Source organism: Chiloscyllium plagiosum, unplaced genomic scaffold (assembly GCF_037043375.1).
Source record: "Chiloscyllium plagiosum isolate Xiang-an unplaced genomic scaffold, Cpla_swu_hap1 HiC_scaffold_18, whole genome shotgun sequence".
Lineage (NCBI taxonomy): Eukaryota > Metazoa > Chordata > Chondrichthyes > Orectolobiformes > Hemiscylliidae > Chiloscyllium > Chiloscyllium plagiosum.
Window position 1 is genome coordinate 16,597,381 of NW_028270156.1, and position 241,141 is coordinate 16,838,521.

The window sequence follows — 241,141 nt, forward strand, 5'->3', positions numbered from 1 at the left end:
TGCAGCCCTCACTTATTTCTCACCATCACACTATCTCTGACATAGTCAGGCTGTTTATTGATCACCACCTTTGCGTACATTTTTGCTCTAATTTCTCGGGCAGGCATGACATGTCACTTATGTCTAGAAAGTAGCTCACAGGCAGCTAAAAAAATCAATCAGACTTTTTGGGAAATCTCAAAAGAACATCTGCATTTGCCCATGATTCACTGATATTTAATATCCCACTGATGGCCAATTTTATACTTTGGTCCTCCCTCCTTGAAGACCACCTTGTTCTCTCTCAGCACCTCCTCAATCAGTACCCTTACTGATAGCCATTGTAAATAATTCAGCCCCGTTTCACCATTTCTTCATAAGGCCAATGCCTTCCCGTCAGGTTGGCTGTGTTCCTGTCATTACCACCAATGGTAAGTAATAAAATGCATCACTGTATTCCTCTCTAATACAAACCTCAGCTCGTACTGGAATACTGTTATTGGAATAACTAGTCATATTCATTCTAGTTTTACATGAGGAAGTGCACTGTGGGTGTTCCTTGTTCTCTCCTGAAGTAACAGACTGCTCGAGCTATATCCAAATTTCTAACTTCCATTTATACTGTGAGGACTGGAATTATATCATCACTCCTACTACACTTATCTTTCATCTGCTGTTTCTCCTGCTGTCTAACTGAGTACAACTCTTGACCTTCCTGCTCGATAACATCATCTTCTCTTTCTATGTCAATTGTACACACACTTGAGGATATCCAGACTTCGGAGCGAGCTTTAAATCCACCACAAGCTCAACTTGGTGCATGGCGGTAACCTGGAGCTTTACCCTGACCTGGTTGCCGGCTACCATAGCAATGCAAAGTTCTGACTCTGTGACTGTGAACCCAGTTGCTGTGTCCTGGATTTTGTTGGAATCCTGTGGACCTCCCGCACTGGTGCGTTGCAGTGAGATTTACTGATGACCCGCAACTATCACACTATGATGTTTATGGTTACCTTCCACACTAAAAGGAAGGGATGTGGGTCACATGGTGCTGACAAATTCAATGAACCTTTATTGCTGCTCATTGATATACTGTAGCATGCTCCCCTCAATGTGTCATGCTGTATATCGTATCAGTTGCATAAATTCTACATCTTTTGTCCTGCTCCACCTAATGAAGGAGCAGTGCTCTGAAAGCTAGGACTTCCAAGCAAGCCTGTTGGACTATAACCTGGTGTTGTGTGATTTTTAACTTAATGCTGTAAGAGCACAGGGCTCAGGGAGATGGAGACTGCAAACTTTACACCATTACATCACATGCCATGAGGTGGTGATGATATTATAAACATAGCCCTTAAAGGTACACCACACACTATCTATGAGGCATAACGCAACGCCTATGGGCTCAGGAGAGAACTTCCATGCAATTTTCAATGATCTCTTTCTGTATTTCCATGCTTGTGGTATCTTCACATCTCCTTTGTATGTCACCTTCTTGCCTTTGCTCTAAAATTGGACATAAGACCATAAGATATAGAAGCAGAATTAGGCCATTCTACCCACCAAATGTGCTCTGCCATTTGATCATGGCTGATAAATTCTATTAGCCATTAGGCCTCTGACAACTGTGTCTTTAAATTGCTTCCTAAGTTTGTCAGTAACAACAGTGACGAGAGTTCCTATAATTTGGGAATGTTATCTAGTAACGGTGGCATTTGTCAATTGCTTCCTTTCAAGGAATATGACTCTCGCTGAAACTTCATCCTTAGCCATGCCAGCATATATTCAGAATTCCTGCCCTGTCCCATTTACATCATCAGTGTGTTTATTCTTCAATGACTTACATGCTGACTCACTCTCAATGCGATGTGAAAATGAAGCAAATTTTCCGAACATGCCAACCTCTCAACTCTTTAAGTTCAGGAGTTTCAAAAGTTTGTCACCATGTCCTTCAGCTTATCAAATTTAGTGTAAAAATGAACTCAGTCCCATCCTTGTCACCATCTTGCTATTGGGTATTGTATTGAGAAAAACACACCACCTGGACAGTAACCATCATTCACTTATTTACACCTCCCCAAAAGACAGGATAGCCGAGGAAGCTGCATATTACTGATTCAATATTTTGTTTATTTGACTTTTTTTGTTTATTCATGGGATGCGAGTGCTGCTTGACCAGGCCAGCTTTTATTGCCTAACCCTAATTGCCCAGAGGACAGCTGAGACAGTCAACCACATTGCTGTGGGTCTGGAGTCACGTGTAGGCCAGACCAGTTAACGACAGCAGTCTCCTTCCCTAAAGATGAGTTTAGGGAAACAAAAACAGAAATTGCTGGCAAAACTCAACAGGTTTGTTTCAGATTTCCAGTATCCACAGTTCTTCATTATATTTAACAGTTTTCATTCAAAATGATCCTGGTTAGACTCTTAATTTTAGATTTTCTATCGAGCTCAAATTCCAATAGCTGTTGTAATGGGATTTAGACTCTAGATTCCAGGACCTTACCTAGATCTTGGGATAATAGTCTAGTGATAATACCACTAGGCTGTTGCCTCCCATACAACTCAGCCTATGTTCATAGTACCTTCACCATTTAGGACTGCAAGAAGGAGGAACTTAGAGAATGACACATCTTTGGAATTCTGTATCTCAGGAGACTATGGAAGCCCAACCATTGAGTAAGTTCAGATTTATAGGTATCTACTCACAACTGACATTCAGAATTATAGGGACAGTGCAGGAATACAATGTTGAGATAGATGATCGGGTTATAGTCCAACAGATTTATTTGGAATCACAAGCTTACGGAGCGCTGCTTCTTCATCAGGTGATGAAGGTCATTTCACCTGCCGAAGGAGCAGCGCTCCAAAAGCTTGTGATTCTATATAAACCTGTTGGACTATAACCTGGTACCGTGTAACCTCTGACTTTGTCCACCCCAGTCCAACACCACTAGCAGAGATGATGGCCTAGTGGCATTATTGCTTGACCTATTACTCCAGAGATCTAGGTCATATTCTGTGGACCTGGGTTCAAATCTCACCATGGCTGATGGTGGAATTTGAATTTTTTAAAAATCTGAAATTAAGAGTACAGTGCTAACCATGAATACATAGTTGAAAATCCACCTGGTTCACTGTGTCATTCAGGGAAGGAAACTGCTATCCTTACCTGGTCTGGCCTTCATGTGACTTCAGACCCACAGCAATGTGGTTGACTCTTAACTGCCCTCTGGGCAATAAGGGATGGGCAATAAATGCTGGCCTCGCCAGTGACGCCCTCATCCCATGATAACATTTTTAAAACTCAGCATCTCAACATCAAAGTAAATAATCAGCCATGATGACAGAGCAGATTTGATGGGATGAATGGTCCATTCCTACTCCTATGTTCCTTTGCTTTCCCTATGTTTCAGAACACTTAATTTCATTTTACATATTTTTCTTTCACCATCTCGCTGAGATTGCGTTGTATTTTCTATACAATGCAATGCATTTTATTGCATATGATTATATGGTACAGAGAAAACTGAAACACTTCTACAATTGGCATTTCTTAAACATGACACAAACACGGTGTGTGAATGAAGGTTTAGTGGCTGCAAACTTTAAGTTTCATCCTCAACAAAACCAGAAAGAATATGGTGTAAATTCAAAGCTTTCCCCCAGATGATTTTGATTTACACTATGTTGGTTTTGAAGTTATTTGATGACTTTGTGTTGACACGGTCTTTGGAAATTGCAGATTAAGATACTGACGGCAAGATTGGCACCTATTTGACATGATGTGCTGTGTAGTTAAGAAAATTTCTTGGTATGGCTGAAAAGACATAGTGCATTTTTATTTTATTAATGTTTTATCGGTGGTCACATGTGGCGAATCCAGGGTATTTATGAAGTGTGCTTGAGCTCAAGTTATTCTGTATTGCCCTGGAAGGTATGTATTGCCAAACAGTCTTTGTTTAGTTCAGAGTTCTTGGCACGAGTTATTCACTTAGGCACTAATAAAATGACATTGCACTTTGGTTGTTATGTGTTTCAGGAGAAATGGCCAGCTTTGCCCTTTTACAGGGCCTCCAGAATCCAACTATTTCAAAACAGTGTTTTAGTCAATCTTGGGATACCTCGTCTCTATTCTTTCTAATATCAATAAACCTTTCTTGTAGAGTAATGTGGGGAATTAATAATGTTGCTCCAACTATGGACTAACCAGTGATTTAACAGCTCCAGAATGATCTGTTTGTTTTCACATTCAATGCCTGTTTCTATACGGGTGAAGCATATGATTTCTTACATCACCTCATCAACTTTCCTTTCCATGTTTAAGGTTCTGTGTTTTTGGATACCACAATCTCTCTGTTCATCAACACTTCTCAAAATCATGCCATTTGCAGTGTTCCATCTTTCTACATTAATCCAATCTAAGTATATCCCACTATAACTCCTTCACGTTGAACTCCATCTGCCAGTATTATAGAGTGATAGAATCATACAACACAGAAACAAACTCCTCCATGCTCGTCCAACCCATCCATGCCAATCATAATCCCAAACTAATCTTGTCCCACCTGCCTGCACTTGGCCCATATCCCTCCTAACATTTCTTATTCTTGTATTTATCCAGACATCTTTTAAATGCTGTAACTGCACCTGTATTCACCACTTCCTCTGGAAGTTCATTCCATACAAAAACCACTCTCTGTGTAAAAAGTTGGTCCTCATGTCTTTTTAAATCTTTCTTCTCTCAGCTTAAAAGTATGCCCCCTAGTATTGAACTTCCCTGCCCTCGGGAAAAGATACTTGCCAGTCACATTACCTATAGCCCTCATGATTTTATAAACCTCTACAAGTCCACCTCTCAATCTCCAACGCTCTAATGAACAAATCCCAGTCTACCAGCCTCTCCTTATAACTCAAACCCTCCATTCGTGTATTTAACCATCTGAAGAGGTGAGCAGAAACACAAATCTCAGCTGTCCATGGAGACTACCTATAGAGAACAGAGACCATTGAATGTCTGCCTTCTCAGCCCCTGCAACAAATGCTGTGGAACTCCTGAGCCATGGTAGGAGATGTCCGAGACAGAGATGACCGCCACAGCCCATAGAGAAATGAAGCATCATTATTCAGTTCTAACAGAGACCAGAAGGAGCAGCTTCTCTCAGAGTGTAGTGAATCTGTGGATTTCTTTACTGCTAGAAGGCTATCAGGACTGGATTGTTAAGTATATTCAGGGCTGAGAAAGCTGGATTTTTAAGGGAATCAAGAGCAATGGGGAAAAGGCAGAAAAGTGGAATTGAGAATTATTAGATCAGCCATGATCGCATTGAACAGACATGATGGGCTGAATGGCCTACTTCTACAACTATTTCTTATAGCAATTCTGAAGAAAAGCATATTAGATATTGAAATATTAACCTGTCTCTCTCTGCACAAAGGCTGCTGCACTTTTCCAGCACTTTATGATTTTATTATTGTACCTTTATTGTGTGGTCTGATTCTCTGTGAAATGTAAGACTGCCATCAAAGGTTATACCCTACATTTGATTCTTATAACTCTTCCATTAAAATTTAATCAGTGGATCTAAAGGGCAGACATAGCTAAATTGAAATGAAATTTCTTTTTAAAACGGTGTCCTGTGCGTAAAAGTTTTTTTCTTGTATGGGTTGTGGGTAAGACCATAAGACATAGGAGCGGAAGTAAGGCCATTCGGCCCATCGAGTCCACTCCGCCATTCAATCATGGCTGATGGCATTTCAACTCCACTTACCCACATTCTCCCCGTAGCCCTTAATTCCTTGTGATATCAAGAAATTATCAATTTCTGCCTTGAAGACATTTAGCGTCCCAGCCTCCACTGCACTCTGTGGCAATGAATTCCACAGGCCCACCACTCTCTGGCTGAAGAAATGTCTCCGCATTTCTTTTCTGAATTTACCCCCTCAAATTCTAAGGCTGTGTCCGCGAATCCTAGTCTCCTCGCCTAACGGAAACAATTTCCTAGCGTCCACCCTTTCCAAGCCATGTATTATCTTGTATGTTTCTATTAGATCTCCCTTTAATCTTCTAAACTCCAATGAATACAATCCCAGGATCAGCCGTTCCTCGTATGTTAGACCTACCATTCCAGGGATCATCCGTGTGAATCTCCGCTGGACACGCTCCAGTTTGTCCTTCCTGAGGTGTGGGGACCAAAACTGGACACAGTACTCCAAATGGGGCCTAACTAGAGCTTTATAAAGTCTCAGTAGCACAACAGTGCTTTTATATTCCAACCCCCTTGAAATAATTGACAACATTGCATTCGCTTTCTTAATCACGGATTCAACCTGCATGTTTACCTTTAGAGAATCCTCAACTAGCACTCCCAGATCCCTCTGTACTTTGGCTTTACGAATTTTCTCACCGTTTAGAAAGTAATCCATGCTTCTATTCTTTTTCCCAAAGTGCAAGACCTCGCATTTGCTCACTTTGAATTCCATCAATCATTTCCTGGACCACTCCTCCAAACTGTCTAGATCCTTCTGCAGCCTCCCCACTTCCTCAGTACTACCTGCCTGTCCACCTAACTTTGTATCGTCGGCAAACTTCGCTAGAATGCCCCCAGTCCCTTCATCCAGATCATTAATATATAATGTGAACAGCTGCGGCCCCAACACTGAACCCTGCGGGACATCGCTTGTCACCGGCTGTCATTCCGAAAAAGAACCTTTTATCCCAACTCTCTGCCTCCTGTCAGACAGCCAATCCAGTATCACTGACAAGGCTATCATTTACTGCTCTACAACTGATTGACTCTTTAGGCTATTTCAGAGGGTAGCTAATAGTCAACCCTGCAGGTCAGGCCAGGTAAGGAGAGCAGATTTCCTTCTCTAAAGGCTGTTAGTTAACCAGGTGGCCTTTATGGCAATGACTGCATGGTTGATATCAGGCTGACTTTTGACATCAGAGTTTGTTAAATTTAACCATCTCTCATGGTGAGGTTTGAAACAAATGTACCCAGAACATTCATCAGGAGGTCTGGAATACTAGATCAGTGAGCTTTCCATTGGATCCCTCACATTAATACTTCACAACTCCGAGTTAGAAAAGGACTTTATCATATAGCTGCAGAACAATCTTATCAGACATCTGGACTAATTCCAAGAAATATTTTATTTTTTGACAGCAAGACTTTATGACTAGCCACTTTCAATCAAATAAGTAGGGTGTGCCTCATGACCTATTGCAAGTGCCAGTGTCACCAGTCCATCTGGTGAGGGCAGAAAGTCATGTGGTAGTGGTATCTAAAGGGACATCTATGGAATAGCTGGGCATCATTTTGTGAACTAATAGTATTATCACATCATTTTCATGAAGATCTTATAATAGATAACATACAGATATAACATATCAGGAGTGTCTTTACTGAATCAGAGTATACAACATAATCATATCTCCATATTTCCAAGTCAAGGTGACACCGATAAGATATTATGCATCAGGTTTTATGCGTAGTTAATGAAATCTGTTCAGTTTCGAGCATGAGCACTTTCTCAAAAGCTGCATCTGCTAAACACTCATTTCAACTCTCAATATTGGAATATGCCAGCCCATCAGATTAAACTGGAGATAATCTTTTTCCAAGTTGGTCAGCCAATGGTTTACCGTTTAGATAACAGGCTGACCATTCTATAATGGGAAATGCATCAGTTTCTGTAAACCACCAGAAATGTTTGTTTGATTTACGCCCATGTCCAAAGGAAGCTTTTTTAAAATAAAATTCACTTGTGCAGTGCAATGCATGACACTATGTTTGCACTCCTTTATTCACTTTGATGCTGCATGCTACAACTGATACAGGAGCTTAATTCCAACCAAATAGCATCCTGTTGATTATTACCAGCAAGCACAATAATCAAAAATATTTAGTCCAAACAAATTAGGTCAGATTTACCAGGTGTCCATTGGACTAAACCTGAAGGTGTTTGGGGGTGATATTTCAAGCATGACATGCAAATATTCTTTTTACAGATAAAATTAAGATTTAGAAATTGTATAAAATCATATTGTCTTTTTGCCATGCTTTGATTCTATATTGAAATGTTTTCAAAATGTTCAACATAGGAAATAGAAGCAATAACTCATTCAAGACTTTAAACATGCTCAGCAATTAACCTGATTTGCTATCTCAATGCCTAGCCACCTATTCCTTGATACCCAAAAAATATACCGATCTCTATCCTAAATGTAATTAATAACTGGGCCAAGAGAATGTCAAAGATTCACTACACTCTGCGTGAAGGCTTTCCTGCTCCTCTCTTTCCATATTCCTTTATTCAATTGAACAAGGGATACATCAGGCACTCACCGCATACTGTTTTAATGTCCTTGAATTCATGTTCCAAATATAGCAGTCTCTAGCATTGTTAGGAATGAACCAAAAGCTTGTTGCTATGTTCAGGAAATGTTGTTTTGAGAACACAGCCAAAAATCTTAAATCTTTTAGACATCTCTGACCAGGAGCCAACATCTCCAAGAACAGGCGATTATGTCTGGTATTTATTTCAGCATCTACTTTAAGCTTGCTGGTTGCCTCAATGTTGGGAAACTTTTGTCATTAAAAGATCAGATTTTGTTCTGTCTTGTGGTGGCTGCATCTTATACTTGGTGTGTAAAACAGCAAAAATTCTGATAATGTCTGGGAACAGATTGGGACAGAAGTGATTAAAAAATTAAATTGTAGCTATGTAATCAATGCTATTTATGTGTACGTTAGTTCAACAGCTTCAGCTGAATGCAGGTGCATAGTTGAACATGAAAATCCAGATGTTATTGCCTGGGATATGATACCCTTTAATGCCTCTTGTAATCTGGCTCCTCATTCAAACAGATTGAATGGCATTGAGTTCCTGCACTGTTGTTATGTTTATAGACCAAACTCTCCAAAGATACTTACAGCTTGTCTATTTGATGCTAAGCACTCATGTTAATAGTATGAGAAATCTTAGTTAACATAGATGGATTTTTAAAATTTATGTCCTTTTACTTCTCTCACTTAATCTAAACTTTCTCTCACTCTGTTTCACTTTCTGTACCTGATGTATTATTGAATTCATTATTCTAATTGGCTCAAACTCTGTGCTCTAGATTAACAATTCTTCAATCTGATTAAATAAGGAGAGACAGATGTTTTCGCTGCTCACACATGTCCCAGACACCATGGAAAAGGCATCAACCCAAGTGGATTGCTAATTTATAGTAATCTCCAAAGCAAAATGTCATAAAAATTTACTGGGCAGCAGCAAAGGTAATAAATAATGTTTCTGCAAGACTACAGATATCGATTTAAGAAGGCAGCTCACCACCACCTGCTGCGCTTTTCCAGCGCCACACTTTTCCATGATCACCACCTTCTCAAGGGCAAATAGTGACAGGCTGTAAATGGCTGCCCTACAATGCCCACATCCCACAAATGAATTTAAAAGAAAATTCCAATACTCAGGGATGAAAAACTACCGCATCAGTAGGAGGACCACAAAAAGTCACCAAGATGAACTCGCTAGGATCTTTCATTAGCCCTATAAACACCAGGAACAAAAAGGTGCAACCCTATCTATCTAAGGACAAAAGTGTTCTGATCTCTCTCAGGAATGATTACATTTTGTATGGACTATATTTTCTATTTTATTTTATTTGGATTGTGGACTGAATTAGGAAAAGGGCTGTTCTGCAACAAAGGACCCAGAAGGGAATTGCTGCAGTTTTAAAAAGCAAGTTACTGAGTGAAACTCATTGGGGGTTGCGTTTGCACTGGGGGTGGGAGAATTGTGGGGGAAGGTGTAAGAGGCAATGGCCCAACTCCAGGGGTCTGTATAAAAAGTGAGGTTCGGCTGGTAACGTGTTGCTGATTGGTGTGTGGCGTTGTCACCAATTGTGGATCAACGTGACAATATGGTGGCCTTTATAGTGTGGAGAATCAAGTACAGGAGCAGGGATGTCTTGCTGTACAGTGCCTTGGTGAGATCACACCTGGAGCATTGCATGTAAATTTGGTCTCCTTATCTGAAGAAGGATGTTCTGGCTATGCAGGGAGTGCAATGAAAGTTTATTAAACTGATTCCTGGAATGGCAGAACTGATGCAAGAATAGAGATTGGATTGGTCTAACAAGACTAACCAGCCTAAATTCAGAAAGGCTGATCCTCATGACCAAGAAGTCTAGAACCAGTGGTCATAAATGGGCTAGGCTATTTAGAATTGAGATGAAGAGAATTTTTTTCACACATAGTGTGGTGAACCTGTGGAATTCTCTGCCACAGAAAGTGATTGAGGCCAAAACATTGAATGCATTCAGGACGAAGTTCAACATAATTCTTAAAGCTAAAGGTATCAAAGGCTATGAAGAGAATGCCAGAACATGGTAAGGAGTAGAATGATTAGCCTTGATCATACTGAATGACAGAGCAGGTTCAAAGGACTGAATGGTCTACTCCTCCTATTTTCTATGATTGGTTCCTGGGTGTCTGAACAGTTTGTGGCTGTGAACAATACTGGCAGGAATCCTCAAACTGTTGAAACGGCAGCTGGAGCGTTTCTCTCTCTCTCTCTCTCTCTGTGTAGTAAAGTACCTCGAGTCTGAAGAAAAACACTCTATTTTCTTTCAGCCAACTGCTGTTAAATATTGTTTTTAATCAACATAATTTGTTATATAAAATACAATTCATGAACCAATTGCTCTGCGTCTCCCATAAAGAAGTGAGAGAAACTTAGAGAAAAAAAATTGGAGACTGAAGGACTTGGGAAACAAAAGGAACACTATTCAATCCTGTGGATTGGTGCAATTGAACTATTTCCCCACTATGTATTTCTCTCCATCTGTTATACAATGCTTTTCTTATCTGTCTGTGTATGTGTGGAGCAGAATGTTCAGAAGGGGTGTTAACGAGTAGAGTATATGTCAACACCTCATTGGTGTTTACCTATGGTTAGAATATAATTTTTACCATAATAAGAAGTTCTTGTTAAGTGCAGAATTCTGTTCCATGTTTTCTGCTATCCAACAAGTTAGTTGGGAACTTTGCATACTTTGGTTAAATTTTTAACTCTTATGATGACTCCAGGAATAGTGGGGCTTGATTTCCAGTCTGCCATCCAAGTCAGGTGCGACAAGTTAAAAAGGTGTAGAGATGCCAATGCTGGACTGGGATGGACAAAGTCAAAAATCACATATCACTGGATTATATTCCAACAGGTTTATTTGAAACCGCCAGCTTTCGGAGCCTCTGTTTTGGCGCTTGCTGTTTAAAATAAACCTGTTGGACTATAACCTACTGTCATGTGATTTTTGACTAAGTTAAAAGAGATTTAGACTTCCAGTTGGTAGCTGAAATAATAACCCAACACAATTCACAGTTTAAAACTTTGTAATAAATGACCAAGACTACAGACTAAACACTACTTTTTGTTGGAAATACATGCTTCAATCTACAGAAAGGAACATCACCTTTTATACTTATATATTCCTTTCCCCGCAGACTTATAGTCCTTACGAGAAACATTCCATAGTTGCACCCAATGAGAGTTAATGTTTCTGCTTCACTGATTAGTAACTTTGATTAACTATCTCCAAATACTTCCTTCAGTTTTCAGAGAGATTTATTAAGTCTACCACCAACAGTAAAGCCAGCTCCAATTACTCTTCCCCTAACACTTCCTAGAAGTGGCAAGGTACAGATGATGGAGTCCTGCAACACTTTTATCCACCTTTCTGCGGTTTGCAGAGAAAATGCCTCTTGCTTCAGTGCCTCCTTGTTCCTGTTAATGAAGTTATCAATGGCCAACACCATTGGGCCCTCTACTGCCTGGGACTGAGATGTTGCCTGGCTTCTGGCAGTCCTCTGAGTGCCAGACATTGGGGCATTCATTCCCCAACCAGCTGTGGAGATGTGGCTGTGAGATGCCCAGAAGAAAGTCTTCTGACTTTAATCAGTGTAAGGTATTGACTGAAGATTTTGAACAACCTGATCATAAACAGCATCAAGAAATATTCAACTCTTTCCCCAACAATATCCTTTATTGGGATACTCAACCCTGCTCCTATCTTGACTCAAACATTTCTTAGGGAACTGGTGACATTGCAACTTTCTGCACATTCACTGGATATGATTCTCGCCTTGAAACACAACTAACTTATTGACTTTGACACTTTCAGGCTGCTAAAACAGCTTAAGACTTCATTCCGATTCTGATGCCCTAGAGACTGATACTTCTGCTGGAATAGATCTTTGCTTCTAAATGCAACTTACTTGCGACCCTTAACCAACGGTCTCTCTCTTTCTCAGAATCATAGAACTCAGGTCAACAATAAGAAACAATTATTTCACCTGCAGGTTGTTGAGTCATTAATCTTAAGAATGTTGAATTATTTACTTTAAGTCACATGATTTATTGGGAGGACTGTCTTTAATTCACTGTTCCAAATGACTTTCCAACCCTTTTCCTCAAAGAAACATATATCACTTTACTGAAAACCAAAAACCAAGTCACCTCCATTTAAGAACAAAGTTTCCAAACAATAATACTACATTATAAACTTTAATCATAAATATCTTGTCGAAAACCATCTTCTCCCTACATTTGCAGATTTTATTAATATATGGAGATTGGTAATCCTGCCTCAGACATTTTACATGTTGTAGAAGTTCTTTAAAACATACTGCTTTCCTTGTAAGAATCAATGTTCATGTTTCATTCCTGCCTCTTTAGCATCATGCAGTTATTCGTTTCGTTACTAAGTTGTTTTGTGAAAAATGTTTCCAGCTGCCATCTCAGTTTCAGAGGGAATGGATACAATATTCATTTAGTAGAACAAAAATTAAAGGACCGAGTACAATTATCCACTCCGGTTAACATTTGCCTAGGTCTAAACATTGAAATATGTCTCTGTGCAGTAGTCTACCCTGTCTTATCAGTACCATACTTGAGTTTTCATTGCCTGAGGGTACAGGCTTCATTTATTCCTTTCCTGGCCCACTTGAACTAGCCTCGGATCCTGTGCCACCTCCATACACAGTTAAGGCTTCACTCTATCATATGTACTTTTCTTCCAAGATGTTTTTAATCAGTGATAAATGGTTGAATTATTTTCCCCTCTGTGGCCTATTTCTCTCTATCACCACATTACTGTGCTGACTGCAGGTCCCCCCCTTGATCCTTAACCCCACCCCTCCCCCCATCCCACTATCTCTATACTTGCTTCCAGATTTGACCCCACACCCCTCTGAAGTGTCTACACTTTTCGAATTCTGACCTCTTTTGCAACTCCAAATTTAATTGCGACCCATTCACTTACTCTCCTATTGTTGGCATAGTAGGGACCTGGAGGATTCCCTGCTTCCTGAGGTGAGGGGTAAAGGTAAGTAATGAAGACAGTCACTCTCTTTGACCATTGGGGCCTTGGAGGCAGCATCTGTGAACCTTGCTATTGCCTCAGAACTCAGTTCAGCCATTCATCTGTTTCCAAAAATACATCCCTGTTGTCTGCAGTCTATGTGTATCACCCTTTGAATAGGTGCCTTCTGCCAGAATGGACAGATGTCCTTTCTTTTGTGTATAATCAGTCCACTTAATACAGTTGTTTAAACTTCCTGCTGTATATCAATGGGAAAAATTGCATATTTCAAATCCATATTCACGACATGGAAGAAATAGATACTTGAGCCAGAAGAGAATTCAAAACATATTTATGAATATTTCAGACATACTATCCTGGCTTTATATTGTCTAAAAAAGAGCAGGCATCTCTCTAGACTCCTCTCAAGTCAAGGGTCAACTTGCAGAGCATTTCAGAAGAATGCATCTCATTGAGGGCGACTATGTAAAGACCTCAATTTTGGCTCATTTAATTGTGTTAGTAAAACTGAAAATGAAGTAAGATGGTCATTTTAGCTTCGAATGTTTCAAAATTTTTCTTTCAAGCCAGCAAATTAGAATTTAACAATGTGATTTCTATTTTCTTTATATTAGAATGTAATGGAAAAATCAATCAATTATTCTCAAATATACATAAAAATAGATATTTTAACCAAATCTAGAATATTAGCTGAACAACTTTTGAGATATAGCTACACTATTTCGATGTTGCAAACAATGCAGCATTTTTCTGAATCGCTGACAAATGTGTGGTAAAAACTTATCACCAGTGAAACAGTATGCAGTTATACAAAGCCAACTCATGAAATATAATCAAATCCAAATTACATTCAAAATGAGCAAGAAGAACTCTATTGTTACATTTTGCACTCTAACACAGCAATCCTAGAGATAACATTGAGGTGGGGTGGTCAGTTAGCTTGGCTGGCTTGAGATGGAGAATGATAGGTAAGAGTGTGGGTTCAATTCCCAAACCAGCTGAGATTACCATGAAGGACTCTCCTTCCCAATCTCTTCCCCTCACCTGGGGTGAATGACCCTCAGGTATAAACCACCATCAGTCATCCATCTCTCTCTCTCTCTCTAATGAGAGAGCAGCCCTCTGGGACAATGATGACCTTTAGAATTAAAACAAAAGAGTCTCACAAAATTTTAATTTTTGCAAACATGAAGTGAAAACTTATTGACTCAGAACTTCTGTAAAGAGAAAGTTAAGAAAATGAAAACTTGTGTAAAGTAAAACCAACAGTGTTATAACATACAGATGTAGCAAGCGATTAGGGAGGGAAATGATACATTGGACTTTTTTTTCCAAGGGGATTGAAATACAAGAATAAAAATGTCTTGCCATAATTGTTCAGAGGTTTGCTGAGAGCACATCTGGAGTATTGTGTGGTCTCCACGTTTAAGAAAGGATATACACGCAATGGAGGTGGTACAGCAAAACTTCACTAACTTGGTCCCTGTGATAAGGGGGCAGTCTTATCATGAGAGGCTGAGTAAATTGAGCCTATGTTCTTTCAGGAATCGAAGAATGAGATCTGATTTCAATAAAACACACAAGATTATGAAAAGGATAGAGTAAATGTTGTGAAAGTTAGTTTCCACTGTTGGAAAATTCAAAACCTGGCAGCACAGTCTCAGGATAAGGGACCAATCATTTAGGACTGAGATGAGGAGAAATTATTTTGCTCAAGATTCGTCTGTAATATATTGAAGCTCTCTACCTCAGAGGATTGTGGATGCTTGATTATTGAAGATGTTTAAAACCAAGAACGGCAGATGCTGAGGAAGGGTCACTCAATCCAAAATGTTAGCTCTGATTTCTCTCCACAGATGCTGCCAGACCTGCTGAGCTTTTTTCAGCCATTTCTGCTTTCGTTTCTGATTTACAGCATGCAAAGTTCTTTTGGCTTTTATGACAGATTAATGGTCTCTTGAAAAATCAAGGTAGCCGGGGAACAGAAAATGGAGTTGAAGCTCAAGGTTAGCCATGATCTCGTTAAATAATTCCTCAGTGCAGAAAAGAATTTAGTGCCAAGAACTTGAAATACCCACTAATCATGACAAATAATGGTTGAAAAAGCTAAACCAATTTGATAAAGAGGGCATCAAACAAACATTGGGGCCTTATTTGATGGTGTTAATGGACTAACAGCTGTGTCAGGCTTATGCTTCTCTATTTTGATATGTTACCATCCAGTAATAATGATCTATCTGTACTCGTTTTCCATCATCTCATTTTAATATCTGAGATCCCCTTGGATCAAATGGGGGCCCCTCGTGATACAATGTACTGGCCCCATCTCTGAGCAAGGAGGCCCAGGTTCAAGTCTCATCTGTTCCAGAAGTGTGTAATAATATTGCTGAACAGGTTGATTAGAAAATATCTGGACTAAGGGCGGGGTAGTGTGGGGTGGGGTGTTCAGGTGATGCAGTGGTAGTGTCTCTATCCCCAAACCACGAGACCTGTGTTCAAGTCCCACTGACCCATGACATCTCTGAACAGGTTGATTAGAAAATACATGGACTAAGCATGGTTTTACAAATGACAAATACTGACCCAAAATGGCTGCCATGATCACCTGACCAGGTTGATCCATACTGATAAAGCCACTTGAAAATGAGGTTCAGTCTGAGCCAAAATTGACATCAATATTAAAGGGCACTGAAAGTCAGACCGGGATCTCCCCATTGATTTTTGGAAGTTGCATATTGAGTTGAAAAATTGTCTATGGAGAATTCAGCTTGGAAAAGCAATGAACAGCTTTAGGATTATACAAATGGACTTTCATTAAAAACTGCTTCTGAGCAGCCATATACTGACAGGGAAAAAAATGAATTGGCTAAGCAAGAACTGGAAGACACTCTCACTGTCAGTCTCTCTCAACCTCAACATTCATTGTCCAATGGAAAAACAACTTAGAGAAACCACTGGGGAATGAAGACTATTTCCAAGTTTTACTAATCCCGAGGAAGCAGGACAACAGCTAAACTGTTAGGATTCAGGTTTCACTCTCGTGACTCAAGGACTCTAGAAAACCTTAATTTGCGACTGTCTGTAGCATCTGTCGGTATAGACAGCCTTCTCCTCTTCTTTTTAAGCTTATTATTTATGTTGTGTGTTTGTCACGTTTTGCTATTTTTCATATGCTTAATAAATAACAAAACTCCATTTTCCAACATTTAATAAAATCTTGGAAATGTCTTTTCTTCATTGATCTGGTGAACTAAGTTTAATTGATAGCTACATGCTAAGAAAAAGATTTGTTGCAACTGACCGACAAGAGACCGTAACAGATTTATGCAGTGAACTTCCATATAAGAATAGGGATATCTGTCTGCTCCCCCCCCCCCCCCCCCCCCAATCCGCCAAATATAATGGGCTCTTTTGCAACTGTGAAGCATCAACAAATGTTTTGCCTACAGAGTTTGAAAGGCAACATTACAAAGTGGCTTCTTTTGTAGATCCGATTATTTCTTCATGACCTTTACCTCCTAAGGACAATACAATGCCAAGTAAATTATTTTACTAGTTATGTCAGCAGATTGGATTCATTAAACAGATTCTATTAGCTTATGTACTGTACTGGAACAAGTTGTTCTTCAGGTTGTCCAAGTAATAAATTGCAATGTCAACTTATTTGAAAAGGTAAAGTCAATTCAGTTATTTGGCTGTCTGTTTGAAATCTGAGCAGCTTCAAAATTGGAATAATGGCTTTTATAGTGTATGTTTTTTCACATGGGGCTATATAATATTTCCAATATCTATCGATCCAAAGCATCAAAGTATCCTAATAAAAATTCAACCTGCATTTAGAGCATACTTTTTACTTGGTCTTATTTCTCTTTTTTAAGAACAGTGTACATAAAATGTAGATATAATTCTGCATAGTTATTTCTTCTGACTAGCAGCAATCTTGGGTGAGATTCCCCAGTTCTTGAACAGAACCCATGATAGAGAAGTATCAGAGCTTTTCTCATGATTCCATTGGCATTAGCAGCAGAAAATAAATTAACAATGTAAGGGCTTCTACGTCTACTTCTTACCAACTGAGCAATGGAATTGAGTGTTTTCCTAAATAGCCCACAGCAATGTACACTGTGGATTGTGAGTATCTGAAATGAAAACCAAACAATGCTGGACAAACTCAGCAGGTCTGCAACTGGCGACAGGGAGGTAGAGTTAATCTTTTATCAGAATGGGAAAAAGTTAGTGATGTTGCAGGTTTTAAACAAGTAAACAGACAGGAAATGGAGAGAGGAGATAAAGAATCAATAGGAAGGCCCATGATAGGGTGAGGATAGTTGCATCTGTCTCCAAATTCCCCTTGTCTTCATCTTCCACATCACCAACCCCCACAATTGACTGGAGTGGGACCATTCAGCGCAGCCACTTTGGCGCAAGCGCTTCGGCGCAGCCGGTTTGGCGCGACCCATTTCGGCACAGAACGGTTTTGTAGTTATTCAGTAGTAGTTATTAAACTACTATTATTAAAATTATTAAAATATATTAAAATAAAACATCACCTTGCAACCTTTCTGCCATTTCCAGTGCCATGCCTCCACCAAACACATCCATCCCTCCACTCCCCTTTCTGAAAACCGTTCCCTCTTCCACGGCATCTTTCTACGCAACAGCGAGAGATGCCATGCTTACTCTTTTGTCTCCTCCCTTCTCATCGACCAGGAACCAGACATTGTTTGCAGGTGGAGTGCTGAATTCCATGAGCTCAGTTCAACTCAGTCTTTCGAATTGCTGCTCATGACATGGCCTTCTCCCACACTGAGGACACCATGGAGATGTGGGCTGATTGCTTTGCAGAAATTCTCCACTCAGTCCGCTGGACGATTCCTGTCACTTGACATTTTAATTTTTCACCCACTTTCCTACTTTGAGCTCACTGTCCCCAGCCTCCTATGAAGCTCAATATAAACTTAAGGTACAGCACCTCAATTTCCCATTCACTCTCAGGCTCAATATTTGAGTTCAACCATTTCAGATCATAACTGCAACTTCAATATTTCAGGCAACAAACCATTTGCACCTCCTCGAAACTCATCTCTTGTTTCCTTACTTGTACCACTGCCACCTCCTTTTGTCTTGTACCATCATTCTTTTTGTCATTTAATTTTTCCTGCCTTTGATTAGGTTCCACCACACCATTTTATGTGGGTTACACCTGTGGCATCCACTTTTGCAATTTTAAACTTAAAAAATGACAAAACTAATGCTTTGGGATCAGGCATCTATTCCTCAATGCATTCTTGCCTTTATCAGTCAACGCATTGAATACAAGTTGAGAGTGTGGTGCTGGAAAAGCACAGCAGGTCAGGCGGCATCCGAGGTACAGAAGAATTGATGTTTCGGGCAAAAGCCCTTCATCAGGAAACAGATGCCCAAAACATCATTTCTCCTGCTCCTCAGATGCTGCCTGACCGGCTGTGCTTTTCCAGCACCACACTCTCGACTCTAATTTCCAGCATCTGCAGTCCTCACTTTCGCCACATTGAATACAAGAGCAAGGAGGTGTTGTACATAGTGCTAGTTAGACCATAGGTGCAGTACTCTGCTTGGTTTTGTCACCACGTGAAAAGTATAACATGATTGCTCAAAAGAGGTGTATAGAAGAGATTCATCAGGAATTTGCCTGGGCCAGAGTGATGCACCTACGAAGAGAGATTGGATAGGCTGGTTGTTTGTCTTCAACCAGAGAAAGCTAGGGTGGGCCCTAATTGAGGTCTACAAAGTCCTGAGGGACATGGGGGAGATAGGAAGAAATGCTTCTCTTTAGTAGAAGGATCAATGACAACGGGTTGCAGTTTTACGGTAAGGAGCTGGAGGTTTAGAGGGAACTTAAGGAAAAAAGGAATTAGAACAGATGAATGTTCGATGAGTAGTGCAGCCAAAATGTCTGAAGGGTTTCCTCCTGTGCTGGAAAAAAATCTATGAGTCCAAGATTCTAAGCAGGAACAAATAATTATACAAGTCAGCAAACGAATGGATTGTGGATTCTAAGATTAAATCTTTGTTGTTATAAGGATGTAATTAAAACCACGCCACTGACCGTTTACAACCACGCAAAAGGAGGCCCAGAACTATCTCTGCAGAAAAGAATTTCTCATTAGGTCAAGTTTCCAGCCCAAACATCATGATGGATTAACATGCCATCCTTTCCTTTGTGAGATCTGATGTGAATGCAGCCAGGGTGATAAGGTAAGACTTTGAGGGGCCCACCCTGTCAAAAATGTCTGGACAGCCTCAACTCAGACTCCAGTGAGAGCAAGGATTTCCAGCATCTGCAGTCCTCACTTTAAGACTAATAAAGGCAAGAATGCATTGAGTAATAGATGCCTGATCCCAAAGCATTTAGTTTTGTCATTTTGACCATTTTAATGGTCAGGATGGGTTTCCAAAGAGGGAAACAGTTCACTTTCACATCCATAGTATTCTTCATACAAATGAACACAAAATTCAATTTTTAAAAATTTGCAAATAAGTACCTACAGCATCTTTGAAACTGTAACTGGGCACCAATTGTCACCCTCGAACAATGAGTAGCAAACAATAATTATTTTTACAACTTAGATTAATGCTCAGTCTTCAGCAAAGTTAAAACGTCCCAAGGCTTAGAATATAGGGTGGCACGGTGGCACAGTGGTTAGCACTGCTGCCTCACAGCGCCAGAGACCTGGATTCAATTCTTGCCTCAGGCAACTGTCTGTGTGGAGTTTGCACATTCTCCCTGTGTCTGTGTGGGTTTCCTCCCACAGTCCAAAATGTGCAGGTTAGATGAATTGGCCATGCTAAATTGCCCGTAGTGTAAGGTGAAGGGGTAAATGTAGGGGAATGGGTCTGGGTTGGCTGCTCTTTGGAGGGTCAGTGTGGACTTGTTGGGCCGCAGGGCCTGTTTCCACACTGTAAGTAATCTAATCTAAAAAATCCTAAAACCAATTTTAGCACCAAGCTCCATAACAATAGTCACATTGTTGTGGTCAGTCTGAAGAAGCCATGAGAGAATTCCTTGCAAGTCATTCACATTCTGAGGTTTCTCCTAAGATCTTTCTTTCCTTAATGAACTCATTTGCTGTTTGCTTTCATTTCTGTTTAATACAGAATTCACCGTGCTTTAATTTTTCTACATTTCATGTATTTGAGTAAATGTGCTAAGTTCAAGGAGCTAACTTCAGCTAACTCATGGAGATAACTTTAAAGTTCAGACGTGAGTTTTTAAAGAGTTAACCATTTCCTATGTTCCATTCAAACCTTCACAGACAATCAATAAACATCCAACTCACAAATGCCTCTTTTAGCTTGTAATGGTTGTAGTTTGCAACAAGCAGGACTATCATTTTTTAGATTAGAGAAGGAAGATTGGTTTTAATTCATGGACACTGTAGAAAGAATATCCCAAAAATAAAAAAGAGGCCAAATGGTAGGCAGAAGGAGACCAACACCAGCTGAACCCCAGGAATCAGCTCTGAAAAAACACAGCTCAAATTGAGAATTGATCTTCAAGATAGGAAAAGGTGGAATATTTTTTAAAACTCCTGGAGCCCAGCATTTTTTTTGCGTTGGAAACAAAATTGACTTACGCCACGTTTTGCATTGTGTCTACACCACAAATGTCGTAATTGAAAAAAATATTTAGATACAGGAAATATAATCAAACATAATTAATGTAATGATCTGTATCTTTTCTACCACGGCATTAAGCCAATTTGTCTATTGATAACTTGCTCTACCTCCATTGTTAACATCATAGCAGGGTGCTGTGCCCCTGCCTGGCCAAGGTCCTCACACTGAAACCTTGTTGACACTCAAATGAATGAAACAATATGCATCATAACTGGAGCTCTCCAGTCACTAGCCCTCCTCTGGCTTCGTATCCTCCCTAGATAGAAACACAGTTAAAAAGAACAGTCACACTTGGAAATGAATGCTTTACAGGCAGTAAACAGCTCCAGTTTGCAAGTCAATTTGTACCTATGTCGGAAGTGAACGCAAGCCAAGTTTGTCCAATCTTTCCTCGTAGCTAATACCCTCCAAACCAACAACATCCAGGTAAGTTGTTTCTGTACCTTCTCCAAAGCTTCCACGTCCTTCTCATAGTGTGGCGACAGAACTGTATACAGTATTCCAAATGTGGCCTAATTAAATTTCTATACGTGACTTGCCAATTTTTATACTCTATGCCCTGATCGATCAAGGCAACCATGCTGTATGCCTTCTTGACCATCTCATTGAATTGTGTTGCTACTTTCAGAGACCTGTGGACTTGCATGCCTAGATCTCTCTCTATGTTGATGTTAATAAGGATTCTGCTATTTATTGTCTACTACTGTCTTGCATTAGATCTTCCAAATGCATCACTTCGCATTTGGCTGGATTAAACTCCATCTGCCATTTCTCTGCGCCCAAGTCTCCAGCCCAGCTCTATCCTACTGTGTATCCTCTGGCAATTCTCCTCACTGTCTGCAGCTCCCCCAATCTTTGTGCCATCTGCAAATTTGCTAATCAGGCTACGCATATTTGCCTCCAAGTCATCCCTATACATATTACAAAAAACAGGGAACCCAATGGTTGTTTACTTTTAATACTTTAGTTAAAAAACTCAAAACCTCTTCCTTTTTTATATTGACATACCCCAGAGTACCAACATACCCCTTTCAAGGTAAACTTGCAGTTGTGGTTCTGTTCGCCGAGCTGGAAGTTTTTGTTGCAAACGTTTCGTCCCCTGGCTAGGCGACATCATCAGTGCTTGGGAGCCTCCTGCGAAGTGCTTCTTTGATGTTTCCTCCGGTGTTTATAGTGGTCTGTCCCTGCCGCTTCCGGTTGTCAGTTTCAGCTGTCCGCTGTAGTGGTTGGTATATTGGGTCCAGGTCGATGTGTTTGTTGATGGAGTTTGTGGATGAATGCCATGCCCCTAGGAATTCCCTGGCTGTTCTCTGTCTGGCTTGCCCTATGATAGTAGTGTTGTCCCAGTCGAATTCATGTTGCTTGTTGTCTGCGTGTGTGGCTACTAAGGATAGCTGGTCATGTCGTTTCGTGGCTAGTTGATGTTCATGTATGCGGATTGTTAGCTGTCTTCCTGTTTGTCCTATATAGTGTTTTGTGCAGTCCTTGCATGGAATTTTGTACACTACATTAGTTTTGCTCATGTTGGGTATCGGGTCCTTCGTTCTGGTGAGTTGTTGTCTGAGCGTAGCTGTTGGTTTGTGTGCCGTTATGAGTCCTAGGGGTCGCAGTAGTCTGGCTGTCAGTTCCGAGATGCTCCTGATGTATGGTTGTGTGGCTAGTCCTTTTGGTTGTGGTATGTCCTCGTTCTGTGGTCTTTCTCTTAGGCATCTGTTGATGAAGTTGCGCGGGTATCCGTTTTTGGCGAATACCTTGTATAGGTGTTCCTCTTCTTCTTTTTGCAGTTCTGGTGTACTGCAGTGTGTTGTGGCCCTTTTGAATAGTGTCCTGATGCAGCTTCGTTTGTGTGTGTTGGGGTGGTTACTTTCATAGTTTAGGACTTGGTCTGTGTGTGTGGCTTTCCTGTATACCCTTGTAGTGCATTCTCCGTTTGGTGTTCTCTGTAACATCACGTTTAGGATTGGGAGTTGGCTATCCTTTTCTTACCACAACCAAAAGGACTAGCCACACTACCATACATCAGGAGCATCTCGGAACTGACAGCCAGACTACTGCGACCCCTAGGACTCATAACGGCACACAAACCAACAGCCACGCTCAGACAACAACTCACCAGAACGAAGGACCCGATACCCAACATAAGCAAAACTAATGTAGTGTACAAAATACCATGCAAGGACTGCACAAAACACTATATAGGACAAACAGGAAGACAGCTAACAATCCGCATACATGAACATCAACTAGCCACGAAACGACATGACCAGCTATCCTTAGTAGCCACACACGCAGACAACAAGCAACATGAATTCGACTGGGACAACACTACTATCATAGGGCAAGCCAGACAGAGAACAGCCAGGGAATTTCTAGAGGCATGGCATTCATCCACAAACTCCATCAACAAACACATCAACCTGGACCCAGTATACCAACCACTACAGCGGACAGCTGAAACTGACAACCGGAAGTGGCAGAGACAGACCATCATAAACACCGGAGGAAACATCAAAGAAGCGCTTCGCAGGAGGCTCCCAAGCACTGATGATGTCGCCTAGCCAGGGGACGAAACGTTTGCAACAAAAACTTCCAGCTCGGCGAACAGAACCACAACAACGAGCACCCGAGCTACAAATCTTCGCACAAACTTTAAACTTGCAGGTTGAGTCAGTAGTTAGGAAGGCAAACATAATGATGGCATTTATTTTGTGAGGACTTGAATATAAAGGCAGGGATGTACGTCTGAGGCTCTATAATGCTCTGGTCAGACCACATTAGGAACATTGTGCTCAGCTTTGCGCCCCATATCTCAGGAAGGATGTATTGTCCCTAGAACGGGTTCAGAGGAGGTTCAGGATAATTATCCCAGGAATGAGAAGCTTAACATATGAGGAACATTTGAGTACTCTAGGTTTATACTTGATGGAGTTTAGAAGCACATGGGAGGATCTAACTGGAACATATAGAATACTGAACAGTCTGGACAGAGTGGATGTTGGGAAGATATTTCCGTTGGTAGAAGAGACTAGGGACCCGAGGGCACAGCCTTAGGGTAAAGGGAAGACCTTTTAGCACGGGGATAAGGAGAAACTTCTTCAGCCAGAAAGTGGTGAACCTATGGAATTCACTGCCACAGAAGGCTGTGGAGGCCAGGTCATTGAGTGTATTTAAGATGGAGATAGATAGGTTCTTGATTGTCAAAAGGATCAAGGGTTATGGGGAGAAGGAGGGAGAATGGGGATGAGAAACCTATCAGCCATGATTGAATGGAGGAGCAGACTTGGTCTACTAGGTCTAACTATGTCTTATGGTCTTATGGCCTCCCGAGACACACCATCCACCACATCCATCTCCTTAGCGAATATCAATGCAAAGTATTCATTAAGGATCTCACGCATAGATTCCCTCCTTTGCTCTTGAGTGGACCTAACCTTTCCCGAGCTACCCTTTTCCTTCTTATATATATGTGCAAAATGCCTTGGGATTTTCCTTTATCCTGTTTGCCAAAGACATTTAATAGCCAATTTAGCCCTCAAAAAACTTTGTTGAGTTATTTCCTTCTATCTTTGTATTTTTCAAGGACGCTGTCTGTCTTCAGTTTCGTAAATCTTATGTATGCCTCCTTTTTCTTTCAGACTAAGCTCACATTTCTTTTGTTATCCTCGGTTCCCAAATCTTGCCATCCTTATCCTTCATTTCCGTTGGAACGCACTGGTCCTAAACTCTAATCAACTGGTCTTTGAAAGATTCCCACATTCCCTCAAACATTCATCCCTAATCTATATTCCCCAGATCCTGGCTAATATTGTGGTAGTTAGCCTTTCCCCCAAATTACTACTTTTGTCTAAGAACTACTTTTATCCTTATCCATAAGTAACTTAAATTTTCCAGAATTATGGCCACTATTCCCAAAATGCTCCCCCTCTGCAACTTTGATCACTTTGCCAGGCTCATTCCCCAATACCAGGTCTAGCATGGCTCCCTCCCTAGTGGGGGAGAAAGTGAGGGCTGCAGATGCTGGAGATCAGAGCTGAAAATATGTTGCTGGAAAAGCGCAGCAGGTCAGGCCCTATCCCTAGTCGGACTATTTACATGTTTTTCTTTCAGAAAACCATCGTATACACATCTAACATTTTATTTTATTCATTCATGGGATGAAGGCATATCTGGCTGGGCCAGCATTTATTACTCATCCCTAATTGCCCAGAGGGCTGTTAAGAGTCAACCACATTATTGTGGGTCTGGAGTCACATGTAGCCCAGACCAGGTAAGGATGGAAATTTACTTCTCTGAAGGACATTAGTAAGCCGGATGAGTTTTTCTACAATTGGCAATGAATTCACAGTCATCATTAGACTCTTAATTCCAGATTCCTTTGTTGAATTCAAATTCCACGATCTACTATGGGGTGTTTAAACTGAGTTCCCAGAATATTACCTGGGTTTCTGGATTAGTAATCCAGCGATAATACCACTAGGCCATTGCACCCCCATCCAAGTCTCTGGCACTGAGTGTCAGTCAATATCAGGAAAGTCAAAATCACCCACCAGAACAACCCTGTTGTACCTTTATTCATAATCTGTCCACCGATCTCTTCCTCTATTTCCCACTGGCTGTTGGGAAGCCTGTAGTTCAAACCCATTAAGGTGTTTGCTCTTTTCCTGTTGCTGAGCTGTACCCATCTGGCCTTGCTGGATGAGCCTCCAATGTATCCTCCTTCAGTACAGCTGTGATACTTCTCCCTAATCAGTAACACAACTCCCCCACCTCTTTTACATCCCTCTTTATCTCACCTGAAACATTTAAATCCAAGAACGTTAAGCTGCCAGTCTTGTCCCTGTCTCAACCAAGTCTCTGTCATAGCTACAATATCATTGTTAAGTATACTGATCCAAACTCTTAAATTCACCTACCTTACCTGTCAAACTCCTCACATTAAGCCGAATACTCCTTAGACCACCAGTCCCACCATGTCTTCCTGTCTATTCTCCCGCTTAGCCTTACTAGCCTTTGTCTCTTAATCCTCCTTGGTCATTTTACTTGCTGACTTATTGTTCTGGTTCCCACCCCCTCCTGAGTGACATGAACAAACCTCCCTGCCAGGATATTGGTGCCCCTTTGTATTAAGTAAATAAAGTATTGGAATGAGATGTGCCATCTGCCAGTGGTCTGGTGCTATTACCTTTCTTAATACTTTTGCGTCTGTCTATGTAATAGTGCTGGAGCTTTCCCAATTACTTTCAATATGTCTGAACATGATCCATCCCAATCAGGTGCTTTATCCCTGAATGAACTCTTTGTTACAGAAGGCTATTGCGTTGATGTGATAAATGTTGGTTTTTCTAAAGACCATCAAGAGTCTTTGTTTCATAGGCTCATGATTAAAGTCAGGCTGTGTGGAGTCAGCTAACTAGATCAGAAAAAGTTACAAGCCAGCTGCAAAACAGAAAACAACAAGTGAGAGTTGAATGTAGCTATCCAGTCTAACAGTAAATGGGAGCTGACATTTCATTGGGATCAATACTGGGACCACTGTTGCTTATAATTTACCAAAACACTCTATTTGGGAGACAGGAAGGCAGTCTCAGGACAGATTGGACCTGTATCCATTGGAGTTTAGTTGCAGTCATAGAATAATACAACAGACCTTTTTGTCTAACTAGTCTAACAATCTTCTCAAACTAAACTAGTCCCACCTGACCCAAACCCTCCAAACCTTTCCTATTCAAGTATTTATCCAAAGATTCTGAGGGGTCTTGACAGGGTGGATACTGAAAGGATGGTGGGAGAGAGTAGGAAACACGAGTTTAAAATACGAGGGCTCCCATTTCAGATAGAGATAGAAGGAACAAAAACAGAAATTGTTGGAAAAGCTCAGCAGGCCTGGCAGCATCCGTGGAGAGAGTGACCCTCCCTCAGAGCTGAGCTTTATTAGCAATTTCTGATTTACAGCATCCAAAGTTCTTTCAGTTTTTATCGAGATAGAAGGATTGTTTTCTTACAGAGGTTCATGAGTCTTTGGAACTCTTGACTCCAGAACAGTGAAAGCAGAGTCAATGAATAATTTTAAACCAGAGGTAGATGTATTGTTGACTAAGAAGAGAGTGAATTATTATTGCAGGGAGGCAGGAATGTGGAGTTCAGGCTACAATTAGATCAACCATGATCTTATGGAACGCAAGAATAGATTAGAGGGGCTGAATGGCCCACATTACTCCTAGTTTGCATGTTCAACTTTTATATATGAGTATGTGCTGTTTGGATGTAACTGGTAGAGTTGCCCAGGGGAGCCAGTGAATATGGTTTATTTGGATTTTTAGAAGACTTTCAACTAAGTCCTCCATAAGCGAATAATGTATAAAGTTAATAGGCATGGGACTGTGGCTAAAAGATTCAGATGGTTAATAGTCCAGCAATAATACCACTAGGCCATTGCACCCCCATTCTAGTGAGAAGGTTAGAAAATTGGTTAGCAGACAGGAAACAAAGAATAGGAATAAATGAGTCTTTTGCTGAATGGCAGGCAGTGATTAGAGGGGTACCACAGGGATTGGCTCACAGGATATTGAGCTCGTGATCAGCCGTGATCATATTAAATGGTGGAGCAGATTTAAGGGGTTGAATGGCCTCCCCCTGCTCCTATCTTCGACGTTTCTTCATTTCTATGAAGGTGATGAACATTCAAGAAGGCATTGATAAATTTGCATTATGAGAGATGAATTGTTTTCTGGACCAAATCAAATCCCATCAAGATATATTAAGAAGATAGCCTAGATCCTAACCTTTCCTTATTTTAAAGTTAGGTGTAAAACGTTGATTGGTCATAATACTTGACTTTAAGCAAAACACACTTTAGTTTTACACGACAGTTAAAATACAGATAAAAATATAAGAAAAAATTGGCTTAACTGTAAGTCTATTGTAATGCTCCACAAAATAATATATTCATTAACTACTACTATTTAACCTGTCCCAATATAGAAATATCCCATAAACATACCATTGTCAAAGGCACGTTCAGTAAAATAGATTGACTCACATGTAATTCTAGCAGCAGGAAGAGAACCCCAGCGTTTAGTTGTAACAGGGAGAGGAATAAGGACTTCCAAATCCAGCTTCAAGACCCCAGCAACTGCAGAAAATTAAAACTAAAAATCCTGGTTCTGTAGGAGCTTGATCCCTCCCCTTCAGGATGCTTCTATTGTTCCAACTTTTAAAAAAAACAAGTTCTCACAATTTGTTAACTTTGTTGGCTTTGAGCGGACCTCTCATTACCCCTGTCTCAACCTTTCTTCATTTAAAAAAAAACCAGGACAAAATACATCTCTTAAAACCATAGCATCGTCACAGCTGTCAAAAGAATTTAAATAGAGGAAAGTGTGAGGTGGTACATTTTGATTGCAAGAATAAAGAGGCTACTAATTGCTTAAATAGTAAGAGTCTAAGTGGGATGGAAGAGTGAAATATCAAGGAGTTCACATACGTAATGTTCAAAAGTAGCTCACACAAAAAAATTACTATGATTTATTTCTAGAGGGATAGAACTAAAAAGAGATCTAAATTGATACCGAATCTTGGTTTGCGTACTCTTGGAGTATTTTCCCTATTACAAAAAGGATGCAGAAGTTTTGGGAAAGGTCTAAAAGTAATTCACAAAGGGGATATTAGAACTGAGGGCATACACTTACCAGGAATGGCTGAACAGGCTGGAGCTCTTTCCTTGCGAGATGGGAGGTCTGACAGCTGGCATGAAGGAGGTCATCATGGTAATAAAAATGTTTAATGGGGTAGATACAGCACAAAGCTTCTATTTGTGGACAATTCAAAACTAAGAGGCTGTAAAATTCGTATCATTCTAATAAGTCTAAGAAGGAATTCAAGAGAAACTTTCTTCCCCAAAGAGTGGTCTAAATGTGGAACAAACTGAAGGAGTCAAGGTAAACAGCATAGATACATTAAAGAGGCAACGAGATTAACATGTGAGAGGAGAAGACGATAAGGATAAATTGATGGAGTTCGGTGAAGAAATGTAGGATAAGATTTGTGTGCCACATAAACCAGCAAATAGTCCATTTGTATGAATAGCTACTTTGGATCTGTCTTCACTGGGGAAGACACAAGCAATCTCTCAGATGTAATAGTGGCTGAAGGACCTAGGGTAATGGATGAACTGCAGGGAATTTATATAAGGCAGGAAATGGTGTTGGATAGACTGTTAGGTCTGAACGCTGGTAGGTCCCCGGGACCTGATGGTCTGCATCCAGGGTACTTAAGGAGGTGGCTATAGAAATTGTGGACGCATTGGTAATCATTTTCCAATGTTCTATAGATTCAGGATCAGTTCCTGCGGATTGCAGGGTGGCTAACGTTGTCCCACTTTTCAAGAAGCAGGGAGAGAGAAAACAGGGAATTATAGACTGGTTAGCCTGACATCAGTGGTGGGAGGGATGCTGGAGTCAATTATAAAGGATGAAATCACAACTCATTTGAATAGCAGTAACAGGATAGGTCAGAGTCAGCATGGATTTACGAAGGGGAAATCGTGCTCGACTCATCTTCTGGAATTTTTTGAGGATGTAACTATGAAGATGGACAAGGGACAGCCCGTGGATATAGTGTACCTGGACTTTGATAAAGTCCCACATATAAGATTAGTGAGCAAAATTAGAGAACATGGTATTGGGGGCAAAATACTGACTTGGATTGAAAATTGGCTGGCTGATAGGAAGCTGGAAATGTGTTGCTGGAAAAGCGCAGCAGGTCAGGCAGCATCCAGGGAACAGGAGAATCGACGTTTCGGGCATAAGCCCTTCTTCAGGAATGGGGAAAGTTTGTCCAGCAGGCTAAGATAAAAGGTAGGGAGGAGGGACTTGGGGGAGGGGTGTCGGAAATGTGATAGGTGGAAAGAGGTCAAGGTGAGGGTGATAGGTCAGACTGGGGTGGGGGCAGAGAGGTCGGGAAGAAGATCTCAGGTTAGGAAGGCGGTGCTGAATTTGATGGATTTGACTGAGACAGGGTGGGGGGAGGGGAAATGAGGAAACTGGTGAAATCCGAGTTCATCCCTTGTGGTTGGAGGGTTCCTAGCCGGAAGATGAGGCGTTCTTCCTCCAACCGTCGTTTTGTTGTGGTCTGACGATGGAGGAGTACAAAGACCCTGGTGGAGTGGGAGGGGGAATTGAAATGTTGAGCTACAGGGTGGTTGGGTTGGTTGGTCCGGGTGTCCCAGAGGTGTTCTCTGAAACGCTCCGCAAGTAGCCGGCCTGTCTCCCCAATATAGAGGAGGCCACATCGGGTGCAGAGGATGCAATAGATGATATGTGTGGAGGTGCAGGTGAATCTGTGGCGGATATGGAAGTTTCCTTTGGGGCCTTGGAGGGAGGTGAGGGGGGAGGTGTGGGCGCAAGTCTTGCACCTCCTGCGGTTGCAGGGGAAGGTGCCGGGAGTGGAGATTGGGTTGGTGGGGGGTGTGGATCTGACGAGGGAGTCACGGAGGGAGTGGTCTTTACGGAATGCTGATAGGGGAGGGGAGGGAAATATATCCTTGGTGGTGGGGTCCGTTTGGAGGTAGCGGAAATGACGGCGGATGATGCGCTGTACATGGAGATTGGTGGGGTGGTAGGTGAGGACCAGTGGGGTTCTGTCCTGGTGGCGGTTGGAGGGGCGGGGTTCAAGGGCGGAGGAGCGGGAAGTGGAAGAGATGCGGTGGAGGGCATGGTCGACCACGTCGGACCAACCAACCCAACCACCCTGTAGCTCAACATTTCAATTCCCCCTCCCACTCCACCAGGGATATGCAGGTCTTTGGACTCCTCCATCGTCAGACCACAACAAAACGACGGTTGGAGGAAGAACGCCTCATCTTCCGGCTAGGAACCCTCCAACCACAAGGGATGAACTCGGATTTCACCAGTTTCCTCATTTCCCCTCCCCCCACCCTGTCTCAGTCAAATCCATCAAATTCAGCACCGCCTTCCTAACCTGAGATCTTCTTCCCGACCTCTCCGCCCCCACCCCAGTCTGACCTATCACCCTCACCTTGACCTCTTTCCACCTATCACATTTCCGACGCCCCTCCCCCAAGTCCCTCCTCCCTACCTTTTATCTTAGCCTGCTGGACAAACTTTCCCCATTCCTGAAGAAGGGCTTATGCCCGAAACGTCGATTCTCCTGTTCCCTGGATGCTGCCTGACCTGCTGCGCTTTTCCAGCAACACATTTCCAGCTCTGATCTCCAGCATCTGCAGACCTCACTTTCTCCTGGCTGATAGGAAGCAAAGAGTAGTGAAAAATGAGTCCTTTTCAGAATGGCAGGCGGTGACCAGTGGGGTACCACAAGGTTCGGTGCTAGGAAAGCAGCTTTTTACAATGTACATTATTGATATAGATGAAAGTGATAAAAGTAATATTAGCAAATTTGCTGATGACACAAAGCTGAGTGGCAGGGTGAAATGTGAGGTGGATGTTATGAAAATACAGGGTGACTTGGACATGCTATGGGAGTGGGCGGATGCATGGCAGATGCAGTTTAATGTGGATAAATGTATGGTTATCCACTTTGGTGGCAAGAACAGGAAGGCAGATTACTATCTAAATGGAGTCAGGTTGGGTAAAGGGGAAGTACAACGAGATCTAGTTGTTCTTGTGCATCAGTCAATGAAAGCAAGCATGCAGGTACAGCAGGTAGTGAAGAAAGCTAATGACATGCTGGCCTTCATTACAAGAGAAATTGAGTATTGGAGCAAAGAAGTCCTTCTGCAGCTGTTCAGGGCTCTGGTGAGACTGTACCTGGAGTATTGTTTGCAGTTTTGGTCTCCAAATTTTAGGAAGGACACTCTGGCTATTGAGGGAGTGCAGTGTAGGTTCATGAGATCAGTTCCCGGAATGGCGGGACTATCATATGTTGATAGATTGGAATGACTGGGCTTGTATACATTTGAGTTTAGAAGGATGAGAGGGGATCTGATTGAGACATATAAGGTTATTAAAGGATTGGACACTCTGGAGGCAGGAAACATGTTTCCGCTGATGGGAGTCCAGAACCAGAGGCCACAGTTTAAAAATAAGGGATAGGCCTTTTAGAACAGAGTTGAGGAGAAATTTCTTCACCCAGAGAGCGGTGGATATATGGAATGCTCTGTCTCAGAAGGCAGTGGAGGCCAAGTCTCTGGATACTTTCAAGAAAGAGTTGGATAGAGCTCTTAAAGATAGTGGAATCAAGGGTTATGGGGATAAGGCAGGAACAGGATACTGATTGTGGATGATCAGCCATGATCATAATGAATGGTGGTGCTGGCTTGAAGGGCCGAATGGCCTACTCCTGCACCTATTGTCTATTGTCTAAAAAAATTATATAGCACTTTTCATAACAACAGAATGTCTCAAAATGCTTTGCAGCCATTGGGATACATTTTTTTAAAAATGCAGCCACTGCTGTAATATAGGAAACGCAGCAGTCAATATAGATACTGCAAGCTCCCACAAGCAGCAATGTGCTAATGGCCAAATAATCCCCTATTCTTGGCATTGACTGAAAGGTAAGTATTGGCTCAGACACTGGGATAATTCTTCTTCAGATTAGTGCCACAGATAGAGCCTCATGTTCATATATTGTAGAAGTTTGCAGTCAGTGACAGGAGGAGAGGAGATTTAAAATTCCTCAGACAACCTTTCCACCATACTCTCATTGTTCCAACCTTGCCAAAGTTTTAAAAGAGGACATCAAGTCCAAGCGAGTCGGCCTGTCCTTGCTAAAGTTGAGGCCCTTAACTAGCCAGCTAATGACCACTTAAGGTCCATTCCCTGCCCAGACTTGGCTTTCTGGCTGGCTGGCTAGCAGAAGGAGTTCCAGAGCAAGGGAAAAATCCCAGAAAATGTTCAGGCTTGGGGTGGGAAAGAGGGTGGATGGGAGAGTGGTGGCATCTCCACCAGTCGCCTCCTTTCAGCATTGAACTAAGCCCCACGAGGTCTCCCTCTCAGTCCCTTCATCAACACCCCAGCCCAGCTGATCCCATCTCCCTTCCTTGTCCCGGCTTGAGATCTCTACATTCCCAAATCCTCTTGCAGTCTCAGCCCTGTCCACTGCAGTTTCTAGTATCCTGAGTGTGAGGTGGGATACCCATCTCATCGCCAGCTTCTTAAAGCCAATGGATTCACCACCAACTCTTCAGTTAGGGAAATATCCTAAAAATTCTGGCTATGGGACCTCTTACTTCCAGTTGAGCAGGCAGATGGGACATCAGTGTAAGGTCTTTTCCAAAATATAGCACGGCTCTCCCTCAATACTGCTCTCCCTTAACTATTGGAATCAAGCCCCAGCATTAAACCATGCACCTTCTGACAGAGAGGGAAGGGTGTTAAAACTGAGCTATTGCTATCCCATCGATTGACGATGAGATTCCAATTACAAATCACATGCAGAAAATGCAACAAAGTGACTCCAGCTGAATCAGTCTCCAGGCAAAAAGTTTTCTTCCACTGAGGTCTAACTTCTACAACTCCCAAGAGGAAATTGTTATTTTTAAAATTAACTTGTATGCTTTTGAGGCAGACCCTATCTCAACTGAAAGAGAAGCAGCAAAGGTAAGTTGAGGAATAAAATGGAACTTCCCACCTTTTGAGGAAATCAAAACAAACTGAGGTTGGGAAATAGGAACAGAAACCTTGTCAAGAAATATGGAAGCTCATAGTTCAGACCAAGCAGTTACAGACAAAGGAACTGCGCTTTGAAAGCTTGGGATTTCAAATAAACCAGTTGGACTATACCCTGGTGTCATGTGACTTCTGACTTTGTCCACCCTAGTCTAACACCAGCATCTCTGTATCAAAAATCTGGAGCAAGATGGCACTGGATATGTTCGACTCCTTGTGAGCTCCTGCGCACAGATCTAAGTTTCCTATTTCCTACTATTCATTTCAGTTTACTTCAAAAAACAGACAAGCTGAAGAAGAGAAAAGAAAAAGAGGTAAGATCCAGAAGCTGAGAATAAACAAAGGGAATACATTGCTGCAGCTATCAAGGTAACATTGATGGACCTATGTTGAGAATGTGTTGCTGGAAAAGCACAGCAGGTCAGGCAGCATCCGAGGAGCAGGAAAAATCAACGTTTCAAGCTGAAGCCCTTCATCAGGAAGGTGGACCTATACCATCCAGACTGAGTTGATGGTATCAGGATGTCCATCACTTGCACTAAAGAACATGCCTGTGGACTTCAGGTTAGTTCTGTGCTGCCATCAACTGGGGCTGAAAGTAGACAAACAGGAGGCTGGAAGAACACAGCAAGCCAGGCAGCATCAGGAGGTGGAGAAGAGGTGATGCTGCCTGGCTTGTTGCGTTCTTCCAGTCTCTGCCTGTCTACTGCATCTGCAGTTTTCTTGTCTTGAGTCAGCTGAGAGTATTTTCTTGGAGAAGAGCTGAAATTCCATGTGAGGAAAACTGAATTTGAAGGACTGTGTGACTGTAATGTCTATCTTTTAAGCTTTTTTTTCTTATTTTCCTAACTTACACATATCTGTATTGCAATGTAGATTTTTTCTTTATTTTCTCTTTTTTTGTACCTCAGATTTGTACCTAAAATGGCACCAGGTGCTGGCGAGGTTGTACACATTTCACTGTTTGCCTGTTCTTTTGTAACTTGAGTGCCAGTGGCAAGAAACCTAATTCAATTCAATTCATTGTGCTTACTAAGTGGGCTGCTGAGCCAATTCATAGTACCTGTACCTGCCATTTAACATGTAATTTAAAATTCACAATCAACCACAACTTGCCTGTTAGTTTATTTTTAACTCACTATTTTTGGATTTTAGGGTATTGGATAGAATAAATTGCATTTAGATTTTATGGTCACATGTACTCAAGTACAGAAGTACAGGAATACAGTGAAAAGTGTATAATGTTGCCACACACAGCGCCATCTTAGGTACAAAGCTACCTAGGTATAAAAAACTTAGTTACAAAGTAGTAAAAGAAACAAAGTTTAAAAAGTTAAGCATCGCCTTTATTAAATAAGTAGAAAAATAAATCAATAAGATAATGGTTAACATTAAAGTCCTTCCTAATATTAACTAAAAAAAGGAAAAAAGTCAATCAATTAAATCTAAATCGAAAATATGTCATATTTACTTTGCTGCCTCAAGAACAGGAAAACTTTGTGGCCATATTCTTTTGCAAAATAAATAGGATTTTAAAACCCATCTCCTATTTTCAAAAAAATCGTTACTGGTCTCTACTGGAGTCAGAACACAACATATGTCCTGAGTTTTTAATTTTATTGTTTTTGCTGATTTGAGGTTGGAAAGAATTTGGTTGGGCTCCAGAGTTGACAATTCAATGAACTGAACAACAAATTCTTCAAATTGCCAACGTTCATCCAGATTGGCTCGTTTCCAAGTATAAAATATGTTTGGCAGATGTAGTTCATATCTCTGTCCATTGATTAGACGGTTGTTAAATTTCTAATAAAAGAAAAGACAATGAAGTTAAACAACTGTTTCAGTTGGAAGACAAATGTAAATTAAAAGCATTTTAAAAATCTATGCTTGTTCACAGATTTATTAAAGCATACAATTGAATATTTTCTGTAAACAATCATTTCTAAGCTACAATAAATGGTTCGCTGGTAGCTTTGTCATTGCCAGTAGCATCAATGGCCAGCAGTGGTCAGGACTGGGAGTACAAGCAGTCCCCAGACTGTCAGACTCAGACACCAGGACCAGGTGAGTGCGGGAATGGTGCTGGGGGCTCGGAGAAGGGAAGGGAAATCAGGAACATTTAAGGCGAGAAAAAAGTCAGCATCTTGATGGAGAGCCTAGAGTGGGAGGGAAGACCTGCAGATCAGCTGGCTATGTATGTAGGTGGTGGGATTGCATGATTTAGAGTTTGGGCTCTGGAGAAAAGACTCCTCTCATCCCTGAGCCCTGATCAGGGGGCGACCTGCTGAGCTCTCCCCCCACCACCCACCCACCCCAGCCTCTGAACCCTTCCTATCAGCCTCAAAATTGAGACCATTCAGGAAGCAGCTAATACTTGGCCACTTACAAGCTTCATTGGGTTGATTGATCTTGACGTTCCCCTCCTCCTCCACCCGCCAAGCTCCCCCTTCACCCCTCCCTCCAGGTCGGAGGAGGGTGGGAAAGGCAGCTGGGAATTTTACAGCCCTTCACCCCACCCCAACCCCAGCCCCCAAACTATCTGGAAACACTCCATTGGTGAACTGTAAAAATCTGGCCATTAATCCTCTAGTTGCAGCCAGACCTGAGGACTATTCCCATCATTTTTCCTTTTTTCATTTGTACATTTTTAAGCAAAAGCATAATCTGATGTCCAAGTCTGAATTTTGAGAACTGGTTATCCATGAGGGATTGATCAGAATCAAAGATAACACAGAAAGTAAATTTAAAAATCCCAAAATAGATGATAAGACATAAATATATCCCCACTTCCATATTCACTAGCAATGTCTCCCCAGCACTATACAAATATATTAACCATTAACCAGGTCAGGGTGGGTTGGCCATGCTAAATTGTCCATTGTGTTAGGTGCATTAATCAGAGGGAAATGGGTCTGGGTGGGTTACTCTTCGGAGGGTTGGTGTGGACTTGTTGGGTTGAAGGACCTGTTTCCACACTGTAGGGAATCTAATCTAATCTAATCTAACTAAATGATTTAACTAGGCAATAACTTGAAAATTCTCTTTGCAACATCGAATCAACATGTTAAAGCTTAATTCCAAAAATACACCTATTTATTTGATTTTAACCTGCGTGAATGAAGGTCATTACTCACCAACAACTGCACTTGTGGTATAATCCAATCAGCAGGATGGTTTTTCTTATTTATTCTTTCAGGGGATGTGGGTATCCAAGCTGGTATAAAGGCTGGTTTTTTGTTGCCCATTCCTAATTGCCCTTGAACTGAGTGCCCTGCTAAACTATTTCGGAGGGTTCTTGAAAGTCAACCACCTTGCTGCAGCTCTGGAACCACTTGTAGCCAGACCAGGTAAGGATGGCAGATTTCCTTCACTAAAGGACATTAACGAACCAGATGGGGTTTTAACAACAAAACAAAATGACAATTGTCATGAATTAATTAGACTAACTTTTAATTCCAGAGTATTTGTAGAATTTCAATTCAGCTAAATGTTTGGTGGGACTTGAACCCTTATCCCCAGAGTATAAGGTAAGGCCTCTCAAAAACTAACCCATCAACATTATCACTACACCGATGGCCACTTCAGGAGTAGACAGCAATTGGGCTCTGGGTCTGGTTGTGTGAGCAGCGCACCACAGAACTTTTAGCACAAAAAAATTCCCACATGTCCTAGCACCAGATTCAATATATGAGATTTATAAAAAACTTAGGGTTCTGGGGGGCAACATGAGCAGTGCCCATTCAGGCGGATGGTCAGGCCATATATAGAGCTAGTCTTCTTCAGAGCTTGTTGCATTCAAGACAAAACTATTTGATAAAAGCAAGCAATGAGGCTCTTTACTTGCAGATATATAAAAAAAGGTGATTTTGGCTGTTTCAAATCTCTTTTGGATGCGAGTACCACTGAATTTTTTAAATTTCCTATGGGATGTAGGCACTGTTGAACAGCTTGGTGAAGAATGCAGCTGATTCTGAAGCTCGAGTCTTCAGTGTTACAGCTGAAATGTTGTCCTGGCCAATAGCTTTTGCAGTACCAATGTAGCTCAGAATATAGGCATGCAGCACGCCACTGTTCACTGTTTTGGAGATTAGTCTGAGATTAAAGCTTTCTGTTCACCAACTTGGTGACACATTTAATCTCATGATGAGCTTCCCACCTAACTGAAATGCCTATTTCCACCTCTCTAATATTGTGTGACCTTTTAAAAACAAGGCCAGAAATCATTCCACCTCTTCCCTGTCTCACCTCATCTATTGCTAAAATCCTCATCCAGGCTTGTGTTACCTGTAGCCTTGAAATTTGCAATGATTTCCTGTCTGATCTCCCATGTTCAGCCTCCTGTATATTTGAGGTCAGCCAAAACTCTTGATTTGAGCTAGAAGAAGAGGCTGAACAGGCTGGGGCTGTTTTCCCTGGAGCGTCGGAGGCTGAGGGGTGACCTTATAGAGGTTTACAAAATTATGAGGGGCATGGATAGGATAAATAGACAAAGTCTTTTCCCTGGGGTTGGGGAGTCCAGAACTAGAGGGCATTGGTTTAGGGTGAGAGGGGAAAGGATATAAAAGAGACCTAAGGGGCAACTTTTTCACACAGAGTGTGGTACGTGTGTGGAATGAGCTGCCAGAGAATGTGGTGGAGGCTGGTACAATTGCAACATTTAAGAGGCATTTGGATGGGTATACGAATAGGAAGGGTATGGAGGGATATGGGCCGGGTTCTGGCAGGTGGGACTAGATTGGGTTGGGATATCTGGTCGGCATGGACGGGTTGGACCGAAGGGTCTGTTTCCATGCTGTGCATCTCTATGAGTCTATGACTCTGAATAACTCTTCAGATTTCTGTATGTACTGAGCATCCACTGTCTATTCTCCCCACAGCTACTGGAAAGCTGGGGCCCCAGAAACCTCCAGAGTTTTTAAGGGTTGGGTGGTGTGAGTCTTGCATTTTCATCCCTTGTACATTACTGACGGAGCCCAGATAGAGCAGGACTGGTTTAGCCCCTTCTCCATGGCCATTACATTCTGAGGTGGGGTTTGAAATCTGGCCTTCTAGCTGAGCAGTAGGGTCACTACCACAGATTCACAAGACCTTTGAAAAAGCAGGGTTTCAATGTGCTCCATCATTCCAACATCAAGCTAGAAGGCAGCATAGGGAGAGTGTGACTGCAGGGTCTGTCGTCAGCAATGGAAACATCCAGAAGAGAAGACAATGTTAGAGATGGAGTGAGTTAAGGTGAAGCATGGGGTGAACTGGAAGTGTGTGAATGGTATTCTCCAAATTGACGTAGGTGCAAAGAGAAGAGACTTTAGACAGAAGGCCTGAGAAATACTGGAACAATTATGCTTTATTCATTCTATAACAGCACAGGCATAGCCGGTTACTGTGCAGGTTTCCATGACAACCCTTTTATCTCAAGGAAGTAAGCAAAGTTAAAAGAGTTCAGCCAGAAGGAAGAAGATAAATGAAGACTAGTTGGATATTGTTTGAAGGAAGTAACCAAGACCACAAATGTCATCCTGGGGAAGGGTGAGGGACACAACTCTCTCCAAGGACAGTCTGTCATAACTCATATGTGAGATCACACAAAGAAGTCACCCAGCTATTTATGAAAATTGAAGAAATAGTGATCTTTCAAATATAAAGACGGTGTTCCTGTAAACCAAGACTTAACATACGAAAGTATTAGTTCAGTTCACAGACTGAATGCTCAAACTGCAATTTTCAACCTCAGTGATCTTTGCCAATATCCACTGTAACATATCCCATTGTTTGTCATTGATACATATAATGAGCTGTCAGGAATCACATATTTCTAGGATAAATAGATTTAAACTCAAAGGTGATTTATGAAAAGCAAAGGTCATAAACAATCGCCATAGCACAAATTTCTGTTTGTAATCACAATTATGTAAAACTACATGCAACTAGTAGATTTCCTGTGGCATTGTTCAAGGATTCTCCCACACCTCAAGGGTAGCTTCTGATGTTACAAACCTACAAGAGCTTTATCACAGCAGTCAATAATTTATTGTCATTGTACAACAAAGCTATCAGAACAGTCAAGCAGGGACTGAATCAAGGTGAAAATATCACCCCCGTTTGAGTATTGTAAGATTCCGAGTGAAAGCTACAACTCACATCTCTGTCACACACAGGAAATTCTTTATCAGCAGCTGGGAATCAGCAGAAGATGAAATACCACAGATGCTGTAAATCTGGAATAAAAACAGGAAATGCTGGAAACATGCAGCAGGTCAGGCAGCATCTGCAGAAAGAAGAATGTAGGAGTTAACATTTTAGGTCAATGAACTTACATCAAAATTTCAGCATCCTACATTGGGGAGCCATCTCAATCTTGAGTCTGATTCCAGGGCTGCCTCAGTGAAATTTCTTGCAGTTAAATGACTCATTTTGTGACTGGTTTGGTAACAGAGTCATAGAATCATACAGCACAGAAGTGGTCCTTCGGCCCATGGAGTCTGCACTGACCTATCTACATAGTTCTACTTCCAGCCCTTGGCCGTAGCCTTGAATGCTATCACCTCTACTACCATCCCAGACAGTGCATTCTAGACTCCCACCCACCCTCCGGGAAAAAAAGAGGAATTTCCTCCAATTCCCTCCTACCCTTCACCTTAAAATTATTCCCATTCATTACTGACCCTTCAACAAAGGGAAATAATTGCTTCCTATCCACCCTGTCCAGACGCCACATAATCTCATACACCTCTATTAGGTCCCCCCTCAGTCACCCTGTTCTAAAGAAAACTACACAAGCCTATCCAGCCTCATTTCATTTCATAATGCTCCAACACAGGCAAATCCTGGTGAATCTCCTCTCACCCCCTCCAATGCAATCAGATCCTTCCTAGATTGAGGCAACCAGAACTGCACGCAGGACCCCAGATTTGTACAGCTCCAATTTAACCTCCCTACTCATAGAGTAAAAGCCACGGCTGATAAAGGCAAGTATCCTGTAAGCCTTTGTAACTACCCTCTGGTGATCTCTTGGCCTGGTGTGATATCTCGGCCTGATGTGGTGATCACTCGGCCTGGCGTGATGATCACTCGGCCCAGCACGGCCTGGTGTGGCGTCAGCGGACCTCTGGCCTCAAGGTAATTCCAGAGCGGTCTCTCATTCTTGAGAGCCTCAAGGTGAAGCCTAGTGCAGTCTGGAGTCAAAGCACAGCGTGGACTGGGTTGGAAGGATTGTTATTCTGAACTTTGTATTTCTTTGTTTTTCTAATTTATTCTTATGATGTATAATGATGGCTACTTTATTTATTTTCTAAACGCTTTCTCTGTTAGAATTTGTACTAAAGATGCTGTACCTAGGTACCTTTGTAGCTATAATACCAATGTAAATGGTGACTTATAAACCTTTCACTGCACTCATGTCAGTACATGCGACAATAAAGCTAATTCAGTTCTAATTCTAACCTGCCCTGCAGCCTTCAGAGTCAAGTAGCCCAAGATCCCTCTGCTCCTCTGCGCTTCCTCATGTGCCAATCATTGGCTGCCCCTTGTCTTTTCACTTCTTTAGAGATTTGATTTGCAGAATTGCATTAGTGCTAGCATTTACGATAAATGTTATTCCTTGCTATATAAACTGACCTGAGCAAAGAAGAGAAATAGTGTCTGTGTTCAGACCGCCAAGAAAAAAACTATTATTTCAAGTTGCAGACTGCCTGTCTTAGATCAATTGTTGCAAGCAAAGCCTACTTTGGTTCTCTGCTTCAGAGCATGTCTTCATTGTTTGCTGAACCACAGCATAATCTATGAATAGGGGGAGGAGGCAGGCACTGAGTCTATGGAGAAAGTGAAGACTGCAGATGCTGGAAATCAGAATCGAAGAGTGTGTCTCTGGAAAGGCACAGCCAGTCAGGCAGCATCCGAGGAGCAGGAGAGTCGACATTTTGAGCATAAGCCCTTCATCAGGAATGTCTGATGTCTAGGCACTGAGTCTACGTTAGCTGGAAGGAGGATATTGAACCTGGTGGGGTTGCTGCTAGTCTGATGTGTTGGCTAGCTATCTGAGTCATCTGCCCCCACACAGCCTCTCCTGACTCCATGCAAAAGACATCCTTGATGAAGGGTTTATGCCAGAAATGTCAACCTTCCTGATCCTCAGAGGCTGCCTGACCTGCTGTGCTTTTCCAGCACCACACTTTTCGACTGCATGCAAAAGACTCCATCCAAGTTTAGCCACTGGGTGTTACGATCATAATGTGACAAACAGTCCTATCGGAATCCAAACGTTAACTGTGTTTCTCTTTCCACAGATGCTGCCAGACCTGCTGACATTTGCATTTCAGATTCCTAGCATTTCACTTTTAATACGTTGGTGCTCTATGGTTATTTTAGACAGGTCTTGACTCTTAAAATCCATGTAGTGGGGATCAAATTTTGAAGAGGTGGCAGTGGATTGGGGGTGGGTTTGCGGGTGCTGGAGTCTTAGTCTTCAGCTTTATGTCAACTCTAATGTATTAATGATTGGTCGATTGGATAAATTGTCAGCATATTAAAAGGTAAGTGGCAATTTGAGCAAACCACAATTGTTGTGTTCTGTGTGTGAGTAATACACAAAAGTGTTTCTTTATCTTCCTTCATGGATGCCTGCATTGCTGCCGAGGCCACCAATTGTTGCCAATCCTCAATTGCCCTCAGGGGTTTCATAGTCATCATTATGAACACTAGATAATTTTTAATACAATTAACTGGTGCTATAGTGTCCCCAGAAAATTAGCCTGTGGCGCTGGTTTACCACCACAGAAGCCCTACAGTGTGGAAGCAATTGAACCTATTGAATCCACACCAACCCTCCTAAGAGCATCCTATCCAAACGTATCCCTGTAACCCTGCATTTGCCATGGCCAATCCACCTAACCTGTACATCTTTGGACTGTGGGAAGAAACCAGAGCACCCAGAGGAAATTCACATCAACATAAGGAAATTTTGTGCAAACTCGACACAGTCACCTGAGGGTGGAATTGAACCCAGGTCCCTGGCAATGTGAGGCAGTGGTGTTAACCACTGTGCCACCCATGCCAAACATTGTTCCTGATGCACTGCCTACATCAACCCAATGTGCTATCTCTTAATTACATTAAGCTGCAGATACACACTAGGTATTTTAAATATGTTTAAGATTCCATATATGATCTGTCAAATCATTTCTCGTAACTTGTCATGGACTAAAGAGCATTAGGAATGATCTGCCATGATCATATTGAATGGCGGTGCAGGCTCGAAGGGCAGAATAGCCTACTCCTGCACCTATTGTCTATTGTCTATTGTCTATTAATTATAGGGAATACTGAGCTGAGTAAATATAAAACAAACAGTCATTAAAATTCCAATTTACTTGTCAAAAATATGTGTTTGTATTTATAACAACATCAATGTTAGAATGGCTTGAATGACAGAGAACTTGTCATTTATACTGGCAAGACTTAATAGAGAAATGCAAAATTAACAAATGAATTTTTGCAATGGTGTACTTGAGGATGTTTGACTGCAAAATTATAATATTAATTCAAGAAAGTAAATGATTGTTCAAGAAGGTTACAATGTACACAGCAGAAATATACCCTCCTGTACCTCAGGAGAAGAATCTTCCATTGAAATGGGGATGCGCTACTTTTTCACCATTCATGGGATGTGGGCATTGCTAGCTAGGTCAGCATTTATTGCACAGAGGGCAGTTAAGAGTCAGCCACATGGCTGTGGGTCTGGAGTCACGTGTAGGCCAGCCCAGGTTAAGGCCAGCAGTTCCCTTCCCTGAAGGGAAGGACATTAGTGAACCCAATAGGATTTTCCAGCAACAATTGTGCAGGGGTTGTTATCAAATTTCTGTTTCCACCATCTGCTACAACAGGATCTGAACCTGCGTCTCTAGATTAAAAGTACAGCAATATTATCTCTAGGCCATCACCTCGCCTTAGCGCTGCTCTGACTAAAGTAGATAATGATAGATACCTGGGAGTAAAGAAGAGCCTACAACCTGATTAAGGGATTAGAGTGGATCAGAATTCAAGTGCTTCCTAATCATTATCTGAATCTTGAGTTTAGACAACTGATTTCAACTTTTATTTAGAACAGGCAATGTAGTTTACATTTATTAATTTCTAAGATGTTATGTTGCCTTGGTGATGTGATCTCTGGCGGAGTATGTCATCATGCAGCTGACAAAGAGGATTTATATTGTAGTCTGGGAGAGCAGTTATACTGCGTTATTTATTCAATGACGGACTGTTCAGAGTGAGGGGGCTAGAGCTGATTGAAATATTTAAGATACGATGAGTAATCAATGACATTAGGCAGAGTTTGCTTGAGGTGGTATTAACTAAATTCTGGACTGAAGAGGAGGTGAAAGGGGGAAATATCCAGCTTTATAATTATTGGAGATTTCCTATAAGTTTCACCGCACTTGCTTTCCCCTCTGCTACACCCATTCAGATATTGTGAACCCTCCCCCTACTTTCTGCAGTAACAAATACAGTTGTGGGCACCATATTATAGGAAAGGTGTGAATGCTTTGGAGATAGTGCAGAAGCGACTGACATAGGAATTGCTCCAAGATTGGTAAACTTCAGTTATGAGGAGTGGATTGAAGACGTTAGGACTGCCCTCCTTGAAGAGAAGACAACAAAATCAGGTAGAGGTTTTCAAAATCATGAGCGGGCTGAATACAGGAGATAGGGAGAAGCTGTTCCCAGTTGTAAAAGGAACAAAAACAAGAGGGCATAGGCTGAAAGCAATGTGTGAAAGAAGTAAGGGTGATATGAGAGAAAAGAACTTTTTCAGTCAGTGAGTAGTTAGGATACCATAAGACCATAAGAAATAGGAGCAGAAATTAGGCCATTCAGCCCATCGAGTCTGCTGTGCCATTCAATCATGGCTGATAAGTTTCTCAACCTCGTTCTCCCACCTTCTCCCTGTAACCCTTGATACTCGAGAAACTATCTTTCTCAGCTTTAAACATATTTAAATGACTCAACTTCCATAGCCTTCTGTGGTAATGAATTCCATAGATTCACCACCCTCTGACTGAAGATGTTTCTCCTTATGGAATGCACTGCCTAGAAAGGTGGTGAAACAATTCAATTGAGCATTTAAAGGATGAATATTTGGATAGAAATAGCCTGCAAGTGTATAGGGTAAAGCAGGAGATTGGCACTAGCTAACAAGACTTGTTTGACGATCTGGTGTAGGCACAACGGGTCGAATGGTCTCCTTCTGCACCATAATAATTCTGTGATTCTCAGTGATTATCTTCTTGAGAAGCTAGAGACTTTTCTGTGGAGCCTGAAAGTCTGGCTGCTAAGCCGATGACTTGCCACAGCACCCAGTCTACAACCACAATCAACTAATGAACTGCAGTCCTGGTTCTGATGTCAGGCACTGGGATAGGGGGGAAATGCCACATACACAACATTCCATTAACTAGACCCTCAAGGCAAATTGGTTTTTAACCTCTTGTCAATTAAATGTATTTTGTAAATCATTTTCACACTTAGTTATGACATTTGATTCATAACAAATCAAATATGCTCTTTGACTCCTTGGAACTGAATTTTGCAAATAGATTAGAAGTAATGTTACCAGCACCATGAGCCAAGACCCATGGGTGGTGTTAAACAGGAAGGGGCCAGTTGAGTCAATGCCTGTAACCCTTGATACTCAAGAAACTATCTTTCTCAGCTTTAAACTGGTCTGTCACCCAGTCAAGGATAAAGGCTGACCACTCTAAGTGCCAGACCAATGAGAGAACCATCAGCTTGGCAGTGCCATCATCGGGGGGTGGTCATGTTGGAGAAAGAAGAGGGCACCTTCTTGTCAAGGAACTAAGGTGAGATTTAGGATGTCTGGAACTACACAGGTAGGCCTCGCTAATCAAGGGTGGCAACCTCCCATCGGCAGTGCCCTGAGCACAAAAGAATCCACTGACACAGGCAGACCTGAGAGGAATATCTCTGTGGATTACGGAGTGCCATAATGGAAAAATATACCCTCCCCCATTCCCTCAACCACCAACAGTGCTGGAAGGCTGGTAGGAGGCTGTCAGAGATTAACTGCCCCACACTGTAGAGACCCTTCTTAATGCCTCTAAAATGCCAGTTGGTGGGAGGTCACTCTTAATTGAGCCCCCATTTGGTAGCTGTGATGTCAAGGTTCCTGCAGCTGGCAACGTTCTGTGGCAATACAAAGATGCCAGGCTCCCTTCTAACAACCTGCACCACCACATTTCCAGCCCCTGGTCTTCTGGCTGGAAGGAATTCACATGGAAGGGGAGACATGTTTGTGGAAATGAGATCATTTTCATCATGATGGCTGTCATGCTAGCAGAACTGAATTGAAACAGACACTCACTTTCAGAAATGAGCACTAAAGAGAGGAACACAAAAAGGAAAAGACAGAAAGAACAATACAACTGAAGAGAAGGAGAGAAAAGGAGACAAGAAGGTCAGGAGGGAAGGAGAGGGAGGAAGGAGAGGAGGGACTTTTTACCAGCTCAAAACATCCCAAAGTACTTCACAAACAATGAACTGTAGTTGTCATGTAGGCTGGCCATTGCTGAAGATATTGCTGAAGGTTTTTTAAATTAAATTCTGAGTCAGTTCCCTGTCTTTGTCTGACACAAGGGAAGAACATCTGAGTAAAAGGTTTGAGTACACCTCTCTGGCAACGCAGCTAAATGGGATGGCCCTTGCTTGTTCCACTGTTACTTATAAAGCAAGGGCCATCCCATTTAGCTGCGTTGCCAGAGAGGTGTACTCAAACCTTTTACTCAGATGTTCTTCCCTTGTGTCAGACAAAGACAGGGAACTGACTCAGAATTTAATTTTAAAAACCTTTCTTTATAAAATATTTATTTGTTCAGGTGCCAACACTCAATATAAAACATACATTTACTTCTTATTTCAATTTTTACTTCTTACTTCATTTAACTTAACTTCAACTTTCACTTGCTTTACATTAACTTTAACTTAATTCACATTTAACCCTAACTCTAACTTTAACTTTATAAGTTTGGCTTCAAACAAATACTACACTGACTCGAGTGAAATGGCCAGCTTTGATCTTGGCGTAGGTCTTGCCCTCATTGTTCTTTGCCTTCTCTGAAGATGACTTCAGGGCACATGCTTCTCAAATGTTGTCTTGAAGGCTCACTCCCAAGGAATTCTTTGTTCTGCTAACTTTTATCCCAAAAAGTCACATCATTCTAGAAACGTCCCTGGCACTCAGTCAATAAATTGACCAAACCCTGGTCACACCGTTCAATCCCAGGCAATGGAGTTTACTGGTAAACAACTCCCAAATTTTTACACTAAGTCATAAACAGCCACATACCATTCTGCATATAAGGTAATACGGTGAGAGTATGTCTACAGGCAATTATAAAACCCAGTCTTATTTGGTCAACATAGGAAACTGCAGGTAACAGCTTACAGGACAGGTTACATGTTCTGGATGCAGTTTTAACCAAGGTCAGAGTCTAAACCAGCTTGAATAAAGTTGCCAGCATGCTTGATTGTGGCTCTTAAACAATCTAGTAGCCATTTCTACTACTGACCACCTGACCACAGAAAGATTCATTGACCAATAATGGCTGCAGTCGTCACCTGACCACAGATTGAGGCAACCTTTGGGAGACCCGTATATCCCAAACACACAAAGCCATTTGCACTGAAATTACCATTTTTATCTAAAAACTTTGAAAATAGGCAAAATCAAGAAATTCACATCTCCTGTTTGATTCACTTATGGGATAAACTCATATATCCAGAGATGAAAAGTTGACAAGTGTTATGGACAGGCCAGGGCGGTTAGCCAGCTTGGAAAGACAATAGAGCTAGAGTCTGGAATACACATATTTTAAGAATCGCTCAGGTGAAAAAAAATTGTGATACAAAGAATTGGAAGTCTCTCTTTCTGTATGTTAGTTTCTGTCAGCATTTGGAAATACAGCTCCTGGTAAAAAAAACACATTGGGAAAACAACCATCCACCAGAATTCAAAGATGCACCGATTCTGCTCACAACCTGTGTGTCATTGTGTTCTCAAGGTAAGAATATAACCTCAAGGACTCTGATGGAAGTTTGACTGCATTGCCTTTATACTCCCCGCTGATCCAGACACTCTTCCTTTTTAAACTTATTATTTGTGCTTGTGCATATGTGTTTTATGTAACAACTTTAATTTTTCTCAGAGTTAGTGAGTAAAATGTAACTCTTCCTTGTACTCAAGAAAATGCTATGAATAGGCTCCTCCATTTTCCAGTAAGCTATGTGTGGTTGGAGTACCATAGCTACCTTCTAAAAACAAATAACAAATGTTTATTACAATTGACTGGGAAGGGTTAAAAATAGAGGGATGATTTCCCCTTCCTCACCTGGTGGTGACAATATGTACATTATAATATACCAATTGTACACTATAATATGCCATGAGCTTATCTATAGCCACAACGATCTGATGACTTATGTTTTGTTGACAGGTCTCAGATTGCATCAGAACTCCTCATTGCATAACCTACCCAGATAATTCCCTGTATAAACTTATAAGCTTGTTAAAGATGTTCACTCCTGAAAAGGGTTAGTGTGAATCCTGGGGAGTTTCAGACTGGCGCATATTTTCCAAGCAGCCACAATCGTGAAAAAGGTCACTTTCTTTTCAGTGAATGTTCTTACCTTTCAAATTGCAGTCAGACTACACACCAACACAGACCATAATCCAGAAAGCCTTAACAGAACACTGATCAGAACTGTGTGTTTTGTAAGGGGAGAATGAGCAAAACTCCCTGACCCAGCTCCCGCTGACGGTCATTTCCCATGAACAGCTTCTGCCAATAATAACATGTATGGTGGGACTGACCTACGATCTTCATCACAACTGCGTCAAAGCTATAATCTCCCAATATAAACAGTTCAAAGCAGATGTTGAACAGACCATTAACTCAGTGTTTTAAGCCTGCACTATGAGACATTTGAGAGATAATGCTGTCAGAGATGGGTAGCTTCAAATCAGTATTTTCAAAGGAAGTATCTGGTCACAAAAACAAAGAGAGCCACATTATTACAATGTATGCCAGAGAAAGGGAAAGATTATTCTCGAAATTGAAATGATTCAGAAAGAATTAGCCTTATTGAGCTATTCTAGCGAGGGTAGAGTGGTTAGTTATAGAACATAGAACATAGAAGAATACAGCGCAGTACAGGCCCTTTGGCCCTCGATGTTGCGCCGATCCAAGCCCACCTAACCTATACTAACCCACTATCCTCCATATACCTATCCAATGCCCGCTTAAATGCCCATAAAGAGGGCAGGGCATTCCATGAACTTACGACTCGCTAAGTGAAGAACCTACCCCTAACTTCAGTCCTATATCTACCCCCCCTTAATTTAAAGCTATGCCCCCTTGTAATACCCGACTCCATACGCGGGAAAAGGTTCACACTGTCAACCCTATCTAACCCCCTAATCATCTTGTACACCTCAATCAAGTCACCCCTAAACCTTCTTTTCTCTAATGAAAACAGCCCCAAGTGTCTCAGTCTTTCCTCATACGATCTTCCTTCCATACCAGGCAACATCCTGGTAAACCTCCTCTGCACCCGTTCCAGTGCCTCCACATCCTTCCTATAGTATGGCGACCAAAACTGCACACAATATTCCAGATGCGGCCGCACCAGAGTCTTATACAACTGCATCATGACCTCAGGACTCCGGAACTCAATTCCTCTACCAATAAAAGCCAGTACGCCATATGCCTTCCTCACCGCACTATTTACCTGGGTGGCAACTTTCAGAGATCTGTGTACATGGACACCAAGATCCCTCTGCTCATCCACACTACCAAGTATCCGACCATTAGCCCAGTACCCCATCTTTTTGTTATTCTTCCCAAAGTGAATCACCTCACACTTAGCTACATTGAATTCCATTTGCCACCTTTCTGCCCAGCTCTGCAGCTTCTCTATATCCTGCTGTAACCTGCCACATCCTTCCTCACTGTCAACAACTCCTCCGACTTTCGTATCATCCGCAAACTTGCTCACCCAACCTTCTAACCCCTCTTCCAGGCCATTTATATATATTTTATTTCTGTTGCATATGTTTCTGAAACATATAAGATCCTGGGGGTCTTGACAGGGCGGTTGTGTAGAGGATGTTTCTTCTTTGATTTGATATGAGTTATTGTCACATGTACCTGAGTACAGTGAAAAGCTTGGTTTGTGAGCAGTACAGGCAGATCATAGTAAGCAAGGATATACTTCTTATGGTAGAGTTTAGGACTCAGTGTTGTCACTGTTTAAGAATAAGGGGTCACCCATTTAAAATGGAGACAATGAGACTTTTCTGGTCTCGGAGGTGAGTGAGCTATTAGAACTTTCTCCCTGAAGAGATGGGGCGAAGGAGAGTCTTTGAATATTTTTCAGACAAGGGTGGATAGACTTGATAAGCAACGGGTTGAAAGATTGCCAAGGACGAGCATGTGGATTTGAGGTTATTGAATCATAAGAACAGCATGACATTATTAACTGGCAGCACAGTCTTGATGAGCCAAATGTCCTCCTCCTGCTCCATATTCTTATGTCCGTATGTATTTTGTTTTCACATTCTTTCAAAACCAAAGGTTTGTATAACTTATCCACGTAACTGTCCACAGTCCAAAAGGAACTTCTGAAAAATAATTTAACATAATGATTATTCATCAAAACAAAGAGCACTGCGCCTCATAGAATACTTAAACATTTTGCACTATAGCTTTCAAAGTGATTTGAACTCACTTGCAAAATCATCAGTTTAGAAAATTTTCTCTTTAAATTTTCAAACAATCAGTACAATATTTATGCAGAATATGTTAACATTTGCTCCAATTAGGAGAAAATGAGTGCTACAGATATTTAGGAGAGCTCAATGGAAACTTCTGAGATAATTATGTTACCAGTCAAAAAAAATTGAAGAGAACATTAGATCATAAATTCATATACAAAAGCATAGCCAGCAGACATAGTCCCAATACATCCGATGTTTTCCCATTTTCAGAAATATGTACCTTGCAGAGTACAAACTTGATTTCATGATTAAATGTTCTGTTTATGCCTCTAAATTATGACCTTAACACACGTGCCAAAGTTTCTAAAATGTTGACTGGCTAATATTTTGCACTAAGTCAGAAGAAAAACCCATGCATTGTGATATGAAGCAACAAAAGACATAAAAGGGAAGATGAAGGGTGAAGTGAGTTTGACAGGTTGCAGTATGTAAACTTCTCCATATACTGAAAACATGAAAGTTGACTTGGAAATACAGATTCTGACGCTCTCTTTTAATCTCCTCACATCTTTAAAGCAGTAGTTCCACTATATTTTTCATACACACTCATACATACAACTCTAAGGTTTCATTGCAATAAAATGTCATGTTTATTGTGCTAATTCATTTGGACCAGGCACCATCTGAATTCTACACAAGCAAAACCATTAATAATGTCCCCTGATGAATTCCTAACCCTAACCCTTCCCTGAATTTTCTTCTTTTTGAAATTTCCTTAGCTAATTTTTTTCTGAAAACAGTGTTTATGAACATGGTTTCCTGGGGACACACTGTCTTGTGATATCTCACCCAAATAACTATTCCTTGTTATGCATATATTTTGGCAACAATCTCTGAGGGTCAAAGAGTGTGGTGATGGAAAAGCACAGCTGCTCAGCCCTGCAACAGCTCAGAGCCACATTCTCCCAGACCTGCAAAGTCACTCTTCAAATCTGATCTCCAGCACCTGCAGGCCTCACTTTCCCCTAATCATCTCTGAGGGAACAGGACAGTTCCCCCTGGCCCTGTCTTCATATGTGCAATCTTCCATCGTGAAGCAGTGGCTTGCAGTTAGGAATCAGAGTTGAGTTTCCATAACCAAGGAAAACCTCTTTACACAGCAAATGGTAATATTCTGGAATACAATGCCTGTGAGGATAGTAGCAGTGGAGACAATGAATGACTTCAACAGGAAATTAAATGGACACGAGTGAAATAAACTTATAGAGCGACAGGGGTAATGATAGGGGGAATGAACAAAGGAACATATAAATTAGGAGCTGGAGTAGGTCATTCAGCTTTATGAGTTCCTTCCTGCTTATTTTTAATTCATTCATAGTTTGTGGATATGACTGGCTAGGCCAGCACATATCACCCATCTCTAATTGGAGACATTGCTGGTGAGCTGTCTTCTTGAACTACTGCAGTCCTTCACATGTAAGGTGACCATAGTGCTATTAGAAAGGCAGTTCCAGGATTTGAAACCAGCCTACAGTGAAGGAAAGTCAACCAAGTCAGATTGGTGTGTGGTTTTAGAGGGCAACGTGGATGTTGTGGTGTTTTCATGCATTTGTTGTTCTTGTCCTTCTTGGAAATAGAGATCACGGATTTACAAAGTGCTGTCGGACGAGCTTTGGTGAGTTACTGAAGTGCATCTTGTCAATGGTACACACTGCTGCATGTCAGTAATGAAGGAAATGAATGTGAACATGGCAAATTGGTAGTCTTCATAGCCTTAGTTATGGAAATCAGCCAATCAAACAGGATGATTTGATTTGGATGGTGTCAAGATTCTTGAGTGCCGTTGGAGCTGCTTTTCGTACAGACAAATGGAGTATATTCCATCATACTTGTGACTTCTGCCTTGTAGATGGTGGACAGACCATGGGGAGACAGGGAATATGTTACTCAGTGCAGACTGGCAGGATCATGCATGGCTGATCTGATTGTGAACTCAAATCCACTTTTCTGTCTGTTCTCTAATGTACTTGACTTTGTCAATCAAGAATAGGCCTGACTACTGCTCAACAGGAAACCAGGATGGACCTGATAGGCCAAATTAATTCCTTCTGTAATGCCATGAATTGATGACTGAAAGTAAGGATGGTATCTCTGTTAGTGACACTAGCTAACATCAATTAAATCACAAGCATGAGGGATATAACCTGGGACTTTGATAGAATTTTACAGCACAGAAGAAGGCCATTCAGCCTACTGTGTCTGTACTGGATCCCGAAAGAGCTACCCAGCTGGTCCCAATCTCCAGCCCTATCTCTGTAGCTCCCCTAAATTCATCACACTGAAGCTTCATATATTTCAGTGCCATCACATTTTGCCCAATAAACCTTCAGGAAATTTAAGTCCTTGGATTTTTTTTTTAAAAACCACACATCAAAAATAATATTGAGGGAATCTCATTCTTTGTTTCACGTTATTATATTTTTATTTGAAATGAGCTTATCGCTTTCCCATTTATTTCTCTGAGGTTGCTTCTAATAAAAGCTTTTACTTTCGTTAAGCTGCTTTAGACTTCACTCAGCTGGCGCTGTTTCCCTCCAGATTAGTTGGAGCAGAAGTATTTTAATGGCTATAATTTTACGATCACTGTCTCATAGACAATGCATCCAAGTGGAATAGGGCAGACAGGAGCACAAAAAACAGTGCACTCAGCTTTTATTTGCTAAATGGCCACAGAGGCCGATTATCCATGCTAATCACTGATATTTTCATTATCATTATTTCGATGTTTGCCATTGCTGGAGCACAGAGCCGTTTGCCACCCAGTGTCAACTTCAAATTACTCTCAGGTTACGTGTGGTGAAAGTGCAGTGTCATATCAAAATGCACTGCACTCTCTTAGTACTGCACTGAAGTATCCACATTGGCTTCTGTGCTCCAGACCTTGAATGAATGAATGATGATTTATTGTCACTTGTGCTCTACAATGAACAACATGGTAAAATACAATGAATAGCTTCACCTATCACCACAATCTGCTGCCTACCTTACCTGCACCGCCATCTTTGATTGGGCCTTGAGATTCAGAAGGGAGAGTGCTGCCAACTGAGCCATGACTAATGTGCCATTACCCAAACATCATTTACTGCATATGGACAAACTGTAAATTTTGTCTCCTATTCATTCTTATCATCTTTCCAACTTCTCCACTCCTGCGTCAGCTCTGTTTTATAGGATTTGATTGACATCACAACAATCATGTCAGACATGATCTTACCAAATGGGCTCAAAGGGCTAAGTGGCCTACTCCTTCTCCTATTTTGTACATTGATATGTTCTTGGTCTTTACACCACATGGCCATTAACTTGTAGCACCTCAAACATTTTCAGCTGATGCCTACTTTTTCTGTCTGAGTCTTAGTTGTATCATTCACCACTCAGCGGATTGCCCAGAATTTACTTGCATTCCTTGATGCTGCACCATCTTTGAAACCATGCAGGACCCAGACAAGCAGTCAGTGCGGACCTGCCCTTCATGATTCAAGACATTTGCCCTGGACATGGTGCAGAGGGGAGACCGTCACCTGGTTTTGCAGGCAGGGTCCTGGAGATCCTGCTGAATGGGACATTACCTCACACTCAATCTATCACTCACTGTATCCACCACCTACCAAGTCTCATGCTCTACCAATGTCACTATTGCCTTCACCACCTTCACATCTTACCCACTGACACCACTAACCCCATCTGCCATCTGCATTGTCTAGTCAGGATACCTCCTCAACTGCACCAAAAGTAATAGCTGTGGCACCTACAATCATCTCCCTTATTACCTGCCTCTGTCTCTCATTCTGGAAAGACAACAGCACCCACCCAATGTGGAAGAAAGAGTTCAGAAGGGTAGTGGGTTCCTGGTCATCAGCTCCCCACCCCTTATGAAGAGATTGTCCTGACTCTGACTAGAACAAGTGACTAACTGGCCATATCCATGTCCTTAGACTGGTATAAGATGTTGCCCTTGTGTTATTAGCCTGGGAATCCCTGACTAAAGGTTACCTCCCTTGACTTGACGGAGTCCTGCTGACAACCATGACAAGCTTCCTGCCCTTATTTCTGTGCTAAACAGCAAAACGAGACAGATGTTATAATGAGCCCAATATCTCTGGCTGAAGGGATGAAAGGTAAGGGAAGGCGATGCATTGGACCAAGATGTAGAGAAATTGAGTTAGAGTGGATGGACATTTTGGTCAGCATGGGCCAGTTTGGGCCATAGGGCTTGTCTCAGTGCTGTAGGACTCTATGACTCTGTGACTCTATGACAATCCAAAGCAGGGATGCTGTGAGCACCCAGGTAGGCTCAAGTGAGAGACCACTATGAGTGCAAGCCAAGAGTCCAGAGATGCAGCCTGGGGTCCAGTCCATGAGCACACAGTATCCTTCCTGTAGCTGTACAATAAGAGTTACCAGTGCTAACCCTGAGTGCAGTATTAAAGTGCAGAAGTGCCCAGCGAGTGGATCCGAGATGTGCCATGAGAGTTCTTAGAGGCTGCACATGTTGGATGCCAATGACAGGTGCCCATCCATATGGCCAATGCCCACAGTGCTGAGATGTTGGTGCCTAGTGTTCAACATAGAGGTCCTTTGGACCAAATGGTGAGCTGACATTGTCAGGTACCCACTCTGACTTCCACATCTAGCTTGGAACTCACAACATCTAGTTTGTTTGGTGCATTTGGTAAGATAGAAACCTGAATATTAATGGGATGAGGTAGGTTGTTAAAAAAGGGAATTAGCAAGCAATAAACCCACTTAATCGGCAACTCACCTTACTGTTAAACAAAAGGTTAATAAAATGGAGCAAATTGTCCAGACATGAGGTGGGTTCATCTATCTCTGCCACAAACCTTGCATCGTCCGTGTCATTCAGACTTCTATAAAGTTCCATCGTTTGGTGTCACTTGATACTTATTGATTTCACAACCTTTATAAACTCAACTTAAAACTGAACACACCCTTTTAATAAACAGGATTTTGTCTCCTTTTAGAAAGCCATTTCATTCTTTGTGACCAAGACACCAGAATCATATTAATTATTATTCTCTGGATCATTTTCAATATATTAGCATTGGAGATATCACAGCGAATATGATCATATTAAATTTACCTTGCATAGGAACTGCAATTGAACAATTTTAATAAAGTTTTCAGAAATAACATTACTTATTTCTCTGTCCTTGATTCACAGAAAATATTTACCAGTCTGAAATAATATAACAGAGTGAGCACTGCCAAAGGAAATATTCCTGTCTTTCAAACCACCCAAACAATTCAACTAATAAATGCTTGTCTTACTTGCTGGTTATTTTTGCTGCTGTGTTCTATTAGAGTTGCGAAACTGGAGCCAAACAGACAACACATTTTCCCCCACAATAAATGGCAGCTTTGTTAGAACACAAACAGTGCTGGTTTGTATTCTAATTGCTTTTGAACATTGTTTCAGGCGCATCTTTGATTAAATATTTGAGAACATGTTTAGCACAGTCCAACCCATCTGGGATTCACTGATCCTTTTGTTTCGCCCTGTGTTTTTAAGGGAAACGACGGTATGTTCACAAGCAGAATCTGAAAGTTAAAGGAAGTTAATTGAATTGTGGGAAGAACAAAAGTACTAGCCTTTTCCTTTTTGCAGCAGGGTGCTGAATGGCAAGTGTCCAAAAGCACAGGGGAAAACAGCCATGAACGAAGCCAGATGGGAATACAATAGCAGGCAAATTAAGCTATTATTCAAATTAATGGAAGCACATTATGACAGACTTGAGTTCTGTCATCTGCAATGTTCATTAACTCAGGAGGCATAGGAAGCACAGGCACAGGAGTCTTTTAGCAACATGGTGAAAGCCTAATTAAGCAGAAAAACTACAATATAACTAAATGATACCTTTACACACTGATAATAAAGGTCTTGTAGCACAGTGGTGAGGTCCATACGAAAGCTTCAGGCTCAAGTCCGATCTGCTCCAGAGGCACGTCATAACATGTAGATTAAAACTATCTACAGCCAATTCAGGGACCAGCCAACCTCAGAGCTATGGCCTCAACAGCTGCACGCAGCCCTGGGCAGGGGGTTCGAAACACCGTCCGGGTGTCTGTTAAGAAGGTGGAAGAGCGTACACCAGTCGATCGGACGGTGTTCGTCAAGAAGGTGCTGTTCGAGTGCTGTGGATTCGCCGCAGCAGACGTGTACTGCCTGCAGGATCTCCCTGGGGCAGGCTACTTCGATGTCACCTTCAGGAGCGTGAAGCAATGTGAGCAGCTCCTGAAGGTCTTCAAAGAAAAGGAAGGGGAGCCACTGTTCTCCATCTTGTCGGCGGTCCCGTTGTGTGTGCTTCCTGCACAGAGGAGCCGGGTTGTTACAATCCACATGTACAACCCCTACGTGCCAGCAACTGATGTCCTGACCTTCCTGGGAAGATATGTGCAGGTCGAGGGTCAAAGCACCGACGTGGTTGACCCTTTCGGGATCTGGACCAGCAAACGACAGGTCAAGGTAACCCTGAGGGTGGACGCCAGCGGGAATATCCTCCACCCACCCTCCAGCTTTGCTATCGGAGGGAGCAGAGGGTACCTGACTTATGCAGGGCAGCCGAAAGTGTGCCGAACCTGTGGGAGGTCAGGCCACATGGCGGCGGACTGCAAGGTCACGATCTGTCGCAATTGCAAGAAGGAGGGCCACCCGACCAAAGAGTGCAAGGAGGAAAAGAACTGCAATCTGTGCGGGGAGGCGGGCCACGTGTACAGGGCCTGCCCAAGACGAGGGGCCGCCACCTACGCGCAGATGGCCGGAGGCGGGCCACAAAAGGACGGCAAGGCACCGCAAACCGGCAAGGGAATGGTGTCAGGAGGCATGCAACAGGAAGGACAGGCCGGAGCAGAGCAGATGACAGCTACTGGAGAGGTACAGCTGCCGAGCGAAGCTCCGACAGGACAGGAGGAGGAGGCGGAGAAGGGAAAGAAGGAGGCAGAGGAATGGACCGTGGTGAAAAACAGGAAGAGGAAAACCCACCCGGCCACCAAGACCTCCCAGAAAAAGGGGAAAAGGCAGCTGCAGGTGGAAGACACGGACAGCTCTTCGGAGAGTGAGGACGGAAGAAAGGAGGGTCGTCACCAAAAGAAGAGGCAGAGCGCTGCGAGGAGAAAGGAGAACAGCAACTGCCAACCAAGGGACGAGCCTCCTGAGGAAATGGGAAACCACCACCCCCTACCAGGTGAAAGCCAGGAGGGCCCCGCCGCCACACAGCTCCAGGTCACTGGGAGCAGCGACCCTCTGACAGCCCCGCTGTCAGATATAGAAACAGACAGCGTGGACCCTGGTCTCAGCCCGATGACACCGAAGCGGGCAAATGGGCCGAGTGAGGAACTGGACAGCTACCTCAGCCCAGCGAGGGTCCAGCAGTTTGCGTACTGCACGGGGATGCAGACAGCTACCCCAGAGGGGCAGGACCAGCAACAATCGGACATGGGTAACCTTACAACCTGTTAACAAAATGGGGTTTAAAATTGCAACTATCAATGTGCGCAGCATAAAATCTGCTGCGCGATGTGTTTCAACTCTGGCCTTCGTGGCCAACGTAAAAGCCGACGTCCTGTTTCTGCAGGAGTGTGGAATACCGCACCTCAGCAGTTACAGGAGATGGTCGAGCTTGTGGGCCCATGGGCGGTCAGTGTGGTCGGGGGGCAACGATAACCGCTCCTCGGGCCTGGGTATTCTGTTACGGGGAGGCAACTTCACCATCTCCGAGGTTAAGGAGATGGTGGGCGGGCGCCTCCTCGTTGCTGATGTTACACACAGAAACGCTCCCGTGAGACTAATCAACGTGTACGCCCCAGCGGGTAAGAGTGAACGGTTGGCCGTCCTGCAACAGCTTCCACTGTTGCTGGCTACGTCCAGGCCGGTCATTCTGGCTGGAGACTTCAACTGTATCATTGACGCAGACGGACGATCCGGCGGGGGGGACAGTAAACTGGACGCCACGTCCAGAGCCCTGATGGACACGGTCAAAGACGCCAAGCTGCACGACGTCTTCAGCACCCCTGCAGACGGAGCGCAGCGTAGATATACATGGTCACGGGCAGACGGGTCTATCCGCTCAAGGATAGATTACCTGTTTGTGTCCCGAAAGCTCTCGGTCAGATCCAACGATGTCAAGCCGGTGTTCTTCTCTGACCACTGCCTCCTGCTGGCCGACTGTCACCTACAGGACGAGCAGCGGGCTGGTAAGGGAACTTGGAAACTGAACACCAAGCTGTTGACCCCGGGAAACATTGAGGAGCTCAAGAGGGATTACGCAGGTTGGAGAACCGTGAAGTCCCTCTTTGAGTCTCCAACAGACTAGTGGGAAACAGTAAAAGGGAACATCAAGAGGTTCTTCATCCTCAAAGGTGTTCAGGAGACGAGAGAGAGACGGGGAAAACTGTCCCAGCTCCAGGAAAGTATGCAGAACCTGCTCCTGCTGCAGACGTTGGGGGTCGATGTCACGGAGGACCTCAAGGAGGTGAAGGGCCAGCAAGCCTCGCTCTTTGCCTCGGAGGCCTCCAAGATAATCTTCCGGTCCAGGGTCCGCTCGGTGGAGCAGGACGAGACATGCTCACGTTTCTTCTTCCAGAAGGTGCACAAAGAGAGCTCCGTGCTCAGCAGCCTGAAGGAAGAAGATGGCTCGGTAACGTCATCTCAGGCTGACATCATGAGGATCAGCAAATCCTTCTATGCCAGTCTGTATGACTCGAAGCCAACCGACAGCACGGCCTCCAAGTCGTTCCTGTCCTCTATCACGGAGGTCTAAGACGACGGAACATGGGAGAGGCTGGACCAGCCGCTATCTCTGGATGAGCTGACCAAGGCCCTCGAGTCCTTCGAAAAGAATAAAACTCCCGGAAGCGACGGCTTACCGGTCGAGCTCTATTCCGCTCTTTGGAACTTGATTGGCCGGGACCTGCTGGAGGTGTATGTCAGTATGCATCGGGCAGGTACCATGAGTGAATCCATGAGGAAAGGCATCATCACCCTCATCTACAAGCAGAAGGGGGAGAGGGAAGAAATTAGAAATTGGAGACCGATCTCACTGTTAAACACAGACTACAAAATCTTGTCAAAGGTCATCGCCAACCGGGTCAGGTCTGCTCTGGGATCGGTGATTCACCCTGACCAAACCTGTGCTGTACCGGGCAGGAAGATTGCTGAGAGTCTCGCACTCCTCAGGGATACGATTGCCTACGTGCAGGACAGGGGGTTGGACACCTGCCTCATCAGCCTGGACCAGGAGAAAGCCTTTGACAGGATATCGCATACATATATGAGGGATGTCCTCTCCAAAATGGGCTTCGGGGAGGGAATCGCTAATTGGATCAGACTGCTCTACACCAACATTGTCAGTGCAGTCTCAATCAATGGGTGGGAATCAGATAGCTTCCCAGTCAGATCTGGAGTCAGGCAGGGCCGCCCTCTCTCTCCTGCCTTGTTTGTGTGCTGCATAGAGCCATTTGCCGATTCCATCAGGAAGGATACGAGCCTGAGAGGGGTGACTATTCCTGGCAGCAGGGGTCTGCAGGTTAAGGCCTCCCTGTACATGGACGACGTCGCCGTTTTCTGCTCGGATCCGCTGTCCGTGCACAGACTCATGTGCATTTGTGACCAGTTCGAACGGGCCTCGGGGGCCAAGGTAAACCGAGGCAAGAGCGAAGCCATGCTCTTCGGGAACTGGGCCGACCAATCCTCGATCCCCTTCACTGTCAGGACCGACCACCTGAAGGTGCTGGGTATTTGGTTCGGGGGGGCTGGGGCGTGCGCCAAGACCTGGGAGGAGCGGATCAGGAAGGTGAGACAGAAACTGGGCAGATGGGAGCAACGGTCGCTCTCCATCGCGGGTAAGAACCTGGTCATCAGGTGTGAGGTACTCTCAGTATTGTTATACGTGGCACAGGTCTGGCCTATCCCCAGAACCTGTGCCGCCGCAGTCACCCGGGCCATCTTCCACTTCGTGTGGAGATCAAAAATGGACCGGGTCCGAAGAGATGTAATGTACAAAGACCGGTGCAATGGGGGAAAAAACACACCCAATGCAACCCTCACCCTGATGGCCACCTTTGTGTGTGGCTGCATCAAGCTGTGCGTGGATCCCCGGTACGCAAACACCAAGTGTCACTACGTACTGAGGTTCTACCTGTCCCCGGTGTTGCGAAGGATGGGCCTGGCCTCGCTGCCGCGGAACGCTCCGAGTAGTTGGACCGTTCCGTACCACCTGTCCTTCGTGGAGAAATCTATCAAGAAAAACACCTTTGACCAAAAGTCCATCAGGAAGTGGTCAGCACGTAGTGTCCTTGAGACCCTTCGGGAAAAGGAGAGGGCAGATCCTGTCGAGCGGTTCCCTGAGCAGACTGTTAAAGCCATTTGGCAGAATGCCTCATCGCCAGAACTTTCCAACAAGCACCAAGACATGGCTTGGCTGGTGGTGAGAAGGGCTCTTCCTGTGAGATCATTTATGCACGCCCGGACTCTCTGCCGCACCGCACGCTGCCCTCGAAGCGGCTGCGGGGGGGGACGAGACTGTCACACACCTCCTTCTGGAATGTGCCTATGCAGAGGAAGTCTGGAGAGGAATGCAGTGGTGTTTGTCGAGGTTCGTCCCGAGCAGCGCCGTGACGCGGGATTCCGTGCTCTACGGCCTGTTCCCCGGGACGCACACCGAGATGAACATCAACTGCGCCTGGAGGATCATCAACTCGGTGAAGGACGCTCTCTGGGTGGTCCGAAACCTGTTGATCTTCCAGCTGAAGGAGTTGACCCCGACTGAGTGTTGCAGACTGGCACATTCCAAGGTCCAGGACTACGTGTTGAGGGACGCACTGAAGCTTGGGGCAGCTGCCGCCAAGGCGCAGTGGGGAAAGACCACCGTCTAACATCTGCCTGCCTAAGAAGAACAGGGGGCCCGTGCAGTCATTTGGGCTCCGCTAGCGCCTCAGCTCAATGTAATCGCACCAACCTGTGAATATGAATGATCACCCTGTTTCGACACGCAAAGAAATGGAATGTTTACAGAATGATTACATGTCCAATTGTATAGATTAAATATATATGAATAAAGTATATTTTTGAAATTAAAATAAAAACTATCTACAGCCTCTCGCATTCTAGCACCACCACCTTCAAAGTTGGTTATGGAACTAATTGGCTATACATTGTTACTCATCAGTGAGAAATTATTATTCAGAAAGCCTGCAAGTTAATATTTCTATATCAAGTTGGGATCGGCTCAAGCCCAAATTGCTATTTTTAAAGAAAAGAGTTGGCTGGCAGTGGGTTACCAAGTAACAATTGACTTTATTGGTTCTGTTGAGATTATAAACTGCAACGTGAAAACCTGATTGGTTTATAGAGATGAACAAAGATACACGATGTTCTGAAGTCCTGTTTTAACTCAGAAACTGCATTTTGTAAAACAAGACCTTTGGCGTGCCTTTATAAAACAACCATAGATATGAAAATAAATCGAGTTCGCTATTTGTGTAAAAGAGTTATTTGCATTAGGTTTCACCTTTTCTTTGTGATGTTGCTTTTTGTTGTTGTGAATCGGCAAAGTCTGTTACTTTTTTCCAGAACTAATCCTCATGGGTTTTGAAAAGACAGAGGCTCAAAGTGCAAATCTGTTTGAGAGATAGAGCAATTAATTTGATGAATAAACCAATGAGGAATATTGCTGGAAATTCACAGCTTAATCGAACTTCAAGTCAGGTCCACAGAAACAGGATTTGGTGAAGTAAACTCTTATCCTACAAAGTTATGTCTTCCTGTCGACAAGGCTGCATGAGAACTCATAATATGGTCATGTGAAGTCCTGATTGCCTCTAATCTCAGAAATTAAAAACTTTACATCTTAGGGACAGAGAGAAGAATTGCAGGAGATCACACAATGTCTAATAAACCGCACAGCATGAGACAGACCTTAGCTAATGAGGGCCACCTAAAAAAGTTGTTCCAGAGTAATAACTTATCATGTGTCATCTTTCGTGGTAAATGGCTCAGACAGGGAAAGGGAAAATATTTTCCAAAACAACGAAAAGGTAACAGACAACCCTGCAGAACTATGGATTTAATTTGCCTTAAGTTAATATTTGAGATATTTGGATCATAAGAGTTAAATGATTTGTTTTAAGTTAATTGATAGATACAATTAAGTGATGGCAGCACAAGGGATGTAGTTACATGGTAAGAATAAGTCTGAAATATAATTCTCTTACTTCAGTGAATAACTTTATGAACAGAGGTATAAAAGGTCATCTTGGTCCCATTGAATGCACATCCTGTTTCATGTGGGAACTTCACGATGATTCTCGTTTCCTTAAAAATCACGTGTACAATCATTGTCAACGATTTTGCCACAGAAGTCTGTGGAGGTCAGGTCATTGAATATATTTAAGACTGAGATAGATAAGTTCATGAGTACCAAGGAGGATCAAAGGTTATGGGGAGAAAGCGGGAGAATGGGGTTGAGAGACTTATCAGCCATAATTGAATGGCGGAGTTGACTCAATGGGCTGAATGGCCTAATTTCTGCTCTTTGTGGTCTTATGGTCTTATGATTTTGGTGCTTTAACAGAAGGTTGTGTCACTGGGATACATCACAGTGAGGCTGAGAGATAGGTGAATCATGCTTTTTTGCAGCTTAAGAGTGAGAAAGGTAAAGAGGAGATAAGTGACTGCCAGCCAGTCAAAGAAGACAAGGCAGATAGAGTAGAATCCCCTGAAGGTTCCGAATACTGGTGAGAATGATGGCCCCTCTCGGGACCTGCAGCCGGAACCAAGTCCATGCACTATGATCGACTCAGCTGTGTGAGGGGAAGAGATGTGGAAAACAATAGTGATAGGCCATTGTATAGTTGGGGAAATAGACTAGGCCTAAAAATTGCTCGAGGATGACAACGTTACCTCCCTGATGGAAAGTGAAGGCCATGCCAGAAGGACACTGAGACTTACAGAACCTTCGGGTGGAAGGATAAACAGACGTGCTCTACATCACCATGACAACGTTAGAAACAGGGATGAGATCCTGAAGACAGGGGGTAGGGAACTAGGGAAGATATTAATAAGCAGAATCTCAAAGGCAGTAATCTCCATATTACTATGCCACACACTTAGGGTTTTCCGAACAGGGGCTTAAAGCAAATGAATGCAGCTTCATGCTGCATCAATGTGTGTGGATGAGGTGCCAGGCAAGAAGGCTAATTTGTCCTGTGTCGTGTGAAGCATTTTAGAGTTGTTGGAGCTGCACTCATCCAAGCAAGTGAATTGAATTGAATTGAGATAGCTTTATCGTATTCCATCATAGTCTGGAGTTGTGGCCTGTGGACAGACTTTGGGGAGTTAGGAAAATCAGTCACAGTACGGTTAGTTCAGTTCAGTTTATGGTCAATAGTAACCACTAGGATGTTGATAGTGGATTCAATGATGGTGATACCAATGAATGTTAAGGGGCAATGGTGAAATATTCTTTCAGTGGAGATGGTCATTACCTGGTATTGTGTCAGTGAATGTTACTTAGGGAGGGAATTCCAGGATTTTGACCCAGCGAGAGTGAAGGAACGGCAATATATTTCCAAGTCAGGATGGTGAGTGGCTTGGAGGGAAACTTGAAGGTGATGATGTTCCCATGTATGTGCTATCCATGTCCTTCTGGATGGAAGTGGTTGCGGGTTTGGAAGGTGCTGTCTGAGGATCTTTGGTAAATTTCTGCAGTGCATCTTGTAGATAGTACACACTGTTGCTACTGAGGGTTGGTGGTGGAGGGAGTAGATGCTTATGGATGCAGTGCTAATCAGGTGGGCTGCTTTGTGCTGGATGGTGTCAAGCATCTTGAGTGTTATTGGGCTGTACCCATCAGGCAAATGGGGAGTATTCCATCACATTCTTGACTTGTGCCTTGTGGATGGACAGGCTTTCAGGAGTCAGAAGGTGAGTTACTTCCTGCAAGTAACTGATCTGCTGTTGTAGCCATTGCATTTATGTGGTGAGTCCAGTTGAGTTTCTGGTCAAAGATAGCTCCCAGGATGTTGATAGTGGGGGATTCAGTGATGGTAACACCATTGAATGTCAAGAGGCAGTGATTAGATTGTCTCTTGTTAGTGATGGTTATTGCCTGGCATTTGTGTGGTGCAAATGTTACTTGCCACTTGTCAGCCCAAGCCTGGATATTGGCCAGATCTTGTCACATATGGACATGGACTGCTTCAGTGTCTGAGGAGTCACAAATGGTGCTGAACACTGTGCAATCATTGGTGAACATCCCCACTCCTGAGCTTATGATGGAGGGAAGGTCATTGATGAAGCAGCTGAAGATGGTTGAGCTTAGGATACTACCCTGAAGAACTCCTGCAGAGATGGCCTGGACCTGAGATGACTGACCTCCAACAACCATGACCATCTTCCTATGTGTCAGGTATGACTCCAGCCACAGAGATTTTGTCCCCTGATACCCATTGATTCCAGTTTTGCTAGGGCACCTTAATGCCACACTCAGTCGAATGCAGCCTTAATGTCAAGGGCTGTCACTTTCATGTCACCTCTGGAATTCAGCTTTATGTACTTTTGTGGACCATGTTTGGACCATGGCTATGATAAGGTCAGAAACTGAATGGCCCTGGTGGAAGCCAAACTGGGCATCGCTGAGCAGGTTATTGCTGAGCAGGTGCTGCTTGACAGCATTGGTGATGATCCCTTCCATCACTTTGCTGATGATCGCGAGTAGACTGACGGGGCGGTAATTGGCCAGGCTGGATTTGTCCTGCTTTTTACGTGTAGGACATACCTGGGCAATTCTAAATTGTCGATAGAAGCCAGTGTTGTAGCTGTACTGGAACAGCTTGGCTAGGGGAGCGGCAGTTCTGGAGCACAATTCTTCAATACTATTGTTGGAATGTTATCAGGGCCCATTGCCTTTGCAGTATCCAGTGCCTCCAATTGTTTCTTGATATCATGTGGAGTGAATCGAATTGCCAAGTGGTTGATCCATCTTGGCCTCCTCCAGTGGTCCCCAGCATCACAGATACCAGACTTCAGCCAATTCGATTCACTCCACATGATATCAAGAAACGGTCAGAGGTGCTGGAGGTACTATGGGCCCTGACAACATTCCACAATAGTACTGAAGATTTGTGCTCCAGAACTTGCCGCTCCCCTGGCCAAGCTGTTCCAGTACAATTACAACACTGGCATCTACTGACAATGTGGAAAATTGTCCAGATATGTCCTGTACATAAAAAGCAGGACAAATCCAGCCCAGCCAATTACTGCCTCATCATGAGGTCAAGTATGTTTTTCTCTCTTGTTGGCTCCCTTACCACCTGTCGCAGACCCAGTCTGGCAACTATGTCCTTTAGGACCTGACCAGCTTGATCAGTAGTGCTGTTGCCATGTCACTCTTGGTGGTGGGCATTGAAATCTCCCACCCAGAAATAATTTTGTGACTTTGCTATCCTCAGTGCTTCCTCTAAGTGTTGTTCAACATGGACGAGTACCGATTCTTCTGCTCAGGGAGGACAGCATGTGAAAGGACAAAAGGCTTTGACTTCTGGTCACTTTTTTTAGCAACATGAAATGTCACTGTGGATATTGGAGTTTTTCTTAGCACAGCGTTACATAAGTCACTGGTTAGTTCTAGTGATAACTATTTGTTCTGCTGTTGAGCTTTGCTAGAGCTGTTTGAATAGTGACTGCATGGAGAGTACTTTGGTATCTTTAATTATTTCATGAACAAGAAATCTGTGAGGAAGGGCTGCCAGACTGTTCTTGCCTGTTTCTGAGTGGAACCCTTTTGTTGGGTTTATGGTAAAACCTGCTTATATTTTCTGAAAGAATAATGAAGAAACTTGCTGATATTGGATTTCCTGAGTAAGCTGTGTCTGCCAAGACTCTAGAGAAAACCATGCATGACCACACATGTTTTGATTGCACTTACCAGAACATTAGATCAGCAGACTTCAGAACAGATTCCTGTGAAGGGCTTTTGCCTGAAATGTCATTTTCCTGCTCCTCTGATGCTGCCTGACCTGCTGTGTTTTTCCAGCACTACTCTAATCTTGACTCTAATCTCCAGCATGTGCAGACTTCAGAACACTCTCGCCGTGTCCTTTTTGCCTTCAAGAATAATCTTCATGCCCATAAAATGTTTTTCTTTTCTCGCCTAAAGTGAGCCTCTGCAGAGAGTAAAACATTTTTTCCCTCTTTACCTCAAGAGTGCGTGTGTGTGTGTGTGTGTGTTTTCAGTAAATAAGTAATTGGAAGATTTTTTTTCATTTTATGCTGTGACCTGCAGTGGAACTAAACAGTTCACACTTGCAGCCTCAGTTGTACTATAACTTACACATAAAGGTGTCAGTTTATTTCAATTGGATAAAGTGACACTGAGTTGGAATGTCAATAGTTCAGGACTCATTTTTGGATTTGAGCATATAAGCGAGGAGGAATTTTCAGTGCAATACTATGGAAATGCTGAAATATTAGAAGCATCACTGTTTAAACTGCAGCCCTGTCAATGTGCTCTATTGAACATGAGTGGTTCCCTGACTACTCAAAGAAGGGGCCAACACAGATCCCTCAGCCAAAGCCACCAAATAAAATCGTTTGTCTGTTTAGTTCTTTTACTTACTGTCTGCAGGATCGCGCTGAGTACATATTGCTACCTCTGACTACAAAACAAAAATTAATACAGTTGCAAAGTAATTTGTTGGGATGACTCTGAAGCATTTTGGGATGTCCCACAAACTTGAAAGGCTCTGTATAAGTGCTTGTCAATTTATTATACACTGTCCTTTATCCCACCTTTTGTCCTAACATTGCCTCAGCAGAAGTAAGCACAGCATCAACCTTTACAGATCTTTTTGTTTTAAATATTTCTGCTGGCCGACTGAAAGATACAGATTAAGACAAATACTTCAAGAATCTTCACTTATGATCTAAACAGATGGATTCATTATTCCCATGCTTGCTCAGGTAAGTTACATTAAATAACAGTAAGAAATTTCAGCAAATTCCCCATAAGTTAGCAGTTAGAATTATGACATTGAATTAATATAAAATTAGAAAATATGTCTGAAGACAATTAAAGATTGTGAATTCCCTCCACATCACAAACTCAGCAAGAATGAGGAGAAGCAGGTCTGTTGTCATATTCACATTTGTACAGCATTTACTAATAGCTTCTCATAAGATATTATGTTCCTCATTGCAAAACATAACCTGGTCTCAATCCATTACTTCATCATTTCTGAACAAAATGTATTAACTATATGTAAACAATGGGTAACTAAATTAAACAATTACAAAGCACCTTCAATTCAAGTTTTGCAATTTGAAGCGCTGTTGACAAAAGTAACTGGAAAATATTGCACTGCAGCTAAAAATATGACTTTTAATGTCCTGTAATCACATCAGAAGGCATTGAAAAAACTTCCTACAAAATTGGATGATAGGTGCAAGTGCTTCATAATGTCACTCTTATCAGCAGAGGATCTATACGGGTTGGGTCTGGGGTAGATTATTTTTATCGTCTCACATTATATTGAAAGAGAACATACTCTCCATGCACTTTTCTCTCTTATCTCCAACAATTTATAACCAACCTGCTCAGACATTTCTGGAGTAGGTGGGACTTGAATCTGGCCCTCCTGGTTCAGGGTAGGGTCACTATCCCAAGAGCCCAGCTTTTCCCTTTTTCATTGTATGCAGGTGTCACTGAGAGAGCCAGCATTTATTGCCCATCCGTAAACTGCCCACAGGGTAGTTAAGAGTTAACCACATTGCTATGTGTCCAGGGTCACATGTAGATCATTGCCAACTAAGCATCTCAATAGTAGAAGTTAAAAATATCTTTTCTGTTTTTTAATACATGTACTGGTTTTGCTTCTCTCCCCAGAGTAACTATGCTGAACTTGACACTATTTCTAGGTTCAGTGGATTTAATGGCCATGGACAAGAACCAAGTAGAGATACACATCTGACCTTAGTGTACACCCAGCAAACTGATGGAATTCATGGGTTGGTATAATTCTTAATGACCTCCAGCAAGTTAAACACACATTGGGAACTTGCAGCAGGTGATGGCAGATACAACATCTGAAGACAAGGTCTACAGCAAATATGACAATGACGAAGCACAGCCTTACCTTTGGAGAGTAAGCAGATGAAATGTTGATGCACTGTATAGCTCAGGAGAGGCTTCTTGTTTCCAGAACTGGGTCAACTAAAGAGTACAGAAGCACACAGAAGTTTATTTGATCTCCAGCAACGCGGTGAACGTTTGGAAATCCTACCATTTGGAAAAAATGCGCAAGATTTGACTTGCTGTTTTTCTTGTTGCTGAAAGTGTCCTTGAAAAAATTGGCTGTCAGTCATTATCCTTATCAATCAGTGCACTACTCGCCCCAGTAAATCAGAGTTTTCTCTTCTGTCAGGTTCAGCTGATATATTGAACTGATGGGACTGCTGTATTTGGCTAACAGGATAGCAGTGGCTATGGCCCATGCCCCTGTGGGCAACTCGGTGGCTCACAGCGCCAGGGACCCGGGTTTAATTCCTGGGGTGACTGTCTGTGTGGGGTCTCACCATGTCTGTGAGGGTTTCCTCCGGGTGCTCTAATTTCTTCCCCAGATGTGCAATTTGGGTAGATTGGCCAGGCTACATTGCCTGTAGTGTCCAGCGATGTGCAGGCTAGGTGGGTTAGCCATGGGAAATGCAGGGTTACAGGCAGAGGTGGGCTGTTCTTTGGAGGGTTGGTGTGGACTCGTTGAGCTGAATGGCCTACTTCCATGCTGTAGGGATCCTATGATTCCAAGATACAGTTTTCCTTTGCCAAGAGCTGGTCTTTTAGATTTTCTTCTTCCAACATCAATGGATCTCTGAAGGATGAGTACAAGCAAACATAAAGGGTGGAAATTGAAAAACGTAAAGCCACATCCTGTTAGTGATATGTTAATTATATTGTTAAGAGACAGTGATGAAATGCATAGTTTATTTAGCACTTACAGTACTTATAAAGAGACAGACTGTTGAGAAGCTGCATTAATAGATAAGAAGCAGACAGATGTAAAGCTACACTCTTTGAATAGACACACTATCAAGAAAGATAGTAATGTCTCGTTCCATACTTCATCAACTGGTTTGCAATTGGATTAACACAGATTTCATAAATCCCATATATTCCACAGTTAATACTTTACACGGTATAGTAATAATTTGTTGTAAGTCACTGAAACTAAGGTCAAACATGAAATATGTTTTCAACTGGAAGTTGTTGGCTGCCCTATTCAAGGCCTTTTGATCTCAAAGTGCAGCCTAGCACTATAAGAGGTACCCACAGCATTACAGCAGGAGGATTATACAGAATGCATGAGAACATTGGCTATTTCTATCTCATTTAAAGCCTCCTGTCTGTTTCAAGCCATCTGTTTTATTCTGCACAAACTGAGCAAAAATACAACATTATATATTCCTGTATTTTTTTCTTCTGTCAGTATCACTCAGGTGTTGCTGGTTTATACAGGTGTAGATGGAAAGAAATGCCCCATTGTTCATCTTGGCTTAAAGATACCTCACTTATCAAAATAAAGACATACGTGCATCTGAAGCAGCAATTTCACTGGGAACATTTCTCCAATGCTATCAATCCTTTCTCATCTTGCAAGTCAGCTTTGTTCAACGCTTAAGAATGGAACTCAGTTATAAGACAGAGAAAAACACACTGTAAATTTTCCAAAACATTCTCACAGCAGTTCCTCACAGCTCATCCACAAAGGCTCCATTATTTAAACACCCAGTTCTATTTCAAACTGGATCTTTTGAAGTAGCATTGATCAGTGCCTGACTTTTTATGGCACAACAAAAATCATGCTCAGCCATGATCAGTCAACCCTCTCATTCAGACAAAGAAATGTTAAGGTCTCATTGAGATATGTGTGAGGCAACATTACAAATTAGCAACACTGGTGCAAACCTATGCACGATGTGAATACATTTTAATATTTAGGATGCCGTGGTCACCAGACCTGCCCAATTTTCCATACATAACAAACCTTTGTGTATCGATATGCTGATCTTCAAAATTTGCAAAATCTGCTCCATGGTGTATTAAATATCATTGATAAAAGAACACAGAAACATTCCTCAGAGCCTGTCCAGACTAAAAGATAACAAGACACACATCGAACTTAATGGAAAGTTATTTTAAAACAAATCTTTATTCATTCAGTGGAAGATACAAATTTGAAATGATCTATCAGATAAAGTTGCACAATTGAAAGCAGGACTCAAAATGCTTATCTTTAACTGTAAGTTTTGAGATTTTATTTATTTGCTGAGAATAGATTTTACTATAGTTTACCTTAACGTTGGAGTTTGTTCACAGAGAGCTTTCTCACAGTGAGATAGAAGTTTTTAGGAGGTTGCTTAGAACAGAACCTGTCATACTGAAAATGTAATCACATAAAGGATATTGGTAACAAAAAGAGAAAACTGTAGAAAGGTGTTGTCCTCCATCCATCAGATCAGACACAAAAATAGCAAATTTCAAACGGAACAACAATTATGCTATGTGAGAACATAGTGCTGACTATTGGCAAGTCAGCTCTGATTTGTCAAGGCACTGCCACTCCGAATAACCAAGGAACTATTGACCCCAAGCTTTTGTTTAATTCTAGAAGACTTAATGCCATTTTCCCTGTAGAGAACAGGCCCCTGTGTATGAATGTAGATAGCCTGTGACAAGTGGAAATGAGCCACATTTTGAGTGAGCCAATAGTCTAAATTACTTGTTACTGTAATTATTTCTTTTTGTAAATATTTTTATTGAGAAAAACATTTTACATCTTTTACAAAATTATAAAATCACTACAAAACAGTATGTCAATCTTATAATATGAAACAAAAACAGTAAACTAATACTGTACTCCACAAACCACTGAGGCAAGAGAAAAAGAACCTATGCAAACTACAATTCAATAAATAACTTTTAAAAATTAAATTAAACTGAGTTGAACCAAGACAAATCAAATTACATTATGTTGTTACCGCACTCAGCGCAATCCCACCAAAGCTCCCCAACACCGGGAGCATCAGTAGGTAAACCTGTATTTATTCAGAATTCTTCCTGCCAGATGCCCCCGGACCACCAGACATTGCCCTCATGACCACACAAAGGCCCTGACCAATATAGCCAACATGTCTGCATCTATATAGTTCAGAAAGGGCCGCCACATTCTATAAAACAGTTCTGTTTTCTGGTGCACCATACTCATAAGGAAGTCCAGGGGATGTGCTCCATAACGAATCTAGGCCACCCCGAGAGTCCCGAAGGATTCTCCGACACTCAGTTCATTAGAAAGTTCTTCCTCACACAAAATGTTCCCATGTGCGTCCAAAGAAGGGAGATTCAGCAAACCCAAGAGGAGGGGCACCGAATCCACCTTGACCTCAGTTCCCAAGATCCCTTCCAAAACACTCGCTATAGCACCCAAATACTTATGAAGTTTGTGGCATGACCAGAAGTAATGAGTAAGAGTGCCAACATCTGTTTCACATTTGGGGCACATTGGGGATGCTCCTGTCTTAAATTTCACAAATGAGCCGTGTGGAGTACCTTCAGTTGCACAGCCTGCGTCCCATTGCAAATCGAAATCTTCCTAACGTTACTGTAATTCTTAGCATAGCCAACCATTAAGAAAATGGATTATTAGTCCATTAACATATCCACGTAGCTTTATGAAAAGATAATACCACACTTGTTTTAACTTATTATGAACTGCACCTCCAGCTATCTAGACCTCCATCTCCAGGGTTTCCTTTTCAAAAATTCAGACTTTCAACTGCTTCCCGCTTTTAACTTGCTCTATTAAAACCTACCTATTTATCTGAGCTTGTTCCAAAAGCTCTTCTTTTGATTGTGTCCAATTCTTGTCTCATGTAAACCTCTGCCCAGGCAAATGTCTAAATTCTTAAATCAATTTATGGTTGAATATGCTGAAAGTTGCATTTCGCCAAATCCCTTCACATAAATTAAAAAAATAGGAGCAGGAGTAGACCATTGGAGAAAATGTAGACGCATGGAATTGAGAGTGATTTAGCAGTTTGGATTAGAAACTGGCTTTCTGTATGAAGGCAACGAGTGGTGATTGATGGAAAATATTCAGCCTGGAGTCCGGTTACTAGTGGTGTGCCATAAGGATCTGTTTTAGGACCATTGCTGTTTGTCATTTTTATAAATGACTTAGACGCAGACAAAGGTGGGTGGATTAGTAAATTTGCAGATGACACTAAAGTCGGTGGAGTAGTGGACAGTGTGGAAGAATGTTACAGGTTGCAGGGGGACTTGGATAAACTGCAGAATTGTGCTGAGATGTGGCAAATGGAATTCAATGCAGCTAAATGTGAGGTGATTCACTTTGGGAAGAATAACAGGAAGGCAGATTACTGGGTCAATGAAAAGTTTTTGGTAGTGTGGATATGCAGAGGGACTTTGGAGTCCATGTACATAGATCCCTGAAAGTTGCCACCCAGGTGAATAGTGCTGTTAAGAAGACATACGGTGTGTTAGGTTTCATTCATAGAGGGATTGAGTTCCGGAGCTGCAATATCATGCTGCAACTATACAAAACGCTGGTGTGGCCACACTTGGAATATTGTGTGCAGTTCTGGTCCCCATATTTCGGGAAGGATGTGGAAGCATTGGAAAAGGTGCAGAGGGGATTTACCAGGATGTTGCCTGGTCTGGAGGGAAGGTCTTATGAGGAAAGGCTAAGAGACTTGAACCTGTTCTCATTGGAAAGAAGAAGGCTAAGAGTGAATTTGATAGAGACATACAAGATGATCAGAGGATTAGACAGGGTAGACAGTGAAAGTCTTTTTCCTAGGATGATGATGTCAGGGTGTATGAGGGGGCATAGCTACAAATTGAGGGGTGATAGATTTAAGACAGATGTCAGAGACAGGTTCTTTAAGCAGAGTGTGGTAAGGGTGTGGAATGCACTACCTGCTAATGTAGTCAACTCAGCCACATTTGGGAGATTTAAACAATCCATAGATAAGCACATGGATGATTTTGGGATAGTGTGGGGGACAAGCTGAGAATAGTTCACAGGTCGGCGCAACATTGAGGGCTGAAGGGCCTGTTCTGCGCTGTATTGTTCTATGCTCTATGTTCTATTCAGCCTTTTGAGCCTGCTCCACCATTTAATATGATCATAACTGACCTTCTATCTCAATGCGATATCTTGCTTTCTCAGTGATCCAGCTTCATACCCTTTATGGTAGTGAATTCCATGGGTTGACCACCCTGAATGAGAAAATGTTTCCTTACCTCAGTCCTAAATGGTCTACTCTATATCCTGAGAATGGGAGCCCAAATTCTACATTGCCCGAACAAAGGGAAACATCCTTCCTGCATTTAGCTTGAGTAATCCTGTTAGAATGTTATATCTTTCAATCAGCTCCACTTTCTTTCCTCTAAATGAAGTTGATTTAGGATCAGTCTCAGCAACATCTCCGCATAAGACAATGCTGGCAACTCTTGCATCAGCCTCGTGAATCTCTGCTGCATGACCTTTATGGTAGTATGTTTGCTCTTGGTAGGGAAAGCAAAACTGTACAAATCATACTCCAGGCGTACTCTCACCAAGGCCCTATATAGACATTCCTCCTTCTGATCTCAGATCCTCTTGCAATGAAGGCTAACATATCATTGCCCTATTACTTGTCTGTTTACCTTCATTGACTGGCGCACAAGACCACCCAAATCATTTTGTATGTTCACATTTCCCAATAGATCACTACTTAATCCACCTTTCAGTTTTTCACACTGTAGTTTATAACTTCACAACAAAGCAAGCTCAGCAAATAAATAAAAAAACCTTAAATTTCATGTGGTGCTCTTTTCTTTTTTAATTTTGTTTTCTGTGAATTTTATATTGTTTGAGGTGAAGAATAAAAATGCCCTGAAATATATTTCTTAAAATCTTTTACGGTACATCAAATCTTTTATTTTGACCCAAGCATATTCTGCAATTTCATTTTGATTACACTAAAGTAATACCTGCTTTCTCCCTTCCATCTATCCAGTGGGCATTCCTGAGCTCGACTGACACTTGGACAATTTGTTTCAAATTAGGGAGGAGTTGTGTGTGCCTTAGCTGGACTCTCAAAATTGATGTAATCTATGTCCCCGATAGACACAGACAGCAAAGACCATTATCCTATTAAACAGGGTTGGATCCAATTCAAGCTCCCAGAGGTGATAAAGTACAGTTTTAAAATCAGACTACACAAGAGAGATCATTTTAATTTTCAACAGTAATGTAAAATGGGTGACCTCAATTTGACTGGTTATTATACAACCTACAAGATTTTTCATTTTACTGAAAGCAACAATTTGCTTGTTTTGCATTATAATGAAAGTTCAAAATTCATGTTAGCATCTAATCTGTTATTTTACTTTTTGCATTTTAATACGATTAAAAACAGCAATGTTGCCACAGTCCTACCAGAGCATAGGACTGTTCTGTTATTAGAGGTAACTGGTGGCAGTTGAACCTGAAGGTCCCCACACCTCAGGAAGGGGCAAGATTGAGAAAGAAAATCCTCATGACAACCTCAGGTGGCAGTGAGAATTGAACCCATGCTCTCAGCATCACTCCGTATCACAAACCTGCCCGGCCAACTGAGCAAGCCAACAATTAGTCAATGCTCTGTCCATTCTTATGTCGATCTTTGGGTTATCTGCTGTTGTATAAGGGTGTAACGGTCTGAAAAGGTCAATGCTGAGGAATACACTCACTGTGATGATGTGATGAAGACTCACTGGGAGAAGAGCTTAGGTTCTTCATCATTCTTTGGTGTTGCTAGAGCTGCCCTCATCCTGGCAAGTGGGGAGTATTCCATTATACTCCTGACTCGTGTGTTGTAAATAAATGAACAAGCTTTGGGGAAATGGGAGATGAATTATTCTTTGCAGTATTCCTAGCTCTGACCTGCTCTTGTAGTCACTGTGTTTATGTGGTGAGTCCAGTTGAGTTTCTGGTCAATGGTAAACCCAAGAATGTTGATAGTGGGTCATTCACTAATGCTAACAGCAGTGGTTAGATTGTCTCTTATTGGAGATGGTCATTGCCTGCCTGACATTGTGTGGAGCGAATTTTACTTGCCACTTGTCAGCCCAAGCCTGTGCAGTCACAGTCCAACGGTATGGGGTAAGCCCTTTAGGAGTGAGTGAGTGAATCTGCAATCTCATGGCCTGGTCTATCCCTCTCTCAACCATTGCCATCAAGCCAAAGGATCAACCCTGGTTCTATGGAGAGTGCAAGAGGACATGCCAGGAGCAGCACCAGGCATACCTGAAGCTGAGGTGTCAACCTGACCATCAGTCTACTCTCGACCATCAGAAATGTGATGGAAACCATCAACAGAGCTATCAAACAACACAGGTTTAGCAATAACCTGCTTGATGACACCCAGTTTGTGTACTGTCAGGACCACTCAGCTCCTGACCTCATTACAGCCTTGGTTCAAATATGGACAAAAGAACTGAATTCCAGAACGGAGGTGAGAATAACAGGTCTTGTTATCAAGTCTGCATTGGACTGAGTGCGGTATCTAGGAACCCTAGCAAAACTGGAACCAATGGGTTTCAGGGTACAAAGTCTCCACTGGTTGGAGTCATACCAAGCAAAAGGAAAATGATTATTGTCGTTGGAGGTAAGCTTCAGGATATCTCTACAGGAGTTCCTCAGGATAGTCTCCTAGGCCCAACCAACCTCAGCTACTTCATCAGTGACCAACCCTCCATCATAAGCTCAGAAGTGGGGATGTCTGCTGATGATTGCACAATGTTCAGCACCATTTGTGGCTCCTTTGATAGCAGTCCATGTTCAAATGCAACAAGATCCGGACAATATCCAGGCTTGGGCTGACAAGTGGCAAGTAAAATTTGTCCCACACAATGCCAGGCAGGCAATGACCATCTCCAATAAGAGACAAGCTAACCACTGATGTTAGCGTTAGTGAATGTCCCATTATCAACATCCCTGGGGTTACCATTGACCAGAAACTCAACTGGACTCACTACAAAAACACAGTGTCTACAACAGCAGGTTAGAGCTAGGAATACTGCAGAGAGTAATTCATCTCCTGATTCCCAAAGGTTTTTCCATTTATTTACAACACACGAGTCAGGAGTATAATGGAATACTCCCCATCTGCCTGGATGAGTGCGGCTCTAACAACACAAAAGAAGCTTGACACCCTCCCGGACAAAGCAGCCACTTGATTGGCACCACATGCACAAGCATCTACTCCCCCTACCACCAGCAGATTGTACCATTACAAGATGCACTGCAGAAATTCACCAGTGATCCTCAGACAGCACATTCCAAGCCCACAACCAATTTTATCTTGAAGGACAAGGCAGTAGATACATGGGAACACCACCACATACCAATTCCCCTCCAAGCTACTCACCATCCTGACTTGAAAATATATCATCATTCCTTCACTGTCATTGGATCAAAATCTTGGCCAGCCAACGACGCCCACATCCCATGAGTGAACAAAAATAAATCATATAATTTGTACGTAATCATTATCAGGCAATTAACTACATCTCATTTCAACATGAATCTTTTCTCATTAGACTACCAGGTGATTTTCCTCTCTCACATAAACCAAATTGGTCCCATAAATCCCTACCAGGAAAAAGGATAGTAGCAACAAATCTACCAGACTTTGATTAATTGATTATAATTCAACAGGGACGTCGCTGGCTGGTCAGCATATATTGCTCATCCCTACTTGTCCTTGAGAAGGTGGTGGTGAGCTGCCTTCTTGAACTGCTGCAGTCCATTTGATGTTGGTGCAGCCACAACACCATTAGGGAGGATGTTTCAGGATTTTGGAGCGCTCATGTGACATGATAGGCAGTGGTGGGGGTTTATCTACAGTATGGGTAAATGGTGGGAACTCCATTTAGCTGCCTCCTACATGCTGGCAGCAGTGGAGATCTGGAAGTTTCTTCAGACATGATTGTAAGAAAGCAGATAACTGAACATTGAAGAATGCTGCAGAGAAAAACCTCACAACATTTAACAAGGCAGAATTTGCAGCGAATGGTAAAGAAGCATTTCAGACCTGGTAAGAGATTCACAGCAGCAAGTGCGAGCTCAGAACTCCATGGAGCGGGACCACAAATCCCACTGAGCCTCATACAGAACTCCATGGAGCGGGACCACAAATCCCACTGAGCCTCATACAGAACTCCATGGAGCGGGACCACAAATCCCACTGAGCCTCATACAGAACTCCATGGAGCGGGACCACAAATCCCACTGAGCCTCATACAGAACTTCATGAGTATTCCTGAGCCAAGATTCATCTGGAGTGCAAATGGATAACAGAGGCTCCATGAGTAGGGTTAGAATTTCTGTGGGCACGGGGAAATCATTTTTAAAAAACACGGCGCAGTTTATAAACTGGAAAAGTGGAGGAATGCAGTGCGGCTCTGAGCAAGTAACGCCACCACAGCGAGTGGCACTACAAAACACAACTACAAGCAGGAAGCAACTTAAAGTGAGGTCACAGATCCAGCAACATCACCGAGTCAGAATTAAAACAAAAAAGGGACAAATTAGAAGCATAAGCAAACAAATTCCAATTAAAGAAGAAAGTTAGGAGACTATTCAGATCGCAGAAATGGCAAGAGATCTAATACTTAAACCACGTTAAAGGGAGGAAGCATTTTCTTTAAACCTCACACCGCAGGACTCATCTGGGAAAAGCAGTGAAAGCAACAGGGATTATTAGTTTGAGTCACAGGAAGTAGGAAGCATCTGGAATAACTGTTCATGGAATGGGATTCATCTCATAGAGTAACGAAGAATGATATTCATTCGGTAAAGCCATTAAGAAAATGGGAATTGTTTATGAAGGCCATGGTTAGCAGGATTCATTTAGAGCATCCATAATAAAGCTGGGAATCATTCATTTCACCTGCAAAAGGAAGGAAATATCCATTTTACTTGCAGGAGGCAGAAATGCTCCATTATGATTGCAGAAAGATGTCGAAAACTGTCAGTACAACAATACAGTAGCAGCATGGCTACCCTGCAAAGTACAGCCTTTACAGTAAGGAAAATAACTAGTCACATTAGGAAGACAATTTATAAAAACATTGTTAGAAAGGGTTACTTTCAGAGATGGACTGAGAAACACACAGAATTAAACATTTTGGAGCAAACAATTCTTCAGATTCAGAATTGCTTCCAAACTAGATACTAAATTAGAAACTGAACAAATCAATACACTTTTATATGCAATTGGGAATATAGCTGATGATGTTGAAGTTTGCCAAATTGTGAAATAAGCACCAGGTGTTTTTGATGAGCTTCTGACAGTGTTTGACAATTATTTTATTCTGACAACAAATAAAATTCTTGAAACACCAAGATTTAAGAAAAGGGTTGAACAGAAGCATCCAGAGACAGCCACCAATCATTTCATGAATTATGGCTGCAGGTTAGTGGACAATAGATGTTTAAAGTGAGAATTCATTAGAACCAGAATTGTTGGAATTGGGTTCATGAGCCTTTGTGTTAGATTTAAAACAGTCCAAAGAAGATTTGCTCTCAGAGAAAGCCATTCAGATGTTGAGTAATGCTAAAGCCTGGAAATAACATGAATCAGCCTATCACATGAGAGCAATGGAATTAATTCATTTTTCAAATTCATTCATGGGTGTGGGTGTTGCTGGATGAGCCAGCATTTATAGACTACCCTTGAGAAAAATGGGATGATCTGCCATCTTGAATTGCTGTGGTCCATATGCTGTAAGTAGTTCCACAATATCATCAGGGAGAGAGTTCTCGGACTCCAACAACACGATTGGAATGATGATATATTTCCAAGTCAGGATGGTGAGTGGCTTGGAAGGGAACTTGCAGGTGGTGGTGTTCCCATGTATCTGCTGCCCTTGCCCTTTGAGATCACAGAGTCATAGAGTCATAGAGATGTACAGCATGGAAACATTCGGTCCAACCCGTCCACGCCGACCAGATATCCCAACACAATCTAGTCCCACCTGCCAGCACCGGCCCATATCATTCCAAACCCTTCCTTGTTATATATACATCCAAATGCCTCTTAAATGTTGCAATTGTACCAGCTTCCACCACATCATCTGGCAGCTCATTCCATACATGTACCATCCTCTGCATGAAAAAGTTGCCCCTTAGGTCTCTTTTATATCTTTCCCCTCTTACCCTAAATCTATGCCCTCTAGTCCTGGACTCCCTGACCCCAGGGAAAAGACTTTGCCTATTTATCCTATCCATGCCCCTCATAATTTTGTAAACCTCTATAAGGTCACCCCTCAGCCTCTGATGCTCCAGGGAAAACAGCCCGAGCCTGTTCAGCCTCTCCCTGTAGCTCAAATCCTCCAACCCTGGTAATATCCTTGTAAATCTTTTCTGAACCCTTTCAAGTTTCACAACATCTTTCCGATAGGAAGGAGACCAGAATTGCACGCAATATTCCAACAGTGGCCTAACCAATGTCCTGTACAGCCGTGACATGACCTCCCAACTCCTGTACTCAATACTCTGACTAATAAAGGAAAGCATACCAAACACCTTCTTCACTATCCTATCTACTTGCGACTCCACTTTCAAGAAGCTATGAACCTGTACTCCAAGGTCTCTTTGTTCAGCAACACTCCCTAGGACCTTACCATTAAGTGTATAAGTTCTGCTCAGATTTGCTTTCCCAAAATGCAGCTACTCGCATTTATCTGAATTAAACTCCATCTGCCACTTCTCAGCACATTGACCCATCTGGTCCAGATCTTGTTTTAATCAGAGGTCACCCTCTTCGCTGTCCACTACACCTCCAATTTTGGTGTCATCTGCAAACTTACTAACTGTACCTCTTATGCTCGCATCCAAATCATGAAATAGTTGCAGGTTTTGAAGGTATAGTCTAAGGAGCTTTGGTGAATTCCTGCAGTGCATCTTGTAGATGGTAGCTACGGCTCTACAGTGGTAGGGTGACTGAATGTGGATACGGTACCAATTAATCAGGATGCTTTGTCCTGGTTGGTGCCAAGCTTGTTGAGTGTTGTTAGAGATGCACTTATCCAGGCAAGTGGGGAGTATCCTGACTTAAGCCTTGTAGATGATGGACAGCCTTTGGGGAGTCAGGTAGTGAGTTACTCACTGCAGGATTCCTTGCCTCTGACTTGATCTTGGAGCCATTATGATTATGACTCACATGATTCATCCACTTCAGTTTCTGATCAATGGTAAGTCTTAAGGTACAAAACCCCTTAAAGATTTACACGAAACGTCAGTACAGAGAGTAGGACAGACATCACATACATCGTCAGTACTGTGGAGAAATCACCTTATGGACACAAGGAGCACTCTGTTATTAAAAATAAGAATGCTTTGTTTAAACAATATGGCATTTTCAGCTAATGCTCCAAAGTAGGATGAAGCCACGAAGCAACAAGAAGTCAGATAGCTCCTCACACAAATATATTAATGATCTGGAGCAGGCTACAACATTTGAAAATAAGCAAAAGGCTTTCCTAGGGTTAATTGGTGATCTAGATGTAGCTTTTTGTGAAGGTGTTATTTATATCAAAGGGTATTTTAATAATTCTAATTTTGACACAGGTTGAGTGTCACTACATTATTGGATAATTGGAGAACTAATCTTTCCAGCCTACTGCACTGCAATTGCATGGACCAGGGTATATGTCACTTAAAATTAGGAAATTGAGTCTCACAAATTTGATTGAGTTTTTTGAAGAGGTGACCGAGAAGATAGATGAAGGCAGAGCAGTAGACATTATCTACATGGACTTTAATAAGGCCTTTGACAAGGCAGCTTATGGTTGACTAGTTATATGGGAGGTAAAAATCCAGGGAGAGCTAACCAATTGGATACAAAATCAGCAAAGAGTTTCTCCCAGATTCCCACTGATTCCCACTGATGTCACATCCACCAATGCCTCCACTGATGCTCAGTATCAGCAATGTGTACCATCTTCCGAATATCCCAATAATTAAGGAGATTCAGGGGGCAGAGTTGAGTATGGTAGTCATTACAAAAGAGCAAGTGCTGGAAAAGCTAAAAGGTCAAAACATTGGTAAATCTCCTGGCCCCGATGGCCTACATCCTAGAGTTCTGAGGGAGGTGGCTGAGGAAATAGTGGAGGCGTTGGTTGTGATCTTTCAAAAGTCACTGGAATCAGGGAAAGTCCCAGATGATGGAAAATCGCTGTTGTAACCCCCTTGTTCAAGAAAGGATCAAGACAAAAGATAGAAAATTATAGGCCAATTAGCCTAACCTCAATTGTTGGTAAAATTCTAGAATCCATCGTTAAGGATGAGATTACTAAATTCTTGGAAGTGCAGGGTCGGATTAGATTAAGTCAGCGTGGATTTAGTAAGGGGAGGTCGTGCCTGACAAACCTGTTAGAATTCTTTGAAGAGGGAACAAGTAGGTTAGACCAGGGAAACCCAGTGAATGTTATCCATCTAGACTTCTAAAAGGCCTTTGATAAGGTGTCTCACGGGAGGCTGCTGAGTAAGGTGAGGGCCCATGGTGTTCGAGGTGAGCTACTGGTATGGATTGAGGATTGGCTGTCTGACAGAAGGCAGAGAGTTGGGATAAAAGGTTCTTTTTCAGAATGGTAGCAGGTGACAAGTGGTGTCCCGCAAGGTTCAGTGTTGGGGCCACAGCTGTTCACTTTATATATTAATGATCTGGATGAAGGGACTGGGGGCATTCTGGTGAAGTTCGCCGATGATGCGAAGTTAGGTGGACAGGCAGGTAGCACTGAGGAGGTGGGGAGGCTGCAGAAAGATTTAGACAGTTTAGGAGAGTGTTCCAGGAAATGGCTGATGACATTCAACGTGAGCAATTGCGAGGTCTTGCACTTTGGAAAAGAAATACAGGCATGGACTATTTTCTAAACAGTGAGAAAATTCATAAAGCTGATGTACAAAGGGATCTGGGTGTGCTAGTCCAGGATTCTCTAAAGGTTAACTTGCAGGTTGAGTCCGTGATTAAGAAAGCGAATATAATGTTATCATTTATCTCAAGAAGGTTGGAATATAAAAGCAGTGATGTGCTTCTGAGATTTTGTAAAGCTCTAGTCAGGCTCCATTTAGAATACTATGTCCAATTTTGGGCCCCACACCTCAGGAAGGACATACTGGCACTGGAGGGTGCCCAGTGGAGATTCACACGGATGATCCCTGGAATGGTCGGCCTAACATATGATGAAAGGCTGAGGATCCTGGGATTGTATTCATTAGAGTTTAGAAGGTTGAGGGGAGATCTAATAGAAACTGACAAGATAATGCATAGCTTAGAAAGAGTGGACGCTGGGAAGTTGTTTCCGTTAGGGAGGGAGACTAGGACCCGTGGCACAGCCTTAGAATTAGAGGACATCAATTTAGAACAGTAACGAGGAGACATTTCTTCAGCCAGAGAGTGGTAGGCCTGTGGAATTCATTGCCAGGGAACGCAGTGGAGGCCGGAACATCAAATGTCTTCAAGGCAGAGATTGATAAATTCTTGATCTTGCAAGGAATTAAGGGAAAAAGGGGAGAGTGCGGGTAAATGGAGTTGAAATGCCCATCAACCATGATTAAATGGCAGAGTGGACTTGATGGGTCGAATGTCCCTACTTCCACTCCTATGTCTTATGGTCTTTTGGTCTACAAGATGTACTGCAGAAATTCACCAAGACTCCTTGGACCAAACCTTTTCAATGACCACCTGCAAATTCACTTCCAAGTAAATCACCAACCTGACTCGGAAATAATTTGCCAGTCGTTTAGTGTCACTGAAAACCTGCGACTCTCATTGTAATGGTATTGTGGGTGTCCTTAGACCAATGTTCTGCAGTTGTTCATGAAGATAGGTTACCATCATCTTTTCGAGGGCATTGGGGATGGGCCATACATCTAGTGACACCTACTTCCCATAAATTAATTTTAAAAATATCCCTACGCACCTTGGAAAATTCTATATCCTTTAATGAAACAAGTTGAGAAACAACTTGAAGAGATGGCCTGAACATCAGTCAGGTACACTTGTTTGATGATCAAGCAAATCTCCAAATATTTCCTTTTGTCAAAACCACTTGTGTTGGAAATACCTTATTGAAACAGTTATATTTCATATCCAAACAAAACTGATTGAGAGATATTTTTAGACAAATTCCTAAATTGTATTTTCAGCCATTAAAACAACATAAGTATGTGACACACTGTGACCCTTAGTGAATAGTTTCTCAAACCAGCCACGACTTATTTGTGACTTGTGAGTTATTAAGGTGATGTCATCTATGAAGTTTACTGCGTGGTGTCATTAGTCCTGAGACTAGCCTGACTTACGACACTCATGCTCAGAAATAACGCAGAAAGCAATTATATTTCACAAGGAACACCTCAGTGACAAAATGATATTTCACAGCAGACATGTTTGTGCTCAGAAATTACTTTTTAAAATGAGTTTAATGTTCAGAGTATGTGAAAAAAATACTATGAATAGAAACACAGAGTAACCTTGTGATATAACAGATTTCTAAGTCACTGAAAAGTAATCTGCTCCACCTAGCATGTGGGAGTATGCATAATTGCCCAGCTGACTTCAAAATATCGCTTGTAAGTGTTTGAAGATACATCTGGCTGAGATCATAGTGCTTTTCTTATTTTTTTACTAACAGTAAATTACCTTATGAACTTATTTTGTTTATTGCTCTTAGGCACAGCTCGTGAAATAAAACTCAACTGTTATTGATTACATGAATGTTGCACAATGACAGTCAGTGACTAACCACAGGGTCAGCACTGCAAAATGAACAGCAGAAATTCACCAAAGCTCCTTAAGCAACACCTTCCAAAACACACGACGACTTGGAAACAAGACGACAAAGGCAACTGATATTTGGGAACACTGCTGCCCGCAAATTTCCCTCCAGGTCAGTCATCATCCTGACTCTGTAAGACCGTCAGACAAAGGAACAGAATTCAGCCACTAAGCCCATCGAGTCTGCTCATGGCTGGCACGTTTCTCATCCCATTTGGTTGCCTTCTCCCCATAATCTCTGACCCCCTTACTAAACAACAGCCTGTCTTAAAGACACTCAGTGACTTGGCCTCTATAGTCTTCTGTGGCAATGAGAACCATAGATTCACCACTCTTTGGATGAAGAAATTCTTCCTATCTCAACTCTGAAGTTGTGGCCTTGAGTCCTACTCTCTCCATGTCCAACCTATCCAGGTCTCCCAGTATTCGCAGAGGTAGATTGCTATGCCTTTATTGTCGCTGGGTCAGAATCCTCAAACTCTCTCGCTAACGGCATTGTGGGCTTCCTTACACCACAGTTCTGCATTGGTTCACAATCATTATTGTAGTTCCACTTTCGAATTTCATCAGTAACTCCCGACTCATACTACAGGTAACCCACATGGGTGGATACTGACTTGAGGAATATTTCCCACTACTCAGTGCAAAACAACAATCTTTCTCTTGCACCAAACTTTTGAATTGTGATAAGCATGTGTCAGGCCCCACACATCACAGTGCAGCACTCAAACTTTTTCCAGGAGTAGCAAACAATAGGGTGACCCATCATTGATAGAGAATATTGGTGCACGTAATGAGAGGCATCCCTTGAGCCACTCCTGCTCTCTGACCTAGCTGCACTTGGATATAGCTTGCCCTTTGCCAATCATGCTGAAGTTTCTCAGTTTAGACTGGGCTGTTTGATTTTGACAGGCTGGAGTAGTTACTTAGTTGGTAACACAAGGACTATGGAAGATTGCAGATGTTTTTTTAAACACAGTGCCACTGCGCTGTATCCAGAGGGGAGACGATGGCCTAGTGGTATTTTGTTAGACCAGTCATCCAGGTAATGTTCTGGGGCAAGCTTTCAAATGCCCCATGGCAGATGGTGGAATTCAAACTCATTTTTTTAAAATCTGGAAATAAAAATCTAATTATGACCAGAAAACCATTGTCAATTGTTGGAACAATCTGTCTGGTTCACTAATGTCCTTTAGGGAAGGGAAATTTGACAGCCCTTATCTGGGTCTGGCATACATGGGACTCCAGACCCACAGCAATGTGTTTAACACCTGAATCTCTGAGCAATTAGGGATGGGCAAAAAAAATACTGGCCTAGCCAACGACACCCTCATCTCGTGAATGAATAAAGAAGCAGTGTATACACTCTTGCCACAGTTTTAGCAGCAGCAAATGGAAGCAACGCACAATGATCAAAGAACACTCACCTTTCTTTTAAACCTTAAAATGTGCAGAAAATTCATTGAAGCACATATGCTTACTTTGTGTATGAGCTTAGGATCACAGGCCAACAACTCAGCCCATTACCAATTTGTTTACGAGGCATAGATGGGATCAGCTCCATTTGGCTTCCCCACTTCCAGCAGAGCCTTAATAGCAGCGGACAACAGTGGTTTACACAGTGGCTCGGTCTTAAATCGCATGATTGGATTGAGAGGACTTTTACATAAATTGAAAGAGAACCATTATTCCACACTGCATGTTTGGTTTGAAAGCATGCGCAGACATAATAAATTCCTTAAATCTCACATGAGGACAGCATTCCAAAGGCAGCAGTACATCAAGAGGTTTGAACCATAAGTCAAATCTTGCATTTATGTAGCACCATTCAGGACCACAGAGTGAAGTCCAAAGAACTCTATAGCCTCTGAAGAGTTTTCCACAGTGATGAAATGTAACAGGCTATTTGCGCAAAGCAAAATCCAAAGTACAATAACAACCCAATGGATAATGTTTCAAAAGTGATTGCTTAAACTAATCTAAGAATTTTCAAAGCCACAACCAGTAGAACAGGGAAGGACAAGGGCAGCAGACACACCATTATGCCACTGTCTGCAGACTCTTCTCCAAGCCCCTCACCAATCCAACTTGGAAATATATTGCCATTCCTTCAGTGCGATTAGGTCAAAAACCATGGAATATAGCACTGGGGATGTCCCTTTACCAAATGGACAGCATCAGTTTAAGGCAGCAGCACACTATTGCCTTCAAGGGCATCTGGGCATGAGCAATCAATGCTGGCCCAGTCAGCAATACCCATATGCCATGAATGCTTTTTCTTAAAGCAAAGCTGCAAGCACACAGACAGCAAATCATGTCCATACATGCACCGAGCCCCTGATATACCTGATTGCACTTGCATTATTCACCTTTCCTCCCCCCAGTTAAAAGCACCACTTTCTAAATAAAAAAACTTGAAAGATCAGCTGGATTCCTACAGCAGTGCTTAAGTACTGGAAATGATAAACCAGCCAGCCATGGGTATAGCCTGTCAGACACGTGCAATACAATTCATTTGGCATCACCTGGCATCTTAACACTAAGAAGCTGAAAAGTATGCAACCAAATTAAAAGTACATGGGCATAGCTAGTACCTATTACAGATATGGAATAGAGATGGCACCATGATGAAAAGTGGCAGCGTGTGTTGCTTCAACTAAAACACAGCAGTAACCCACAGCTGCCTGACTGGTTCGACGTGTTAAACCTGAGAGTGGGAGCTGAATTTAACACACTGGGAAGGTGGGAGGGAAGGGTAACAAACTTGGTGGGGGAGAAGAGAAAGAAGAGAAAGTAGATAGATAAGAAAAGCTAAAATGTCAGAGTTACGGAACGGCGCTGTCGCTTTGAAAAACACAGGCTAGTGACAAGCGCGTCTCCTTCAGGCTGCACTATTTACACACCCCGGCCATTCAGCCCTCGAGCCAGCTGCGCGCCCATACTCCAGCGACAGCAGCGTGGAGATTCACAGTAGGAGCATTTTGGGGGTGGGGAGGGGCAGGCTGTTAGGATTGGATTGAAACTAAGATCGCATTTTTTGCTCACATGCTCAATGCAAAGAAAAAAAAAATCAACTCTGGACTTTTAATTTTAAATAAAGGGGAGATTGATTACACAGAATTCGCGCAGAGCTGACGAGAAGGGAAAAGCACGTGTATTAATTCTAATATTATACATTGGAGCCGCATGGAAAACGCTAATGCGGCACAACATGATCTTAACGGCAGAACCCGGAGAGACAGAAAAAAATACTCTCGTGACTAGATAAACATGAAACCGAATCCAAAAGATTAGGGGAGAAGCAATACATTTTGTTTTTTAAAAAAAGAGCAAAGTAGGACGTTTAGCAGGCAGACAGTACGAGACTGTCACTTCAATGTTAAAAACAAAAAAGCTCCAAGTAGTAGAAATAAAAAAGGTTTAAACTTACATTGATTTTATTAATTATAAGCCATTACAATATTATTTTTTGCAACTATCACAAAAATTACAAACATATAAATTACCATTTTTTTTAAGTATTAAAAGCATTGTACATTTTGGCAAGACTCCAAGCAAATTCTTAAAATCCTCGAGTATTCAGAGTATCTGCGGGTCCCACTCAGAGGAGAGTAGGAAGGACATTTAAATTACATTTCGCAATTCAATTATTCCGAAAGCAGCGTAGAAAACAACCATTCTTCTTTGTTTTATTTTGCTAAAAATTAAAAGTTGCATTTATAATCCGTGTCCCAAATTCAGTGACGTCCACAATTGTTTTTTCAAAAAAAAAGGCATAAAACGCCAGTTCGCTTTGCAACATCTCGCTCTCCAATTTATGTGTATGTACGAGAGAGAGAGAGAGAGAGACTGAGCAAGAGGTTCTGCACAGAGCGTTCATTCCACGACTTGCAAAAATTCAAGCACAAAACGACATCTCACATCAGAACTTACTCCTGGCTGTTCGATTTTGTTTTCCTTGCACAAGTCAAAGTTTCCTTTTGAAAATAGAATTTTTTTTCCCAAAAAAAAAGTCAGCTTTAAGAAAACTTCATTATGAAGCACAGTACTTCTGTCCTGGTGGGGGTTTATGGAGCTGGCTAGGGGAGGGGGTGGGGGTGGAAAGCTGGGGGGGGGGGGGGGGAAGAAAGAGATGGTGAACCATCAATGGGCGGAATCTGAGTCGCTGGAGTCCAGGCTGTACCGCAGCTTGGAGTTGCTCAGGCTCGACTTGTGCACCCGCGAGTTCTGCGCGCTCCTCCGGAGACACTCCAGCGACTGCAAGAAGGACTTCTTGGCTTTCTCCTCCTCCAGCGCCGAGACCCCTTCCTCCTCCACCTCCTGGATCTCGTCGAAGGTGACCGGCTGGGTCTTGAAGCGGGCCTCCCTGGCTCTCCGCGGCTTCAGCTTGCTCTTCTGCAGCTGACGGCGCAGCGACTGCGGGTACTCCTCGGTGATCCCGGCGTAGCTGGGCATCACCGCCTGGTAGCTGGTGCAGATACCCACCACCTCGCCCTGTTTGCCCGCTGCCATCTGCTTTTTCCTTCCTCCTCGTCGTCCGGGGGGGGGGGGGGGTCCCCTCGCTCGTCCACAGAGAGAGAAACACAAACCCTGCCACTCAACTTGATGCAACTTCAACTCTTGTGTCTGTGTGAGTGCTGCAGAAGCAATTTATATAGACAACTCCTGGCCACGTGGGCTCAGCCTCTCATGACACCAGTTGCCATTTAAAGGAATCCTGCGTGTTTTTTTTCTCTCTCTCTAAGCTGACGTTATTTCATTAATGGTGTGCTTTATCACCGGTCAGGATAAGATATCCGGTAACTCTTCTATTACAAACCCCGTTTTATTTTACTAATTTTTTTCTTAAAAAGTAGGACAACTTGGTCTTTAATTTGATCTGGATAGATTCTAATTAGCATTCGATTAATTCCCCAGCCTCATCTGGAAATGGTTTTCTACTTGGACACTGACATTGTAAAGTGTTGTAATCAAGGCAGGAACACACACACAGAAAGATCATAATTAAATAGAAGGTACTGGGTAAACCCTTGTCTGGTTGGCGATAGTACAAACGTAAAATAAAAAAATTCAAACCAAAACCTACGGGTGCTAGAAATCTTTAACCGATACACAAAATGCTGCAGAAGAGTCAGAGGGGACTGGAAAATGTCAACTCTGTTTCTCTCTCCACGGATGCTGCCAGGCGTACTTCCAGCATTTTGTGTCTTTTTTTAAAAAAAACATTCTGATCTCTAGCATCCGCAGTGTATTTCGCTTTTATTTCTATGCTGTGAATTATTTCCTCGCCGAGGTTGTGGTTTCCGGTGTATTTACCACTAGTAGGAAGGTGGTGGGTTCCCGGTCCCCGATTGGAATGACAGGAACATCACTGGGTCACAGAATGATTTCACTTCGGGGGAATGTTTATTTGTGTATCAGCAGATCCATGTCCAAGCGCTATAGGCCAGATAGCTCGCTGTCCCAGAACTACCCGGAACACTTTCACCTTTTAAACTGCAGCATACTTACTATGGAAGTCACAGTCCTTGCCAACCCGGCTGTCTCGAATGGCACATGAATTAATCGGGTTTTTCCAAACGAGAGGCTTTTTTTTTCGTTCTTATGCAAGTCAGGTCAATTTTAATTGTGATTTCTGATGTTGAATTTCCGCTCCCTTAAGGCAGTGCACCCGGGACATCTGCCGTTTGTGTTTCCTTTTTGTCATAGTCACAGAGATGTACAGCATGAAAACAGACCCTTCAGTCCAACACCTCCATGCTGACCAGATATCCCAATCTAATCTCGTCCCATTTGCCAGCACTGGGCCCACATCCTTCTTAACCCTTCCTATTCATCTTTGATAAAATAAGTTTGTTTGCCAAAACTGAGTTGGCAGTTTGTGGTGACACGGTAGCTCAGTGGTTAGCACTGCTGCCTCACAGCACCAGGGACCTGGTGGAGTTTGTACATTCTCCCTGTGTCTGTGTCAGTTTCCTCCCCATCCAAAGATGTGCAGGTTAGGTGAACTGGCCATGCTAAATTGTCCCATAGTGTTCAGGGATGTGTAGGTTAGGTGAATTGGCCATGCTAAATTGTCCCATAGTGTTCAGGGATGTGTGGATTAGGTGAACTGGCCATGCTAAATTGTCCCATAGTGTTCAGGGATGTGTGGGTTAGGTGTGTTAGGACTAAATATTGGGTAGGGGAATGGGTCTGGGTGGGTTACTCTTCAGAGGGTCGGTGTGGACTTGTTGTCCAACTCCACACTGCAGGGATTCTATGAATTGACTGCGGGTACAGAATGAGCAAAGGGTTTTACAAAGGAAACATTATTGTCTTTTTAATTCATTCAAAGGACTGGCAGTTGTCCTCGAGAAGATGGTGGTGAGCTAGTTTCTTGAATAGCTGTAGTCCATCTGGTATCCATCTCCCACAGGGCTGTTGGGAAGGGAGTTAGACCCAGCAACAGTGAAGGAATGGCACTAGGATAGTGTGTGACTTGGAGGTTGTGGCATCCCCATGGATCTGTTGTCATAGTCCTTCCTGTTTGGAGAGGTGATGGGTTTGGAAGGTGCTATGGGTGATCTATTGACAAATTGCAGCAATGCATCTTGTGTATGGTACAGACTACCTATATTAGAGAGAGGGAATATTGAAGGTGGGGTGGTTTATTGCGTGCCAATCAAGCAGCTACTTTACTACGGGTGGGTGGTAGAGTCATTACAGAATTGACGCAGGCTATTTGGCCCAAGACACCTGTGCAATTTCTCCATGTTTACCCCATTCCCTCTCTGTCCCTTTACTTGTTTTAAATGCCATTTTGAAAGCCTTGATCTCTCCATTTACACTGCTCTCATAGGCAGAGAGTTCCAAGTCATTACATTCTCACATCCTCTTGTTCTTGAAAGCTTCGAGAGTTGCTGGAACTGCACCCATCCAAGCAAGTAAGGAATATTCTGTTATAAACCTAACTGGTGCTTTGTAGATGGTGACAAAAGTGAGGACTGCAGATTGAGAGTGTGGTGCTGGAAAAGCACAGCAGGTCAGACAGCATCCGAGGAGCAGGAGAATCAACGTTTTGGGCAAAAGCCCTTCATCAGCCCTTCATAGATGCCAGGCTTTTGGCAATCTGGAAGTGAGTTACTTACCATATAATTCTTTTGACCTCCTCTTAAAAATACAGTATTTACTTATGGTAGACAAACAGGAGACTGGAAGAACACAGCAAGCCAGGCAGCATCAGAAGGTAGAGAAGTTGCTGCCTATTTTAATTCGCCTTTCCACTCTCTTTCCGACATGACCACCCTTGGGGCTTGGCCTTCTCAATTGCCACATTGAATCAAACCGCAAATTGGAGGAAGAACACCTCATTTTCCGCCAGGGCAGCCTACAGCCCAGAGGACTCAACACTGAGTTCTCCAATTTCAAATACCCTCCCTTCCTATGCCCTGACTCCCTTTCCAGCCCTTCCCCCAACCTCCCATGCCTCTCAGCCACTTACCAGATTCACCTTTCCCAATTAGAGAAAGTGAGGATTGCAGATGCTGGACATCAGAGTTGAGAGTGTAGTGCTGGAAAACCACAGCCGGTCAGGCAGCATCTGAGGAGCAGGAGAATCAATGTTTCAGGCATAAGCCCTTCATGAGGAATCATCCCACCCATTGACCAACCAAGTCATACTCTCTAGCTGTCTCCACCTATCCCCAGCTCACCACCCTGCCCCCCCAACTCCCTTTTTCTGCAGCTCCCCTTACACCCGCTCCCTGTCCTGAAGAAGGGTTACACCTGAAATGTTAATCTCTCCACCTCCTGAAGCTGCCTGGCTCGCTGTGTTCTTCCAGCCTCCTGCCTGTCTACCTTGGATTCCAGCATCTGCAGTTTGTTTGTCTCTAACCAGTTCAGTTTCTGGGTAATGAAGGCCCCCAATTTATTAATGGTTGAGGGATTCAACTGTAGTAATGTCATTGAATGTCTTAGGAATATGACTAAATTCCCTCTTGGTCATTGCCCTTGGAACTTGAATGGTGCAAGTGTTACTTAGCACTTATCAGCCCAAGCCTGGAAATTGTCCGAGTTTTAGTACAGGCAGAGATAGTCAGATACTTTATCTGAGAAGTTGTAAATTGGGCTGAACACTGCAATTATGCCCACTTCTGATCTTCCAATGGAAGACAAGTCATAGAGTCATACAGCATAGAATCAGGCCCTTTAGTCCCCCACAACTATGCTAACTAAAAAACATCAAACTACACTAACCCCATGTAATTGATCCATAGCCTATGTCCTAGCATTTTAAGAGCTCATCAAGATGCTTCTTAAATGTTGCAAGAATAACTGCCTCCACCACCCCTCAGGCACAGGCAAATGATTTAAAAGGGACCTGAGGGGCAACTTTTTCACGCAGAGGGTGGAGTCTGTACAGAATGAACTGCCAGAGAAAGTGGTGGAGGCTGGTACATTTACAATATTTAAATGACTCTTGGACTGATACATGTATGAAAGGTTTAGAGGGATATGGACCAAAAGCAGGCAAATTGGACTAGTTTAGTTTGGGAAACCTGGTCGGTATGGACGAGTTGCACCAAAGGGTCTGTTTCCATTCTGTATTACTCTATGACTATAAAAATCTCCGTAAAGGCCCTGGCAATTTTCTCCCTCTCCTTATAGCAGCGTGGGATATCTCTCTTAAGGCCCTGGGAACTTATACACCTTATGCCCACTAAAATATCTATTACGTCCTTATTAATCTTAACATGTTCTACAAAGGCATTGATGGCTGAAAATGTTTAGGAGAAGGTTACTACCTTAAGGAACTCCTGCAGAGATATTCTAGGACAGATGTGAATCTCTATTTTTCAATGCATGCATGGGGATGTGGGCATCTCTGGCTAGGTCTGTATTTAATACCTGTCCCCAACTGCTCTGGAGAAGATGGTGTTGAGCTACCCTTTGAACCACTGCAGTCTTTTGTAGGGACACCCACATTGCTGTTAAGAAGGGATTTCTAAGATTTTGGCCCAGTGACAGTGAAGGAATGATGATTATGTAGTTTCAAGTCACTCTCACCTCACTTCTGGTGTTCAGCTCATTTGTCCATGTTTGGGACTAAAGCTGTAATTAGATCCCAAACGGAGTGTCAGTGACCAGGTTGTTACTTTGCAAGTGTTGCTTGACAGCACTATCAGTGACCCTTCTATCACTTTGCTAATAATCAATCATTGACTGTTGTGGCCAGGTTGGATCTGTTGTGGTCAGGATATACCTGGACAATTTTCCACATTATCAGGTAGATGCCGGTATTGGAGTTTTAGTGGTACAACTTGGCTAATGGCATAGCAAGTTCTGGAGGACAAGTCTTTAGTTCTATTGTCGTAATGTTGTTTGGACCTGAAGCTTTTGCAGTATCCAGTGCTTTCAGTAGTGCTACTGAGACATTCTTGTTGACAAACATTGAAGTCCTTCTCCCAGAGAACATTGTGTCCTCAGTGTTTCCTCCAAGTGGTGTTCAACATGGAGGAGTACTGATTCATTCATTTGAGAGTGTGTCAGTGGCAATCAGCAGGTGGTTTCCTTGCCCGTGCTTCACAGATGCCATGAGACTTCGTGGAGTCCAAAGTTATGTTGAGGATTGCCAGGGCAACTCCTTCCTTACTGTATATCACTGAGATCTAGCAGAGGTAGTGGTGGCAATTATGTCAGTGAAACAGGGATGGAAATGATGTTGTCTGGGACATAAATCCTCCACTGTGGCTGGACGTGAATGAAAATGTTTTCACATCCAGCAAATTGCACTCATTGATATTCATGTAACAAGCCTCTTTTGTTTGCATAAGGAAATGTGGTTCCTACCTACCTGCCCATCAGGAAACCCTGGTTGAATGCGTTTGGATTGTGGACAAAGGGAGGACTAATGTTGTATTCAAGTCAAATGCAAAAACCTAGGTAGTCAGACATTCTGCCTACTAGGGCATATTCCATTTATAGTTACACAATGTGGAACATTTAGAGAAATGAAGGAATGCCGGGTTTGAAACTGCATCACAGTAGATCTATGCCCATCTCCAGACTGCAGATATGTACTCACCCTGATTCAAGAGAGGAAATCTCTCTTCAAATGCTAGAATTCGCCGATCAGGATGTAACAAGACTTGAGTTGTATACAGAAATGTGATCTATAACAAACTTCACCAACAGTAAAGTACTGTCTATGGCATAAAAGGTCACTATTAATCTACAAGTTCCTTTCAAGCAATCTGCTGTTACAAGGAGAACTCCCTGGAACACCAAACAAGGCAGTCAATCTGCACATACTAAATACAAGTTGCTGATCTCTGAATTTTATAATGTAATAAATTTACTATTTTAAAATAAAAGTGTTTTTTCAAGAAGTGTATGAAAAAAGATTAATTCTGAAAACGAGTGCTCAATCATGTTCTGGCTGCTAGCGTTACAAAAATCATCTTGAGAATTTGTCAGTAACCTATTTGTGATTGCAATTAGTTCTGGAGCTTTCTGGCTTTGTCTCCAAGCAACATGTCAGAACACGAAGTTTCACTGGCTGAAACTAAAACTTCACTTGTAAAAAGTTTGGTTAAAAAGTAGAGTTTGCTCCTAACATGGGGTCTCGCTTGAAACAGTCTTCAGACCTTTTAAGAAATGCACATTTATCTACAGCTTCTGCAAAATAAATTCATCAGAGCTTTTAAATTTGCATTTATTTCATTCATATAATTTTCTATTAGTTCTTGATGTTGACAGAGACAATTTTCTGTGGTACACAATGATTATTAATAAGCTTGAATCAGGAACATTAATTTCCTATTAGGATTTTGTCTTAATACAGCCATCCATCAGAGAGGAGGAATATGCAGCTCAAATATGGTTGTGCCAGAAATTTGCCCAATTTAGTAAACCTACTTCCAAACCCAGATAGGCATCATATTACCCAAGGAGATCACTCAAATACAGTAATAACATCAGCATCTAAAATTAATACTCTTACAACAAAAAAAACCACTATGGCTTTCTTAGTTACTCACATCACTGTCTCAATGTCAGTAAATATTTTATCTGCGGGATAAACTATTTAAAAATACAACACTGATCCACAAAAGAAAAGACTTCAGGATTAAAATATTTATTTGAGTTGTCTTTGGCCAATAGAACTGTTTCCATTTTATCCTTTATGCAGACAAAATAGCTCTCCGAAATGCACAAGGAAAGCAGCTTTCTAGCAGGACACTGGACTGATCAGAGTTTGAAATGAGAACATTGCTGACAGGCTCATTCTGCTACATTTCTAATGATGTAACAACCACTCTAGGACTTTTTCTGTATGTAGAATGGATTTTGCAGCACAGGATTTGCCAAACCTTTAAAACAATAGTTCTTAAGATTGTGAGATGTTTATTATACCTGGTTTTGAAAATCATCTATTCTTCTGTGTTAGAGTTAAACAATCTATAAGTTAAACACAATATTTCTCTTTTTCATCCTTTGAAGCATTTAACATCTTCTTGAAGCACCAGGACATATAATGCTACAAGGAAAAAGCAGGGCAGTGGGCACAATTTTGACTTGCTACAACAAATATAAAGCACAGACAAGTGGGCCAAATAGGCAAAAGTGGGTACTGCAGATGCTGGAGATTAGAGTCAAGGTTAGAATGGTGCTGGAAAAGCACAGCAGCTCAGGCAGCATCCAAGGAGTAGGAAAATTGACATTTCGGGCAAAAGGTCAAACAGCCCCTCCATGATACAAACCTCTCTGTCAATAACTTTCCTTTTATTGTTTCAGGTGAAATATTTACATCTCTAATTGCTCTTGAATTGACTGGATTGCTGGGTCATTTCAGAGGACAGTTTAGACGTCAACATTGGAATGGGTCTGGAGTCACATTAGGCCAGACTAAACAAAGACAGATTTATTTTCCTGAAAGACCAAATGCATTTTCGTTTATTTATTCATGGGATGTGGGCATCACTTGTTGGACTTGCATTTATGGTCCATCCATAAGTATCCCTTAATCGGAGTGACTTAGTACGGACATTTCTGATGAGTCAGTCAATTACTGGTGGATCTGGAGTCACATGTATGCCAGAGCAGCTATGGAAGGAAGATTTCTTAGATTACTTACAGTGTGGAAACAGGCCCTTCGGCCCGACAGGTCCATATCGACCCGCCGAAACGCACCCACCCAGACCCATTCCCCTACATTTACCCCTGCACCTAAGACTACAGGCAATTTAGCATGGCCAATTCACCTAACCTGCACATCTTTGGACTGTGGGAGGAAACCGGAGCACCCGGAGGAAACCAATGGACACACGGGGAGAATGTGCAAACTCCACACAGTCAGTCGCTTGAGGTGGGAATTGAACCCGGGGTCTCTGGCGCTGTGAGGCAGCAGTGCTAACCACTGTGCCACCGTGCCACCCAAAGGACATTAGTGAACTAGAAGGGGTTTTATGACAATTGATGATAGATATATGGTTGCCACTACGCTAACTTTTTAATTTTTATTTAATTCAAATTTCACCATCTACCATGGTGGGATTCAAATGCATGTCCTCAAAACATTAGTCTGGAGTTCTGGCTTACCAGTCTAGTGACATAACCACTGCATTGCTGCCTTCCCTTTAGATTGATAATAGTAAACTGGTCACCATTGTTAGTATTTCCATTCCTGTCCTACTTTATGATAGGTCTTGGACTTGAAGAGTTACAAGAACAAGATATAAATGACGTAGGGTTTAGCTCAACCTCATAATCATTCATTTATTTAACTCACAAAATTCCCTTCCCAGTATAAGTCTTCCTGTGACCTGTCCAGAGTTTACATAAAACCCACAAGACAAAACCAATACACGAGGTTGACTGGAACATTCATGAAGTACCACAGTTCAAACTCTTCTGTGATTTGACTGAAACATACAACCACACACACCTAGTCATTACCAATGATGGTTGTAGGCCTGGATCTAGAAATGACCAGTTTTCAACCTTATTCAACCCAACTGCAGTAACCACACTCTGCTGTTGTCCTCTTTTTACGATGACTCATACCACAATATCACAACACACATCTCATGTTGCCGTCCTGCTGAATTACCCAGTATTTAACACCCTTTTAATCCTTAGTTCATTCCATACCAAGGTCTAACTGGGACGTAATGTTGTATTCATAATAGAAAACAATACAGACCCTACCCCATGATAAGGGACACTGGGCTCTAATATTGATGGATGTGAATGCTATTTTCTTCCAGGCAGAAGTTAATTATGCAAGACAATGGCCATTTGTTTTTGATAATAACATTCTCAATTTCTTAATTAAGTTATACAATGGCAGTGATCCAGTATCATTGTTGATAATGTCTCTGCTAGTGTCTTAACTGCATTAGGCAATGACAGTTACCTTGTACCAATGTTTGATAATATTATGTCCAGTCTTTTCACTAACTAAAGTTTCAGCTAGTGCACTCTTCTATGAGGTTACAATTAACCCCTTCATTACCTATAAAAGTCACCTCTATTTGTTGTGTTGAAGTTTGGAAGACTTAGAAGATATTGTGACATATATTTTTTAAAAAGGGTCATTAAAAGGACACCATGGGGCACTTCCTTTTAAAGACTCTTACTAGAAGTCACATAACTTAAACTAACTGGTTGATCCTATTTACTGAAAGTAACATCTTCAGTTAACTGCTTGGTCTTCCTTAGTCACATATCTGGATTGATGGCTGTCAGAGGTTTTGGCTATTTTGATATTGTTTGCAGTTCAGTTGGGGTGTACTGTGTGCAGAGACAAGACCCCTAACTTCACCTTTGCCATCTTTCTGACAAATTATCTCAAGACTATCAAAAACTACTTTCTTTTTCTCCTGAGAGAGAGCTGAAATATTGAAAGGCTTGTAGAAGATTTCCTCCTAGCATCCTGAACAAACTGGGTCAGAAGGGATCCCAGAGGCACAATGGCATGTGTCTAGTGTCCCATTGATATGGACAAGGACACCAAACCAAAAGCTATTGGAATATTTCATTTTATGTTATTCACAAGAATGAACAACTATTTTGGCCAAAGTGCTATTTTTCACCAAGTTAATTTCTGCAGAAAACATTTCCTTATTTTTCTTCAACTGAAGTGTGTGCATGCATACCCACACCCCAGGTGGTAATTATTTATACTTCCATACTTCAATCAAATACATTTTGTTATAAGTAATTATTAATATTGTTGGATATTGAGGAAACTAGTTGATGAACCTTTTTCATTCTGAACAATTTACAGAGAAACTACATAATTGCCCATATTGGTCATTGGTTAAAACATTTAAAATATATCTAGCAGTAGTGGGACTAGAGGGAGAGACAGTGCACCTCTCCAACTTCAGTCATGACAATAGCACTACCGAGACTTCATCCAGACATTTTTAAGGCTGTACTTATACAAGAAATGATTGCTGAGGACTTGGATATTATGTTACTCGATGGAAATGTGAACATCTAGCTATTCCTAATTTTATATTTTCAAAACAAATCAATCAATGGGAAAAAAACAAGTGCATGCATTAATTTCTGTTTAAAACACCTAGTTTTGAAAATTAAATATTAACATATTGGATTCTTTATAAAGACTGGGCACTCAAAATTATTATTATTGCTTTGTACTTAGATGGATATCGAATTATTCCTTATTTGTCTTGACTGATATTGAATTTCTCACTAGCTACATGCAGATAGCTTTATAGTTGAAATAAGGAATATTGCTAGGAAGTCACTTAACGATTGAAACAAGTTCCTTGCTGTTAGCATCAGAAATGGGGAGAATAAATCGTAGTGAGAACTACTCTTCACAAGTCAGAAGTTCAAATCACCTCTCATAAAATTGAGCTCATAAAGGATTATTAACAGCCTAGACTACAGCTTGTAGCTACAGATATCTATACAACCTTTCTCAAGTATACTTCTTGCTAGCCTGCAATTAGTCATGCTCTATGCATCTGGGACATGGCTCATTCGTACATCAAACTCTTAAAGCAACGCAGCTTTTAAAACACAAGCATTAACAACTGGGTGAAGCTTAAGGCAACTTCAACATTATGATTAGATTCCCTACAGTGTGGAAACAGGCCCTTCGGCCCAACAAGTCTACACCGACCCTCCAAAGATCAATCCACCCATACCCCTCCTGACTAATGAACCTAACTCTGTGGGCAATTTAGCATTGCCAATTCACCTAACCTGCAGACCTTTGGACTGTGGGAGGAAACCGGAGCACCCGGAGGAAACCCACGCAGACACGGGGAGAAAGTGCAAATTCCACACAGACAGTTGCCCGAGGCAGGAAATGAACCCTGGTCCCTGGCACTGCGAGGCAGCAGTGCTAACCACTGAGCCACCGTGCTGAACCACAATTTTTTTTTTCCAGAACCACTAACTTATATAAAAACTGTCAGAGGGTTTGGGGAGGATATCCTGGTACCTTAGCCAACATTTACTCCTCAACTGACATTAGAACAAAAAAAAAAGATTAGTTGTCAATTCAGTTTCTTTTCATAGTGGTCTACATATTTGGCTGCATGCCTGCTACCAGCCTTTACATTTTCATATGAATCTTGTGGTTACTGGTTCCCAACGTGAAAGCACCCAAGTCAAGCTGTGCCATCAGAAGAAATAGCTCATCAATCATCCAGCACCACTTCACTCTGCCACAGCTGTAATCCAAGAAGAACAAGTATGAACTTGGAAACCACTACTTTTGAGTTGTTACATGCTAGGGCTTCATCCAGCTGTCCTTACACACAATTTTTGAATGAAGCTACATTGTGTTAAAAGTGAAATGTGATTTCCTGAACACTGTTTTTATTCATTCATAGATGAGGGTGTCGCTGGCTAGGTCAGTATTTATTGCCCATCCCTAATTGCTCAGAGGGTAGTTAAGAGTCAACCACATTGCTGTGGGTCTGGAGTCACATGCAGGCCAGACCAGGTAAGGATTTTAACAGATGGATTCCCTTTATGCATTTTTTATACATACTATGCATAGATTTTATGTATTACCAACTAAAGGACATTAGTGAACCAGATGTGTTTTTCCCACAATTGGCAATAGATTCATGGTCATCATAGGACTCATCATTTCAGTTTTTTGTTTAAAATTGAATTCACTATCTGCTGTGCCAGTATTTGAAACCAGATCCCCAGAACATTATCTGGGTCTCTGGATTAACAGTCCAGCTATGATACCAATACGCCGTTGTAAATAAATCAACAATTCAACAAAAAAAAAAGAGTAATCAATGCACAAAATGGAATCCAGGAAAAAATGGGATTTAGTCCTGGATGATAAATTGAATGCTCACCTATAATGATTAGATTCCCTACAGTATAGAAACAGGGGCCGTCAGCCCAGCAAGTCCACACTGACCCTCTGAAGAGTAAACCCACCAGACCCATTCCCCTAACCTATATTTACCCCTGCCTAATGCACCTAACACTATGGGCAATTTAGCTTGGCCAATTCACCTGACCTGCACATCTTTGGATTGTGGGAGGAAACCAGAGCACCCAGAGGCAACCCACGCAAACACGGGGAGAATGTGCAAACTCCACACAGACAGTTGCCCGAGGCGGGAATTGAACCCAGCTCCTTGGTGCTGTGAGGCAGCAGTGCCTAACCACTGAGACACCATTCTAGTCTATTATTGAACACTTAAGTGATGCAAAAGTAAAATGTTACAGAATGCTAGAAATCTGAAATAAAAACAGAAAATGCTTGGAAAAATCTACAGGACTGTAGCACTTGTTGCAAAACTCAAGAGTTGACATTTCAGGTAAATGGGAGAAAGTGAGGACTGCAGATGCTGGAGTACCAGAGTTGAAAATGTTGTGCTGGGAAAACACAGCAGGGCCAGGCAGCATCCGGAAGAGCAGGAGAATTGACGTTTCGGGCATAAGCCCCTCTTCAGGAAAGGTTCCAGATTGATGACCTTTCATCAGACCTGGTTGGTTGAAGTATATTCCACATGTGAAACTCATCATACCCCACACACAACAATTTGTTTTAATATTAAAGAAATACTAAACGAAGCTGCTGAAGAGACATAACTTAAATTAATCCAATAATTCAATCTTTTGCTTTTAAAAACATTTTCTAGACTACCATCTTGAGATATTGGATACCTAGGGTTTAGGGAAGTTCATTTTTAATATGTAGTTTTAGTTAAGAGATCAAGTAGTTGAAGTGTATTAATCAATTAACCTCACATCATTATGTTTAATTATAAGCAATTTAGGACACTAGTACCCACGTGACTGACTCGATCTGTAGCTGACAAGTTAGAGCCTCCTCTAGACTTTACCAGCTCTTTACAGAGTGAATCCTGTCACAGTTGAATACTTTAGCCCAAGCAATATTCCACACCATTAAAAAAACCTGATCAAATCATGACACATCAGTAAACAAAAATCCATTATATATATATGTTCTACATTTGGTTAGTTTAACATTTGTAATGTTTTAGACAAAGCAATCACATTGTATTATATAGCTTTTGATTCAGAACAAAGTTCTGTGGTAGATTTGTGTCAGTTTTTGTAGGTGTCGACCTCTTTTCTTTTTGACTTGTATTACTTAAACCTTCAGTGCACACATAGTCTTGTGTGTATTTTTTTTTTAAGATTCCCTTCAGTGTGGAAACAGGCCCTTCCAGCCCCATAAGTCCACAACGATCCTCCAAAGAGTAACCCATCCAGACCCATTTCCCTCTGAATAATGAGTAATTTAGCATAGCCAATTCACCTGACCTTCACACCTTTGGATAGTGGGAGGAAACCAGAGCACTCAGAGGAAACTCATGCAGATATGGGGAGAATGTGCAAACTCCACACAGACAATTGCCCGAGGCTGGAATCGAACCTAGGTCCCTAGTACTGTGAGGTAGCAGTGCTAACCACTGAGCCACCATGCCATAGATTCTCTTTACTCATTTTTATACATACTCTGCATAGATTTTTATGCATTAGCAACTTTTAATTTCTGCATTAGGTTTAAGGTTGTGTGTAACTTAGCTATGTTGTCAATTTTTAATTAAGCTTGTTCCAAGAATTAATAAGTACTAGCTCTCAGTAGTCAAAGTGCATGTTGAGTTTGAAATTGAAGGCAAGACCTATTCTCTGGTCAGAAACAGAAAAACACAGTGGCAGAGAGAAAGAACGATATTACCTACACCCTAGGCCAAACATCAGGAAGCAAGACCTGCATTGAGTCAGTAAAATCATGACCTAGCCTTAAGTTTTACACTTGTTACTCAATAAACATCCACTGAAGTTACGTCACTAGCCTTTCTCCTATTGCCTGAATGGTTTAAAGTCTCAAATAAATGGAGAAAGATTGAATGTGTAGACTCAAAGACTGTATATTCAGAAAAGGTTAGTACAACATGGGATACTGAAATTGTATGAACAAGTCATGATCATATTGAATGGTAGTGCAGGCTCAAAGGGCCAAACGGCCTACTCCTTCACCTATTTTCTATGTTTCCATCAAGAATTTAGGAACGCAAATTGAATGTTATTATTTATTCCAATTAGAAATGCTTTGCCTCAGTTGTTCAGAGCATTGGTGCAGGCCACATCTGGAGTACTATTTCCAGTTTTGGTCTCCTTATTTAAAGAATGGTATTAAATATATTAGGAACAGATCAGAGAAGATTCATTCGACTAATTCCTGTGATGAAGGTGCTATCTTATGGCAAAAAGTTTGATCAGTTGGGCTTGTACCAATTGGGGTTTAGAAGAATGAGAGATGATCTTATTAATAACTTGTGATCCTGACGGGATTTGACAGTTGGATAGTGAAAAGACATTTCTCCATGCAGGAGAAAAAAGAACTAGGAGAGAAGGATTAAAAATGAGTGATCTGTCAAAATAGGTTGGAAATTAGGGGATTTTAATTCCCTCAGAGAGCTGAGAGACTGTGGAATTTCTTCCCTAGAAAATGGTGGTTACAAGGCCAATGAATACAGCACACCAGCTTATGACACTGTGATCTTTTACTATAAATTGTGTGTCCTATGATCTTACCCCACTAGCTACCTGACGAAGGAGCAGCACTCTGAAAGCTTGCACTTCCAAATAAACCTGTTGGACTATAACCTGGTGTTGTGATTTTTTAACTTTGTCCACCCCAATCCAAACACTGGCATCTCCAAATCATATTTACGAGGCAGAGGTAGATAGATTCTTGATTAAAAAGGTAGTTCAATAGTATAGGGAGTGTACATGGAAATTATAGTTTAGGCCATAATCAGATCCTATCAAATGGCAGAACAGGACTGAAGGGCTCAATAGCCTACTCCTATTCTAATTCATATGTTTATCTGTGCTGGTTTACTGTCACCAAGATATGCAGGGAGCAACTAAATCTTCTCTCACAGTTTAACACCATCAGAAATAGTGGTATATCACATGGCCTGTCAAACCTGCTCCACCATTCAAACGCGACCATTGCTGATCCTCAGTTTCAACTCCGATTTCATGCCTACTTCCCATAAATCTTGATTCCACGAGAGAGCAAAACTCTGTCTTTTCCAGCCTTAATATATTCAATGATATATTCATGTTCCTCTGGGGAGAATTCCAAAGATTCACAATAATATGAATAGAAGTATTTTTTCAACCCAATCCTAAATGGTGACCTGCTTTTCCTGAGGCTGTGCCCCATGTTTTGAATTTCCCAGGTCTGAAGGGAACATTCTCTGTGTTCAGCTGTCAAGCTCTTACAGAACCTTCTAATTTTCAATGAGATCATCTCACATTCTACTAAGCCCAAAGAATTTAGCCAGGTTTGCTCAGCCTTCATTATAGGTCAGCCCTCTTTTATACATACTGAAAGCTAAAGACCACAGGAGTTGAAATTTTACACCCATTTTATTAACAAACATATTTCACTGTTCTGAATACAGAAAATCTACTGAAATCAAATAGAACAAGCCCTGTTCTTTGGCAACAAGCACAAAAAAAAAATCACTGCTGTTTAAAAAAAATGCTGATTAGCATTGGACAGTATTTTTCTAGAGTACAGACCAGTACCTGTCGACTGAAAATAATCGCAGTTAACCAGATTTGGATTAACACAGTCCTATTTATTTAGTGCACATCAATTGCATATCTTTTATATCACAATTTCTAATCTGGAGCCAGCGTTTCTTTTCAACAATATCTCTGCTCCCATTTCTGACTCAAGTTATGATTCTACATGTGCAACTCTCTACACTGGCTGGAAACAAGCACTTCAACAACATGGACATCACTATTAAACCAGTCTCGTCCCTCACTGTCCACAGGGGTAATTTCCACTGGGGGGCTGCACAGTAATTTAGAGTTCCAGGAAATATTTCTCTTTCTAATCCAGAAAACCCAAGGTCATTTGTAATTTCTCTACTGTATCCCAGCTAAGATTAGCAAACTCAACACAGACCAGGAGCCAAATTGTTTTTGGATTGCATGGTCCAGGTACTCACTGAGTCACCTGGATGATAACATTTTTGTTTGAAAATGATAAATTATTTAGTTATGTACAAAAGTCATCTCCAACAAGAAACGTTGTGGTTTGCTCAGCAATACGTTTTAAGAAGTAATTACCGCAGGATTCAATAAATAAGCTCTTGAATAAAAAGAACACTCAAGTTAAACCTCCAATAAGTGACTGCACTGTATTCCTTAATGTGTTTTCTTATGGTCTGGATGCATTTTTTTTTAAACTTTGAAAGTACATTAGAAAATGAGATGAAGGAGTGTTCAAAACTTGGGTATTTGCTGCCAGTTTCTGGCTGCCAAATCTACCACCTTTAGAAGTCTAAATTAAATCAATAAAATTTGAGTCTTTCAAATGCAGCAATGAATCAATAGTATGCATTTTTAATCAAACTTGACATTGGTCTATATACGAAACTTCAGCAACCTGTTTTAAATAGCACATTTCTTTTGGGTTATCCAATGTAATAATGTTTGCCACTAGGACCTATAGCTGAATTCTGATTTTGTTTTGTTAAAATTCAGTATGCATTTTGAAGTTGAGCAAATGTATTCTTGCAAGTTTAACTCACTGCTAACTATTGCTTATATTGTATGAAACAAAAATAATTAATCTTTGATTCATATTTCAACTCTTTATCAAACACTCAACATTTTGCCTCATGTATCTTTGATTCTTAAGAACAAATTCCTCAGCCTTAAAATAATAGGGAATGTGAATCAAACACGCCAATGTATATTACCAGGCAAGCAACTTTTTGTGGATTAATAAACAATATAATGTGACAAATGTTTTCCAACATCACTCATAACTTTGTACCCATTTTCTAGAAATCAGCTTCCTGTTTAGAAAAAGTACAGCAGATCCAAAACAAGATTTTCTTAAATTTGTCAAAGTTAATTATCTAGATATTCAACTTTAACTTAAAGTCAAAGCATTAAAATTGTTGTATTGTATTATTAACAGATACAGTCTAAACACATTTGTTTAGTTTTCTTTTGGCAATGTCTTCAATTGAAACGCTGGCCTAACAGTTTTTTGTTATTTTAACCGTACAATCCAAATGTTCAACTTTCAACAAAAACTAACAAAGCCTGTTTGAGGTCTTTTGTTCTTCACTTATTTGCACATTGTCATCCTCTGTGTTCATTTCATCTTCAGTTCCTTTGTGTCTCAGGGTAAATTGTTCGAAATGTCAGGTTTATTCGTGGATTTCTGTCATGGTATTTCTTTTGGCACTCGATGCTGTAAATAATATTCATCAGGTGCATTCAAATATTCACTGTACTGTCTCATAAATAAGTTCTAACAACACCCTCATCCCCTCCCACTCTTAAATGGTTCCTACATAATGAATTGCTAAGTCCCACCACAAATTTGTCATCAAGATACCCTTTATCTTTTCTGCCCTCAGCTTTTGCACTTAAGTAACTATTTATCCTTGATTTCAATGTCTATCTCAATTCACCTTACATGCTCTTCAATAATCTTACTTTCATACTGCTGGAAAAAGACACATTTTGACAAAGATTAAATCATGCACTCATCAGGATAATTCCCAAGAATGCTCAGAATAAACAACAGGCACAAATATTTGCTGGTTCATTTCTCAGGGCAATGCCTTTACCAATCAAAGTTAACCTGACCGAGTTACAATTTACACAAAGCCTGGCAGTTATTTGTCAGACATTCATTATTAACTAGTGCATTCTCGATGGCAATGTCTCCACTAAACAGAGCTAATTTAGCAACTGAATGGTGCACTCTTCTCATACAGTATAAATGTTGGCTTTCTATTTCATTGATATTCTTATGAATTATCCAGATGAGTGCAACAGTTTCACAAAATGCATCTTTTCTCAGCAATATTCAAGTTCTGTATTACCAAATGATAATGTCACTTTTCATCTCTTCTCCCTGTATACAAGCTCACTTAATCATATTCATGCCCACACCCTTGATCTTCTGGCCATTCTATTCCCAACTTTGACAAGACCAACAGGTCATCTTTCATGTTTGCATCCATCACAATTCACTTCTCTTTAACCCCACTTCCCTCTGCATCTTTGCAGAATGTATTCTTCAGAAAGCAGGTGTCACTGGCAAGGGCAGTACTTGTTATCCATTGCTAATTGGCCTTCAACTCAATGCCTTGTTAGGATCATTTCAGAGGCAGAATCAAATTGAATTGAATTAGCTTTATTATCACATGTATTCAAATGAGTACGGTGAGAAGTTTAAAAGTTGCCACTAACAGCCACCATAGGTACAAAGGTACCTAGCGTGAAGATGCTGCTTCTCTAACATGGTTATTTTGCCCTTGGTTTTTTTGAGAGGGGTTGTAAAGGCAGCGGTTCCAATATGTGTGTAAATATCTACTTGAAAAGGCCGTTAGGTTGTTTTTTTCAAAAACGCTTTACAATGAAAAGGGAATGACCAGTTCTCCAAGTTCAGTTTTATTTTTCTGGTTCGGTTAGGTATGGCTTCAGCAAGCAGTCTGTTTGAAGCTGCTGGTCACATTTTAGCTAGGAGCCCAGAGAAGCTGCTGTATCCAAAGAAACAGCTCCATGCTGATCCTCTCTCTCTCTCTCTCTCTGCAGTCTCTCTCCTGTAAGAACATGTGTTTGATTTTACCTTATTTTTGCTAAAGGCACGTTTATGGGAATGTTGCAAATACTTGGAACAGCATCATTAAGTTGCAATAGAGTTGATTGGGTTTTCGGATAGGTTAAGTTATTCTAAATTCGGTTCTTTTTTGTTCGTGCTTCATTCAGTAGTCTGTAAATAAATTCTGTTTTGTTTATAACTGCGTCATTTGGCTAGCTGCATCACTTCTGGAATATCCACTATACAACTACACTTAAAACAACTGGCAAAGTTAGGGTCTGGTCTGCCTTCTTGAAGTGTTTTGAGGCGGTCTGGCCTGGTCCATAACACTAGGTACAATCCTTAGTTACAGAAAAGAGAAATGAAGAAAAAAAGAGAGTTACTTTACAGCTATACACTGTACAACCAAAGGTCTGAGAATTAAGAAGCAAAGTTAGAAAGACAAACATCACAGAATCTCTACCATGGAAAATAAATCTCTTCTCACGCCCACCCCTCCCCCGAGAAAGTATTTACAATTATACTTTGAAACTCCCTACACTTTGCCGTCTCATTCGAAAAAAAATTGTTCATTTTCAGACATCACCATACTAGGTAACAGCATCGGTTAGCCTCCGGTGAAACACTGGTGTTATGGCCTGCTTTCTATTTATGTGTTTAGGTTTCCTTGGGCTGATTATGTTATTTCCTGTGGTGATGCCATTCCTGTGTTGGTGATGTCATTTCCCATTCTTTTTCTCAAAGGGTGATAGAAGGGATCCAAATCAATGTGCACGAGAATTCCTAGAAACATGGCATTCCAAACAGAACTCTATTAACAAACACATTGTTAATAGAGTGGCCCAGTGGCCCAGTGGTTAGCACTGCTGCCTCATAGCGCCAGGGACACAGGATCAATTCCAGCCTTGGAAGACTGTCTGTGTGGACTTTGCATGTTCTCCCAGTATCTACATGGGTTTCCTCTGGGTGCTCTGGTTTCCTCCTACAATCTAAACTTGTGCAGGTCAGGTGAATTAGCCATGCTAAAATGTCCGTAATGTTCAGGGGTGTGTAGGTTAGGTGCATTAGCGAGGGGGAAATGGGTCTGGGTGGGTTGCTCTTTGGAGGGTCAGTGTGGACTTGTTGGGCCAGATGACCTGCTTCCACATTGTAGGGATTCTATGATGAGATGATAATGAGCTGCATTCTTAAACTGAAATAGTCCATATGGAATGGAGACTCCTGCACTGCGGGTGAGAAGGGAGTTACAGGAAGTTGATTGGGCAAAATAATGGGTAAATTGGAAAAGACATTGCAGATGATGGTCTTCCCCATGTGCCTAATGAACTTCTCCTTCCAGTAGAGGTAAGAGATTTGGAAAGTACTGTTGAAGATGCCTTAGTGATTTGCTGCAAAGCATCTTACATTTGATTCACACTGCACTTATGTCATATGAGTGATGAAGGATATGAAAGCTGAAGGAAGCAAATGGAATGCTGAACATGCAGAATGTTTTGTCCAGGGTAATGTTGAGCTTCTTAAGAGTTGTCAGAGCCACACACATCCAAGAAATATTCCAATTGCCAACCTGCTTTTGTTTCCAAATTAGCTGGTCCAACTAGGTTTCTGGTCAATGGTGACCCCCTCGGATGTTGCTGGTGAAATAGCTCCAGAGAGGCCAGGATCCTGTCACCAAGTCACTCTTTACACATGGAAAGTCCTTGACTCTAGTACTATCTCTTCAGTGTGCAACAATCTCTGACACTTCTGTTTATCTGTCAGCCAAGGCTCCCTATTTGGATCAGATTAACAGCCCCAATCAGAGAACTCATATTCTGTGAGGTCCACCTGGCTGACCTCGTTACAATCACTACAGCTGGCAGGGTATTCAGCAAAAGTAATGTAATTGCATGTCAGGGAGAGATGGTTTGATTCTCTTTTGTTGCACATATAGATTAGTACAGCATAGAAATAAGCCACATAAGCTATCGAGGTTGTGCCAAATTGGACCTCAACTATCCCATACTACCTCTGCCTCACCACTAAAAGCCAAGTGCTACAATTCCTTCCCTAAAGAGTCACCTCCTTCTCCTTAAGGATCCTTCTTAAAATGACTTCTTTGATTAAGCTTTAATTTATACTTTTCTTCGGTTCATTATCAACTGATCATGCTTCTATGAAGCGCATCAGGATATTTTTCTATCTTAATGGTTCAGTATAAATTACAGTTGTCAATCTATTAAAATTTTATTGTGATTAACCTTGGAATTAAAATTTTTAATCACAATTATTCATGGGTTTTAACTGCAGCAATAATCTACTTTGCAAGGCAAAATGAGGGATCCATGAAGCAGCAGGTCTGCTGGGGCCCAAGACAAACAGAGGGATAGTCTGCAGCTGGCCTCAGGATCAATAATCATCGCCACTGACAAACACCGCTGCACTAACTCACAGCTATCTCCCTGGCAACCAGCTTACATTCACAGAAGGTAAACTTCAGACATGCCCAGAAGCTTAGGGTGAGTTGTACGGAAAGTTGCTGGCAATCCTGAGATATTCACAGCAGAATTTCTGCACCTAATGCATATGAAAAATTTTAACTAAGCAAAATTTACTGCATTAATCACTGGAGTTAGTTGTGATTAATTGGCAATCCTAATGCAAATGCAAGCTGTTGTTTAGTTATGAAGGTGAGTTATTTGAACGGGATTTCATGTATCCTTTAGGATCCGGCAAAGTACATTTGAGTTGCTTCACATGGTCATTTGTTTTGAAACGTAATATTCAAAAAAGTATCTTAGCCTAAGAACTGGCCATATAAATCTCACTTACTCAATACACATACTCTTAAATCAATCAGTGGAATAATGATAATGAGGAATATTAACTTTTATTTGATGAAGCTTGTTTGGCATTAAACTCATTGAGAATGCTATCATTCACATAATCCATAATATGTTTTATAATAACTTTGCAGATAGATAGTTGATATACATATAAATTAAAACCAAATGACATGAATCTTGTTGCTGGAGCACAGCATGTATTAACAGCTATAAATAACACTACAATTAATGCAGAAAGGTGTGATCACAGAATTTGAAATAAAACCTGTGTAAGGGCCAAGATGAATTCCTCACTCACTTTTCTGTTTCTAGTCTTTCGTGGGATGTTGGGCCTTGTTGACTAGGCCAGCATTTAATGCTCATCCTTAATTGCTCTCGAGACCATGATGGTGAGCTACTTTCCTGAACCAATGCAGTCCATGTAGTATAGGTACAGCCACAAAGCTGTTAGGGAAGAGATGCCAAGTCAGGAGCTTCCTGGTGCCCCCATGCATCTGCTGCCCCTGTCCTTCTAGACGGCAGGTTTGGAAGGTGCTATCGAAGGAACATTGCTGTGTTGCTGCAGTGCATTTGGATAAACATTGTTGCTACTGTTCATCAGTGGCAGAGGGAGTAAATGCTTGTGATCTGTTGCCAAAAAGCATGGATTACCTTGATGTGCAGTTTATTGAGTGTTGTTAAAGCTATATACTTCCAGACAAATGGTAAGCACACCTTCACAATGTTAATTTGTGCCTTGTAGATTCTGGGCAGCATGGGGAGTCAGGATCGGAGTTATTCATACCAGAACACCCAGCCTCTGACCTGCATCCTATCTGCTTTAAATAAAACATATAACTCGCAGTCACAGCCGGCTAAAGTTAATTATATTATGTTACAGGCACAAGGTTAATTAAAGGTGCATCAGAGAAGCATCTGGAACTGCTGTCTTCCATGCACATTTCCTTAGTTGCTGTTTGTGGGGGCTTGTGCACCATTATGGCCCCCATGTTTCCTTCCTTAAAACGTGGCTTTACTTCTTACTGGTTGTAAAGTACCTTTCAGCAACATAAGGTTATGAAGGACACTATGTAAATGCAAATATCTCTCTTTAAGCATATGAAAAAAAAGCAACCACAATTTTGATAGGCAGTCTTGTGCTAGCAAACACAAAGTCTCGTGGTGGAAAATATTATTTTTTTGTTGAGGAACATTCTCAACTGGAACATCTGTTGCATCACTTTGAAATTCTAAGTATTTTTCTCACCTGCCACTCCTTCTGAGTTTCTCCTTCCATTACCAACAAACACCCGTGGCTCAGTGGGATCCGGATTCTTTCTACATATGTGTAATCTCCTTTATCCTCCTGTGTGGAACAAAGGAAAAGATTATGTATCATAAGCATTCGGGAGTATAAATTACTGTTTCATTTAATGACCAGATACCTCCAACCACAGGCCAAAAGTCACTTTTCACTGTTTCCAATATTAGAAGTAAAAATTGAAAATACTAACTTTTCTCAATGCCCCTGTGTTCTCCTGGATTGCCAATTCATGGACACTCCAGGACAGTTCCAGAAGTTTGGTAAACTTAGTCCCAACGTTTTGGAAACTTTTGGAGACTCCAAAGCAACACGAGATTGATGCTACCACCCAGTCCTGAATTTCTCAGCCCACAATCATATCCCTCTAAGTAGAATTTATTATTTACTTCACCTAAGGCAAACAGAGAAGTAGACTTTTTAGCTTGCTCCATCACAGCTTCCACCTCATTGTACCAAATCCCATTCTCAGCAAGCAACAGGATACTGTACACACGATGACACAGAGAGTTAATGCTATTGTCACACATGCTTTCTGGAACCAACCAAAATAATGGCAATAAACACTTTCACTATAGTGACAGTGTGACAAATGTAAAAACTGCCCATCCACTCGTTGGCATTTGAGCTTCACAGGCTCAAAGCTACCCAGTCTGGTGTGTCTGTTTGTGGAATACATGAACTCCATAGACTTTACACAAATCAGGATGGATTAGGATGGTGGAAAAATGGAGAAACAGTGAAACTGAAAAATATAAACAGTGAGGATGAGAAATAAACATTAAAGTTACCTCAAAATGATAAAATCAATGGGAAACGAAGACGGAAAAGACAGAAAACAGAAAGTGCTGGAGAAACTCAGTAGGTCTGGCGGCATCTATGGAAAAGAGACAAAGTAGCCTTGAAAGGTTAACTCTGTTTCTCCACAGATCCTGCCAGAAAAGTAGGTAGCTTATAATGTAAATAAAGAAAAAAAGGATACTGCATTGCCTTTATACCAAATTATTTTACTATTTATTTTCCAAACTCAAACATTGGTGTTTGTAAGCCAGGAATACTATGATCTGATTCACCACTAGCTTCAGTTTCTTTTCTCACCAGGAGCAATTCCCCCCCCCCCCCACAGACATTGCATCCATTCTTGACACAGGCGTAAACCTGCAGTCAGACCTCAATCTTTCCCTGCCAAAATGTGTCTTCCTATAGCCAGCGACAGCCAGAACAGCATGCACACTACATTGACAAGATGTCTGTTCTCAGCACCTACAGCTGACTAAAGAGTGAAAGAACAGGCAATAGAACAGAAGGGGGAGACAATGCATGAAAGGTAAAGGTAAAGTTGCCATGGCTCTACCAGATTATAGGGCTACTCTGGCTACTCTGTCATTAGAAAGAGACTGATTTGGGTTATAATTGGTGGTGGTTTAACTGGAGAGTCATCATGCCTCAGGCAAGGGTAGAGGGTGAGAAGGAGGGTCCTTCATGGTTACCTCTGCCTATGTGGGAATTGCAACTGTGTTGCTGGTGTCACTCTGCATCGCAAACCAGCCATCCAGCCAACTGAACTAACCAAGCACGTAAAGAAAATGCAGAAAAGAGTTGCCATCAGCAATCACTCGCTAAAGAGTATGTCTGTCCACTGAGGAGTCTATGTCACTGAAACAGAAAAGCCAAACAGTGCAGAAAAGAGGTAGAAGGTGGGACAAAGAGGGAACAGATCAACATGAAAATGATACAAGAATGACAGACACATCAGACATATGGTGTGCAAAGCTACACAAGATTCATTAATATATCTCTTAAAAATTTTAGTGACTCAGGTTTTATGAGCTGCATAAAACTGTTCGATTTTAATGCTTTCCCCTAAGGTGGGTTAGGAGGCAAGAAGGCATTAATTGAGCAAGATGGTGGCAAGTAAGAGCATGGCTGCCTTCCTGCCTCTGCCCTGTTAAAATCCAGATGAAAGGCTTGTGGATGGTCTTCCTGCCCTGCCAATGAAGCTCCTTAAATAATTAACCCCAAAAGTGAGCCAATCAGTAGCAGGTGGGGAAGTATTGATGTAGGAAGGCGAAAAAGCCAAACATTGTTGCTCTGCTTGCACATTCCTGGATGGTTGAGTGACAGGGTTTCATGTACTGAGAATCATTTTCTGTCCTCGCTACAGTCTGAAAGCCCCGCTATAATTTCAAACTGTGATTCTTATCTCATGGTTACTCATTTTTGCACAAAGCTAAAGGACTGTGGATGCTGGATAAAAGAAACAAAACCAGAAATGGCTGAAAATACTCAGGAGGTCTGGCAGCATCTGTGGAGAATGTTCTGAGGAAGAGTCATTGGACTCTGAATGTTAACAGTGTTTTCTCTCTACAGATGCTGCCAGACCTGCTGTGTTTTCCAGTAATTTCTGATTTTATTACTTACATATGGCCTGGGATCTCTTGATGAAACTGGTGAGTGCATTGCTGGTGACTGCTAGTGTTCCTACAAGGGAGGGAAAAGGTCCCTCAATCAATTATCAATCCTGGGGAATACTGCTCCGTCAAAATTATGGTGGGCCTTCCCAGTAGGAAGCAGTGAAGGAGTCTTGCTTGCTCTTCAGCCAGAAGATGAAACCCCATCACCTGAGTTAAATACTTCTCAATTTGTTGAAAAGCAAGATTAAAACATCAGTTTGCCACATGAGCACAGCTTTCTTTGATCCATGATTAGTTAAGCTAATGAGGTAGAAATTTGATCACATGGTTATGTAGAGCTCCTTCTATTCCCAGGGATAGGTAATGCTAGTGGCTGAGTGAGGTATTCTTCAATGATATCACTCAAGTTTACTACGTGGGTCATGCAGCTAACAGCCCACAGCATTATTTACGCCATTGGGATATCTCCCTGGAATGGCGAACATAGAACAGTACAGCACAGAATAGGCCCTTCAGCCCACGATGTTGTGCTGACCACTGATCCTCATGTATGCACCCTCAAATTTCTGTGACCATATGCATGTCCAGTAGTCTCTTAAATGTCCCCAATGACCTTGCTTCCACAACTGCTGCTGGCAACGCATTCCATGCTCTCACAACTCTCTGTGTAAAGAACCCGCCTCTGACATCCCCTCTATACTTTCCTCCAACCAGCTTAAAACTATGTTAGTCATTTCTGCCCTGGGAAATAGTCTCTGGCTATCGACTCTATCTATGCCTCTCATTACCTTGTACACCTCAATTAGGTCAGCTCTCCTCCTCCTTTTCTCCAATGAAAAATGTCTGAGCTCAGTCAACCTCTCTTCATAAGATAAGCCCTCCAGTCCAGGCAGCAACCTGGTAAACCTCCTCTGAACCCTCTCCAAAGCATCCACATTTTTCCTATAATAGGGCAACCAGAACTGGATGCAGTATTCCAAGTGCAGTCTGACCAAAGTTTTATAGAGCTGCAACAAGATCTCACGACTCTTAAACTCAATCCCCCTGTTTATGAAAGCCAAAATACCATATGCTTTCTTAACAACCGTGTCCACTTGGGTGGCCATTTTAAGGGATCTATGTACCTGCACACCAAGATCCCTCTGTTCCTCCACACTGCCAAGAATCCTATCCTTAATCCTGTACTCAGCTTTCAAATTCAACCTTCCAAAATGCATCATCTCACATTTATCCAGGTTGAACTCCATCTGCCACCTCTCAGCCCATCTCTGCATCCTGTCAATGTCCCGCTGCAGCCTACAACAGCCCTCTATACTATCAACGACACCTCCAACCTTTGTGTCTGCAAGCTTGCTGACCCATCCTTCAATCCCCTCATCCAAGTCATTAATAAAAATTACAAACAGTAGAGGCCCAAGGACAGAGCCCTGTGGAACACCACTCACCATAGACTTCCAGGCAGAATATTTTCCTTCTACTACCACTCGTTGTCTTCTGTTGGCCAGCCAATTCTGTATCCAGACAGCTAAGTTCCTCTGTATCCCATTCCTCCTGACCTTCTGAATGAGCCTACCATGGGGAACCTTATCAAATGCCTTGCTGAAGTCCATATACACCACATCCACAGCTCGACCCTCATCAACCTTTCTAGTCACATCCTCAAAGAACTCGATAAGGTTTGTGAGGCATGACCTGCCCCTCACAAAGCCGTGTTGACTGCATTTAATCAAGTCATGCTCTTCCAGATGGTCATAAATCCTATCCCTCAGAATCCTTTCTAACACCTTGCAGACGACAGACGTGAGACTTACTGGTCTGTAATTGCCGGGGATTTCCCTATTTCCTTTCTTGAAGAGAGGAATTACATTTGCCTCTCTCCAGTCCTCAGGTACGACTCCAGTGGAGAGCGAGGATGCAAAGATCTTCGCAAGTGGCAAAGCAATTGCATTTCTCGTTTCTCAAAGCAGCCGATGACAAATCTGGTCCAGGCCTGGCGACTTGTCAATCTTAATGTTCATCTCTCCCAATGATTCTTTTTTCAATGGGTGAATGTCCTGACAGGCAATCAGGTGCATCAAACGCTGAGCAGTGGCTTAGGCGTTACAAGAGGTTGAAATGTTTAACGAGAGGAACAGTGGATTTTTCTGAATAGAAATAGAACTGTAAGTTACAACTTACACTTTATAGTATCAATATCTTCAATTATATGAATTAAAATAGTCATTCTGTTGTTTTAGTCTGTTTGAAATGGGATTTTCATTCAATATTTTCTGGCTTCATTTCAATAGGAGCTATACCAGTTATATTATAATTCACAGTGTTATTGATAACTGATAGTATAGATAACAATAAAAAAATGTAGCTTTCAGTGCATTCGGTTGGCAGTTGTCAAGTCATTTGGGTAAGAAGCCAAAATTATAATACATGTTTAAAGTTATATAAAAATCAATTTCAATCTCTTCCACTGATGCAAATCATCCCTTTAAAAATAAAATGAAAATGATAATGCTGGCCCATAACCAAAATATTTGAAGATAGTTATGTATTGTAGTGGTACTATGCATGGTTTTGTACCCTTAATCTCCACATACATGTCTCCATAAGGGAGACAGTGGTATAATGGCAATGCCACTGAAGTCGTAGTCCATAACTCCTGGCTAATACTCTGGGGACATGGGCTTGAATCCCATCACATTAAATCGTGAAATTTGAATTTAGTTTTGAAAAATTTGTAATAAAAAGCTAGTCTTTTGTTGTTGTAAACTAATGTTGTTCATTAATGTCCTTTATGGAAGAAAGTCTGCTGTCTTCTCCCCTATCTGACCTATATGCAGAACTACAGGAATATGGTTGACTCTTTACTGTCCTCTGGGTCATTAGGGATGGGCAACAAATGCTGGTCTAGCCAACAACAACCACACCTAATGAAAAAAGACTCAGTTATTCTGCTGAGAATAAGGGGAAAGAATGATAGTTCTTCAAAAGGGAGGTGAGTTAAAATGCAGAGAGATCCATTGGTTGGTTGCTCATGTGATTTTCAACAGATGCTTCAAAATTACACTGGGAAGGTTTAAGAACAGGAACCTGCCTCGAAGACAGATTGTGCATAATGTAGGAGATCCAAGAAAATACAGAAAAAAATTGAAGGCGTACCAACTTAAACAAAATAGAAGTTTGCAAGTATAGAAGTATGTTAAAATCTGAAGAATTTAAAATTTTCTATTATATTTCCAGTATCATCTCCAAATTTTTATAGATTGAAATTATTAACAAAAATCTATATTCAGCACCAGTGCTTCTTCTAACCACTAACTTCTTACAGTAAAAGACTGGTATTTTTAATCTACTAATATTAAACATGTCTTTTAATAAATATAACATACACAATTATAACTACTAACAGGCACGGGCTTCTTCAAAAGGAAGGCTGTGCTAAGCCTGGAGAGCACTGTTAAATTGCTACCATACAAATATACCAAATAAAATTCCTTTCTGCTAATTTAACAGAAATATTAACTCACTCAAAATAAAACAGGTTAACACAATTTCATAAACATAATAATGAATTTATAGTTTTTAATGGCATACTTCAAAGTTTTCATCATTTCACATTTGAGTATTCTATGAAAAACTGGACTACATTTTAACATTACTGATGAAATTGCCTCTCTTCATGGACATGATTGGACGAGTAAATGAGAAATAAGTCTTTACCAAGAAAGGGATGGAAATATTAGAGAACTAATCACACAAACAAATTTGGTTCAGTTGGCAACAGTCTTACCCATAAATCAACAGGTTCTGAGTTCAAGTCCTAACACATAACCTAACATCAGCTGACAATCCAATGTCTTAATTTCTGCTTTTAAACATGATCCACTGACAATATAGCACAGCTCAGTAATACAGCTTGATTAGCTGGATTCAAAAGCCACTGACACAGTTTGAAGAGCAGATGGGCACCTGTAGTGGTGGCCTTATTTATCCATCAAACAAAACTAAAATTGCTGTTTGTCTGGCCTTACTTGTAAACATGACAATTATCTGTAATAGTGGAAGGAACCTTCCAGAAATGTGAAATATGCTACATGATTGTTCTTTCCAGCAGTAATTTCACAAACCTAGAATAAAGCTTTTCACCCACAGTAGAAAAGTAGTGTGCACTTGGGATAGAGGTACAATAAATATATAACTAAAATGGAAAATAATTCAAATGATGAATGGGATGGTGGCAAAATTTTATCCCCTTCTATATCATGTATACCACACAAGGCATCCAACTCAATATCATATTAAATTTAGAAAAGAAAGCTCTTTCTCGTAGCATTGCCAGTCAAAATATGTTATGTCCTTGATCATAAGTGCTTATGCACTTACTGCTGAACAAACTAGTGGATCAATTAAATTAGATCTAGCATTAAAAATACCAGTGTTTCTACATGACCAGAAAGGTACCAGCTTGAACTATAGCTATGACGCCAAGGCAGCATTTGTGATATCAAGTTTGACAAGAGTATAGCATCAAGGGACCCTAGCAAATCTAGGGTCAATGAGAACTGGGGAAATATCTCCGCTGGTTGGAGTTCTTTCTCGCACAAAGGAAGAAGGTCGTGATTGTTAGAGGTCTGCCATTTCAAGATTTCATCAGGTGGTGTCCTGGGCCCAAACATCTTTAGTTTGGGCAGATAATAATTACTGGCCCAATCAGTGACAGCCACATCCGATGAATGAACTAAAAAGAAACTTTAGCTCACCACCCTGAGAAAAACAAACTGGTTTAACAAGTTCCCAAAAAGTAAATGTATATCAAACATTCAAAAAGTTTTAAGTGTCAGGTGGACATGGCTCACTACCAAAACTAATTTTGCACCACCAAGGACAGAGGAGCCATTCAGTAACAAGGGTGTGCTCTGTCTTTAATGAGTCTGTGAACAGCTACAACGTGCCCAAGAATTCCTACCCCTGTACCACTCCTACATCCCCTTTCATGGATCAATTTCTGTACTGGATCGTGCACTATAGCCAGTGCGAAGTAATTCATTTTCCAATCATGGATGTTGGACAGAATGTGTATTTGAACCCAGTTCACAGAGCCACTCAAATCAAATAATGAACAGCATTATGAAACACATTAAAATAACAAAAATAAATATTTGAACGTTATGTTCCTTTGCAAAACTGTGAATACGAAATTTTACCACAAGAATCCTGGTAAATTTTCTTTAAACTAGGTTGGGGGGCTATTGTAATTGAACAACTAAACAAATGCTAATTGTAATGAAATACTTAAGTTCTTAGGCAGATTACTGTTATTTAGTTATCTATGGGAAGGAACATATTCTTATTTCTTCCTTCAGAAAGGCTATTCAGAGATGTCTAATACATATATTTTAAACCAGCACTTTAATGCAGTTGCTATGGGAACCTTCAGCACCACAAGTTAGATTTTCCCTGTTATGTAATGCCACCCACACAATTTTCAGCAGCCGCATTGCTTTCCACTGGCAGGCGTTTAAAAAAACTATAGATTTTTCAGATTGTTTTTAAAGCAGCTTTGTCATGAAAATGCAAGTTTCAGATTTTGATCCATTTAGATTTTAAATAATGGGTTGTAAATATGGACTCTGAGACCATGTAAATTGAGTTAATGTTCACTTTTGATTTTATAAAGATATCCCATAACATTGGAACAATTAGTTGATACCAAGGATGTGGCATTCAAGCAACATTCATGCCTTTGGTGTACTTTAAATTGTTAATTGATTTCATTTAAAAACAATGCTAAGGCTATCAGGTGAAGGTGAAGGAGTTGTGTTTCTGATTGCAAGTAGTCCGATGGCATTCAGTTCCAACAACTGATGGGAGAAAGTGAGGAGTGCAGATGCTGGAGACCAGGGTCAAAAAGTGTGGGGCTAGAAAAGCACAGCCAGTCAGGCAGCATCCTGGGAGCAGGAGAGTCGACGTTTTAAGCATAAGCTCTTCAGCAAACATTCCTGATGAAGAGCTTACGCTCAAAACATCGACTCTCCTGCTCCTCGGATGCTGTCTGACTGGCTGTGCTTTTCCAGCACCACACTTTTTGACTCCCAAAACATTATGGTAATGCTGTGCCTTTAGTAAGCCTTTCAGCCTTCTCGTCCAGATTAACAATCGAGGTAGACTGCTAACTAATCACAATAATTACATTTGGAATTGATTAAATGAGAGAAACAGGTAAAAGTCAAACACTACATTTATTTTGCGTTACCTAAATAACACAGTGCACCTGGGATGTCTGCTGTTAATACTTCCGTTTTGTCATAGAGATGTACAACGTAGAAACAGATCCTTCAGTCCAACTCTTCCATGCCGACCAGATATCCTAACCTAATCTAGTCCCATTTGCCAGCACTGGGCCCACATCCCTCTGAACCCTTCCTATTTACCTTTGTTAAAATAAGTTTGTTTGCCAAAACTGAGTTGGCAGTTTGTGGTGACACGGTAACTCAGTGGTTAGCACTGCTGCCTCACAGCACCAGGGACCTGGTGGAGTTTGCACATTCTCCCTGTGTCTGTGTCAGTTTCCTCCCCATCCAAAGATGTACAGGTTAGGTGAATTGGCCATGCTAAATTGTCCCATAGTGTTCAGAGATGTGTAGGTTAGGTGCATTAGTCAGGGATAAATATAGGATAGGGGAATGGGTCTGGGTGGGTTACTCTTCAGAGGGTCGGTGTGGACTTATTGTGCCGAAGGGCCTGTTTCCATACTGTAGGGAATCTAATCTAATCAAAAAAGTACATTGATTCAAGCTTCATAAGTAATAACTACCTAGTGGCACTGAGACTTGATGCCATACTGACAGGTTCAAGGAACCGGATCTCAATTATTGCTGTCCTGCGACGTTCATAAGGAAAAGTGCAGGGAAGCCATTCAGTCTACCTATACTCATTCTTCCTGATGCCATCTAATTCTCTCTTTAGTGAATCTAAAGTTTTGTTTCCAGTCCCTTTCCTGAAAAAATATTGATTGTTGATCATATTTTGCGAGAAAAGCCACATCACTTAAGTTTTAAACTTCCCTCAGAGCAGCTTAAACCTCACCTTTGGTCAGCTTAATCATGACTTAACTTGAAACAGTGTGCAGGATTCGTGCTTTCTATTCCACTCAGTACCCTCCTATTTATTGTTTTCAATGCTAAAGAAGTTGAAGCTTTTCAAAATTCAATACCCTGACAGAAGTGTTTGCCTTCTGGTCCATCACAACATCATTCCGAAGTTGGATACTTTAATTTCTCATTTGAAGCGTAATCTCATGGGAGGCAATATCTTAGTGAACTGAAACTCAGACAATGTTCTGGGGACCTGGGTTTGAATGCCACTATAGCAGAAGGTGGAATTTGAATTCAATGTAAAAGAGCTGGCATTAAGAATCAACTTATGCCCATGAAACCATTGTCAGAAAAAGCCATTTGGTCCACAAATGTCCTTCAAAGAAGGAAATTTGCCATCCTCACATGGTCTGGCCTATGTGGGACACGAGAGCCACAACAATGTAGTTGACTCTTAACTGCTCTCTAATATGGTCTAGCAAGCCGCTGAATCGTATCAATCGCTACAAAATCTCAACAAAGAAATGAAACTGGATGGAATGCTTGGAATTGACCTTTGCTCCAGAAAAGACGATGTACTGTGGTTGGGAGATTTCAATGTCCACTATCAAGAGTGGCTTGGCAGCAGCACTACTAATCGAGCTTGTTGGGTTCTAAGCAGCATAGCTGCTAGATTAGGTCTGCGGCAGGCGGTGAGAGAATTTAAAAAAGACAGAAAAATCTTACTTAACCTCATCCTCATTAATCTGCTGGCTGCAGATGCATCCTGACAATATCAGTAAGAGTGACCACTGCACAGTCATTGTGGAGACAAAGTCTGGCCTTCATAATGTCAACACCCTCCAACATGCTGTGTGGCACTATCACTGTGCTAAATTGGACAGACTTTGAACAGATCTAGCAACTCAAGTCTGGGCATCCATGAAGCACTGTGGGCCATCAGCAGCAGAGCAGGATACAGAAGAGTATGCCAAAAGCAACACCAGGCATACGTAAAAATGAGGTGTCAACCTGGTGAAGCAACCAAACAGGACTACTTACATGTCAAACGGCATAAACAGCATGTGATAGACAGAGTTAAATGGTCCCACATCCAACAGATCAGATATAATTTCTTTAGTCCTGCCACACCCAGTGGTGGACCATTAAACAACTCACTGGAGGAGGCTGCTCCACAAATATTCCCATCTTTAACAATAGAAGACCCAAAACATCAGTACAAAAGATAAGACTGAAGCATTCGCAGCAATTTTCAGGTAGAATTGTTGAGTGGATGATCCAACTCAATTCACTTTATGTGATACTAAGAAATGTTTGGGGGGCTATGGGGCCTGACAACATTCCAGCAATAGTACTGAAGACTTGTGCTCGAGAACCTCCACCTGCTCAGCAATAACCTGCTCAATGATGCCCAGTTTGGGTTCCACTAAGGTCATTCAACTCCTGACCTCATTACAGCTTTGGTTCAAACATGGACAAAAGAGCTGAATTCCAGAGATGAGGTGAGAGTGACAGCCCTTGACATCAACACCGCAAACAACCGAGTGTGGCATCAAGGATCCTTGGCAAGACTGAATTCAATGGGTTTCAAGAAACAAAATCTCCCCTGGTTGTGACCTGGCACTAATGAAGATGGTTGTGGTTGTTAAAGGTCAGTCATCTCAGTTCCAAGCCATCCCTGCAGGATTTTTTCAGGTTAATGTCCTAGACCCAACCATCTTCTGCTCCATATGAACTTCCCTCCATCATATTGACAGAAGTGGGGATGTTCACCTATTACTGCACAATGTTCAGCACAGTTCACAATTCCTTGGATACAGAGCAGTCCATGTTTAAATACACAAAGATCTGGACAATATCCAGGATTGGGCTGACAACTGATAAGGAACACTCACACCACATAAATTTCCTGATGAAGGGCTTATGCCCAAAACGTCAATTCTCCTGCTCCTCAGATGCTGCCTGACCTGCTGTGCTCTTTCAGTACCACACTCTCGACTCACACCACACAAATGCCAGGCAAAGACCATCTCCAATTAGAGACAGGCTAACTATTGCCTCTTGACATTAAATGGTGTTACTCTCACTGAATACCCCACTATCAACATTCTTAAGATTACCATTAACCAGAAACTTAACTTCACTCACCAAATAAGCACAGTGGCTACATGATCGAATGAGAGGCTAGTAATACTGCAATATGTAGCTTTCCTTCTAAATCCATAAAGCCTGTCCACCATCTACAAGACATATGTCTGGAGTATGATGGAATACTCACCACCTGCCTGGATGGATGCGGCTCCAGCAACACCAAAGAAGCTCGACACCACCCAGGACAAAGCAACACATTTGATTGGCACCACATCCACAAGCACCCACTCCCTCCAGCAGGGATGATTAGCAGCAGCAGTGTGGACTGATCTGTGTACTACAAGATGCACTGCAGAAATTCACCAAGATCCTTAGAAAGCACTTTCCAAATCCATGACTACTACAAGTACAGGTACGAGGGCAGGAGATACACCGGAACATTTTATTTGTTTTGTTTTCTTTCCTCTAGCTATATTTTAAAGGATTCTGTTTAACCTCTATGACATGAAACTATACTTCCAGTTTTGATTTCTGTGCACGCCAGTTTGTTCTCCAGTCTTATCAAATGAGGCGTATGTACATTTCTAAGTTCAAAATGTATCATTCCCTTTTCTCAGCAATAGCCCACAATTCCTATCTTTCTATCCTGCTTTCCAGTTTCTGCTCTGATTCATTTTTCTTCATTCATTTTGGGCGACACGATGGCACAGTGGCTAGCACTGCTGCCTCGCAGCGCCAAGAGACCCGGGTTCAATTCCCTCCAAAGGCGACTGTGTGTGGAGATTGCACATTCTCCCCGTGTCTGCGTGGGTTTCCTCCGGGTGCTCTGGTTTCCTCCCACAATCCAAAAATGTGCAGGTTAGGTGAATTGGCCATGCTAAATTGCCCGTAGTGTAAGATGAAGGGGTAAAGGTAGGAGAATGGGTTTGGGGGGGTTACGCTTCGGCGGGTCGGTGTGGACTTGCTGGGCCGAAGGCCCTGTTTCCATACTGTAAGTAATCTAATCTAAAAAAAACCCTGCAAGTTCCCCCTCCAATTCACTCACCATTCTGACTTGAAAATATACCATTTGGTGTTGCTAGGTTAAAATCATGGGGAATTACCTCCCTGCAGCATGTGGACAGCAGCAGCACAAGAAGACAGCTCATCACCACCTTTTCAAGGACAATAAATGCTGGCCCAACCACACCACCCTCCTCCCGTGAGTGAATAAAAAAAAAAATCTACTGACGTACAACACAACTAAGTATTATTTGCTTTATTATCTAGACCTGCAGTTATCTATATATAATTACTACTTCTTGAAAAAGCAGAAAACTTGAACTTACGACTTTCCAGTATATCTAAATTCGCCAAGGGCGCTACAGTTGGGAAGTCGAGGAGGTGGAGGAGAAAGAAGAGTGTGATAAAAGAAGAAATTGATTTTACATGGAAACCAGGAGGGTCCTGAAAGCATTGTTGCTGAAATAGATTTACAAAATTTCTTTGGAGAGAGGGAAGGCCAAAAAATAGAAGATTAAAAATGAAAATACTTGTAAAATAATATGGGAAAAGAAACAGAAAAGAAGTGGTATTGAGACTGGCTCTAATGCAATGAGGGGTACGTCGGCTTCCAAGAGATCAATTGTGTTAGGGAATTCTGTAGTCAGAGGTACACACAGACGTTTCTGTGGCCAGCAGAGAAAAAGCAGAATGGTGTGTTGTTTCCCTGGTGCCAGGATCAAGGATATCTCAGAGAGGGTACAGAATGTTCTCACAGGGGAGAGGGACCAGCAGGAGGTCATTGTCCACATTGGAACCAACGACATTGGAAGGGAAAAGGTTGAGACTCTGAAGGGAGATAACAGAGAGTTCGGCAGAAATTTAAAAAGGAGGTCCTCAAGGGTGGTAATATCTGGATTACCCCTGGTGCTACGAGCTAGTGAGGGCAGGAATAGGAGGATAGAGCAGATGAATACATGGCTGAGGAGCTGGTGTATGGGAGAAGGATTCATGTTTTTGGATCATTGGAATCTCTTTTGGGGTAGAAGAGACCTGTACAAGAAGGACGGATGCATCTAAATTGGAAGGGGACTAATATACTGGCAGGGAAATTTGCTAGAATTGCTTGGGTGTATTTAAACTAGTAAGGGAGATAGTGAGGAAAGAGTTCGATCTGAGACGGATACAGCTGAGAACAGAAGTGAGTCAAACAAACAGTCATGGTAGGCAGGGACAAGGTAGGACTAATAAATTAAACAGCATTTATTTCAATGCAAGGGGCCTAACAGGAAGGCAGATGAACTCAGGGCATGGTTAGGAACATGGGACTGGGATATCATAGCAATTATGGAAACATGGCTCAGGGATGGGCAGGACTGGCAGCTTAATGTTCCAGGATACAAATGCTACAGGAAGGATAGAAAGGGAGGCAAGAGAGGAGGGCAAGTGGCATTTTTGATAAGGGATAGCATTACAGCTGTGCTGGGGGAGGATATTCCTGGAAATACATCCAGGGAAGTTATTTGGGTGTAACTGAGAAATAAGAAAGGGATGATCATCTTATTGGGATTTTATTATAGACCCCCTAATAGTCAGAGGGAAATTGAGAAACAAACTTGTAAGGAGATCTCAGCTATCTGTAAGAATAATAGGGCAGTTATGGTAGGGGATTTTTACTTTACAAACTTCGACTGGGACTGCCATAGTGTTAAAGGTTTAGATGGAGAGGAATTTCTTAAGTGTGTACAAGACAATTTTCTGATTCAGTGTGTGGATGTACTTGACCTACTCTTGGGAAATAAGGCAGGGCAGGTGACTGAGGTGTCATTGGGGGAGCACTTTGGGGCCAGCGACCATAATTCCATAATTATATTTGTTTTAAAATAGTGATGGAAAAGGATAGACCAGATCTAAAAGTTGAAGTTCTAAATTGGTGAAAAGCCAATTTTGACGGTATTAGGCAAGAACTTTCAAAAGCTGATTGGGAGTGGGAGATGTTCGCAGGTAAAGGGATGGCTGGAAAATGAGAAGCCTTCAGAAATGAGATAACGAGAATCCAGAGAAAGTATATTCCTGTCAGGGTGAAAGGCAAGGCTGGTAGGTATAGGGAATGCTGGGTGACTAAAGAAATTGAGGGTTTGGTTAAGAAAAAGAAGAAATCATATGTCAGGTATAGACAGGATAGATCGAGTGAATCCTTAGAAGAGTATAAAGAAAGTAGGAGTATACTCAAGAGGGAAATCAGGAGGGCAAAACGGGGACATGAGATAGCTTTGGCAAATAGAATTAAGGAGAATCCAAAGGGTTTTTACAAATATATTAAGGACAAAAGGGTAACTAGGGAGAGAATAGAGCCCCTCAAAGATCAGCAAGGCTGCCTTTGTGTAGAGCCACAGAAAATGGGGGAGATTCTAAATGAATATTTTGCATCATTATTTACTGTGGAAGAAATAGACTGTAGGGAAATGTCCAGAAATGTCCAGATTACAGAGGAGGAAGTGCTGGATGTCTTGAAATGGTTAAAAGTGGATAAATCCCCAGGACCTGATCAGGTGTACCCGAGAACTCTATTGGAAGCTAGAGAAGTGGGCCTCTTGCTGAGATATTTGTATCATCGATAGTCACAGGTGAGATGCCGCAAGACTGGAGTTTGGCAAATGTGGTGCCACTGTTTAAGAAGGGTGGTAATGACAAGCCAGGGAACTATAGACCGGTGAGCCTGACCTCGGTGGTGGGCACGTTGTTGGAGGGAATCCTGAGGGACAGGATGTACATGTACTTGGAAAGGCAAGGACTGATTAGGGATAGTCAACATGGCTTTGTGTGTGGGAAATCATGTCTCACAAACTTGTTTGAGTTTTTTGAAGAAGTAACAAAGAAGATTGATGAGGGCAGAGCAGTAGATGTGATCTATATGGACTTCAGTAAGGCGTTCAACAAGGTTCCCCATGGGAGACTAATTAGCAAGGTTAGATCTCATGGAATACAGGGAGAACTAGCCATTTGGATAGAGAACTGGCTCAAAGGTAGAAGACAGAGGGTGGTGGTGGAGGGTTGTTTTTCAGACTGGAGGCCTGTGACCAGTGGAGTGCCACAAGGATCAGTGCTGGGCCCTCTACTTTTTGTCATTTACACAAATGATTTGGATGCGAGCATAAAAGATACAGTTAGTAAGTTTGCAGATGACACCAAAGTTGGAGATGTAGTTGACAGCGAAGAGGGTTACCTCAGATTACAACAGGATCTTGACCAGATGGGCCAATGGGTTGAGAAGTGGCAGATGGTGTTTAATTCATATAAATTTGAGATGCTGCATTTTGGGAAAGCAAATCTTAGCAGGACTTTAATGGTAAGGTCCCAGGGAGTGTTGCTGAACAAAGAGACCTTGGAGTGCAGGTTCATACCACCTTGAAAGTGGAGTCAAAGGAAGATAGGATAGTGAAGGCGGCGTTTGGTATGCTTTCCTTTATTGGTCAGAGTATTGAATACAGGGGTTGGGAGGTCATGTTGCGGCTGTACAGGACATTGGTTAGGCCACTGTTGGAATATTGCGTGCAATTCTGGTCTCCTTCCTATCGGAAAGATGTTGTGAAACTTGAAAGGGTTCAGAAAAGATTTACAAGGATGTTGCCAGGGTTGGAGGATCTGAGCTTCAGGGAGAGGCTGAACACGCTGGGGCTGTTTTTCCTGGAGCGTCAGAGGCTGAGGGGTGACCTTATAGAGGTTTACAAAATTATGAGGGGCATGGATAGGATAAATAGACAAAGTCTTTTCCCTGGGGTCGGGGAGTCCAGAACTAGAGGACATAGGTTTAGGGTGAGAGGGGAAAGATATAAAAGAGACCTAAGGGGCAATGTTTTCATGCAGAAGTTGGTACGTGTATGGAATGAGCTGTCAGAGGATGTGGTGGAGGCTGGTACAATTGCAACAGTTAAGAGGCATTTGGATGGGTATGGAGGGATATGGGGAGAAAGTGAGGTCTGCAGATGCTGGAGATCAAAGTTGAAACTTTATTGCTGGAACAGCACAGCAGGTCAGGCAGCATCCAGGGAACAGGAGATTCGACGTTTCGGGCACAGGCCCTTCTTCAGGAATGTTTCCTGAAGAAGGGCCTGTGCCCGAAACGTCGAATCTCCTGTTCCCTGGATGCTGCCTGACCTGCTGTGCTGTTCCAGCAATAAAGTTTCAACATGGAGGGATATGGGCCGGGTGCTGGCAGGTGGGACTAGATTGGGTTGGGATATCTGGTCGACATGGACGGGTTGGACCGAAGGGTCTGTTTCCATGCTGTACACCTCTATGACTCTATGGCTCTAAGTTAAGTAAAACAGGCAAGAAAGCAAAGCGAAGAGAGCACTCGGTACAGTGCATCCCTCTATCATGCTGTGTTAACACAACAATATTGCAATTATGCAGCTTTTCCTTGAGGTTTCTCCCTGTCTGGTTAATATCACATAACAATAAATTCAGAAAAATAAATAATTTTAGCCTGAGATCCCATCTCACTGAGGAGTGTTCACATCCAACAGCTTGTTCATATTTTTACAGCTGTGGCAAATTGCAGTGCAGCAGCGGAGTTCATCCACAACATTCTAAAACAATCAACATTCCAAAAAAAAATTGCTTCACCACATTTCTCAATATTAACAGATCTTTAAAAGAATTCTGGAATCCGGATTCAGATCTGCATCTTTGTCAAATACAATTTTTTTTTGTTAATCTAGACCTTATTGGTGTACCAAGTCTTATTGAAATTTGTCCATTCTTTTTAAAAATGTATTGATTAAAAACAAACAGAGTGATGAACAGGGGCAAAAAATTAACCTTGAATACCCTAAGTAGCAGAGGTGATAAAGAACAAAACTGGAGAAAGTGTATGTGTACATTTAGGGAAAGGAAATTCCAGGATCAAGCAATAATGAATAACTCTGCTATCAACTGAACAAAAGGTCATAGAGAGCAGCAGTGTCAAAAACCAATAGAAATCTGAAAAATTGGCAGATACAAATTAGAATGAAGGTATGTGTTTATCACTATGATAAGGTGCCAAAGTCCACATAAGACCATAGACATCTCTGTCCATTACTAAGAGACAATTATGTTTAGTTTTAGGGTAACCATGTGTGGGCTAAGGTGAGACAGGAGGGCTTTATGAACAACCATAGCCAGTAGAGATTGAATCTATACTGTTGCCTTCATACTGCATCACACTCGCATCATCTAGCCAACTCAGCTGAATAACTTGCCCATGAAAAGGATGAGAAATGTAAAATCAACTGTATTGGCAATTAGCAACATGGTATAGACAGTTGAGTTTTGAACTCATGGGAATTCGTGTTGGAGTATGGGAATGAAACTCTTCCCTAAGGAGGCCAAGACTGTGGATCACTGGGTTCAACCTAAACATATAACCGGGAAGTGGAATCGAATTAGATGTTAGGGTTCGGAGCTTCTACTTTATACAAGTAAATGGTATTAATTGGAAGTTATTTATTATTTTGTAAATATTTCAAGATTTTTTACAAAGTAGTTTAAAAGCCAAAATCAAAATCCTACACTTGAAATTGTTCACTAGGTTAAAAAGATTGCAGGTTTTTAATTAAGTTTATATAGATTCCTAACGATTGTTAAAATAAATGGATAAGAAATGGGCCAAGTTTGGACTTAGGTCTGAATCCATGCTGAAAGATTCCAAAACTGGTTGATGAGTCAGTTTATTGGTTTAATGATGAATAAAGCTCTTTTTCAAAAGGGATAGCCATTATGAGAAATGCATCGAGGACAATTTTTTTTAAAGCAACAAAATCCACATGCTATATCTGCTAATCAAATATATTTGTTGTAATCTAGAAACAAAATGAAGATGCACTAAGTTCTTATATTCATTGAACAATCACTGTTCACATTTCCACAGAATGGTTCCAGTTAGTTACAGACCTGGTTAGTCAACAACTACCAGTCAAGACCAGCTGAAAATGCAGGATTACCATGAAATCTTGCAGGCAGCTTTGTAAAAAAACTTGATCATCTTAGCTATACTTCAAAATTGAAAAATTACAACAACTTTGGTTACAATTTTTATGACTATTAGTAATGTACTGCACTAACTTTTGGAAAGTTCATACCAAGTGCACTAAAGAGCAATAAAAGAAAGTTCTTAAATCTCCCTTAATATTAGAAATTCCACAAAAATACAATCACTCAAGAACCTTTGATAAGTTTTTCATTATTAAAAAGCCATAACACAAAGTTTGGTTGATGCGAAAAGGAGTTCCACTATTGGAGTTGTTTTCTCTTTTAAAAATTGTTTGTTTCATGTGGCATTAAAATGTCAAACATGTTTTCACTGTTTAAAATTTAAGTGTTGATGACATCGCTGCTTTGCATAAAGACCAAAGTAACATGGAGAAGCTGAACTATAAAGAACCTCATAAGGTTGAATATATCTAGTAAATTCTGGTGTGCATATAAATGATGCTCCCAAATATCAAAATAATTTACACATCTTAGCTGGTTCTGTCAGTCATCAGCCTTCAAGTTTCGACACAAAAATATTCAAAAATTCAATACAAAAAAATGACAAGTTTAGAGTCCTCTGATAAAGATTTAACTTGAAATTAAATACTTTTGTTTTATATCTTCAACACAATATCCTGCAGATCATAGGATCATACAATCATAGAGATTTACAGCACGGAAACAGACCCTTTGGTCCAACCGACCAGATATCCCAACCCAATCTAATCCCACCTGCCAGCACCCGGCCCATATCCCTCCAAACTCTTCCTATTCACATCCCCAACTAGATGCCTTTTAAATGTTGCAATTGCACCAGCCTCCACCACCTCCTCTGGCAGCTCATTCCATACACATACCACCCTCTACATGAAAAAGTTGCCCCTTAGGTCTCTTTTATATCTTTCCCCTCTCACTCTAAACCTATGCCCTCTAATTCTGGATTCCCCCACCCCAGGGAAGAGACTTTGTCGGTTTATCCTATCCATACTCCTCATAATTTTATAAACCTCCACAAGGTCACCCCTCAGCCTCCGACATTCCGGGATAACAGCTCCAGCCTTTTCAACCTCTCCCTATAGCTCAAATCTTCCAACCCTGGCAACATCCTTGTAAATCATTTCTGAACTCTTTCAATTTTTGCAACATCCTTCTGATAGGATGGAGACCAGAATTGCACGCAATATTCAAACAGTGGCCTAACCAATGTCCTCTGCAGCCACAGCATGACCTCCCAACTCCTGTACTCAATACTCTGACCAATAAAGGAAAGCATATCAAACACCTTCTTCACTATCCTATCTACCTGTGACTCTACTTTCAGGGAGCTATGAACCTGCACTCCAAGGTCTCTTTGTTCAGCAACACTCCCCAGGACCTTACCAATAAGTGTATTAGCCCTGCTAAGATTTGCTTTCCCAAAATGCAGCATCTCACATTTATCTGAATTAAACTCCATCTGACATTCTTCAGCCCATTGGCCCATCTGAGGTAACCTTCTCCAGTTTTGGTGTCATTTGCAAACTTACTAACTACACCTCTTATGCTCACATCCAAATCATTTATGTAAATGACAAAAAGTAGTGGATCCAGCACCGATCCTTGTGGCACTCCACTGGTCACAGGCCTCCAGTCTGAAAAACAACCCTCCACCTCTGTCTTCTACCTTTGAGCCAGTTCTGTATCCAAATGGCTAGTCCTCCCTGGGGGTCTTCTATGAGGTTTAACCTTGCTAATCAGTCTCCCATGGGGAACCTTGTCGAACACCTTACTTCAGTCCTATAGATCTCCTCCACCATTCTGCCCTCATCAATCTTCCACCATGTTAGCCAACCTCCAAACTTCCGGCACCTCACCTGTGATTATCGATGATACAAATATCTCCAACAATATCTCCAGGGATCCAGCAATCACTTCCTTAGCTTCCCACAGAGTTCTAGAGTACACTTGATCAGGTCCTGGGTATTGTATCTAATTTTATGTTTTTCAAGACATCCAGCACTTCCTCCTCTGTAATATGGATCCCTTTGAAGATGTCACCATCTATTTCCGTACATTCTATATCTTCCATGTTCTTTTCCACAGTAAGCACTGATGCAAAATACTAGCTTAGTATCTCCCCCATCTCCTGCAGCTCCACACAAAGGCCACCTTGCTGATCTTTGAGGGGCCCTATTGTCTCCTTAGTTACCTTTTGTCCTTAATGCATTTGTAAAAACTCACTGGATTCTCCTTAATTCTATTTGCCAAAGCTATCTCATGTCCCCTTTTTGCCCTCCTGATTCCCGTCTTAAGTATACTCTTACTGCCTTTATACTCTTCTGAGGATTCACTCGATCGATCCTGTCTATACCTGACATATGCTTCCTTCTTTTTCTTAACCAAACACTCAATTTTTTTTGTCATCCAGCATTCCCTATACCTACCTGCCTTTCCTTTCACCCTAACAGGAATATACTGTCTCTGGATTCTCGTTATCTCATTTCTGAAGGCTTCCCATTTTCCAGCCGTCCCTTTATCTGCAAATATCTGCCCCAATCAGCTTTTGAAAGTACTTGCCTAATACCATCAAAATTAGCCTTCTTCCAATTTGGAACTTCAACTTTTAGATGCTGTCTATCCTTTTCCATCACTATTTTAAAACTAATAGAATTATGGTCACTGGCCCCAAAGTGCTTCCCCACTGACATCTCAGTCACCTGCCCTACTTATTTCCCAAGAGTAGGTCAAGTTTTGAACCTTCTCTAGTAGGTACATCCACATACCAAATCAGAAAATTTCCTTGTACACATTTAACAAGTTCCTCTCCATCTAAACCCTTAACACTATGGCAGTCCCAAGTCTATGTTTGGAAAGTTAAAATTCCCTTCCATAACCACCCTATTATTCTTACAGATACCAGAGATCTCCTTACAAATTTGTTTCTCAATTTCCCTCTGACTATTAGGGGGTCTATAATAAAATCCCAATAAGATGATCATCCCTTTCTTATTTCTCAGTTACACCCAAGTAACATCCCTGGATGTATTTCCGGGAATATCCTCCCTCAGTACAGCTGTAATGCTATCCCTTATCAAATAAGCCACTCCCCCTCCTCTCTTTCCTCCCTTTCTGCCCTTCCTGTAGCATTTGTATCCTGGAACATTACACTGCCAGTCCTGTCCATCTCTGAGCCATGTTTCTGTAATTGTTATGATATCCCAGTCCCATATTCCTAACCATGCCCTGACTTCATCTCAGTTTGAAGGTTGTCACCATTTTGTGCATAAATTGAGCAATAAAGACAACAATATCCTCCTGATAACAAACAAAACAAATTAACAATAAATCCGTATTTGAGTAATGCTGAAAAAAAACACATTTCGTTGAAGCTTTTTACCTTGCACTCAGGACAATTTGCAAGAAATACAGCAGTGAAAGGAAGACAACATTTTTATTGTATGAGAGAAAAGATTGATTGGCAAGTGGCTCTGATTGACAGAGGCATTACTGAGGAAAATACAGCAATGAGGTGATGACTGACAGTTAATTGCCAAGCTTTGTTGAAATTTTATACTAAGTAGGTTGATATTGATTTCTCAAGGCATTTCTCTGAGAAATGAACCAGACAATGGCTGACAACTATTTTGTTGAGCTGAAATAGATATACTGTAGTAATGTGTACATACAAAAAATTACGTTGACGACCAAATTCAGTTTTTCAGTCAAATATGAAGTGTGTTCTATTTGCATATATTGCAAGCTACATATATTAAGACACAGGGCTCTATTCTTCACGAATAGAATGAACATGCGCATGTCATCCTGATGAGTGCAATACAAAATGCTTCAATAAACTGTGGGGTTTTTTTCAACTGTGGGATATTGCAGACTTGTACTTCCAAACGATTACTAGCGATATATTTTTGATATTACAGGTTGAGAGAATAATGTTGGCCAGGATGTCAGGAGAAAACCAAATTTCTGTCTGAATAGTTCCATGGACTTATTTGTATTTCCACTAGAATAGGCAAACAAGTTATTGGTTTAATATTACATCACTGTCTGCACCATTTCCTTTGAAGTGTCTGCCCAGATTATGTGCTTAAACTCTGGATGGAATTTTGATGACAGGGTTTCCCTCTTAATATATGGAGTAGAGGTTATTAATATTTATGTTGCTATTCTGTGGCACTCACAATGAATCATTGCTATGAATCATTGATGAAAAACATACAAAAAAGTGAAAAACAGAAAACTTGGAAAATAAAAATGTCCACCAGCTAAAAGACAAGAAACAGGGCAGCACAGTGGCTCAGTTGTTAGCAGTACTGCCTCATAACATCAGGAACCCCGGTTCATTTCCACCCTTGGGTTACTATCTATGTGAGTTTGCATATTCTTCCTGTGTCTGTATGGGTTTCCTCCCACAGTCCAAAAATGTGCAGGTTAGACAGATTGGCCATGCTAAACTGCCCATAGTGTCCATGGATGTGCAGGTTAGGTGGATTAGCCATGGGAAATGTAGGGTTAAGAGGATAGAGTGAGGGGATGGGTCTGGGTGAGATGCTTTTCCGAGGGTCAATGTGGACTCAATGGGCCAAATGGCCTACTTCCACACTGCATGAATTTATGAAGAATCAGACTGAAGTTTATTTTTCAGATGATGATGGATCTGTGCATTTTCTGTTTTTGAATCACTGGAGTCAGAAGCTCATTTATAATGGCTGTGGAAGGAATATTTCTTCCTCATCCCCAATATTATAACATATTTTAAACATGCCTCTTTATCTTAGTTTACTTGGCATGCAAACCAATTGTAGGTCTTGCTTGGTATCTTTCTAAAATTAACCACAAGTATGAAATAATACAGCTTTTTATTTTCTTCCATCACCCTTCTGCTTTTAGGTTTTTCTAGTGTAATCTATTCAAGCTCTTCAAAATATTTCAGCCTTTAAAATAACATCAGGTTAAAGATATGCTCTTTGTTTTGCATTTTGGACTCACTGTTTTCATCATTTTGAAGACTGAAGGAACATCAGCGGATGTAGAAATATGAAACGCACTGCCTGAGAGGATAATGGAGGCAGGTACTCTTGCAACATTTAAGAAACAACTGGCTGAGCACTTAAAATTCCAGTGCACAGGAGGGTTTGGACCAAGTGTAGGTAAATGGGATTAGTATAATTTGGTGTTTGTTGGTCAGCACAGACATAGAACTATGGAAATGGAACAGCTGAGAAGAGGGCCATTCGGCTCATTTTGTCTATGCTGTGTGACTACAATAAAAACAAATTGTCAAAACTGCCACTATGTCTGGATAACAGCTCCAAAGGCTAACTTTTCGGCCAATTAGGCCCCGAATTTTCAGCACAACCAACAATCCGGGGAATTATTTCAGGCTGGATTTTGCATATGCACTTTAAGGAAGCAGCTAACCATTTAAATCACCTTCACTGAAGCAGCATTTTGGCCTCTCTGAAACACTGAACTCAGCGTACACACACTAGACCTCCTTAGAGCAGGTCTGAACTTTGCGGATTCAATTGGATAGCCAGGCTACGCCTTTGTTGAGGGTCAACATACCTCTTTGGGTATGATCTTGAGACAGTTTGGAAGGGTGGGATCAAGTACCCTTTGTCAGGTTGGTCAGGATTGTTGGCTGGGTCACGCAACCTTTGAATCTGTTAATAGTAGCTGAAAATGTGTTGCTGGAAAAGCGCAGCAGGTCAGGCAGCATCCAAGGAACAGGAGAATCAACGTTTCAGGCATAAGCCCTTCTTCAGGAATCATTCCTGAAGAAGGGCTTATGCCCGAAACGTCGATTCTCCTGCTCCTTGGATGCTGCCTGACCTGCTGCGCTTTTCCAGCAACACATTTTCAGCTCTGATCTCCAGCATCTGCAGCCCTTACTTTCCCATCTGTTAATAATAGGAAAGATTGTGCTTAAAAGGTACATAACCCCTTGAAACTGTGAGGCTGTAAAAGAAGCCTGAAGCTTTCCAAGAACTGTCAACAACGTCAAGAATTATCAAACCTGTGAATGGTTCTCTTTTCTTTTAATGAATGGGAGTGGTTCTCACAATAAAGTATACTTTGCAATATAAAATTTTAAATTATAGAAGGTTGCCTTTGTCTTGTGTGCTTGGAAAATGTGAACATAGGATGGCATGAGGTAGCACTAAGTTCGTGTAGGGGGTATGAGGAGCTACTGAGATAGATAAAGGAGCATTAAGTGGTATGGGAATAAAGTGACTACAGGGGTGGGTTGAGGGCATTAGGTTGCATGGGTTGGCATGGATGCAGCACCTGTGCAGGTCAAGGGTGGTGCAAAGTGTCAGGAGTGGGACAACATTCTATATTTTATTCTTTGACTTTAATTTTTGAACACAATGCAGTCCCAATGCAAGCAATCTTCCCAGCCCACCTCATCAACTAGCAGAGTCCATAGCTCTTCGCAAGCCATTCAGATGGACTTCCAATCCAGCAATTACAAATTGGGAGTGTGGGGGTCATACTTAAGATGTTTGGTTTCTGGAGCCAGGAATTTCCTTACATCTGCGCATGTGACCCAGCTGAGGCAAGTGGGGCCTTATGTTAATGAAATAACTCCAGAGAGCCTGTTATCCCGATACCATTTATCCTTTATTTACATGTGGAGAGTTCTCGACACTAATTCAGTTCTCTCAGAGCCAGCTCTCAGTGTGAACAGAACATCTGACATTCCTGCTTATATCTGTCAGCTAGGGCTCCCTGATTGGACCAGGTTAACAGTCCCAATCAGGGAACTCATATTCTATGATGTCCACCTGGCTGAGTTACAGTGTTATGGACCAGGACAGACCCCCTCAAAATATTTCAAGGAAGTAGCCCAGACCCTAACTTTGCTAGTTGGTTTAAGCAGGTGTAACACATAAATTGCAGGAGAGATACAGCTGGTCAAACCACTTGGTTTCAAACAAAACAGAATTTATTTACAAGAACCAAATAAAACACAAACAAAAGAGAACAGAGTACCGAATAACTTAACCTCTCCGAAAACCCAACAGACTAGACCAACTTAATGATGGTGTTCCAAATACATTCAACAATTCCCATAAACACCCCTTGGCACAACAGGAAAAATCAAAACAGGTTCTTACAGGAGAAAAGTCAGAGAGAGGACTATCACCTTGGACCTGCTTCTTTGGCTTCAGCAGCTTTTACAACACAACTGCTAAAAACCAAACCAAACCAAAGAAAAGCTGAGTTGACAGAACTGGCCACTCCTCTTTCATTGTACAAATGTTTTTAAAACATTTAAAAGCCTTTTGCATGAGGTAGTATTTGTTAGCTATAATCAAATTGGCCCTAAAACCCTTCAACCCCAAACTTTTCAGAGTCTATGTCTTTTACGACCTCTCTGAAAAACAATGCCAAGGACAGCAAAACCTTGTTAAAGCAGCAGCAGCATCGCCACAATAGTTAATATAGAGTTTTTGATTAATTTTTAAACAGTATTTACTGCAACACAAATACTAATCCAATACGCGAAAAGCAAGTAAATAAAATTGCTGAAGAATTTTGAAAATACTGTATATGAAATTGACTTTTCAACAATAAACTAATAATGACAGCATAGATTTATATAGCATTTTAAAAATTGCTCTTCTCAATTATAAGTAAAGAGGAATAGATTCTTATCTATAGGAACAAGTTTAATTTAGATGAACAGAAGCTTTATCAGAAAAGATGCTAAGAAAGCTCATAAAGGAAGAAATGAAAAGATACAAGAGTTCAATGTAGAAATTCTAGGGAGGTACCCATACAGTTTAGGATTCTATTGTCAATACAGCAGTGAATTCATTAGATGGCCACAAGAGGAAGAACCATAAGCCAAAAAGCTGCAAATTGAATGTGAAGCTGCAAGAAGCAGACAATGTTGAGGATTTAAAGTTCAATACATAGGTGGGGGGTGGGTGTCAGGGAGCTATTTGATAGTTAGGAAGAATGGGCTGAAAAGTAAGCTGGATTTGAGTGTGGAACAGGACATATGCAGTTGCAATTTGTATGCTATGGAATGGTGGCTATGAAGGCGATCATTAGAGAAATCAAGGTAAAAGTGAAAGTAGGATTTAGTGCTGGAGATGGTGAGATGGAAAAAGGTTGCCTTGTTGAGAAATAGGGTGGAGATCTGAATCTCAGCTGTGACTGAACGGATCAGGTCTTCATGATGTTTAACTGGACAATGTTGTGACTCACCTGAGCCAAATGGCGCAGTCATTCTGACAATACAGAAATGGAGTATTGTTAATATATTTGCAAGAACTAACACTTACTATGGACAACTTTAACAAGGAAGAATTTAAATGTAGGAAAGATGCAATTACTGAAAAACTTATAATCTGGAATCAAGAGGAAAAACTGTTTCTGGAGATGTACTAGCTATTTTCATGTAAAGAGGTGTTGATGTACACAAATCCACTTCCACATTAGTAGATAGTAGAAGAGGATAGTTTATCAAAACATCACAGTGAAATTGCAAACAAAAATAATGGGTAAGAGATACAAGAAACTGAACCGATGCAAGTTTTGTCAGCCACCATGTAGGCTTCTCCATTAAGCTCCATATTTCCTTCTCGAAACAAGATTTGTAAAAACAAAAAAAAAATTACAGAATTTAACTCCACATTACCTTTGTGTTTGAAATATCTCTAATATCATGTTTGAAGTCTTGGGACTTCCCAGATCTTTCATGATTATCAAAAGGAAGCCCAAATAAGGGAGCAGACTACAATGCTAGATCTCATCGGATGCTGTGGTCCCTAGGTCGATTGGCAAATTAATAGACTGGAGATAGGATTACTGCCCCATGAAGAGCAGAGAGTCCCACCTCAGAGAAATGATCAGCCACTAGCTCTCCAGTATTAGCAGTAAATCTAATGCTGATTTACTTTTGAGTAGATGTTTCATATATTGCACAAAAATAAACAAATCTTTAACTGCTTGCAGCTGGAAGGAAAACAGAGGGGCAGGCGAGGGCAGGGACAGAAACCATGGGCCACAGTGTTACTCTTAGTTCAGGCTCCTGACCCTACCTGACCTGAATACAGAGGCGCCCCCTGGTGCACAGTGCCCCTGCTATTAGGTTCTGATGCACCCCTTTGTCCTTGGGCCACAGACATTGTTAGAACGTAGTGTGGACAGAAATTAATAATCACAGTCTCAGGGGTCATTTTAGGAATTTGTGCATTCAGGACAGTTTTAGATTTTCAAAAGGTCCAGTGGGTGAGCAGATGGAGGGAGGAGGAAATGCAATCGCTGCCTTTTCACGGTTCTCGAGTTTATTATGGTGCCCTCTAAGAGGCCTGATAGTTTGAAATGTTTTGACAGTGAACCCATTTAGCTTTCTGTGTGCTGCACATCAGTTGGCCTTTCCACGGTGTCCTGGTAAATTGCTTTACGTGAAAAGTTATAAAATTTTCTCTTGTAGTAAAAACCAGCATAAGCACTTCTCCTTCTCTTCCCATTCATCATCTCTTTCTCCAGGTCCTATCTCCACGGGTTGCCCACTTGAATCCAACATGGTTGCTGCCTGCCTTTGCTGTTTGTGTCCCTGAGTCCAGAAGCTTGGCACCACTAATGGGATGTTGAGTTCTCCCCCTGCTCAATTAGTCCTGTTGAATTTGAAAATAGGGTTAGGGTGGTTCAGAAGTGATGTTGGGACCTGGAATTCACCCATGTGTCCTGTCCTGGACTTCAGTTTGAAAATCCAGCACATGTCTCACAAGCTAAGCAAGTCTCAACCTTCTCCTCTAATTAGCACCGTGGTGATGTATGTACACCTTCTCCCCATTCACATATTTGACCATGACCTTTTTCCGTATCTTGAACAATGCCACTAGACATACAAGATTCTCGAGGGGGCTTGACAGAGAATATATAGAGATTTTGTTTGCCCTTGCCAAGAGTCTAGGATGAGAGAACATAATCTCAAGTAATGGGTGACACATTAAGACAGGGATGAGGAGGAATTTCTTCTCTCAGAGGTTAGTGAACCTGTAGAATTCTTTACTACAGAGGGCTGTTAAGGCTGGGCTGTATATTCAAGATTGAGATAGTCAGATTTTTAATCAGTAAGATTATCAAAGGTTGTATGAAAAAGGCAGGAAAGTCGAGATGAGGATTATCAGATCAATTATGATCACTTTGAATAGTGAAGCAGACTCAATCAACTGAATGGCTTACTTCTGTTCTTACACGTTATAGTCTTATGGCGATCCACCAGTATTACAAATAATAGAAACGGTTTTGTTCTCTAACGAATTGAATGTCTATTATTTACATTCTAATTGTTTGACTACTAATTATCTGAGAATATTTGCCAGACAAAATCATACATGAAACACTTTAGTTTAAACAAATAACTAATGTTCCTTCAATTATTTTTAGCTTACCCTCTTTTAATAGACAAACATAATGCTTCATTTTCATTGCATTGTCTACAGGATTGTTTTATCATACTTCAAAGACCAACTTATCTTTCTCCTTAAATTACCATTAACATTGGGTGATGCAATGGCCTAGTGGTGTTATTGTTGGACTGTTAATCTAGTGACCCAGATAATGTTCTGGGGATCTGTGTTCAAATACCACTATGATAGATGGTGGTATTTTAATTCAATTTTTTTTTAAATCTGGAAATTTCAGTCTAATGATGACCATGAATCAATTGTCGATAGTTGGAAAAAAACAGTCTGGTTCACTAATGTCCCTTAGGGAAGGAAACTACCATCCTTACCTGTTTGACTCACATGTCTCACAGCACTCACAGCAATGTGGTTGACTCTTAACTGTCCTCTCAGCAATTTGGGATGGACAATAAATGCTGCCTGACCAGCAATGTCCTCATCCATGATTAAATAAAGGAAAAAATCTGGTGGATTTTTTTTCTCTTTTACAGGTAATAACTGACACTATATTACATCCATATGATGAACATCTAACTTTCCCGATGTGAAACAAAGCAATACAGTTACAAAGTCTTACCGTGACTCTAAAGCACTTTTTAAAAAATAGTCATACTTACTGGTGGTGGCTTTTTTCTCATTTCGAAGATCCTGGTGTCTCCAAAGCTAAGTGATGCAATGATAGGTTTTTGCCCCAGTGACGGTTCATCATCACTGTGCCAATCAATGCTGTCTTTGCCATTTCGGTACAAATTGCAAAGAAGAGAATTAAAGGTGTATCCAGTTACTTTCTCAGTGTGATCCTTCAGCATAATCAGCAGAGGATGCCACTAAATGAAACACAAAAGCTTAGCATTACCACCAAACACTGATGTACCAAGGATAGCATTACAGATTGATAGTTAGTTTTAAAGAGGGTGAAATAACATACATGAGGGTTTGATTTCATAGCTGTGTGGGAGTATGTGTAAGGAAGATCTCCATACCAAGCTGTGAGTCGCGGCTCTTGATATGATCTACCTGTAGCATACAAAATATTCACAGGCAAAAATTATTCCTTTCACCGGTAGCTCCAAATATACCACACCATGGTTTTTTTGTACTGACACTTAAAACATGACGTTCACTATAATGAGTAGGAGTTAGTCATAAAGAGAATCAACTATAATTTTCACTCAAGATCACTCTATGACTGCTGTAAAGTATATTAACAGGGTGCCCAGCGAGGACAGGATTAAATTTGGTTGTGAAGTACCCCCTGCCACAATCAAACACTCTTCAGACACAACAAAAGGTACCAGAAGCCAGCAATGACCATGAAATCAATACAAGTCCCCTCAGGTAGACTGAAATTTGATAGAGAAATCTGCATTACTCTTTTATCATTTTAGGCATTATTGTTTTTTTTAAATATACTAGTATCACACCACAAAACAATCATATAAAGAACTGATCTGTAAGAAAGTTTAATTTGGTTCACTCCTCCTCTCCGATAGCATTAAGGCCATTGCCTTAATGCCATCTTCGAAATGGGTACTAGTCAGGAATTTTTCAACAAGTCTAATTTAAAAATCATTTGCGTAAGAAGAGAGCCTGCTCAGTACAGCTTTGGTGAAAATTACTTCTCATCCTGTTTTTACACATGTGATTAAAAATTCCAGGCAGAATAATGTAAATTTCTGGATAACATCAAATTATCTAGCCCAAATCTACAATGATAGGACCAGTGTTGAAGGCATCTTTGTAGAGTTCCAGGCTGCAAATACATGCCCATTGGAAGTTTATCATTTATGTGTGTCGGATGTTCTTTTATCAGAAGATGTGGTCAATTTATTAAGAAACAATGAGAATGTTTTTGTTTGCTCATTGCATATGTAGCAGAAGGAAGAAAACATAATTAATGTACATGCGTTATATACCAAGGGTCATTCATCTTTTCAATCAGGTAAAGGTTTACCAATTTAAAGTAAAAGTTGGCTTATAATGTGATTAGAAATAGCATTAAATCAGATCGCACTACATTACATTAAAATCAAATGAGAATTGGGATTGGAATGAGAGGTTTGCAACCAAAACAAAGTAATAGAGAAACAATAAAACTACATTTACAGAATAACTTACACCATAACACTACAGGACAGGGATTATTAATGCATGCATCCAAGTTTGCAGGTTGAAAAAAATACATGGCACAGAACCACAAGTGTTTGGTGTTCTGAATGATCAGGAAGTTGGCAGAATTAGCTTGGAAATATTGTTTCATTCGTTAACTGCAGCAAAAGGTATGTCTGAGTAAAGACACAATACTGAAATACTGCTCCAAAAGAATAAATCAATTTTATGGATGTTCAGTCCTTCTATAAGAGAACAACTGACTAGCAACTGTAAAATCTTGTACAATCTTGCAGAGGTTTAACCTCAGTGTTAATGCTCCAGCAAACACTTCAACTATCTGTTAATTTGAAATAAATTTATAAATAACTTTGAACAATAAAAATTAATAACTGCAGAACCAGTCAGTGCATGTTATGAACTAAGTATTAAGTGTAAGCAAGTTGATCAACCATGAATTTGTAGAAATTACTAAAATTAAGAAAAGTTCCAGTGACTATTAAAATCGCTACTCAGCCTTTTTGCTCAGAACGCGTAGTTTCTGTTCTTGACAGTTTAAAAATAATAGATGCACTGTTAACACTAACTCAGCAGGCATTTTCTGTCAGAACCTAGAATTTTATCATCACACTTCACCAATAATTGCTGCAAATAAGGTGCCAACTTAAATTCAAATGAGATGCTGCACAAGTTAAAAAGAATTTGCATTCAGTTTTAAAGGTTCCAGAATATCACAGATCAAATTGGACATATTTCGTACAAGTTCATCGTTTATCATTAATCAACGAGCCTGGGAATGTAAAAATAACTTAAAGATTACTTTTGTTTACATGTGCATAATTTTTCACTACAACTACTCCCACAGGGAGGTGTCAGTGGCTAGAGTGCAGATTTTACAATTTAAGATTATGAATCTGATAAGAGTGTCTGGTGTTTTTACACAGTGTTTCTGTAGGCTGGTCCTCATCCAGTCACATTTGTTTTCCCAATGAATGCAAAGTCAATATTGTAAATACCCTCCTCATCCAGATATCCAAGCAGAAAAAATTTGAGCTGGTCAAGAATCAGCTCAGTTGCACGAGTTTCCAGATTGTTTCGAATGGAGCCTTTTAGATTCCAGTTGTGAATTCTAGTTGGGTGAAAGGTTCCCTACTCTTGCTACCCACTCATGGAAATTTATCTCTTTGTGTTTCTGAGAAGTCTTTCTGGAACCTATATCATTTGAGACCTGAATTTTCTGAGCACTCATGGGAGCGGAATGGGACTATTTGGCGCCGATCATTTGGCCCCGCCATTTTGGCTCTAAACTGTTTTGGCGCTCATTATTTTGGCACCAATTCAGAACAAAAAAATCTTATAGAGCCCATAAGAAATTCGTTTTTATTCCATTGTAAGAAATAAATCTAATTCTTTTTTATTCATTATTTTTAACCTATTCATTATAAAATTGAATTTCTACATTTTGCTACATTTATCAAACACATATAGATAACCATTGTGTGAAAATGTTGGTTTGTCTCTCTTGTTTAGAATGTTTTCAGCCATTTCTGGTATGGGCTCTACAAGAAAATAGAAAGAAAATTGTATTTCAGCTTTCCAATGTGAAGACAGAAGGGCTTAAGTAGATGACTATTAACAATTGTTAAATCAGAAAATGATTACAAAATGAGATTTGAATCTACAGCGGGTCATTACAGCTTTGACTATCAACTCTTGCTAGTTGAGAAAATTACCTCAGATCGTTAGTCATCCGCTCTTCTTTAACCAACCAAGACTTTTTTTTTAATTGTGAATTGGCGCCAAAATAGCTCAGCGCCAAACTAATAAGTGCCAAAACAGTTTAGAGCCAAAACAGCGGGGCCAAATGATCGGCGACAAAACATACCCGACCCCATGGAACTGGGCTGATTACCTTTTCTTGTGACACAGTGACCCCAGTGGAAGCCAAACAAAAGAACCTTTTTGGATCTTTGAAATGGAGATCAGATGGCATGAAAAACGTCGAAGATTTGAAATGACATAGACTACGATAATGTTCGGAGGTTATAAATTCTACGGTAGACCTCTTGACAAGTGCATCTAACTGAGGCGAGTTCTCCAGAAAAAGAAAAGTGAGAATTGACATCACCAACTCTGTCTACTGGCTGGTTCACGAGCATATAGACTGAAAATTGGGCATGGGTGACTTACAAATGGAAAGAAAATGTGAAAAACATCCAAGGTGGTGAACCAAATGCCTGTACTTTCTAAACGTTGGGGCACTGAGTTAAACTAAATATTTCAATTAGAAATACAATATGTTAAGAAAATTACAAAATTTCTTAAATGAAACAAACCCTCTCTGATGTTTGATTTTTGCTTCCAGGGTATTTCTGCGTACAGTTGTTCAAACATCCAATCAGCTTCTTTTGGATCAATAAAACCAGGCTTTAGGTATAGTCTGATAATGGAAAAAGAAGTGAATAAAAACAAAAGGGAAAATCTTCTCTCTGAACAGGCTGTAAAAAGTAGATTTTTTAATGATTCAATTTTCATAGTTATTTATTCATTCATGGGAACCGAGTTTCACTGGTATGGTGAATATTTATTATTTATCACTATTGCCTTTGAGAAGGAAATGGTGACTTAGATTCCTGGATACAAGAGTGGCTGTGTAAGCCAGACGGCAGTTAAGAGTCAAACACATTGCCTTAGGTATGTAGTCACATATAGACCAAAGCAATTAAGGACAGGTTTCCTTCCCTGAAGGACATTAGGAAACCAGTTGGAATTTTATGATTGTCTAGTAGTTTTATGGTGACCATTACCGATCCTAGCTACTCAGTCCACTGTAAACATTTATTTGAATGCTGACACTCTATGATCCATTTGGTGATACAACTGTTCCATTTTTTTGTTGTTTTCGTAGAATGAAAGATTAAAGGTAGAAACAGAAAAACAATAAAATCAAATGCTCATCGTGTACTTCCATTTGGAAGGACAATGGCAGCAACTACTTGGGAACACAACCATCTGTTAGTTTCCCTCCAAGCCATTCACCATAGAGTCATAGAGATGTACAGCACGGAAACAGACCGTTCAGTCCAACCCGTCCATGCCGACCAGGTATCCCAACCCAATCTAGTCCCACCTGCCAGCACCCGGCCCATATCCCTCCAAACCCTTCCTATTCATATACCCATCCAAATGCCTCTTAAATGTTGCAATTGTAACCGCCTCCACCACATCCTCTGGCAGCTCATTCCATACACGTACCACCCTCTGCGTGAAAAAGTTGTCCCTTAGGTCTCTTTTATATCTTTCCCCTCTCACCCTAAATCTATGCCCTCTAGTTCTGGACTCCCCGACCCCAGGGAAAAGACCTTGTCTATTTATCCTATCCATGCCCCTCATAATTTTGTGAACCTCTATAATGTCAGCCCTCAGCCATACATTGTTGTTCCTTCAGTGTTGCTGAATCAACATCCTGGAATTGTCTCCCTGACAATGTTGTGGGTCTACTTACAGCACACGGACTGCAGCAGTTCAAGAAGGCAACTCACTGCTACCTTTTCAAGGGTAACTAAGAATGAGCAATAAATGCTGATCGGCCAGTGACACCTAGCGTCCCACGAGTGAATTTTTTTACAAAAAACTCCTCGGCTTAAATAGTCAGAAACACACCAGAGGTACAGTCAGCTGGACCAAAGAACTGAGCACACAGACTTCTCCACAGGCTTAGTTTCTAAGTAGAGACCTGTGCTCTGGAAATAGCAAGGCAAATGACTTGGCTGCTTCACTCAAATAAGTCAATAAAAAAGTAGGTGGGGTATATTGTCTTCATTACACTCTCAGCTGTTTCCCATGTTCCTTGGAGTCCAAACAAAGCTAGTTAAAGCACCTGTCAAATCAAACATTATTTTTGGATTGCTTGATAGTGTTTAAAAACTGTCTTCATCACAAGGTGTAAACTGTTATACAAAAGTGCCAAAACTATTTTTCATTCAAAAAGCTAAAAGTAAAGACTTTTCTTCCTTCAGACAAATGGTATCTAAATGGCAGCTCTCGAATCTGTTGCTTGATTGTTTTCCAGAAAAAACAATCTGTCCCCAAAATGCACCCAGTGACATGAAAACAAGTTTTAAGGGCAGAGGAATTTATTCTCTTCAGAACATTAGAGATAAATTGCAGTTCTATACAAACCAAAATAGAAAGTGAGGGTTACCATCCATTCCCCCTCTGTATTGCTCTAAATTAGTTGGCAGGACAGTGTGACGTGAGCTTAGTAGTGTAGACGGAAAACAATGTCAAACTGAATGGTACAGATATTGATCTGGATTTTCCCATTTTTAGTCAGTGATTTTATAAGATTCATGGCACTCAGTCAGCTATGGCTCTTGGTAACTTTTGTCAAGCAGATTTCCCACTTTTCACCTTATTAATTGTACATACAAGCTCTATGGCATCTATCTCATTGAACTGAGTTGCAGGAGACGAGCAAGTGCTTACTGATGCCATATGCCCCAGCTGCACACCACTTCAATCGCTGCAAGCCAGAGACTGGTCCTCACATTGTGGTGCTTGAGCCTCTACATGGGGCCGGAAAGGGAAGTTAGCTTCTGGTTTCGCCAATAGGGTCTGGGATGCGCTGGTGAACTGGGTGGTGGACAGGAGGGTGTTGTGTCCTGCTGACTGTCAAGGGTCTGAGCCAGCCTACATCCCAATAGCTGACAAAGGTCAGTGCTGTGACCAAAGCAAAATATAATTCACAGCAGTGTATGGAGAAGGTTTGGCTCTTCACACACTCAGAGCGCCATAACCCACTCCACCTTTGTCACTGCACACACATCTCATTAAGGCTTATGGACCACAACTCTCACTACTACATGCATCATATTCACTCACTGGCTCTCACCCACTTCATCCTCCCAAATTACTAACCATTCCTACCTTTCTGCATTTTCTACTCAGTCACTGGGAACAGCTCACCACTCTCCTGCTCCTATATCACCACGAAAAGCTCCTCTTCATCAATCGTTTCAAGTCCATCCTTTTATCGCAATGCAGGAAAGACTGGTCTTGCTCTGGACTGATGTCTTCATATCACACCAAATGACATTTCTGTAATCCCTGGTCTGGTTGGACTTCTTCAGTAGGACTGACTGTGGCCCAATTCCTGAACTACGAAAACCAAGCACCTGACTTACCATGGCCTCAATCCTGGACTGGAATCATACCAGGCCCTTAAGTGGATCATGGTTATAATTCCCCTTAACCCCAAGGGCTACTTCCTTTTGACTTCCATGTATGGCCATTTGCTTGAAGCACACGCAGTGTGTTTCCCAGGTAAGCTGTTGGCAAAAAGTGTAGGTAGCACAGTGCCATATAGCAACATGACCATTCTCTTGACTGTGCAATGCTCCCTACTGTGGATAAGCTACCTGCCTCTCCCACTGTGGTAAAAAGCAATGCTAGCCAGAGAGGCTGGCAGCCCCCAAGCAAATGCATAGCAAGTGAGCACGAAGAAATCAAACTAAGCTAAGAAGCATTATGTGAAGAGAAAAGATTTACAAGTGTGTTGCCAGGGTTGGAGGATCTGAGCTACAGGGAGAGGCTGAACAAGCTGGGGCTGTATTCCCTGGAGCGTCAGAGGCTGAGGGGTGACCTAATACAGGTTTACAAAATTGTGGAGGGGCATGGATAGGATAAATAGACAAAGTCTTTTCCTTGGGGTCGGGGAGTCCAGAACTAGAGGGCATAGGTTTAGGGTGAGAGGGGAAAGATATAAAAGAGACCTAAGGGGCAAAGTTTTCATGCAGAGGGTGGTATGTGCATGGAATGAGCTGCCAGAGGATGTGGTGAAGGCTGGTACAATTGTAACATTTAAGAGGCATTTGGATGGGTATATGACTAGGAAGGGTTTGGAGGGATATGGGCTGGGTGCTGGCAGGTGGGACTAGATTGGGTTGGGATATCTGGTCGGCATGGACAGGTTGGACCGAAGGGTCTGTTTCCATGCTGTACATTTCTATGACTCTATGTCCCTCTGTCCAAAGTGATCTGGCAGAAGAATGCAAGGCATAGGTGCCCTTGAGCTCCAAAGTGACGTCCTGAAGGGTTGAGGTGGTTTATGAATTAGACAGAAAGCAACCATGATGAGGTGGTGAAGCTGGTGGGTGCCAATGTTGACTTGCATCAACAAAGGGTGGAGGAGCATGGAGCGTGCAGGGACACTGTGACAGAGAGAGTTCAGAGAGTCAGAGATGTACAACACGGAAACAGACCCTTCGGTCCAACATGTCCATGCCGACCAGATATCCCATCCCAATGTGGGTGGCATGGTGGCACTGTGGTTAGCACTGCTGCCTCACAGCGCCAGAGACCCGGGTTCAATTCCCGCCTCAGGCGACTGACTGTGTGGTTTGCACATTCTCCCTGTGTCTATGTGGGTTTCCTCCGGGTGCTCCGGTTTCCTCCCACAGTCCAAAAATGTGCAGGTTAGGTGAATTGGCCACGCTAAATTGCCTGTAGTGTTAGATGCAGGGGTAAATGTAGGGGAATGGGTCTGGGTGGGTGCGCTTCGGCGGGTCGGTGTGGACTTGTTGGGCCGAAGGGCCTGTTTCCACACTAAGTAATCTAATCTAGTCCCACCTGCCAGCACCCAACTCATATCCCTCAAAACCCTTCCTATTCATATACCCAACTTTTAAATGTTGCAATTGTACTAGCCTCCACCACTTCCTCTGACAGCTCATTCCATACACGTACCACCCTCTGCGTGAAAACGTTGCCCCTTAGATCTCTTTTATATCTTTCCCCTCTCACCCTAAACCTATGTCCTCTAGTTCTGGACTCACCGACCCCAGGGAAGAGATTTTGTCTAACTATTCTATCCACACGCCTCATGATTTTATAAACTTCTATAAGGTCACCCCTCAGCCTCCAACGCTCCAGGGGAAAACAGCCCTAACCTATTCAGCCTCTCCCTATAGCTCAAATTCTCCAACCCTGGCAATAGACAATAGGTGCAAGAGTAGGCCATTCAGCCCTTCCAGCCTGCACCGCCATTCAATATGATCATGGCTGATCATTCCTAATCAGTATCCTGTTCCTGCCTTATCTCCATAACCCTTAATTCCACTATCTTTGAGAGCTCTATCCAACTCTTCCTTAAATGAATCAAGAGACTGGGCCTCCACTGCCCTCTGGGGCAGAGCATTCCACACAGCTACCACTCTCTGGGTGAAGAAGTTTCTCCTCATCTCTGTTCTAAATGGTCTACCCCGTATTTTTAAGCTGTGTCCTCTGGTTCGGCACTCACCCATCAGTGGAAACATGTTTCCTGCTGCCAGAGTGTCCAATCCTTTCATAATCTTATACGTCTCAATCAGATCCCCTCTCAGTCTTCTAAACCCAAGGGTATACAAGCCCAGTAGCTTCAGTCTTTCAGTGTAAGGTAATCCCGCCATTCCAGGAATTGACCTCGTGAACCTACACTGCACTCCCTCAATAGCCAGAATGTCTTTCCTCAAATTTGGAGAGCAGAACTGCACACAGTACTCCAGGTGTGGTCTCACCAGGGCCCTGTACAGCTGCAGAAGAACCTCTTTGCTTCTATACTCAATTCCTTTTGTTATGAAGGCCAGCATGCTATTAGCCTTCTTCACTACCTGCTGTACCTGCATGCTTACCTTCATTGACTGGTGTACAAGAACACCCAGATCTCTCTGTACTGCCCCTTTACCTAAATTGATTCCATTGAGGTAGTAATCTGCCTTCCTGTTCTTGCCACCAAAGTGGATAACCAGACATTTATCCACATTAAACTGCATCTGCCATGCATCTGCCCACTCACCTAACTTGTCCAGGTCACCCTGTAATCTCCTAACATCCTCATCACATTTCACCCTGCCACCCAGCTTTGTATCATCAGCAAATTTGCTAATGTTATTGCTGATACCATCTTCTATATCATTAACATATATTGTAAAAAGCTGCGGTCCCAGCACGGATCCCTGCGGTACCCCACTGCTCACTGCCTGCCATTCCGAAATGGAGCCGTTTATCACTACCCTTTGGCTGATAGGAAACAACCAATTTTCAATCCAATCTAGTACTCTGCCCCCAATACCATGTGCCCTAATTTTACTCACTAACCTCCTGTGTTTGACTTTATCAAAAGCTTTCTGAAAGTCCAGGTACACTGCATCTACTGGATCTCCCTTGTCCATCTTCAGAGTTACATCCTCAAAAAATTCAAGAAGATTAGTCAAGCATGATTTCCCCTTCATAAATCCATGCTGACTCTGTCCTATCCTGTTACTACTATCCAGATGTGCCGTAATTTCATCCTTTATAATAGACTCCAGCATTTTTCCCACCACTGAGGTCAGACTAACTGGTCTATAATTTCCTGCTTTCTCTCTCCCACCTTTCTTAAAAAGTGGTATAACATTAGCCACCCTCCAATCCTCAGGAACCGACCCCGAATCTATCGAACTCTGGAAAATAATCACCAACGCATCCACGATTTCCCGAGCGACCTCCTTCAGTACCCTGGGATGCAGACCATCAGGCCCCGGAGACTTATCAACCTTCAGACCTAACAGTCTCTCCAACACCAATTCCTGGCAAATATAAATTCCCTTAAGTTCAGGTCCTTCAGCCACTGTTACCTCAGGGAGATTGCTTGTGTCTTCCCCAGTGAACACAGATCTGAAGTACCCATTTAACATCGTTGTAAATCTTTTCTGAACCCTTTCAAGTTTCACAACATCCTTCCAATCGGAAAGAGACCAGAATTGCACACAATAATTCAACAGTGGCCTTACGAATGTCCTATACAGCCGTAAGTTGGATGAAAGTCCAGAAATACAAATGGCAAGCTGCTGCTGCCAGCTTACTGCTCTGTCCTTCATGTCAGGGATTGGCAGCAACTGATTTAATGGCCAAAGAGAGAGCTGGAAGCGACATATGAATAAGGCAAGTTGAACTAATAATGTGATGCAAATACATGAAAATCAGGTCATCACTGCTCAAGAGCAAGATTCTGCAGTTGCTGTTTAAAACATTAGGGGAAAATAATTTCTAACATTCAGGTTCCAATTCTCTCCACATTTTCCCAACTTTCTCACTAGTGCTCAAGGGAGTGGAAAATTCCACACATATGTACTGTTCACTAGAAACATTGCAGCAGAAAATTAAACTATACAATCCAGATAATGCTCAGGGTTTGTAGAATAGAATGCATGAATATTGTGCAATGTGGAGGGGAGTTATAGGGAGAGGCTGAACAGGCTGGAGCTTTTTCCTCTGGAGCGTCGGAGGCTCTGGGGTGACCTTATAGAGGCTTATAAAATTATGAGGGGCATAGATAGGATAAATAGACAATGGGATATCTGGTCGGCATGGACGGGTTGGACCGCAAGGTCCGTTTCCATGCTGTACATCTCTATGACTTTACAACTTACAAATGTAATCCCTTACATAGATATACTTACAAATGGCTATTTTATATTGTCCTACATTGTGTTCCAACATGAATTCAAATTGACTTGTGAACGTAGTCAAGAAAAGCGCCTGTGTGCAACCCCGGGACTACCTGTAAATACATTTGCTGCTACATTTCTAGATTAAAACGTTTTGGTAATCATATCTTTGTGCACAGTGTTATCATATAAAACAGCACTAATGGGGAAGATGACGGCACAATAGTAATGTCAGTGAACTACTAATCCAGAGACCAAGGTTAATGCTTTGGGTTCAAGTAAATGCAACTAATTAAACTGGAATGGTGACCATGAAACTGCTGGTTTTGTAATAATTTGGTTCACTAATGTTCTTTAGGGAAGGAAATTTCTTTACCTGGTCTGACCTAGGTTTGATTCCAGTTACACAGTAATGTGGTTGTCTGTTATATGCCCTCTGAAATGGCCTATTAAGACTCTCAGTTTTAGGGATGGCCAATAAATGCTGGACTTGTCAGCAACACCAACATCGCATCAAAGAACAAAGAAAATCACCAAAATGACATCAAGGAATGCCACATCAAAATCAAGTTTAGCTTTTCCTGCAAGACTAAAGAAAACTGAAACCATTGAAGCAGTTGACTTCAGCATTATAGGTGTACTGTCCCTGAACCTTAAACATTGCAAATCAATTGAACTGTAGTTTTATATTTTAAGATTTATGTTTCTAAAAATATATTTTTTAGAAAATATCTATCACCCCTTCAATCTGTAAGGGTCTAATAATAATTAACCGTCATTTAGCAAGATAAATCCTATATCACAATGACCACTTTAATTTTGGACAAAAAACACCCATTTTGATTGCTCATGGGATCTGTAAACTACTGATAATAGCACTGGACCATATCAGTTTGGAACTGCAACATTTGTGCAGAATTAGCTAACCCCAAATCTAAACTGCAGTATGGATGCTGTTACAAGTGGTCATAGTGGCCTGAGCAAGAGAACCTAAATAAGACCATAAGACATAGGAACTGAAACAGGGCAATTCCATCCATCGATTTGGCTGCCATTCAATGAAATTATGGCTGATCTGATAATCCGCAACACCACTTTCCTTCCCTTTCTCCATAATCCTTGATTCTCTTCCTGGTTAAAAATCTGAGTCGAACAGTGTGGTGCTGGAAAAGCACAGCCTGTCAAGGCAGCATCTGAGGAACAGGAGAGTCGACATTTCCAGCATAAGCTCTTCATGCCTACCATGATTAAAACATCTGTCTCATTTATATATTTAATAACACAGTCTCAGCAGTGTTCCTATGGTAAAGATTTCCACAGATTCACAACCCTATGAAAGAAGAAACTCCTGTTCAGGCCAATAAAAGTCATAGTTCCTATTTCTTCTCAGAAACTCTCCTCAGTTGAGAAGAACTGGACAGGACTGTGATTCATCATGATTGAACAATTTAATTAGATATTATGAAGCAATAAAAATAATGTATCTACGGGCTCCTAGTTCCACTGAAATTACATCTCAATTTGAGGCATGCCTTTCAGAAGAAAAAAATATTTGCTTTAATTTGAATGACACGATTCAGCACTGATTACAGAACTTTTCATCCAAATTATTCTTCACAAAGAAATATGTATAAAGATTTTTTAAAAATCACCAAATGAATCATCTGTGTTGATTTTTCACATGAAGAACAGCAGGAAAAATCTTTAACTCTTACCTGGAAACTCCTGTTGGCCCACTGCTAATTTCATAAAAACCTTCTTTGCTTCAGAATAAAGATAAAGAAAGCTTTAAAATCTGGGAAAGAAATCTCCAGGATGAGTTGGATACAATGCAGAAAATACATCAATAGCATTAAATGCATAATTTAGGAACATCACCATCATCATCCATTTTTAGTAATCTATTGCTTTTCACATTAATCTTTAATTTATATATTAGTGAAATACTAATCTATAGGCAAAAAAAACAGAAATATCTGGAGAAATTCAGCAGGTTTGGTAGTATCTTGTTCTGAGTTCAGTGACCTTTCTGCAGAACAGTCTGTGGCTAAGAAACCAATAGTTGAAAAGTAAACAACAAAATTAAAGTCAGTATTACAAGTAGTCTTTATAACAGTCTTTGCAGCTAAGAGTATAATTATGCAATACTTTTAGTTTTGACATCCGTTTCTGCCTTCAACATTTTAATATTTGATGTTATCTTTTGGTGAAGGAAACAAAAGTGAAAACTTGCAGATATTTCCATATCTGTCAATAACTACCAGTCTGTGCAGCCTACTCCTGCCAGGAGGAGTGAAAAAAAAAATCAAATGTAATTGAAACAATCATTAGCCTTAAGTGAGGATTAATTACATCGTCTTTCCTGGAAAAGGATGAAGTCTTGACATTCATGGGTGGACAGGGGCCTAATGCTAAAATGGCTTAAAGGATTGGAGCTGCTAAATTTGAGAGGCAAGGTGACAGATGGAAGGGTAAGGGGGTGAGGATTTTAACTTTTATTCCTTGTTTGCTTTGATAGTATGTTAGTCGAGACAAGTTCAAACTGCAAAGGCAACAATACCAACACTACATTTACTGCCGGAAATGTTCTAGGTGCTGAATGTTTATCAGCCCAATTGTTTTATTTTTGCCTGTGAAACGTTTAAATTATCTTGTCCTACCTGCTCCTGTGAGTCCTCCTAAAAACATGAGCCCCTATTTCAACATTGAGGAGTTGTCTTTTAGTCTCAAGAGCTTTTCCTTAATCAATTTTAATGAGCCACTAATCCCATGAACATAGGTCAATTCAAATGGACTCAACTGAGTAGATAAACTTGGGGAATCGCTGATAGCAAATAGTAAGAAATATAATCCTTTGTTCCTGTCCTGTGGATATTCATGACAGTATGCTTTGATCATACTTATGAGAATGATTTGCAGTTTACTTCAATTGTTTTATGTCCAACCTGCTAATGATGACCTGGAAAATATTAGACATAAGTTAGAACCTTGATAAAGTTATATTTCAATTGGTAGGCTATAGTGAGCAAAGAACAGAGTTAAACTTTCTACTACTACATCAATTGTAATGGTCCTTAAAGGAATAGTTTATAGAATTCATACCATATTAATAGCATATATAATTGTAACGATATGAATCAATAACATATATAATTGTAAGGACATAGCTCCAAACTGATTTTATTTTTCATAGTGGTCCCACACAATGAACTGACACTTGACTGAATGATTCTTCAAAGACTGGTATGAGTATTAAAGGTTCTGGTTTAATTGCATACTGAGGTTCTCCTACTATCTGACATGAATATCACATTTTACAGAATTGCACTATTTCCTCCAATCCTTTGAGACATTTTAGCATTAGGCCCCTGTCCACCCATGAATGTCAAGACTTCATTCTTTTCAATACAATGAGGTCATCTCCAGGTGAAATACCTGGTCATTGCTATTGCTACATGCCCTATAATAACAACTTCATCCTGACCTTGAAATATAGTGCTGTTCCTTCAGTGTGGCTGGTCCAAAATTCCGGAATACCGTTCCCAGCAGCATCGTGATTGTACCTACATCACATGGACTGCAGTGGTTCAAGAAGGCTGCTCACCTTCTCAAGGACACCCGGGGATGGGTAATATATGCTGGCCAGTCAACAACGCCCACATCCCACAAGTGAATAAAAAAAACTATTACTCTCCATACCCCCATATGATATTGGGCAGTACCACTATTTGATAAACTGTCCATTCACTGTCGAAAGTGTGGCGCTGGAATAGCACAGCAGATCAGGCAGCATCCAAGGAGCAGGAGCCCTTCATCAGCTTATGATCAAAACATCGATTCTCATGCTCCTTGGATGCTGCCTGACCTGCTGTGCTTTTCCAACACCACACTTTTCAACTCTGATCTCCAGTCCCCACTTTCTCCTGTCCATTCACTGCCTACAGCTAACTTACTTAACGCTGAGCACTTCTTTTGAATTATCCTTATTGTTAACAAGAGTTTTGGCCACCCTACCATCCATCTGAGGTACTTCTTTGACCTCTGGTGTTGCACTTTGTTTAGCCATTGCTCTGGTCACCACACAAAATGGAAAAATACCTGGAAGTTGTTCTTGCAATTTCCTGTCTCTTTAGCTTCTGTTTGGATTATCCATGATTGTAGGTGAAGCTACAACTTTCACTCCAACTAATTTGTTCCCCAGAAATAAATCAATTTCATCCACAGGTAATTTCTAAACTTCCCTGACTACCACTAGTCCATATGACAAGTCACATGCCAATTAGACATTGATACAATGGAATCTGGAAACACAGCACTCTCCACGTATTCCATTTACTAACACTTAGGTTTTCATTTAAATTAAATCTCTTTTCAGCAAGAGTGTTTCAGTAATTCCTTTATCCATTGATAAAGATTTGTGTGCTTCATTTGAAGAATAATGGGTCATTCTACCCAATTTATTTCTTCTCCATGGGGACTCTTAGTTGTAGCTAAAGTTCCAATTTGATTTGTGACATTTTCCTTCAATTCCCTTTGAGGACTCATTCTTACAATGCCAACAAGTCCCATGGTCTTCCTCACAAGTTCCAACAAACATTCCACTTTGTAAATCAGGAAATGGCAAAGGAGTTGAATAAAGACATCTTATCAACCTTCACAGTAGAAGAAAGTAGCAGCATTCTAAAATTACTAAATATTCAAGGAGCAAAAGGAGGAAAGGAAATAAATACAATAACTATCACTGGAGAAAAAGTGCTTGGAAAATTAATAGGGCTAAAGATAAGTCCCCGGTACCTGGTGGGAAACATACTAGGATATTAAAGGAAGTAGCAACAGAGATATGGGTGCACTGGTAGAAATTTTCAAGGAACCTCAGATTTTGGAAGAGACTCAGAGGAATGGAAAAATGCCAAAGTAATGCCTTTATTTGTAAAGGAATGGAGTCTGCTTCTGTGAATCACAAAAAGTTAGCAATCAAGTTCAGTAGGTATTAGGGAAGGGAAATAGAATATTATTGTTTATTTCAAAAGGAATGAAAAAGGAGATTTTACTAAAACTGGACAAGGCACCGTCAAAGCATGGCTTGAATGCTGTGAAGAGTTTTCAGCCCCTTACCTAAGGAAAGACAGATTGGCATTGGAGGCAGTCCAGAGAAAGTTCACCAGTTGATTTCAGGTATGGAAGGACTATCTTACGAGGACAGCTCGAATAGATTGGGATTTTGCTCTTTGGAATATAGAAAAAAATGAGAGGTGAGTGAACATCCTGAGGAATTGGTGGATGTGGGTACAATTACAATGTTTAAAAGGCATTTGGATAAGTACATGGATTGGATACGTTTGGAAGGATATGGGCCAGGATGAAGCAGGTGGGACTTCTTTTGTTTGGGATTATGTTCGGCATGGACTGGTTGGACCAAAAAGTCTGTTTCCGTGCTGTACAACTCAATGATTTTGTGACTTTGTTGAGACATACGAAATTCTTAGAGTCTGGATGAGGCAAATGTGAAAAGAATGTTTCCATTTTTGGGAGAGTGAAAGACCAGAGGGCATAGTCTCAGAATAAAGAGTCACATATTTAAGACTGGGTTGAGATGTGAGAGAGAAAAATAAAAACAATGTGATATGCTAAACAAATGGCTTGAACCCAATTTACAAGGTTGCCAATAGGTACATCTTAAATGAGTGGAATTGTAGTATCCCAGTACAAAGGTTGGTGGCAAACACTAGTAGAGAACACCCAGTTGGTTTCTCAACTAGGAATCAAGGAAAGGGAGCTCCATTTCAAACCTGAATATGAATCCAGCATGAAGCGTGTAACTACATATTCAAATGTAGCAAACGTATCAGCTGCATATTGGAAATATGCATGGATAGGCTACACATATTATGTCAATTTTGAGGTTGGTGGGAAAAGTTCGGTGCAGGGAAAATACCCAGCAGATCATTGTGCTTGGCCCTTGGGAAGGAGGGAGGGCTTTGGGCCTTTGGAGGAGCAAGCAAGGGGGGAAAGAAGGAAGCACCTTGCTCAAGGGCTCCCTTTCTACAATCAAAATTAAATTTACCACACATAACCTTCTCAATGAATGAACAACAGTATTTCATGGGGGTAATAGGAATTCCGCCCGCTGCATGGAAAATTAGTGAGATTCATGTCATCGCTTTAAGAAAAGCCCCTAATCGCCTACCAGACCATCTCCAGAGTTTTCTCAGAGTGAGGAGAAATTGGGCAAAGTGAGGCAGTATTCTCCAAAGCTAAAAATACTCCAAGGGATAGACAGGGTTGATGCAGGTAAGAGAGTTTCTCTGACTGGGAACACAGTTTAAAATGAGGGTGAAGCGACTTAAGACCAAGATGAAGCGAAACTGTTTTTACTCAGAGGGTTGTGAATCTGAAGAATTCTCTATCTAAGGGTTGAAGAAGTTCAGTCACTGAGTATGTTAAAAATAGAGAGAGATTGATAGATTTCTAAATGCCAAGGACAAAAGGGGCTAAGGGGTATTGTGGGGAAAATGCCCTGAAGTGAATGATCCGCAATAATTGTATTAAATGGTGAAGCACGCTTGACAGGCTGAATAGCCTACTCCCATTCCTAATGTCCCTATCAAAGACCCCAAGAGAATCTGACTGACTGCAAGTCAGAGGTCAGCAGTCCTTCTGGAGAGCTGCAAGATCAGGGAATGGGGTGGTTACCGCCAGTAAGACTCAATATTGTTGTTAGATTCCAGTTCACAAGTGAATGATTGGGGGGGGATTATGGGGTGGAGGATAATGGCGCTCAGCCACACAGGAAGGGGAATGACCATCAGCCAGCACCCCCCATCACTTGCTGAGTCTCTCAATAAGACACAGAGTGTCTTTGAAGAAGGACCTTCAGTGGAAGCCCACAAGCAACCCATACAGGTCCTTTCCCGCCTGATTAACTGCTACCACACCCCATCCTAAACCCTGTCACCAAACACTCCTTGAGAGGGGAGGGCATTCATTAGCCCAAATGTTTCCTGATATAATGGGGATTCTCAGTTTCAGACTTTTGTACCTGCATTCATGTGACCACTTGTCAGGTTAATTACAAACCCTCGTCTATCTAGAGCATCTGGTATTATCCTAAAAGAAAGAAAGCTGTCTTTGTGAAATCTACACACAGATGAAATAAGGTTATTTTAATATAGCTCCTTCCATTGCGTCAGGTGTATTTGCACAGCACTAAAAACAGTGATCATTAGGAGGAGTCTTTAGTAATATGTAATATATGCATTTAAAACGCAGTTTAGGTACGTGTATCTATGAAGATCTTGTAGCACAGTGTGTAATGGCCTTATCTCAGAGCCAGAATTCTAGTTCCACTCTGGGATTTTAATGAGCCTTCATAACAGTCAGAGAAGTTGAAGTCAAGCTGCAAATCCTTTTAACATGTCTTTGGCAAGCAGTAGTAGCAGGAGAGATCTCTAATCAACCATGCTTGATGCAGAATGGCACCTCTCACGATATAATCCCTGGCTTCAGACTAGCAACATGCTCCAACGATAGAAAACCAAAATAAAGCTTATGATTTGTCTGCCTCATGCCTATAGATGTAGGAATTTTTAAAGTCTATATGTATCTATGGGAAAGTCAAAGACTTGACGGAGAGACTAGGGTCAATGAGAAAGTAAATGACTCCACAAGCAACAAAATCAACTTGGAACACAGATGACGCCTCAAGTTACTTTTTGAGATGTTTACAATCGAAAACCCTGGGATTATTATCAAACTAGAAGTTTATACCTGTGATTTCCTTGGTATTTTCCCTACAAGAGATAAATTAGCTACAACAAAGATTGAGCATTTAGTTTTTTGGAAAATGAGTTGCAAGTTGCTGATGAGGCAAGTCACATGTTGTTTTAGGTCTTCTCAGAACAACTTTCACTCACTTCTTTTGCAGCATAAACAAAACAATCATAGTCATGATAGCATTCTGCATCAGGATGAAAGACATCATAGTGCAGCACTTTGTCTTTTCACTTTTACGGACTGATACAGAATGCCATCTCATGTACTTACTCAATGGTCTTTTCTTCTGGAATTTTACGCTGAACCTAAAGAAGAAATAAGTTACACAAAAGAACTGAAGGCACTGCACATTTGATTGATTAAAAAAAAATTCAGACCATTAATCTGATGTTAAGCATCAGGAAAGCCCTTTGTCTAAAGGAGAATATATAAAAATCATTTCCAAGCATTTTAACATACATTTATTAACTTATTACACAAATATTATCATAACAGCAATGATCAGTCGGTTGGGTGGGGAGGAGGAGCTGAAAGACTAGGCTTGTGACCTTCTGAGATAAAACTATTTTGTCCTCAACCTCAATGTCATAATTGAGCCGAAGATGAGTTATCAGCCATATATCCATGCTGTCATCAATATCATCTTTTCCCATTCCTGTAACTTTGCCCAACTCTGCCCCTGCATAGCTCTTCTGCAGCAGAATAGTATCTATGCTCTTGCTACCTGCAGACCTGAATATTCATAGAATATGATTTTCATTCCCAGGTCAGGTGCACAGAGACAGATGAAATTCAAAAACCTGGACTTTAAAATGCCAGCAAGCACTTTCCATTTCTGCTATACAGTTTCCAGACTGGATTGAAAGTCAGACTGGTGGCTTGGGAAGAGCAGGCTATGGCTTCCAAGGCCTGATTAAAGACTCAAGTGCTGTGTCTTAAGTTTTAGTGTAAAGACTCAAACATAAAACATTCTTCCCTCTCCATACCTTATCTATGCCTCATCCATGCCACCTAATTCCATGCAGTCACAACACAGCTCCCACATCCTTCTTGCTGACCAATGCTTCGATGCCAACTCCCTTGGTCCATTATCCACTCTATTCTCATCTAGCACTTCTCATAGCGACAAATATTTATTTTTACTGGTTACATAAGAATGTAACAAGAACGTAACAAGTAAGAACAGGAGTAGGCCATCCGGCCTGTCGAGCCTGTTTTACCATTCGATACAATCATGGCTGATCTTTTCATGGACTCAGCTCCACCTACCCGCCCACTCATCATAACCCTTAATTCCTTTACTGTTCCAAAAATCAACCTATCTTTGCCTTAAAAACATTCAATAAGGTAGCCTCAACCTCAGATTAAGATTGCGAGAGTCATGAAAAATGACCAATGGACACTGCCTCCTGACTGCAGGTGCAAGAGAAACTGGAATGAAAATACAATAATCGAAACTCCAGAAATATTGAAAAAAAGATACAAATTATAACTTGGTTTTATTGGGTTCTATCGGCACCAGCCAATATCTTGTTAAGAGTCACATGGATCTTGACAGATTGTACTGTTATAAGCAAATCTAGGTCTGTCTTAATGAACATCTACAAAGCAATTCTCGAGATGGCTGACAGAGAACAGTCGGGGGTAGGAATTTTACCCTCCCTGAATTCATGGCACAGATGCCAAATTGTAATGCCCTGGCTTGGATTAGCTACCTCAACATGAGGTACTATGGCATACCGGCACAGTGGTTAGCATTGCTGTCTCAGTGCCAGGGACACAAGTTCAGTCCCAGTTTTGGGTTGCTCTCTGTGTGGAATTTGCATGTTACTCCCTGTGTCTGCATGGGTCTCCACTGAGTGCTTCAGTTTCCTCCCACAATTAAAAGATGTGCAGGTGAGATGGATTGATCATGCTAAAAATTGCCCTGTAGTGTGCAAGTTATATGAGTTAGCCATGGTAAAAACCCCATGCAAAGTTATGGGAATAGAGATAGGGGGAGGGGGTCTGGGCAGGAGCTCTTCAGAGGGCGAGTACAGACTTGATGGGCTGAATGGCTTCTTTTTGCACTGCAGGGATTCTGCGATTCTAAGATGCAACCTTGTTGGCCTGTTTGGGTCAGTTATTCTCTGGGAAAAACTGAGCTATTTTTATATAAAGCCGCAATATAAAGGTAAATCTCGCTGGTGTAGGATGTCATTAATTAGACCTTTTCCTGATTCTTGAGCTCAGATATCATTTGTGGCACACTTTCTGGAATCATTGACTGACAATGATGCAGTGAGTCCTAGTGAACAATGGATTAATGGTATACAGATACAGTGTCTCAAATCCAGTTGTCCAAAAACCAAGTTAAAATAACTCCACAGAGGCTGGTACCCCATCACCAAGTCATCCTTTATTTAAATGTGGAGAGTCCTTGACACTGATCCAGCTCCCTCAGAGCCAGCTCTCAGAGTAAACAGGATGTCAGACACTGATTAACAGATTAACAGCCTCAATCCAGGGAACTCATATTCCGTGAAGTCCACCCAGCTAATCTTGTTTATAACCATCACACAAGTTGTCCAAAAATACAGACATTTTTAGAAGGTGCCAATTTAGAATATGATAGCCAATTTTAATTGAGTAAAATAGGGAAGAAAGATCTCCCTGGACAATTTAGTTTAGTGTTATAATGGTATGATATAGGTCCAAACTAGCTGTTTGCTACACCACTGGTGTGCTGGTCTAATCCTGTGCTGAGCACCTCTTAACCCCAATCCAAAATCCAGCAGGATCCAAAATCTGACACTGCCTTAATTCCAAGGTTGTTAATTTTGAGACACTTAACCTTAACCAGTGAGATTAAGAACTGAGAAAGAAACAGCAAGCAAGACAAAGCAGAATGAAATAGAATTATCAATTACACAGTCAGAAATAAAGGGAGAAAAAGAAAAATGGATTGAGAGAAAGGAAAGAAAAGGGGCAGAAATTCAAAGTAAGAAATGATCTAAAATTTTAAATCTAAAAACCTTTGCAACAAACTTATTATACACAACCACGAGATGCACCTGAATTATTCACTTTCTGGGCCAGAGTTGACATAGTTTTAACAATTATTGTGTTACTAAAAAGGTTCTTACAATGTTAATTATGAGCCCTAACTTTTTGTGGTGAGTTTAATGGGCAATTTAATGCATAAATTTAGCAAGTTATGTGTGAGAAGTACAATGGCCTAAATTGATCAGCAAGTTTTAGATTCACAGATTTTGATAAATCTTTTCTTTAATACATCATTACTCTTCCAAGAAGATTTGTTTCTCTGGGTTATTTTTGGGTTAAATTTCTGGCCATATTTTCATGGTGAAGGTCATAAAAAGTTCATAACTAGAAGAATGTCTAAATTCCAAAAGGTAATCTACAAATAATTTAGCTTAAATTTGTACAGTAAGAACATTGAAAAAAGATAATTGACAACCCCTAAATACACAGCTAAGTAAAAGGAAATTAGTAGCATAAGGTTTTAAAAGTCAGAATTTCAATTAAATGATTTCAGATTAAGAATAATGTGCACTTATATACTCAAATCCAACTCTTGCTTTAAATGATCCTTTTTTCCATTTTAGAATCTTTCCACTCTGTGCATCATTTCTCTATGAAGAGGACTAATTCCAATTGTGCTTTTAAATTGACTAATTGTGCATATCAAAGTCTCAGTTCTGGTCAGTTCTCAGGAATGAAGCCAAGTGGCAGCCAGGTGCTTCCTCACGGAAATGAAGGGTCTTAGACACCATATCATCTCAAGTCACACATGCATTTTCTAAAAACTAGGGGAAAATACAAGAGGACTGAGAAGCAAAATTGAAAAACAAATGTTAAATCTAGGGTCGCTGAGAACTACAACACAGTGACAGGCTCAGCAGGCAAGTCACATTTGTCAAGATATAGATTTACAATGACAATTCCTTCTGCTATACAAATGCTTCCTAAATAAGGAGGAAGGGTGAGTTGCAAAAGAAATCAATTTCAACATTGGCACCAGCAAAGCATTATTTGTACACCCTCAAAGCAAGAGGAGGAAAATGATCAGTTTTGCTGGTTAAATTGGCGCAGGGAAGGTTTTCTTCAAAATCCTGTATTTTTACAGAAACATGAGGAATAAAAAAGAAAATCAAACATATTCACAGGATAAGTAACTGAAAAAAACTCTGTGTCCTGGTCTCTCAGTCCTCCAGACAACTATATTCTCTCTATTCTGAATCATAAGTCACACACAGTCTGCCACTGACACAGTTACCTCTCCAATGCATCATGATCACCCACACTGTCACACACCCACACAACATTGTTACTCACTTGAAGTTACTTATGCCCGAACTCACCCAATCACACAATGTACTTAAACATTAATTATCCCCACCACTCACATATTTATGTTAGTCGTTCATCACTGTATAGTCACTATTTAAGAAGCAAAATACAAAAAAGAAGATAGCAATCTAAGAAGATTTTTGCTTAACTATTTTCAATATTCCTATTGTGAATACAGGCCATAATTACTTCTTGATTTTAAGTCAATAAAATTATCCAGAACATACTGTTACAGTCCTTTTATACCGACAACAAATCAACCCATTTATTTTATTTGTTTCATCTATGTTAATTGTGTTGGTTTTGTTTTCTTCAACTTAGAGAAGCCTTCAGACTGGCTTACTGAATATCAAAAGCATAACTGTAGCTTTTGCCTTTGGTTTCAGTATCAAAAGCCACAGCAAAGATTGTAAAAATTTAAAACATGTGGATGTTGTGTTTTTTTTTACATCCAAGAGACAAAATTTCTACAGATCAGAACAGTTTCCAGGAAAAATTCCATGCTACAGAAGAATTTCAAAATCAAGAATCTACCCTCTGCAATAGTTCTAATAAGTCACATTTATGTTTTCTTGCAGGCAATTCTAGCCAGCAATTTTTAGTGTCTTGAAAAGAAACACAGCTGGAATCAAACATTCTGTATCCGTCTGGAATACTTCCTTTTCAGGAGTGAATGAACTGTTAAGGCATACTGTGATGAGCAAACCTACACACAAAGCATTCACTTATTGAGGAGGTGTACCTTAAACCCTGTAAACACATTGGCAGAAGTGTTACTCGGGTGGGATTTACAGTTGCTATTTGTTGGAAACAGAAAAATTGCTAATATACATCAATAAATTATACCATTAAACAGTTTTGTCATACATCAATGTCATTGGTGAATATGCTATTAAATTAATAGAATTGACTTGCCTCAGAATTAAAATATTAATATGCTGCAGGACTGAGACGTGATTGCATGAAATACATTTCTAAAATGTTCCTATTGCATCAAACAATATCCAAAGCGAAACATGTCTGAATTTTCTTTCCGCATGAGAAAAGTGTGACTACACTTGCAAAGACCTGTCTACATCAGGAAGTAAATACTTCAAAAAAAAATCAAAGAACTACGGATGCAGTTTTTATTAGAAACACAAACAGAAATGGCTGGAAAAACTCAGCAGTTCTGGCAGCATCTGTGGCGAGAAAGCAATATTAACATTTCAGGTCTTTAGAACTAAAGTACAAAAGTAAGTACTTCCCCTGTTTTCATTCTTACATGGCTTAGCTGTGGAATGAATGCAGGGATCTGTCTGATAAGTCTATTGCTGTTCTGCATTAAGCAAAATAAAAGGTTGATCTCTATTCATGAAAGGCACATTTGATTCCCTTCAACTTTGGTTATTTGTGGTATGTACTGTACGTCAGTAGACTTTGTCATATAATGCCTGAAACATTGGACAGAATGTACTGAACAAGATAGGATCATGCACTTAAAAACATATTTCATTTGTTATATTACCTCTGTTGGATTTTGAAAGACAAATCTTCCATCAGCTGCAGCTTGTTCATTTGGTAGCCAGTGTGTTCCAGCAACATTTGCTGAAGAATTCCTGTGAACTAGAAGTAAATGTCACACTACATTTCAAAATGCAAATATTACAAACACAAAATGCTCCTTTACATTCTAAATCAGCACTGTCTACTCTAAGTACACTAAAGATACAAGGGAGTCACATCAATGCAACATATCAAATATCAAATGTTTACACACACTCACCCAAGAAGATGTATGTTCCAACAAGATTACATTTCCATTTAGGAAATTGATCTATTTTCACCCAGTCTCATATTAAAGATTCTAACAAGAATATTTTTCTTCAAAAAAGGCATCAAGCCAACTATTTTGATATCAATAACTTGTTCTTATCTCAATAGGCATATTCAACTACTTCTTCTGTAGCAGAACATAGTCAGTCAAAATAATTTTGTGACATCTTCCTCAAATGACCTCTTACCCACAAACCATCCACACCACCAAATCCACTGAGGAAAGAAAACAATTTTTTTTTTTAAAAAAAGAATTCTCTCAAAAAGCGACAAAAGAAATGTGTGCTTCTTTGGATAGGATGTCAGATCTCGCAACTCCTGACACTAATTCATGAATCAAAGCAAAAATGACTGTTTCAGACACAATAGTGTTTGGTTCGTAGACACAAACAATGAGCAGCAACAATTGTTCCAAAAATTTGATTTGCCAAGTCTGTCATTGGTGTTGCTAAGCACTTGGTGCCCTCATCTGGACATGTATTGTAACCATGCAACTGAGCAAATATGAGGAACATTTATGGCTTTAATCACAGCGACCACCAAAATGGTACAGGGATTATTATGGGTTCTAGAAAGAAACAAGTAATTAATGCATCGTTTTCTCTTTCTTAAACGAGCCTTGAATAAATGACAGTTCGCAATTATAAAGTGCCTTTTAAAATCAAAACATACATTTTATGAAAGTCCCACACTAACAGAAGAAACATCACATCATGCTGTGTAAGCTGATGATCTATCTCATAAGTAGTTGACCTTTTATGATTCTGTTAAATAATATAAGCACATATTCACAAGCTATAGCAGAATTTGTATTGCAACTTTTAGTTTTTCAAATACTTAACATTGACACAAAACAAAATCACAAAATAGGTGAAATTTCAAATACTGGAAGTAGGATACGTGAAACATAATGTTGAAAATATACAGCATGTTCATCACCATCTGAAGTGATGGGTCAGAAATTCAGCCTTAGACATTGTCCGAACTGATAAAATATTGCTAGCAAATGGTTGAGTGATTGGGTAAGATGGAACAACATTCCTAAAAACATTATACTGTGGATCAGGCTAATTTAGATCTGGTCGTGTGCAATGAGGCAGGTTTCAATAAATTATCTCAGGTTAAAGTACCCCCTAGCAAACAATGACCACAACATGGTAGAATTTGCATTCAATTTGAGCAGGAGAAACTTGGGTCAGAAACAACTGCCCTAAAAATAATTAAAGGTAATTTCAAAGGATGAGGGCAGAGCTGGCTGGAGGTTATTGGGAAGGAGTTTAGCAGCCAAGGCAGTTGAGGAACAATGGCAGACATTTAAGAAAATACTTGATGACTCATAGCAAAGTTCCATCTCTGTGAGAAAGAAGGATTCTAGGTAGGTAATAAGCCAACCATGATTAATCAGGGAAGTTAATTATAGCATCAAATTAATTTTTTTTTTAAAAATATGGCACAAATTAATGGTAAGCCAGAAGATTTGGGAATTTTTTCTAAATCCATGAAAGAGGGCCAAAACAAGAGGGAGAAAATAAAATAAGATCAAGATGGACAGCAAGAGCTTCTTGAAATGGATGAAAAAAAAAAGGCCAAAGTAAACATTAGAAAATGAGGCTGGGTAAATAATAATGGGGAACCAGGAAATAGCAGAGGAGTTGAATAAATACTTTGCCTCAGACCTTATAGTAGAAAACACAAGTGCATTCCAAAAGTACTAAAAGATCAAAGGCAAAATGGAGTAAAGAAATAAAACCACCACTGGTGGAAAAGGTATTAGGGAAACTAATCTGGCTAAAGACCAACACGTCCTCTGGACCTGATGGGATGCATCCTAGGATAGTAAATAAATTAGCTACAGAGACAGTGGATGCACTGATAGTAATCTTCAAGAATATTTAGATTCTGGGAAGTTGCTAGAGTCTATTATAAAAGATTAATGGCAAAGCATTTAGCAATACATATTATAGTCAAGCACAGTCAACATGGATTATTGAAAGGGAAATCATGCCTTACATATGTATTAGAAATTTTGAGGATGTAACAAGCAGGAGAAATAAAAGGGAAGCAGGGGATGTAATATATTTGGATTTTTGGAGGATATCTGATAAAAGTTCCACATATTCAGTTATATAATAAGAGCCAAATGTCTTAGGGAAAATATATTGTATTGAGGATTGGTTAACGATTAGAAGACAGACAGTTGTGAGAAAGGGGTCATTTTCAGATTGTCAACTTGTGACTAAAGGAGTGCCAAAGGGATCAGTGCAATACTCAAGGAAAGATATACTGTCATTAGAGGCACTCCAGAGAAGACAGCTTGAGAAGGTTGGGCCTGTACTCACTGGAGTTTGGAAGAATGAGAAGCGATATTATCAGAATGCACAACATTATTAGAAAGCTTGACAGAATAGATGCTGAAAGGTTTTTCTTCATGAAAGAGTCTAGGACTAGAGGCCATAATCTCAAAGTAAGGAGTCACCCATTTAAGACAGAGATAAGGAGGAATTTCTTCTTTCACAGTATAGTCAACCTGTGGAATTCCTTACCACACAGAGCAGTAGAGGTGTCAGAAAGGACACACAAGGTTGAGACAGACAGATTTTTAAGAAGGGATTTAAGGGTTATGTTAAAGTGGAGTTGAGGATTATCAGATTAGCCATGATCTCATTGAATGGCACCTTCTGCTGTAACATCTTATGGTCTGAGATGGAAGCATCATAGAATCATACAGCATGGAAACAGATTTTTCAGTCCAAATAGTCCACACCGACCATCTTCCCAAACTAAACTAGTCCCACTTGTCTGCATTTGGTCCATATCCCTTCAAATCTTTCCTATTCATGTACTTATCCAAATGTCTTTTTAACGTTGCAGCTTTACATATTGATAAAGAAAATTTTCTTAAACACATTTAACAAACTCAGATTAGTGAGGATGCGGTCTAAAACATTTTTCCCTCTTGTTGGTTTCTTCACTACCAACTGCAGACCCTGTCCAAAAGCAATGTCCCTTAGGTCTTGCCAGCTTGGTCTTCCAACTGCTCATGATGATGGTTACTAAAGTCCTTCACCCAGAGTATATTCTGCAGTCTGGTCATCTTCAGTGTTTTCACCAAGTGGTGAGGAGAATTGATGCATTAGCTGTCTGCTATTTAGCAGGAGGTTTCCTTGCCCATGTTTGACCTGATACCATTAGACTTTATGGACTTCTCAGCCAATGTTGAGGGCTCCCAGGACAACTCCCTATTAACTGTAAACCAGTATGCTGCCACCTCTGGTGGACCTGTCCTAACAGTGGGACTGGAAATACCTATGGATGGTGCTCATGGTTCTAGGACATTGTAATGTATGCCTCCACAAGTATGGTTATGTCAAGCTTTTGTGAGACCGCACTCCCAATTTTGGCACAAGCCCCCAGTTATTGAGGGAGGTCTTTGCAGTGTCATAGAATCCTTACAGTGCAGAAAGAGGCCATTCCAACCTTCCAAGGAGCACTCCACCCAGACCCAGTTCTCTGCCATATGCAGTCACCCCACATTTACCCTAGCTAATCCACCTAGCATAGACATCACAAAACACTATTGATTATTTCAGCATGGCCAATCCACTTAACTGTGGACTTTGGGAGAAAACCAGAGCAGCCGGTGAAAACCCAGGCAGATAGGAGGAGAATGTGCAAACTCCACACAGACAGTTGCCCGAGGGTGGAGTCAAACCTAGGTTCCTGTCTCTGTGAGGGAGCAGTGCTAACCACGGAGCCACTGTACTGCCCCATGTCAACAGAATTGAGTGTGCCATTGCTTTTTCCAATGCCTAGGTAGATGATTGATGATCCATCTGCTATCATTCCTTTTCACAGATCTTGTGATGGTTAGGTGGTTCGTGTTTTGGTGGACCATTTCAGAAAACAGTTAAGAATCAACCACATTGCTGTGGTGTTGGATTCAAGGTGGAAGGTGAGGATGGCAGATTCTCCTTTCTAAAATATATCAGTGAACCAGACCAGAATAGATAATGGTATCATCATCATCACCAACATGCCTTTCAAGATTTATTAACTGAATTTCACATTTCCCTATTGGCCTGTGATCCATTAGCCTGGGTCTCTAGGTTACTCACTCAGGAAGGTTACCATTATGTCACCATCACCACATTGTAGTTGCTATAGGAAGGATAGAAAAGGCTGCTAAATAGGAGAGGAGTGGCGTTTTTGAATAAGGAAAACATTACTACTATAATTAAAAAGAATATTTCTGAGGGATCATCTGGTGAAATTATATGGGTAAAAGTTAGAAATAAGAAAGGGATGATCACCTTGATGGGATTGTACTACAGGTCCCCCAATGGCCAGAGAGAAATTGAGGTGGAAATATTTTAAAATAATAGGGTTGTTATAGTAGGGGTTTTAATTTTCCAAATACTGACTGGGACTGTCATAGTGTAAAAGTCTTGAAGTATAACAGCATTAGTAGCAGTGACCACTGCACATTCCTTGAGACAAAGTCCTGTCTTCAGCCAGAGGCGCCAAGTAAACAATCCAACCCCAGCATTAAAGGAGCCACGCTTCAGCCAATTCAATTCATACCATGTTAAAAGGCAGAAGGCACTGGATACTTGATCTAGGTGTAAAATCTGGAATCCTGACAACATTTTGACAATAGTACCACAGACTGTACTTCACAACTAGCCATCCCCTTAGCCAAGCTGTTCCAGTAATAGCTACAGCACAGGCATCTACCCAGAAATGTTGAAAATTACCCAATATGTCCACAAGGGCAGCAGATACACAGGAACACCACGACCTGTAAGTTCATTTCCAAGCCACACACTATCTTAACTTGGAAGCGTATCACTGAACTTTCATTGTCACTGAGTCAAAATACTGGAACTCCCTCTCTAACAGCACTCTGGGTGCACTTTCACCACATGAACTGCAGTAGTTCAAGAAGGTGGCTCACCTACACCTTTTTAAGGGCAATTTGGAATTGGCAATAAATGCTCGCTTTCTCCAGCAACACTCACATCCTGTCAACGAATGAAAAAAAAAACCTTGAAACTACAGGATAAATGTTCACATTTCCAATACCAAACTTAAATGGGAGAAAGAATACAAAACTATGGTCAATTATCTCTCTATGGAAAAATTAAAAGTGATTTATTCCAGACTACCTTCTATCAGAGAGCTGGAAAAGAACACTTTTGTGGGAGGCTCAAGAAAGAGGGAAACAAAATCTTCAAAACACGATGATTTGACATACAATTGTTGTGCTGAATAATTTCAAGCATGCTTGAAAATTGAGAAACTAAGTATACTCTTTTGATAAAATGTTCTATTTTCCTTATGTTGGAGAAATTCTATTGACTCTGCAGAAGATTTGTTGATGTGTCATTTGGACCTGTGAATGCTGCTTTCATGTCAATTTTCGCTAAACAAGACACTTGATAGCATTTATATGGTCCAAAAAGCAACAAAAAAAATAGTTGCGACAGCACAAACCATGTAAAACGATACTAATATCAAAACTTTAGTAAAATCATTAATTATTTGAGTAATAAAACCCATCAAAACATATAAAAGAGACCTAAGGGGAAACTTTTTCACGTAGAGGGTGGTATGTGTATGGCAATGAGCTGCCAGGGGAAGTGGTGGAGGCTGGTACAATTGAAAATTTAAGAGGCATTTGGATGGGTATATGAATAGGAAGGGTTTGGAGGGATATGGGCCGGGTGCTGGCAGGTGGGACTAGATTGGGTTGGGATATCTTGTCGGCATGGACGGGGTTGGACCAAAGGGTCTGTTCCTGTGCCGTACGTCTCTATGACTCTATATACCGTACATACTAGAGGAATAGTCAACACCCTAATTTTGGCCAAATAATCTGAAATTATGCATATATATTGTGTAAACGTCGACCCTAGTTCTTCACAGATAACAGATCAACACTCATGAGTCAGTGTGCAGGCCGTCATGTTCCATTCCAGCTTTCCAGTCTGCCAGTTGTTCTGCTCCACACCCAGTCCGCTGGCTGTCGTGTTCCACTCTGGGTATTCAGAATTACCACAATTCATTGTTTTTTAAAGAGATCAGTTGGGCTGTGCTAATGATACGGTATGAATTTTGACAGGCATGAATTTCAGCCCCTCAAAAGTAATATCCATGTAATAGTTGACCCCATAAATTTAACCTTAAAAAGTAGTCAAAAGAATTCAACTATTACTTGAGTATATACGGTACTTTTTCTGAGCAACTTGTACAAGGGAAATGTCCCATCACTTGTCATAAATTGGGAATTTTAGTCGCAAATTTGCTTCAGTCATTCTTTCGCCCCCTCAGTTCTTATCTGTTATCTTTGATCAGGAAGGCTGTATGTTCCATCCTGTGCATATTGTCACACATCAATGCCTCAAATCATTCTGGACAAGTTCTGCCCTCAAGCAAAGAGAGAATTATGGAGAGAAGTGGAAAGGAAGTGGACTCCTGTTCCTCTGGTGATCCAAACAAGACTAGTAAACTCAATTGATAAAGCACAATTCCAATGCTATTTGACGCTGAGATGCAATTTTGGATGTCCTAATTCAGAATTTGTTACACTAACACTGTACTGCCAGGCTGCATAACCCACAGTAAACAGCTGTATCACAATCCTCAAGCACTGTGAACCTAAGTTTCCAAAGCAGCAGCTCAAAATGTATATTATTATTATTGTTCCATATCTGTCATTTTAAAGCATTAAAATGAACTGATGAAACACCATCTCATGGAGTATATGAGCAGATAAGAACAGTGGTTTCATAAACATAGAAAACAGAAAACAGGAGCAAGAATAGGCCATTTGGACCTTTGAGCCTGCTCCACCTTCAATATGATCCCAAGTCAGCACCTGCTCCCACTTTCTCCCCATGTCTCTTGATCACTTTAGGCCAAAGAACCATATTTAACTCTTTCTTGAAAACATTCAATGTTATTGCCTCAATTGCTTTCTGTGGCAGAGAATTCCACAGGCTCACTACCCTCTGGGCAAATTTTTTTTTGTCATTGAAACAAGCAAAACACTAGGCAAAAATTGCACTCTCCAGTTTATGTTGGTAAACCATAGGTCTTTTATTCTAAAGATGTAAACACATTTTTAGATTTCCCCATGACCGTGGTAATTTTGCATCAGAAATAAACCCATCATCTCTAAAATAGATGATGATTAGTTTTAAAGTTCTGTACCTTGAAGTGATCTTACTGTGGTCTTACTGTGGTTTGCCCATGCACCTTGCACCCTTGCCCGCTGTCTTTTGTCTGCCATGATGCTTGTAAATCTCACTTCTTCACTGCCATAACACACTGAAAAGAAAAAGAACTTGAGTTCAGGCTTCAGGCCAACAACCTACAATTACATAGCTGCATCACTCTAGTGAAATATCCCACTGCATTTCAAAGACAATTTGATATCAAACCACAAAAGAATTTAGGAGAGGTTCCAATCTACCACTGCTGGAGTGTCTAAAATCAGGACTGAACAAGAGGCCAGAAAAGGAGAAGTGAAAAGGATTGCAGGACTACAGGTAGTTACAGGAATGTAGAGAGTCACCATCAGAGAAGAATACTTGAAGGAAAATTGTAGAAATGAAGTTGTGTCAAATCAGTGGTAATGCCCATCAGTGAGCACGGGGTAATTAGTGAATGGGACTTTGTACAACCCAGGATATGGGCAACAGTTTTGGAATAATTTCAAATTTATGGAGCTTGAAGGTGGACAATCTAGCACTGGAAATGTTAAAGCCTGGAGGAATGAAGATCTAGACAAGGTTTACAACTATAATTGAAATCAGGGATGAGCCAGGGATGGAACTAGACGATGGTATGAGGGTGAAAATAGGTGGTCCTGGCTACATAGAGGATGTTGTTGTTGGATACTCATCAAGGCCAAATAGGAGACCAAGTCACAAACAGCATCAAAGAGTAGCTAGATTGAGAGATACAGTTGGTGACGAAGGAACAGTTTATGGCACGCACTGAAAATAATATGCAGTGACCAGTCTGCAATCCACTATCCATTTTTCCACACGTTCATCATTGATATTGCATCTCACTGTGGAAGCTAATTAGGACGTGACTTCTATCAAGCATAAAATTTAACAGAGGTATGGCAGAAATGGGTCTGAATTACAAAATGGATAGGGGATTAAATGATTCCATTTTGCTTGCAAGAAAATCCAAAAAGTGAAAGACTTTCAAATGTTGAACCTTTGCTTATAAATGTTTAGATTCCCTACAGTATGGAAACAGGCCATTTGACCCAACAACTCCACACTGACCCTCTGAAGAGTAACCCCCCACCCACCCATTCCCCTACATTTACCCCTGACGAATGCACCTAACACTATGGGCAATTTAGCGTGGCCAATTCACCTGACCTGCATATCTTTGGCCTGTGGGAGGAAACTGGAGCACCTGGAGGAAACCCACACAGACACAGGGAGAATGTGCAAACTCCACAGACAGTTGCCCGAGGCAGAAATTGAACCCGGGTCCCTGGCGCTGTGAGGCAGCAGTGCTAACCACTGAGCCACCATGCCGCCCCAAAGAACAGATGAATGCCAAACACAAGAGTCTGATTCAGGGTAGACCATTTAGGATAGAGATGAGGAGAAACTTCTTCACCCAGTGAGTGGTGGCTGTGTGGAATGCTCTGCCCCAGAGGGCAGTGGAGGCCCAGTCTCTGGATTCATTTAAGAAAGAGTTGATAGAGCTCTCAAGGATAGTGGAATCAAGGATTATGGAGATAAGATAGGAACAGGATACTGATTAAGGATGATCAGCAATGATCATATTGAATGGTGGTGCAGGCTCGAAGGGCAGAATGGCCTACTCCTGCACCTATTGTCTATTGATTCTATAGATTGGCAAAAGTTTCCTTTGTGCGATGATAATCCAACTGAAGTACAGCTTTTTTGCACCCAGTAGATTTTCATGGCAAGGTTTCCTAAAATCCTCGCCATGAAAATCTACTAAAATTGGTCTCTACACTGGTTAACACTAAGTTTATTTTCCAGACTTTGAAAACTGAATGGATCAGCAGTTGTATGCTTACTCTGCAATAAACAACAACTAAAGAACAAGGGATCTTTCTTAAGGAGTGTTCTTAACCACAAGACTTCCTGCAGCCTGTCACACAGGCAACAAGTATTGCTTATGCAGTACACCAAGATAAAGGATATTTTACTGTGTCCAGAGGAACAGGCAGAAATCATTGAATTTGGATCTTGGGTCTCAGGGCTGTAAGTGCACCATTTGTGGCTGGACACATCTATTGAAGATAAGCTTTCATAGAAAACAGAAAAATGTGTGTTAAAATGGGTCATTTTATGTTCAGGGTCTTCCAAGGTGCTTAGCAGCCAAGAACATTACGTCAGGAACACATTATTGTTAGTGAAGCAAATGGGTTAGACAATTTGCATGCAATGGGAATCCAGAAATGAAACACAAATTAATAATGTAATGATCTGATTTCAGTTTGATGTTGGCTTGAATATCATTTTTCAAGTAGTCCCATATGATTGTCTACATTCATGTGTGTGGCACATGGGAACATGGTTTAACATAACAAGGGCCAGTATCAATGGAAGACTTGCACTTATATAGCACTTTTTATCACAAGTCTTAAAGTGCTTCACAATCAAGTACTTTCACTGGGAGGACATCATGTTGTCACGCAGGAAACACAACAGGCAATTCTCACACTGCAAATCCTTCAAACAACAAGATAAGGTCCAGACGATCTGTTTTCATGATGGTGAATGAGGGGCAAATATCAAACAGGGCACCGGGCACAACATTCCTCTTATGGAAAATAGTGCTGTGGAATTTTTTTTTACATCGACTCACCAGCTTGGGTTCCAACAGACTGAGTCAGCCTGAGGCGGCAGCTGGTGAATCGAGTTTGTGGCAGTGCTGAGACCAAGGATGTGCTGACTCAATGGGCCAAATGGCCTCCTTGTTCTCTGGAGGAATTCTATATTTTTCTGACAGGTTGCTGGGAGTGGGGCACCACCCTGGTTATTCTGTTGCTATGGGACTGTTGCTCAGGAATTGCCCAGTTGCAGATGGGCTCTCTGGTCAAGAAGGGATTGCCGTGGTTGTTAAGAACATTTCTCTGGTTCTCATAGAATCCCTACAGTGTGGAAACAGGCCATTTGGGCCAACCAGTCCACACCGACCCTCCAAACAGTAACCCACCCATACCCATTCCCCTACCCTACTACTGTAAGTTTACCCCGACTAATGCACTTAACCTAGACATCCCTGAACACTATGAGTAATTTAGCACGGTCAATTAACCTAACCTGCACATCTTTGGACTGTGGGAGGAAACCGGAGCACCTGGAGGAAAACCACGCAGACACAGGATAATGTGCAAACTCCACACAGACAAACACCCAAGACTGGAATTGACCCCGGGTCCCTGGTGCTGTGAGGGCACAGTGCTAACCAATGAGCCACCATGCCACCCCAAGGCAGTTGCTAAGGGTAATTCCCTGGTTGTTAAGGGGATCTCTCCAGCTTTTAAGGGAGTCTCTCCAGTTGCTAAGGGAGATTATCTGGTTGCAAAAGGAATCTCTCCAATTGAGAAGGGGGATCTCTTTGGTTGTTTTGAGCATGTAGGTCTGCCTGGTTGCTATGGGGGTTCCCCAGGAACAAAGGGGATCTCTCTGCAATTCTCGCAGTTTCTAAAGTGGTTTGTCTGGTTGCAATAGATCCCCTGGAGTCTCGAAGGTTTCCTTTGCGATTCTCCCGGTAGTTCACAGGTCTGTCTGGTAAAGGGGATTTCCCTGGTTGTTAACAAGTTGACAGTTTGCCGGGTGTAGGGGAGGCCCACCCTGGTTTGCTCAGGGGGATTTCACCCGGTTGCTAATGGGGTGAGACAGGTTGCCAGATGTGGGGGAGGGATCACCCTGGTTGATAAGTGGGTTGTTCATTTGCTAAAAGGTCTCTCCGGTTGCTAAGGGGGCCATTTTGGTTGCGAAGGGATTCCCCAGCTCCAAATGGGCTGTCTGGTTGCTAGGGAGATTCCCCGATTGATAAGGGGATCTCTCCAGCTGTTAAAAGGGTCTCTCCGGTTGCTATGGAGATCCCCAGCTGCTAAGGAGGTCACATTAGTTGCTGTGGGAATTCACAGTTGTTAAGGGGGTCTCTGCGGTCGCTATGGGGATTTCGGTTGTTAAGGGGGTCTCTGCAGTTGCTATGGGGATTCCTAGATGTTATGCAGGTATGTATGGTTGCTTTAAGGATTGCCAATTGTTAAGGGGGTTTGTGCAGTTGCTATAGGGAATTCCATTTAAGGGGGTCTCTATGGTTGCTATGGGGATTCCTGGCCCTTAAGAGGGTCTCTGTCATTGCTATGGGAATTCTGAGTTGTTAACAGGGTCTTTCCAGTGGCTATGGGGATTCCCGTGTGTTAAGCAGGTCTCTGCAGTTGCTATGGAGATTCCCTGTTTTTAGGTGGGTCTCCGCAGTTGCTATGGGAATTCCCGGTTGTTAAGGGGGTCTCTGCGAATGCTATGGAGATTCCCGGTCATTAATGGGGTCTCTGCAGTTGCTATGGGGATTCCCGGTTGTTAAGGGCATTTCAGCAGTTGCTATGGGGAATCCCGGTTTTTAGAGGGGGGGGTGTCTGCAGTTGCTATGGGGATTCCCAGTTGTTAAGGAGGTCTGTGGTTGCTATGGGGATTCCCTGTTAAGTGAGTCTCTGCAGTTGCTATGGGGATTCCCGGTTGTTAAGTGGGTCTCTGCAATTGCTTTGGAAATTCCCAGCTGTTAAGGGGTCTCTGCAGTTGCTATGGGGATTCCTAGTTGTTAAGGGGGTCTCTGCAGTTGCTATGGAAATTCCCAGTTGTTAAGGGGGTCTCTGCAGTTGCTATGGGGATTCCTAGTTGTTAAGGAGGTATGTATGATTGCTATAAGGATTGCCAATTATTAAGGGGGTTTGTTCAGTTGCTATAGGGAATTCCATTTAAGGGGGTCTCTATGGTTGCTATGGGGATTCCTGGCCCTTAAGAGGGTCTCTGTCATTGCTATGGGAATTCCGAGTTGTTAACAGGGTCTTTCCAGTGGCTATGGGGATTCCTGGTTGTTGGGGGGTCTCTGCGGTTGCTATGAGGGTTCCTGGTTGCTATGGGGCATTGCTCCGCTCGCGCTCCCACCTCAGACCCTGATTTCCGGTCGTCTCACGCTTTCAGGTTCCGGTCGGTGTCCGCCGGGAAAGCAGCTCCGGAGGATTGTACAGGGTCCTTTCTTCGGTTCCGGCCCCGCGGACAGAGGGCGGAGAACACTCTCCCGGGAATCTGTCGCCTTTTAGAGCCACGAAGCTCCAGCCTGGGCCCCGTGGCCTTGGGACATGGCGCCGGCAAGATAGAGACAGAGGGAGTGAGGCACTTAGTGAGGAATAAAGGCCCCAGAGCCCAGGGGAACAGCCAATTAGAGCTCTTCAGGTAACACCCCCAATCCCCAAAAATAATACATAACCTCGAAATTACTCCAGTATCCTTCATCTGTATAAGGAAAAGGGCGGTCTCATAGGGCCACAGAGAAAGGGGCAGGACATAGAGAGATGGAAGGAGAGAGAGAGAGAGAGAGGAATGGGAGAGGTGATGGAGAGAGAAAGGAATGGGAAATGTGATGGAGGGAGAGAGGAATGGGAGAAGTGATGAAGTGGGAGAGAGAGGAATGGGAGATGTGGTGGAGGGAGAGAGAGAGGAATGGGAGAAGTGATTGAGAGAGATATAGGAATACGAGATGTGGTAGAGAGAGAGAGAGGAATGGGAGATGTGTTAGAGGGGGAGAGAGAGGAATGGGAGATGTGGTGGGAGGGAGAGAGGAAGGGGAGATGTGGAAGGAGAGAGAGAAATGGGAGATGTAATGGAGGTAGAGAGAGGAATGGGAGATGTGGAGTGGGAGAAAAAGGAATGGGAGATGTGATGGAGGGAGAGAGGAATGTTAGACGTGATGGAGTGGCAGAAAGGAATGGGAGATCTGGAGGGTCAGAGGAATGAAAGATGTGGATGGAGGGAGAGAGGAATTGGAGAGGTGGTGGAGGGAGAGAGAGGAATTGGAGATGTGTTGGAGGGAGAGAGGTGGATCAGAGATGTGCAGGGAGAGAGAGGAATGGGAAATGTGATGGACGGATGGAGAGAGGAATGGGAGAGAGGGAGGGAAAGAGAAAGGAATGGGAGATGTGGAGGGAGAGAGAGGGATGGGAGATGTGATGGAGGGAGAAAGAGGAATGGGAGATGTGATGAAGGAAGAGAGAGAGGAATGGGAGATGTGATGGAGGGAGAGAGAGGAATGGGAGATGTGATGGGAGAGGGGAATGTGAGAATTTTCGGAGAGAGAGAGGAATGGGAGATGTGATGGAGGGAAAGAGAGGAATAGGAGATGTGGTGGAGGGAGAGAGAGGGGAATGGGAGATGTGGAGAGAGAGAGAGAGGAATGGGAGATGTGGTGGAGAGAGAGAGAGAAATGGGAGATATGGTGGAGGGAGAGGGGAATGGGAGAAGTGATGGAGAGAGAGAGGAATGGATGACGTGGAGGGAGAGAGGGGAATCGGAGATGTGGTGGAGGGAGAAAGGCGGATCGGAGATGTGCAGGGAGAGAGAGGAATGGGAAATGTGATGGACGGAGGGAGAGTGGAATCGGAGAGAGGGAGGGAAAGAGAAAGGAATGGGAGATGTGGAAGGAGAGAGAGGAATAGGAGATGTGATGGAGGGAGAAAGAGGAATGGGAGATGTGATGGAGGGAGAGAGAGAGGAATAGGAGATGTGATGGAGGGAGAGAGAGGAATAGGAGATGTGGTGGAGGGAGAGAGAGGGGAATGGGAGATGTGATGGAGAGAGAGTGAGGGGAATGGGAGATGTGATGGAGGGAGCGAGGAATGGGAGATGTGGTGGAGGAATGGGAGATATGGTGGAAGGAGAGAGACAGGAATGGGAGATGTGGTGGAGGGAGAGGGAGGAATGGGAGATGTGGTGGAGGGAGAGAGAGAAATGGGAGATGTGATGGAGGGAGAGAGAAATGGGAGATGTGGAGGGAGAGAGGAATGGGAGATGTGGTGGAAGGAGAGGGAGAGATGTGATGTAGGGAGAGAGGAATGGGAGATGTGGATGGAGGGAGAGAGGAATGGGAGATGTGGATGGAGGGAGAGAGGAATGGGAGATGTGGATGGAGGGAGAGAGGAATGGGAGATGTGGAGGGAGGGAGAGGAATGGGAGATGTGGAGGGAGGGAGGGAGAGGAATGGGAGATGGGGAAGGAGAGAGAGAAATGGGAGATGTGGATGGTGGGAGAGAGGAATGGGAGATGTGGAGGGAGGGAGAGGAATGGGAGATGTGATGGAGGTAGAGAGAGAGGAATGGGAGATGTGGAGGGAGAGAGAAAGGAATGGGAGATGTGATGGAGGGAGAGAGGAATGTTAGATGTGATGGAGTGGGAGAAAGGAATGGGAGATCTGGTGGGTCAGAGGAATGAAAGATGTGGATGGAGGGAGAGAGGAATGGGAGAGGTGATGGAGGGAGAGAGAGGAATTGGAGATGTGATGGAGGGAGAGAGGTGGATCGGAGATGTGCAGGGAGAGAGAGAGGAATGGGAAATGTGATGGACGGATGGAGAGAGGAATGGGAGAGAGGGAGGGAAAGAGAAAGGAATGGGAGATGTGGAGGGAGAGAGAGGGATGGGAGATGTGATGGAGGGAGAGAGAGGGATGGGAGATGTGATGGAGGGAGAGAGAGGAATGGGAGATGTGGAGGGAGAGAGAATGGAATGGGAGATGTGATGGAGGGAGAGAGGAATGTTAGACGTGATGGAGTGGGAGAAAGGAATGGGAGATCTGGTGGGTCAGAGGAATGAAAGATGTGGATGGAGGAAGAGAGGAATGGGAGAGGTGAAGGGAGAGAGGAATTGGAGATGTGATGGATGCAGAGAGAGGAATGGGAGATGTGATGGAGGGAGAGAGAGGAATGGATGACGTGGAGGGAGAGAGGGGAATCGGAGATGTGGTGGAGGGAGAAAGGCGGATCGGAGATGTGCAGGGAGAGAGAGGAATGGGAAATGTGATGGACGGAGGGAGAGTGGAATCGGAGAGAGGGAGGGACAGAGAAAGGAATGGGAGATGTGGAAGGAGAGAGAGGAATAGGAGATGTGATGGAGGGAGAAAGAGGAATGGGAGATGTGATGGAGGGAGAGAGAGAGGAATAGGAGATGTGATGGAGGGAGAGAGAGGAATAGGAGATGTGGTGGAGGGAGAGAAGGGAATGGGAGATGTGATGGAGAGAGAGTGAGGGGAATGGGAGATGTGATGGAGGGAGCGAGGAATGGGAGATGTGGTGGAGGAATGGGAGATATGGTGGAAGGAGAGAGACAGGAATGGGAGATGTGGTGGAGGGAGAGGGAGGAATGGGAGATGTGGTGGAGGGAGAGAGAGAAATGGGAGATGTGATGGAGGGAGAGAGAAATGGGAGATGTGGAGGGAGAGAGGAATGGGAGATGTGGTGGAAGGAGAGGGAGAGATGTGATGGAGGGAGAGAGGAATGGGAGATGTGGTGGAAGGAGAGGGAGAGATGTGATGTAGGGAGAGAGGAATGGGAGATGTGGATGGAGGGAGAGAGGAATGGGAGATGTGGATGGAGGGAGAGAGGAATGGGAGATGTGGATGGAGGGATAGAGGAATGGGAGATGTGGAGGGAGGGAGAGGAATGGGAGATGTGGAGGGAGGGAGGGAGAGGAATGGGAGATGTGGAGGGAGGGAGAGGAATGGGAGATGTGGAAGGAGAGAGAGAGAAATGGGAGATGTGATGGAGGTAGAGAGAGAGGAATGGGAGATGTGGAGGGAGAGAGAAAGGAATGGGAGATGTGATGGAGGGAGAGAGGAATGTTAGACGTGATGGAGTGGGAGAAAGGAATGGGAGATCTGGTGGGTCAGAGGAATGAAAGATGTGGACGGAGGGAGAGAGGAATGGGAGAGGTGATGGAGGGAGAGAGAGGAATTGGTGATGTGATGGAGGGAGAGAGGAATGGGAGATGTGGAGGGAGGGAGAGGAATGGGAGATGTGGAGGGAGGGAGGGAGGGAGAGGAATGGGAGATGTGGAAGGAGAGAGAGAGAAATGGGAGATGTGGATGGAGGGAGAGAGGAATGGGAGATGTGGAGGGAGGGAGAGGAATGGGAGATGTGGAAGGAGAGAGAGAGAAATGGGAGATGTGATGGAGGGAGAGAGGAATGTTAGACGTGATGGAGTGGGAGAAAGGAATGGGAGATGTGGAGGGTCAGAGGAATGAAAGATGTGGATGGAGGGAGAGAGGAATGGGAGAGGTGGAGGGAGAGAGGAATTGGAGATGTGATGGATGCAGAGAGAGGAATGGGAGATGTGATGGAGGGAGAGAGAGGAATCGGGGATGTGGAGGGAGAGAGAGGAATGGGAGATGTGGAGGGAGAGAGAAAGGAATGGGAGATGTGATGGAGGGAGAGAGGAATGTTAGACGTAATGGAGTGGGAGAAAGGAATGGGAGATCTGGTGGGTCAGAGGAATGAAAGATGTGGATGGAGGGAGAGAGGAATGGGAGAGGTGGTGGAGGGAGAGAGAGGAATTGGAGATGTGATGGAGGGAGAGAGGTGGATCGGAGATGTGCAGGGAGAGAGAGAGGAATGGGAAATGTGATGGACGGATGGAGAGAGGAATGGGAGAGAGGGAGGGAAAGAGAAAGGAATGGGAGATGTGGAGGGAGAGCGAGGGATGGGAGATGTGATGGAGGGAGAGAGAGGGATGGGAGATGTGATGGAGGGAGAGAGAGGAATGGGAGACGTGATGGAGGGAGAGAGAGGAATGGGAGACGTGATGGAGGGAGAGAGGAATGGGAGATGTAGTGGAGGGAGCGAGGAATGGGAGATGTGGTGGAGGAATGGGAGATATGGTGGAAGGAGAGAGACAGGAATGGGAGATGTGGAGGGAGAGAGAGTGAGAGAGAGAAATGGAAGATGTAATGGAGGGAGAGAGGGAAGAATGGCAGAAGTGATGGAGAGAGAGGAATGGGAGATGTGATGGAGGGAGAGAGGAATGGGAGATGTGGTGGAGGGAGGGAGAGAGGAATGGGAGATGTGGTGGAAGGAGAGGGAGAGATGTGATGGAGGGAGAGAGGAATGTTAGACGTGATGGAGTGGGAGAAAGGAATGGGAGATGTGGAGGGTCAGAGGCATGAAAGATGTGGATGGAGGGAGAGAGGAATGGGAGATGTGATGGATGCAGAGAGAGGAATGGGAGATGTGATGGAGGGAGAGAGAGGAATCGGGGATGTGGAGGGAGAGAGAGGAATGGGAGATGTGGAGGGAGAAAGAAAGGAACGGGAGATGTGGTGGAGGGAGTGAGCGAGAGGAATGGGAGATGTAATGGAGGGAGAGAGGGAGGAATGGGAGAAGTCATGGAGAGAGAGGAATGGGAGATGTGATGGAGGGAGAGAGGAATGGGAGGTGGTGGAGGGAGAGAGAGGAGTGAAAGATGTGGCGGGAGAGAGAAATGGGAGATGTGGTGAAGGGAGGGAAAGTGGAAAGGGAGATGTGGAGAGAGAGAGGAATGGGAGATGTGGTGGAGAGAGAGAGAGGAATGGGAGATGTGGTGGAGAGAGAGAGAGGAATGGGAGATATGATGGAGGGAGAGGGGAATGGGATAAGTGAGGGAGAGAGGGGAATCGGAGATGTGGAGGGAGAAAGGTGGATCGGAGATGTGCAGGGAGAGAGAGGAATGGGAAATGTGATGGACGGAGGGAGAGAGGAATCGGAGAGAGGGAGGGAAAGAGAAAGGAATGGGAGATGTGATGGAGGGAGAGAGGAATGGGAGATGTGGATGGAGGGAGAAAGAGGAATGGGAGATGTGGATGGAGGGAGAGAGGAATGGGAGATGTGGAGGGAGGGAGAGAGGAATGGGAGATGTGGAGGGAGGGAGAGGAATGGGAGATGTGGAAGGAGAGAGAGAGAAATGGGAGATGTGATGGAGGTAGAGAGAGAGAGGAATGGGAGATGTGGAGGAAGAGAGAGAAAGGAATGGGAGATGTGATGGAGGGAGAGAGGAATGTTAGACGTGATGGAGTGAAGGGTCAGAGGAATGAAAGATGTGGCTGGAGGGAGAGAGGAATTGGAGAGGTGGTGGAGGGAAAGAGAGGAATTGGAGATGTGATGGAGGGAGAGAGGTGGATCGGAGATGTGCAGGGAGAGAGAGGAATGGGAAATGTGATGGACGGATAGAGAGAGGAATGGGAGAGAGGGAGGGAAAGAGAAAGGAATGGGAGATGTGGAGGGAGAGAGAGGAATACGAGATGTGGTGGAGGGAGAGAGAGGGGAATGGGAGAAGTGATGGAGAGAGAGAGAGGAATGGATGACGAGGGAGAGGGGAATCGGAGATGTGGTGGAGGGAGAAAGGTGGATCGGAGATGTACAGGGAGAGAGAGGAATGGGAAATGTGATGGACGGAGGGAGAGAGGAATCGGAGAGAGGGAGGGAAAGAGAAAGGAATGGGAGATGTGGAAGGAGAGAGAGGAATGGGAGATGTGATGGAGGGAGAGAGAGAGGAATGGGAGATGTGATGGAGGGAGAGAGAGGAATGGGAAATGTGATGGAGGGAGAGAGAGGAATGGGAGATGTGGTGGAGGGAGAGAGAGGGGAATGGGAGATGTGATGGAGAGAGAGTGAGGGGAATGGGAGATGTGATGGAGGGAGCGAGGAATGGGAGATGTGGAGGGAGGGAGGGAGAGGAATGGGAGATGTGGAAGGAGAGAGAGAAATGGGAGATGTGTGGAGGAATAGGAGATATGGTGGAAGGAGAGAGACAGGAATGGGATATGTGATGGAAGGAAAGAGGAATAGGAGATGTGATGGAGGGAGAGAGAGGGGAATGGGAGATGTGGTGGAGAGAGAGAGAGAGGAATGGGAGATGTGGTGGAGGGAGGGAGAGGAATGGGAGATGTGGAAGGAGAGAGAGAAATGGGAGATGTGTGGAGGAATAGGAGATATGGTGGAAGGAGAGAGACAGGAATGGGATATGTGATGGAAGGAAAGAGGAATAGGAGATGTGGTGGAGGGAGAGAGAGGGGAATGGGAGATGTGGTGGAGAGAAAGAGAGAGGAATGGGAGATGTGATGGAGGGAGAGAGAGAGGAATGGGAGATGTGATGGAGGGAGAGAGAGGAATGGGAGATGTGGTGGAGGGAAAGAGAGGGGAATGGGAGATGTGATGGAGAGAGAGTGAGGGGAATGGGAGATGTGATGGAGGGAGCGAGGAATGGGAGATGTGGAGGGAGGGAGGGAGAGGAATGGGAGATGTGGAAGGAGAGAGAGAAATGGGAGATGTGTGGAGGAATAGGAGATATGGTGGAAGGAGAGAGACAGGAATGGGATATGTGATGGAAGGAAAGAGGAATAGGAGATGTGATGGAGGGAGAGAGAGGGGAATGGGAGATGTGGTGGAGAGAGAGAGAGAGGAATGGGAGATGTGGTGGAGGGAGGGAGAGAGGAATGGGAGATGTTGAGGGAGGGGGAGGAATGGGAGATGTGGAAGGAGAGAGAGAAATGGGAGATGTGATGGAGGTAGAGAGAGAGAGGAATGGGAGATGTGGAGGGAGAGAGGAATTGGAGATGTGATGGAGGGAGAGAGGTGGATCGGAAATGTACAGGGAGAGAGAGGAATGGGAAATGTGATGGATGGATGGAGAGAGGAATGGGAGAGAGGGAGGGAAAGAGAAAGGAATGGGAGATGTGGAGGGAGAGAGAGGGATGGGAGATGTGATGGAGGGAGAGAGAGGAATGGGAGATGTGATGGAGGGAGAGAGAGAGGAATGGGAGATGTGATGGAGGGAGAGAGGAATGTGAGATGTGGTGGAGGAAGAGAGAGGGGAATGGGAGATGTGATGGAGAGAGAGTGAGGGGAATGGGAGATGTGATGGAGGGAGCGAGGAATGGGAGATGTGGTGGAGGGAGGGAGAGAGGAATGGGAGATGTGGAGGGAGGGAGAGGAATGGGAGATGTGGAAGGAGAGAGAGAAATGGGAGATGTGTGGAGGAATATGTGATATGGTGGAAGGAGAGAGACAGGAATGGGAGATGTGGTGGAGGGAGAGGGAGGAATGGGAAATGTGGTGGAGGGAGGGAGAGAAGAATGGGAGATGTGGTGGAGGGAGGGAGAGAGGAATGGGAGAGGTGGTGGAGGGAGGGAGAGAGGAATGGGAGATGTTGAGGGAGGGGGAGGAATGGGAGATGTGGAAGGAGAGAGAGAGAGGAATGGTAGATGTGATGGAGGTAGAGAGAGAGAGGAATGGGAGATGTGGAGGGAGAGAGGAATTGGAGATGTGATGGAGGGAGAGAGGTGGATCGGAGATGTACAGGGAGAGACAGGAATGGGAAATGTGATGGACGGATGGAGAGAGGAATGGGAAAGAGGGAGGGAAAGAGAAAGGAATGGGAGATGTGGAGGGAGAGAGAGGGATGGGAGATGTGATGGAGGGAGAGAGAGGAATGGGAGATGTGATGGAGGGAGAGAGAGGAATGGGAGATGTGATGGAGGGAGAGAGAGGAATAGGAGATGTGGTGGAGGGAGAGAGAGGGGAATGGGAGATGTGATGGAGAGGGAGTGAGGGGAATGGGAGATGTGATGGAGGGAGAGAGGAATGGGAGATGTAGTGGAGGGAGCGAGGAATGGGAGATGTGGTGGAGGAATGGGAGATATGGTGGAAGGAGAGAGACAGGAATGGGAGATGTGGAGGGAGAGGGAGGAATGGGAGATGTGGAGGGAGAGAGAGAAATGGGAGATGTAAGGGAGGGAGAGAGGGAAGAATGGCAGAAGTGATGGAGAGAGAGGAATGGGAGATGTGATGGAGGGAGAGAGGAATGGGAGATGTGGTGGAAGGAGAGGGAGAGATGTGATGGAGGGAGAGAGGAATGGGAGATGTGGATGGACGGGGAGGGAGGAATGGGAGATGTGGAGGGAGAGAGAGAGAGAAATGGGAGATGTAATGGAGGGAGAGAGGAAAGAATGGCAGAAGTGATGGAGAGAGAGGAATGGGAGATGTTTTGGAGGGAGGGAGAGAGGAATGGGAGATGTGGAAGGAGAGGGAGAGATGTGATGGAGGGAGAGAAGAATGGGAGATGTGGATGGAGGGAGAGAGGACTGGGAGATGTGGAGGGAGGGAGAGAGGAATGGGAGATGTGGAGGGAGGGAGAGGAATGGGTGATATGGAAGGAGAGAGAGAGGAATGGGAGCTGTGGAGGGAGAGAGAAAGGAATGGGAGATGTGATGGAGGGAGAGAGGAATGTTAGACGTTTTGGAGTGGGAGAAAGGAATGGGAGATGTGGAGGGTCAGAGGAATGAAAGATGTGGATGGAGGAAGAAAGGAATGGGAGAGGTGGAGGGAGAGAGGAATTGGAGATGTGATGGACGCAGAGAGAGGAATGGGAGATGTGATGGAGGGAGAGAGAGGAATGGATGACGAGGGAGAGGGGAATCGGTGATGTGGTGGAGGGAGAAAGGTGGATCGGAGATGTACAGGGAGAGAGAGGAATGGGAAATGTGATGGACGGAGGGAGACAGGAATCGGAGAGAGGGAGGGAAAGAGAAAGGAATGGGAGATGTGGAAGGAGAGAGAGGAATGGGAGATGTGATGGAGGGAGAGAGAGAGGAATGGGAGATGTGATGGCGGGACAGAGAGGAATGGGAGATGTGATGGAGGGAGAGAGAGGAATGGGAGATGTGGTGGAGGGAGAGAGAGGGGAATGGGAGATGTGATGGAGAGAGAGTGAGGGGAATGGGAGATGTGATGGAGGGAGCGAGGAATGGGAGATGTGGAGGGAGGGAGGGAGGGAGAGAAATGGGAGATGTGGAAGGAGAGAGAGAAATGGGAGATGTGTGGAGGAATAGGAGATATGGTGGAAGGAGAGAGACAGGAATGGGATATGTGATGGAAGGAAAGAGGAATAGGAGATGTGGTGGAGGGAGAGAGAGGGGAATGGGAGATGTGGTGGAGAGAGAGAGAGAGGAATGGGAGATGTGGTGGAGAGAGAGAGAAATGGGAGATATGGTGGAGGGAGAGGGGAATGGGAGAAGTGATGGAGAGAGAGAGGAATGGATGACGTGGAGGGAGAGAGGGGAATCGGAGATGTGGTGGAGGGAGAAAGGCGGATCGGAGATGTGCAGGGAGAGAGAGGAATGGGAAATGTGATGGACGGAGGGAGAGTGGAATCAGAGAGAGGGAGGGAAAGAGAAAGGAATGGGAGATGTGGAAGGAGAGAGAGGAATGGGAGATGTGATGGAGGGAGAGAGAGGGGAATGGGAGATGTGATGGAGGGAGAGAGGAATGTGAGATGTGGTGGAGGAAGAGAGAGGGGAATGGGAGATGTGATGGAGAGAGAGTGAGGGGAATGGGAGATGTGATGGAGGGAGCGAGGAATGGGAGATGTGGTGGAGGGAGGGAGAGTGGAATGGGAGATGTGGAGGGAGGGAGAGGAATGGGAGATGTGGAAGGAGAGAGAGAAATGGGAGATGTGTGGAGGAATATGAGATATGGTGGAAGGAGAGAGACAGGAATGGGAGATGTGGTGGAGGGAGAGGGAGGAATGGGAAATGTGGTGGAGGGAGGGAGGGAGGAATGGGAAATGTGGTGGAGGGAGGGAGAGAGGAATGGGAGATGTGATGGAGGGAGGGAGAGAGGAATGGGAGATGTGGTGGAGGGAGGGAGAGAGGAATGGGAGATGTTGAGGGAGGGGGAGGAATGGGAGATGTGGAAGGAGAGAGAGAGAGAAATGGTAGATGTGATGGAGGTAGAGAGAGAGAGGAATGGGAGATGTGGAGGGAGAGAGGAATTGGAGATGTGATGGAGGGAGAGAGGTGGATCGGAGATGTACAGGGAGAGAGAGGAATGGGAAATGTGATGGACGGATGGAGAGAGGAATGGGAGAGAGGGAGGGAAAGAGAAAGGAATGGGAGATGTGGAGGGAGAGAGAGGGATGGGAGATGTGATGGAGGGAGAGAGAGGAATGGGAGATGTGATGGAGGGAGAGAGAGGAATGGGAGATGTGATGGAGGGAGAGAGAGGAATAGGAGATGTGGTGGAGGGAGAGAGAGGGGAATGGGAGATGTGATGGAGAGGGAGTGAGGGGAATGGGAGATGTGATGGAGGGAGAGAGGAATGGGAGATGTAGTGGAGGGAGCGAGGAATGGGAGATGTGGTGGAGGAATGGGAGATATGGTGGAAGGAGAGAGACAGGAATGGGAGATGTGGTGGAGGGAGAGGGAGGAATGGGAGATGTGGAGGGAGAGAGAGAAATGGGAGATGTAATGGAGGGAGAGAGGGAAGAATGGCAGAAGTGATGGAGAGAGAGGAATGGGAGATGTGATGGAGGGAGAGAGGAATGGGAGATGTGGTGGAAGGAGAGGGAGAGATGTGATGGAGGGAGAGAGGAATGGGAGATGTGGATGGAGGGGGAGGGAGGAATGGGAGATGTGGAAGGAGAGAGAGAGAGAAATGGGAGATGTAATGGAGGGAGAGAGGAAAGAATGGCAGAAGTGATGGAGAGAGAGGAATGGGAGATGTGGTGGAGGGAGGGAGAGAGGAATGGGTGATGTGGAAGGAGAGGGAGAGATGTGATGGAGGGAGAGAGAAATGGGAGATGTGGATGGAGGGAGAGAGGAATGGGAGATGTGGAGGGAGGGAGAGAGGAATGGGAGATGTGATGGGAGGGAGAGGAATGGGTGATATGGAAGGAGAGAGAGAGGAATGGGAGCTGTGGAGGGAGAGAGAAAGGAATGGGAGATGTGATGGAGGGAGAGAGGAATGTTAGACGTTTTGGAGTGGGAGAAAGGAATGGGAGATGTGGAGGGTCAGGAATGAAAGATGTGGATGGAGGAAGAGAGGAATGGGAGAGGTGGAGGGAGAGAGGAATTGGAGATGTGATGGACGCAGAGAGAGGAATGGGAGATGTGATGGAGGGAGAGAGAGGAATGGGAGATGTGGAGGGAGAGAGAGGAATCGGGGATGTGGAGGGAGAAAGAGGAATGGGAGATGTGGAGGGAGAAAGAAAGGAATGGGAGATGTGGTGGAGGGAGAGAGCGAGAGGAATGGGAGATGTAATGGAGGGAGAGAGGGAGGAATGGGAGAAGTCATGGAGAGCGAGCGGAATGGGAGATGTAATGGAGGGAGAGAGGGAGGAATGGGAGAAGTCATGGAGAGCGAGAGGAATGGGAGATGTGATGGAGGGAGAGAGGAATGGGAGATGTGGTGGAGGGAGAGAGAGGAGTGAAAGATGTGGCGGGAGAGAGGAATGGGAGATGTGGTGGAGGGAGGGAGAGTGGAAAGGGAGATGTGGTGGAAGGAGAGAGAGGAATGGGAGATGTGATGGACGGAGAGAGAGGAATGGGAGATGTGATGGAGGGGGAGAGAGAGAAATGGGAGATGTGATGGAGGGAGAGAGAGAGAGAAATGGGAGATGTGGTGGAGGGAGAGAGAGGAGTGGGAGATGTGGAGGGAGTGAGAGGAATGTGAGATGTGGTGGATGGAGTGAGAGGCATGAAAGATGTGGAGGGAGAGTGGAATGGGAGATGTGGAAGGAGAGAGAGAGAAATGGGAGATGTGATGGAGGTAGAGAGACAGGAATGGGAGACGTGGAGGGAGAGAGAGGAATGGGAGATGTGATGGAGGGAGAGAGAGAAATAGGAGATGTGGTGGAGGGAGAGAGAGGGAAATGGGAGATGTGATGGAGGGAGAGAGGAATGGGAGATGTGGTGGTGAGAGAGGAATGGGAGATATGATGGAGGGAGAGGGGAATGGGAAGTGATGGGGAGAGAGAGAGGAATGGGAGACGTGGAGGGAGAGAGGGGAATCGGAGATGTGCAGTGAGAGAGAGGAATGGGAAATGTGATGGACGGAGGGAGAGAGGAATGGGAGAGAGGGAGTGAAAGAGAAAGGAATGGGATATGTGGAGAGATTGAGGGATGGGAGATGTGATGGAAGGAGAGAGAGGGATGGGAGATGTGATGGAAGGAGAGAGAGAGGAATGGGAGATGTGATGGAAGGAGAGAGAGAGGAATGGGAGATGTGATGGAGGGAGAGAGAGGAATAGGAGATGTGAAGGGAGGGAGAGGGGAATGGGAGATGTGGTTGAGAGAGAGAGGGGAATGGGAGATGTGATGGAGGGAGAGAGGAATGGGAAATGTGGAGGGAGCGAGGAATGGGAGATGTGGAGGAATGGGAGATATGGTGGAAGGAGAGAGACAGGAGTGGGAGATGTGGAGGGAGAGGGAGGAATGGTAGATGTGGTGGAGGGAGAGAGGGAAGAATGGGAGAAGTGATGTAGAGAGAGAGGAATGGGAGATGTGATGGAGGGAGAGAGGAATGGGAGATGTGGAGGGAGGGAGAGAAGAATGGGAGATGTGGAGGGAGGGAGAGGAATGGGCGATATGGTGAAGGAAGAGAGAGGAATGGGAGATGTGGTGCAAGGAGAGAGAGAGAAATGGGAGATGTGATGGAGGTAGAGAGAGAGAGGAATGGGAGATGTGGAGGGAGAGGGCAATGGGAGATGTGGTGCAGTGAGAGAGATGGATCGGAGATGTGCAGGGAGTGAGGAATGGGAAATGTGATGGACGTAGGGAGGGAGGGAAAGAGAAAGGAATGGGAGATGTGGTGGAACGAGAGAGGAATGGGAGATGTGGAGGGAGGGAGAGGAATGGGAGATGTGGAGGAAGAGAGAGGAATGGATGATGTGGAGGGAGAGAGGGGAATCGGAGAGGGAGAGTGAGGAATGGGAGATGTGGAGGGAGAGAGAGAAATGGGAGATGTGATGGAGGGAGAGAGAGGAATGGGAGATGTGGATGGAAGGAGAGAGGAATGGGAGCTGTGGATGGAGGGAGAGAGGAATGGGAACTGTGCTGGAAGGAGAGGGAGAGATGTGATGGACGGAGAGAGGAATGGGAGATGTGGAGGGAGGGAGAGAGGAATGGGAGATGTGATGGGAGGAAGAGAGGAAGGGGAGATGTGGAAGGAGAGAGAGAGAAATGGGAGATGTGATGGAGGTAGAGAGAGAGAGGAATGGGAGATGTGGAGTGGGAGAAAAAGGAATGGGAGATGTGATGGAGGGAGAGAGGAATGTTAGATGTGATGGAGTGGCAGAAAGGAATGGGAGATCTGGAGGGTCAGAGGAATGAAAGATGTGGATGGTGGGAGAGAGGAATTGGAGAGGTGGTGGAGGGAGAGAGAGAGGAATGGGAGATGTGATGGAAGGAGAGAGAGAGAGAAATGGGAGATGTGATGGAGGGAGAGAGAGGAATGGGAGATGTGGATGGAGGGAGAGAGGAATGGGAGCTGTGGATGGAGGGAGAGAGGAATGGGAGCTGTGCTGGAAGGAGAAAGGTGGATCGGAGATGTGCAGGGAGAGAGAGGGATGGGAGATGTGATGGAGGGAGAGAGAGGAATGGGAGATGTGATGGAGGGAGAAAGAGGAATGGGAGATGTGATGGAGGGAGAGAGAGAGAGGAATGGGAGATGTGATGGAGGGAGAGAGAGGAATAGGAGATGTGGTGGAGGGAGAGAGAGGGGAATGGGAGATGTGATGGAGGGAGAGAGAGGAATGGGAGATGTGATGGAGGGAGAGAGAGGAATGGGAGATGTGGAGGGAGAAAGAAAGGAATGGGAGATGTGGTGGAGGGAGAGAGCGAGAGGAATGGGAGATGTAATGGCGGGTGAGAGGGAGGAATGGGAGAAGTCATGGAGAGAGAGAGGAATGGGAGATGTGATGGAGGGAGAGAGGAATGGGAGGTGGTGGAGGGAGAGAGAGGAGTGAAAGATGTGGCGGGAGAGAGGAATGGGAGATGTGGTGGAGGGAGGGAAGAGTGGAAAGGGAGATGTGGTGCAGAGAGAGAGAGGAATGGGAGATGTGGTGGAGAGAGAGAGAGGAATGGGAGATATGATGGAAGGAGAGGGGAATGGGATAAATGATGGAGAGAGAGAGAGGAATGGATGACGTGGAGGGAGAGAGGGGAATCGGAGATGTGGAGGGAGAAAGGTGGATCGGAGATGTGCAGGGAGAGATAGGAATGGGAAATGTGGAGGGAGGGAGAGAGGAATGGGAGATGTGGAGGAAGAGAGAGGAATGGGAGATGTGATGGAGGGAGAGAGAGGAATGGGAGATGTGATGGAGGGAGAGAGAGGAATAGGAGATGTGGTGGAGGGAGAGAGAGGGGAATGGGAGATGTGGTGGAGAGAGAGAGGAATGGATGATGTGGAGGGAGAGAGGGGAATCGGAGAGGGAGAGTGAGGAATGGGAGATGTGGAGGGAGAGAGAGAAATGGGAGATGTGATGGAGGGAGGGAGAGGAATGGGAGATGTGGATGGAGGGAGAGAGGAATGGGAGCTGTGGATGGAGGGAGAGAGGAATGGGAGCTGTGCTGGAAGGAGAGGGAGAGATGTGATGGACGGAGAGAGGAATGGGAGATGTGGAGGGAGGGAGAGAGGAATGGGAGATGTGGTGGGAGGAAGAGAGGAAGGGGAGATGTGGAAGGAGAGAAAGAGAAATGGGAGATGTGATGGAGGTAGAGAGAGAGAGGAATGGGAGATGTGGAGTGGGAGAAAAAGGAATGGGAGATGTGATGGAGGGAGAGAGGAATGTTAGATGTGATGGAGTGGCAGAAAGGAATGGGAGATCTGGAGGGTCAGAGGAATGAAAGATGTGGATGGTGGGAGAGACGAATTGGAGAGGTGGTGGAGGGAGAGAGAGGAATTGGAGATGTGATGGAGGGAGAGAGGTGGATCGGAGATGTGCAGGGAGAGAGGAATGGGAAATGTGATGGACGGATGGAGAGAGGAATGGGAGAGAGGGAGGGAAAGAGAAAGGAATGGGAGATGTGGAGGGAGAGAGAGGGATGGGAGATGTGATGGAGGGAGAGAGAGGAATGGGAGATGTGATGGAGGGAGAGAGAGAGGAATGGGAGATGTGATGGAGGGAGAGAGAGGAATGGGAGATGTGATGGGAGAGGGGATTGTGAGAATTTTCGGAGAGAGAGGAATGGGAGATGTGATGGAAGGAAAGAGAGGAATAGGAGATGTGGTGGAGGGAGAGAGTGGGGAATGGGAGATGTGGTGGAGAGAGAGAGAGAGAGGAATGGGAGATGTGGTGGAGAGAGAGAGAGAAATGGGAGATATGGTGGAGGGAGAGGGGAATGGGAGAAGTGATGGAGAGAGAGAGGAATGGATGACGTGGAGGGAGAGAGGGGAATCGGAGATGTGGTGGAGGGAGAAAGGCGGATCGGAGATGTGCAGGGAGAGAGAGGAATGGGAAATGTGATGGACGGAGGGAGAGTGGAATCGGAGAGAGGGAGGGAAAGAGAAAGGAATGGGAGATGTGGAAGGAGAGAGAGGAATGGGAGATGTGATGGAGGGAGAAAGAGGAATGGGAGATGTGATGGAGGGAGAGAGAGAGAGAGGAATGGGAGATGTGATGGAGGGAGAGAGAGGAATAGGAGATGTGGTGGAGGGAGAGAGAGGGGAATGGGAGATGTGATGGAGAGAGAGTGAGGGGAATGGGAGATGTGATGGAGGGAGCGAGGAATGGGAGATGTGGAGGAATGGGAGATATGGTGGAAGGAGAGAGACAGGAATGGGAGATGTGGTGGAGGGAGAGGGAGGAATGGGAGATGTGGTGGAGGGAGAGAGAGAAATGGGAGATGTGGATGGAGGGAGAGAGGAATGGGAGATGTGGAGGGAGGGAGAGGAATGGGAGATGTGGAAGGAGAGAGAGAGAAATGGGAGATGTGATGGAGGTAGAGAGGAATGTTAGACGTGATGGATTGGGAGAAAGGAATGGGAGATCTGGAGGGTCAGAGGAATGAAAGATGTGGATGGAGGGAGAGAGGAATGGGAGAGGTGGTGGAGGGAGAGAGAGGAATTGGAGATGTGATGGAGGGAGAGAGGTGGATCGGAGATGTGCAGGGAGAGAGAGAGGAATGGGAAATGTGATGGACGGATGGAGAGAGGAATGGGAGAGAGGGAGGGAAAGAGAAAGGAATGGGAGATGTGGAGGGAGAGCGAGGGATGGGAGATGTGATGGAGGGAGAGAGAGGAATGGGAGATGTGGAGGGAGAGAGAGAGAGAAATGGGAGATGTAATGGAGGGAGAGAGGGAAGAATGGCAGAAGTGATGGAGAGAGAGGAATGGGAGATGTGGAGGGAGGGAGAGGAATGGGAGATGTGGAAGGAGAGAGAGAGAAATGGGAGATGTGATGGAGGTAGAGAGAGAGAGGAATGGGAGATGTGGAGGAAGAGAGAGAAAGGAATGGGAGATGTGTTGGAGGGAGAGAGGAATGTTAGACGTGATGGAGTGGAGGGTCAGAGGAATGAAAGATGTGGATGGAGGGAGAGAGGAATTGGAGAGGTGGTGGAGGGAGAGAGAGGAATTGGAGATGTGATGGACGGAGAGAGAGGAATGGGAAATGTGATGGAAGGAGAGGGGAATGTGAGAATTTTCGGAGAGAGAGAGGAATGGGAGATGTGATGGAGGGAAAGAGAGCAATAGGAGATGTGGTGGAGGGAGAGAGAGAGGAATGGGACTTGTGGAGAGAGAGAGAGGAATGGGAGTTATGGTGGAGGGAGAGGGGAATGGGAGAAGTGATGGAGAGAGAGAGGAATGGATGACGTGGAGGGATAGAGGGGAATCGGAGATGTGGTGGAGGGAGAAAAGCGGATCGGATATGTGCAGGGAGAGAGAGGAATGGGAAATGTGATGGACGGAGGGAGAGTGGAATCGGAGAGAGGGAAGGAAAGAGAAAGGAATGGGAGATGTGGAAGGAGAGAGAGGAATGGGAGATGTGATGGAGGGAGAAAGAGGAATGGGAGATGTGATGGAGGGAGAGTGAGGAATAGGAGATGTGGTGGAGGGAGAGAGAGGGGAATGGGAGATGTGATGGAGAGAGAGTGAGGGGAATGGGAGATGTGATGGAGGGAGCGAGGAATGGGAGATGTGGTGGAGGAATGGGAGATATGGTGGAAGGAGAGAGACAGGAATGGGAGATGTGGTGGAGGGAGAGCGAGGAATGGGAGATGTGGGAAGGGAGAGAGAGAAATGGGAGATGTGATGGAGGGAGAGAGAAATGTGAGATGTGGAGGGAGGGAGAGACGAATGGGAGATGTAGTGGAAGGAGAGGGAGAGATGTGATGGAGGGAGAGAGGAATGGGAGATGTGGATGGAGGGAGAGAGGAATGGGAGATGTGGATGGAGGGAGAGAGGAATGGGAGATGTGGAGGGAGGGAGAGGAATGGGAGATGTGGCGGGAGGGAGAGGAATGGGAGATGTGTAGGGAGGGAGAGAGGAATGGGAGATGTGGAAGGGGGGAGAGAGAAATGGGAGATGTGGATGGAGAGAGAGAGGAATGGATGACGTGGAGGGATAGAGGGGAATCGGAGATGTGGTGGAGGGAGAAAAGCGGTTCGGATATGTGCAGGGAGAGAGAGGAATGGGAAATGTGATGGACGGAGGGAGAGTGGAATCGGAGAGAGGGAAGGAAAGAGAGAGGAATGGGAGATGTGATGGAGGGAGAAAGAGGAATGGGAGATGTGATGGAGGGAGAGTGAGGAATAGGAGATGTGGTGGAGGGAGAGAGAGGGGAATGGGAGATGTGATGGAGAGAGAGTGAGGGGAATGGGAGATGTGATGGAGGGAGCGAGGAATGGGAGATGTGGTGGAGGAATGGGAGATATGGTGGAAGGAGAGAGACAGGAATGGGAGATGTGGTGGAGGGAGAGGGAGGAATGGGAGAAGTGGGGAGGGAGAGAGAGAAATGGGAGATGTGATGTAGGGAGAGAGAAATGTGAGATGTGGAGGGAGGGAGAGACGAATGGGAGATGTGGTGGAAGGAGAGGGGGAGATGTGATGGAGGAAGTGAGGGAGGAATGGGAGAAGTGATGGAGAGAGAGAGGAATGGGAGATGTGGTGGAGGGAGAGAGAGGAGTGGGAGATGTGGAGGGAGGGAGAGGAATGGGAGATGTGGAGGGAGGGAGAGGAATGGGAGATGTGTAGGGAGGGAGAGAGGAATGGGAGATGTGGAAGGAGGGAGAGAGAAATGGGAGATGTGGATGGAGGGAGAGAGGAATGGGAGATGTGGAGGGAGGGAGAGGAATGGGAGATGTGGAAGGAGAGAGTGAGAAATGGGAGATGTGATGGAGGTAGTGAGAGAAAGGAATGGGAGATGTGGAGGGAGAGAGAATGGAATGGGAGATGTGATGGAGGGAGAGAGGAATGTTAGACGTGATGGAGTGGGAGAAAGGAATGGGAGATCTGGAGGGTCAGAGGAATGAAAGATGTGGATGGAGGAAGAGAGGAATGGGAGAGGTGGTGGAGGGAGAGAGAGGAATTGGAGATGTGATGGAGGGAGAGAGAGGGATGGGAGATGTAATGGAGGGAGAGAGAGAGGAATGGGAGATGTGATGGAGGGAGAGAGAGAGGAATGGGAGATGTGATGGAGGGAGAGAGGAATAGAAGATGTAGTGGAGGGAGAGAGAGGGGAATGGGAGATGTGATAGAGGGAGAGAGAGACAAATGAGAGATATGATGGAGGGAGAAGTGCTGTAGAGAGAGAGCAATGGGAGACGTGGAGGGAGAGAGGGGTATCAGAGATGTGGTGGAGGGAGAGAGGTGGATCGGAGATGTGCAGGGAGAGAGAGGAATGGGAAATGTGTTGGACGGAGGGAGGGAGGGAAAGAAAAAGGAATGGGAGATGTGGAGAGAGAGAAGGATGGGAGATGTGATGGAAGGTGAGAGAGGAATGGGAGATGTGATGGAAGGATAGAGAGAGGAATGGGAGATGTGATGGAGGGAGAGAGTGAGGAATGAGAGATGTGATGCAGGGAGAGAGAGGAATGGGAGATGTGATGCAGGGAGAGAGAGAGGAATGGGAGATGTCATGGAGGGAGAGAGGTGGATCGGAGATGTGCAGGGAGAGAGAGGAATGGGAAATGTGATGGACGGATGGAGAGAGGAATGGGAGAGAGGGAGGGAAAGAGAAAGGAATGGGAGATGTGGAGGGAGAGAGAGGGATTGGAGATGTGATGGAGGGAGAAAGAGGAATGGGAGATGTGATGGAGGGAGAGAGAGAGGAATGGGAGATGTGGAGGGAGAAAGAAAGGAATGGGAGATGTGGTGGAGAGAGAGAGCGAGAGGAATGGGAGATGTAATGGAGGGAGAGAGGTAGGAATGGGAGAAGTCATGGAGAGAGAGGAATGGGAGATGTGATGGAGGGAGAGAGAAATGGGAGGTGGTGGAGGGAGAGAGAGGAGTGAAAGATGTGGCGGGAGAGAGGAATGGGAGATGTGGTGGAGGGAGGGAGAATGGAAAGGGAGATGTGGTGGAGAGAGAGAGAGGAATGGGAGATGTGGTGGAGAGAGAGAGAGAGGAATGGGAGATATGATGGAGGGAGAGGGGAATGGGATAAGTGATGGAGAGAGAGAGAGGAATGGATGATGTGGAGGGAGAGAGGGGAATCGGAGATGTGGTGGAGGGAGAAAGGTGGATCGGAGATGTGCAGGGAGACAGAGGAATGGGAAATGTGATGGACGGAGGGTGAGAGGAATTGGAGAGAGGGAGGGAAAGAGAAAGGAATGGGAGATGTGGAAGGAGAGAGAGGAATGGGAGATGTGATGGAGGGAGAAAGAGGAATGGGAGATGTGATGGAGGGAGAGAGAGAGGAATGGGAGATGTGATGGAGGGAGAGAGAGGAATAGGAGATGTGGAGGGAGAGAGAGGGGAATGGGAGATGTGATGGAGCGAGAGTGAGGGGAATGGGAGATGTGATGGAGGGAGCGAGGAATGGGAGATGTGGTGGAGGGAGAGAGAGAGGAATGGGAGATGTGGAGGGAGGGAGAGGAACGGGAGATGTGGAAGGAGAGAGAGAGAAATGGGAGATGTGGTGGAGGAATAGGAGATATGGTGGAAGGAGAGAGACAGGAATGGGAGATGTGGTGGAGGGAGAGGGAGGAATGGGAGATGTGGTGGAGGGAGAGAGAAATGGGAGATGTGATGGAGGGAGAGAGGAATGGGAGATGTGGTGGAGGTAGGGAGAGGGGAATGGGAGATGTGATGGAGAGAGAGTGAGGGTAATGGGAGATGTGATGGAGGGAGAGAGGAATGGGAGATGTAGTGGAGGGAGCGAGGAATGCGAGATGTGGTGGAGGGAGAGGGAGGAATGGGAGATGTGGTGGAGGGAGAGAGGGAAGAATGGGAGAAGTGATGGAGAGAGAGGAATGGGAGATGTGATGGAGGGAGAGAGGAATGGGAGATGTGGTGGAGGGAGGAAGAGAGGAATGGGAGATGTGGTGGAAGGAGAGGGAGAGATGTGATGGAGGGAGAGAGGAATGGGAGATGTGGATGGAGGGAGAGAGGAATGGGAGATGTGGAGGGAGGGAGAGAGGAATAGGAGATGTGAAGGGAGGGAGAGGAATGGGTGATATGGAAGGAGAGAGAGAGGAATGGGAGATGTGGAGGGAGAGAGAATGGAATGGGAGATGTGATGGAGGGAGAGAGGAATGTTAGACGTGATGGAGTGGGAGAAAGGAATGGGAGATGTGGAGGGTCAGAGGAATGAAAGATGTGGATGGAGGAAGAGAGGAATGGGAGAGGTGGTGGAGGGAGAGAGAGGAATTGGAGATGTGATGGAGGGAGAGAGAGGGATGGGAGATGTAATGGAGGGAGAGAGAGAGGAATGGGAGATGTGATGGAGGGAGAGAGAGAGGAATGGGAGATGTGATGGAGGGAGAGAGGAATAGAAGATGTAGTGGAGGGAGAGAGAGGGGAATGGGAGATGTGATAGAGGGAGAGAGAGACAAATGAGAGATATGATGGAGGGAGAAGTGCTGTAGAGAGAGAGCAATGGGAGACGTGGAGGGAGAGAGGGGTATCAGAGATGTGGTGGAGGGAGAGAGGTGGATCGGAGATGTGCAGGGAGAGAGAGAGGAATGGGAAATGTGATGGACGGATGGAGAGAGGAATGGGAGAGAGGGAGGGAAAGAGAAAGGAATGGGAGATGTGGAGGGAGAGCGAGGGATGGGAGATGTGATGGAGGGAGAGAGAGGAATGGGAGATGTGGAGGGAGAGAGAGAGAGAAATGGGAGATGTAATGGAGGGAGAGAGGGAAGAATGGCAGAAGTGATGGAGAGAGAGGAATGGGAGATGTGGAGGGAGGGAGAGGAATGGGAGATGTGGAAGGAGAGAGAGAGAAATGGGAGATGTGATGGAGGTAGAGAGAGAGAGGAATGGGAGATGTGGAGGAAGAGAGAGAAAGGAATGGGAGATGTGTTGGAGGGAGAGAGGAATGTTAGACGTGATGGAGTGGAGGGTCAGAGGAATGAAAGATGTGGATGGAGGGAGAGAGGAATTGGAGAGGTGGTGGAGGGAGAGAGAGGAATTGGAGATGTGATGGACGGAGAGAGAGGAATGGGAAATGTGATGGAAGGAGAGGGGAATGTGAGAATTTTCGGAGAGAGAGAGGAATGGGAGATGTGATGGAGGGAAAGAGAGGAATAGGAGATGTGGTGGAGGGAGAGAGAGAGGAATGGGACTTGTGGAGAGAGAGAGAGGAATGGGAGTTATGGTGGAGGGAGAGGGGAATGGGAGAAGTGATGGAGAGAGAGGAATGGATGACGTGGAGGGATAGAGGGGAATCGGAGATGTGGTGGAGGGAGAAAAGCGGATCGGATATGTGCAGGGAGAGAGAGGAATGGGAAATGTGATGGACGGAGGGAGAGTGGAATCGGAGAGAGGGAAGGAAAGAGAAAGGAATGGGAGATGTGGAAGGAGAGAGAGGAATGGGAGATGTGATGGAGGGAGAAAGAGGAATGGGAGATGTGATGGAGGGAGAGTGAGGAATAGGAGATGTGGTGGAGGGAGAGAGAGGGGAATGGGAGATGTGATGGAGAGAGAGTGAGGGGAATGGGAGATGTGATGGAGGGAGCGAGGAATGGGAGATGTGGTGGAGGAATGGGAGATATGGTGGAAGGAGAGAGACAGGAATGGGAGATGTGGTGGAGGGAGAGCGAGGAATGGGAGATGTGGGAAGGGAGAGAGAGAAATGGGAGATGTGATGGAGGGAGAGAGAAATGTGAGATGTGGAGGGAGGGAGAGACGAATGGGAGATGTGGTGGAAGGAGAGGGAGAGATGTGATGGAGGGAGAGAGGAATGGGAGATGTGGATGGAGGGAGAGAGGAATGGGAGATGTGGATGGAGGGAGAGAGGAATGGGAGATGTGGAGGGAGGGAGAGGAATGGGAGATGTGGCGGGAGGGAGAGGAATGGGAGATGTGTAGGGAGGGAGAGAGGAATGGGAGATGTGGAAGGGGGGAGAGAGAAATGGGAGATGTGGATGGAGAGAGAGAGGAATGGATGACGTGGAGGGATAGAGGGGAATCGGAGATGTGGTGGAGGGAGAAAAGCGGATCGGATATGTGCAGGGAGAGAGAGGAATGGGAAATGTGATGGACGGAGGGAGAGTGGAATCGGAGAGAGGGAAGGAAAGAGAGAGGAATGGGAGATGTGATGGAGGGAGAAAGAGGAATGGGAGATGTGATGGAGGGAGAGTGAGGAATAGGAGATGTGGTGGAGGGAGAGAGAGGGGAATGGGAGATGTGATGGAGAGAGAGTGAGGGGAATGGGAGATGTGATGGAGGGAGCGAGGAATGGGAGATGTGGTGGAGGAATGGGAGATATGGTGGAAGGAGAGAGACAGGAATGGGAGATGTGGTGGAGGGAGAGGGAGGAATGGGAGAAGTGGGGAGGGAGAGAGAGAAATGGGAGATGTGATGTAGGGAGAGAGAAATGTGAGATGTGGAGGGAGGGAGAGACGAATGGGAGATGTGGTGGAAGGAGAGGGAGAGATGTGATGGAGGGAGAGAGGAATGGGAGATGTGGATGGAGGGAGAGAGGAATGGGAGATGTGGATGGAGGGAGAGAGGAATGGGAGATGTGGAGGGAGGGAGAGGAATGGGAGATGTGGAGGGAGGGAGAGGAATGGGAGATGTGTAGGGAGGGAGAGAGGAATGGGAGATGTGGAAGGAGGGAGAGAGAAATGGGAGATGTGGATGGAGGGAGAGAGGAATGGGAGATGTGGAGGGAGGGAGAGGAATGGGAGATGTGGAGGGAGGGAGAGGAATGGGAGATGTGTAGGGAGGGAGAGAGGAATGGGAGATGTGGAAGGAGGGAGAGAGAAATGGGAGATGTGGATGGAGGGAGAGAGGAATGGGAGATGTGGAGGGAGGGAGAGGAATGGGAGATGTGGAAGGAGAGAGTGAGAAATGGGAGATGTGATGGAGGTAGTGAGAGAAAGGAATGGGAGATGTGATGGAGGGAGAAAGGAATGGGAAATGTGATGGAGGGAGAGAGGAATGTTAGACGTGATGGAGTGGGAGAAAGGAATGGGAGATCTGGAGGGTCAGAGGAATGAAAGATGTGGATGGAGGGAGAGAGGAATGGGAGAGGTGGTGGAGGGAGAGAGAGGAATTGGAGATGTGATGGAGGGAGAGAGAGGGATGGGAGATGTAATGGAGGGAGAGAGAGGGGAATGGGAGATGTGATAGAGGGAGAGAGAGACAAATGAGAGATATGATGGAGGGAGAAGTGCTGTAGAGAGAGAGCAATGGGAGACGTGGAGGGAGAGAGGGGTATCAGAGATGTGGTGGAGGGAGAGAGGTGGATCGGAGATGTGCAGGGAGAGAGAGGAATGGGAAATGTGTTGGACGGAGGGAGGGAGGGAAAGAAAAAGGAATGGGAGATGTGGAGAGAGAGAAGGATGGGAGATGTGATGGAAGGTGAGAGAGGAATGGGAGATGTGATGGAAGGATAGAGAGAGGAATGGGAGATGTGATGGAGGGAGAGAGTGAGGAATGAGAGATGTGATGCAGGGAGAGAGAGGAATGGGAGATGTGATGCAGGGAGAGAGAGAGGAATGGGAGATGTCATGGAGGGAGAGAGGTGGATCGGAGATGTGCAGGGAGAGAGAGGAATGGGAAATGTGATGGACGGATGGAGAGGAATGGGAGAGAGGGAGGGAAAGAGAAAGGAATGGGAGATGTGGAGGGAGAGAGAGGGATTGGAGATGTGATGGAGGGAGAAAGAGGAATGGGAGATGTGATGGAGGGAGAGAGAGGAATGGGAGATGTGATGGAGGGAGAGAGAGAGGAATGGGAGATGTGGAGGGAGAAAGAAAGGAATGGGAGATGTGGTGGAGAGAGAGAGCGAGAGGAATGGGAGATGTAATGGAGGGAGAGAGGTAGGAATGGGAGAAGTCATGGAGAGAGAGGAATGGGAGATGTGATGGAGGGAGAGAGAAATGGGAGGTGGTGGAGGGAGAGAGAGGAGTGAAAGATGTGGCGGGAGAGAGGAATGGGAGATGTGGTGGAGGGAAGGAGAATGGAAAGGGAGATGTGGTGGAGAGAGAGAGAGGAATGGGAGATGTGGTGGAGAGAGAGAGAGAGGAATGGGAGATATGATGGAGGGAGAGGGGAATGGGATAAGTGATGGAGAGAGAGAGAGGAATGGATGATGTGGAGGGAGAGAGGGGAATCGGAGATGTGGTGGAGGGAGAAAGGTGGATCGGAGATGTGCAGGGAGACAGAGGAATGGGAAATGTGATGGACGGAGGGAGAGAGGAATTGGAGAGAGGGAGGGAAAGAGAAAGGAATGGGAGATGTGGAAGGAGAGAGAGGAATGGGAGATGTGATGGAGGGAGAAAGAGGAATGGGAGATGTGATGGAGGGAGAGAGAGAGGAATGGGAGATGTGATGGAGGGAGAGAGAGGAATAGGAGATGTGGAGGGAGAGAGAGGGGAATGGGAGATGTGATGGAACGAGAGTGAGGGGAATGGGAGATGTGATGGAGGGAGCGAGGAATGGGAGATGTGGTGGAGGGAGAGAGAGAGGAATGGGAGATGTGGAGGGAGGGAGAGGAATGGGAAATGTGGAAGGAGAGAGAGAGAAATGGGAGATGTGGTGGAGGAATAGGAGATATGGTGGAAGGAGAGAGACAGGAATGGGAGATGTGGTGGAGGGAGAGGGAGGAATGGGAGATGTGGTGGAGGGAGAGAGAAATGGGAGATGTGATGGAGGGAGAGAGGAATGGGAGATGTGGTGGAGGTAGGGAGAGGGGAATGGGAGATGTGATGGAGAGAGAGTGAGGGTAATGGGAGATGTGATGGAGGGAGAGAGGAATGGGAGATGTAGTGGAGGGAGCGAGGAATGCGAGATGTGGTGGAGGGAGAGGGAGGAATGGGAGATGTGGTGGAGGGAGAGAGGGAAGAATGGGAGAAGTGATGGAGAGAGAGGAATGGGAGATGTGATGGAGGGAGAGAGGAATGGGAGATGTGGTGGAGGGAGGAAGAGAGGAATGGGAGATGTGGTGGAAGGAGAGGGAGAGATGTGATGGAGGGAGAGAGGAATGGGAGATGTGGATGGAGGGAGAGAGGAATGGGAGATGTGGAGGGAGGGAGAGAGGAATAGGAGATGTGAAGGGAGGGAGAGGAATGGGTGATATGGAAGGAGAGAGAGAGGAATGGGAGATGTGGAGGGAGAGAGAATGGAATGGGAGATGTGATGGAGGGAGAGAGGAATGTTAGACGTGATGGAGTGGGAGAAAGGAATGGGAGATGTGGAGGGTCAGAGGAATGAAAGATGTGGATGGAGGAAGAGAGGAATGGGAGAGGTGGTGGAGGGAGAGAGAGGAATTGGAGATGTGATGGAGGGAGAGAGAGGGATGGGAGATGTAATGGAGGGAGAGAGAGAGGAATGGGAGATGTGATGGAGGGAGAGAGAGAGGAATGGGAGATGTGATGGAGGGAGAGAGGAATAGAAGATGTAGTGGAGGGAGAGAGAGGGGAATGGGAGATGTGATAGAGGGAGAGAGAGACAAATGAGAGATATGATGGAGGGAGAAGTGCTGTAGAGAGAGAGCAATGGGAGACGTGGAGGGAGAGAGGGGTATCAGAGATGTGGTGGAGGGAGAGAGGTGGATCGGAGATGTGCAGGGAGAGAGAGGAATGGGAAATGTGTTGGACGGAGGGAGGGAGGGAAAGAAAAAGGAATGGGAGATGTGGAGAGAGAGAAGGATGGGAGATGTGATGGAAGGTGAGAGAGGAATGGGAGATGTGATGGAAGGATAGAGAGAGGAATGGGAGATGTGATGGAGGGAGAGAGTGAGGAATGAGAGATGTGATGCAGGGAGAGAGAGGAATGGGAGATGTCATGGAGGGAGAGAGGTGGATCGGAGATGTGCAGGGAGAGAGAGGAATGGGAATGTGATGGACGGATGGAGAGAGGAATGGGAGAGAGGGAGGGAAAGAGAGAGGAATGGGAGATGTGGAGGGAGAGAGAGGGATTGGAGATGTGATGGAGGGAGAAAGAGGAATGGGAGATGTGATGGAGGGAGAGAGAGGAATGGGAGATGTGATGGAGGGAGAGAGAGAGGAATGGGAGATGTGGAGGGAGAAAGAAAGGAATGGGAGATGTGGTGGAGAGAGAGAGCGAGAGGAATGGGAGATGTAATGGAGGGAGAGAGGTAGGAATGGGAGAAGTCATGGAGAGAGAGGAATGGGAGATGTGATGGATGCAGAGAGAGGAATGGGAGATGTGATGGAGGGAGAGAGAGGAATGGGAGATGTGGAGGGAGAGAGAGGAATCGGGGATGTGGAGGGAGAAAGAGGAATGGGAGATGTGGAGGGAGAAAGAAAGGAATGGGAGATGTGGTGGAGGGAGAGAGCGAGAGGAATGGGAGATGTAATGAAGGGAGAAAGGGAGGAATGGGAGAAGTCATGGAGAGCGAGAGGAATGGGAGGTGGTGGAGGGAGAGAGAGAAGTGAAAGATGTGGCGGGAGAGAGAAATGGGAGATGTGGTGGAGGGAGGGAGAGTGGAAAGGGAGATGTGGTGGAAGGAGAGAGAGGAATGGGAGATGTGATGGACGGAGAGAGAGAAATGGGAGATGTGATGGAGGAAGTGAGGGAGGAATGGGAGAAGTGATGGAGAGAGAGAGGAATGGGAGATGTGGTGGAGGGAGAGAGAGGAGTGGGAGATGTGGAGGGAGGGAGAGGAATGGGAGATGTGGAGGGAGGGAGAGGAATGGGAGATGTGTAGGGAGGGAGAGAGGAATGGGAGATGTGGAAGGAGGGAGAGAGAAATGGGAGATGTGGATGGAGGGAGAGAGGAATGGGAGATGTGGAGGGAGGGAGAGGAATGGGAGATGTGGAAGGAGAGAGTGAGAAATGGGAGATGTGATGGAGGTAGTGAGAGAAAGGAATGGGAGATGTGATGGAGGGAGAAAGGAATGGGAAATGTGATGGAGGGAGAGAGGAATGTTAGACGTGATGGAGTGGGAGAAAGGAATGGGAGATCTGGAGGGTCAGAGGAATGAAAGATGTGGATGGAGGGAGAGAGGAATGGGAGAGGTGGTGGAGGGAGAGAGAGGAATTGGAGATGTGATGGAGGGAGAGAGAGGGATGGGAGATGTAATGGAGGGAGAGAGAGAGGAATGGGAGATGTGATGGAGGGAGAGAGAGAGGAATGGGAGATGTGATGGAGGGAGAGAGGAATAGAAGATGTAGTGGAGGGAGAGAGAGGGGAATGGGAGATGTGATAGAGGGAGAGAGAGACAAATGAGAGATATGATGGAGGGAGAAGTGCTGTAGAGAGAGAGCAATGGGAGACGTGGAGGGAGAGAGGGGTATCAGAGATGTGGTGGAGGGAGAGAGGTGGATCGGAGATGTGCAGGGAGAGAGAGGAATGGGAAATGTGTTGGACGGAGGGAGGGAGGGAAAGAAAAAGGAATGGGAGATGTGGAGAGAGAGAAGGATGGGAGATGTGATGGAAGGTGAGAGAGGAATGGGAGATGTGATGGAAGGATAGAGAGAGGAATGGGAGATGTGATGGAGGGAGAGAGTGAGGAATGAGAGATGTGATGCAGGGAGAGAGAGGAATGGGAGATGTGATGCAGGGAGAGAGAGAGGAATGGGAGATGTCATGGAGGGAGAGAGGTGGATCGGAGATGTGCAGGGAGAGAGAGGAATGGGAAATGTGATGGACGGATGGAGAGAGAAATGGGAGAGAGGGAGGGAAAGAGAAAGGAATGGGAGATGTGGAGGGAGAGAGAGGGATTGGAGATGTGATGGAGGGAGAAAGAGGAATGGGAGATGTGATGGAGGGAGAGAGAGGAATGGGAGATGTGATGGAGGGAGAGAGAGAGGAATGGGAGATGTGGAGGGAGAAAGAAAGGAATGGGAGATGTGGTGGAGAGAGAGAGCGAGAGGAATGGGAGATGTAATGGAGGGAGAGAGGTAGGAATGGGAGAAGTCATGGAGAGAGAGGAATGGGAGATGTGATGGAGGGAGAGAGAAATGGGAGGTGGTGGAGGGAGAGAGAGGAGTGAAAGATGTGGCGGGAGAGAGGAATGGGAGATGTGGTGGAGGGAGGGAGAATGGAAAGGGAGATGTGGTGGAGAGAGAGAGAGGAATGGGAGATGTGGTGGAGAGAGAGAGAGAGGAATGGGAGATATGATGGAGGGAGAGGGGAATGGGATAAGTGATGGAGAGAGAGAGAGGAATGGATGATGTGGAGGGAGAGAGGGGAATCGGAGATGTGGTGGAGGGAGAAAGGTGGATCGGAGATGTGCAGGGAGACAGAGGAATGGGAAATGTGATGGACGGAGGGTGAGAGGAATTGGAGAGAGGGAGGGAAAGAGAAAGGAATGGGAGATGTGGAAGGAGAGAGAGGAATGGGAGATGTGATGGAGGGAGAAAGAGGAATGGGAGATGTGATGGAGGGAGAGAGAGAGGAATGGGAGATGTGATGGAGGGAGAGAGAGGAATAGGAGATGTGGAGGGAGAGAGAGGGGAATGGGAGATGTGATGGAGCGAGAGTGAGGGGAATGGGAGATGTGATGGAGGGAGCGAGGAATGGGAGATGTGGAGGGAGGGAGAGGAATGGGAGATGTGGAAGGAGAGAGAGAGAAATGGGAGATGTGGAGGAATAGGAGATATGGTGGAAGGAGAGAGACAGGAATGGGAGATGTGGTGGAGGGAGAGGGAGGAATGGGAGATGTGGTGGAGGGAGAGAGAAATGGGAGATGTGATGGAGGGAGAGAGGAATGGGAGATGTGGTGGAGGTAGGGAGAGGGGAATGGGAGATGTGATGGAGAGAGAGTGAGGGTAATGGGAGATGTGATGGAGGGAGAGAGGAATGGGAGATGTAGTGGAGGGAGCGAGGAATGCGAGATGTGGTGGAGGGAGAGGGAGGAATGGGAGATGTGGTGGAGGGAGAGAGGGAAGAATGGGAGAAGTGATGGAGAGAGAGGAATGGGAGATGTGATGGAGGGAGAGAGGAATGGGAGATGTGGTGGAGGGAGGAAGAGAGGAATGGGAGATGTGGTGGAAGGAGAGGGAGAGATGTGATGGAGGGAGAGAGGAATGGGAGATGTGGATGGAGGGAGAGAGGAATGGGAGATGTGGAGGGAGGGAGAGAGGAATAGGAGATGTGAAGGGAGGGAGAGGAATGGGTGATATGGAAGGAGAGAGAGAGGAATGGGAGATGTGGAGGGAGAGAGAATGGAATGGGAGATGTGATGGAGGGAGAGAGGAATGTTAGACGTGATGGAGTGGGAGAAAGGAATGGGAGATGTGGAGGGTCAGAGGAATGAAAGATGTGGATGGAGGAAGAGAGGAATGGGAGAGGTGAAGGGAGAGAGGAATTGGAGATGTGATGGATGCAGAGAGAGGAATGGGAGATGTGATGGAGGGAGAGAGAGGAATGGGAGATGTGGAGGGAGAGAGAGGAATCGGGGATGTGGAGGGAGAAAGAGGAATGGGAGATGTGGAGGGAGAAAGAAAGGAATGGGAGATGTGGTGGAGGGAGAGAGCGAGAGGAATGGGAGATGTAATGAAGGGAGAAAGGGAGGAATGGGAGAAGTCATGGAGAGCGAGAGGAATGGGAGGTGGTGGAGGGAGAGAGAGAAGTGAAAGATGTGGCGGGAGAGAGAAATGGGAGATGTGGTGGAGGGAGGGAGAGTGGAAAGGGAGATGTGGTGGAAGGAGAGAGAGGATAGGGAGATGTGATGGACGGAGAGAGAGAAATGGGAGATGTGATGGAGGAAGTGAGGGAGGAATGGGAGAAGTGATGGAGAGAGAGAGGAATGGGAGATGTGGTGGAGGGAGAGAGAGGAGTGGGAGATGTGGAGGGAGAGAGAGGAATGGCAGATGTGGTGGATGGAGAGAGAGGCATGAAAAATGTGGAGGGAGAGGGAGGAATGGGAGATGTGGAAGGAGAGAGAGAGAAATGGGAGATGTGATGGAGGTAGAGATTCAGGAATGGGAGATGTGGAGGGAGAGAGAGGAATGGGAGATGTGGAAGGAGAGAGAGTGAGGAATGGGCGAAGTGGACGGAGAGAGAAAGGAATGGGAGATGTGATGGCGGGAGAGAGAGAAATAGGAGATGTGGAGGGAGAGAGAGGGGAATGGGAGATGTGATGGAGGGAGAGAGGAATGGGAGATGTGGTGGAGAGAGAGAGGAATGGGAGATATGATGGAGGGAGAGGGGAATGGGAGAAGTGATGGGGAGAGAGAGAGGGGAATCGGAGATGTGGTGGAGGGAGAGAGGTGGATCGGAGATGGGCAGGGAGAGAGAGGATTGGGAAATGTGATGGACGGAGGGAGGGAGGGAAAGAGAAAGGAATGGGAGATGTGGAGAGAGAGAAGGATGGGAGATGTGATGGAAGGAGAGAGAGGAATGGGAGATGTGATGGAAGGATAGAGAGAGGAATGGGAGATGTGATGGAGGGAGGGAGAGGGATGGGAGATGTGATGGAGGGAGAGAGAGAGGAATGGGAGATGTGATGCAGGGAGAGAGAGGAATGGGAGATGTGATGCAGGGAGAGAGAGAGAGGAATGGGAGATGTGATGGAGGGAGAGAGAGGAATAGGAGATGTGGACGGAGAGAGAGGGGAATGGGAGATGTGATGGAAGGAGAGAGGGAGGAATGGGAGATGTGGTGGAGGGAGAGAGAGGAATAGGAGATTTGGAGGGTGAGAGAGGGGAATGGGAGATGTGATGGAGAGAGAGAGGGATCGGAGATGTGGAGGGAGAGGGCAATGGGAGATGTGGTGCAGTGAGAGAGATGGATCGGAGATGTGCAGTGAGTGTGAGGAATGGGAAATGTGATGGACGGAGGGAGGGAGGCAAAGAGAAAGGAATGGGAGATGTGGAGGGAGAGAGAGAAATGGGAGATATAATGGAGGGAGAGAGGGAAGAATGGGAGAAGTGATGGAGAGAGAGGAATGGGAGATGTGATGGAGGGAGAGAGGAATGGGAGATGTGATGGAGGGAGAGAGGAATGGGAGATGTGATGGAGGGAGAGAGGAATGGGAGATGTGATGGAGGGAGAGAGAGGAATAGGAGATGTGGTGGAGGGAGGGAGAGGGGAATGGGAGATGTGGTTGAGAGAGAGTGAGGGGAATGGGAGATGTGATGGAGGGAGCGAGGAATGGGAAATGTGGAGGGAGCGAGGAATCGGAGATGTGGAGGAATGGGAGATATGGTGGTAGGAGAGAGACAGGAATCGGAGATGTGGTGGAGGGAGAGGGAGGAATGGGAGATGTGGTGGTGGGAGAGAGGGAAGAATGGGAGAAGTGATGGAGAGAGAGAGGAATGGGAGATGTGATGGAGAGAGAGAGGAATGGGAGATGTGATGGAGAGAGAGAGGAATGGGAGATGTGATGGAGGGAGAGAGGAATGGGAGATGTGGAGGGAGGGAGAGAGGAATGGGAGATGTGGAGAGAGGGAGAGGAATGGGCGATATGGTGGAGGAAGAGAGAGGAATGGGAGATGTGGTGCAAGGAGAGAGAGAGAAATGGGAGATGTGATGGAGGTAGAGAGATGGATCGGAGATGTGGAGGGAGAGGGCAATGGGAGATGTGGTGCAGTGAGAGAGATGGATCGGAGATGTGCAGGGAGTGTGAGGAATGGGAAATGTGATGGACGGAGGGAGGGAGGCAAAGAGAAAGGAATGGGAGATGTGATGGAAGGAAAGAGAGAGGAATGGGAGATGTGATGGAAGGTGAGAGAGCGAGGAATGGGAGATGTGATGGAAGGAGAGAGAGAGGAATGGGAGATGTGATGGAGGGAGAGAGAGAGGAATGGGAGATGTGATGGAGGGAGAGAGAGGGATGGGAGATGTGATGGAGGGAGAGAGAGAGGAATGGGAGATGTGATGGAGGGAGAGAGAGGAATAGAAGATGTGGTGGAGGGAGAGAGAGGGGAATGGGAGATATGATGGAGGGAGAAGGGAATGGGAGAAGTGATGGAGAGAGAGAGCAATGGGAGACGTGGAGGGAGAGAGGGGAATCGGAGATGTGGAGGGAGAGAGGTGGATCGGAGATGGGCAGGGAGAGAGAGGAATGGGAAATGTGATGGACGGAGGGAGGGAGGGAAAGAGAAAGGAATGGGAGATGTGGAGAGAGAGAAGGATGGGAGATGTGATGGAAGGAGAGAGAGGAATGGGAGATGTGATGGAAGGATAGAGAGAGGAATGGGAGATGTGATGGAGGGAGAGAGAGAGGAATGGGAGATGTGATGCAGGGAGAGAGAGAGGAATGGGAGATGTGATGCAGGGAGAGAGAGGAGAATGGGAGATGTGATGGAGGGAGAGAGAGGAATAGGAGATGTGGACGGAGAGAGAGGGGAATGGGAGATGTGATGGAAGGAGAGAGAGAGGAATGGGAGATGTGGTGGAGGGAGAGAGAGGAATAGGAGATGTGGAGGGTGAGAGAGGGGAATGGGAGATGTGATGGAGAGAGAGAGGGATCGGAGATGTGGAGGGAGAGGGCAATGGGAGATGTGGTGCAGTGAGAGAGATGGATCGGAGATGTGCAGGGAGTGTGAGGAATGGGAAATGTGATGGCCGGAGGGAGGGAGGCAAAGAGAAAGGAATGGGAGATGTGGAGGGAGAGAGAGAAATGGGAGATATAATGGAGGGAGAGAGGGAAGAATGGGAGAAGTTATGGAGAGAGAGGAATGGGAGATGTGATGGAGGGAGAGAGGAATGGGAGATGTGATGGAGGGAGAGAGGAATGGGAGATGTGATGGAGGGAGAGAGGAATGGGAGATGTGATGGAGGGAGAGAGGAATGGGAGATGTGGAGGGAGAGGGAGGAATGGGAGATGTGGAGGGAGAGGGAGGAATGGGAGATGTGGAGGGAGAGAGAGAGAAATTGGAGATGTAATGGAGGGAGAGAGGGAAGAATGGGAGAAGTGATGGAGAGAGAGGAATGGGAAATGTGATGGAGGGAGAGAGGAATGGGAGATGTGGAGGGAGGGAGAGAGGAATGGGAGATGTGGTGGAAGGAGGGGGAGTGATGTGATGGAGGGAGAGAGGAATGGGAGATGTGGAGGGAGGGAGAGGAATGGGAGATGTGGAGGAAGAGAGAGGAATGGGAGATGTGATGGAGGGAGAGAGGAATGGGAGATGTGATGGAGGGAGAGAGAGGAATGGGAGATGTGATGGAGGGAGAGAGAGGAATGGGAGATGTGATGGAGGGAGAGAGAGAAATGGGAGATGTAATGGAGGGAGAGAGGGAGGAATTGGAGAAGTGATGGAGAGAGAGGAATGGAAGATGTGGAGGGAGAAAGGAATCGGAGATGTGGATGGAGAGAGAGGAATGAATGATGTGGAGGGAGAGAGGAATGGAAGATGTGGTGGAGGTAGGGAGAGAGGAAAGGGAGATGTGGAGTGAGAGAGGAATGGGAGATGTGGAGGGAGAGAGGAATGGGAGATGTGGAGGGAGAGAGGAATGGGAGATGTGGTGGAGGGTGAAAGTGGAATGGGAGATATGGTGGAAGGAGAGAGAAAGGAATGGGAGATGTGGAGGGATAGAGAGGAATGGGAAATGTGGTGAAGGTAGAGAGAGGAATGGGAGATGTGATGGAGGGAGAGAGAGAAATGGGAGATGTAATGGAGGGAGAGAGGGAGGAATTGGAGAAGTGATGGAGAGAGAGGAATGGGAGATGTGTTGGAGGGAAGGGAATGGGAGATGTGGATGGAGAGAGAGGAATGAAAGATGTGGAGGGAGAGAGGAATGGGAGATGTGGATGGAGAGAGAGGAATGAATGATGTGGAGGGAGAGAGGAATGGAAGATGTGGTGGAGGTAGGGAGAGAGGAAAGGGAGATGTGGAGTGAGAGAGGAATGGGAGATGTGGAGGGAGAGAGGAATGGGAGATGTGGTGGAGGGTGAAAGAGGAATGGGAGATATGGTGGAAGGAGAGAGAAAGGAATGGGAGATGTGGAGGGATAGAGAGGAATGGGAGATGTTGTGGAAGGAGAGAGAGAAATAGGAGATGTGGTGGAGAGAGAGAGGGGATTGGGAGATGTGATGGAGAGAGAGTGAAGGGAATGGGAGATGTTATGGAGGGAGAGAGCAATGGGAGATGTGGTGGAGGAATGGTAGATATGGTGGAAGGAGAGAGACAGGAATGGGAGATGTGGAGGGAGAGGGAGGAATGGGAGATGTGGTGGAAGGAGAGAGAGAGAAATAGGAGAATAATGGAGGAAGAGAGAGGAATGGGAGATGTGGATGGAGAGAGGGATGGGAGATGTAATTGAGGGAGAAAGGGAGGAATGGGAGAAGTGATGGAGAGAGAGAGAGGAATGGGAGATGTGGAGGGAGGAAGAGAGGAATGGGAGCTGTGGTGGTAGGAGAGGGAGAGAAATGGGAGATGTGATGGAGGGAGAGAGGAATGGGAGATGTGGAGGGAGGGAGACGAATGGGAAATGTGGTGAAGGTAGAGAGAGGAATGGGAGATGTGGAAGGAGAGAGAGAGAGAGAAATGGGAGATGTAATGGAGGGAGAGAGGGAGGAATGGGAGAGGTGATGGAGAGAGAGAGGAATGGGAGATGTGGAGAGAGAGAAGGATGGGAGATGTGATGGAAGGTGAGAGAGGAATGGGAGATGTGATGGAAGGATAGAGAGAGGAATGGGAGATGTGATGGAGGGAGAGAGAGAGGAATGGGAGATGTGATGCAGGGAGAGAGAGGAATGGGAGATGTGATGCAGGGAGAGAGAGAGAGGAATGGGAGATGTGATGCAGGGAGAGAGAGGAGAATGGGAGATGTGATGGAGGGAGAGAGAGGAATAGGAGATGTGGACGGAGAGAGAGGGGAATGGGAGATGTGATGGAAGGAGAGAGAGAGGAATGGGAGATGTGGTGGAGGGAGAGAGAGGAATAGGAGATGTGGAGGGTGAGAGAGGGGAATGGGAGATGTGATGGAGAGAGAGAGGGATCGGAGATGTGGAGGGAGAGGGCAATGGGAGATGTGGTGCAGTGAGAGAGATGGATCGGAGATGTGCAGGGAGTGTGAGGAATGGGAAATGTGATGGACGGAGGGAGGGAGGCAAAGAGAAAGGAATGGGAGATGTGGAGGGAGAGAGAGAAATGGGAGATATAATGGAGGGAGAGAGGGAAGAATGGGAGAAGTGATGGAGAGAGAGGAATGGGAGATGTGATGGAGGGAGAGAGGAATGGGAGATGTGATGGAGGGAGAGAGGAATGGGAGATGTGATGGAGGGAGAGAGGAATGGGAGATGTGGAGGGAGAGGGAGGAATGGGAGATGTGGAGGGAGAGAGAGAGAAATGGGAGATGTAATGGAGGGAGAGAGGGAAGAATGGGAGAAGTGATGGAGAGAGAGGAATGGGAAATGTGATGGAGGGAGAGAGGAATGGGAGATGTGGAGGGAGGGAGAGAGGAATGGGAGATGTGGTGGAAGGAGGGGGAGAGATGTGATGGAGGGAGAGAGGAATGGGAGATGTGGAGGGAGGGAGAGGAATGGGAGATGTGGAGGAAGAGAGAGGAATGGGAGATGTGATGGAGGGAGAGAGGAATGGGAGATGTGATGGAGGGAGAGAGAGGAATGGGAGATGTGATGGAGGGAGAGAGAGAAATGGGAGATGTAATGGAGGGAGAGAGGGAGGAATTGGAGAAGTGATGGAGAGAGAGGAATGGGAGATGTGTTGGAGGGAAGGGAATGGGAGATGTGGATGGAGAGAGAGGAATGAAAGATGTGGAGGGAGAGAGGAATGGGAGATGTGGATGGAGAGAGAGGAATGAATGATGTGGAGGGAGAGAGGAATGGAAGATGTGGTGGAGGTAGGGAGAGAGGAAAGGGAGATGTGGAGTGAGAGAGGAATGGGAGATGTGGAGGGAGAGAGGAATGGGAAATGTGGTGGAGGGTGAAAGAGGAATGGGAGATATGGTGGAAGGAGAGAGAAAGGAATGGGAGATGTGGAGGGATAGAGAGGAATGGGAGATGTTGTGGAAGGAGAGAGAGAAATAGGAGATGTGGTGGAGAGAGAGGGGATTGGGAGATGTGATGGAGAGAGAGTGAAGGGAATGGGAGATGTTATGGAGGGAGAGAGCAATGGGAGATGTGGTGGAGGAATGGTAGATATGGTGGAAGGAGAGAGACAGGAATGGGAGATGTGGAGGGAGAGGGAGGAATGGGAGATGTGGTGGAAGGAGAGAGAGAGAAATAGGAGAATAATGGAGGAAGAGAGAGGAATGGGAGATGTGGATGGAGAGAGAGATGGGAGATGTAATGGAGGGAGAAAGGGAGGAATGGGAGAAGTGATGGAGAGAGAGAGAGGAATGGGAGATGTGGAGGGGAGAAGAGAGGAATGGGAGCTGTGGTGGTAGGAGAGGGAGAGAAATGGGAGATGTGATGGAGGGAGAGAGGAATGGGAGATGTGGAGGGAGGGAGACGAATGGGATATGTGGTGAAGGTAGAGAGAGGAATGGGAGATGTGGAAGGAGAGAGAGAGAGAGAAATGGGAGATGTAATGGAGGGAGAGAGGGAGGAATGGGAGAGGTGATGGAGAGAGAGAGGAATGGGAGATGTGGAGGGAGGAAGAGAGGAATGGGAGCTGTGGTCAAAGGAGAGAGAGATGTGATGGAGGGAGAGAGGAATGGAAGATGTGGTGGAGGGAGGGAGAGGAATGGGAGATGTGGTGGAGGTAGAGAGAGGAATGGGAGATGTGGAAGGAGAAAGAGAGAAATGGGAGATGTAATGGAGGGAGAGAGGGAGGAATGGGAGAAGTGATGTAGAGAGGGAGGAATGGGAGCTATGATGGGAGATGTGGTGGAGGGAGAGGAATGGGAGATGTGGTGGATGGAGAGAGAGGAATGAAAAATGTGGAGGGAGAGAGGAAAGGGAGATGTGGAGGGAGGGAGAGAGGAAAGGGAGATGTGGAGGGAGAGAGAGGAATGGGAGATGTGGTGGAGGGCGGGAGAGGAATGGGAGATGTGGAGGAAGAGAACGGAATGGGAGATGTGGAAGGAGAGAGAGAGAAATGGGAGATGTGATGGAGGGAGTGAGAGGAATGGGAGATGTGATGGAGGGTGAGAGAGGAATTGGAGATATGATGGAGGGAAAGAGAGGAATGGGAGGTGTGGTGGAGGGAGAGAGAGAGAAATGGGAGATGTAATGGAGTGAGAGAGGGAGGAAAGGGAGAAGTCATGGAGAGAGAGAGGAATGGGAGATGTGATGGAGGGAGAGAGGAATGTGAGAATTTTCGGAGAGAGAGGAATGGGAGATGTGGTGGAGGGAGGAAGAGACGAATGGGGGCTGTGGTGGAAGGAGAGGGAGAGATATGATGGAGGGAGAGAGGAATGGGAGATGTGGAGGGAGGGAGAGGACTGGGAGATGTGGTGGAAGGAGAGAGAGAGAAATGGGAAATGTAATGGAGGGAGAGAGGGAGGAATGGGAGAAGTCATGGAGAGAGAGAGGAATGGGAGATGTGATGGAGGGAGAGAGGAATGGGAGATGTGGAGGGAGAGGAATGGAAGATGTGGTGGATGGAGAGAGAGGAATGAAAGATGTGGAGGGAGAGAGGAATGGGAGATGTGGTGGAGGGAGAAAGAGGAATGGGAGATATGGTGGAAGGAGAGAGACAGGAATCGGAGATGTGGTGGAGGGAGAGAGAGGAATGGGAGATGTGGTGGAAGGAGAGAGAGAGAAATGGGAGATGTGGTTAAAGGAGAGAGATGGAGGAATGGAGAAGTGATGGAGAGAGAGAGAGGAATAGGAGATGTGGTGGAAGGAGAGAGAGAGAAATGGGAGATGTGGTTAAAGGAGAGAGATGGAGGAATGGAGAAGTGATGGAGAGAGAGAGAGGAATGGGAGATGTGATGGAGGGAGAGAGGAATGTGAGAATTTTCAGAGAGAGAGAGGAATGGGAGATGTGATGGAGGGAGAGAGAGGAATAGGAGATGTGGTGGAGGGAGACAGATGGGAATGGGAGATGTGATGGAGGGAGAGAGGAATGGGAAATGTGGTGGAGAGAGAGAGAGGAATGGGAGATATGATAGGAGAGGGGAATGGGAGAAGTGATGGAGAGAGTGGAATGGGAGACGTGGAGGGATGAGAGGGGAATCGGATTCGTGGAGGGAGAGAGGTGGATCGGAGATGTGCAGGGAGAGAGAGGAATGGGAAATGTAATGGACGGAGAGAGAGGAACGGGAGAGAGGGTGGGAAACAGAAAGGAATGGGAGATGTGGAGAGAGAGGGATGGGAGATGTGATGGAAGGAGAGAGAGAGGAATGGGAGATGTGGTGGAGGGGGAGAGAGAAATGGGAGATGTAATGGAGGGAGAGAGGGAGGAATGGGAGAAGTGATGGAGAGAGAGAGGAATGGGAGATGTGATGGAGGGAGAGAGAGGAATGAAAGATGTGGTGGGAGAGAGCGAGGAATGGGAGATGTGGAAGGAGAGGGAGAGATGTGATGGAAGGAGAGAGAGGAATGGGAGATGTGATGGTGGGACAGAGAGGAATAGGAGATGTAATGGTGGGAGAGAGGAATGGGAGATGTGGAGGGAGAGAGCGAGGAATGGGAGATGTGGTGGAAGGAGCGGGAGAGATGTGATGGAGGGAGAGAGGAATGGGAGATGTGGTGGAGGGAGAGGAATGGGAGATGTGGATGGAGAGAGAGGAATGAAAAATGTGGAGGGCGAGAGGAATGGGAGATGTGGTGGAGGGAGAGAGAGAAATGGGAGATGTGGTGGAGAGAGAGAGAGAAATGGGAGATGTAATGGACGGAGAGAGAGAGGAATGGGATATGTGATGGAGGGAGAGAGAGGGAAATAGGAGATTTGATGGAGAGAGTGAAGGGAATGGGAGATGTGATTGAGGGAGAGAGGAATGGGAGATGTGATGGAGGGAGAGAGGAATGGGAGATGTGGTGGAGGGAGGGAGCGAGGAATGGGACATGTGGTGGAAGGAGAGGGAGTGATGTGATGGAGGGAAAGAGGAATGGGAGATGTGGAGGGAGGGAGAGGATTGGGAGATATGGTGGAGGAATAGAGAGGAATGGGAGATGTGATGGAGAGAGAGAGAGGAATGGGAGATATGATGGAGGGAGAGAGGAATGGGAGATGTGGTGGACGGAGAGGAATGGGAGATGTGGTGGATGGAGAGAGAGGAATGGAAAAAGGGGAGGGAGAGAGAGAAATGGGAGATGTGGTGGAGGGAGAGAGGGAAGAATGGGAGAAGTGATGGAGAGAGAGGAATGGGAGATGTGGAGGCAAGGAGCGAGGAATGGGAGATGTGGTTGAAGGAGAGGGAGAGATGTGATGGAGGGAGAGAGGAATGGGAGATGTGGAGGGAGGGAGAGGAATGGGAGATATGGTGGAGGAAGAGAGAGGAATGAGAGATGTGGTGGAGGAAGAGAGAGAGGAATGGGAGATGTTGAGGGAGAGAGGAATGGGAGGTGTGGTGGAAGGAGAGAAAGGAATAGGAGATGTGGAGGGAGAGAGAGGAGAATGGGAGATGTAATGGAGGGAGCGAGGAATGGGAGATGTGATGGAGAGAGAGAGGAATGGGAGATGTGATGGAGAGAGAGAGGAATGGGAGATATGATGGAGGGAGAGAGGAATGGGAGATGTGGTGGAGGGAGAGGAATGGGAGATGTGGTGGATGGAGAGAGAGAGGAATGAAAAATGTGGAGGGAGAGAGGAATGGGAGATGTGAGGGAGGGAGGGAGAGAGGAATGGGAGATGTGGTGGAGGGAGAGAGAGAAATGGGAGATGTGGAGGGAGAGAAATGGGAAATGTAATGGAGGGAGAGAGGGAAGAATGGGAGAAGTGATGGAGAGAGAGAGGAATGTGAGATGTGATGGAGAGAGAGGAATGGGAGATGTGGTGGTTGGAGAGAGAGGAATGGAAAATGTGGAGGGCGAGAGGTATGGAAGATGTGGTGGAGGGAGAGAGGAAAGGGAGATGTGGAGGGAGAGAGAGGAATGGGAGATGTGGTGGAGGTGGGAGAGGAATGAGAGATGTGGTGGAGGAAGAGAGAGAGGAATGGGAGATGTTGAGGGAGAGAGGAATGGGAGGTGTGGTGGAAGGAGAGAAAGGAATAGGAGATGTGGAGGGAGAGAGAGGAGAATGGGAGATGTAATGGAGGGAGCGAGGAATGGGAGATGTGATGGAGGGAGAGGGAGGAATGGAAGATGTGGTGGAGGGAGAGAGAGAGAAATGGGAGATGTAATGGAGGGAGAGAGGGAGGAATGGGAGAAGTGATGGAGAGAGAGGAATGGCAGATGTGATGGAGGGAGAGAGGAATGGGAGATGTGGTGGAAGGAGAGGGAGAGATGTGATGGAGGTAGAGAGGAATGGGAGATGTGGTGGAGGGAGGAAGAGGAATGGGAGATGTGGTGGAGGAAGAGAGAGGAATGGGATATGTGGCGGAAGGAGAGAGAGAGAAATGGGAGATGTGATGGAGGGAGAGAGAGGAATGGGAGATGTGATGGAGGGAGAGAGAGGAATGGGAGATGTGATGGAGAGAGAGGAATGGGAGATGTGGTTGGAGAGAGTGGAATGGAAAATGTGGAGGGAGAGAGGTATGGAAGATGTGGTGGAGGGAGAGAGGAAAGGGAGATGTGGAGGGAGAGAGAGGAATGGGAGATGTGGTGGAGGGCGGGAGAGGAATGGGAGATGTGGTGGAGGGAGGAAGAGACGAATGGGGGCTGTGGTGGAAGGAGAGGGAGAGATGTGATGGAGGGAGAGAGGAATGGGAGATGTGGAGGGAGGGAGAGGACTGGGAGATGTGCTGGAGGTAGTGAGAGGAATGGGAGATGTGGTGGAAGGAGAGAGAGAGAAATGGGAAATGTAATGGAGGGAGAGAGGGAGGAATGGGAGGTCAGGGAGAGAGAGGAATGGGAGATGTGATGGAGGGAGAGAGGAATTGGAGATGTGGAGGGAGAGGAATGGAAGATGTGGTGGATGGAGAGAGAGGAATGAAAGATGTGGAGGGAGAGAGGAATGGGAGATGTGGTGGAGGGAGAAAGAGGAATGGGAGATATGGTGGAAGGAGAGAGACAGGAATCGGATATGTGGTGGAGGGAGAGAGAGGAATGGGAGATGTGGTGGAAGGAGAGAGAGAGAAATGGGAGATGTGGTTAAAGGAGAGAGATGGAGGAATGGAGAAGTGATGGAGAGAGAGAGAGGAATGGGAGATGTGATGGAGGGAGAGAGAGGAATAGGAGATGTGGTGGAGGGAGACAGATGGGAATGGGAGATGTGATGGAGGGAGAGAGGAATGGGAGATGTGATGGAGGGAGAGAGAGGAATGAAAGATGTGGTGGGAGAGAGCGAGGAATGGGAGATGTGGAAGGAGAGGGAGAGATGTGATGGAAGGAGAGAGAGGAATGGGAGATGTGATGGTGGGACAGAGAGGAATAGGAGATGTAATGGTGGGAGAGAGGAATGGGAGATGTGGAGGGAGAGAGCGAGGAATGGGAGATGTGGTGGAAGGAGCGGGAGAGATGTGATGGAGGGAGAGAGGAATGGGAGATGTGGTGGAGGGAGAGGAATGGGAGATGTGGATGGAGAGAGAGGAATGAAAAATGTGGAGGGCGAGAGGAATGGGAGATGTGGTGGAGGGAGAGAGAGAAATGGGAGATGTGGTGGAGAGAGAGAGAGAAATGGGAGATGTAATGGACGGAGAGAGAGAGGAATGGGATATGTGATGGAGGGAGAGAGAGGGAAATAGGAGATTTGATGGAGAGAGTGAAGGGAATGGGAGATGTGATGGAGGGAGAGAGGAATGGGAGATGTGATGGAGGGAGAGAGGAATGGGAGATGTGGTTGAGGGAGGGAGCGAGGAATGGGAGATGTGGTGGAAGGAGAGGGAGTGATGTGATGGAGGGAAAGAGGAATGGGAGATGTGGAGGGAGGGAGAGGATTGGGAGATATGGTGGAGGAATAGAGAGGAATGGGAGATGTGATGGAGAGAGAGAGAGGAATGGGAGATATGATGGAGGGAGAGAGGAATGGGAGATGTGGTGGACGGAGAGGAATGGGAGATGTGGTGGATGGAGAGAGAGGAATGGAAAAAGGGGAGGGAGAGAGAGAAATGGGAGATGTGGTGGAGGGAGAGAGGGAAGAATGGGAGAAGTGATGGAGAGAGAGGAATGGGAGATGTGGAGGCAAGGAGCGAGGAATGGGAGATGTGGTTGAAGGAGAGGGAGAGATGTGATGGAGGGAGAGAGGAATGGGAGATGTGGAGGGAGGGAGAGGAATGGGAGATATGGTGGAGGAAGAGAGAGGAATGAGAGATGTGGTGGAGGAAGAGAGAGAGGAATGGGAGATGTTGAGGGAGAGAGGAATGGGAGGTGTGGTGGAAGGAGAGAAAGGAATAGGAGATGTGGAGGGAGAGAGAGGAGAATGGGAGATGTAATGGAGGGAGCGAGGAATGGGAGATGTGATGGAGAGAGAGAGGAATGGGAGATGTGATGGAGAGAGAGAGGAATGGGAGATATGATGGAGGGAGAGAGGAATGGGAGATGTGGTGGAGGGAGAGGAATGGGAGATGTGGTGGATGGAGAGAGAGAGGAATGAAAAATGTGGAGGGAGAGAGGAATGGGAGATGTGAGGGAGGGAGGGAGAGAGGAATGGGAGATGTGGTGGAGGGAGAGAGAGAAATGGGAGATGTGGAGGGAGAGAAATGGGAAATGTAATGGAGGGAGAGAGGGAAGAATGGGAGAAGTGATGGAGAGAGAGAGGAATGTGAGATGTGATGGAGAGAGAGGAATGGGAGATGTGGTGGTTGGAGAGAGAGGAATGGAAAATGTGGAGGGAGAGAGGTATGGAAGATGTGGTGGAGGGAGAGAGGAAAGGGAGATGTGGAGGGAGAGAGAGGAATGGGAGATGTGGTGGAGGTGGGAGAGGAATGAGAGATGTGGTGGAGGAAGAGAGAGAGGAATGGGAGATGTTGAGGGAGAGAGGAATGGGAGGTGTGGTGGAAGGAGAGAAAGGAATAGGAGATGTAGAGGGAGAGAGAGGAGAATGGGAGATGTAATGGAGGGAGCGAGGAATGGGAGATGTGATGGAGGGAGAGGGAGGAATGGAAGATGTGGTGGAGGGAGAGAGAGAGAAATGGGAGATGTAATGGAGGGAGAGAGGGAGGAATGGGAGAAGTGATGGAGAGAGAGGAATGGCAGATGTGATGGAGGGAGAGAGGAATGGGAGATGTGGTGGAAGGAGAGGGAGAGATGTGATGGAGGTAGAGAGGAATGGGAGATGTGGTGGAGGGAGGAAGAGGAATGGGAGATGTGGTGGAGGAAGAGAGAGGAATGGGATATGTGGCGGAAGGAGAGAGAGAGAAATGGGAGATGTGATGGAGGGAGAGAGAGGAATGGGAGATGTGATGGAGGGAGAGAGAGGAATGGGAGATGTGATGGAGAGAGAGGAATGGGAGATGTGGTTGGAGAGAGTGGAATGGAAAATGTGGAGGGAGAGAGGTATGGAAGATGTGGTGGAGGGAGAGAGGAAAGGGAGATGTGGAGGGAGAGAGAGGAATGGGAGATGTGGTGGAGGGCGGGAGAGGAATGGGAGATGTGGTGGAGGGAGGAAGAGACGAATGGGGGCTGTGGTGGAAGGAGAGGGAGAGATGTGATGGAGGGAGAGAGGAATGGGAGATGTGGAGGGAGGGAGAGGACTGGGAGATGTGCTGGAGGTAGTGAGAGGAATGGGAGATGTGGTGGAAGGAGAGAGAGAGAAATGGGAAATGTAATGGAGGGAGAGAGGGAGGAATGGGAGGTCATGGAGAGAGAGGAATGGGAGATGTGATGGAGGGAGAGAGGAATTGGAGATGTGGAGGGAGAGGAATGGAAGATGTGGTGGATGGAGAGAGAGGAATGAAAGATGTGGAGGGAGAGAGGAATGGGAGATGTGGTGGAGGGAGAAAGAGGAATGGGAGATATGGTGGAAGGAGAGAGACAGGAATCGGATATGTGGTGGAGGGAGAGAGAGGAATGGGAGATGTGGTGGAAGGAGAGAGAGAGAAATGGGAGATGTGGTTAAAGGAGAGAGATGGAGGAATGGAGAAGTGATGGAGAGAGAGAGAGGAATGGGAGATGTGATGGAGGGAGAGAGAGGAATAGGAGATGTGGTGGAGGGAGACAGATGGGAATGGGAGATGTGATGGAGGGAGAGAGGAATGGGAAATGTGGAGAGAGAGAGAGGAATGGGAGATATGATAGGAGAGGGGAATGGGAGAAGTGATGGAGAGAGTGGAATGGGAGACGTGGAGGGATGAGAGGGGAATCGGATTTGTGGAGGGAGAGAGGTGGATCGGAGATGTGCAGGGAGAGAGAGGAATAGGAAATGTAATGGACGGAGAGAGAGGAATGGGAGAGAGGGTGGGAAACAAAGGAATGGGAGATATGGAGAGAGAGAGGGGTGGGAGATGTGATGGAAGGAGAGAGAGAGGGATGGGAGATGTGATGGAAGGAGAGAGAGAGGAATGGGAGATGTGATGGAGGGAGAGAGAGGAATAGGAGATGTGGTGGAGGGGAGAGAGAAATGGGAGATGTAATGGGAGAGAGGGAGGAATGGGAGAAGTGATGGAGAGAGAGAGGAATGGGAGATGTGGAAGGAGAGGGAGAGATGTGATGGAAGGAGAGAGAGGAATGGGAGATGTGATGGTGGGAGAGAGGAATAGGAGATGTAATGGAGGGAGAGAGGAATGGGAGATGTGGTGGAGGGAGGGAGCGAGGAATGGGAGATGTGGTGGAAGGAGCGGGAGAGATGTGATGGAGGGAGAGAGGAATGGGAGATGTGGTGGAGGGAGAGGAATGGGAGATGTGGATGGAGAGAGAGGAATGAAAAATGTGGAGGGCGAGAGGAATGGGAGATGTGGTGGAGGGAGAGAGAGAAATGGGAGATGTGGTGGAGAGAGAGAGAGAAATGGGAGATGTATTGGACGGAGAGAGAGAGAAATGGGATATGTGATGGAGGGAGAGAGAGGGAAATAGGAGATTTGATGGAGAGAGTGAAGGGAATGGGAGATGTGATGGAGGGAGAGAGGAATGGGAGATGTGATGGAGGGAGAGAGGAATGGGAGATGTGGTGGAGGGAGGGAGCGAGGAATGGGAGATGTGGTGGAAGGAGAGGGAGTGATGTGATGGAGGGAGAGAGGAATGGGAGATGTGGAGGGAGGGAGATGATTGGGAGATATGGTGGAGGAATAGAGAGGAATGGGAGATGTGATGGAGAGAGAGAGAGGAATGGGAGATATGATGGAGGGAGAAAGGAATGGGAGATGTGGTGGAGGGAGAGGAATGGGAGATGTGGATGGAGAGAGAGGAATGGAAAAAGGGGAGGGAGAGAGGAATGGGAGATGTGGTGGAGGGAGAGAGAGGAATGGGAGATGTGGTGGAGGGAGAGAGGGAAGAATGGGAGAAGTGATGGAGAGAGAGGAATGGGAGATGTGATAGAGAGAGAGAGGAATGGGAGATGTGGAGGCAAGGAGCGAGGAATGGGAGATGTGGTTGAAGGAGAGGGAGAGATGTGATGGAGGGAGAGAGGAATGGGAGATGTGGAGGGAGGGAGAGGAATGGGAGATATGGTGGAGGAAGAGAGAGGAATGGGAGATGTGGTGGAGGGAGAGAGGGAAGAATGGGAGAAGTGATGGAGAGAGAGAGGAATGGGAGATGTGATGGAGAGAGAGAGGAATGGGAGATGTGATGGAGAGAGAGAGGAATGGGAGATATGATGGAGGGAGAGAGGAATGGGAGATGTGGTGGAGGGAGAGGAATGGGAGATGTGGTGGATGGAGAGAGAGGAATGAAAAATGTGGAGGGAGAGAGGAATGGGAGATGTGAGGGAGGGAGAGAGGAAAGGGAGATGTGGTGGAGGGAGAGAGAGAAATGGGAGATGTGGAGGGAGAGAGAGAAATGGGAAATGTAATGGAGGGAGAGAGGGAAGAATGGGAGAAGTGATGGAGAGAGAGAGAGGAATGTGAGATGTGATGGAGAGAGGAATGGGAGATGTGGTGGTTGGAGAGAGAGGAATGGAAAATGTGGAGGGAGAGAGGTATGGAAGATGTGGTGGAGGGAGAGAGGAAAGGGAGATGTGGAGGGAGAGAGAGGAATGGGAGATGTGGTGGAGGGTGGGAGAGGAATGGGAGATGTGGTGGAGGAAGAGAGAGAGGAATGGGAGATGTTGAGGGAGAGAGGAATGGGAGGTGTGGTGGAAGGAGAAAAAGGAATAGAAGATGTGGAGGGAGAGAGAGGGGAATGGGAGATGTAATGGAGGGAGCGAGGAATGGGAGATGTGGTGGAGGAATGGGAGATGTGATGGAGGGAGAGGGAGGAATGGGAGATGTGGTGGAGGGAGAGAGAGAAATGGGAGATGTAATAGAGGGAGAGAGGGAGGAATGGGAGATGTTGAGGGAGAGAGGAATGGGAGGTGTGGTGGAGGGAGAGGAATGGGAGATGTGGATGGAGAGAGAGGAATGGAAAAAGGGGAGGGAGAGAGGAATGGGAGATGTGGTGGAGGGAGAGAGAGGAATGGGAGATGTGGTGGAGGGAGAGAGGGAAGAATGGGAGAAGTGATGGAGAGAGAGGAATGGGAGATGTGATAGAGAGAGAGAGGAATGGGAGATGTGGAGGCAAGGAGCGAGGAATGGGAGATGTGGTTGAAGGAGAGGGAGAGATGTGATGGAGGGAGAGAGGAATGAAAGATGTGGAGGGAGGGAGAGGAATGGGAGATATGGTGGAGGAAGAGAGAGGAATGGGAGATGTGGTGGAGGGAGAGAGGGAAGAATGGGAGAAGTGATGGAGAGAGAGAGGAATGGGAGATGTGATGGAGAGAGAGAGGAATGGGAGATGTGATGGAGAGAGAGAGGAATGGGAGATATGATGGAGGGAGAGAGGAATGGGAGATGTGGTGGAGGGAGAGGAATGGGAGATGTGGTGGATGGAGAGAGAGGAATGAAAAATGTGGAGGGAGAGAGGAATGGGAGATGTGAGGGAGGGAGAGAGGAAAGGGAGATGTGGTGGAGGGAGAGAGAGAAATGGGAGATGTGGAGGGAGAGAGAGAAATGGGAAATGTAATGGAGGGAGAGAGGGAAGAATGGGAGAAGTGATGGAGAGAGAGAGAGGAATGTGAGATGTGATGGAGAGAGGAATGGGAGATGTGGTGGTTGGAGAGAGAGGAATGGAAAATGTGGAGGGAGAGAGGTATGGAAGATGTGGTGGAGGGAGAGAGGAAAGGGAGATGTGGAGGGAGAGAGAGGAATGGGAGATGTGGTGGAGGGTGGGAGAGGAATGGGAGATGTGGTGGAGGAAGAGAGAGAGGAATGGGAGATGTTGAGGGAGAGAGGAATGGGAGGTGTGGTGGAAGGAGAAAAAGGAATAGAAGATGTGGAGGGAGAGAGAGGGGAATGGGAGATGTAATGGAGGGAGCGAGGAATGGGAGATGTGGTGGAGGAATGGGAGATGTGATGGAGGGAGAGGGAGGAATGGGAGATGTGGTGGAGGGAGAGAGAGAAATGGGAGATGTAATAGAGGGAGAGAGGGAGGAATGGGAGAAGTGATGGAGAGAGAGGAATGACAGATGTGATGGAGGGAGAGAGGAATGGGAGATGTTGAGGGAGGGAGAGAGGAATGGGAGATGTGGTGGAAGGAGAGGGAGAGATGTGATGGAGGGAGAGAGGAATGGGAAATGTGGTGGAGGGAGGAAGAGGAATGGGAGATGTGGTGGAGGAAGAGAGAGGAATGGGAGATGTGGCGGAAGGAGAGAGAGAGAAATGGGAGATGTGATGGAGGGAGAGAGAGGAATGGGAGATGTGATGGAGGGAGAGAGAAGAATGGCAGATGTGATGGAGGGAAAGAGAGGAATGGGAGATGTGATGGAGGGAGAGAGGAAAGGGAGATGTGGAGGGAGAGAGAGGAATGGGAGATGTGGTGGTTGGAGAGAGAGGAATGGAAAATGTGGAGGGAGAGAGGTATGGAAGATGTGGTGGAGGGAGAGAGGAAAGGGAGATGTGGAGGGAGAGAGAGGAATGGGAGATGTGGTGGAGGGCGGGAGAGGAATGGGAGATGTGGTAGAGGAAGAGAGAGAGGAATGGGAGATGTTGAGGGAGAGAGAGGAATGGGAGGTGTGGTGGAAGGAGAGAAAGGAATAGGAGATGTGGAGGGAGAGAGAGGGGAATGGGAGATGTAATGGAGGGAGCGAGGAATGGGAGATGTGGTGGAGGAAGAGAGAGGAATGGGAGATGTGGCGGAAGGAGAGAGAGAGAGAAATGGGAGATGTGATGGAGGGAGAGAGAGGAATGGGAGATGTGATGGAGGAAGAGAGAAGAATGGCAGATGTGATGGAGGGAAAGAGATGAATGGGAGATGTTGTGGAGGGAGAGAGAGAAATGGGAGATGTAATGGAGGGAGAGAGGGAGGAATGGGAGAAGTGATGGAGAGAGAGAGGAATGGGAGATGTGATGGAGGGAGAGAGGAATGGGAGATGTGGTGGAGGGAGAGGAATGGGAGATGTGGATGGAGAGAAAGGAATGGAAGATGTGGCGGGAGAGAGGAATGGGAGATGTGGTGTAGGGAGGGAGAGAGGAAAGGGAGATGTGGAGGGAGAGAGAGGAATGGGAGGTGTGGAGGAAGAGAGGAATGGGAGATGTGGTGGAGGGAGAAAGAGGAATGGGAGATATGGTGGAAGCAGAGAAACAGGAATGGGAGATGTGTAGGGGGAGAGAGGAATGGGAGATGAGATGGAGGGAGAGAGGAATAGGAGATGTGGAGGGAGAGAGAGGGGAATGGGAGATGTGATGGAAGGAGAGAGAGAGAGGGGATTGGGAGATGTGATGGAGGGTGAGAGAGGGAATGGGAGATGTGATGGAGGGAGAGAGAGGAATGGGAGATGTGATGGTGGGTGAGAGAGGGAATGGGAGATGTGATGGAGGGAGAGAGAGGAATAGGAGATGTGGTGGAGCGAGAGAGAGGGGAATGGGAGATGTGAGGAAGGGAGAGAGAGAGAGGAATGGGAGATGTGATGAAGGGGGAGAGAGAGAGGAATAGGAGATATGATGGAGGGAGAGCGGAATGGGAGAAGTGATGGAGGGAGAGCGGAATGGGAGAAGTGATGGAGAGAGAGAGAGAGAGGAATGGGAGATGTGGTGGAGGGAGAGATGGGGATCGTAGATGTGGAGGGAGAGGGGGGATTGGAGATGTGGTGGAGGGAGACGAATGGGAGATGTGGCGGAGGGAGAGGGAGATGAATTGGAGATGTGGAGGGAGAGAAATGGGAGAAGTCATGGAGAGAAAGGGGAGAAGTCATGGAGAAAGGAAGGGAGAAGTTGAGGGAGAGAGAGAGGAATGGGAGATGTGGTGGAGGGAGAGAGAGGAATGGGAGATGTGATGGAGGGAATGAGAAAGATGAATGGGAGATGTGATGGAGCGAGAGGGGAATGGGAGAAGTGATGGGGAGAGAGAGTGAGAAATGGGAGATGTGGAGGGAGAGAGGGGAATTGGAGATGTGATGGAGGGAGAGAGAGGAATGGGAGATATGGTGGAAGGAGAGAGACAGGAATGGGAGATGTGGTGGAGGGAGAAGGGAATGTGAGAAGTGATGGAGAGAGGGAGAAGAATGGGAGATGTGGTGAAGGGATAAAAGAATGGGAGATGTGGAGGAGGGAGGGAGGGAGGAATGGGAGATGTGGAGGGAGAGAAAGGAATGGGAAAAGTGATGGATAAATAGATAGGAATAGGAGACGGGATGGAGGGAGAGAGAGGAATGGGAGATGCGATGGAGGGAGAGAGAAATGGGAGATGTGATGGATGGAGAGAGGGAGGAATGCGAGAAGTGATGGAGAGAGAGAGGAATGGGAGATGTGGTGCAGGGAGAGGGAGGAGTGGGAGATGTGGAGGGAGAGAGGAATGGGAGATGTGGAGGGGAGAGAGGAATGGGAGATGTGGAGGGGGAGGGAGGAATGGGAGTGTGGTGGAGCGAGAGAGGGAGGAATGGGAGATGTTATGGAGGGCGGGAGAGAGGAATGGGAGATGTGATGGAAGGAGAGAGAGAAATAGGAGATGTGGAGGGAGAGACGGGATTGGGAGATGTGGTGGAGGGAGAGAAACGGGATTGGGAAATGTGATGGACGGAGGGAGAGAGGAATGGGAGAGAGGGAGGGAAAGAGAAAGGAATGGGAGATGTGGAGAGAGGGATGGGAGATGTGATGGAAGGAGAGAGAGAGGAATGGGAGATGTGATGGAAGGAGAGAGGGTAATAGGAGATATGGAGGGAGAGAGAGGGGATTGGGAGAAGTGATGGAGAGAGAGAGGAATGGGAGAAGTGCTGGAGACAGAGAGGAATGGGAGATATGGTGGAAGGAGAGAGACAGGAATGGGAGATGTGGTGGAGGGAGAAGGGAATGTGAGAAGTGATGGAGGGAGGGAGAAGAATGGGAGATGTGGTGAAGGGACAAAAGAATGGGAGATGTGGTGGAGGGAGGGAGGGAGGAATGGGAGATGTGGAGGGAGAGAAAGGAATGGGAAAAGTGATGGAGAAATAGATAGGAATAGGAGACGGGATGGAGGGAGAGAGAGGAATGGGAGATGTGATAGAGGGAGAGAGAGGGGAATGGGAGATGTGATGGAGGGAGGGAGAGAGGAATGGGAGATGTGATGGAGGGAGAAGGGATTGTGAGAAGTGATGGAAAGAGAGAGAAGAATGGGAGATGTGGTGGAGGGAGAGAGGACTGGGAGATGAGATGGAGGGAGAGAGAGGAATGGGAGATGTGGAGGGAGAGAGGAATGGGAGATGTGGAGGGAGAGAGAGGAATGGGAGATGGGGGAGAGGGAGAGGAATGGGTGAAGTGATGGAGAGAGAGATAGGAATAGGAAAGGTGGAGGAAGAGAGAGGGGGAATGGGAGATGTGATGGAGGGAGAGAGAGGAATGGGAGATGTGGAGGGAGTTAGAGGGGATTGGGAGATGTGATGGAGGGAGAGAGAGGGAATGGGAGATGTGGTGGAGGGAGAGAGAGGAATGGGAGAAGTGATTGAGAGCGATATAGAATACGAGATGTGGCAGAGAGTGAGAGTAATGGGAGAAGTGATGGAGAGAGAGAGGAATAGGAGATGGGATGGAGGGTGGGAGAGGAATGGGAGATGTGGTGGAGAGAGAGAGAGGAATGGGAGATATGGAGGGAGAGGGAAGTGGGAGAAGTAATGGAGAGAGGGAGGAATGGGAGATGAGAGGGAGAGAGATGGGAGATGTGATGGAAGGAGAGGCAGAAGAATGGGAGATGTGATGGAGGGAGAGAGAGGGATGGGAGATGTGATGAAGGGACAGAGAGAGGAATGGGAGATGTGATGGAGGGAGAGCGGAATAGGAGATGTGGAGGGAGAGAGAGGGGAATGGGAGATGTGATGGACGGAGGGAGAGAGGAATGGGAGAGAGGGAGGGAAAGAGAAAGGATTGGGAGATGTGGAGAGAGAGAGGGATGGGAGATGTGATGGAAGGAGAGAGAGAGGAATGGGAGATGTGATGGAAGGAGAGAGAGGAATTGGAGATGTGATGGAGGGGGAGAGAGAGGAATAGGAGATGTGGAGGGAGAGAGAGGGGATTGGGAGATGTAGTGGAGGGAGAGAAAGGGGATTGGGAAATGTGATGGATGGAGGGAGAGAGGAATGGGAGAGAGGGAGGGAAAGAGAAAGGAATGGGAGATGTGGAGAGAGAGAGGGATGAGAGATGTGATGGAAGGAGAGAGAGAGGCATGGGAGATGTGATGGAAGGAGAGAGGGGAATAGGAGATATGGAGGGAGAGAGAGGGGATTGGGAGAAGTGATGGGGAGAGAGAGAGGAATGGGAGAAGTGCTGGAGACAGAGAGGAATGGGAGATGTGATGGAAGGAGAGGAATAGGAGATGTGGAGGGAGAAAGAGGAATGGGAGATATGGTGGAAGGAGAGAGACAGGAATGGGAGATGTGGTGGAGGGAGAAGGGAATGTGAGAAGTGATGGAGAGAGGGAGAAGAATGGGAGATATGGTGAAGGGACAAAAGAATGGGAGATGTGGTGGAGGGAGGGAGGGAGGAATGGGAGATGTGGAGGGAGAGAAAGGAATGGGAAAAGTGATGGAGAAATAGATAGGAATAGGAGACGGGATGGAGGGAGAGAGAGGAATGGGAGATGTGATGGAGGGAGAGAGAAATGGGAGATATGATGGAGGGAGAGAGAGGAATGGGAGATGTGATAGAGGGAGAGAGAGGGGAATGGGAGAAGTGATGGAGGGAGAGAGAGGAATGGGAGATGTGATGGAGGGAGAAGGGATTGTGAGAGTGATGGAAAGAGAGAGAAGAATGGGAGATGTGGTGGAGGGAGAGAGGAATGGGAGAAGTGATGGAGGGAGAGAGAGGAATGGGAGATGAGATGGAGGGATAGAGAGGAATGGGAGATGTGGAGGGAGAGAGAGGAATGGGAGATGTGGAGGGAGGGACAGAGGAATGGGAGTTGTGGCGAAGGGAGGGAGAGAGGAATGGGAGATGTGGAGGGAGAGAGAAGAATGGGAGATGGGGGAGAGGGAGAGGAATGGGTGAAGTGATGGAGAGAGAGATAGGAATAGGAAATGTGGAGGAAGAGAGAGAGGGGGAATGGGAGATGTGATGGAGGGAGAAAGAGGAATGGGAGATGGAGAGGGAGTTAGAGGGGATTGGGAGATGTGATGGAGGGAGAGAGAGGGAATGGGAGATGTGGTGGAGGGAGAGAGAGGAATGGGAGAAGTGATTGAGAGAGATATAGGAATACGAGATGTGGCAGAGAGTGAGAGTAATGGGAGAAGTGATGGAGAGAGAGGAATAGGAGATGGGATTGAGGGTGGGAGAGGAATGGGAGATGTGGTGGAGAGAGAGAGAGGAATGGGAGATATGATGGAGGGAGAGGGAAATGGGAGAAGTGATGGAGAGAGGGAGGAATGGGAGATGTGGAGAGAGAGGGGGATGGGAGATGTGATGGAAGGAGAGAGAGGGATGGGAGATGTGATGGAGGGAGAGAGAGAGGAATGGGAGATGTGATGGAGGGAGAGAGGAATAGGAGATGTGGAGGGAGAGAGAGGGGAATGGGAGATGTGATGGTGAGAGAGTGAGGGGAATGGGAGATGTGGAGGGAGCGAGGAATGGGAGATGTGGAGGAATGGGAGATATGGTGGAAGGAGAGAGAGAGAGAAAGAGGAATGGGAGATGAGATGGAGGGAGAGAGGAATAGGAGATGTGGAGGGAGAGAGAGGGGAATGGGAGATGTGATGGAAGGAGAGAGAGAGGGGATTGGGAGATGTGATGGAGGGTGAGAGAGGGAATGGGAGATGTGATGGAGGGAGAGAGAGGAATGGGAGATGTGATGGTGGGTGAGAGAGGGAATGGGAGATGTGATGGAGGGAGAGAGAGGAATAAGAGATGTGGTGGAGCGAGAGAGAGGGGAATGGGAGATGTGAGGAAGGGAGAGAGAGAGAGGAATGGGAGATGTGATGAAGGGGGAGAGAGAGAGGAATAGGAGATATGATGGAAGGAGAGCGGAATGGGAGAAGTGATGGAGGGAGAGCGGAATGGGAGAAGTGATGGAGAGAGAGAGAGAGAGGAATGGGAGATGTGGTGGAGGGAGAGATGGGGATCGTAGATGTGGAGGGAGAGGGGGGATTGGAGATGTGGTGGAGGGAGACGAATGGGAGATGTGGCGGAGGGAGAGGGAGATGAATTGGAGATGTGGAGGGAGAGAAATGGGAGAAGTCATGGAGAGAAAGGGGAGAAGTCATGGAGAAAGGAATGGGAGAAGTGGAGGGAGAGAGAGAGGAATGGGAGATGTGGTGGAGGGAGAGAGAGGAATGGGAGATGTGATGGAGGGAATGAGAAAGATGAATGGGAGATGTGATGGAGCGAGAGGGGAATGGGAGAAGTGATGGGGAGAGAGAGTGAGAAATGGGAGATGTGGAGGGAGAGAGGGGAATTGGAGATGTGATGGAGGGAGAGAGAGGAATGGGAGATGTGGTGGAGGGAGAGCGGAATAGGAGATGTGGAGGGAGAGAGAGGGGAATGGGAGATGTGATGGTGAGAGAGTGAGGGGAATGGGAGATGTGGAGGGAGCGAGGAATGGGAGATGTGGAGGAATGGGAGATATGGTGGAAGGAGAGAGAGAGAAAGAGAAATGGGAGATGTAATGGAGGGAGAGAGGGAGGAATGGGAGAAGTGATGGAGAGAGAGAGGGAAGAATGGGAGATGTGATGGAGAGAGGAATGGGAGATGTTATGGAGGGTGGGAGAGAGGAATGGGAGATGTGATGGAAGGAGAGAGAGGAATAGGAGATGTGTAGGGAGAGAGAGGGGATTGGGAGATGTGGTGGAGGGAGAGAGAGGAAAGGGAGATGTGGTGGAGGGAAAGAGAGGAATGGGAGATGTGGATTGAGAGAAAGGGGATTGGGAAATGTGATGGACAGAGGGAGAGAGAAATGGGAGAGAGGAAGGGAAAGAGAAAGGAATGGGAGATGTGGAGAGAGAGGGATGGGAGATGTGATGGAAGGAGAGAGAGAGGAATGGGAGATGTAATGGAAGGAGAGAGAGAGGAATGGGAGATGTGATGGAAGGAGAGAGAGAGGAATGGGAGATGTGATGGAGGGAGAGAGAAGAATGGGAGATGTGATGGAAGGAGAGAGGGGAATAGGAAATATGGAGGGACAGAGAGGGGATTGGGAGAAGTGATGGAGAGAGAGAGGAATGGGAGAAGTGCTGGAGACAGAGAGGAATGGGAGATGTGGAGGGAGAGAGAGGAATGGAAGATGTGATGGAAGGAGAGAGGAATAGGAGATGTGGAGGGAGAAAGAGGAATGGGAGATATGGTGGAAGGAGAGAGACAGGAATGGGAGATGTGGTGGAGGGAGAAGGGAATGTGAGAAGTGATGGAGAGAGGGAGAAGAATGGGAGATGTGGTGAAGGGACAAAAGAATGGGAGATGTGGAGGGAGGGAGGAATGGGAGATGTGGAGGGAGAGAAAGGAATGAGAAAAGTGATGGAGAAATAGATAGGAATAGGAGACGGGATGGAGGGAGAGAGAGGAATGGGAGATGTGATGGAGGGAGAGAGTTGAATGGGAGACGTGATGGAGGGAGAAGTGATTGAGAGAGATATAGGAATACGAGATGTGGCAGAGAGCGAGAGGAATGGGAGAAGTGATGGAGAGACAGAGGAATAGGAGACGGGATGGAGGGAGAGAGAGGAATGGGAGATGTGGTGGAGAGAGAGAGAGAGAGGAATGGGAGATATGATGGAGTGAGAGGGAAATGGGAGAAGTGATGGAGAGAGGGAGGTATGGGAGATGTGGAGAGAGGGAGGGATGGGAGAGGTGATGGAAGGAGAGAGAGAAGAATGGGAGATGTGATGGAGGGAGAGAGAGGAAAAGGAGATGTGGAGGGAGAGAGAGGGATGGGAGATGAGATGGAGGGAGAGAGGAATGGGAGATGTGATGGAGGGAGAGAGAGGAATAGGAGATGTGGAGGAAGAGGGGAATGGGAGAAGTGATGGAGACAGATAGGAATAGGAGATGGGATGGAGGGAGAGAGAGGAATAGGAGATGGGATGGAGGGAGAGAGAGAAATGGGAGATGTGATGGAGGGAGAGAGGAATGGGAGATGTGATGGAGGGAGAAGGGAATGTGAGAAGTGAAGGAGAGAGAGAGAAGAATGGGAGATGTGGTGGAGGGACAGAAGAATGGGAGATCTGGTGGAGGGAGGGAGAGAGGAATGGGAGATGTGGTGGAGGGAGAGAGAGGAATGGGAGATGTGATGGAGGGAGAGGGAGGAAAGGGAGATATGATGGAGGGAGAGAGAGAGGAATGGGAGATGTGGAGGGAGAGAGAGGAATGGAAGATGTGGTGTAGGGAGGGAGAGAGGAATGGGAGATGTGGTGGAGGGAGAGAGAGAGGAAAGGGAGATGTGGAGGGAGAGAAAGGAATGGAAGATGTGGTGTAGGGAGGGAGAGAGGAATGGGAGATGTGGTGGAGGGAGAGAGAGAGGAAAGGGAGATGTGGAGGGAGAGAAAGGAATGGGAAAAGTGATGGAGAGATAGATAGGAATAGGAGATGGGATGGAGGGAGAGAGAGGAATGAGAGATGTGATGGGGAGAGAGAGAAGGAGGAATGGGTGATATGATGAAGGGAGAGGGGAATGGGAGAAGTGGTGGAGAGAGAGGGGAAGGGGAAAAGTGGTGGAGAGTTAGATAGGAATAGGAGACAGGATGGAGGGCGAGGGAGGAATGGGAGATGTGATGGAAAGAGAGGGAGGAATGGGAGATGTGATGGAGGGAGGGAGAGAGGGAGGAATGGGAGTTGTGATGGAGGGAGAGAGGAATGGGAAATGTGGAGGGAGAGAGGAATGGGAGATGTGGTGGAAGGAGAGAGAGGAATAGGAGATGTGGTGGAGGGAGGGAGAGTGTAATGGGAGAAGTGGAGGGAGAGAGAGGAATGGGAGATGTGCTGGAGGGAGAGAGTAATGGGAGAAGTGGAGGGAGAGAGGAATCGGAGATGTGGTGAAGGGAGAGAGAGGAATAGGAGATGTGGAGGGAGGGAGAGAGGAATGGGAGAAGTGATGGAGAGAGAGGAATGAGATATAATGGAGGGAGAGAGGAATGGGAGATGTGGTGGAAGGAGAGAGAGAGGAATGGGAGATGTGGTGGAGGGAGGGAGAGAGGAATGGGAAATGAGCTGGAGGGTGCGAGAGCAATGGATGTTGTGGAACTGAAGGGAGAAGGCAGTGGGAGATTTGAAGGTAGAATCAGAGAGAGAGGAATGGGAGGTCTGGAGATTGGGAGAGAGTGGTATTTCAATCCCCCATGATTGCTCTGGAGCCTCCAGAATTAAATATTTATTTTCTGATCACTTCTGTGACAAGACGAGGAGGAAAATGATTTGGACTCAGAAAAATATTGTTTCGCTTTTTTCTTTTTTTCTGTTTCGAAACATTTTGGAAATGGGGAGAGAAGCTTCTTGACCAGTGGAAGACATGTCATCAAATTCCAGGAATGTTGTCGACTGGAGTTAGCAACACTGAGAAAGGTAATGGAAAGGTGGAGAATATGCGGCAAGGGGAGTGAACATCTAGGAGAAAGAACAGTGAAAGCAGGAAATGGGAGAGGGTGAAGGGAACAGTCAAGGGAAACATGAGTAAAATTAGCGTGAGAGGAACATGCTGAAGGATGGATGAGTAAGGAAGGAGAGGTGATGACCAGAGAAAGAGGGATAAGATGAACCCGGGACAGGATAGATTATCTGCAGTGTGGAAACAGGCCATTCTGCCCAACAAGTGCACAACGACCTTCCAAAGAGTAACCCACCCAGACCAATTTCCCTCTGACCAATGCACCTAACACTATGGGCAATTTAGCATGGCCAATTGACCTAACCTGCACATCTTTGGACTGTGGGAAGAAACCGGAGCACCCGGAGGAAACCTACAGAGACACAGGGAGAATGTACCAACTCCACACAGACAGTCGCCCGAGACTGGAATTGCACCTGGGTCCCTGGTGCTGTGAGGCAACAGTGCTAACCACTGAGCCACCGTGAGTTTAGAAAAAGGAAAGAATTGAAGGATGTGTTGTTTGATTGAGATGAGGTAAGGTGAGAGAAGACTTGTGAAAAACTGATGATTTGGGCACATGCTCCTTTCTGCATTTACACTTGATATACATTTCCTATTACTGAGAAACTAGATCGAAAAGCACTTTTGAAATACATGGGTGCTGTGGATAACTACAGACTGGTTCCACAGGACTTACCAAATTCAGCAAAGGAACTAAAAGGCCTGCTCCTGTTCCAATGCTCCCCAGGGATTCTTTAGCATGAATTGGAGGATCGAAGGTGGCATGGAGGAACAGAGCAGGTAAGAGAGGTGATGGGACAATTACATAAATCTGTCTCACCACGCTGTCCTAAAAAAAATTCAGATTTAATTTAACTTGAATAAACTATTGATGTTTAACCTCTAATTTTAATGTTTCAACAGGAAAGATGAAACTGTGAATACAGTTCACATCTTTACAACCTGGGCTTGAAAATCTTCTCTTGTGGGAGAAGCTAACAGCTGTCCAATAAGAGCTAAATAGATTGATTTATGTTATGGTGAAATATGTAACATACAAACACACAAAAAAGATAAAAAATAGAGTAGGTCACTTGGCCTTTCAAGTCTGCTATACAATAAGATCGTGGCTGATCTGATTTTAACCTCAACTCTTCACTCTTGTATGCCTCGAAGTGTTTCCTGACTGGGAGGGAACATTCCTGTCTGGCAATTGTTGCATGGTGTCCTTCATTTGTTGTGTGTGTTGGCCAATATACCATGCTTCGGGGGCATTCTTGCCTGCAACATATGAGATTGGCAACGTTAGCTGAGTCACATGAGTATCTGCCATGTTCATGGTGTGTGGTGTTTCCCATGTGTGGTGATATCATCTGTCGATATTTTGACATGTCTTGCAGAGGTTACTATGCAGATGCTATGATAACAGATGAATGGACACAGTGCAACAATTGCCAGACAGGGATGTACCCTCCCAGTCGGGGAACACTTCAGCAGTCAGGGACATTCAGCCTCCAATCTTTAGGTCAGCATCCTCCAAAACAGCCTTCAAGATACACGACAATGCAGAATCGCCGAGCAGAAACTGATAGCCAAGTTCCGTACCCATGAAGACAGCTTCAACTGTGAACTTGACTTCCCATCATGTTACATGTGACCCCACCACACTTCTGTGTCTGTAAAATCTTCCTTACTGTCCTGTTTTGACACCATCACCTTGTTATGTTTTCTGTACCTTAATTAGTTTGTACAGTTTTGGACTACTTATTACTTTGTTTGACCCTCAGCATGCGATTCTTGTACCTATCATGTGCCTATCATATTATTCCAGATATTTAGTTTGTCTCCAGCACCACCTTATTAATTTATTATAATTATCTCTCTGCCTCATTTAATCAGATTATAGGACACCCCTTCGCTTGTTATTCAACAGTTGATACTTTACTCACACTATCTAACATTCTTGGTCTCCTGCAGAGATATTATGTGACACCCACTCACACCAGTTGTATGATCTTTTGATCTCTCTGCCTATAAATTCTGTGTCTGTGTGCACTTCTCTCTCACTACACTTGACAAAGGGGCTGCGCTCCGAAAGCTTGTATGATTTCAAATAAACCTGTTAAACTGTAACTTGGTATTATGTGACTTCTGATCTTGTCCACCTCAGTGCAACACCAGCACCTCCAAATCATGGCAATAAAACATAACATTATTAGCTTTCCCGATTATGTACAATAGCCCCATACTAACCTTCTGTGATTCATGTACAAAGACACTCAGATCCCTGCATCTCAGAGCTCTGCAACCTCTCACTATTGAGATAATGTGTTTTTTATTCTTTCTGCCAAAACGGACAATCTCACCCTTCCCCACATTATACTCCATTTACCAAGTCTTTGCCAACTCTCATAACCATTTATATCCCTTTTAGACTCCGAATGCCTTCTTTACAACTCACCTTCTTATCTACCTTTTGAGTCATCAGCAAACTTACTACCATACCTTTAGCCTCTTCATTTACACCATCTAAATAAACCATCAAGATTTGAGGTTCCAGCACTGACCCAGGGCACACCACTTGGGAAATCCTGCTGGCCTGAAAAAGACCCACTTAGTCCTAATCTTCTGTCCATGCCAATATGTAACCCCCTACACCATGAGCTTTTATTTCCCACAATAAATTTCACTGTGGCAACTTATCAAGTGCCGTCTGGAGATTTGAATACAGTGCATCCACTTATTCCCGTTTATCCGTAGGACAAGTTACTTCCCCAATAAATTAAACTCAATTTCCCTTTGCATCAGGAGAAAGTGAGGACTGCAGATGCTGGAGATCAGAGCTGAAAATGTGTTGCTGGGAAAGCGCAGCAGGTCAGGCAGCATCCAAGGAGCAGGAGAATCGTTCGGGCATGAGCCCTTCTTCAGGATTCAGCCCTTCTTCATTCCTGAAGGAGGGCTCATGCCCGAAACGTCGATTCTCCAGCTCCTTGGATGCTGCCTGACCTGCTGTGCTTTCCCAGCAACACATTTTCAGCTTCCCTTTGCATCAGTCTGGTTACCTTGAACTTATCAAGTGCCCAGTTAATAATTGAATGTTTACTTTCTGTCCCTTGTTTTAGTTTTTCATTGTCCACAGTTCCTACTAAAAAATTGTAACCTTTGTTATTGAACCTTTCCCCTCCCCACTCAAAGACTGAACTAAGCATTTTGTAACCTGTATATTCTATTTGACTTTAAGGTGAGCTTCTTGCCCCATATCCAATTGAACATCAACTATTTACATTTATATAGCCCCTTTAAGGTAATAAGACATCTTAAGATGGTGGGCAGCACAGTGGTTAGCACTGCTGCCTCACAGCGCCGGATACCCGGGTTCAATTCCCACCTCAGGTGACTGACTGTGTGGTGTTTGAACGTTCTCCCCGTGTCTGCGTGGGTTTCCTCTGGGTGCTCCGGTTTCCTCCCAAAGTCCAAAGATGTGCAGGTCAGATGAATTGGCCATGCTAAATTGTCCATAGTGTTAGGTAAGGGGTAAATGTAGGGGTATGGGTGGGTTGCGCTTCGGCGGGTCGGTGTGGACTTGTTGGGCCGAAGGGCCTGTTTCCGCACTGTAATCTAATCTAAAAAATAGAAGGGCATTATAAAGCAACATTTCACACTTATTCACAAGAGGATATTAGGCTAGATGAACAAAAGCTTGGCCAAAGTGACGTATTTGAGAAGCACCTTACCAGGGGAATTGAGGGATTGGAATGTGTTTTCAGATGAACCTAGGCAAGTTACTGCAGGACACCTTGTAAATGGTACACTCTTGGTGTATCAGTGATTATGGAAGTGAATGTTGAAGTTGGTGGATAGGGTGTCAATCAAGCAACCTTTTTTATCTTGGGTTCTTCTCAAATGTTGATGGAGCTGCATTCTCTCAGGCAAGTGGAGATTATTCCTCCACAATTCTGACTTGTTCCTTGGAGATGGTGACAAGGTTTGTAGAGTCAGGAGATGCATTATTGCCTGCAGAGGTCCCACCCTGTTCTTGTAAGCACAGAATGTATATGGCTGATCCAGTTCAGTCTCTAAACAATGCCAAGCCCCAGGATATTGATAGTGGGGATTCAACCAAGGTAATGCTATTAATTGTAAAGGGGAGATGTTGGATTCTGGTGTATTAGAGATTGTAATTGCCTGGCATTCAAGTAGCAAGTAGTGTTCATGCCACAACGTAAGGCCAAGCCTTAATGTTATCCTTAATCTTACAACATGTGAACATGAGTGTGGTGCTACAAAAACAAAGCAGGTCACGCAGCATCCGAGGAGCAGGAGAGTCAACATTTCGGGCAAAAGCCCTTCATCAGGAAAAGCTTTTACCCAAAATGTCAAATCTGCTTCTCGGATGCTGCCTGACCTGCTCTGCTTTTCCAGCACCACTCTAGCCTCTAATCTCTAGCATCTGCAGTCCTCACTTTCACCTACATGTAAACAAGGACT

The 241,141-nt window shown here is 44.2% G+C and overlaps 2 protein-coding genes and 1 long non-coding RNA gene across 6 annotated transcripts; 1 reads left to right on the plus strand and 2 right to left on the minus strand.

Annotated features, from left to right (window-relative positions):
• Positions 1–87,834: 87,834 nt before the first annotated feature.
• On the minus strand, positions 87,835–89,034 carry cunh11orf96 (chromosome unknown C11orf96 homolog). Its single transcript, XM_043706363.2, has one exon. It carries the CDS (start codon positions 88,929–88,931, stop codon positions 88,563–88,565), a length of 369 nt encoding a protein of 122 aa, XP_043562298.1. The 5' UTR covers positions 88,932–89,034; the 3' UTR covers positions 87,835–88,562.
• Positions 89,035–104,946: 15,912 nt separating this feature from the next.
• On the minus strand, positions 104,947–178,678 carry alkbh3 (alkB homolog 3, alpha-ketoglutarate dependent dioxygenase). Its single transcript, XM_043705474.2, is given in 11 exon segments — positions 104,947–106,166; positions 106,168–106,185; positions 111,619–111,717; positions 141,309–141,518; positions 141,620–141,708; positions 145,137–145,240; positions 153,983–154,030; positions 160,311–160,345; positions 165,901–165,998; positions 173,421–173,537; positions 178,397–178,678. Coding segments are annotated over 10 exon segments (849 nt in total). The 5' UTR covers positions 173,500–173,537; positions 178,397–178,678; the 3' UTR covers positions 104,947–106,097.
• Positions 178,547–238,822, plus strand: LOC148146856 (uncharacterized). Of its 4 annotated transcripts, none has more exons than XR_015760112.1 (4): positions 178,547–178,684; positions 236,556–236,628; positions 237,278–237,454; positions 237,578–238,822. It is a non-coding gene; the product is annotated as an uncharacterized LOC148146856 (long non-coding RNA). The 4 variants fall into 4 exon arrangements; XR_015760114.1 differs by having other exon boundaries at positions 237,344–237,454; XR_015760111.1 differs by lacking the exon at positions 236,556–236,628 and having other exon boundaries at positions 178,605–178,733; positions 237,285–237,454.
• Positions 238,823–241,141: the final 2,319 nt, after the last annotated feature.

Excerpts from the sequence above, each read along its gene's own strand:
- cunh11orf96 (XM_043706363.2), bottom strand. The coding sequence starts at position 88,931 with ATGGCAGCGGGCAAACAGGGCGAGGTGGTGGGTATCTGCACCAGCTAC.